Source organism: Dasypus novemcinctus, chromosome 6, assembly GCF_030445035.2.
Source record: "Dasypus novemcinctus isolate mDasNov1 chromosome 6, mDasNov1.1.hap2, whole genome shotgun sequence".
Taxonomy (NCBI): domain Eukaryota; kingdom Metazoa; phylum Chordata; class Mammalia; order Cingulata; family Dasypodidae; genus Dasypus; species Dasypus novemcinctus.
The window spans coordinates 9,303,720-9,547,512 of NC_080678.1; the positions used below are offsets into that span (position 1 = coordinate 9,303,720).

The 243,793-nt window shown below is 50.8% G+C and overlaps 2 protein-coding genes across 9 annotated transcripts; one reads left to right on the plus strand and one right to left on the minus strand.

Annotated features, from left to right (window-relative positions):
* Positions 1-49,883: 49,883 nt before the first annotated feature.
* Positions 49,884-216,421, minus strand: PTPRE (protein tyrosine phosphatase receptor type E). 7 transcript variants are annotated; one of them, XM_058298139.1, is made up of 22 exons: positions 216,219-216,297; positions 159,108-159,130; positions 95,221-95,336; positions 88,003-88,108; positions 87,678-87,751; positions 85,893-86,029; positions 80,536-80,626; positions 76,788-76,864; positions 75,812-75,848; positions 74,308-74,405; positions 70,984-71,103; positions 69,565-69,728; positions 65,866-66,001; positions 65,356-65,505; positions 64,943-65,036; positions 63,732-63,808; positions 62,802-62,936; positions 60,361-60,486; positions 59,394-59,560; positions 55,391-55,526; positions 52,659-52,767; positions 49,884-51,248 (listed from the first exon to the last, which is right to left on the minus strand). In XM_058298139.1, the coding sequence occupies exons 3-21, from the start codon at positions 95,327-95,329 to the stop codon at positions 52,693-52,695; spliced, it is 2,109 nt and encodes a 702-aa protein (XP_058154122.1). In that variant the 5' UTR covers positions 95,330-95,336; positions 159,108-159,130; positions 216,219-216,297; the 3' UTR covers positions 49,884-51,248; positions 52,659-52,692. The 7 variants fall into 7 exon arrangements, with proteins under 7 accessions (XP_058154122.1, XP_058154121.1, XP_058154124.1 ...); XM_058298138.2 differs by having other exon boundaries at positions 49,884-52,767; positions 216,219-216,421; XM_058298141.2 differs by having other exon boundaries at positions 49,884-52,767; positions 69,565-69,725; positions 216,219-216,296.
* Positions 216,422-226,228: 9,807 nt separating this feature from the next.
* On the plus strand, positions 226,229-242,692 carry CLRN3 (clarin 3). Of its 2 annotated transcripts, XM_004479327.5 has the most exons (4): positions 226,230-226,361; positions 226,477-226,611; positions 235,416-235,595; positions 240,096-242,692. In XM_004479327.5, the coding sequence occupies exons 2-4, from the start codon at positions 226,557-226,559 to the stop codon at positions 240,365-240,367; spliced, it is 507 nt and encodes a 168-aa protein (XP_004479384.1). In that variant the 5' UTR covers positions 226,230-226,361; positions 226,477-226,556; the 3' UTR covers positions 240,368-242,692. The 2 variants fall into 2 exon arrangements, with proteins under 2 accessions (XP_004479383.1, XP_004479384.1); XM_004479326.5 differs by having other exon boundaries at positions 226,229-226,611.
* Positions 242,693-243,793: the final 1,101 nt, after the last annotated feature.

Below are 243,793 nucleotides of genomic sequence, written 5' to 3' on the forward strand. Positions count from 1 at the left end.
GCATGAAAAGTTCATATTCCTCGTCATCCTCCAAAACACTAGTACTCCTCTGTTTTTTTTTTAATACCTGCTAGTCTAAAGGGTGTAAGACTGTATCTCAGTGTAGTTTTGATTTGCATTTCCGTATAGCTAGTGATTTTGAGCATCTTTTCAAGTGCATTTTAGCCATTTGTATTCCTTCTTTGGAGAAGCATCTTTTAAGATCTCTTGACCATTTTTTGAATGGGCTGTTTGTCTTTTTATTTTTGAGGTATAGGATTTCTTTATATATGTTTGATATTAAGCTCCTATCAGATATATGGCTACCAAACATTTCCTCCCATTGTGTAGGTTGTCTTTTCACTTTCTTGATAAACTCCTTTGAAGTGAAAAAGGCTTTAATTTTGAGGAGGTCCCATTTATTTTTTCATTGGGGGCTCATGCTTTGGGTATGAAGTTCATGAAGCCATTTCCTATTACAATGTCCTATAGATGCTTTCTTACATTGTCCTCCAAGGTCTTTATGGTCTTGGCTCTTATATTGGGGTCTTTGATCCATCTTCACTTGATTTTTGTATAAGGTGTGAGATGGTAATCCTCTCTCATTCTTTTGCATATAGATATCCAGTTCTCCAAGCACCATTTGTGGAAGGGGCCATTCTCTCCCAGTTGAAGAGGCTTTGTGGCCTTGTTGGATATCAGATGAGTGTACAAGCAAGGATCTATATCAAAACTCTGAATTCTGTTCCACTGGTCAGTATGTCTATCCTTGTGCCATTTGGACCACTATAGCTTTGTAGTATAAACTCAGGTAGTGTGATTCCTCCAATTTCATTTTTCTTTTTCAATATATGTTTGGCTCTTCATGGCCTCTTTCCCTTCCAAATAAATTTCATAGTTAGTTTTAACAGTTCAGTAAAGAATTCTGTGCTGATTTTTCTTGGGACTGCATTAAATTTGTAGGTCAATTTCAGTAGGGTAGACATCTTAATGATATTTAAGGACAGGGAATATTCTTCAATTTATTAAAGTCTTCTTTGACTTCTTTTAACTGTGTTGTGTAGCTTTCTGTAGCCTTTTACATCTTTAGTTAAATTTATTTCTAGGTATTTTATTTTTTTATTATTGTAAGTGGTATTTTTTTCTTGATTTCCTCTTTGGATTGCTCATTATTGGTGCATAGAATTGCTACTGATTTCTGCACATTGATCTCATAACCTGCGACTTTACTGAACTCATTTCTATAAGTTCTAGAAGCTTTGTTGTAGATTTCTCAGGGCTTCCTATGTATAGGATGTCATCTGCAAATAGTGAAATTTTGACTTCTTCCTTTCCAATTTGGATGACTTTTATATCTGTTTCTTGCCTCAGTGCTTGAGCAAGTACTTCTAACACACTGTGAAATAGGAGCAGTGATAGTGGGTATCCTTGACTTGTTCCTGTTCTTAGAGGGAAGGATTTTAGGATTTCTCCATTGTAAATGATGTTAGCTGTGAGTTTTCCACATATACCCTTGATCATGCTCAGAAAGTTTCCTTCTATTTCTATCTTTTCCAGTGTTTTATAAAGAAAGGCTATGTATTTTGTCAAATGCTCTTTCTGCATCTATAGATATAATCATGTGATTTTTTTTCCTTTCGATCTGTTTGTGATATATTACATTGATTGATTTTCTTATGTTTAACCTTTCTAGCATACCAAGGATGAAACCCACTTGGTCATGGTATATAATTTGTTTGATGTATTGTTGAATACAATTAGCAATTATTTTGTTGCAGATTTTAGCATCTAGGTTCCATAGAGATTGGTCTGTAATTTTATGTTCTTGTGTTACCTTTGTCTGGCTTTGGTATTAGGGTAATGTTGGCATCATCGAATGTGTTATGCAGTGTTCCTCCTATTTCAACTTTTTGAAAGAGCTTAAGCAAGATTGGTGTTAGTTCTTTCCGGAATGTTTGGTAGAATTCACCTGTGAATCTGTCTGGCCCAGAGCTCTTCTTAGTTGGGTTTTTTTTTTTTTTTTAAAGATTTATTTCTCTCCCCTCCCCTCCCCACCCCCACCCCAGTTGTCTGTTCTCTGTGTCTATCTGCTGCGTGTTCTTCTTTGTCCGCTTCTGTTGCTGTCAGCAGCATGGGAATCTGTATTTCTTTTTGTTGCGTCATCTTGTTGTGTCAGTTCTCCATGTGTGCGGCGCCATTCCTGGGCAGGCTGCACTTTCTTTCGCACTGGGCGGCTCTCCTTACGGGGCACACTCCTTGTGCACGGGGCTCCCCTATGTGGGGACACCCCTGTGTGGCATGGCACTCCTTGTGCACATCAGCACTGCACATGGGCCAGCTGCACACGGGTCAAGGAGGCCTGGGGTTTGAACCGCAGACCTCCCATGTGGTAGATGGATGCCCTAACCACTGGGCCAAGTCCGCTTCCAAAGTTGGGAGGTTTTTAATGACTGTTCCCATCACTTTACTTGTGATTGGTTTGTTGAGATAATCAATTTCTTCTTTTTGACAATGTAGGTTTGCTTATGTCTTTCTAGGAATTTGTCCATTTTCTCTAAATAGTCCTTCTTGTTGGCATACAGTTTTTCATAGTATCCTCTTCTGATAGTCTTTAATTCCATGGGGTCAGTGGTAATATCCCCTTTCTCATTTCTTATTTTGTATATTTGGATCCTTTTTTTCTTTCTTAGTCTAGCTAACGGTTTATCAATTTTATTGATCTTCTGAAGAAACAGCAATTGTTTTTTTGAGTTTTTCTAGTTCTTTCTTATTTTCTATTTCATTTAATTCTGCTCTGATCTTTGTTATTTCTTTCTTCTTCCTTTGGGGTTAGTTTCTTGTTTTTCTAATAATTTCTCCAAGTGTGCAGTTATGTCTTCAATTTTAGCTCTTTCTTCTTTTTTGATGTATTAATTTATGGTTATGAATTTCCCTCTAAGTACAGTTTTTTTCCTGCATCCCTTATATTTTGATATGTTGTGTTGTCATTTTCATTAGTTTCAAGGTAGTTATTGATTTCCTTTGAGATTTCCTACTTGACCCACTGTTTGTCTAAGAGTGTGTTGCTTAACTTCTGTATCTTGGTTCCTAATCTGGGTCGCTGGCCCTTGCAGATTTTCAGCTTCATTCTACTGTGGTCAGAGAAATTATTTTGTATGATTTCTATCCTTCTGAATTCATTGAGACTTTCTTTGTGCCTAGCATGTGGTCTATTTTGGAGAATGATCCATGTGCGCTTGAGAAGAATGTATATCCTGCTGTATTTGGGTGCAGTGTTCTATATATGTCTATTAGGTACAAATCCTCTAATATATTTTTCAAGATCTTTCTTTACTCTCTGTTGAGATGTTCTAATGCTAATAATTGTGTATTAAAGTCTCCCACTATAATTGTAGAGGCATCTATTCCTCCACTTAGTGTTTCCAGTGTTTGCCTCACATATTTTGAGGTGCCCTGATTAGGTGCATAAATGTTAATGATTGTTTTTTCTTCTTGAAAGATTACCCCTTTTACTAATATGTAGTGTCCATTTTTGTCTCTCAAAATAGATTTTCATTTAAATTCTATTTGGTCCAATAATAGTATAGCTACTCCTGTCCTGATTTAGTTATTGTTTGCATGTAAGATGGTTTTACAGTCGTTCATTTTCAGTCTCTTTGAATCACTGGGTTTAAGGTGGGTTTCTTGTAGATAGCATATAGATGGATCAGAATTCCTTATCCATTCTGCCAATGTGTGTCTCTGACAGGTGAGTTTAATACATTATCATTCTGTGTTATGACTCTTAAGGAATTACTTACATTAGCCATATTTTCTTTGGATTTGTGTGTCATGTTTTTATATTTCTTATTGTCTATATTGGTTCTTCTTACACTCTCCTCCAACTCTGTCTCTCCTGTTTCTTTCCTCCTGTAGAACTCCCTTTAGTGTTTCTTGAAAGACAGGTTTTTTATTGGCATACTCCCTTAGTTTGTGTTTATCTGTGAATATTTTGAACTCTCCATCATTTCTGAATGTCAGCTTTGCTGGATAGAGTATTCTTGGCTGGAAATTTTTTTCTTTTAATAGCTTGACTATGTCATACCAATACCTTCTTGCCTTGATGGTTTCAGATAAGAAATTAGCACTTAATCTTATTGAGCTTCCCTAGTATGTGATGATTCTCTTTTCTCTTGCTGGCTTCATCATTTTCTCCTTCTCTTGATCATTGGATAATTTGACAAATATAGTATTGGGTAGTCCTGTTGGGATTTATACTGTTTGGGGTATATAAATCTCAATGGGGGATTTTCTCTTTGTCTTGATCATTGGATAATTTGACAAATATATGTATTGGGTAGTCCTGTTGGGATTTATATTTTTGGGGGTATGTTGCACTTCCTGGAGGTGGACATCCATCTCCTTCAATAGGCTTGGGAAGTTTTCAGCATTACTTCCTCCAATACCCTTTCTGTCCCCTTTCCCTTCTCTTTTCCTTCTGGGATGCCTATAAAGTGTATGTTTGTGCATTTTGTGTTGTCATGCAAATCCCAAAGTCCCTGCTGGATTTTTTTTAGCTTCTAATCTATCAGTTCTCCAATCTGTTTGATTTCAGATATACTGTCTTCCACATCACTAATTCTTCCCTCTGCTTCTTCAAATCTGCTGTTATTTGCTAAAAGTATATTTTCAATTTCTTGAATGGTGCCATTCATCACCATCATATCCATTATCTTTTTGCATACATTTACAATTTTTTTGGTATGCCCTCAAAGTGTTTTCTTAATATCCATAATCTCTTCCTTCACTTCATTAAGTTGGCCCATGATATTTGATTGGAGAGCTTTGAGTAGTTGTTTGATGTTCTGTTCCTCTTCCTGGTTTTTAATTTATTCATTGGAGTGGGCCATGTCTTCCTGATTATTAGTTTGGTTTGTACTTTTTTGTTGCTGTCTGGTCATCATTTTGTCTTGGTGGGTTCATTCACTTGATTAGCTTCTCCTTCTAGTCTTGGGTATTTTTAGGTGCTGTTTTGGTGTGTGTTAATTTAACACTTTTTTCTTCTTATTCTGTTACCTTGTTGTTGTCTAAGTTACCTTGAAGGAAAAAGATTAGAGCCAGGGAGAGCAAAAGAGGTAAGAAAAGATATATTGGTAGTAAACGTTAGCAGACGAAGTGTATAAGACTTAGAAAAATAAATATGAAACTAATGTAAGCAGTGTATTGTTATAGGAATATGAAAGTGGAGTACCTACAATGCAATGGGAAACTGAATGTGGAGAAGAATATAGTAAGAATTAAAAAGCCAGTATGATTAGGAGAGAGGGAAGGAGAAAAGAAAGTACAAGATAAAGAGTTAATAAAAGATAGAAAACAGAAATGTTCAAAATAAAAAGCCAGAAAAATTGGGGGCTAAACAAAGAGAAGGAATGTAAGAGGAACAACAGAAGGTGCAATGCGGAAAAATATAGGAAGGAAAAGAGATAGCATTGGTAGCCAAAATCAGTACACTCAGAAAAGAGGAGGTTGAGGATGAGGAGCAGAGCAAACAACAAACAAGCTAGCAGCACCTAATTGAAAAAAGGTAAAAAAAAAAAAAAAAAAGGAGAGAGAGAAAAAACCCCCACAAATGGTGGAGAGATAAAGAGGAAGGAAAAACGAGATACCTCAGGATAAAAAAACACAAGCCCTCAAGCAAGGAGTCAACTAAAAAAACAAGACTTCAATCTTATGTTCTTATTCAGGGAAAATAGAGACCCAAGGGAAGATAATACAAGGATATTATCTATGTTTTCCCTGTCTTAAAGTATCAGGTAATATCCCAGTGGGTCACTACTCTAAGAGAAACTGGGAATTGAACCTGAGATCTTGCACATTCAAGGCTGAAACTCCTTCACTGAGCCAACACTCCTTCAGGGACAACCTACTCCTCAAAAATTGTCCACTTCCAGGGATAGAATAGACTCTTTGCAATTGAATAAACTGGGAATCTGCTCTTCCCCCTTTCTCCCTTTCTCCCTTCTGTGTCTCTCAGGGCAGCAGGAAGCTTGTGTGAGAGCTTCCCTCTGAAATTCAGATGGGACCCTGGTGAACCAAATTGTGACAGAAATTATGACTCTCAGTCTCTTTGAGAGAGAGAACCCACACTTTGCTGGGAACCATAAATATGCTCTTGGAAGTGTACCAAGGACTTTCTACTGCCCCTTTCCTTAGCTGTGTTGCACAGGATTAGTTAATTGCCTGGCTCCACCTTCTCCCAGGTGTAACCCACAGAGCTTAGGTAAATTGGGCTGCCTCCGCATATTCACTCCTCTGCTCTTCCTGGTTTCTTCTCAAGCCAGCTGGTATGCTGCTCAAAGGTCCAAAAAAGGGGTCCAGCCAATTAAACCCATGCTCATAGAACTCCTCTTTACCCTTCATAAGAACCTTCCCACTCTTGGAGGTTTTCTTCTCTGGCTGTGACCAGCAAGGTGCAGGGAAAGCCACAGCTTCTTGCCTTGGTGAAGGAGCAGATACCTGTGGTTTTACTTTCAGCTATCACTCTTCTTGCCCCGCTCTCTCTGGATTGATGTCAAGTAGCCTCCTCCTTTATGGGTACCCAAAACACCTCACTTTAGGCAGGATTTTGTCCCCACTCAGCTGTTTTTATGTAGAAGCGATGATACGGGTGCTCTTCCTCTGATGCCATCTTGTCTGCCTTTGTTTGCTGCCTTTTATTTTCTCCTTTTTGTTCTTTATCTGAGTGGGATGGACACCACACCTTCCTTAGATTTACCACACAGTGAAAGCTTGATTGAAAGATGTAAAGAGGAGATGTTCCTAATTGATGAAGTTTTTAACATTGATTACAGAGAAGATACATTCTTGGTAAGATTTCTTATGAACATTTTGATTTTTGTCAGGTACAACCTCAAACACCAGGCAAAGAAGTACCTTCAGAAATCTGTTTGGAAGTGACTTCTGCACAAAACATATTTCTGAGCTTCAGTATTTAGTGCTAAGGTAACTGACCAAAACCTTACATCATTCAAGGCTTCAATCTCTAGTCACACAACCCCTCCTCCTCAGAGAAATATACCTAAAAGAGGAGGGAGAGAAAGTAGGAGCTTATCTGTAAAGAGAAGGCCGTTAAATAAAAGAAGACATGATACTTCACAGGTGACTTATTCCAAAAGATAGAGTGGTGCTTCAAAAGGCAATTTAATTGGTTACTGTTCTATCAGCAAATATATTTTAGGGTGACTTTTCTTTTTAATGTTAGTTTTTGAAAAGTCTTTCAATTTTTCCCTTTGACAATGGCAAGATCATGGGAAGATGTTGTAAAACTGAGTGCTAAGAAACCACAAACTACAGTTGTAAAACACAGCCTTCAAAGACCAATTAAGAGAAAACAAAGGACTAATACTCTCCAGGTAGGAGGTTCCGGTATTGAATTGCTCTCTAGTACGCAGTATTATTTTAGGTCCTGTTAAGTGGTTTATGCTTTGAAGCTTTGTTAATTTCGTTGATTTTTTTCTACAGAAACCTGCAACCAATGTTCAAAATCAATTTCACACAGGCCATGAAAACTCTCCTTTGTACCGTATTAAAAGGGGAAGCACGTATTGAAAAATTCAGTGCTCCTGCTTGGCCCTGCAGGATGTTTAACACTTTTGTTTTGAACAAAAAGAACCACAATGAAGATTTTTCAGGTAATAACCTGTCTCGGTCCTTACAAATCTTGCCCCTATTAAGCCTGCTGTTTGTGTCTGGGTTGATGCATGCTAAAGTTGGTTGTCTGCTGTGAGTCAGGTTGTAAGATATATCACCTAGTCAACTTCCTGGGGTTGAAACAGAAAGCAGGGTCATAAGGAAGAGAAAGTTGGAGTAAAAGGACAGAACCTGACCCATTCTTGGGATCACATGTTCTGTATGAGATAGGTGAGAAAAGGTAAATGCAAATCTTTACCTTGGAGAGAGGCATGTGTATAGAAAACTGGAAGTTGCTTTAAAGTCAAGAAAGCAGATTTTTGCCTAAGCTGCTATTATTGTCCCTTTCCCTGAATTTACAGTGATATAATGACTTAAGACTTGGTACAAATTTTTTTTTTGAAAAATATTTTTGCTTCTCCAAGATTTGCTTTCCTTCTAAATAGCTTAACAGGTTCTTGAAACCAAGCCCTGTGAAAAGATTTCCTTGAACCACTAACAGTTGAACCAACATTGGCACAAGAGAGAGTTGTTCTGGTCCCCAGTATAACCATATAAGATCTCCTTCTGTTAGATCCTATTTAAGTTCCCTTAAATGCCCAAACATCTAGAGCCACTAGTGGTGACAGATTTTGAGAGCATGCTCCATTATTTACAAAAAATCTTGAGCACATACCATCTAATAGGCGGGTATATGTACATATGTGTATATGTAACTTTATATATGTGTGTCATGTTTACAAATTATCTACTTGTATTACAGTATTAATATATGTTACACACCATTAAAAACAAGTCCAAGTTTCAATACTCAGCACATGTGAGAGTGGATCATTTCAGGCATTCTTTTGAAGACACTTTCCTAGAAAGTCAAAGAATTTTTGCCCCTTGGTGTCAGTAACTTGCACTGTAAAATATCAAAATCTGTTGACACTAAATCCTGGGATTTTCAGTGAGGCCTGCGAGGTGTTATTGGCAGGAGACTTGTCAGTGAGTGGGCAGGTGTGGCTGGGAGGCTTAGAGCAGGCTTATTGCTGAGCACCTTCTGCACAGAGGTGCGAGGAGAATGCGATTCCCCATCTATGCCAGAACAGGAAAAATACGGAGAAGACAGGATAACATGTTTTCTAGAAAGTTAAATTTTCAATTTAAAGTTCTTTATTCTTTTTATATGAAAAAGGAAGAGTTTTTTCCTTGTAAAACATCATTATTTCACAGTACTAAAAGTCCTGTATCATTTTCTAAAATGTGGAGACATTTTATTTGTGAATAAAATCCAGAAGTGTGGGATCCACGACTTTTAGAAGAGAGCATGAGGGCTCAGATTTCTGCATGCTGGAGAGGAAGGCATTAATGCCCAGCAGTTTCCACCCTGAGGGTGCCTGAGTTTTGCTACTAGTTTGGAAGACTAAAGCAGCTGACTTCCTTCATTTGATTTCCTTTCCAAGAGGAGAGGGAAAATCTGTACGTATGTATTTTCTATTTAGTCTATTTTCAAAACTTGAGTACAGTATTAACGTGCTCACTCTAGTAGCAGGCTCTATCTGTCAGGAATTCTGGAGAGTAATCTGTTGTTTATATCCCAGCATTTGGTTGATTGTAAGGGCTGGGATGCTGGTTTGCATATGTATAAGTGATATGTTAATTGATTTCCAAATATTTTCATATAACAGGTCTAACAGAAATGTTTAAAACTCCAGCCAAAGAGAAACCTCAAGAGATAAACATATATCCAAACACAGCTGCATATTCCAAGATTGTGCTTGGGAAAGAATTTCAAATAAATAATTCAGGAGAACCTCTGCTATGCACTTTGGAAAATTTAGGTTGGTTTACTTTCTTTCAGCACTATGTTGCTTTTGGATAGGAACTTATGAATGGTATTGTTTCTTTACAACACAAAGCATATTATTTCTTGACAACAGATGTCCCTAATAACACATCATTCCCAGTTTCTCTGTTCTGTTGTTTTAAGGGGAGGATTCCTATCAGTAGTTAACTAGTTTTGGCTTCCATTGGCAACCACAAACAGAAATTCTTGGGTGATGCACTTACACTACCTGTGTGTACTTTTGGTTTCCTTATTTAAGTAAAAGGAGTGAGAGGGCAGAAAAGTATAATGGTTTCTCATCATATAGAGAAATTTCTCAAACTCAAAATTATTGCAAATTACAAAAGAGAAGAAAATGTTTGTATACTTTGCTGTTATTACTGCTCATCCTGGGGGCAGGAGGTGGGAGGTGTGCATCTGCCCTCCTCTTTCCCTTGGCACTGGCTGCTGTGTTCCTCTCAAAGAGGAAATACACTGAATGTATTTCTTGTAGGTAAAAGACAGATGTTTCCTGTGTAACACGGACCCTAAATGTATTAAATATAAGCCACGTAATTCATTGGAAGTTTCAACTGAGGAAGTAGCTTTTTCTTACGTTTGAAGGATAATATGCCAGTGTTCAGTTCAGTAAGACATGGTATGCCAGTCTTCAGAAGACCCCTTCTAAAGGAATTTGGATACCTAATTTTTCACTATAATTTTTTTCTTATGCAGTCACTATAGATCCTAATTTCCACTTAAGTGCACCGTTTGTTTTTTTGTATTTATTTTTAATTGTATTTTTTGAAGATAAAAAAAATGTTACAGTAAGAAGATTAAGAGGTTCCCATATACCCCTCACCCAACAACCCCACTCCTCCCAAAACAACAACCTATTTCACATTGTGGCAAATTAACTGCATTTGGTGAATATATTTTGGAGCACTGCTGCACCACATGGATAATAGTTTACATTGTAGTTTACAGTCTCCCCCAGTACATGTTATGTACGACCCCACCATATATCACCAAAGAACATTATTCTTAAGGCTGCAGGCTCATATGTAAGACAGGTTTACGGCCATAGAAGTAACCAAATGTCCTCAGTCAGATAAAGAAGCTGAAGTATTGGCTTTTACTCAGAATTTTAGGAGGAAAAAATAGTACATTAGAACAAAGTGAATAGAATATACTTACTGCATATATTTTTATTTTATAGAGAAGAATGTGCTTTCCTGTACTCAGAATGTCACCAAAGAGCCATCTGATGAGACAGCTGCTCGGTTGCTAGTGAAAACTGAGTCCCCTATCACAGCAAGCACTGGGATGAAAACTTCAGAATCTGAGTTGGAGCTTCTATTGGTCACATCTAGAGTGGATGTATTTAGTAGGGCTCCAGCGCTAGAAAACTTGCAGGTGATGTATACAGAGAAGAGGGATGAAAAGACAACAACTGACAGTGCAGAGAGCAACTGAAGACTTAGGGCTCTGAGGTGGACACCAGCAAAGAAAAGAATCTGGAGGGAGAGGTAAAGAAAAGTGAAAGACCTGTAAAAACAGTCAAGAAAAACACTGAATCAAAAGAAAATTCTGAAAAAGCCACATCCATCATGAGATTGAGAAGAAATTTGGAGAAGAAAAGTATATCAGTAGAAGACCTAAGTGCTATCCAGAGACTGCTGACACCTAACAAAAAAAAAAAAAAAAACAAGTAGGAGATTTGAAAGGCATCAAAGAGCTTAAGGAAATACCTAAAGAAGCAGGAGAACAAATAACCCATGATAATGTTGACAGAAAGCTCGAGAAAACTCCAGCCCAGAGCAGAGCAGGACAAGTAGAATGTCCAGCAGGCTCTCGGGGACTGGAGAGCACACCTAAGGACAAGGCAGAACCTGTGAAAGACCAAAGTCTAATCAGAGAGGTCCTGAAAGCACCAGAGCAAACAGAGGCACCATTAAATGATGATAAAATCACCAAAGACCTTTGCAAGTCTCCACAGCACAAACCAGACCCTGTGGACATACCAACCGACATTGAGAGACTGTTTCAGACACCTCAAGAATGAGCAGAAAAGTCACTAGCATTCAGAAGACTCATGGAAACACCAAAAGAATAAATGATGACAAAGTCTTCAAAATAGTTAAGGAAACTCCAGAACAGATACTAGAACCAGAAGAAAATCTACCAGCTAGCAAGAGACTGCTGAAATTGCCTAAGGAAAAGGCACAATCTATGGAAGACCTGGTGTTCCTTGAAGAGCAGCCACAAACACCGTGAGAAACAAAGCAACCAGTAAGTGGTTACAGTGTCCACAAGAAGCCGAGGACCCACCAAAGCACAAGCAGGGACTGGGAGCGCATTTAATACTCCTCAAGAAATCAGTAAGGATACCTAAGAAAAAGAAGACCCCATGGAACAACTGGAAGAGAACAATCAGAGCAGACCCCAAAAACTGAAAACCACGGGAGGAAAAGCCCACCTAGAGGTTAGTACAATCCAAAGGAAAAGGCAGAAACAGTAGAATTGCAAATGGGCGATAAGAGACTTCTAAGAAAACCTAAAATCAAACCAGAGCCTGTGGGAGACATGAGGAAATCTCCAAAGCACAAATAGGGTGCACCAGACGCACTATGGAACCTGAAAAGAGTGCTTAGCGCGCTAAAATTAATAACAAAACCTCTAGGGGACTTGGCTGATGTGACGGTGTTCCCACAAGCACAACAGCCAGAGGAACCAATGAGTGGTGACAGGGTCCACAGAGAGCTTAGGAACATGTTGAAGCGCAAATCAGAACCAGGCAAAAGCCAAGCAGGAGTAAAGAGACTGTCAAGAACACCTAAAATAAAGCCAGAGTCCTTAGGAGTTGTGACAGTGTTCCCACATGTACTCAAGAGCCAGAGGAACCCATCGCTGGACACAACGTCCACAGGAAGCCGAGGGCCACTCCCCAGCACATGCAGGAATCACAGGAACATCTAACAATAGTGAGGAGACTCCTGGCCACGCCTGAGGAAAATGCAGGCTCCGTGGAAGACCTGCACACTCCACAGCCAGCAGGATACCAGTGACTGAAAGCACGACTGCCAGATCTCCCAGGTGGAAATGCAGAAAAAAGTGAAAATCTGACTGGTTTCAAGATACTGCTTTGGATGCCTAAAGAAAAGGCAGAACAAGCTGGATACAAGGAGTCAAAAACTTCACGACAAACTGTGGAATCAGGAGATGGGATAATCAACGCCCTCGAGACACCCTCCAAGGAGAAGAGGGAGTCAGCTGAGCTTCTGACAGACATCCAGAAAACTCTGAGAACTTCTTTGAAAAAAGAGAACTGGTGGAAGACCTGTCAGGCCTCAAGAGACCAATGCAGTCTCCTAAAGCAAAGGGAGAGCAAGGAAAAGACTCCACAGTGTCAGTAATCACATGAGAACCCCTAAGTGGAGATGGGAATCTGCAGAAAATCTGATGGGCATGAAGAGAATTATGAAAACCCCTACTAAAGTTCATCCTGTAGGAGATCTGACATTGCTTATGGCAACTCCAAATAAGGTGACAGAAGATGTTGCAGGTATGCCCGTGGTCCTGAAAACTTATACACAGAAAACGCTTAGCACCGATTCAAACTTATCAGAGAAATTAAAGAAATACATTGACTAAAACACCTGCAATAGAAGATGTGAAAAATCCTGCTCAAGAAAACCAACTAATAGGAAAAATACTAGAACATCCCCTAGATGTTGACTTCTCAGTCAAAAAAAAACCATGGGTGACCTGTTAGAACTTTTGGAAACACCAAAAGAACACCTTGAGTCAAGGATTACCAGTGAATTAAACAGCAGGAAACCAGCAAGAAGAAAGAAAAGTGAGGTTGAACATTTCTCAGGCTTACAAAGGCTTGTGGCAGAACCCAAACAAAAACACCCTGTTTGGAAGTTGACTATACTGGATTTGAGGAAATGTTTGATTTTGGAAATAAAAATCAGGTAAAAACATTATAGTCATGCCCTGTCATCTAGAATGTGTTCTCCCAGTTTTGGTATAATTTTTTAAAGTAGGCGACATAATTGAATGTCTCTCCTCAAAGCAGTCTGTGTGTGACACAGAGGATAACTGTAGGCTGTAGCCAGAACCCATTTGGGGCTTTATGGAGGGAACAGACTCCCTGAGAAAAACAAGGAGTCAAAAGTATGACTGCGTATTTTAGGAAGAGTGAATGAGTTAGGTTTGTCTTCTGATGTATGAAAAAGTGTTCGAAGGAAAGGAGTTCTGATAACTAGTTCTATGTTGTTCCAGACACTACTGCCACAATCACCCAGTAGAAATGCGATCCCAGAGGTCACTAATTTAACAATAGGACAATAAAAGTAGGGAGTTGGTATCCTTGAGAAAAACCTGACTGTTGGGATTAGTTTTTTTTTTTTTTTCCTTTTTGAAATTTTTCTTGTAGTAACAGATACATAATATAAAATTTCCCATTTTCACCACTTCTAAGCATACAATTCAGGGCATTAATTACACTCACAATGTTGTGCTACTATCACCATCAATCATTACCTATATTGCCACAAACAGAAACTCTGTATCCATTAAGCTTTTTTCCCTAAGATTTATTTATTTCCCCTTTCTTCTCGCCCCCACCCCATTGTCTGCTCTTTGTATCCATTTGCTGTGTGTTCTTCTCTGTCCACTTGCATTCTTGTCAGCCGCACTGGGAATCATTTTGTGTGTGTGTGGCGTCATCTTGCTGCATCAGCTGTGTGTGTGTGCAGTGGCACTCTGGGCAGGGTGTGCTTTTTTTTGTGCAGGGCGGCTCTCCTTAAGGTGCACACTCCTTGCGTGTGGGGCTCCCCTATGTGAGGGACACCGCTGTGTGGCACAGCACTCCTTGCACGCATCAGCACTGCACATGGGCCAGCTCACCACACACGTCAGGAGGCCCTGAGTTTGAACCCTGCATCTCCCATGTGGTAGGCAGACACTCTATCAGTTGAGCCAAACCTACTTCCCTCGATTAAGCATTAACTCCATTTCCCACTCCTATCATTTTGCTATTGGTTTTTATAGAGATTACTGCATTGAAAGAAGTTTGGCAGAATTCCAGAAATTTAAATTTTTTTAATTTAACTTGAGCAATGATTTTTGATTAGGAATTCATTACTTCCTGTTTAATGTGTCATATTATTATAACACAAAATGTTATCATCATATTAGGTGTAAAATTACATCCAAACCTTATATATCCTAAATTCCTTATATTTTTATTTTTGATTGCTCGGTAGAGATGTTCATTACTTCACGGAAACAGTATGGCAAGGCATTACCTTCAAAATCTTAAGATTACTGGTATCTTAGAAAAGAAATCAATGTAAAATTTTCAAGTGAATTCCCATTGAGTTTACATTTGATTGTCCTCCATGTTGAGCTTCCAGCTATGTTTTACTCATTATGAATGTAAACTGATTTCTTTAGGATGGGCCAGGGGAACTGTGTCAAGAAAACTCCTCTTGTAATCCTAATGATGGTAAGTGGAAACCATTGTTTACATTGATTCTTTGCAGTGCACATTACATTTAGTTGTTTGGATAAAATTGGAATAATTAGTTTTTAGGACTTGCTGAAAAGTCCAAAGTATACAGTTGTATCATGTTGTTCCTTTCTGCCATATATCTGTGTCAGGTGACCTCAGGATAGGTTACCAGAGATTTCCATATTAGTGTAAAAAGTAACTGAAGGGAAAAGACAAGTTTCTGTATGACTGTGAGGCTTTGTTTGAAACTGAGTCTATAAATATTTACATGTTCCTCTATGTTACAGAATCCAAACGTGCTGCCTCTGAAACTGAAGAATTACTGCCAGAGAAGACACAGGGCAGAATAGTGAATCAAAGAACAAGATCTACCCTCAGGAAAAAAAGTGCCAGGAAATCACCAGCACCTAAACATTTGCCCAGTCGAACAGAGAATTCGGTGGCAGAGACAAATTCCAAAGCTGAGCTTATCTCCAAGAGAAGCTGAGTTGGGGAATGTCCCTACGTTCCAGGCACAGATACAAAACTGATACGGAACTGCAGGGGTTTGAGTCACTCATGTCAGCAGAAAACATTCAGATAAATAAAGGTGAAAAGAATATGAAGATCTTTCAAGAAGAGAACTCAGACAATGGGAAGATGTAACAAAAGACAATGACCCTAAGATCTAGGAGCAAAAGTAAACCTGGTATCGGGCTGCAGGAATCTGATCATTTGGCTAGTTTAAGAGAGGTTATACATGTGGAGAGCAAGGACAAACCAATGAGAGTTTGCAAGAAAAAGTTAAATCCACAGAGGAAGAGAATATGCCTTTAATAGCTAAAAAAAAAAAAAAAAAAAGAATCAAAACTACTTTTGAAGAGGAAATTTACCCAAAGACTGTTATGTTTATGAATAATGTACAGGAGAAGAATTTGGAAGACATAGAAATAAATCAAGGAAAAGTACTCTTCTCCTCTAGAAGCCAGAGTAAAAAGGAGTAAAGATTGAAAGTTCTAATCATTTGTCCGACGAAACCAAGGTAGCTGATGAAGAGGCAGAAGATAAAGTTATTGACAGTTCAGCAGTTAACATCTTAAACAGTACAGCGGGCACTCAGATCATTGTAACTTCAAGATCTTCTAGAAGCAGAAGTAAAAAATATAAAGTCAGAGGTATTTCCTAGTCTACCCAGCACTCCAGAGATCCCACCTACAGAGGAAGTGGAAGAAAAGCCTATCAGGAAAACCCATAAGAATGTCAAGGACACAGCAATTGTAAATCCTGGCCCATTGCTGAGGCTTAGAGGATCAAGTAAAGTGTATCCTACTGATCTATTATCTGGTACAACAAAAGAATGTCTGTGAGCAAGGATGAGGGGAAACCATAACAAAACCCCAAAGAGGAGAGGGTTAGGTCCTCAAGATCTCAATATGGGTAAAAATATACAGACCCCAGTCATCCCACAGTATACCTGAGGTGACAGACTTGGAGGAAGCTGACAAGCCTGCAAGAAAAACCCTAGGAAAGTCCAAAGAAAGAGCAGTAAAACCAGAGGCAGCGTCATAGAGAACCAGATACCAAACTAGGCTTTTTGAGAGAGAGATGCAGCAATCCAATTCTCTGCCCGTAACTCCTGAAGAAGCACCCTCAGAGCAGGGTGAGAAAGAGCGAAGGCAGTTAAAGCACAAAACTCAGACTCAAGATGGTAAGTCTACGAGATCTAAAAGGCAAAGCAAACACGGACTCTGAGGGATTTCTGAGTATATCCCGTGAAGCAGAAATACCATATACAAGGCAAAGGCAAAGGTTCTTGTGAAAAGCCAGAAGCAGCAGGATGCAGCAGCCAGTGAGGAAATGCGGCTGAGATCCAGCAGCCAAAATAAGGGCCATCTCTCTGGTAAGGTGCTGGAGTCTTTACCTGGTAGAGCAGAACAAGCCCTTGGGAGAAAGTCCAAGTGGCAAGCTTCTGACCCTGCAGATTAAGGAAAACAAGCACTGACACACCTCCTTCAGAAAAAATGCAGGTGGGGGACCCCAAGAAAATCCCACGAAGAAAATCCAGGCAAGAAAGCCAGAAGACCCAGAGGTGGTAGTGAATCGGCTGTGCCTGAGATCCAGAAAAGTGAAAATCCTCGCCACAGAGATGGCAAACTGAGGAGTCACTTTAAGAAATGCTGTGGTCTCAAAAGCTGAAACTTCACCTAAAGGACCAAGGCACAACCGGAGAACCACGCGCAGTGCTAAGAGATGTGTTGCTGAGGCAGCAGTTACCAGAAACTCAAAACAGGTCAGGAGCTTACTGTGGTTGTCCTTTACGAACACAGGATGATTCATTATGTTTTTGCCATATATTTTGCGTTGTAACTATATATATTTATTTCTCTCCCCCCCCCCCCAGTTGTCTGTTCTCTGTGTCTATTTGCTGCGTCGTCTTCTTTGTCCGCTTCTGTTGTTGTCAGTGGCACAGGAATCTCTCTCTTTTTGTTGCATCATCTGTTGTGTCAGCTCTCCATGTGTCTCTTTTTGTTGCATCATCTTGTGTTAGCTCTCCGAGTGTGCGGCACCATTCTTGGGCAGGCTGCACTTTCTTTCACGCTGGCAGCTCTCCTTACAGGGCACACTCCTTGCACATGGGGCTCCCCTATGCGGGGGACACCCCTGCGTGGCACGGCACTCCTTGCGCGCATCAGCACTGCGCATGGGCCAGCTCCACATGGGTCGAGGAGGCCTGGAGTTTAAACTGCGGACCTCCCATGTGATAGACGGACGCCCTAACCACTGGGCCAAGTCCGCTTCCCGTGACTATATTTTAAGGTATCTGTTTTGGGAATTCCACTTAAAATAGCAAGTCCAGACTTAAATAGCAAATGAAGACTTCACTTAGGAAGAACCAGGAATTCCTCTAGTTACTGCTTTCTACCTGCTTACCATAAACCTCATGCTACTTCAGCTAAACTTACTAAAATGGAAAGGTCATTATGTCTGACTTTCAAAGGACTTCCTTTTGAAAGCTAAATTAAAAGTTGGGGGTATCCATAAAGCAAACGGTATCTATGTCAGAGTTCCCATTCTGAAGGAAGTGCTTGTGTCCTCTACTCACTACCCCCTGCCCTCCAACAAAAGAGTATTAAACTGAATATCTGTAACTGCTTTTAAACTAGTGACAAATTTAAGAGCACATGGATTGTCTATCATTTGACTAAATCCATAATGCATGATTAAATTCAATTAGTGTTCTGGGGAATACTTGATTTAGCTAGTTTCAAAATAGGTTGAACAGTTATCTTTTCATGAGTGGAATAAACTTTCTTTTGAGCACACAGAAATGTGGACCTATAATTATGATTTGATTTGAGCAAGTGAAACTAATGTAGCAATAACCTCTTCAGATATCCAAATTCTGGCAACTCCAGTCATCCAGAGTAGCACTAACCCTCTAGAACAAGAACTGAAGATTCCCACTTGTTGTGCAATATGGTCCAGGCAGCAGTGTTGGATAGGACTGTGCTACCAGGTGATGGGCAGGGGGTCCCAGGGGAGGTCCTGAGAGTATGTACCAGGGAGGAGGAGGCACTGCTCAGAGAAGCCCATCGAAGCCCAGACATAAGGTACAAGTGAAAGTCCCAGGGGCTGGCTGGAAGCAGAAGACATTCTGACAGTGGAAGATATGATCACAGAAAGGAAAGAAACACCAGAATCACAAAGAGTCTGATGGGAGCAAACATGTTCATTCCATGTGTCCAATGTGTAAAGATAATTCTAAGCATTTAAAAAGTTGATAGTTTAGAAAATAGTGCTTTAACAGAAAGTGAAATTTAAGAATAGTAAAAGCAAATATTCTTTTAACTTAGATGATTCATAGAGACACAATCACCAGGCACTAAAAGTGTGAACTAAGTGTGGTTGACGTTGGCTCTAGACCAGTGAGTGTTCAGGCCTATTTGTTATTACTCAGACACCTGGGGAGAAACTGTCCTTAAGACCCAGGAAGACATTTTCTCTAGTGCTTGTGTTCTTCACTGGGTGTCTATTTATGGTGTGGCATAGAAGCTGCATATATATAAGTAAGGTGTGTTTTCCCAGGGAAAGTTTACTATGTTCATCAACTTTTCAAAATGTACCTTAGATTCAGGTACCTTTGCCTGGAATTACCTTTTGATAATTCAAGGCAAAGAGTGGAACCAATGAAAGTTGACTGACATTAAGATAGATCTCTCTTGGTGTTGATGACAGAAGGAAACTATTTATTGATCAATAAAATACCATTTTATGCCTGTTAGTTAGGTAAAGTTGGACTGCGAGAGCATCACCATGTTGGGGCAGTTTGAGGCTCTAGACCTATCCCCTACCCCCCATGCCCTGGCTCACACTCTCACCACACAGGTGGGTTTGACTGTTACACTCACTGGTCTGATTTGGTGCCCACTGGCACAGATGTGTTCACTATGCAGGAGTAATGGTGACAACACTGACAGTTTACATCCAGAATCTCATCTCTGTCCCCAGCCACTCTGAGAATCACAAGGAAAACAGCTGCAGAGCAGGGGAGTGGTGCCACCTGCTGCTCTGTCCCCACCACAGACACAACAGAGCCACTCCAGCCAGCATTGCTGGTCATGTTATCATTTCATTAGAATCTGAAAGACATGTTCCAGACTTTATGACCTTCTGACAGAGTGGGGGGCGATCATTTGGCCTTTCCCTGCAACTTTAGATGTTATGGTGAATGTTTGCGCTGCACTGGGAGATGGTGAGGCCTGCAGACTGTGGTGAGAGTTAGGATCTCTGCATTCAAACTCAGTCTCAGTTTCTTCAATTCTTTTGTTTTTCTAACTCCCTCCTTTCACTGTCATTCACTTGATAGAGTTGTTAGTGTAACTGCTTCTGGAAAGTTTACCTGGGATCACAATTAGCTTTTTCAGGAAACTGTATAAAGCGTGAGAGCTCACACCTGAGTAGCTAACCAGGAAGTAAAGCACATGCCCCCTAATTCTATAGGGGATCCATTTTAAAAGTCAAAGGTCGCCTCTTCTTTTAGATTTTAATTTTCTAGATGGATAAGCCTACCAAGTAAGGAAACTGTAGGTACATTATGCATATTAAAATTTCAACCAAGAATGATCAAAATGAAAGGGTTTGTTACACGAAGGCCTGGGTATCTGTAAAGTGAGTTCAGCCAGGAACATGTCCATCTCCAGCTCCTCAGCAAGATACTGTCTTGCTTAGAGGGCACACTTCAGGTGGTCTTTAATCCCACTCAGACATTATCGAGTCACTGACTGGCTTCTTCATGGATGGAGTTTGATTTAGAAGACCTAAGGGTTATAATCCTGATTACACTCTGTACATTTGTATTCACTTTCTCTGAGTGGTATATTATTTTAAGGTTTATTTTTATTTACTTATTTCTCCTCCCCCCTCTCCCTCGCCCCATTATTTTGCATTGTCTGCTCTCTGTGTCTCTTCATCTTATTTTTAGGAGGGACCAGAAACCAAACCTGGGATCTCTCATGTGGGACAGAGGCACCCAATGGCTTGAGCCACCTCCACTCCTGCTTGTTTTGTCTCTCATTGTGTTTCCTCCTTGCATCTCTTCATTGAGTCATCTTGTTGCCAGGCCATTGCATCAGCTCACTGTCTTACATGTCTTCTTTAGGAGGCACTGGGAACCAGTCCTGGGACCTCCCATGTGGTAGGCAGGTGCCGAACCTCTTTAGTCACATCTGCTTCCTGTTACTTTTAATTAACAAAAATGTAAATCTGTGCAGAAATTTTTCCCCCTTCTTATACAATGTATTAAAAAATAGATTACAAGCTTTTCAATGAAAAGTAAAACATTTTATGTTTTAAGATCCAAATACTAAAAACTTAAAAATCTTAACAGGATCTATCTTAAAACTTCTATCCTCAAAATCAACTTTCTAGAACCAAAAATCTGTATGGCACCTAGTAAGAATTTTGTTTCATCTTATTTGATTTACAGCGTACGGTTGATCACAAAAAAATGGTTCTTTTAAAGTCTTATGAGATATTTTTCTTTCCACACAGGAAAAGAACATTCAAACCAAAAAGAAGAAAATTAGCAAAGACTCTAAAGATGTTTAGCTGAGAAGTGGAAGAAGAAAAATAAAAGACAATTTTAGTTTAGTGATAAATGTTAGTATCCTGATAGAATATTTTTGCAATACAATTGAAAGTAAATTCTGTAAGGAATGTTATGTAGTATTTTCATATCCCATATAAATCTTCATTCAATAAATGTATCTTTAGCAGATGTCTGTAAACTCTTGTGTCATTTAGCTTCCTCTATTCATGGAAATAAAATTGGGAAATTTTAGATAATGTCATTGAAATTTACTTTAGGAAGAAGCTGTTTTATAAAAGACTAGGATAAATGTGTCTAAGTGCTCTGTTCCTGCACCAAACTCATGCCTGCATCAAGTGACTAGCTCGTGCTGTTGGTGTTTGCACTTCAAAGCTAGCAGGAGCGCCCCCCTCTACCTGCCTGCTTCTAGCTTACACAGAGCTGCTCAAACAACCACACAGGGTGACGCTTACTCAGACCCACAGAGCTCCATGAGAAAACCCCAGTAGAGAAATTTATAACAATATGAGGCCTGCCTAGTTTATGTGACCTAACAGAATTTTAAGTTTTGATTTGTTAATATTTCACATGATTGGGATTAGAGAGGTTCAGTGTTTTAACATACTCCATTTCTGAGCTTGGTTTGCAGATTATGTTCTTAGCTTATCTTTTGACTCAATGCTCATGCTTTTCCTGTCTTGTGTTTCTCCCTTTTCAAATCTGTGGTTTAAACTGTCTTGTACCATGAAGTGTGGTGACTGAATGCAGGGTCTGGGGTCAGACTGCCTTTGTTTGATTCTGATTCTACCTCTCCTCTGGTCCTCAAATTCCTTATCCATAAAATGGAAGTGAGAACTGTACATCTCAGGATGGTTCTAAGAAAGAAGCTCATGTGGGTGTGCCTCATACCAAAAGGACAGCTTCACACAGTGAGGACTTGTTAGCTACTTTCTCCTCTTTCGGTGGTTCTTAGTCAGCCAAAGGGGTGCTGATGCAAAGTACCAGAATTCTGTTGACTTTTATAAAGTGTATTATTTGGGATAGAAGCTTACAGGTTCCAGGCCCTAAAGAGTCCAACTCAAGGCACCACAAGAGGTACTTTTTCAACCAAAGTCTGTGCCTCATGTTAACGCAAGAGGGCAGCAATGTCGCAAGGGTTCAGCCTTCCTCCTTCCTCCTTCCTCTTAATGTTTCTTGGGCCCAGCTTCTTCCCATTTCAGCTTTAGGCTGCCATAAGGCTCCTCTCTCCCTGGGGCTCCTTTCTTTCTAGGCTCAGCTGCTCTGTTCTCTCCACAAGGTCAGCTGTAGACTATTAGGCTCATCTCTCTTCCCAGGGCCAAATCTATGCAGCACCCTCTCTTCTCCCTCTTTTTTTTTTTTTTTTTAATATTTATTTATTATTATTTTTTTAAATTACATTTAAAAAAATATATGAGGTCCCATTCAACCCCACCGCCCCCGCCCCCCACTCCCCCCACAGCAACACTCTCTCCCATCATCGTGATACATCCATTGCACCTGGTAAGTTCATCTCTGAGCATCACTGCACCCCATAGTCAATGGTCCACATCATAGCCCAGACTCTCTCACGTTCCATCCAGTGGGCCCTGGGGGGATCTACAGTGTCCTGTAATTGTCCGTGAAGCACTATCCAGGACAACTCCACGTCCCGAAAACGCCTCCACATCTCATCTCTTCCTCCCGTTCCCCACACCCAGCAGCCCCCATGGCTACCGTTCCCACACCCATTTCACATTTCCTCTGTGGACATTGGATTGGTTGTGTCCATTGCACACCTATGTCAAGTGAGGGCTTAGATTCCACATGGGTACTGGATGCACTCTTCCCGCTTCTAGTTGTAGACACTCTAGGCTCCATGTTGTGGTGGTTGACCTTCTTCAACTCCATGTTAGCTGAGTGGAGTAAGTCCAATAAGTCAAAGTGTAGGAGCTGAAGTCTGTTGAGGCTCTGGGCCTGGGTGTCATATTACCAGTCCAGAGATTCAAATCCCCTACATATATCTTAAACCCAGCACCAACTACAATTCCAATAAAGTAGCATGCAAGTCTTGTGAAAAGAGATCCCCTCTGAGTCCATTTCCATCACGCAGAAACACCAGCTCCAAAGAAGGGCCATCTGTCATGGCAGTGAACCCCTTCTGCCATGACCATAGAACCCGTGGGTCTCTTTATCCCTCAAAAGAACCAATACCTGGGGTTGTATCTACCTTATCTGTCTCTTAGACTTTGTTCAGTTGTACATAGGGCTATTCCTTCTGACAACCTCCAGACTCTTTTTTAGAGACTCACAGCCTTATAATCTCATTTCTCCTTTCCATTTCCCCTTTACATTAGGTCAAACCGCTTCCCGAAGTCATGTTATTATATGTAGACAGGTATATTCTGCTGTTCCGCATTGAATCTTTAATTCAAGGTCATTTTCTAGTTGCTTCTTCAGCTGGTATGTGGTAGTGATCCCTCGATGCCAGGGAGGCTCATCCCCGGGTGTCGTGTCCCACGCTGGGGGGAATGCATCACATCTACACGCTGAGTTTGGCTGTGAGAGTGGCCACATTTGAGTAACATGAAGGCTGTCAGGAGGAAACCCCCAGGCACAATGCTACTCAAGGCCTTGTTCTTATTGCAGGTGCATAGGCTCAAAAGTGTAGCCATTAGTATCAAGAGCCCACTGTTGGGCCCTCCTTCCTTCCTGGTTCTTGCCGTTGCACCTGGAGGATTGCCGCTGCTCTCCCAGGGCCCACAACAGTGACCCCCCAGCCAGGAGCCCAGTACCCCCCCAGCTGTTTTTAATTGTTTCCACTATGAGTATATATAGACATTACCATATACCCTGGGCATATGCCCTGTATAACTCCCTGTCAACCATATATATCCTGTCAATAACATCCCATATCAGTATTCCTCCGCTGCCATTGTTGAACCACTCTGTGATCCAAAACTTCCCGTAAAGTGAATCCCAACATAATGTCAGCTTCAGAAGAGTCTTAGATCACCGAAATTCATATATACAATATACAGTATTTCCCCAGATCCACCATAAAACCTTTTCCCTTCCACAGCAATAATCTTTTAACTTATTCATATCATATTTCCTGAAACTGATGTACAGATTCCGAAACTATAGTTTTCAAACAAGGTAACATTTGTGCTTACTATGTGGTCCATACTTTAGGTTGTACAGTTTTCTAAATTTTTTCGTTATCCTATGTTTTGTCTTATGGTTTTCATTATTAGTCTGTCGTCCCCTATATGTTTTTGGTGTAATATTAGCTGTTTTATATTCATCCTCGTGTACTCTCACATAACTCCTCTTTTGCCCCCTTATTTACCTTTGTTCCATCCATTGCACGTCCATTTTCCCCTCCCCTTAGGGCCCACAATGCCTGCCAATCTAATGCCCTGGGAGCCGTCCTTTCTCACGAGAGATACAGTTCTCTCTATTCGACGGCATTAGTCTTCCCCAGGATATGGGTCCACCCCACTCAATGGTAGAACCCACATTGGCAAAATGAGCCTTCAGCTATTCCCTCCGGAGTCCATCCCGCATCAGACCATACCCCCTGAGCGTCCTAACCAGGTAACCCTCCTACTTATACTTTGATACGTTTTACTCAACATTTAGTTCTCAATGAACTTCTGGCACTCTCCCATGTTTGTATGTTGCCCCTCCCTCCCACCTATTTCTTGGACCATATTACCCCTCTTCCCATCCCCAGCCCCCCTCAAACCCAGAAAACCCCACCCGAAGGTAACCCCTTGCCCCCATTTTGTCCCTTCTTTGTGCTCATACTTACCCCCAGCTCATCACAGATACCACCCCTACAGACATTAACTCACAGCCTTCCTCCACCCCCCGATTTCCAGTAAGCCACTTTTCCAGACTCTAGCTCTCTGAGGCAGTTAACTTATTTCATATCATTGAGGTCATATAGTATTTGTCCTTCAATGCCTGGGTTGCTTCACTCAACATAAGATTCTCAAGGTTCATCCATGTTATCACGTGCGATTGTAGTGTATTGGTTCTTACAGCTGAGTAGTATTCCATTGTGTGTATATACCACATTTTATTGATCCACTCATCTGTTGATGGACTTTTGGATTGATTCCAACTTTTGGCGATGGTGAACAATGCTGCTATGAACATTGGTGTACATATATCGGTTTGTGTCCTTGTTTTCAGATCTGATGGGTATATACCCAGCAGTGGTATTGCTGGGTCATATGGCAAATCTATGGATAATTTTTTGAGAAACTGCCAAACTGTCCTCCAGAATGGTTGGATCCTTCTGCATTCCCACCAGCAATGGATGAGTGTTCCCCTTTCTTCACATCCTCTCCAGCATTTGTATTCTACTGTTTTTTTCATGGCTGCCAATCTTATGGGAGTAAGATGGTATCTCATTGTAGTTTTTATTTGCATTTCCCTGATAGCTAGGGATTTGGAGCATTTTTTCATGTGCTTTTTAGCCATTTGTATTTCTTCTTTGGAGAAGTGTCTGTTTAAATCTTTTTCCCATTTTTTAAATGGGTTGTTTATCTTTTTGTTTTCGAGATCTATGAGTTCTTTATATATGCAAGTTATAAGTCTCTTATCAGATATATGGTTGCCAAATATTTTCTCCCTTTTTACTTTCTTGACAAACTCCTTTGAGGTGCAGAAGGCTTTAATTTTGAGGTAGTCCCATTTATCTATTTGTTCTTTTGCTGCTCGTGCTTTTGGTGTGATATTCATGAAGCCATTTCCTATTACAAGGTCCTGTAGATGTTTCCCTACACTGCTTTCTAAGGTCTTTATGGTCTTGGCTCTTATATTTAGGTCTTTGATCCATCTTGAGTTGATCTTTGTATAAGGTGTGAGATGGTAATCCTCTTTCATTCTTCTACATATAGCTATCCAGTTCTCCAGGCACCATTTGTTGAATAGGCCATTCTCTCCCAGTTGTGAGGGTTTGGTGGCTTTATCGAATATTATATGGCTATATACATGAGGTTCTATATCTGAACTTTCAATTCGATTCCATTGGTCTGTGTGTCTCTCCTTATGCCAGTACCATGCTGTTTTCACTACTGTAGCTTTGTAGTATGTTTTGAAGTCAGGAAGTGTGATTCCTCCTATTTCGTTTTTCTTTTTCAATATGTCTTTGGCTATTCGGGGCCTCTTTTTATTCCAAATAAATTTCATAGTTAGTTTTTCTAGTTCCTTAAAGAAGGCTGTGTTGATTTTTATTGGGATTGCATTGAATGTGTAGATCAGTTTTGGTAGGATAGACATCTTAATAATATTCAGTCTTCCTATCCATGAACAGGGAATATTCTTCCATTTATTTAGGTCTTCTTTGATTTCCTTGAACAATCTTGCATAGTTCTCGATGTATAAGTTTTTTACCTCTTTAGTTAAATTTACTCCTAAGTATTTGATTTTTTTATTTACTATTGTGAATGGTATTTGTTTCTTGATTTCCTCCTGATCTTGCTCATTATTGGTGTATAGAAATGCTACTGATTTTTGCGCATTGATCTTATAACCTGCGACTTTGCTAAACTCATTTATGAGTTCTAGGAGCTTTGTTGTAGATCTCTCAGGGTTTTCTATATATAGGATCATGTCATCTGCAAATAATGAAATTTTGACTTCTTCCCTTCCAATTTGAATGCCTTTTATATCTGGTTCTTGTCTCAGTGCTCGAGCCAGTACTTCCAAGACAATGTTAAATAGGAGCGGGGACAATGGGCATCCTTGTCTTGTTCCTGATTTTAGAGGGAAGGATTTCAGGATTTCGCCATTGTAAACAATGTTGGCTTTAGGTTTTTCATATATACTCTTTATCATGTTCAAAAAGTTTCCTTGTATTCCGATCTTTTGGAGTGTTTTTATCAGGAAGGGGTGCTGTATTTTGTCAAATGCCTTTTCTGCATCTATAGATATAATCATGTGGTTTTTTTCTCTCAATCTGTTTATATGGTGTATTACATTGATTGATTTTCTTATGTTGAACCATCCTTGCATACCTGGAATAAATCCCACTTGGTCATGGTGTATAATTCGTTTAATGTGTTGTTGAATACGATTAGCAAGTATTTTGTTAAGTATTTTTGCGTCTAGGTTCATTAGAGAAATTGGTCTGTAATTTTCTTTTCTTGTGGTGTCTTTGTTTGGCTTTGGTACTAGGGTAATGTTGGCATCATAGAAGGAATTAGGCAGTGTTCCTTCTGTTTCGATTTTTTGGAATAGTTTCAACAGGATTGGTGTTAGTTCTTTCCGGAATGTTTTGTAGAATTCACCTGTGAAGCCGTCTGGCCCTGGGCTCTTCTTAGTTGGGAGATTTTTAATGACTGATTCTATCTCTTTGCTTGTGATTGGTTTGTTAAGATCATCAATTTCTTCTTTCGTCAGTATGGGCTGCTTATGTATTTCTAGGAATTTGTCCATTTCCTCTAAATTGTCATTTTTGTTCGAATATAGTTTTTCAAAGTATCCTCTTATGATAGTCTTTATTTCTGTGGGGTCAGTGGTGATATCACCTTTCTCATTTCTTATTTTGTGTATTTGCATCTTTTCTCTCTTTTTCTTTGTTAGTCTTGCTAAAGGTTTGTCAATTTTGTTGATCTTCTCAAAAAACCAGCTCTTGGTCTTGTTTATTTTTTCAAGTGCTTTCTTATTTTCTATTTCATTTAGTTCTGCTCTTATCTTTGTTATTTCCTTCCTTCTTCTTCCTGTTGGGTTACTTTGTTGTTGTTTTTCTAATTCCTTCAAATGTGCAGTTAATTCCTCAATTTCTGCTCTTTCTTCTTTTTTGATATATGAATTTATGGCTATAAATTTCCCTCTCAGTACCGCTTTTGCTGCATCCCATAAATTTTGGTATGTTGTGTTATCATTATCATTTGTTTCAAGGTAGTCATTGATTTCTTTTGAGATTTCCTCTTTGACCCACCGTTTTTCTAAGAGTGTGCTGTTTAATTTCCAAATTGTCGTGTGAAGTCTGGGTCTCTGTCCCTTGCAAATTTCCAGCTTGACTCCACTGTGGTCAGAGATATTGTTTTGTATGATTTCGATCTTTCTGAATTCATTAAGCCTTTCTTTGTGGCCTAGCATATGGTCAATCTTGGAGAATGTTCCATGTGCGTTTGAGAAAAATGTATATCCTGCTGTGTTTGGGTGTAATGATCTATATATGTCTATTAGATCCAGCTCTTCTAATATACTGTTCAAATGTTTTGTTTCTTTAGTGATTCTCTTTTGAGATGTTCTGTCCAGAGTTGATAGTGGTGTATTAAAATCCCCCACTATAATTGTAGATGCATCTATTCTTTCACTTAGTTTTTCCAGCGTTTGCCTCACATATTTAGAGGCGCCCTTGTTAGGAGCATAAATATTTATGATTGTTCGATCTTCTTGACAAATTGTCCCTTTCACTAAAATATAGTATCCTTCTTTGTCTCTCACAATTGTTTCGCATTTAAAGTCTATTTTGTCTGATATTAATATAGCTACTCCTGCCTTTTTTTGGTTGTTGTTTGCTTGTATGATTGTTTTCCAGCCATTCACTTTCAACCTCCATGAGTCTCTGGGTCTAAGATGTGTCTCTTGTAGGCAGCATATAGATGGGTCGTATTTCCTTATCCAGTGTCCCAGTCTGAATCTTTTGATAGGTGAGTTTAATCCGTTGACATTCATTGTTATTACGTTTAGAGAGTTATTTATGGTAGCCATATTTTGGTTGGATTTGTGTTTGTTATATTTTGTTTGTATTATTTTATTTTCCCCTTCTATTTTTGTCTTTCTTGTTGCTTTTACACTCTCCTCCATCTCTGACTGTCCTGTTTTTTCCTTTCTTCCTGCAGAATTCCCTTAAGAATTTCTTGAAGGGGAGGTTTCTTGTTGATATACTCTTTCAGTTTCTGTTTATCTGTGAATATTTTGAACTCTCCATCATTTTTGAATGCTAGTTTAGCTGGATAGAGTATTCTTGGTTGGAAATTTCATTCCTTTAGTACCTTGACTATATCATACCACTGCCTTCTTGCCTCCATCGTTTCAGATGAGAAATCAGCACTTAATCTTATGGAGTTTCCCTTGTATGTGATGGTTTTCTTTTCTCTTGCTGCTTTTAGAATTTTTTCTTTGTCTTGGGCATTGGATAATTTGACAAGTATATGTCTTGGGGTGGGCCTGTTGGGGTTTATGACCAGTGGAGTGCGCTGTGCTTCTTGGATATGTACATCTGTCTCTTTCAGTAGATTTGGGAAGTTTTCATTCATTATTTCCTGCAACACTCCTTCTGACCCCTTTCCCTTCTCTTCTCCTTCTGGAATGCCTATAATACGTATGTTTGAGCGTTTTGCGTTATCATTCAGGTCCCTAAGTCCTATCTGGATTTTTTCTACCTTTTTATTGACCACTTCTACTATCTGTTTGATTTCCAATGCACTGTCTTCCACATCACTAATTCTCTGCTCTGCCTCTTCTAGTCTCCTGATATTTGCTGCAAGTGTATTTTTGATTTCTTGAATTGTGGTGTTCATTTCCATCATATCTGTTATTTTTTTGCGCATGTCTGCAATTTCCAAGTGTTGTCTTCACGCTGTTAACCTCTTTCATTACTTCATCAAATTTGTCGGTGATAAATGTTCTGAGATCTTTCAGTGCTTGTGCGAAGTCCTGCCCCCCTTCCTGATTTTCAGTTTGTTGATTGGATTCAGCCATGTTTTCCTGATTACTGGTTTGGTTTGTAGATTTTTGTTGCTGTCTTGTCAACATTTTTTCTTGACGGGTTTAATCAGTTCCTTAGCTTCTTTGTCTAGTCTTGGAGATTAATTAGCTGTTGTTTTTGCGTGAGTGTTATATCTTCTCTTTGTCACTTTGTTCTTCTTATTCCAATTTCTTATTGCTAGTTAAGCTCACTTTAAAGGAAAGTATTAGTGCTGGGGAAAGTCAATTGTGTAAGGAAGGAAAACGTGTGAAGTAGTATTGGTGATATATGTTTACAAAGCAACAATATGAGTTCTGGGAGGATGGAGGTTAGATCATGTAAATTGTGTAGAGTTATAGTAGTAGGAAAGTACCTATAATGAGGTAGACGACTGAATATGGGAGGAATGTGGTACGTACTAAGAGGCTATTGTTTTCGTGAGAGAGGGAAAGAGAAAAGAAAGGTAATAGTTTCAAGGATGAATACCAGATGGAAAACTAAACAAAGGTATTAGAAATTAAGAGTTAGACACTTTGTGGATCAAAGAAAGGGAGATGGAATATAGGAGAGATAGCAGATGGTGGAGGATATCAAGTTGTAGGGGAAAGGGGATAGTGTAGATAGGCTAAATCTATTCACAGAGAAATGAGGCAGTGGAGGGTGAGGAAACCCAGCAAATGTGAGGTATTTCCTGTAGGACCTATTGTATTGTTAAGGTAAAATAGTATAAGAAGAATATTGGGGACAAGAAAGAGAGGATTGAAAAAAAAAAAAAAGAACAACAAGAACAACAACAACAAAAAAACAAACAAACAAAACAAAACAAAACAAAACAAAAAAACCAAAGAACAGAAACCCCGCCGCCAGGCTCAGCTGGGCTCAGCTGGGCTCCGGTCCCCCGCCCGCCGCGGCTCGGCTGGGCTCGGCTTTCCCGCCCGCCGCCCGGCGCGGCGCAGTGCGGCTTGGCCCTCCCACTCGCCGCCCGGCGCGGCGCGGCTGGGCTCGGCCGAGCTCAGCTGGGCTCCGCCCCTCCGCCCGCCGCGGCTCAGCCGGGCTCGGCCGGACTTGGCTACCCTGGCCGCCGCCCGCTGGGGCTCCGTGCGGTGCTAGCTGCCTCGGCTCCACCTACCCAAGGAGGGAATCCTCCACACGTAGCTGGGATCTCCGTGTATATTTCACAGATGGATCCTCTCTGTTACCTTCCCTCCAAATCGATGTCCAGACACCTCCGGACCAGGAAAAATCCCGAAACAGCCGGTCCCAAAGAGTCTCCAACGCCTCCCAGCCAATTCCCCCCAGGAGCTAGTAACCGGGAAGTTCACTCAGCCGCCATCTTGCCTCCCCCTCCTGAAAAATCCCAATTTATATCTTATAGACCAGTCCTTTCCGTTACCTTCCCACCAAATCGATGTCCAGACACTTCCTGCCCTGAAAAAATCCTGAAAAAGCCTGGTCCCGGAGAACCTCCAGCGGTGCCCAGCTGCCTCTTCCCAGGAGAGACGGCAAGGCAAGCTCACTCAGCCACCATCTTGCCGGAAGTCCTCTCTTCTCCCTCTTATCTGCTTCTGAGTGTCTACTTCCATGTGAGTCTGTTTTATCAGCCCAAGGGAGCTGGGACTCAATAATGAGTTGCACTGTAATGACATAGTTGAATCAAAGCCCTAATCTTAACATAATTTAATCAGACATCGCAGCTGAATTGAATACAATCCAAGGGTATCATGCCAAGAGAAATAGACCAGTTTACAAATATAATTATCTTTTTGGAATTCATAAATAATATCAAACTGCCACACTCAACCCTCTGAATTCTAAAAAGATATAATAGTATTCTAAAAAAACTTAAATTAGTAAAAAGACTAAGTACAAAATCACATCACAATCAGTTGAATGCCTTAAAAGGGGAAGTGATTTCAGCTCTCAGAGACTATTTTCAAGCTTGTCTTTGGACAGCTAGTATCCCTGGGAGCTCACCCCAGGACCTTCATCAGACCTTCAGAGCCCCTGGTTTGCAGCCTGCCTGTGGAATCTGGACTTGTGCATCCCCAGTCACGTGAGAGAATTTTATAAAATCTCATACTGTTTACAGATATCTCTGGTTGATTCTGTTTGCCTAGAGAACCCTGACTAGTACAGTTTGAAACCAGGAGGGGCAGTAAAGACTGGAGCTCAGACTCTTTTGAGGGGAACAGGCTGATTTTAGCACATGATCCTGTCTAAGGCTCTTTGGCCATTAACTAGAATTGGCCTGGGGCCCACATTTTGCAGGAGGCTCTGGGTTGGTGGGAGCAGTGGGAGCTGGAGGATGTGCCATGGAAGTCTGTGGGGCCCTCCATCTTCCAAAGCCAGGCAGAGGGAGGCATGAGAAAGTCCTTTAGGACACTGAGGGATTGGAGTGGCTTTCATGCGTTTTCTTGTCCCTTGTCTGCTGGAGCAGTGGACTTGTGGAGTCGGGGAGAAGATCCTTAGCAGGGGTTCTTAACCAGGAGTCCACGGACCAGGGGTCCACGGAATGATTTCAGATGGTCTGTGAGCTTCAACTGAAAATTCAAAAAGCCATTATTCTTGCGGGGATGTATTGGTGCGGGCATGATATATTAAATAATGCATAGTATAGTGTGGATTTAGAATGACTTTTATTCTGATTTAGCATGTACTGAGTGCAGTGGATAACTGCCTGCAAAAAGGTTGGTAAGGATGGTGATGATTGTATGATGCCGTGAGAAGCTCAAATTTCTGTGTTTGCCAAAAAGGACCATTTAAGCAGATGTTGAACAGTGTTAGATTATCAGGTATTGATAGTATGGGAAGTGGTAAAATGTAATTTTGAATAATTCTGAAATTTAATTTAAAGACATGCCAATGTTTAGTGTCATAAAACTGTTTTGCTGCTACATTCTGAGAAGGAGTCCATGGTTTTCACCTGCCTGGCAAAGGGGTCCATGGAACAGAAGAGGTTAAGAACCCCTGTCCTAGAGGGAGGCAAAGGAGTGACATCATGCCAGGGAGAAGGTTGCCTGCTGGGAGACTGAGTCCCATCAGCAGAGGCTGGAAGTAAGTCAGAGGAGGTTGATCTAGAGCCAGAACTGTCTCCAAATTGTGCAGTGGAGATCCTAAAGAACAGGTGCCCAATGACAAAACCCATATCTGGGTGCCTGGTCAGAGAACAAACCATGCCAGCCAGAGAATGGCAAGCTGACAGAGATCTGTGCTAGTGGTTATTTAGGAGACAATGTCCTTGCTGAACACACCCGAGAAGGTAGGCCTTGAAAGAAGAGGAGTGAGAGGAGCCAGCCCCTGCCTGCCCCTCCAACCATACCACCTTATTACCAAGGCAGGCTTTAGGCCAGATTAGAGTGGGTGGAGGGGAAAGGGTGAAATGTAAATTGGGTTAGAGAACTATTGGATGGATTGAGGTTTGTTATTTTTTTCATTCTTTGTTTTGCTTTAATTATTTTTGTTGTTGTTTTTGGACCGAGTTTTAATAATACAAAAGTTACAGGATGTAATGTGAAGTGATCAATGGGAAGTTGTTGAAAGCAAAGAATGGAGACAAGGAAAACCTTTGCTGAGTTGAGAAGCCTCAATAAATTCATTTCAGTTATAATGATAAAGTCTGAAGAGAGACTTGTACTGGTGCTGTAAGAAAGCTCAGGGAGGAAAAGGTACAGAAAAAAGTAAGCTTCAAAAATATAAAAGGGCAAAAGGAGTAAGGTGGCACCATGGTAGAAAGAAACCACTGACTCAGAGAACTGTGGTGTTTGTGGGATTAAGAAATATTGTGTAGTTGGAGGAAAGGAACGATTAGGTGTGTGTAAGTAGGCAGCTAAAGGCAGGAAAACCAGTTAGGATACTTCATTAATTGGGGGGAAGGGTGGAATGGACACCTCAGTGAGGGAGGTGGGGCAAGCATGGGGGGGTACCACAGGGACAAGAAAGGAGACAGATTTTGGAGATTACTTCTGGGAGGAAAAGTAGACCACTTGGGAAGCCTCAGGGGCTGACCTGGTGAATGGCATGCTTTTATCTGGTTTATGGAATACAAAAATAAGAGTGGGATAAAATGGAAAACAAAAATGGCTTTGTTTACCCAAAGGTCATGCAAGAAGTCTGGTTTAAAGTTAGATTTTAAATCAGATTTACAATCAGCTCATAAGTGATCCAAATGTTATCAGGGTCTTTATGGAAAGGAAGCTTAGAGGTTTTTGGCTGACTGGTACACTCAAAAGCTCCTCTACTTCTCACGGAACGTAAAGCTTGCGGGCGTGGGCGCAGGCTGCGCCAAGGGCAAGTCCTCCCCTGGCAACAGGAAGCACGGCAGCTTATCCCCGCAGCCCGCTCACACCAGCCTTCGACTCCCAGGCCTTGCCGACTGCCCTGGTTCAGGCCAGCCTCCATCCTCCTCCCCTAAGCGCCGAAAGGCCCTCTCCTAGCCGCACCCTAACCCTGAGCAGGTGCTCAGGAAATGAACAGTCAAGTGGGTGCACGACCAAGACGCCCGGCACTCACAGCGCTGCTGGTGTCCCGCGCAGGACCCTGCAGGCCGCGGGCTCCTCCTCCCGGCGGGAATCGCTGCTGGACGCTGGTCTGCGGACCCCTCGGCCCGGGCCAGGAGGGGATTCCACCTTGGACGTGGACCGCCCGTCCCGCGCCTTCCCCTTCCCGCCGCCCCCGCGGCCGCGGCAGGTGGGGCCGGGGCGTCCGCTCCCCTCACGGACAGCAGCGGCGCCGCCGAAGCGACCCGGGGGACAAGCGCTCCCGACCCTTTCCCGGGGCTCCCAGGGGGCTCGCAGCCGGCGGGCCTGGGGCCGGGCGCGGCGAGGACACCGGGGCACGGGACAGGGGACCGGCCAGCGGGGGGTGCCCCGCGTCCTGGGCCCGGAACCGTTTCCTCCTCAGCGCTTCCGGCCGAGGCCCCGCCCCAAACGCCCGCCCTGTTGGCAACGTCCCCGCCACGCGGCCAATCGCGGCCAAACCCGCCAGATTTCACAGCTGTTCCCCTCCCCCGGGGTTCCCGCGCGCCTGCGCAGTCCGGGCCTCTCCCGGCAGTTCGGGCCCTGGGAACTACTGTCCTTTTTTTTAAAAAACAAGTTTCAAAACTTATTTGGTTGAAAACACAAAATTATTGTTTAGAGTTCTGGTAATCAGGTGTCTGAAATCAGTTTCACAGTCTTAATTTACATGATTTGATTTCATTTAAATTGATGTAAAAGTTTTAGTTTCTGGATGTCTTTCAAATAAAAACATACAATTCTAAATGTTTTCACTAATCCAAAATGTAAATCGCATATGCCCTTATAGCACTCTAATTTTGCCCTTAGCTCTGATCGAGTACCTTTCTTCTCCACTGATGCAAAAATATTACAATATTACTGTTAACAACATCCATAATTTATATTAGTTGTATTTTCCCAAGTGTTAGAGGTTTGCAATAGTTAACAAGCTGTAGCTCAGTTTCCCCTGATATGCATTGGGAAAAAGTAAACCCCATACCCCATAAGCCCACATGTCTAAGGGTTAAATAAAGAAACCACATAGAGACGGGAGTAAAGGAAAGTGGAAACCTTCCCTCCCTGCATATCAGAGGGAGAAAAAATTCCTACAGATCAAAGAAATATCTGCTTCTGCAGCATTCCAAGAAACCATAACTCCCTAACCCACTATCTTCTAGTCACTGTCAGGAAAAATTCCCACCGCTAGGGCTTCCTATTGGCTCCTGCCCCTTCACTAGGACCCTCAACCCCCTCCCACCAACTATCGTTTCCCCGCCTGGGAAAGGTCTGTATAAATCCAAATCCCTCCCTTCCAGGGGTGCGCCTGAAGTCTCTCTTCAGAACCCCACCACGCTGGTAGGAGGGCTGAAGTCTGTTCTTCACACCCCCTCTGTTGGGAGAGCTTCTCAAACCTTCGTCTATAGTCATTTCAGTCTCCGTGTCCCAGTAAGCACCGTATTTTCTCCAACACCAAGTATCACTGTATGCATAATACCTTATGATAGAAATGAATATTTGTTCTAGTAGAAGAATATTATTGTATGGATGTGACATGATGATGGGGGAGAGTGTTATTGGGGGGGGGAATAGTGGGGTGGGGGCGGTGGGGGCGAATGGGGACCTCATATTTTTTTAATGTAATATCTTTTTAAAAAATGAATAAATTAAGTAGAATTTGAAAAAAAAAGAAAGAATATTGTTGTATTAGTACTATGAACCTCAATCCTTATCCACTACAGGCCGGCAGGGGGGCAGCCCAGGTCTTGGACATGGAGCCATGTCCTCCCTTAGTGATTCTGCCTGATGCCAGCCCCAAACTCTCGCCCCATTGGCAACGTCCGTGGGCCAATCAAGGTGGGTCACACCAGATTTCCCATGTTTCCCCGCTCCCCCTGCCCCTGGGCTCCTTCCTGGCTGAGCAGCCAGGCCTCTGCCGGGAGTTAGGCCCTGATAGTCTACAGAGAAAACAGAAGAGCTGAATCCAGAGAGAAATGAACCCCAGGAAGAGAGAACCCAGGAAACCTGAACTCTGTCAGATGTCGGCAGCCATCTTGCTCCAATACGTGGCAAAAGACTTTGGTGAGGGAAGTAACTTGTGCTTTATGGCCCGGTAACCAAACTTCTGCCCTAAATAAATTCCCTTTATAAAAACCTGCCGATTTCTGGTATTTTGCATTAGCACCCCTTTGGCTGACTAATTCAGGTGGTATCTGAAATCGGAAACCTTATTAATAATAAGATCTATAAATGGACTTGAATCACAGAACTTTGCTGACTAGGACCCAGATGTGCAAGCCTGACTGAACTAGATGTTGTCTCTGTTTTGGGCTAAATCTAAACCAGGACACAAGAATCCCATCTATCTGGAAGGAAAGTCTGGTGGGTTTTCATTCAGAGCAGAGATCAACAGACTTTTTCTAAGGGGCCAGAGAGTAAATATTTTAGGCTCTACGGGAACCATCCTTTCTCTGCTGCAAATGCTGAGCTCTGCTGCTTTAGCGGGAAAGTAGCCAGGGACAATCTGCAAATGAATGGGTGTGGCTGGATTCAAATAAGATTTTATTTATAAATCAGGTTGGGGGCTGATTTGGCCAGGACTGGCAGGCCCCTGATGTAGAGAAATGAATGATTGAGCATTTGTGCCACCAGGGAGACGCCACATGAAAACCAGCAGTCTCTGCACGCTAACGGGTCACAAGCTGAGGTCTCTTTCCTGCCGGACTTTGGGGACCTTCCCCAGGCCCCAGGTCGGCTCCCTCTGCCGCCCCCAGGACCGTGCGGCCATTGGAGCAGGACCTTGGGAGTTGGAGAGCTCTGGCTTCACGCCCCAATTCTGCCACTTCCTTGCTGCAGGCCCTGGGCTGGTTGCTTCTCCTTGCTGAGCCTCAGTTTCCCCAGCTGACAGGGTGGAGGTGCTGGCACGTGCTTCATAGGGTTCCTGTGAGGCCAAAATCAGGATGCACTCGTGGGTGTGTGGCCTCGGGCCCAGCGCTCACTTCTTCCCCCACACCCCAGGCTTCTCCCAGGCTCACAGGGGCCTAAACCCCTGGGGAGCCCAGCAGTCAGCCTGACATTGCTCCAGGCTGCTTCTTCCCCCAGAATGCCAAAGGCCCAGAGTCCCCCATGGGATTGGCCTGAATCGCTAGAGCTGGTGCAAAGCGAGCGCTGGCCTGGAGCGCGGGTTTTCCATTCTGGGGTTCTCTGATGGCGTGTGCTGTTCAAAGGCCATCCATTCATTCACTCACTCATCCAATCACGTGTTCACAGACATCCCTGAGCACCCACCAGGTGCACTGGGTGCAGGTCGGCACTGAGTGGGGTGCCTGGGGCGGGGGGTGGTGAAGAAGGAGAGGCACATTGTCCCCAAGACCCCTCTTGGGCAGGGGTCTGAGATCAAGGCCAGGCTGGTATGAAAAAAGGAAGGTGTGCCAGGCCAGGGGCAGCATGACTTTGTAAGTTTATATGTTAATGAGAAGAATGATTGTGTATCAACAAATTCCTAAATTTTGACCCTGGCTCAAGTGATCCATCTTGTATTTAAGTGAAATCACTTTTTCATTGATACATATTTTGCTGATCTATTCCGTATCCCCAAAGTCAAGCATATTCTCTGATCACGAATATGAGCAGCCTTTCCCCTAGATTGCCGCTATGTGTTTTCCTATAATGAAACTCTTTTGCAGTATATTTAATGTAATAAATGTAATAAAACAATCAGCCAGGCTCTCAGTGGCTCTTTTAGGGCCTTACTGACTTGTTTTCTATGGCAAAAGAGAACACTTTGCCATAGAACACCAATATAATGCCCCCTGCATGCCACTTGGGTAGCCACGCTCAGAAATACCTCTCCTTGCCCACATCTTTCCAGTCCAGCTAGGCTAGCTGCTTCTTCCTTCTGAGTTCAGGTTAATCAGATAATTGGTGGATCACTCTGGTGGACCGCACACATCTGTGTCTCAGGGGTCATCCTGCTGACCTGCTGCATGCTGATAGCTAAGTGGAACTTGAGTATACATGAGGCAAGGTCTGAGCTGCCCCACCTGAGCTACCCTGGGTTCCCCGGCCAAAGCTAGTTGGAATCACCCAGTAGCCAGTGTTGGGGATTGAATCGTGTCCCCCACAGAAGGCATGATCAGGTCTCAACTGCTGGAGCTGTGGGTGTGAACACATTTGTCAATAGGACATTTGAAAATGTTATTAGTTGAAGTGTGTTCAAAATGAATGGTGGTGGGTCTTAATCCAATATGGTTGAAGTTCTTAGAAGCAATGGAAATTGGTCCCAGAGAGAGAAGCCACAGGCAGCAGCCAGAAGCTGGAAGTCAGTGGAGCCCAGAGAAGAAAGGAGAAAATGCCATCGTGGGCACTGCCATGTGACAGAAAAGCCAAGGAACCCCAAAGATTGCCAAGAAGACAAAGGATACTGCTCCGGAGGAAGCAAGCCTCCTAGCCTCTTAAAACTCTGACCCAATATACTCCTCTTGTTAAGCCAACCCATTGTCTGGTATTTGTTTTAGCAGCCAGGAAACTAAGCCAGCCTATCTCTGGCTATGCGTATGCAACTGGTCAAACCTGCAGGATTGGCTAGCCAACTGCAGCTGACCCCAGATACCAAAACCTTCCTGCTGCATAACATTGTGTGCTGCTACTGATAGAGCCCCTTACCAGACAAGTTTGTGGTGGATGGTGTGCCTACTACATTTGGAGGGCACAGGATCCTTGTCGATTCAATTTGCCAGGCAAATTGCTTATTGGATCAAGTTGAATTAAACTGAATTTCATAGATGCTAAAGTACAGTGAACTGCTGGGCTTTGCTGAGTAGCCACATGCAGCCTTAGAAAGTCTTCTGCACCCACTCCCTTCCCCAGAAAGCGCTTGTTCTGGAAATGCAGCTGGTTCTTTGCATTAGTCCAATCAGAGCAATTGGAAGAACCATTGCAGATCTTTTGGGATAGAATGCCTCCAGAGCCCAGGTTTATGGGCCTAAGGAATACAGAGATGTTGGCCAGTCGAAATGTGCCCAGGAGCCCTATGGCAGCTTGTCCTAGAGACGAGGAGAAGAGTCAGGTTCAAGGTCACCTTTAAAAATTGTCTCTGAGATTTAAGTTCATCTTTGATTCTTAACATTTACTTCTTCCCAGGAAGGGAAGGTTCAGCATCTTCTATGAGGGTTCAGCATCTTTTTTCTTCTTTTAATTAATTTATTGAAGCATATCAGTCATATGTAAACATAAATAAACAATAAGTGTATAATAATAGTTGTGAACTTACCAAACAAACATATATAACATTAAACAGGACTCTCATAACTCACCCAACCACCAACAACTTGCATTGTTGTGAAACGTTTTTAACTAATGATTAAAGAGCATTGTCAAAATATGATTACTAACCAAACTATTTTACCCCAAACCAACCCTATTATTATCTTTATATCATTTATATATGAACATACATAAACAATTAAGTGTATAGTAAAAGTTGTGAACTTACAAAGCAAACATGCATGACATCATATAGGGGTCCCGTACATCAACCCTCCACCAACAATTTGTGTCGTTGTGAGAAGTTAGTTAAAAATTATGAAAGAATATTGTGAAAAATCTTACTACTAATCATAGTCTTTATCTTACATTTGGTATGTTTCCCCCAACCCACCCTATTATTATATTTTAAATATATTTTTTTATGACAGAAGTTGTAAACTTTGAAACAATCACACCCATGTGCAGTATAGCCAAACAACCCTCCATCAACGTACCAAACTGTGGTCGAATATTTGCAACAGGTAATATCATATGATTGTTACCATGTCCATAGTGTACATTTGGCTCACATTTTCCATACTGCCGCATTATAACACAGTATAGCTTTTGCTAGATGCAAGAATATTACATTATTACTGCTGACCACAATCCATAGGTCACTCCAGCTGTATTTTTCCCATGCTTCTCCACATTCCCAACACCCTGCAGTAGTGATGTACATTTGCTCTAGCTCACAAATGACACTCTTGCATCTGTACCATCAACCACAATTCTCATCCACCTCTTGGTTTACTGTGCTATGCAATTCCTAGATTATTCTCTAGCATTCTGTCAATTGGCATTTACATACCTAGACTACCATTTTCAGCCACATTCCCATTTATAAACTAGCTCTTACTTAATATGTGTTCCCATCACTCTACACATTTCCACACTTTTACAGTAAAACTAATTAAAACATCTACATACATTAAACATCAGTAGTCTATCTCAGTCCTCCTCTTATGTTCTTTAAGACCTACCACCAGATCTTGAAGATATTTTCCTATGATTTCTTTTAGAAGTTTTTTGGTTCTTGCTTTTATTTTAGGTCTTTGATCCATTTTGAGTTAATATTTGGATAAAGTGTGTAATAGGGGTCCCCTTTACTACTTTCAGCTATGGGTATCCAATTCTTTCAGCACCACTTGTTGAATGGACTGTTCTGCCAGAGTTGTGAGGGTTTGACAGGCTAGTCAAAAATCACTTGATGATACATGTGAAGGTCTGTTTCTGAACCATCGATTTGGTTCCATTGGTCTGTGTGTCTGTCTTTATGCCAGCACCATGCTATTTTTACCACTATAGCTAGGTAATATAATTTAGAGTATGGAGATGAGGGTTTTGTTTTCCTTTTTGTGATATTTTTCTCTATTAAGGATCCCTTACACTTTCATATAAATTGGATGATCATGCTTTCAATTTTTTAAAATGCTGGTGGAATTTTTATTTGCATTGAATCTGTATATCAATTTGAGTAGAATTGACATCTTAAGGATATTTAGTTTTCCAATGCATGAGCATGGAATGTTCTTCCTCTTATTTAGGCCTTTTTAAAATTTCTTTTAAGATTAAGTTGCAGTTTTCTGAATACAAATTGCTTTACATCATTGGTTAAGTTTATTCCTGACTATTTGAGTTTTATCTGTCATATTTTATTTTCACCCCTCTTTTGACACTTTTAGTTACTTTTATTGATATAAGCTTCATTTCTAAACTATCTTCCAGGCCTCTCTCTCTTGTCTTTTCTTTCAGGCTCTAGTACACTCTTCAGTGTTTCCTGAAAATCTGGTCTCTTGCTTAGAAATTCTCTCAATTTCTGTCCATCTGTGAAACTTCTAATCTCACCCTCATTTTTGAAAGACAGTCTTGCTGGATATCAGATTCTTGGCTGAAAGCTTTTCTCTTGCAGTATCTAAAATATATCAGACCACTGTCTTCTTGCCTCCATGGTTTCTGGTGAGAAACAAGCACTTAATCATTTTATTGGGTATCCCTTATATGTTATGCAATGCTCTTCTCTTGCTGTTTTCAGAATTCTCTCTTTGTCTTTGGCATTTGACGTTCTGGTGAGTATGTGTCTCTAAGTTGGTCTATTAGGATGGGAGTACATTGTGCTTCTTGGACATGAATATCCATGTCCTTCAATAGGGTTGGGAATTTTCTACCATTATTTCTTCAAATATTCCTTCTGTCCCTTTTCACTTCTCTTCTCCTTTTGGGACACCCATCACATGTGTGTTTGCATGCCTTTTGCTGTTATTTAGTTCCCTGAGACCTTGTTAAATTTTCCCCATTCTTTTCTTTTCTGTTCTTTTGTATGTTCACTTTCAAAGGCCATTCTTCAAGCTCACCAATCCTTTCTTCTACCTGCTCAAATCTGCTATTATATGATTCCAATATTTTAAAAATTTCATTTATTGCATCTTTCATTCCCATAAGATCAGTTATTTTCCTATGTATGCTTTCAGATTTTTTTTGTGCTTATCCAGTTTCTTCTTTATATCACTAATCTCTTTAGCTATCTCATTGAATTTATTGAGGAGATTTGTTTGAACATTTATGATTAGTTGTCTCAACTCCTTTATGCCATCTGGAGGCTTATCTAGTTCTTTTAACTTGGCCATAGCTTCCTATTTCTTGGTGTGATTGTAATTTTTTGTTGGTGTCTTGGCATCTGGATTACTAGAGAATTTGTTTTTGGTGCAGTTTTTCTCTTTAGTTTAGGGCCTCCTGCCATTTCTCCCTTGTTGGTTGTGTAGTAGGAGCCAAGTTGTAGTTGATGCTGTAAGCTGTGGAGGCTCAAGCTGCCCTCATTGCACCAGGGACCAATGAAGCTTCTTCCAACTTTCTCCTTTGCCAGGGGAAGGGACAGATTCATAGCTATGTGGAAGAGTCCAAGTCATGCAGTCCTAGACAGTAGTTACCTAGAGAGGGACAAAGCTTCACATCCTTTTCTTCCTGCCTGGGGCAGGGATGGAGCTGCAGGTGTGGGCAGCAATCTATGCAGTGCAGGTCGAAGATAACCACAGCTTCCCTGGTAGACTCCCCATTATTCAGTCTGTGACAGCCAAAGGTACCTGCAGTCAGGTGGATTGGCTGGTGCAGGGCCTGCCAGCCTCATCCCTTCCAGAGGCAGGGCTGAAGCCTAGGATAGGGCTGCAGGCCAATCTGGGTGAAAGAAACCAGTCCCTAGAGTCACTGTGATTGTGGGTCCTGGCTTCCCCTCAGGTTGGGGGCATAGTCACAGTGGTGGCCACCGGCTTCCTTCTGACATTGGCAGATTCACACCCCATCTGTTCCTGGGGTTATATCTTAGCCTGCTGAGTCTACCAATCAGTAGTTGAAATTGGAAGCCAACTGTCTCCTTATCCCCTGTTCTTGGGAAATGGAGTTTCCAATTCCAGGCACAGAACAGCTCCTGGGGTGGCTCGTGGTGCCAGAGTAGGATAATCACTGGTCTCTGCAGGTCGGCCAGTAATTTCCTGGAGAGGCTGGTGCCGGTCCCTGAAGCTTATTTCCTGCTGGAGGTGGGGATGGGACCCAGGCTAGAGCTACAATCTGACCTGGATAGAAAGACACCAGTCCCCACCAGCACTGAGGTTTTCAGTCTGCCCAGCTTCCCCTTGTACCAGGTGTGGAGTTAAGATGGTGGCTCGCAGCTTCTTTCTGACCTGGACAGGCTCAAACTTTAGCTGTTCTCAGGATTATACTTTAGCCCGCTGAATTTATTTATCGGTAGCTGACGTTCATGCCCAACCATCTCTTCCTCCTCCATTTCTGGGAAGTGGAGCTTTCAACTTCAGCTGCAGAACACCTCCCAGGGCAGCTTGTGTCTGCAGTGGAGGATGGGCACCGGCCTCCGGGGCGTGGATCTTCTTCTTATGAGTCTTGTCTGCAGATGGGCAGTCTCCTCCTTCCATTCCTTCACGGATGTGACAGAATGCTCTTCTGGCCTCCTGGAGCCCCAAAACTGGTGCTTCAGCTAGCTCCAGATAGCCCTGTGCATTTACTAACTGCCCTGTAGCAGGAGCTGACTCTAGGAGCGCCTTACTTTGCTGCCATCTTGCTGGTTTTCTCCCAGGGTCAAGCATCTTTATTTGACTTTGGAATGACTTACACATTTCTTTTCCCAGAACTTCAATTTCAGTCTAATCAGTCTCAATTTTCAGGAATGATTCTGGACTATACCTTCAATTACTGATCCCTGACCATACCCAGGTTGGCATAATGCTAAGACAATTAACCCAAGGTTATAGCAAACACACCTAAGAGCTAGAGGACACTGCTCCACCGTCCTGCCTCGGCCTCCGGCCTGGGAGTGGTGATGGGCGTGTTGGTTTCTCTAGGAACCCTCTCTGAAGGATGTCACAAGTCGCCTTACTGACCCAGCCCTGGTAAAGTGAAATGAAAGCCACGAGGTCGAGGACGCGGCCTTTCCAGCACGTTCTGAAGCCCTGGAGCTCTGAAAGCCCCATCCTGGAAGCTCTGCCCCCTTCACCCAGCAGCCCCGAGCTCCCTCGGGTGCGCTCAGCACACCTGCTCCTTGGGGGTCCAAGGGAGACAGCAGGGCAGGTGGGGTGCCTCCGGGTCGGTGAAGGTGCCAGCTGTGCCTCTGCTGCGTTCCTCCCCCACCGGGTGGGGACCCCGTGGCTCTCGGGCCTGCTGGGGGCTCCAGTGAAACGCAGGCCCAGGAAGGGAGCTGCCCGGCACGTTTCAGAATCCCTGGGCCTGGGGGAGCCCGGCAGGCCCTTCCCCACCCCATGGGGTCTCCAGCCCAGCAGACAGCATGCCTCCGCCTGGTCCCTCCCGCCACCCCGCCAACCTTTGTGTGGGCTGAGCTGGGACTCTGCTCTCCCTACCGCGGCCCCTCCAGGAGATGAAAGACCCTGCCCAGACCCCAACCCACTGCAGCCCACCTGCCCGCTCAGAAGGGGCGAGCAGGCGCGGGCCCAGCGCAAGAGCAGGGAGCGGCCGTGGGAGCCAGCGGAGGGCCCCGGGCAAGGGCCGGCCAGGCCAGGAAGGGCTCCCAGGGGGGCGAGGAGCCTGGGGGGCGGAGCAGAAGAGCCCGGGGGCGAGGGGAGCCTCCCCCAGGGGGCCTCAGAGCCAGGGCCAGAGGGACAGCTGAGGCTGGAGAAAGAGCACCATGGTCAAGTCACCCTGCCCATGGGTGCTCAGGTGCTGGGCGGGGCCCTGAACCCCTTCTTTCTAGTAGAGCACAGTCGTGGTGGAATCTGAAGGCAATCCAAGCACCTCCGGGAATGAAAATGATGATAGTTCCTACTTGTAGTCCAATAAGGCCGTGGTCGGTCCGATGGTGACAAGGATGATAACATAACAAGGACTGGGAAATAAATGAGAATGGAGTGGCGTCAAAAAGCGTTTTCAAAATGTCACTGATGGAGGTTATTCTCTGTCTTTAATTCAGTGAATTTCTTTCATCCAGCATAAAACATCAACTGAGTAGTGCTACCTGGCTGTGTTAACTGGGACCCAGTAAACACCCCATTGAACTACCTCGTCACTGCTTTCTGGCTCATATTTAGCAAATGAAGATTTCAACAGCATAAGGGTTTTTGTTAAGTAGAAATCAGCTAAATGCTTACATTCATGCACTGTTGTTAAGACTCAGGAAATAGGAGCACCAGCAGCCAGTGTGACACTGACTGGGGTCTGGAGGTTACCCCCCAGGCATGGAGAGTGACCGCGCAGGTCAAAACACATCCTGTTCTCCCTCGACCCGGGCCCCACCGCTCTTGGTCCTTCTCTGCCTGCTCCTGCGCAGGCTCTGGCCTCTGGTTGGCTTGGCCAATGAGAAGCCCTGCTGGGAGGTGGGAGGGCAGTGCGAGAAGGTCAGTGTCCTTCTCTCTGAGGTCATCGCCTTCTTCCTGGCCATGCTTTCCCAGGTCTCTCTCCTTCCAGGGTCCATAGCTGCCTGTCCCCACACTCTGGGGCCTTGGGTGGGGAACCGCTCTGCCATTGCTAGTCCCTGAGAGCTGTACCATCCAGCGATTCTGCTCCCTGCTCAAGGCCTTCATAAATACTCCTGATGGTGGGCAGAATAGTGCTTCCCCCCACTGTGCCCACCTCCTAACGCCTGAAATCTGCAAATCATCACCTTACATGGCAAAAGGGACTTTGCAAAGGTGACTGAGTTTAGGATTTTGAGATGGGAGGTTATCCTGGTTTATCCAGGTAGGTCCAACAAAGTTCCTCATGAGAGGGAGGCAGGAGGTCCAGAGTCAGAGAGCTTTGAAGGTGCTACCCTGCTGACTTTGAAGATGGACAAAGGGACCACTAGGAACCGAATGCAGGCAGACCCAAACCCAGTCCCCCTCCTTCTCCACGGCCGTCATGCTCCTGGACAAGCCATTGCTACTGCATGCCTGGATGACCACAGTTCCATTGACCTGAGCTCCCCACCTCCTGTCTAACTCCTCCAAGGTCCCTTCTTCACTCAGCAGCCAGTGTGACCAGTTACAATGTAAATCATTTCAAGTTCCTGCTTAAAATCCTCAACCACTTCCCATCAAGCTCAGGAGAAGCTTTCAACTACTTGGATTTATGGGCCTTCCGTGGTTTGACCTCATTGTTCTCCCCCAGGTCATCCCTTTCCACGCTCCCCTTCACTCTCAGTGCTCCAGCCACGCTCACCTGCCTTTGGCCTGTGAGGGACTCAGAACCAGATGCCCCGACCTACTTGCAAAGCTCCTCCTCTGGTCTCTTCAAGGCTGCTGTCTGCTTCTCACCTCCCTTCCAGGGCCATCTCTGTTGTCACCCCCTCTTACAAACACTCTGCATTTCTCTGCAGGGCCCTTAGATATTTCACTTGTTGTTTCTTATAGTTCCCCAAGAATGATGTTAGAAATGAAGCAAACTAAGTGAAAAAGTAAAATTGTAATAAAATTTTTAATTAGTTGATTTTGGGGGGGGGGAATTAAAGCTAACTACTTTGTTGGAAATAAGGGTATTAGCTATCTATTGCTGTGCAACAAATTGTCTAAATCATAGTTATTTTAGATTTTCTTCTGAACAAATCCAAACTGAGAGACCTTGGGCTGCCAGAAGAGGCAGGCAGAGGTGGCAGGATGCCCTGTTGAATGCCTGGCTCTCCCCTAGTTTGGGTTTGGATTTGGGGTGAAGATCTTGTTTCCCCAGATGGCACATTCCCCAGGAGTCTTCCAGTGGCTGGAAATGCCAATGTAACCCTGCTGAGAGGGTCAGGAGCTGAGCTGACCTGGAAGGAACTGAGCGGCCAGGTGTTGGAGTGCCCAATTAGGACAACATGCCCAAATGAAAGGAACAGTCAAGCCTCCAATCCCTTTCCGAGCTAGCATAAGCAAGAGGGAAATGGGAGAAAGGGCTGGCTCTGCGAATGCTCTGTTGTTCCCTGTGGGACCACACAGGATGAGGGTCAGGTGGGTCAGCACAGACATGGGGTCATTTCACCACCGAGAGAGTCTGGAACAAAACCCCCCGACATGTAGGGACCTGGGGACCAGGGGAATGGACAGGGGGAGGAACACTGAGGTCAGAATGGAGGAAGTGTCTACAAGGACCTCTGCTCTCGGGTAAGGGGGTCTTGGCAGATGTCCCCCTGTAAAGGGACCTCCGGATGGAGTCACCTGGGCTAGGAATGCAGCGATGCGTGAGAGCGAGACGGGCGGGGGGCCCTGAGCGCTTGGCTTAATGCCCTCCAGAGGCTGCAGCGCACTAGCCATGCACCGCATCCAGGGTGGGGTGGGGGTGGGGAGGCAGCTTTCCCAGGAGGCCAGCCAGGTCAAGCCTCTGTAATTGCTAAGGTGAGGCCTGTGAGTTCCCATGCAGGCCTTGTGTGTGTGTGTGATTTTTAAAGATTTATTTATTTATTTATTGTCCCCCGCGCCGTTGTCTGCTCTGCTTGTCCATTGGCTGTGTGTTCTTCTATGTCTTCTTGTATTCTCATTAGGCTGCTTTGGGAAATGATCCTGGGACTTTCCGGAGTGGGATAGTGGTGATCATTTTATTGGGCCACCTCAGCTCCCTGTTCTGCTATGTCTCTTATTGTCTCTCCTCTGTGTCTCTTTCTCTTGCGTCATCTTGCTGTGTCAGCCCTCCATGTTGGCTGGCACTCTTGTACAGGGCAGCACTCCTGCATGGGGTGGCACTCTACGTGGGCCGGCACTCTGCATGGGCCAGCTGTCCGCGCGAGCCAGCTTGCCTTCACCAGGATGCCTGGGCATCAAACCCTGGACCTCCTTTATGGTAAACGGGAGCCCAACTGCTTGAGCCCCATCCGCTTCCCACACATAGGGTTTTGTCTTGGAGCTGGAGCCCCCAGAGGCACAGCCAAATCCACGTTATCCAGCCCCTGCGCGGCTTTCCTCTCCCCGGCCGCTCCCTAACGGGCAGGCTGTCCTATGGCCGGTGGGCACAGGGTCTCACGTCTGCATTTCCATTTGAAAAGGGGATTCCTTTGGGGCAGGCCTGGCTTTAGTTCCGGGCTCAGAAGGGTTCTGCTGGTTGCTTCCTGGTAACTTCCTGCTCGTGCCATCAGGGTCCCTCTCCCAATCCACCTTTTTCCTTGACCCACCTTCCCCCTCTGCCGCCTCAAGGCCTGTCTGCGCCTTTGCTTCTCCAGCTCCCCGCAGGCCCCACGGGCAGCCCGGACCACACCCAGGCAGAAGCGAGGCCCTGCTTGTCTGTAAGGGGCATGTGGACAGACACGGGAGGAAAACCCACTGACTAATGGGCAATTACGAGTTGAATGGTGTCCCCCAAATAACCAAATGTCCAGGTCCTGGCCCCTGGCCCCAGGAATGTGACACTACTGGAAATGGGATCTTTGAAGATGCTAGCAGTTGAGAAGAGACCAAACTGGATTTGGGGGTGCCTTGTCTAATATGATGGGTGTTCTCAAAAGGAAAGGAATCTTGGACATAGACACAGAGAAGACAGCCGTGTGGCGGTGTCAGAGATTAAGTCGCTAAGCCAGAATCTCTGGCCAGCGAGCACCAGAACCCTGCAGCTGTCGGAAGGGGCGTGGCCTGCCGGCCCCGTGACTGTGGCTGCCCAGCCTCCAGGACCACGAGAAGATTACCTTCTCCTGTTGAAGCCTGTGGTGCTTTGTCCCAGCAGTCCTGGCGGCCCGAGAAGGGCCTGCAAGAACTAATCTACTAGCTGATGGCATGTCCTACTAGGGGATTTTTTGGGCTGGGGAGAGAAAAGGTTTTCAAATCACCCATTTTAGCAAATATAACAGGGTCATAATATTTTAAAATAAATACAACAAACAATAAACAGAAAATGTTTCAATTTTACACTGGGCCCAGAGCATCTGAAAGAGAAAATCGGTGTGTGGGGTAGTGGTGGGGGGAGTGAAGATGGAAGGGCGCCAGAGAGACAGCGGAGGAGGACAAGAGGCAAAGACGTGGCGGGGGGACTGGCGAGCCAAGGGAGGCTCAAGGGGGCTTTAGGTTTTAGGAGGAAAAGCAATATTAGAAAGACTTGCTGATTCCACTTGTTGCGGACTTCTGAGCATGCTTTTTAGGTTTGTGGGCTGCTCAAGCAAATGCCACGCAATGGTTTGGCTTTAACAATGGGAATCAAGGTGTTTATGGTTTTGAGGTTAGGGAAAAAGTTGCAATCAAGACATCTCCAGGGCATTGCTTTCTCCCTGAACAGTGTGGCATTCTGGCTGGCTGCCGGTGATCCTTGGTCCTTGGCTTGGCACATGGCAGCCTCTCCTTCGTCTTCTGGTTCCGTTGATTTCAGTGTCTGGCTGCTCCTCTGGGCTTTCTCTCTCTCTCTCTCCATCTGAATTTCCTTCTGCTCACAAGGGACTCCAGGAATAGGATTAAGACCCATCCTGGCTGGGCTGGGCCAAACCTTAACTGAATCCCCTCATCAGAGGGTCCTGCCTACACTGGGTCCCACCCTCGGGAGTGGACCACGTTCAAGAACGTGCTTTCTGGGGTCCATACCGCTCCAAACCACCACACACGCACTCATCTTCCTTGGACGTTCTGCTGACCCACAGCTCACAGCTCTGAGTCCTGTCTGGCCTGGAGGAGGAACCCGGGTGGTCGAGAAGACGCGTTCCCAGCCATGCTTCCTGCAGAAGTCCCGTCTTCAGAAGGCCAGCTGAGAGCTGGGCCAGCCCGCCAGCCCCCACGCCTGCTCAAGCCTTGGAGGCTGTTTCTCTGCCAGGTCTGGGCTAAATTTTTAAAATCCTAAAATAAATTACCTATATAAATCCATTTTCACCTTAGTCCTAGTGACAGTCTTGTCCGAAAGGACAGAGGAATGAAATGGAGAGATTTGAAGAAAGAGACCCAGGCCGAAAGTCAAAGTAAAGATTTATCCTTGCATCAGAATGTGTTAGATCTTGCAATTTGCATATACAAAGAATTCAGCAACATTCACTGGCATTATAATCAGAGCAAGATCAAATTATAAATGTAATAAAAAGAAAAAATGAGAGTTGAAACCATCATACATACATATGTGGGAAAGATTGCACATAAATTAAAGGCAACAAGAAAAGTATCAGTTAATCATACATTTAAAAAAATAACATGGACATGTCTCCAAATGCGGAAATGCTCATTTTAAAAAGTTTTTAAAAACACATAAAAATACCCTTTAAAACACTGGTCTGCATTCTTCATTCGTATAGCACTTGGAAAGAAACAGTGAAGAGAGTCACATAGTGACCGATAAAGCATACAGATCAGAACGGTGGACTTCTAATCGCTATTTGGCATTTTAATGCAACTGCATGCAACATAGAAAACTGTGAAAGGAAAAAGGATGTTCTCAGTCTAGGGCTGTTTTCTTATGTACAATGGGCTTTCTTTGACCAAAGTGGGGAGAAGAGATAAACTTTCTGGGTTGCACAGAGAAGCTGCGGAGCCGCTGGGGTACGGCCTCGGCGTGCACCTGCCCTCCTTCAATGCGGATGGCGCGGGGGCATCCTTGGCAGAGGCATGAGGCCACCAGGACTGGCCGCCTGCGAGGGGAAGTGCTGCCTGCAACAGGCAGGGCCAGGCCTGCACCCAAGGGAGAGAAGCTTCTGCTTTGCTTCTGGAATGGGAAGGGATTACGAGCAGGCAGAGCTGAGTCCAGGACCCCTGCAGCGGGCACCTGAGGAAGGCAACACCCACACCTGGGGCACTTTCCTGAGGACACCCCTGAGTCCGTCAATCTTAAAGATACTTCTTGATACAAGAGATGGCAGCTAGACCTTTGAAGGGCCTAGAGGAGTCTGAGCAAGGGCTCTTAAATCTGGACCCAGATCTGTGCCCCTCGAATTTGACTTTGAACTCTCAAATAAAGAACGAGAACAAAGTCACCTTCATTGGAACGAGCCGGCTCTGTTTCCAAGCTTCCTGTGCTGCATGGAAGCTCATTTCCTTCTCTTCTCCTTTAGTCAAAGAAAGGCTGGTGGGGTTGGCACTTCAAATGACAGCAAATGGCACCTCCTGCCGAGTGGCAAAGCTGCCTCCACTTTCCTCTTGGATCTAAAGGCGTAATCATGGCCCAGGGGAGGAGAGTGGCGCCCTCAGCTGTGACGCCCAGGGGTGCAGCTGGTGGTGAGCGTGAGGGCAGTGCTCCCAGGGTGCACTCATCCTTGCCCTCTGGTGGGGAAGGTGGCAAGAAGATCGATACTTGTGATGCTGTTAGTGAACCGGTCAGCTCCCCCGGGGTGGCTTTTGCACACAATAAATCAAGAGGGATAAACAGTGCAACAGGAGGGTGCAATCAGTTATTGGTGGAAATGCTGAGTAAGGCCTTTCTATCTCTTTTGAAAAACAAAAACAAACAAAAAAAGCAAAAAAAAAGTATCAAACTACTTGCGCATGTTCAATATTTTTAGTAAGTTAGACCAGATGTCATCTTTTTTTGTATTCATCTATTAGGTACCTAATATCTATAGGATAACTGCTATTTAATTGAATGTATCCGCATCCTTTTTTTTTTTTGCCCTGTAAGCCAATCCTATCTGGCAGTGGGATTAATATTATCCAGTGTCCAAAGGTCTCAGTAGTATTTGCATCCAAAAATAAGTTAGCCTTTAGGTTAAGGATTTTTCTCTCTCTTTCTTTTATTAAACATTGAGGGGTGGGACTTTTAAAAATTGGTATAAATCTAAATAGATTTTAAGTTTTTTTTTCTTTACAAACAATCCTAGCTTTTTACAAGAGCCTTTAAAATACCAAAATTCTTCTTAGAAAATTTAAAGTACAGTCGCTTCTGGTTCTGCTGTTTGTGTGCAAACGTGTGCTCCTGGTTCGGGGGCATGGGCCGTGCGTCTGTGCGCACGGGTGGGACGGGAGATGGTTTCTGGCGGCGCTTCCAGGCCTGGCTCAGGCCGAGGCAGAAGGGAAGGGGGGCCGAGAGATGCGGCTGCCTCACTGCTCAGAGGGTGACAGGCGGCCGGGCAGCAGAGGAGCCTCGGGGGTGCTGCGGCTGTCCCCAGGCCTCAGGCCACCAGGATGCCCGACGTGTAGGGCTCTCCTAACCTAGCCGAGGCTGCACAGCCATGGCCTTGAAGAAATACCTTAACAAATACTATTCTAGAGTCACAGACCACGCTCACAGGACTGTGACCTGGTTCAGGCTGAAAAGTCTTACATGATGTTTAAAATGTAAAAGTAAACCATGGCAACTGAAACTGAGGCCCTTACAAAATTCCGTATATGCTGTATTGTCACAGTTTGCCTTCGAAAAATAGCTGCTGCTCAGGGCTGCAAAATCAGTTAGGAGTGTATTTTCAACTCATTTCTGAGTCCTCGACTGTTTTCTTCATAATGAATTTTGTGTTTAAAGTACATTTGGCTTATTGAGATTTACAATTTTTACAGGTGCTGAATATGTGAAATTAAAGTGAAATAAATCTAATGAAAAATTAAAATATTTATGGATAGAAGCAGAAACATATTTTATGGGATATTATTTGATCTTAGTACATTATTCTAACTTTTAAAAAGGGTATTTAAGATTTAATAATTTTATAGCAGGTGGCCTTTAAAGCGTAACAAAATATATACATAGAAATTAGGTTGAATATTAATGTCAACTATGAAATAAATTAACATGATTTTTACAAATATACTGACCATTAAATTAAAAAATATTTTAAGGCAGGAATCTTCATTTGAAATTAGCATAGTCTGAAAATATATCAATAAAATCTTGTACCACTTTGTAGCAGAATTCATACTGTTCCTGAAAAAGAAAAACAAAACTACGTTGAAATTTTATTTTTTGAAAAACATTCAATTAACTGAATCAGGAAAAACATTAAAAATGAGATAGAAAAAGTCTGAATATTTAAGAGAATACTGTATACCCGTATGCATATTAGCCTCTATTACATAATTCAGTTTTCAGTATGAGATTTTTCATATAAAGTTGTCTTCCTACATAGAAAATGCCAATGTTTAGTTGCAATTTAGATTGCATATTTTAGAACAGTCTGAGTAAAATTGTCTTTACTTTTCACATTTTAACTGCAAAGTGATTTTAAATTAAAAAAACACACAACCCCAGAGTATTAATTTATCAAATTTCACAATATAACAATAATTTACACAAGTTAAATAAAATGAAAATATCTGTTATTTAAAAGCCTAAAGTACTCTACTAAAGGGACATGGTTTTACATAAATTTTCCTAGAATTCAAAGGAGCAATGCCTTCCATTTGTATAAGGCATTTAACTTATTAAAACACCTTCACGAGCTACTTGACCTTGGTCCTCCCAGAGCTGGATTCATGAGTTAGTGGGGAACCTGCCGCGTAACGGGCACTCATCAGGAAAGGATGGCCAGGATGGGCCGTATCTGCCTCAGGGAACCCACTTTGGGAATCTGAGTGGGCTCCATGGTTGGTGACTGGAGGCGTGGGGGCTGAAGGTTGAGGAAACAGCAGATGGCAGCTAACCTGCCTCTCAAGTTCAGGGTCGGGGTGGCTGCAGATCCTGGTCGTTGGCGTGCGCTTGGACCCCTGGGATGCGAGGCCAGGCCGAGCCCTCTCACGTCCCTCCCGGAGGGGTGCCGGCTTGGACGTGAGGCCGAGGCGCTTTCAACTAGAAGCACCTGGACAGCTCAAGGCACAGCCAGTGTGCACGTGTCAGGTCTCGAGTGTCCTGCTAACGTTTGCCTCTTTAGAGTCAGCCTGGACATCATGCACACGTCGCCCTGGAAATCCACCTTACTTTCCTTCCCAGGGCTGTGTGTTCAGGGGGAGGCAGCGGCCGGCAGAGGGGAATCTGGCTCCTGGTTCTCAGGGCCAAAGGCTGGGGTCTGCCTTCTCTTTCTCTGGGAAGTCTCCCCTCCTCTTTTCCAGCACGTTCAGTTCAGCTGGTCTAGCTACACACTTGGCATGTGTTTGAGGCTTTTGGGTAGAAGGATGTTAAGTATTAGCCTGCCCGCCCTTCCCCGGCTCTCAGCCTGGCCCTGGGAAAAGAGGCTGGCACAGAGTGGAAACTGGATTTCCAGTCTGTTTTCTTTATTATTAATTATTTTTTATCTAAAAATATTCTGTGGCGTGGTCCACCTCTGCTGTGTCCACGCCCAAGCGTCTGGACATGCCTCTGAGTTACCTGGCTACCAGAAAGGGGCGATCAGAGGGAAGGGGCATTACCTGGCCTCTCCAGCCTCTTCCCAGAGACCTCGCAGGAAGCACTGTCTCCGTGGGACCATGCCACCCTCGGAGAGTGTCCTGGGTGCAGTTAACTTCCCAGTTTTCACAGATTTCCATCACGGGCGCGGCGCGCAGAGAGGTGGGGGGAGGGCCCGGGCACCCAGTTTCCTTGTAGCCCCAGGCTTCTCATAAGCAACATTGGGACCACCTGGGAGGGGGTTTTGGTCCCAACCCCCGGAGATGTGACTTAGCCAGCTTGAGGGCCAGCCTGGGCTACTGGCATGTGAGCAGCTTTGGCGGGCCTGCAGGCTGTGCTGCTGGCTGAGCGGGGAGTCCCTGGAAGGCCCCCTTGCCACCTGTCTATGCTGAGTTAGAGTGGAGAATGAGCAGGTAAGGAGGACAAGTCAAAAACAGGAAGCCTTTGGGAAAGGATGAGCTATAACAGCCTTTAAAATTGTACTTGCTCGTTCAGAATTAGCATCGAGTTTGGTGAGGAAATATCAGTTCCAAAAAACTCTAAGTATGCATGAGAGAGACTATGTGGGGAAACTGCATTTAAAGCCCCCCTGAACTTAACTTAGGTTGGGTGGGACCCAGCCAAGGGAAACGGTGCAAATGGAGTAGTGTAAAAGGGAAAATTATAAGTACCGGGATTTAAATGTTAGTACCGCTTTTGATCTAACAGTATTTTAAAAAGAATATACAATGGAGTCGCAGAAAATCGTTCACTTTAACGCAGAAGTTGGGATCCTGAGTGTCTCTATCGAAGGCAGGGGTTCTTAACCTTTTTTGTTGCATGGCCCCCTCTGTCTGTCGGGTGAAAACCGCGGACCCCTTACTAAGTCCACACTGCACCGTATATTAATATATCACACCTGCACCAACACGTCCCCACAAGAATGATATATTTTTTTAAGAATTCAATTCGAGCTCGTGGACCCCTTGTTAAGAACCCCTGATCTAAGGGGTCTGCGAAATCGAAAGTCCTGGAGCAGCTCCCCCACCCCCAACCCCGAGTCCTGCTGGAGCCCAAAGAAGGAAGTGGGTTGGAAAAGCTTCACTGTAACAACTCCAGTTAGCGCTTTTCCTTGGGTTCACCACCCTCCCATGCACTTGAGCCCCTTTAACGAAACATATGTCAAGGACAACGTAAAACCACGCTTGACTCTTCCAGAAACCTCCTTATCGGGCATTCGGTTTCTTACCAGGGTTTGTACCATATGCGGCCTCTGGAGTCGTAAACTCTTCACAGCTTGAAACACATCTAGGAGTCCCTCGGCTTTCACTCGTTCCAGAATGTTGCTGAGTGCGATGAAGGTACCTGTTCGCCCGGCGCCAGCGCTGCAGAGAAAGCACGGAATGCTGAAAACCGGCCTCCGAGGGGCTGAGGCACCCCCGCTGAACGGCTGAACGCGGTGGGGTTTTACGGCGCCTTTACATGCGGCTTAACTTTGAACAAGCCCACGTGGAATTCCTGCAAAGCTCCCCCGGCTGCAGTGGACGGTGAGCGGCCGGGCCCTCCGGGGAGTCCAGATGCGTGTGCGGCGCCTCGCCTTCCTCGGGGACCAGCGGCCTCAGCACCCCCTGGTCCCTGTAGACCGTGCGGGGGGCTCCGGCTCCGGGTCGGCCTCCCAATGGCTGTGTGGGAAGGCAGGACGCCCCGGGGGAAGGGCCCAGCGCAGGTCACTTCCCGCAGTGAGGAGTCAACTCCGTTTAAGGGGCTCGCTCTTTTGATAACTGGATAACCCTGCAGGGCTGGACCTGATCCCGGGAGAGCCCGAGGGTGCCCCGGAGGCTCCAAGGAGTCCCCCCAGGGGGGCGCCCTGGGGTCAGGCCAGGTCCTGCTCAGCTCCGCATCCCAGGTCCTACGCGGGCTAAGCCCTCAGCTCTGGCGCTGGGGCAGAGCGTGGAGGCACCTGCAGTTCATTCTCAGCGGTACCCCCGGCCGCCACCCCCAGGGGAACCAACACCGAGACGCAGGCGCCACCTACTGGCCAGGCTGGGAGTGCGCCCCGCGGGCCCCGCGAGGACAGCCCGGAACCTTCCAGGCTAATGCCGGCTCTGTTGGCAACTAGGCGCCGGGGTGGCGGGGCCTGCCTTTGGGGCCCGGGCCTGGACCTGCGCCTGTGGCTGGAGACGCCGTCCCGAGCGCTGACCTTCAGCAGCTCCAGGCCCAGGGAAGGGGCTGGGGCAGGGTGGGCCCCGCAGCCAGAAGAAGTTTCAACGCAAAGAAAGCGGCTCGGAGCCGAGGAGCGGGTTTGTCCGAGCTATGCTTGGCCGTTTTTTTTGATGACTTAAAAGCCCATGGAGATGTGGTGTGTGCGTGAGTCGTGCTCACGGGGAAAAGGCTTTCCCATTGGTGATCCTCAAGGACACGCTCTCCACCCTAGTTCTCCCCTCAGCCTTGAGTTGGGCTGGGTCCCAGAGTGGGGTGTCGGCCTGTGGACCTGCTGGGGCCCCCTGCAAAGGCCCTGGAATGCAAGAGAACTCTGATTGCGTGTTCTTCTTGCTCACAGAATAGCTCAGAGGGGTGGCCTTTCTGTGCCGCTCTAGTACCTTATCAGGAAGCTCTGGGGCTGCACCTGGGGCACCAGATGTCCAAGGCTGGGGTTGTGGAAGCAAGAGAGACAAGGACGCAATGGCGGTCCCCGGCCCTCAGCTATCCGCGATGTAAGGGTGGCATGGGATTCAGAGAACTGGCATTTGTCTTTGTGCTTGTGTCACCCTCAATGTCCTGTGACAGAATTCCAGAGTGGGGTGGAACGCAGGGGAGCAGCTGGGTTCAGCCCCTTCCTTTGATGGAAGGAAAGGCCCAGACTGGCGAAGACGTCAGGTCAAGGTCACGAGACGCCAAGTGCAGCCTCTCCAGCCAGTGCACTGCTCCCCTGAGTTCTCGCTGTATCCACTTACCTGGAAAGCATCTCCATTACTGCTGACCACCCCCACCCCAGGAGCTTCAGGTGCCCTTCACTCGTCACCAGGGGACCTGCCCGAGCCGTGGCTGCCTTCCTCTCCTGCAGTGCTGACCACTGGTGACTGACCGCCCCTCTGCTGGGGTCCCCTCCCCATGACCTGTGTGCACTGTGCAGCCTGGCCCTCAGGGAAGCCTGGGCCATGCCCCTGCTCGATGACCAGTGCCCTTCTCTCCATGAGGATCATTTTGCACATGGGCCACCCATCCTCTGGCAATTCCAGTGGCGACTTGCCTTGACGATGGTAAGTTCCCAGGGTAGGTTGGAAGCATTTTTAGTCTAATTTATGTGGCTGCAAAAACCTGGCCACAGGGTGAATGGCCTCCAGTAAAAGAGTGATTGAGCCCATTGTGGTGAGAGCTGATGGGAGGAATGGGTGTGGTCCCTCCAACGGACTTGGACAAGCTCTTGTGCAGCATTGTTGAGTGGGAGAGTGAGATTCAGAGAAGTGCCTCCATGGTCACCTGCTTTTGTACATAATGATGAAAATCCCATCCAAATATGGTTGTGGGTGTGTGCACGTGTGTGTGTAAGCATGCATATCCACACGCAGCCATCTAGCTATTCTACCTGGCCCGTATATAATTGTGTGTGCACGGAGCACAGTGTGGGAGGTGATGGTTGGGGGATGGTGAGCAGAGAGGAGAGGGGAGGGAAGGAGGGATGGGCCAAACAAAGAAAAGGAAACAAGACTGAACTAAAAACAAAAATATTCCGTGTGTGTGATGAGATGGCATCTGTGCGTTCATGTAAAATGCTGTGTGTGTGTGTGTGTGTAAGGGCGCATGAAAAAATAAAGTTGAGGAAATGACGTTGCTAGGAGAGTGACCCCAGGCTCGTCCTGCCCTCAGCTGCAGATTCAGCCAGACGTGGGGTGTGAGTCTGCACCCCACAGGAAGGGGTGTTTGGGGCAGCCTGGGAGGCAGGCCTCACCTGAGGGGCACCGTGATGGGGGGGCTGCCCTCTTGCCAGCAGTGTACTTGGTTGGTGGGGCTGCCCGGCTCATCTAGGGGCACACGGGGCTGCCGGGCTCACCTGCGGGCACATGGGGATGCCTGGCTCACCTGCGGGCAAGCAGAGCTGCCGGCTCACCTGTGGACACGTGGGGCTGCCTGCCTCACCTGGGGGCATGTGGGACTGCTGGCTCACCTGGGGGCACGCGGGGCTGCTGGCTCACCTGGGGGCACCTGGGGCTGCCTGCCTCACCTGTGGACATGTGGGGCTGCCTGCCTCACCTGGGGGCATGTGAGACTGCTGGCTCACCTGCGGGCACGTGGGGCTGCCCGGCTCACCTGCGGGCACGCGGGGCTGCCCGGCTCTCCTGGGGGCACGCGGGGCTGCCCGGCTCTCCTGGGGGCACGCGGGGCTGCCCGGCTCACCTGCGGGCACGCGGGGCTGCCCGGCTCTCCTGGGGGCACGCGGGGCTGCCCGGCTCTCCTGGGGGCACCTGGGGCTGCCCGCCTCACCTGTGGACATGTGGGGCTGCCCGGCTCTCCTGGGGGCACCTGGGGCTGCCCGCCTCACCTGTGGACATGTGGGGCTGCCCGCCTCACCTGGGGGCACGTGGGACTGCCCGGCTCACCTGCGGGCACGTGGGGCTGCCCGGCTCACCTGCGGGCACGCGGGGCTGCCCGGCTCTCCTGGGGGCACGCGGGGCTGCCTGGCTCTCCTGGGGGCACGTGGGGCTGCCCGGCTCACCTGGGGGCACGTGGGGCTGCCTGCCTCACCTGCGGGCACGTGGGGCTGCCCGGCTCTCCTGGGGGCATGTGGGACTGCTGGCTCACCTGCGGGCATGTGGGACTGCTGGCTCACCTGCAGGCATGTGGGGCTGCCGGGCTCTCATGGGCGCACGCGGGGCTGCCCGGCTCTCCTGGGGGCACTACCCGGCTCACCTGTGGGCACATGGGGCTGCCTGGCTCACCTGTGGGCACATGGGGCTGCCAGGCTCTCCTGGGGGCATGTGGGACTGCTGGCTCACCTGCGGGCTGTGGGGCTGCCTGGCTCACCTGTGGGCACGTGGGGCTGCCAGGCTCTCCTGGGGGCATGTGGGGCTGCCCGGCTCACCTGCGGGCTGTGGGGCTGCCCGGCTCACCTGCGGGCACGTGGGGCTGCCCGGCTCTCCTGGGGGCACACGGGGCTGCCCGGCTCTCCTGGGGGCACGTGGGGCTACCCGGCTCACCTGTGGGCTTGTGGGGCTGCCTGGCTCACCTGGGGGCACATGGGGCTGCCGGCTCACCTGCAGTGCACAGTGATGGGGTGGTTGCCCGTCTGCTGCTGCTGCTTCTGGACGGCCGCGATGAGGTCGATCATGCCCTTGCCCTCGGTGGGAATCCCGATCTCCGGCCAGCCATGGAAGTGGAACTGGCGCACCACGCGGGTCTGCGCCTCCTGGCGGGCCAGGGGCTGCGGGCAGGAGGGGCCCACTCAGTGCCGCCCGGCCACATGCCCCCTCCTGGAGCAGGCCCTGGCTCACGGGCCCTCCCTGGCCTTGGGGCCGGCCTCGTTCTGGCCTTCCTGGGGCCTGGGCAGGGGTTTTAGGCTGTGTTCACCTTAAACGAGAAAGGCTGGCACTCTGCCATGTCCTTCTGCCAGGGCCCCTGGTGCCCAGAGGACATCACGTGGGGGTCCCCACCTGTTCTTGGGGCTGGGTGGCTTTGTGTCCTACGGAGCCACGACCCTGCACTTCCCCCCGAGGCTCAAGGGGGACCTCCCTGAGTCCAGCAGCCTTGGGCCGCTCTGTTCCCAGTGCGGAGGAAACGGGGCTGGAGGTGCTGCTGATTGCCCTGCTTGGGGACCCCTGGGAGTCACCTAATTCATTATTTATAAAAGAGCTCCTGCCCTTCGCCAGGGAGCAGCTGCTCAGAGTCAGCGGGGCTGGGGACCCCATGGGAAGGGGCAGGGTGTCTCTGTGATGGCAGGACGGGGAGGCCTTGGTGGCCTCGCTCATTCCCTCCACCCTCCCGGGCCCAGCTGATGACCTTCCTCCACAGCGCAGAGTGGGCAGCAGTGAAGCCAGCGGGCTGCCTCTCAGGGTGGGTCTCTGCTCGGCTGTCACATCCTCCAGCAAGGAGGCAGGGGCCACGGAGAGACACACTTAACAGGGGACCTGCCCCGGACGGCGAGGCTCCCTAGTAAGCACCACGACCACGTGAATAGTGGCTGCAGCTGGATCTGCCTGTAAGACGGAGGTGCAGGGGCCACACCTGGCTGAAGGTGACCAGGAAGTCTCGAACACTGATGGCCTCCAAAAGGGTGTCGCTCTTGATCTCGATGGTTATTTCCCCATGAGTCACTGAGCCCTCTGTCGGCCAGTACTGGTAGCATTTATCCTGGAGGGAGACAAGAAAACAGGCGGTCCCGTAATGAAAACTTTGTTGTTTGTTTTGACTAGGAGATGAGGAATTGCTCTCAAACCATGTAACTCATTTCATTCCATCATGGGGGTAATTAGGAATGCCTGGCGATGCTTGCTGACCAGTGGAAAAGACTAGAAGGTCCAGGAACGGGCATAGGTGGATGCAGTACTTAGATATACGACAGAAATGACGAGGCAGAAAGGAGAGAGCGTTCCAGAAATGGAGCTGGAAGAATCCGCTTTCTCTATGGAAATGAACCTGAGCCCTCACTCCCACGCTCCCGGGGCTGATTCAGGGCCTCGTCCCCACGCCCCAGGGCTGAGCTGTGCACAGCCTGCACCGCCACGTGCGGTCGCCTTGCCCTTAATAAAAATCAGCCAACATAGGTAAGACTTGAGGCCAAAAACAAAACTGTGAAACTCTTAGGAGGAGAAAATATCTTTTCACCTTGGGGTACAGAAGTACTAAACAAGATGTAAAAAAGAGCTAAGCGTGATACAAAAGACTGAAATACGGGACTATGTAAAATTAACTTTTCTTCATCAAAAAACACCATTAGAGGAAAAAGACAGGCCTTAAAGTGGGAGAAAATGCTTGCAGAACACAAAACCAGCAAAGGATTGGTATCGAGAATAGGTAAAGAGCTAATGTAAACCAATAAGAAAAAGGCAAAGAATTCAATAGAAAAATGAGCGAAAGTCATGAGCATACATTATGTATAAGCAGCCACATGTTTTCCATAAACTATGAAGTGATGACACTCAACCATATAGAAATAGAGAGGTGCAAATCAAAGCCACAAAGACATGACATTTTTACCTGTTCAATTAGCAAAAATTAGGAGGCCTGATAATACCAAGATGTCACTCACTGATCTCTCTCATCCATTGCTGGTAGCCGTGTAGATTATTACGACCACTTTAAAATGCAATTAGGCATTATCTTGCCAATGCAAACTGTCACATTCTCTCCATTGGGGCATTTCATCTTTTTGGTGCACATTCACCCTTATTTAACAGAAGCACTGTTCTCAAGGAACAAAATGGAAACCTCCCCATTCCCGTGGCAGGAGAGGGGGTAAATAAACGGACAGAGGGTTCGCACCGCGGGATATTCTGGAGCAATGGCCATGAATGAACCACAGCTAGGGGCGTCAATGTTCTCAGAAGCAGAATCGTGCGTGGAAAGAGCAAGTCCCAGAAGACTGCCTATTAAAACGATATCCTTTATATAAAGTTCAAAAACATGCCAGACTAAACAGTATTTTCTTTTGGCACACTTGTATAGGAGATAAGCTTAAAATAAGCAAATAACTCATCTATTGGGATAAAGACAGTGAGATAGTAATGGAAGGTGAGTAGGTGGAGAAATTAGAATCTTCCAGTTGCTGGTGGGAATGTAAAATGATGCTTCCGAAACAATTCGGCAGTTTCTCAAAATGTTAAAAGTAGGGTTACCACACAGCCCAGCAATTCCACTCCCAGGTATACACCCAGAGAAAGGAAACGCTGCCCACACAGCAACTTCACGTGAGTAGCCACAGCAGCAGCATTCACAATGGCCAGAGGGGGGGACCACCCGAACATCCCTCAGCCGATGGACGGCCGAACAGAAGGCAGTGTACCCACATACTAGGGTAGTGTGCAGCCATAAAAAGGAACGAAGTTCTGATGCATGCTGCAAGGCCACATGTGGAGGGTTCCATTTATGTGAACTGCTCAGAACAACAGGCAAATCTACTGAGACAGAAAGTGGTCTTGCTGGGCTGGGGGGCGGGAAGCGGGGAGGGGTGCGGCAGGTGTGCGGATGTACTTCCAACCACTGAACTGCATAATCTGAAAGGCTAAATTGTATGGTATGTGAATTATAAGCCAATAAAGCTAAGAAACCAAAGCCAAACTCCAGGTGTTGCTTACATCCTGGGGGAACAACCAGATTGTGTCCGTTACTGGTAAAAGTTTAGTTTTCCAGTTGAATGGGGGGCCCACCAGTGTTTATGTCATTGATTAAACACAATACTAGAAGGTCAGGGGTGGCTCTCTGGGAAGAGGGGAACGTTTAACTTGTTGAGTTTGGCTGGGATAATGCCCACTGAGTGCACACAGAAAGCCTGCATCGTCAGGTCTGGAGAATGGGGAAGAAATGTCTTTTCCTTCACCAGGCGGTGATCTTGGCAGTTACAGAACAGCAGATTTTCAAGGCAGCTTTGGGCCAGCGGTCCCCATCTATGGGAACCCCTGGCCTCAGGTGGGATACCCCCCCGCCCAGGACCCGCCGGCTGCCCTGACCTGCTCTCGCTCCTGGACCTCGGTCAGCATCACGATCGTGTGGCACTTCCACTCCCAGACCATCCTCCAGAAGTCCTCGACGGTGTGTGGCAGTGGCCCCTGGGTGGCGATGAAATAGTCCTTCTGCCGGTAGCCCTTCGAGTGGGGGAGCAGGGGTTAAAGGCGACAGCCGCGGGACATAGGACAGCCCAGAGCCCGGCGAGGGTCACTGCCCCCCCCCCACCTCCACGGCCCAAGCCAAGCCCCACCTGGACACACGTGCACCTGTGCAGGCACCTGAGTCCCCACATCAGCTGAAACCTCGTCACCTGCACCTACAGAGCCCGAGGCCTCCCATCATCGCCTGCAGCCCCCTGGAGAAGCCCCTGGTGGTTTTGATCCTGCCCGTGTCTGTGCGTTGCAGCTAAGAAAGCAACACGCTGTGGCGCAAAAGGCCTGGGCGTGGAATTGTGGGAAGCGGGTTCGGATCCCAGCTCCTCCACAAGGGCTTTTGGCACTCTTTTCCTATCTGCAGAGCAGAAATAGTGACCCATGTTTGGCTGCAAAACCCCTTCCTGCCCCTTGGCCCACAGATTCTACCGTTTGCCGGGCTAAGTGCTGTAGAAATCACACGGTGGGCAGTGTGGGGAAGCACTGGCTCTCTACCTGGGGCACAGGACAGATAGGAAAGAAAAGGGGCTGTATGTAAAAGCAAAATAAAAAAAATGGCCCACTACTTAGCAGCGAGGCTATAGCCCTCTGTTTCCAACGGTGACTATTTTTTTCTTTTGTTTTTCTTTTTGAAAGCAGGTCATTCTGCTAATAATATGAATTGGATTTCCGGCACTGTGTCCATTCTCTCTGATTGTGAAAATTAGTTAACCAAGAATCTGTGTGACCCCATGTGACAGCAGAACACGTGCGTGGCATGGCAAGGGCCATTGTACCTACGTCGATAAAGGACGCGTTGATGTAGTCGGTGAACTCCTGCCCCCTTTTCATGGAGAGGATCACGCGGTTGAAGTCATCTGCAAACAAGCATTTTGCTTCTGTTAGCACAAATACCACCCTGCAGTGCACACTCTACCCTGTGGCTGCTACAACCTTCCAGAACACAAAGCCCATGAATAAAACCACGATCAAGTCAAGCCAGCGCTTTGGAAAGTTTACTTTAGGAAACAGGTTGATTACAACAGCCGGGGATGTTGTGCTTTCTAGGAAGGCTCCGAAAATTATCCAGTTAGTGGTTTCACTATGAATTGATGGGACAGGTACCAACACCTAAGCCTTAAGAAGACTGCATTTACGGAATTAAGAGCGTGTCTAGGTATCCACGTGAGGACGCTGCAGCCACAGAGAACTGGGCTTCTGAGGCTGAGGAAGGTGTTGTGCTCGGCCCCGCATGCTTGCTACTTCCCCGCACTTCCCACTGCCCCCTATGAAGACAGGTCCACTGGCAGCCTTTTTAAGGTAGCGCTTAGTTCACGAGATGTGCATCTGTCGAGGAAACTGCATCGTGAGGTGCGCCCTCTTCTCCGCCAGCCACCCGCCCTTCTGCTTGCGTGTGGCAACTCGGATTCTGCTGCTTTGCCGGGTCTCTTGGGTTGGTCTTTCTTTCCCCCCGAGACCCCTGCTTCCTCACCCTCTCCTCACCCTCTCACCCCCCCTCACTGCCCTTTCATTCTGCTCTTCGCGGCCCTGCCAGGCCAGAAGGCAGTGGGGGCAGGTCAGGCCCTACAGGGGACAGCCGGACACTCCATCTCCTCGCCCCTTCCTAGAGGGTCTGCGTGCCAGCTGCATGGCCCAGGCATGTCACTCGCTTTGCCCTTCTGTGCAGAGGGGCCGAAGGGGTGCCCGCCCAGGACTGGATGAGATGTGAGTGGGGGCACCAAGCAACGCCTTCCCCGGCAGCTCTGGCCCATGTCAGCAGCTGCCGCCCGACACCGGGGACGTCGGGGCCACTCACCGCTGAGCAGGTGAGTCTTTCCTTCCCTACACTCTAACCAGAGTCCGGGAGCCCCTGGCTGGGCCTGGCCCAGAGGGCACCGTGTCGTCGACCCCTGGCAGCAGCGGTCAATGGAGTCCCAAGGCCTGAAGCCATGAGCACCCGCCCCAACAGCCTCCCGGGAAGGTGGAGAGCCCGCAGCCCCCGGCTGCCTTACAGGGGATGATCTGGATGACACGCGCCTTCTTCATGTTGGCCGGCAAGTTGCCCGTCCTCATGTTCTCCTTCATGATCCGGACATTCGTCAGCTTCTGCCGGCAAAAAAGATAACCAGGCAGTTAAAATCCTGACCTTCCCGAACGCACACTCCTGGGAAGGGCACCTGACTTAGGAGCTGTCAGCCTCCATCCCCAGACATTTCTTTCATCTTGGAAAATAAAAGTGCAGAAGCCCCCGCTCCCCTGCCCCAGCCGCTGCTCGGCTCGGAAGCTTCTCCTTCTTCTTCTCGCACAAGTCTCGAGGCCGAACACCTCCCCTGCTCTGCCTGGGGTCAGCAAGAGGGCAAGTGATGAAGAGCAGCCGCAGCTCAACAGAGCCTCCCCGACACCCCCCGGCCACGCGGGTGCTTACCCTGAACTCTTCCTCCAGCCCGATTTTGTCCAGGGGGGTGTTGGAGCTGTGCAGGGCCTGCAGGTGCTTTTCCAGGGAGGACACGTCCAGCTCTGTGTCTCCATAGAGGTAGTACTCGAGTAAGGCTTGGTAGATGAACGTGTACTGCATCTGCAGGGAGGACCCCAAGGCCACCGGCCCCCTCGAGTCCGCCCAGCAGCCTCTGGCCCGCTCGGGGCTGGGCAGTCCCCCCAGGAAGCCGCCCTCTCGTCCTCTTTCTGCCACCACAAGGAGGCACAGGGATGGAAACCCGGTGAGTGGCCATTTACCTGTTCCCGCCCTTGAGCAAAGGTGATGCTACCGCTGACCTTGGGGGAGGGCTCTCTCCCTGCCGGGCGCTGAGCCAACGCACCTCCTGGGGGCATCCCCACCCCCACCTCGGACGGGGGCACGGAGGCCCCACGGGGCGGGAGGCAGAAGGCGGAGGGGCGCGAGGCCAGGGGCTCGGGGGTGGGGGGCGCCGGCACTCACGTCCGTTTGCACCATCTGAGGGCGCTGGTTGCGGATCCTGGAGACGAACTCGAAGACGTCGACCTTCTGCTCGGCCTGCATCATGTCCATCATGGCGTCAATGACGATGAAGGTGCCCGTCCGGCCCACGCCCGCGCTTCGGGGGGAAGACAGACGCCATGTTGAGTCACATCCCCCCTGGAGTACATGGTGGAGACCACAGACCAGAACAGAAGGACGCGCCCCAAATTAGGGGACATGCACCCCAAAGAGGAAGTCGCTGGGCACAACTTTTCTGTGGTTCGCAAAGCGCGATCTACCGCGCGGCCACCAGAGGGCGCTGCGGCCTCAAGAACGTGGTCTTGGCTGTTCCCGCAAGACCTACGCAAGCGGTTCCAAGGCCGAGCTGGAGCCGGCTGCAGTCAGCCTTGGACGAGGCTGGTGGAAGCGTTTTGCTCTCGAGCACCAAACGTCGTCCCCTCGCTATCGCTTTGGCCCTGGAAGTTTTTGTCTGACGTCATGCTTGGCATGGCATTGTAGGCTCTTCCTAAGGAAGGGGCGGCCACTCGCCCTCTGCCCGTTTTTTGCATGGGCCCCTGCAGGGTCTGCCCACCAGACCCAACCCCACCCCTTGGCTGGCCCTTAGGACCTCCCTGGGATGCTTCCTGGTCATGAAGCTGTCCCCAGGCCCCGGGTCTCCTTTCCCTCCCAATGCACTCCCCACAGTGCTTCTGGAATGTTCCAGTGCTGGCCGTGCCTGCTTGTCATCCAGATCCAGACCGGGTGGTTCCATTTTTGTTCACGTTTCTCCCCAGCAGCAGTCGTTGGGCGAATAAACCCCTGGTGGTGTTAGCACGGCCGAGGGGTCCCAGTCCGGGTGGCAGAATGTGGCATCTGCACCTGGCCACCTCGGAGTCACCCCATCATAAATGAGGAAGTGATACTCAGAACGCAAAGGCTCCAGTGGCGTGAATGGACCGCCCTGGGCTCAGAGAGCACATGCCCCTTTGAGGGGAGGGCGCTGCTGCTGCAGGCGTTCCGCTGGCGATGGGCCCCCTCCCACGCCGGGGGGCAGAGCAGATGAAGCACGAGGGGCCCTGTGCGGAATCACAGTTCTGTCCAGGCGCCAAGCGAGGTGGCCACTCGGACAGAGCCAGGTAGAGGCGTCCAGGGTGTGCAGGGACCAGGCTGCAGGCTGTAGTGTCTCCGACGGGGCTTAGAAAGCCCCTTTGTTCTCCTGGTCGCGGCTGAGCCTGGAGAGGCGCTGGGAGCTGGGGCAGAGCCAGGTGGGCGCTGGGACACTGGGTCCCACGCTGGCGTTCAGAACTACAGAAAGAACCCCTTCGCGTGGCCTGTCGTTTGACAGGGACTGCCCCGCCTGGGAGAGCACGTCGGTCCTTTTAGAAGGATTAAGAGCCCAAAGTTGACGGTGAGTCAGCAGGGAGGGCAATCAACAAGCCAGCGCCCCTTCTCCACGCGGCCCTGAACTGAGGAGCCCGAGTGAGGAAAGAGCCGGGCAGGCAGGGGGCGAAGCTGCCCCTCGCCTAGTCTTTGGGGGTCTCCCGCCAGCGTGGGTGTTCCTGCTAATTTTGGAATGGCGCTTGGCTGGCCCTGATTTCCTGGTGGGAATTCCTGTCATCACCCGGAACCGTCCATCTGCCCCACGCTTCAGGGCAAGGGGTTTGGGGAGCTGGTGAGGGAGACCACTTCCGTTTTCCATACATAAAAACCCTGGTGGTGAAACCCAATGGAAAAGGGCAATGGAAACCCCAGAGGCTCTAAGATTAAAATGAAATGTATCCATAGAAGAAACCTTCCGTATTAAATGGGAAAGGCTGGATCCTGGCCGTGGAGTGGGGCCAAGGAGGACACAGAAGAAAGGGCAAGTGCAGCTGTCCCTGGGCTGTCATCAGGAGGAGGGGGAAAGCTGAAGAGGGGGCAGGAGTTATCCATTCAGGTGTTCGCCAGCTTCGATGGACACCATTGGGCTGATCCAGAGCTGGTCATTCTCAGGTGGCTGCCCCTGACGGAAGGCAGAGGCTGCTCCTTTATCTCCTGCCATCTGGACCTGACTGGCTGCCCGCAAAAAGGAGCCCAAGGTGAGGCAGTGGCCGGAGCTGACTTCTAAAGCAGATGAGAAGACTGAAGGTGCCGCTCCCCTGCCAGCAGCTTCTCCACGCCGAGGGCCAGTCGGACTCTCCGCCCTGGAGTGAAGGACCTGCTGCCCTAGCCCCTGCCGCCGTGGCCGCAGCGAGACTCAAACCTCTGCAGGGCTTAGCCTGCCCTGCCCGTCAGCCGTGCTCCCCCCAGCTTGGGTCGAGTCCGCTTTCTCCTGCCAGCGCTCTGGCTGCGCTGGAATGCCACAGTGATTAAATCCTGAGTTTCCAGCTGGCACTGCCAGGGACAAAAGCCACCTGTGCACAGAGCCACAGGTGCTCCGAATCTGTCACACAGATGTCCGGGAGAAGCAGCCCGGAGACTCTCTGGCAGAACTGGCTCCTACGGAGTCTGAGGAGGACCACGAGGGCACCAGTAAGATTTGTGCCCGGGCAGGGGAGCCTGGGCAGGGCCAGGTCGTGGCCGGCTTACAGGGCTTCCTTCTGCCGGCACCCCAGGCCAGGTGACACTGTCCGCTCAGGTTTACAGCGGAGGGAGCAGATGCTGGCTAGGTTACGGGGGCCCTCTGCTTCTGAGGGGCTTGTCCAGGATTTCATCCCGTGCCAGGGGCTTGTCCAGCCTCCCCACCGACCCCAGACCTCCCTGCCTCTGCCTTCTTGGCAACGGGACATGCAGCAGGTGCCCCTAAGGAAAAGGGTCTGTGGGGGGCGGGGATGGGGCACGGCCAGCGTCTGGTTCTGACCCTGCTACCGGGAGTCCAGCTGGCCACCGAACGGTCTTTCGTGTCTTTGTCCTTATAAACACGATGTGCAGACCCGGGGCCATTTCATCGAAACACTTTTCCACCCCGGAAGTCAAACTGCACATTTAGAGCCACGGGGGACGTTTCATTTGTGTCCCGTCGCCTCTGCCGCTGAGGCTACCCTGGAGGAAATAACAAGTCCACCTAAAACTGAGAGGCTGAGGCGCGGAAAGGAGACACGGGCCCGCTTTGGGGAAGCGGTCCTTTGGGGACCTGCCTTTTCACCCTAAGGGACGATGCCAGCGGCGGAGGCGGGCCACATCTGGCGATGGTTGGGTGCTGAGCCCACCACCCCCAGGCCGCGTCACAGGCTGAGCCCAGGGTGGTCTTTTCCGGTACAGGCGAGGCAGTAGAGACCCGGGTCCCAGGCCAGCCCTCTTCTGGAAGGTTCTGTTCCATGTACCTGGCACCCTCCCGCTCCCAGCCTCCGCCTGCTCTCTGTAAGGACTCCGGGGACGATTTGGATCTGGGTTTCTGGAAGTACTTTGGGGGCTCTGGGACATGGTGGGAGGCTCCTGGGACCGCCCACCTCTCGACAAGAGGCTCTCCCGCTTTGCACCCGGAGGCGCTGAAGGGCAGAGTGTGCGCGTGAGCGCGGCTGAACCGCCAGCTGGCGCCCCACGGCCCGGCACTGCCGGTGGCGCTTTGGGCTCGGGTGGGGGCGTCCCGCCGGCGCCGTCCCCCGGCCTCCTGCCTGTGCGCCCCCCGGCCTCCCGCCGGCGTGCCCCCCGGCCTCCCGCCAGTGCGCCCCCCCCCGCCTCCCGCCGCGGCCCGGGGCGCACCTTCCGCGCCGGCCGTACCTGCAGTGCACCACGACCGGCCCCGCGTGCGCGGGGTTGAGCGCCTTCACCTTCTTCAGGAACTTCAGCATCCCGATGGGGGTGAACGGCACCCCGAAGTCGGGCCAGCTGGTGAAGTGCAGCTGCGACACCAGCCGGGGCGCTTTGCAGCCGTCGGGGAGCTGCTGCGGAGTGGACGGGCCGTGAGCCGGGCGGGCACCGACCCGGGGCCCCCGCCCCACGCCGCCTTCCGGGGACGCAGGGCCGGCTCCCCTCCGCCGTCCAGGGGGTACCCCTGGGCACGCGGGCGAGGACCTAGGGTTCGGGCCACAGAGCGGGACGCGGGCACCGGGCCCTGGGCCCAGGCCAGGCAGTGCGAGTCCCAGGACGGCCCCGAGGCCGTGAGCCCCGCCCGCAGCAGGGTGGCTGCACCCTGGTTCGTGGGGGCAGTGCCCACAGGCCTGTGTGGTTACTCTCGAAAGAGTCTTAGTTTAGGAAAGGAAGAAGTGGTCTGCCAGCACTCTGGCCACGCGCCCCAGAGCTGCTTTCCACGCCCCCGCTCAGGGCCTCTGAGCTCGGCGTTCTCCTGCTGCAGCCCACAGAAGAGCATACGTGTGTGCTCGCACGTGCGTGTGCCCGGGGGCCTGGGAGGGAGGCAAGCAGGGAAAAGGAGGATGACACGCTCCTCCACTCCCCTTACTCGCACTGGCCCTGGGAGCTGCGGACTGACTTTTTGGGATCTAACTATGGGATCACTCTATTTTTGATTCCTGATAAAAACAGCCTTCTGTTTTCTCTCTGTTTTTTATATCTCTTCAATCTTTCTTTCCTCTGCCTGGTGCATAGGCATTTTGTTTGTTTCTTTTTTTTTTTAAGAGCTACCAGGGATGGAACCCAGGACCTCGTATGTGGGAAGCAGGCGCTCAACCACTGAGCTGCATCCGCTCCCCCACGCGTAGGCATTTTTATTGAAGCTGCCTCAAACCCTGTTTCGTGGGGGAAGCAAGGACAAAATAATGAGCTGGTTTTAGGCATAATGTTGAAACTGTTCAGAAACCCCAGCTTCCTGCCTCACAACTCCAGTGAGTGGAATGACCTTGAGCTACAGGATCGGGGGCCCTCAACCCCCAGGCCCCTCCAGCTGGTTTGACGGCCTCCTGGGGGGGCCCAGAAGGGTCCCTGGGAGCCAGGGCAGCCACTGCTCCCTGCAGGATCATGGGCACGTCTCAGGTTTATGCCTGCCCACCTACCCCTGCCCACCTACCCCTGCCCACCTCCTCCTGCAGCCCCCATCAGCCCTCTCTTGTCCATCTCTTGCCAGGCCCCTTGCAGCCCCCACCCATCGGGAGCCACGGCCGAGCCGGGCTGCGGAGCTCCTCCTGCCGGCAGGGCGGGCCTGGGGGGCTGGTGGGGGGGGGGGGCAGCGGGCAGGGCGCTTACCGACTGCACGCAGAACTTGCGGATGGTGTAGTCCACCAGCACCACGCAGTCCTCCACGCACACGCGGAGGTCCCCGTAGGTCCAGCAGCCCTGGTCGGGCCAGTACTGGTAGCACTTTTCCTAGGGGGAGATGACGAGCAGGAATAAGCAGGCGCGAGGGGGTGCTCCCTTCTCCACCCCACCCGCCCCACGCACACGGCTTCGCCCATGCTCTTTCTTGCGCACGCGCACCAGGCTCGATGCGGACGGTTCTGGAGCTGAGAAGGGGCTGGCAAGCATGTTCTGTCGCAGGGAGGACCCTGGGTCCTCGACTGGCGAAAGCCCGGCCCGGGACGACCGCGAGGACCCAGGCTCCCTGGTGCCACGCCAAGGACCTCGTGTTTATCTAACCCGTCACTAACTCCGGTTGCTCCCTGCGCTGCCCACACAGCGCTCGGCTGAGCCTGCTCTCTCCAGGCAGGGCAGCAGGGCCCTAAGGGACCCCGCAGGCTGCGGCGCCCTTTCCCATGGGTGCCAGCATTTTTTCCAGCTTGGCTTGCTAAGGGCAAGCTTCGTTCCGTTGCTGCCAGCCCACTTTTCAAGAGTAGTGAACCTGTCGTCCAGTCAAAGACCCTCGCTCTCCTCTGGCAGGGACGGGCTGGGCTGGGCATCTGCCGAGGGTGGCCTGTTTTCCCATCCCCACCTCCTCCTGTATCTCCTCTCCCTGCAAGACCCAGAGCTGGTGAGGTCAGGCAGGGGCCGTGGGCAAGATTCTCTAGGCAAGGGCCATGGGCAAGCATCTCTAGGCAGGGGCCCTGGGCGAGCTTCTCTAGGCAGGGGCTGTGGGCAAGCGTCTCCAAGCAGGCCCACGGAAAGGGGAGAAGAGAGCTCCCGAGACCCCACGGAAGAGCGCCTGCTGGGAAACAGGCCTCAGCATGGCAGACCATTCATCCTCTTCACTGCCCCGGGCCCAGCAAACAGCGTTAACCTCGTCTAAAGCAGGAAGCACCCTGGTTTCCTGACACCCCCGGGGCAAACGTCCCCCCCCACGTCCTGACCAATGGCAGGTGGCTCCTTCCCCGTCCCGGGTCTGGGAATCTCTGACGCAAACCAGAGAAGCAGTGACCTCCTGGCAGGTCCTGGGGCAGGGGCGTCTGGGCCCTGGGCAGGGCCGGCGAGGCGGTGGTTCTCCCTGGAGAGCCTCCCGAGGCCCCTGGAGCAGCTGGCATGCTTCCAAGGTCACCGGCCCGCGTGTGTATGCCCCCCCGGGCAGCAGGGCCCCCCGGGCAGCAGCCCGCCGCCCCCCGCGGCAGTGCACCGGAGACGCGGGGTTTCGGTTTCGTAACACACAGCTCCGGATGTGGGAGCCAGGGAGCCAGGCCCCAGCAGAAGAGTCAGCAGCTAAGAAAAGGGGAACCGCTGCGAAACGGTCTCGTCGGAAACGGCAGAATTCAGGGTGCAGAGGCCAGGAGTGCTGAGTCACAGGGGAGGCAACGTGCGGCGGGAGGAGCCCAGGCTAGAGCCCGAGGCAGGGGGACCCACTGCTCCTGCCCCGGCCTCCTCACGCTTCCCAGGGGCCCCCAGGCCCCTCGCCCTTGTCCCCCGCCCCCGCGGGCCCCCCCAGCCCCTCCCCCAGCACCTGCTCAGAGCCAGGGGCTCCTCCTCCACTCCGCTCCGGGAAGGGAGGGTTCAGTCCCTCCTCCCCCGGCACCTACCCCCACGCCTTCCGGTGACAGAGGATGACAAGGGCAGCACACTGGGCAGGGTCCCCCCCGCCCTGTCCCACCTCCTTCGAAAGCAAAACCAGAAACTCATCCTCTCCCCGACTGGAAGCGGTGGTGGTGGCCTGCCCCCTCGACTGGAAGCGGTGGCGGTGGCCTGCCCCCTCGGAGTGGAACTAATTAGTAAGGGTGGCACCTTGGGGCTAGATGACACCTGCAGGGCCTCGTGGGCAGGGAGGGGTCCCCTCTGCACTGTCCCCGGCACCCGGCAGGCCCTGGGCAGGGCTGGGCAGCACAGCCGCCGCCCGGGGCCCACACTGGGCCCTCCTCCCACACTGCCTGCCGCCCCTTTGCTCCAGCCCTCACGCTAGAACATGCTGGAAGAACAGTCTCCTAAACCCACCCACCCCTAGCGCGTCTCCCCCCAGCTCCCCAGTGCCCTGCATTGGAGAATGCGTTCCCTTCTGATAACACAGATCCCTGTGAGGGCCGAGAGGTCCCCGGTGCCCCACTGCCCCGTTCCCAATTCCGCTGGCCCCAAGCCCCCGTTTCCTGCCACTTCTGGAGGCCCTATCTCCGGGCGGGACCCACAGGTTGCTCAGGGGTTCACAAGCACAGCCCTCTGCCTGGGGCTCTTCCCCTTCCTGGATTCCAGAAAACTCCCTTCCTGGTTTGAGCCCCAGCCCTGCCGTCATCTCCTAGCGACCCTTCGCCCACCTCCAGCCACTGCCCGGACGGAGCTGCCCCCACCTGGGCTCCTACTGCCCTCCTCCTTCATGCCTCGGGGCCCCCTCCCACTGTGCTCGGGTTTATTCTTTAGGGCCTGTGTCCCCTCAGCTAAAAGGCGAAGGAGCAGCTCAGAGGTGTCATCTTTGCACCCCAGCCCAGGCCCTGTCCTGGCGCTGGCTGTACCCCCTGTGCCCCCTGCCCGCTCACCCGTTCCCCCACCCCATGGCCTCATGTGCCTCTTATTTTTTTGTGTCACTGCCTGTCATAGTCCATCTATGTTCATTTGCTTTTTGCTTGGCGTCCGCCCCTCCTGGTGGAACACGAGGTCTGCCTGCTAACCGCGCAGGACCCCGGGAGGAGCGCACCCTGCGGGGACACCCACGGGACACTACTGAAGACCCATTACCCAGGTGAGAGCGGCGGCCCCCCTGCTCTTCTTTGGGGAGGTTTTAAACTCTCATAAGGAAATGCATTACTTCTCGAGTTAGAAATAGTTCATTCAATGTGTTTGGGTGACAGCTCAACATTCCTCCAGTACTGCTTGTTTTCCACATGCCCTTGTCTAATCTGGATAAAAAGCCCCAAATCATTTCTATTCACAGTCCGAGGCCCACCACACACCCACCAACACCCATGGCTCCAGGCCGGGGGTGATCCTCCAGGGAGAAAAGGAACTCTTGCATCCTTTTTCTATCATAGACCCTACTAGGGAGACACTAGGAACACAGGCTTAATATTTGGAGAGGAGATGTAAGCCTTGGGTGCTTTGCTTTGTTTTGTTTTCCTTCATTGATAAGAAGGGAGGGAGACAGGAAACGGAAGTGGTGAGGGCAGCCCCTGCCGAGGGACAGCAGGGGAGGGCGAGGGGGCAGCCTGCAGAGGGGGAGGAGCTTACCTCCTTCCTTTCCTTCAGGTTCGTTAGCATGACGATGGTGGCAGACTTCTGCTCCCAGATCATCCTCCAGAACTCGTTCACTGTTTCCTGTTTAGGGCCTGTGGGAGAAGACCCTTCCAAAGTCAGAAGACAGGAAGAAAAGGTCTGGAGTCTCAGCCCCCACCAGCCCCCCTGGAGCGGGCCCCGGGGTCACGACCTTGTCCAAGGCACCAGATGACCGGGCAGGCCCTGCTGAAGGGGGCAGGGGCTCTCCGCCGCCCCATCCCACCCTGTGCGCCCTGTGTGCCCTGCTGCAGCTGGGAAGTCCTGGCTCAGTAACCGCACCCAGAGCAACACGGGGTGCCTGCGGTGGCAGCCGGGCCAAAGCTGCGTGCTGCGAAGTGGGGTTTGTGGCCACTGCAGGGGCTCGTTCAAGCCTCAGAGCCCCAGGCTCCTCCAGGACGTGAGTGGAAGTGTCAGTGTGTGCGTGAGAGAGAGTCAGGGAGTCAGGGACAGACAGAGGGAGACAGAGACTGTGGGCCGACGGACACCCCTCCTTTCCAACCCCCTTTGCCTCTGCAAAGTCCCCATCTCCCTGGTAACCAGCAGCCGCCCCTGGAGAGGATAACCGATTGCACCTGGTACACCAACGTTGGTGAATTCAGAAGGTGAAGGGCACGTTTCCACGGCTCACGTCCTCTGGGCGTGGCCTTGATCCGAAAAGCTACTCACCCCTCCCCACCCTTGGGAGACCCGTGGAGCTGCTGGGGAGGGGGCCAGGGTTATCTAACGCAAGCAGCAACACGCCGACTCGAGGGGAAGAAAATACACTAGGGAGGCACTCAGACTTTCGGGATTTTGTTCTTGAACTCTGCCACGGGGCTCCAGCAGACCTCCTCCCTCCTCGCCTCTGGACACCAAGTGACATTAAACCGCTGGACCGAGGGCGCCCTGGCCCGCAGTCCCGCAGGCTGGAGCGGACGCGTGTGTCTGCCCACAGTGCACATCTGCCACGTCTGTGTACTATGCTCACATATGTAACATCGACCCCACACCTGATATCTATCTGTCTGCTTCACTGCAGACGGGGAAGCGCTTTCCCGGCTCCCGCTCGTCTGCCCTTGAAGCTCCTCATCGCCTCACATCCAGCTGCTTCTCAAAGTTTACAGGGCTGAGGAGCTTACGATTCACCCAGGAATTCCTGTTAAAATTCAGAGTCTGCCTTGGCAGGTCTGGGTGGGCCTGAGAGGCTGCATTTGCAATAAGTTTCAGGGGGCGCAGTCACGCCTGGGCCCTGGACATGCCGAGTAGCGGGGCCCTCTGGGATGCAGGTGCACGGGCTCTGAGCAGCTGGAATCGGGCGGGGTAGGTTCTGCAATCACAAGTGTACACGGAGCAGCACACGCAGACAAAAACCCTTTATGGTATGAATTCTTGGCATTGTTGATATCAGAGAAGGAAACAATAGCCATCCGCCTCATTCTACCAAAAGAACATTCAGAAATTTACGTAATATCAAGCTTACCTTGAGCTGCTATGAATTTATTCTTCTCTTTGTAACCCTAGAAAAATAAAATCAAATTTTTACTATTTCAGAATTATCTTTGCTGAAAGGGTTTTTGTTGCTGTTCTGAGAAAAGTAACACATACTCATGAGGGTGAATTTGGAAAACACAGAAAAAAGTATATTTAAAAAGAAAAAAAAACCTCACCAGTAATTTCAGCAATAACAAATGCTATTTTAGTAATATTCTTGCTCTAATCTTTTTTTTCTGTTTTCTGTGTCATTCCCAAACACACACAAACATACTTTTAAACATTCATATGTACTGAATCTTTTATATCCTACTTTAATTGAGAATTTTAGAACTTATATTAAATAATCCTTTAAAGGTTAATTAAAATGGATTTGTAGTCCCTACTGCTTAGGTTTTTCCCAATTTATTTAACTGGTTCTCTCCTGTCCTATTTTTTTTGGTAATATAAACAACACCATGTCTTTGTGAGCTCATCTTTGTTTTTCTTTTCTTTTTTTTTTAGTTAAAAAACAATTTATTGAAGTATATCGTTCACACATGAACATCCATAAACAATAAACGTATAGTAGAAGTTGTGAACCTACCAAACAAGCATGCACATCAACATCCAGGGCTCCCATCCATCACCCACCACTGCCACCTTGCATTGTTGTGAAACATTTGCAACAGATTAGGAAAGTGCATGGCATTGCTACTAGCATAGTCCACGTCTAATATTGGTGAGTTTCTTTCCCCCGACCCACCCTATTATTTTTTGTTCATGAACCATACCATCTTTGTTTCTTGAAAATAAATTCCCAGACGCAGATGCGCACTGGAAAGTGGCGGGTGCCTTTCCCTCTCCTGGTGCCTGAGCCAGCCCCACCAGAGAAAGAAGCGCCCAGTGCCCGCGCTCACGGCTGGCAGTCAACCCCCGACGGTCGGGCGGCGCCGGGCCGGGGGAGAAGAAACCAGCGGACTCACATCTATGTAGGAAGCGTTGATGTAGTCTGAGCAGGGGGTTCCATCCACCTGGGTCAAAATCACCCTAAATTGGTCATCTGGAAGAAAAAGACGCCGCCATGTTAGGGTGGGGCACCCCGGCTCCACGCGTGTCTTGCGTCTAAAGTATCAGACCCTGAGAAGGCCGTGTCCTGACCAGGTGTGCCGCCGGGACGCAGGCGAGAGGCGCGTCCTCTCAATGCCCATCTGGCCCGTTCGCGCCGGGACGGGGAGCCGTGTCTGTTTGCGCCACCACCGAGGCTCGGCAGGTGTCACGGGGACGGGCCGCGAGAGGTGCTTAATAAACGCTGTGGACTGGACGATGAAGGTGAGGATTTCAGGATCCGGGAGTGGGAACTGTGAAGCCATCCAGAGAAACTCAAGTGGAAGGTGCTGGAACTCCTGCCGTCCAAGGGCCACAGTGTCTGAACCCCAAATGGGGCCCCGATAGTCGCCTGTGTAGGTGCACTTAGGAGAACCCCAGGTCGCAGGTGGGGTCCACTCTCCAGGCCTGCCCCGGAAAGGACACTGTAACTCTGGGGACAAGTGGACACTGGCGTGCAGGGACAGCGGCCCCCTCCCCCCGGTCTGCCTCCAGGGCTGGACGGGAGGCAGGCTCACGCAGGCCCGGCCTGGGCATGGGGGGGCCTCCCGCTCGGAAGGTTCTGGCCTCTTCCGTGAGCGGTGTTCCCAGGTGGGAAGGTGGACCAGGTGTGTGCGTTTGTGTGTGTGCCCTGGGGAAGTTTCAACTGGGGCTGCGCTGAGAACTTTTGTGGGCCCTTTTCCCCATTAAAATACATTCATTTTTAAATTTTTACAACTAAGAAAATGATGTAAAATTTTACAAACAGAGAACGAAATCTAGGCTGGGGATTACAGTTGTTTATTTTTCTTCTGATTTTTAAAATAAATGAGGACATGTTCATTGGCCCCTGCCAGTGCCCTGGGTCGCGATGCTGTGGCCTGATGGGGAAGCCGGTCCTGGGGTCTAAACAGGAGGTGCTGCCCGGCCTCGGCGTGGGGGCAGTTTGCGCTCACTCCCTAGCAGGTGCTCAGTTCCTACTTGTTGGGCTAATCGCTGACTTAATTCCGTGCCCTCACCTCCGCCTCCCTTCCCTCTTACTGCACACCGAGGACTGTGGCTCCGGCACAGGTCCCCACTCATGCCTGTCGGTCATTTCCTGTCCCCCATTGCCAGCCCAGGCCTGTCCTGTCCGGCAAAGCAGGCTCTCGGGGACCGTCCCGGCCTTGGGGTGTCAGACCCCAAGCTTAAAGCCAGGGCAGATTCTCTGTGCGGCCCTCCTGCCCAGGGACTGACAACCCTGAGGCAGAAATAGCTTTTGCTGAACACATGCAAAGCTAGATGGAAATAATTTGGAACAATTTGTGCTCTGCAGACAGCTATAGGAAAGCAAAAGGGAAAAAATAGCCTCTGGTTAGATTTAGAAGCTCGCCGTTTCTAAGAGCTTCCTGTCTCTTTATTCTAAAAAGTCACACATCACTTTCGAAACATTATTTCCGAAATTTCTCAGCCTTGGGCGGTTTTCCGGAAAACACGACCCTCTCTAGCCACCAGCTGTGGAGCCCGTCTGAGGCAAAAGTCCAGCCTGAGCCACGCCAAGGCGCCGGCTCCCCGCCCTTGGGGCCCTAGATGGGCGCCCCTGACAGAGCCCAGTGCACCCTGCAAGTCTGGAGAAACTCTGCCTTCGGCTTGGGGGCAGCTGGACAAGGCTGGGAAGGCAGGTAGGGGCGCCTCTCCTCCCCCTGGCCCTCAGCCCCACCCTGAGTGAGAGCAGGGATAGGTGGGCAGCTCGGCCTCCGGGGAGCAGGCCTGAGAGCCCCAGGACCCAGCCCACCCCTCTCCTGGGCCGGCAGCCAGCCCAGGGCACCTGTGCCAGCCGCTCGGCTTAATCACAGTCACCCCTTTCGCTCGGCCTTGCCCACTCCTGATGCCAGTAACAGATGCCTCCCAGCCGGGCATCTGCCAGTCCCCCTTCTGTCAACCCAGCGTCTCGCACGATGAGGCACACAGGCAGTGCTGGCAGGTCCCTTTAACCCTTTGTGACTGTCAGCACTTTCAAGTTCCACGGCGGGGAGGGGCTGGGGAGACTTTTTGGGGAAATTGAGAAAGCTGGCTTGGCATCACAATGCAATTTTATGCTTGGAAGAAAGGCCAAATTATTTCCTAGTACGGGCTGCAGAGCAGAGAACACGGCTTGGGGGAGGGCTGCAGGAGGAGCAGAGGGAAGTCAAGCGTGTCGGTGACCAGGTGAGGCGCGCGCTGCAGCCAGGCTCCTCACCTCTGGGCCGTGGGGGTGGACAGCGGTCACCCCCACCCCGGCCATTGCTGCCGCTCACAGCGAGGTCCCACCGAGTCAATCCTCTTAATTGGCAAGGCAAATATGCAAATGCTACTTCTGGGCCAGAAAGGGTGCAGTGATGGAGAAAGTACAAAGGACCTAGCAAACTTCTTGGCACTAGCAGGTCCTCAAGATAGTCATCTGGTACATCAATGGATAAATTGAGCCAATTGCTTGATATTAATTTCTGAGTATCTCAAGTTTCATTTGACACCAATTATTGCAAAGATCCCAAGCCTTCCCTTGCCACTGTCTTCCCTTCCCTTCCTGTGGCCAAGTCACAAAGCTTGCACCTCCCCTTCTCTGATACTCCATATCCAAAGTGGCAGCAAAGCCAACTGACTTTACCTTTAAGACGTGTCCCGAATCTCACTGCTGGCCCGAGCCACCCTCTCAGCTCAGGGGTCCGGGGGCTGCTTTCCCTGAGCCCCTCTCGGCTGCCGCCGTGAATATGTGTTGAATGACGGCTATTTGATTAATTTCTCTAGGTTTAATTGGGTCATAGTCTCATGGTGGGTTTTGTAAAAACCATGTATAATGCCATGCATGTAGAATGGGAGTTATTTCCAGAAAATGCTGAAAACTTGGAGACCAAACATATGTAACGGACCATAGCTACTTTTTCTTTCCGAGCAGATGGACTCAATTCTAATCCCCAAAATGCAGCCAGGAGCTAATAGGCTGCAGCCTGTTTTCCACGGGCAAGCTTTCTCGACCCTGTGCCCTGAGTAGGGGAGGCTCCGTGGAATGCAGGAAGGTCTGGGCTCAGGATGCAAACCTGAACTTGGTGAAGCCCTTTAGGGGCTGCCATTTGATAGTCCCACAGGAAAAGCTGATGGGCTGGGGAAGGAGGCTTCAGCCACCTGGGCTAGATGACGCCAAGGTGGCTGGGAGCCTGCAGAGCTTGTCTTGGCAGCAGGGCAGGCCGTGAAAGCTGCCCCGGGCCCAGCCCACCAAGCTGAGGCAGGTGCCCCGAGATGAGCCTGGCCAAGGTGGGCTCCCCTGCCATGCCCACCTCTTGGACCCACGCGTCCCCAGTCCATGGCCACTCTTTGCTGTGGTGGGTAAAATTGGCTGACTCTAAGCCTTCCCACAAAGCTGCCAACCCCCCATAGGTTTCTCACTCTACGACTTCTACCGTAGACTGGGGATCAGGCCTGCATTCTATGGGGCGTGGGGTGCCGGCAACTCGGGCCTCACGTGAGACCCACAAACAGGAGGGGGACTGGCACCCAGGAAGAGCCAGGTGCCAGTGCTGCGCCATGACCCCCCGAGGCAGGGGGCCCGGATCTTGAGCACCCGGAATGCCACCCCCGGCCCCGGGAGCTGCAAAGCCATGCCCAGAATGGTCCAAAAAATGAAAATCTTACTGGGAAGGATGTTGGGATATCTGTTTTTTTCTCTGTTTTCTTCTTTATTTGCCAGGTCAAAAGTTCCTTGTATGTGTCCAGATGGTAGTGACTGGAAGAGAAGATAGAGTTAGCTCTCAACCTGAATGCAGACCCTGCTTGCATCAGCTTTCCCCCAGGGCGGGAGCTACGAGAATAAGGGCCAGCCTCTCACGGCCCCCGGCCCATCTGCCCTTTGGGTCTGGACCCTGAGCCAGGAGGAGGGCACAGACAGGAAGGAGACCAGGCCCCAGCTTCCCTCCAGGGCCCGTCTCCCGGGACCAGTGGGCAGATGGTGGTCCCTATGCCAGCCTCGCAGGGCGCGGAGGCAGGGGCGCCCCCTGCACCCCCACTCGCCCCTGCATTCCCCAGAGCAGGTGCCCCCAATATTTAAAGGCTGAGAACGTCAGAGCCCTGAACAGGGTGAGAAGGCACGTCCCCCTCCCCCGCAGCTCGTGGGGAGGGGGCAGACAGGGCCGCTGGGACCTGGCGCTGCCTGGAGGGGTGTCCAGAGACCCTGGAGGGAGAACGTCCTCGGGTGTCTTCCGTGGCACTGCCTGGGGGCTCGATAAGAACGCGGAGTCCCAGGCCCACCCCAGACCTGCTGAATCAGCACAAGCCCTTCAGCAGGGTCCCCGGAGGTCGCGGGCCCGCGAGAGCCTTAGCAGCGGCGCCCTGCCCCAGCAGGTCATTTTGGACGAGGTCGTGGAGGGGTAGGACCCTCCCCAGGGCGCTGGGACTGGAGAGCAGCAGGCCGGCTGTGACCATGGGGTCCTGCCCCCTAGCTCTTGCTGCTCCGGTACCCGTGCGCGGTTCCCGCTGTCCTCCTCCTCAGCTCGGCCCGGGGTCGCCCGTGCTCAGGAGGGCGCCTCTTCCCACGCGGCGGGGAAGGGCCTTCTGGACCCAGACCCCGCCCTGGCCGAGAAGCTGACGTGGTTGGGGTGGGGCACCCCAAAGAGCACGCAGGACGGCCAGGTGCAGGGGGAGGGCCAGGGGCCAGGCACCTGCTCCTGCTTCCAGAACTCTGAGGTGACCATGTGAGCACCCATTGTGTGCTGGAGGAAGCCGAGGCCCCGGGAGGTTGCACACCTGTCCAGGGCCACTCTGCCAGCAGGTAGCAGGGGCTAGGTGTGGCTCTGCCATAGGCCAGAGCCGTCCCTGGAACCTCAGGGAGGGGCTCTCTTTTCCAAGTGGGAAAGAGCTATGTCCTGTCCAAAGTCCCGACAGACGGGGCGGGCCTCCCAGCCCAGCGCCCCCTCCCAGTGTCCCCCCAGTGCCCCCTCTTAGTGTCCCCTCCCAGTGCCCCATGTCCCCTCCCAGTGCCCCTCTTAGTGTCCCCTCCCAGTGCCCCCTCAGTGTCCCCCCAGTGTCCCCTCTCAGTGTCCTCTCCCAACGCCCCCTCTCAGTGTCCCCTCCCAGCGCCCCCTGTGTCCCCCCCAGTGCCCCTCAGTGTCCTTTCCCAGAACCCCCTCTCAGTGTTCCCTCCCAGCGCTGCTCTCAGTGTCCTCCCAGTACCAGTACCCCCTCCCAGCACCCCTCCCAGCACAGCCTGGCAGGACACCCTGCCCCACTTTGCTTACGCTGGGTGTCAGGCTGCCTGACCTGTTGCCCATGAGGGGCCCAAGCCTGCCTCTCCTGGGGCAGGGAACTTCACCCCTGGGTGGGCGCTCACCGCGGGGTGCCCTCTTTGCCCTGCTTAGGGGTCACCAAACCATGGGTCACAGGCAGAGGCTCTGCCGGGCAGCCCAAGCTGTGGGGGGGCCTCGGTGAGGTGCTGGGTGGCTCTCGGCTCAGCCCCGGCCCCTCGCCAGGAACTCCTGGAGCTCCTGCTTCTTATCAGAGCAGCCTTCATGCTGGTCCTCTTGCCCTAACCCACACATAGCATCGGTGGAACATTCTAGAGCTTTCTCCTTTTCTTTGCTCAAAAGCCTTTTTGATCCTGGCTCTGGAAATAAAAACGTCAGCCCCCCGCCTCCTCGGGTGAGCAGAGGAGATGCTGGGGTCCAAGTGGAGAGGGTGGACCTGGCCCAGATGCCTCCAGCTTTGGGGTCCGAGGAATAGCTGGAGGCCTGCAGGGCCTGGGGGGCGGTGATGTCCCCAAGGAGGGGAGGGGACAAATGCTCTGTGACCCTTTGCAGACCCCGCCCGAGCACACGGCTGTCATCAGCACGAACCAGCCTGACGCTTCTTGTCCCTTGGTCCACCCATCTGTCCATCCACCCAGGGCCTTCCTGAGAAGCCCAGGAAGGGGGCTTCGGTGACTCGACTGTCCCCGCAGCCCCCAGCTGGGGCCTTGCGAGGTGTCACTGTCAACAGATACCTTGTGACTGGCTGTCCGGTTAAGTGGCCAGGCTGAGGAGGGCTGGCCAGTGGGCTGGAGGTGAGATTTCATTTTTAACGGACGCACGCGCCACGTTCCTCTCGCTCCCCACTCCCAGAGCGCTGCGGCAGCCGGAGGGCCCGGGGGCCAGGCCGAGGGCGGCCAGCTCGTCGGCTCACGGCCCGGGGACCCCCGCACCAGGCGTGTCCATGCGCTGGGACGGCCACGCCTAGCCCTGGGCTTGACACCACCGCGGGGAGTGGCCTGGGCAGGGTCTCCGGGGGGCGGGGGGGTCGTGCAGAGAACGCACGCTCACAGAAGTACAGTAATGACAGGCACCGCTGGGTGCAGCTCGGGCTAAGCCCGTCGCCTACCTGTCCCTCTGACCTGTTATGACAAAGCCGTGGGGGAAGGGGTGATCCCTGTTTTGCAGATGGGGAAACTGAGGCAAAGGAGCTAAGTCAATTGCCCAAGCCCTCAAGTCTGCTAAGAGCAGACCTGGGCGTGCACCCCGGTGGGGGGAGCCCGGCACTCGGGCTGTGAGCGCCCCACCCGACGTCCCAGCGCCAAACCCCTTAGAGCCACGTGGAGGCAGGCCCCCGACACTCTGTCTTGGCAATGCATCAGTCCCCGTCGCGTCTGCAGTGACCCTGTGAGACTCGGCTGTGTCTCTTTTGTGGCTTCTGGGAAAGAGGCTCGGGGCACACGGTGGGTGAGGAGAAAGAAGGGGTGTGACGGCCTGACCCGAGCAGATGTCCATCTGAGGCCAAGAGAGGTGGCCTCCAAAGGCCCTTAGAAGATGGACGCCCTGCAAATGAGGTGCTGGAAGGGGCCTCAGGACACGGCCAGCCCCTCACTTCAGACAGGGAGCAAACAGGGGACAAGAGCGCAGGAGACTGTTCGCCCAGCATCCACGCCCCTGGACTCCGAGCCCAGTGCTCTCACACTCTCACGTATCTCCAACCTGTCCTTCTCCAGGCAGAGAGGACTTGGCTGCTCTCCCCAGAGTGTGGGAACACCAGGACGAGGGTGAGGAGAGAGAGGCGCTCGCCTGGGGTGCAAAATTTAAAGGGGTGCCCCCAAACTCTGTCATCAAGATAAATAATATTTTAAAGAAACGTATTTTTAAAAAAATCAAGATGGATACAAAAAAACTCCACAACAACCCAAATATCAAACTTTTAAATAAAGACAGGGTCGGAAACTGTGCGGTGACAACTCACATTGGAGTCTGATGAGGCAGGAAAAATCAGTAAGACAGATCCTGCTGCTTTGTTTGCCATGGGTTGTTGGTGTCAATTCATTTTACTTTTTCGATGCACTGGAGGCCAGAGATCGAACCTGCGACCTTGTGTGTGGGAAGCTGGTGCTCAACCACTGAGCCACACTGGCTCCCTTGAGTTGAGTTTATCGTTTGTTTTTGTTTTTTTCAGGAGGTACCGGGAACCAAACCCAGGATCTTCTGTGTGGGAGGCGGGTGCTCAACTGCTTGAGCCACATCCACTCCCCTGTTTGCGTCAAGTTTGATATTTTGAATGTTGCCTTAAAACAGCAATCCTGACTACTGAGTTCTTCGATGCCTCCTCAAAGTTTGCACCTGAGGTGAGTGCCGCACTCGCCTCGCCCTAGCCCCAGCCCGGCTCAGTGGGAGTTTCCTTGGCTTTTGAGACCTTCTGACTCAGAGCCCTCCGTCAGCAAGCACTGCCGGTCTCCACACGGAGAAGAAAAGCACAAGAGGAAACGGGCCAAGGAGGGCGGAAGGGAGCCGTCCAGATGCAGCTCGGAGAGGTCTATTTTGAAAACGGAGAACTCAGGCTTCTGCTGTCAGGCGCAGAGATTGTGAAACAACGCTGCTTGGTGCCTCCCCAGTGTGACCTAATTTCTTAAGGAAGGGGGACACACTTGGAAACAAAGAAAAGGAAGCGAGATAGAGGCCGATGAGCCTTGCGCTGAAGACGGAGCAAACCCGGTTTAAACCCGCTGTCATCCCCCCGCTCCGTGCCCTCCCAGGGTGCGTCTGTGTGAGGCGCCACGTCTGGCGCCACCCTCAGCGCCACCCTCAGCTCTAAGAATCGCATGACACACGGCTGCTTCCCAAGTCCACCGCCCGACCCTCATGTCTAAGCCGCGAGGCAGGCCCCGGCCCCATGCCCAGTTCCCGGAAGACGATGAGCCCCGGGTCAGAAGGGCCAGCTCAGGCGCCCGGGGCCGATGCCATGCCGAGCACATCCGTTCTCCTGCGGGGAGCCCCGTCCTCCCTCTGTAAGCTCAACACTTGGCACGTGGCCATGGACTGAAGGATGGACGCACAGAACGAAATGCAACCAAGCATGCACCCCCGGGGGCCCTGCCCGGGGCCTGGATGGGAGAGAGTCACGCCGGGATGTGAAGTACAGACTTGGCCCCAGAAAGGCGGGTGTACGGATGTGCAGCTGGACGTGGGGGTTTCTGGGGGCACCTGCAGAGCTGGCCACACCCGCCCTGCTGGCTGTTACCGGCTCTGTCTGCAGAACGGCAGGGCAGGAGGAAAGCGGGTAGGAACCTGGGCTCCGGCTGGGACTTGGAGAGCCATCGAGCGAGCCCCCAGGGCGGTCCCCAGCTCTTTACCAGATGCCAGGGGTGACTGGAAGACGGGGCTCACCCCCCCGCTCTCGGCAGCCTCTGGGGCACCCCGCGGGCCCCACTGCTTTCCACCCGACACCCTCGCAGGGCTCGAAGCTCTGGCCGGTTTCCCGCGTGATCCCAGAGGCGGGTCTCTACTGCGGCTGATTTCAAAACAGGGCACGCGGAGCACCTGAGCTGGGGCGCCTGACCCGACCGCCCCCCTTAATAAACGGGCACGAGCCCCCGCGAAGGGCCATTGCCGGGGCCAGCGGGGATCCCCGGGCGCCCATTCCCGGGACAGCGTGGTACTGACGCCGGGGATCCGAGCTTTGGGATCAGTTTTGCTGACCTGCCGGCGTCGTGTTTCATGGATCTCCTCTGCCCCAGGAGAGAGGGGCACCCTCCCCCAACTCACATTGAACTCCTCGCGGAAGTGCTTGCAGTCGTCGGCTGAGCGGGCCCGGATCTCCTCCTCCAGGTGCCCCACGGGGATGGGGAAGTACTTCCTGGGCCCCGAGGGGGACCTGCTGAGCAGCATCACTCTCTGTTGCTCTGTGGGGCCAAGCGACACGGGACCATGGACCAAGGGCCCCGACGGCTGATTCAGTGACCAGACAGGCAAGCAGCATGCCTCCTGGAAGAGGCACGGAGGCAGGAGGGGCGGCCCTGCTGAATCACGCAGCCCGGGGCCAGGCAGGGCCGCGGAGGGGCTGCCCCTTCCAGCGCGGCTGCGTCCTTGCTGAATGACGTGTCCCTCCTACCCCAGCTCCTGCCCGTGCCACCCCCAGGCCCCTGGGCCCCCAGCTGGCCCTGCCCGCCTCTGTCCCCCCTGCTCTCCAGCCCCTGCTCTTCCACGAAGGATTTCAGGCAGCTTCAGGCTCCAGTTCGGTTTTGGAATTAGAGAAGAGCCAATCAGAGGTTTCTGGCTGAAAGCTCAGAGCAAGACTGGGGATGGCTGGGACACCCGTGGCCTACTCTTCTTTGTCACACATTGTCCTGGTTGCTCAGATCTGAGAAGCAACCAGGGAAATTAAGACCCTCCTTGTTCTGGGATGGGGGGCGGGGTGGCCTTGAAAAGGAGAAGGAGGGGCACCACAGGAGTTCCTGACACACTGCTTCCATAAATTCAGGGCGAGGGGCAAGAAATCACCCGCGGGCGCTGTTCCCTTGGGGAAAGATCTGCTCTTTGGGTCAAAGCCTACATGTTCATTCTGTTTCCACGTTTGCAGATGGACCTGTTCCTACCTGCCGAGTCTTCAGAAACTCAGCCAAGGGACCCCCCGGATTCCCGCTGCTCCAGCAGGCAGCCCTGGGACGGGAGCGCATGGCTGGGACTCACCGGCTCAGCGGCTGTGCCCTCCTGTCTTGCCTGCCAGGCGGAGGCGGCCCTAAGCACACGGGGACAGCAGGGGGCACTTGGGGTGGACCATTACGGGACGAGGGTCGCTGGCAGCCCACCTGGACAGAGCTGTGGGCCTGCGTTGGGGCCAGGGCCTTTGTCGCTGCCTGCCTCTTAATCTTAGGGTGGGTTCTGAGATTTCATTTGAAGCCGGCAGCACGTTTGCTCTTCAAACCATCAGTGAGCAGCCGGCTACAGGAAGTTGTAGTCACTGGTGCAGCTCAGTATTTTTCAAAGTGTGTCTGCTGTCCACAGCTTTCTTGGCCATCTCAACGCGTGAGAAAGGCGGAAAAAGTGCCTTTTGTAAGTAGCATTGACAAGCTAGTCACTGAACTTAGCATCTAAAAGAAAAGTTGGAAACGTCCCAACCGGACCGTCCGCCTAACTGGGAAAGACCTTGGCAGGAGGCAGTCCCTTCTTGGATCCTAAAACTGGATTTTAGTCAAGTGCTTTAGATTTTGAACTGGACTGCCTCATCTTTGGATCTTGGACTGATTTTAAAGAACTTAATAGAAAAAAATACGTGTCGAAACCCTATGCAAACAACAGGATATGAACAGGCTCTCCAAAAAAACCACAAACTAAAATGTCTCCCGCTTCAGTTTCAGATCCTAGAGAAGAATGACCCTTGAAGCCAAATGTTACATCCTGAGACTCTCCGGCTGTCGCTAAGTGGCAGCATCCAGCCAGGTAAAGGGAGATGGAACGGGCCAAGCCGGGAGAAATTCGGATTTCCTTTACAACGTTACGGGGGCCTCTAAAGGCGCCCCCCCCCCCGCCGCGCCCCCTGCGCTTCCGTACCTTGCTCCTCCAAGATCCCGTTCGGCATCTTCTTGTCGTTGGCGCTCACCACGGCTTTCCTCTGCTTCCTGAACCTTAGGGACAAGTCTCGTTAGGTGTCAGCCTGTCCGGGCTGCGAGGAGCCCGGAGCCCCCCGCCAGGGGTACTCCCCAGAGCCCCCCGGCCCAGGGGTACCCACCAGCTGAGCCGGGACACGCTCTTCCTGCTGCTCATGGCTGAGCCACGTCCCCCGAGGCCCCCGGCGCGGCGGCTGCATGAGCCCACGCCCGCGCGGCGGCCCAGCTTCCTCCCCGCCCCGGGGCGCGGCGGCGCGGGACACTCCTACCTGAAGAAGTAGGCGGCGAGCGCCAGCGCCAGCAGCAGCAGCAGCAGCGGCAGCAGCAGCCAGGCGAGCAGGGGCTGGGCGCCGGTGTCGGGGCGCTCCGGGGGGCCTGCGGAGGCAAAGGCAGGGCCTGTCCCCCTTGGTGGCCCGAGCCGGGAAGGCGCAGCTCAGGCCTGCAGGAGGGTGGGGTCTGGACAAGGTGAGGTCCCCAACCCAGGCTGGACTTTCTAGTGTGCAAGGTAGCTGCCCCTCATCAGCCCTTCTTCCCTGAGGCTTAACACTTTACAGTTGGTGAAGTTGCCCCCGCTCTCATCAGTTCTTCCTGACACCGGAACCCCACTCTACAGTTTACAAAGCAGCCCCCCACCCCCACCGGCTCTTCTTCCCAGACATCAGAGCTACACTTGACAGGCTGCAAAGCAATCCCCCCTGCTTAGCCCTTCCTCCTGGACATCAGAACCCCACTCTACAGTCTGTAAGCAGATCTGCAGTCATGGTCCATCATGTCCACAAAGCCCTGTGATGTGACAAAAGAGCAGCTTTTGGGGTCGTCATCAATGCCGAGGTCTGTGAGGCGCAGGGGCAGTGACCGCTCATCGGGACGAGCCCCCGGCCCCTCCCCGTGGCCTGCCCCGGCCAGTGGCCCGTGTCCCCGGGTCCCCACGGCGCCCGCCTCTCCCTGTCTTGGGGCGTGGGGAAGCGCGGGGCCCTCTATGCTCTGTCCAGGTCACCCTGGGGTTGGCCGGGCCCCCTGGGGTCAGCGCGGGGCTCGGGGCCTCAGGCAGGCGCTCGGGCCTGCGAGGGGGGCTCCTGGGTTCACAAGGCCTTGGGGGCCTGGACACACAGGGACCCCGACTCCTGGGGCCGTGAGCTCCCCACCTCCACCTCCACCGGGGTCGAGGGGCTTGCCCCCTGACCTCCACCCTGGGGAAAGCCAGTCGCCAGGCCCGCCCTCCTTCCAGCTCCATCTTCACACAACCGCCAGGCGCAGGCCCTTTCCTGGGGGGCCCAATTCAGCCGGGCCCTGGAGCTCTCGGGCCTCAGACTCACCCACTCTTCCCAAGCCTGCGATGCTGCCCCTGCCTCCCCAAAGGCCCCCTCCTCCAGGGAGCCCGCTCAGCTTCCTCCTGTGGACTCGAGGGGGGTTCTGTGTACCCCAAAGCACAAACCTCACTGTGTCTGCAGTCAGCACGCCCCTGGGAGATGCTCTTCATCCCCATTTTGGTGGCAGCCCCTCAGAGGCCACAGGGGGTCTCCTGTCCCTTGGCGTTCCTTGGAGAACCAAGCGCTTCTCCCCACCCCCACCCCGTGGGTGCCCCGTGCTTCTCCGGAGCACCAGCCTCGTCCCTCGGGAACGCCCTGCAGCTCCCCCTGTGTGTTCTGCACCCTGCGGCCAGCGTCTCCCTTTGCTTCACCCTCCCTGGGGCAGGCCTGGGTCCCGTTGTCCCCCTGCCTGCAGGGCCCCACATTGACTCTGCACGCTGTAAGTGCTCAGGGCACCTGCTTCTAAGAGTGATGGGTGAGAAAACGCGCCCGGGGCCCCAGTGCCGGGCAGGGGCGCCTGCCGTGTGGGCCGCTCTGCAGGCTGCCAGGGCTGGGCCACCAGACCCCTCACTGCAGGCAGTGCCCTCGCCTCCCCCCCACCTGGTTACTGCCCCCCCGGGTCCCGGGAGCTGCCCACCTTCTGCGCAGTTCCTGGGGAAACAGACCTGGCCACCATCTCCCCCTGCAGCACCACCCCCGACTCCCTCAATGCACCCCCAAATCCACACCCCCCAAGGGCACCGGAGCAAACTCCAGCCCTGGTGGTGGGGAAACGCCCTGACCCCAGGGTCAGAGTGGAAGCCAGCCCCACCCTGCTGCCCACATGCCTTCCTGGAGGAGGAGGCTGGGCCCACTGCCCCCCGCTGCTCTCCCCCAGGGCGTTGTCATGTGAACCCCGACTTCTGCACTGACCCAGAAGCCAGGCCGTGGTTCAGCTTCTGCCTTACAGTGACTACACTGCCCGACTCGTGTCCCGAGGGCTCGGGGGACCCTGCTGAGGGTGTCACCTGCCCAGGGGTTCGCCGGGTCTGCTGGTCCCAGAAGGAGGCAAGGAATGGGGGCCCCAGACCCCAGACCCCGGCTGAAGGCAGCTGCGCAGAGGCCCCGTCAGGGGGGTTGGGGTCCAGCCTCCCCTTCACCCGCCTGGAGCAAAAGGCTTCAGCACGCTCCCGGCACCCCCTCTCCTGGGGCCTGGCGTCCCACGAGCGAGGGGCTGTGCCACGGCAGGAGGGCCGATCCCGGCGCCCCCGGAATCCCCACTCGGGGCTTCTGCCATTCGTCAGCTCTGCAGGCAGAAGACGGGGCCAGACCCGAGGGCCCCCAGTCAGGCAGGCCCGTCCCCCGCCTGGTGGGGCTTGGGGACCTGGGGAGCCCACGCCCCGGCGGCCAGGGTGGTCGCCTCTCAGCTCCAGCCCTTTGGGGCCCAGGGGGAAGGGGGGCCGCGGGGCCTAGCTTTTCCAATTATTCAACAGCAGGCATCTGTATCTTAATTCAAAAATGCTCCCAGTTTTACATTTTGATAAGCCATTCAACTTAAATAAAAATCCATGAACGACTGAGGGCTGGGGAGAGACCTGTGCAGGCCGGGGCGTGTCCCCGGGGCACCCCTGTGCTGGGGCCGGGAGTTGGGCTGGCCTCTCGGAGGGAATTCCAGAGTCACGTTCCATTTTCATTCTGCGTTGACAGGGCTCAGCACGTCAGGGTGAGTGGGAGCAGCAGGGACCCTCCCCTGGGCGGAAGGACCCAGGTGGTCAGCTTGGGGCGGCTGTATCCCTGACCGACTGCCCAGCCGAGGCCCAAAGCCCGGCGGGCATGCATGGGAAAAGCCCCTCTGTTCCTGGGAAAAGCCCCTGCATCGCTGCCGCGGCCCTGAAGGGGCTCTAAGGCCTTGAGTTAGAGCTTCTCTGGCCCCCACCTCCTCCGCCCTCCAGGGCAGACGTGCTGGCCTGGGGGGTCTGTGGGGGAGGGAAGGGCTGGGAGAGGAGAGGAGGAAGGAAAGTGGGGGCCCAGGGAGACAGGCTGTGCTCGGGGTGGGGGTGGGGGGCCTGGAGGACCCCATTGTCCCCTGGACCCTGGAAGCTGCTTCCAGGGCAGGGGCACTGGGCGGCCCTGTACTTCCTTGCTTGCCTGCATCTCGGTGGACATTTTTGCTTGTTCTCATCTGTATATGCAACATGGGGACAGAGGCGGTTTGTCAGAGCCTAAGCGTGCACGAGTCACCCCGTTCCCTTTCCCAGAGTTCATCACGGTGAAAAGCTCGGTGGTTTTTTCTGTAATTGTATGTCCCTAACCATCCAGGCCCGCTAAACCAATGGAGTCACCCTGCTCTCTCACCCGAGCCGCCGGGGCTTCTAAGAAGAGCTCCTAATTTTATGCACCACCAATAAAGAAGAAAACATGACACTAATCCTAACTTGGAGAGATACGTCCCTGGACAGCGGTGTTACCTGTGAAGCAAACCCGTGACGCACGCCACGGGGCCGTGCCGCCACCCGCCTTTCTCACCCAGCCATCTGACTTCCAAGCTCCGCTCAGTGGCTGCTTGGAGGAGGACACTTTGGGGACATTGAGTTTCCAGTTTTTCTTGCTTTTACCCACAATTCTGCATCTTGAGTGACTGTCCTGTTGGACTAACGGATGCAGAGAGCTCTCGTTCAGTCGTCTGTGCCAGGCACTGCCAAGCATTTTGCCTGGATGGTCCAAGGGGCAGCCGACCTGTTGATGTGGAGTTAGAAAGCCGTGGACGGTTCGTGCGGTGTTTGCGTATTCACGCCAGTGGACGTGGAGAAGCGGGGTCTTCTTAGTTTCCCTCTGGAATCCATGGTCTCTACCGTTTTGCCAGATCATATTGGGGTTTTATTAAGAGTTGTCTATATCTATATATCCTTTTTCCTTTTTTTTTTTAGGTACCAGGACCTCGTATGTGGGAAGCTGGCTCTCAACCACTGAGCCACGTCAGCTCCCCTGAGTTGTTTTTTTGTTTGTTTGTTCATTTGTTTTGCTTGTTGTTGTTTTTGTTTCTCTCTAGGAGGTACCGGGAACCGAACCTGGGACCTCCCATGTGGGAGGCAGGCACTCAGTGCTTGAGCCACAGCTGCTCCCTCTATATATCCTTTTGATCTTATCAATATTTCTGCAGGATCCTGCTTACAAGTGGCAGTTCTGTGTCAAAGTGCACACATCTTAAACCTTTTAACAGAAACTGTCAAATTGCCATCCCCAAAGGTCCCAAGGTCCACCTCTTCTACAGAGTTCGATGAGGCCCATTTCCCCTGAGCGTTAGCACTCCTTAGCCTGACAGGCAAAACAACAATAAATCACTTCAATTTGCATTTCCCTAATTGCTAAAGAGTTGTATTTCACCTGTTCATATTCCTTGCCCATTTTCCTATTGTGTTGTCTTTTATCTTAACGATTTTTAGGAACTCTTCGTGTAATATGGATACCAACACTCTGTTACACACTGTTACACTTACCTTCAATTCCTTGCATAAAAGAGCGCCTCTTGGCCATTGTTTTACACATTTTGTTCAGTGAACAAACAAAACCATTTCCTGTTATGTGGGCTTTGTGGTGACAGATTGTTGTACTCCCAAATGACACTTCACACTTCTTTCTCGGGCAACAGATGAGGCGTCAAAGCAGGCTCCAGGGTCAGGTTCCTTCTAAAGCTCTGGCCGGAGGCGCTGTCTGCACTTTGGGTGGGAGGGAGGCCTGGGGGGGCCTCACTGTCACTCTGCTGCGTGACCAGCAGGGGGCGCCGAGCACAGCCGGGCTGGAGCTTCCCCTTGGTTCTGGTGGACGTGGACACCACGGCCCCTCGCCCTGGGAGGGCAGCCGACTGCAGGGCAGTCTCGTTAGCCCATCGTTCTGTTTCAGGGCACACCGGCAGGCCCGGGCATGCGCCAGCCCCCAGCCCCGACGAGCCGCAGGGTCCTCTGGCCTCGTCCCAGCTCATGGACGAGCAGACACAGGGGTCAGCCAGGTGTCCCAGGGTGCCCTTCCTGCGGGGTGGGCACCGGTCCGGCTCCTCTCCACCCTGGCCAGGGAGGCTCCATCCTTGGGACGGTCCGGAAAGTTCCAAGGCCCGGGGAGGGGGGGGGGGCCCGCACAGCCGGAGGGCCGGGCTTGCAGCGAGGCCAGCGTGATGAATGCAGCTTGTGCCCGCTGGGGACATCTGGTTTCAGATTTTCGGGGGGGTCCAGCACGGGGAGGCTGCTGCTCGGGGCAGAAGGTGGGTGGGTACCGAGCACTGCACTCCTAGTGGGCAGCCTGTGGGCCCAGAGTGCGTGTGGGGGATGTGGGACGGAGCCCAGGACCCCAGGCCGAGCGGCCCTAACCTCCCGGCCAGGGCCGTTCCCGGAGGCAGGCTGATCACGCTCGTTTTCCAAGCCTCAAGGTGACGGGCCCGTCGGGGGACCTCGGGTTCCGTGAGCAGGAGGGCAGGGGGATAAAGAGGGAAGCGCTGGCGGCGGGGTGGAGGGGACTGGCCGCAAGGCCCCTCTGCAGGGCCAGGGACAGCCCTGGCCGGTGTGGGCGCCTCCTACCTGGCCACGGGCAGGGGCCGCAGCCCCAGAGGGGCCGCGCAGTCTGCCAGGGCAGGTATCACGGCCGCCCCGAGGTCCGCGCCGGCGCTCTGGGGATCCTGACCTCACCCCGACGGGCTCCGCGGTGCCGGGCGCCTGTGCAAGGAGACAACGAGGGCGACTGAGGACACCGTCCCAGGGCAGCGAGAGGCCGGCGGGGGTGGCGAGCCACCGGGGCTTACGCGCCAGCCAACGGCAGCGCGGCCGACGCGGATGCCTTCCGGGGAGCCTCTTCCAGTCCTTTAGGCATTGCCAAGAGCGGCGCTGTTGTCATCTCCACTTCACAAACGGTGACACGGGTCCCGACAGGCACGGGGACCTGCCCAGGGCCCCCAGCCACTAAGTGGGAGAGACGGGATTTCACTGGCTGGTGGGATTCTAGAACATTCACTCGTTTTCCTTCTTCTTCTCCGCCTCCTTTTTAAATTTTTTAACTTTGCATTTATGTCTTTTTTTGAGGTGTAATTTACATACCATCCAATTCATTCATTTTAATGATTAGTACAATTCAGTGACTGCCATCACCATCATCCAATTTTCCAACATTTCCATTAACCCGATAAGATCCCACGTGCCCATTTGCAGTCACTCCCATTCCCGCCTCCAGCCCCCGACCTGCGCTAATGGGCTTTCCATCTCGAAGGATTTGCTTTTGGGACATATAAATGGAATCGTACAGTCGTGGCCTTGGTGTCTGGCTTCTCTCACTTAGCATGCTTCTGGCATTCATCCATGGTGTAGCATATCAGTGTACCATTTTTCCTTTTTAAATTTTTAAAAAAATTTTATTATGGTTACATCTATGCAACATAAAATTTCCCATTTTAAACCACTTCCAAGTATACGATTCAGTGGTGTTAATTATATTCCCAATGCCATGATTCCACAACCACCATCCATTTCCAAAATCTTACGACAAAACAAAACTTTTCCTTTTCTAACTTTCAAAATGCAAAAAAGGAAGGGAAGAGAACAATGAACTTGGAGGTATCTACCCCGCAACTTTCTTATCAGCACGAAGTCAGTTTGCTCACCGATGCCCTACCTACTCCCATTCCCCACCTCATTTTTTTTCTGGCAAATCCCAGACATCTGATATTTCATTCATAAATACTTCCATGCACGGCTCTCAAGCATAAGGCCTCCTATTGTTTTAAATAAACCTAACACTATACCAGTATCTCTCCTAAAACACTAGTGATCATTTCTCAGTATCATCTACCCTCACGTCAGGGTTTCAACGTCCCCGACGTAGCGTCGACGTCGACCTGGGGCTGGTCTGAGCCAGTCCTGCAGAAGGAAGGTGGGATCTTGACTGCCCTGCCCTCCGTCCACCATGTGTTCCAGGTCAGAGCTTCCACGTGCTGCCTCCAGGACGCTGACATTTGCCGCAGGGGGCCGCTGACCCCCCAGCAGCTCTGCCCGACTGTCCCTCCAGGCACGGGGCTTTCAAAGGCAGCCGTGCCTTTCTTCTCCTGCCTTACTCATCTTTGTCGCCCCTTCACTGGACACAGGAGGGGCCCCAAGGGTTCAGCAGGTGGCAGCGGGAGGGGCAGCTTGGGCAGGTGGGGCTGTGCAGGTGTGTCCTTACCTGGGGTGGTGGTTCCGTTGCCGTCGGGCGCGGTGGTCCCGTTGCCCCCGAGAGCTCTGGCAAGCGGCAAGCTAAAGCCCGCGACGAGGAGCGGGCAGAGGGGCTCCATGGCAGACCTGCAAGAGGCAGGGGCAGGCTCAGGGGCCACCCACGGCCAGGCCGCGGGAGACGCGTGGAAGACGGGGCCCCCCAGGGGAAAACAGCGTGGGCTGGGGCTGGGGTGAGCGGCGGGGCATCCTGCTGCACAGTGTTTCGTCTGTCTGAGTTGGGGATAGACGCCTTGATACCAAGGCTGGCACGATAGGTCACTGCACTGGGAAAACAATCCACCTTAAGATCGGGCGGCTAGCACCGGCATAGACCATCCCACCCTTGGAGCTGGCTTTTCTTTTGCTGGGGTGTGGAGAGATGGGGGCGTCAAGCCAGGAGCCCAGGGAGAACCTCTGAAAATGCCATGACCTAAGATTCCAAGAGGCGGCTTCAGGGACCTCGAAGAAGCCTGCACCCCACTCCTCTGGGCTGCCAGCTCACACCAACGGCACCCTAACTCGTTGAACATCTTACTGCACTCCATGGAACACAAGGGCAGTTTCTATTCTACATCGCAGCAACCTGGAGAGGTATTAATTCAGCGGCAGCTGAAGACCTGGAGGCTCAGAGAGCTCATCTGCCCGAGGCCACACAGTCGGATGGTGGGACATGTGGATTTGCCCATGTGCACGGCTCGGAGCCCATTCCCCCAAAGTTTCCACCAAGGCACTAAAATGGTAAGGATGGTAAGAACTGACCTCCTGGGAATGCTTCCCCTGAGCCAAAGACTTAGCCTGTTGTTCAGTTACGTCTGCCTGAACAGCACAACACCAGAGGCACCAGACTACCTGGTCCACGCAGAGAACGGCCCGAGGCTCGGGCAAGCTCTGCTGGGCGATGGCCGCTGGTCAGGACGGGCGCAGCTGGGCTCCAGCCTGGCTCCAGACCAGCTGCCCCTACCTCCCAGCAGTCGGCTTCGGTGGCTGAGCCTGGCACTCTGGTTCCTCCGCAATCTGCCTGCACCTTCCCTGCTAACCCCACTTCCCCGCCAAACCCTGCCCCCTGGCCAGATCATCCTTCTCGAATGCTTGTCTGGCCCCTCTCCCTCTGCCCTGGCAGCCCCCGCAGAAGGACCCAGGGCTAGGAAGGCAGGCGTCCCTGCCTGCCACGCCGAGGGTCCCCACTCTGCGCAGCCCCCACACGCGCCGCCTAGTTCTAGCAGCTTCCGCCTGCCCTTGCACCTGGTCGTGCTCCTGGTGAGCCGGGGGCGCAGGCGCCTGGCTCAGCTCACTTCTGCCAGCAGTGGGCGGGCTCCTGCAGAAGGGAAGGTGAGGGTGTGCACGGCTGGGTCCTGGGCTGCCAAGTGCTCCCACATGGAAAAAGCCTCCTTTAGGCAGGAGGGCAGTGGGCAGGCCTCCCGGACCTCACCTGTACCCCCTTTTGCCAGGCACCTTAGATCATCAGGGAGGAGTGCTAGAAGCACCTGCCGCAGGTCTGCTGGCTGCCCAGTAAATGTGGGCGGTGGTCCCTGCTGATGAGATTGCAAGCGGGGCGTGGTAAGGCTGACTTACCCTCCACCCCCCACACTCCCCGCTATTCCCCAACACTGAACCCCATCAAGGTCAGCCTCGGACACCCGCTCCTTTCCTCCCATAAGCCTCCCCCGGTGACGCAAAAGGACCCAATTTTCGATCCAAGGTCGAAAAGCACTTGCTCCTTGGTCCCTCCACAATGGATGCAAGCACGATAAGAGAGGACGCCTGAAGGGGTGGGAGAATTCTAACCATTCTTCCAGCACCTTTAAAAGGAAACCCTTAGGAGCAATTGCAATAATTGGCCGAACAACCACGAGAGTGACAATCAACACCTTCGCTTCTTTCCTCCCTTTTGTTTCCAAAGAACACATTTCACATTTATACACATGTACACACAAAAGAGCTCCTCCCGCATACTAAATCCGACACACGGCTCTTGTCCCCACACAGCCTGGGAGGCCGACAGGCTGAGGCTCCATGAAGTAAGGATCTGGCCAGGTCTTAGGAAGTGCAGGAGCCAGGATTCAAACCCAGGACTACTGGAGCCAAACATCCAACCCCTGGAAGTGGATGTGGCTCAACTGATAGAGTGTCTGCCTACCATATAGGAGGTCCAGGGTTCAGTACCCAGAGCCTCCTGGGCTGTGTGATGAGCTGCCCCATGCGCAGTGCTGCTGCACGCAAGGAGTGCCGTGCCACGCAGGCGTGTCCGCCGCATAGGGAAGCCCCATGCACAAGGAGTGCGCCCTGTAAGGAGAGCCGCCCCATGCGAAAAAAGAGCAGCCTGCCCAGGAATGGCACTGCACACAAGAGAGATGGCACAGCAAGATGACGCAACAAAAAAAGTGACACAGTTTCCTGGTGCTGCGTGAGAAGAATGCAAGTGGACACAGAAGAACACACAGCGAGGGAAGCGGACTTGGCCCAGTGGTTAGGGCGTCCGTCTACCACATGGGAGGTCCGCGGTTCAAACCCCGGGCCTCCTTGACCCGTGTGGAACTGGCCCATGCGCAGTGCTGATGCGCGCAAGGAGTGCCGCGCCCCGCAGGGGTGTCCCCCGCGTAGGGGAGCCCCACATGCAAGGAGTGCACCCCGTAAGGAGAGCCACCCAGCGCGAAAGAAATTGCAGCCTGCCCAGGAATGGCGCCGCCCACACTTCCCATGCCGCTGACGACAACAGAAGCGGACAAAGAAACAAGACGCAGCAAATAGACACCAAGAACAGACAACCGGGGGAGGGGGGGAATTAAATAAATAAATAAATCTTTAAAAAAAAAAAAAAAAAGAACACACAGCGAATGGACACAGAGAGCAGACAATGGTGGGGGGGGCGGGGGAGGGGGAAGGGGACAGGAATAAATAAAAATAAATCTTTAAAAAAACAAAACAAAACGATCCAACCCCCTCTCCACGCTGCAACGACCCTTCCAGGACAGGAAGCTCTGCGCATGCGTCCCTTTAAAACATCCTGTTATTAAACACTGCCACAATACTTTTCATGTGTTTGAATGAATTGCATAGTAAAACTGGGAAGAATTAATGGGTTTACTGAAACTCCAGAGATGCAGAATTCCTAGTTGAAACATCTGTTCTCACGTGCACTAATCTGATAACCCTCCTGTTCAAATGCTAAATGATCTAGGAAGAGGCAGGCACCCTTGAGTAGATGAAGGACATTTCCTGTATGTATGTATGTATTTCCTGTATGTATGACCTTCCTGCGGTTTCTAAGTGTGCAGTGGAGCGGCAGGTGATTTGCCCGGTACAGCCAGCAGAGGGCGCTGAACTTGGCCGACTTTAAGACCTGTCCCTCCTCTGAGCTCCCTTTAGAGCAGCGCTTTCATCGCCAGGCTGATAACGAACGCAGTATCTCCCACTGGCTCTCAAAGGGCTCACACAAGCTTTCTGGCAAGCACAGACACAAGCAGTACAAGAATAATGCTTAGAACAGTCACTAAATCTATGTTGAATATTAACAATTTGTACCTAACGGTATTTGTTCTGCCCTTACCAAGTGCCAAGAGCCATGGTGGATAAGCTAAGCGCGAGGAAGTGGGAGCTCCAGAACTGACATGATCAAAATAGTTTATTTCCAACAGAGTCACTTTTGGTTTTACTCCCTCCAAAAACCATCAGCTCCTAGTTTGATTAGCATTCTGCCTTTTCATTTCACTAGATGGCTTTTTCTGTTGTTGTTGCATTTTTTCTATTATTTTCTTTGTTCCACTTGATGGCTTTTTAATATACTTCAGTGGGTGACGACTCTGCGTCGGGGGCCTGGTAGGTCCTGGGGAACGCAGAGCTACGAGGGTCCTGCCCGGCCTGAAAGCAGCTCATCCCAGCTGCAGGACACGTGAAAGGACGGCCAACTGCCAAGTGCCAACCAGAGGTTCAGCTCCGGGGAAGTCGAGCGCGCCTTCCCCGATACCAAGTGCTGAGCTGGCCTCAGAATGAAGGAGCAGAGGGCAGACACGCAGAGGGCAGAGGCTGGAGAGAAGCTCAGGCGTGTCTTCTTGGCCAGACAGCTCATGGAAGGTCAGTGGACCTTCTCGTGTGTGAAGGAAGCAGAGAGGGGGAGGCTGGAAGATGGAGCCACATGAGAAGCCCTGCGAGGGCCTGTGAAGGAGAAGGGCTGCAACTAAAGGTGTATTTTTTATCAAAGATCTGCACAATTAGAATCACTTGGGTGCACTACGGAAAAATGTCAGCTCCGGGGCCCCACTCCACAGGGCTGAAATCTGTGCTGGGTTTTATGTAGGCCACAGTTTAAAACCTTGGCTCTGAGCAATGAGCTGCCACTAAAGTTTCAATAGGCAATACCGGCAGCCCATCATCAGAAGACTGTTGCCATGGTGGCGTGAAGCTACCATGCTTTTAAACGTAATCCCCTCCTGTGGGGGTGAGCTCAGGGGAAGGAGGACCCCTTGATGAGGTGACGTCAGTCAAGGCGTGGCCCAGCCCAGCCAGGACGGGATTTAATCCTGCTATTAGGGTCCTTCGTAAGTGGACTGAAGTTTAGATAAAGCCACAGCAAACAAGAAGCTGACCATGAGAGGAACCCAAAAGAGAACGGCGTGGCCAGGAGGAGCGGCCCTGTGCACGGCCACGTGACAGAGGAGCCCAGGACCAGCCCAGAAGGCCAGTCGTGGGGAAGAAAGCATCACCTTGATGCCGCCTTGATTTGGATCTCTCCTACCCCCAAAACCGGGAGCTGATCAGTTCTCATCATTTAAGCCAACCCTTGCACGGTACTTGCTTTAGCAACAAGGAAACTATAGCACCGTTGGGGGACCCTGTCACCAGCCACTTGCACAGTGTCGGCCGCAGCTGCCTCAGTTGGGGCCTGGGGGCACCGGCCTCGTCCAGGCCCACCCCCAGGAGTCCTGGCTGGTTCTAGGCACGTCAGAATTAGAGATGTGCTGGTCCAAGCAGGCGACCAAGCCGGGCGACGGGGGGAGGGACTTGAGAGGGATTTCAAGGGTAGGATCCAGGAGAATGGTGACCAGTCGGATGAGGGGGACGAGGGGGCGTCAGAGCGCTTGGGATTTCCAGCTTAGAAGAGACTGGTGGGAGGTGACAGCAGCCACTGGCTGAGGCAGGGAGCAAGAGGAGAGCAGCCTGGGGATAAAGATGACTTTAGCTCGGGGCATGACACAGTGACATGCTGAGCTCCTGTGAAGTCGGATAAGCGCTCGAGGTCCTGGTAAATCGACTCATCGAGCCTCACCCTGACTCTGCGGGGAACGTCCTGCTGGCCTTGCCGCGTTGCTGATGTGCTTCCTTGGCCAGGCTGAATTCAGGGGACTGCGGAATCTTCTGGTGGACCCTGCCCACGGGCCGTTGTGGTTATGGTCTGGAGTTGGGTCGGAAGGGAGGTTGAGGGTGGGGGTGTGTTCACGTGGGGGGCGACTGTGGAGGGAGGAGGGGTGAGGCCCAAGGTCCAGAGGAAACGTGACAGCGGAGGCCACGACACTCGGGGCGGGGGGGGGGGGCGGAGGAGGGCAAGCCGGGTGGATGGCGGGGCACGGTGGGAGCGACGGGGAGGCCGGGCAGGTGGAGAAGCAGAGCCGAGCCGCCTGGGCCTTTGAGGGGGGCTGACCTGTGGGCCCGAGGAGAGGCCGCTGCAGCTGGGCTGGACCAGGTTCAGGGCATTAGGGCCCGGCTGTCCCCAAGCCCCCGAGTGTGACGTCTTCTTTCTGCAGCTCCCGTGGCTGAAACGCAGGGTTCTTTCCCTCACAATTAAAAACAAAAGCAGACGTGGTTCCTTCACCAACAAGATCATTTGACTCCCACACAAGCAGATACCCGGAAGGAGGCGTTCGCGTGCGTGGCGGCTGCTCGCTGGGCCGCGGGTGGGCCAGGCCCCGGCTGCGGCTCCTTGGGCCACGAGGAAGGCAGGGGATGTGCGCCGTGGGGGGCCCAGCGGGAGGGAGGGAGGGGGCTGCGGCAGAACCAGCAGATGTGTTCTGACAGCCCGGTCACGGTCACGTTAGCCCCACGGGAGGCTCCTCTTCTGTGACGGGGAAGGGTGGGAATGGTTTCCACGCACCCATTCATCCAGCGGGGCCTCTTGAGGGCCTGCCGGGCCCCTCTCTGTGGGCACCGAAGGAAGACGAGCAGAGGTCAGCACGCGTCTCCTCTTCACTCCAGCTGGGGGGTCAGGCAGCCGACGAACAAGGGGACACTGTCAGGGTCTGTGCAGGGGCCTGATGGGAAGGGCGCAGCAAGCGGTGGGTGCGCGGCCCAATTAGGGACCCCCCCAGGTGCCTTCACGCAGGGACCCGGATGACCAGCAGGGGGCGGCCGTGAGCAGGCCGGGGAAGGCTCTCCAGGCAGAGGGCAGGGCTGGCAGAGTCCTGAGACCAGCAGGGCGCCTGCGCGGGTGGACAGGCCTCCGGCCATGGGGACCTCCTCTGCGGCGGAGCGGGGGATGCGACTTATGTTTCAGGTCATTTTGGTGGCCGGGCGAAGCTGGGATGTGGAGGAAGAGAGTAATCATGGCAACCAACAAGGGAGGCTGGGGACGGCGATTCAGCACGTGGGCTGCAGGGAAGGTTTCCCCGGTCAGCTGCCGACTGAATGGGGGGGCGCAGAGGGGAAGGGACGGCACCCACATTGGTCTCGGGGACATGGGGGGATGGAGACGCCTTTGCCCAGATGGAGAGAACGGCAGGAGCGGCAGGTTTGGATGTGAGTGACGGGCGCTCCGTGGGCTGCCTTGGTCTCCACAAATCTCAGATGCCTGATGGTGGAGAAGTCAAGGGGCCCAGGAGACAGGGAAGACGGTAATTGTAAAGTGAGGTTGCGCAGGACCTAAGATGTGGACGTCCTGCTTGGGGTTTAAGCCCCTGCCCTTGAAAACAGCACCCAGGATGGGGACCTTGTAATTTCTCATTCACACCAGGGCTCTGGAGAGTAGGATGCTTAAAACGGTTAAAGCTACGTGCTTTTCTAAAACATTTATTTATCGATCGACAATTTGGTCATATGAAACTGGGAAATTCTAAAATAGTCTTTTCAAAAACTATTTTTAAAAATTAAAAAAAAAACTTTCCAGAAACAAAATTAACATGTCCATGTATATTATAGTAATACATTTTTAAAAACCTCTTTATATTGAACATATGAAAGTAAAATGAGAACGTGAACAGAATAATTATTTACAGTGCTCTAATTAATTTCTTACCCTTCTCCGTTCCTAATATGTTTCACTCTTAATATATTTTTTCAGGATCTTTAAGACTTAAATATTTTTCATAAAATTGCCTGTAAACTTCAAATGAGCATTTGGTGAGCTCCTATCATGGAATTCGCCTTATTCTCTCCTTGCTTCTGTAAGGGTAAATTTCAATTCCTTCCTGTCGACAAGCTTTGTTTTCTATAATTATAACACAACAAGTAAAAGATTCAAAACTTGAAGGTTTTGTTGTTGTTTTGGAGCCCTACTGGTTGAATACTTACAGTAAAGATTTCTGACTTCTTTAGAACAAATGCAATCAACGTTTAAAGCCTTGTTTACAGAAAAGTTCATCTTTGCTGTAGGACACAGGTTGGTTTACAGAGTAATTTCTCAAAGGCTCAAGCTTTCCCAAAATCTGATGGATGATTGGCAGTAAAGAGAAAGTAGATGCTACCAAGCTGAAGTCATTTAAAAAGTCAATGTCAGCTTTGTCACCACATATTTGTAGTTCACATAATCCATGTACGCATAAACTGTTTGTAAATTTGATATCTATGGCTTCTATTTTGATTGATGAATATTCAGCTTTTTAGACACATTTATAAATAATGGGTATATCATGATCAGTTCCAAGGGCAATGCATTTCTACTCTGGAGGGATCTGGATTTAGTAAGAATGCACACACACACACACACACACACACACACACACACACAGTTACCACCAAGCTGAGCTCCACCAACCATTATTCACATTATCCCACAAAACAGATAATTTTATCATCGATGTTGAATTCTTTCACTGGGTTTCCCACGACATAAACAGTTTTGTCAGGGGTTCACCTTTGACAGAATCAACTTCCAAACTGGACTTTGATTCCATGAAACGGGTGGGAAGAAAAGAAAAAGAACCACTACTGGAAATAACAGATTTTTGTCCGGTGGTGTGAGAGGTTCTGCATTTGGGAGCATGAACCGCGATCACCTCATCTGTGAGGTACACGATGAAGGTTGGTTTTGAGAACAGGCGGTTAACCGAGGAGAGCAGGAGTCTGCTCCAGATGAGAAGGCATTCTTCGGAAGGTAGGAAAGCAGCTTCCGCAGCTACATGGGTCTGTTCACCGTCCCCAAGGACGGGGGCTTGAAACGGGGACAAAGCAGGTGCTGGGGCTGCCCTAGGTTTTACGTGGTCAGTGGTATCACTACAGACCTGAGGCAGACAGTAAATGTCGGCATTTCTCGCAAGTTAAAGCTTTTGCCTCGATTTTCCCCCAAACAGAAATTCAGCGCTTCGTATGCATTTTTAAGTTTATGGGTGACATGGGTTTAATGCAAATTCAAAAACTGTTACTAAAATAATTTAAATAAAGAGTTGCAGATTTACGCTGCACAGCCAATGAAATAAGTGTAGACAGGGGGTTGGGATCATCCTCAGCAAGGCCTATTGCAAAACTGGTCAGGGTCGACTTCCTGCAGTATTGCACCAGCACCTACCCTGCAACGTGTCTCCCGCTGCCCCTGACGACCAGGCTCGGGCCCCAGCACTGCCGGCTCCCTGAGGGGCCTCGTGGCTGGCTCAGGTGCTCCCACCCACGACTTCCTGAGACCACAAGGTGCCGGCCCTTCAACAAGAGCACCTCTTCTTTCCAAATCGGCAAGCACCTGCGTGTTGTCCTTGCAAGGGACAGACTGGGGCACGGTGTTAGGAAAGGGTGGGGGGAAGGAGAGTAGAGCCGGCTGTCTTCCTGATCTAATCACGCTTCCCACTGCACAGCGTCATGCAGGAGCTGGGAGGACACAGTGGACAGCCTACGAAACCCTTCCCGGACCACTTTAATGCAAATGTCATTTTATAATGAAAATTTTTAACTTCGACGACCACATAGTGCGAGATACGGAACAGATGTGAAAGGGACAGGACAAGGGCCAACAAGCATGCAGTGGAACTGTCTGGTCAAACAGGAAATACATCAGGCTAGAAAAGAATGGAGGAGGAGGAGGGGCGGTGGGAACTGAGCCCCTAGGCAATTTAGGGTGGAGGGCTCTGGACTCAAGAGGGGGAGCCTCCTCCCGCCCCTCAGCATCACACACTTCGAGTCTCTTGCACCTTGGGCTGTCCTGCAGGCTCACACCTGCACCAGGTAAGGAGCGCGGCCCTGTGGGGTCTGCCTGGTGGCCGGGCACGCCCTCCCGACAGTCACCCCACGGAGCGCCCCACGGGCCGGCCACGGCTCACACGGTGCAGATGCGCTTACCAGCGGCAGGCCCGAGAGCCCATCTGGAAGGCTGATACTGGAGGGGGAGCCACAGCCCAAGACACCCCAGCGGGAAAAGGGCAGGACCCCAAACTGGGCCCCCTCCATGCACCCTGGGGACATAGCAGTAGCAGTGTGAAAAGACAGCGGGACGTGCTGGAGAACACACAGCCCTGCAGCTGTCTCTTTCCACGAAGGAAGCACCTGGCCCTGGGGCCCGCGCCCCCTGCAGTGGCCCCCAGACAGAGGTGTGGACGACTGAAGAGGAGGGCGTCAGCTCCCCCGGGAGGCAGCCCCGAGCCCTGCTGCCTCCAGCCCACCTCGGACCAGCCTCGGAGATGCCCCCAAAGATGAAGAGGAGGGCGAATGAACTTCAGAGGCCAGGATAAGGACCCACTTCAAAGAGTTCAGGTTACTTGCTAGTTGAGTGACACTCCATCGACTTACAAATCTGTGATTAGTGATTAGTGATGGAATAAACTGTAGCACTGATGTGGAGAAAGAGGCCACGGTAGCTGCTGAGGGTAGGGAGAGGGAAGAAGAGAGGTGATGTGGGGGCATTTTCAGGACTTGGAGTTGTCCTGGATGGTGCTGCAGGGACAGATGCTGGACACTGTATGTCCTGCCATGGCCCACTGGGTGGCCTGGGGGAGAGCATAAACTACAATGTAGACCACTGTCCATGGGCTGCAGCAGTGCTCCAAAATGTATTCACCAGGTGCAGTGAATGTGCCATGATGATGAAAGAGGTTGCTGATGTGGGAGGAGTGGGGTGAGGGGGGTGGGGGATATATGGGGACCTCATATTTTTTTAATGTAACATTTAAAAAAAAATAAAAGAGGGAAAAAATATTGGTTTGATTATGTCTTCATTTGTTCATTGGTTCATTCATTCATTCATCCATTCAGCAAAGAGTCGCTGAGGCTTGACCACTTGCCAGGGTCGAGAGGGACGATGGGAGAAGGCAAGCCCTGTCCTTGCTCCCGGGGCTCACGATCAGCAGGAGACATAATGAGGTAAGAAGTCACAAGGCCGCAGAGACGCGTCAGGATGGGGGTGGACAGACGGGAGCACCTAACGGACGCTACTGTCCAGGGGGGTGGAGGCCGCCTGAGGGAGGGGGCGTCTCTTCTCAGTGAGGAGCTACTGGACCAGAGGAGGGCAGCCGGGGAGGAAGCAGAGGGGCAGCAGAGCTGATGGCGGGGACAGAGGGTGGGGACAGAACCCTCGGCCAGCCCTGGAGGAGACAGGCCAGGCGCTCAGTGACAGCTTCTGAAGGCACAAAAGGGAAGAAAACACGCCCCCAGGGCAGGCGCCCCTCAGCCCTGGGCTCCGCTCACCTGCTGAGCTGGTTCCGGAGAGCAGGGCCCCTGGGGCTGCAGCCGGCTGGGTGAACCGCCCCTCCCTTGCCATCCCTCTGTCTGTCTGTCTGTCTCTCTCTCTTGTTCTCCCTTTCCCCAGCTGAAGACACGCTCCTTGGCTGGCGAAACGAGGGGGCCCAGCGGGCTCATGTGCGGGCGTGAGCCTGGTGGCCCGGGGTCCTCAGGCAGGGCCACCGGCCAGGGCGCCACGGCCTGTGCGTGGCGTGGAGGAAGCGCCCCCCCACTTCCCGCGGGGAGGGGCCAGAGCCGGGAGGGCAGTGGGGGGGCGCGGCCCTCGGTCCAGCGGGGCCCTCATCGGTGGCCTTCGGCCGAGAGCGCCCGGGCCCAGCACTGCCTGTTTGCCCTTCAGAGAGGCCGTGTGCGCCTCTGACTGTCAGCACGGGGTGGGTTAAGGGCCCCTTCTCCCCGCGAAGGACACTTTCCCAGCAGGTAACATTTAGGAGCGTCTTGGATGGACAGGACTGTTGCCAGGCTGAGGGGTTGGGGGGTGGCCAGGGCACTGGGCAGCCCCAGGCCCTCTTTCGGGGTCCGGGGAGCACCCGGGCTGGCCCGCAGGGGCCTTGGGTGAGCCCATGGGCAGAGCCAGCCCCAGCCCAGAGGACACACACGGTCCCTCCTCCCTCCTCCGCTTCCTCCTCTTCACGGCTTGTCATTCATCTGGAAAGCGCACTTGGCACAGGGCAATTTTCCCTATCCAGACACAGACCCCAGCTTTAGCTGGGAATCTAGTCTTTTCCACGAGAAACGCAGCGCTGGCCTCAGGTTCTGCACCCCAGGTGGACAATGCCCAGCGTCTCTGGACACTGGCTCCGCTGGAGGGTGTCCCACTCCCTGCAGTCACCGAGGGAAGGGCCGTGCCCTCGGCAGGGCTGGGAGGAAGAGCTCTGCGGCCTGGCGCCCGGGAGCCCCAGGGCTGGCCCCGGCCTCGCAGACGCTGGTGGATAGCTACGGCGTCCGGGTGTCCTGGCCCCGAACTGCATCCGGTTAGTGAGGAAGGAGTTAAGAACTCATAACCTCAGAGCCTGAAGCTGGGCCAGAGAAATTCTCAGACACCTGGTCGACCTCCACCTCGTGTGCCACATCCCGAGGTGGCTCCTGACACCATCTCTGTGTGACAATTCAAACGAAACCGTCTCGAGGCAACCCTGCCAGGCTCAGAGTTAGGAACCAAAGAGATGACGGGGAAAAGGCCCCACGTCTTATTTCTGCTCTCACGGAATTTGAAATCCCGTGGGCAGACCCGCCCACAGGCGAGTGATCACTCGAGGCGGGATGCAAGAGGCAAAGGGAGGTGGAAGCAAATTCCAACAGGGGAGCTGTGAGGGGCAGGAGGAAGCCTCCTGGAGAGGGGCTGTTCATGCACTTGACCGGGCAGGGGAGATGGAGGCGGGAGGGGCCGTGGAGGCTGAGCTCTCAGTGCAGAGCCCGCGGGGTGGGCTCTGGGGAGGCTGCCTCCTGCCGCTGGGCAGTGGCCTTGCAGACCCTCTGGTGCCTGTCCATCCAACTCCTGGAAACAGTCAGGGCAAAGCGTGAGGCTTGTGCCTTTGCCCTCACTGTCTCTTCTGGGGACGCCAGTGTCTAATGACCTTCGAGTTAGCCTGTGACAGAAAGGATGGCGGGGAGCTCAGGGTGGGCAGCTCAGAGACTGGGGAGGACGGCTGGGCTCAGTGGTGGGACCCGAGGGTCCCCTCTGCCCTCACGAAGAGAGGCTGCCCAGGGGGCAGAAGGGCTCTTGGCCAGCAGTTGGGCATGGGGCTGAACCCTCCCTCCTCCCCAGCCTGCTTCCTCTCCTGAACGCCGCGCTGAGGGTGTCCACCCTGTCCCTTCCGGAAGGTGCTGGGAAGAACGTACGCAGGCAGGCCAGGCGACGGGTCATCTGTGTCCTGACTCTCTGCCTCCTGGTCTCCGAGCAAAGGGAGGCTCTCTGTGCCCCCAGCCGAAGCCGGGGTGCTCGGGTGCCGCGAGCATGGCCTCAGCCCTCCTAGCCCCGCAGCCTCTTTGCTCCTGCCTAAAGCACAGGCTCCCTCGGCAGCCTCAGGCAGGCGTCCACTCCTCTGGTACAGCGGGCTCTCTCCGTCCCTTTCCAGGGGAGGACGAACAAAAAGTCAGTGCCAAGCTGCGCTCTTTCGGGCCCTCTCGCAGGGCTCCCTGGGCCTTCCAAGCCCATCTATACACCCAGGAGCAATGTGAGTTGAATGTGGGAGAAGGCCGCAAATCCTCCCCAATGACCCTGCTGCCCGGCTCGCCAGGGTCCACCCCGACCAGGCGCCACTGCCCACACACTGCTGGGTTAGAAAGGAAAGCAAATGCCCAGAGGTTAGCCATGTTCTTCCAGCTAGTGACAACCCAGGGAGCCGAAAGCCGGTGAGGTCAACCAGATGGCTCCAACCCAGGGACCAGATGGCCCCAGATGCCCAGTCAGCACCCCTTTCCCCAGTGGGTCAAGGTTCCCACGTGCCTGGTGTCCCGTGGGGGCAGGTCAGCAGTGGGGAGACTTCTAGGTACTGGACAGGAATGGATGGCACTGGGAAGAGGCCAGCCCCAGGCCCGGGCGTGGGTGCGCTTCACCAGCCGCTCCCAGGGGAGCACACGCGGGAAGCAGAGTGCAGGTTTCCTGAAATACATGCTCGTAATGCACGGCGAGCCCTCCTCACGAGCCGCAGCCCCCCAGCTCCTGCGCGACGCCTCCCAAGTGCTCCAGGACGAGGGGGCAGCCTGGGCCCCGAGGACAGACAAGAAGACCAGGCTGGGAGCCAGACCACATCAGCATGTGACACAACCAAGCCACGGCAATAAAATCAGGGCAGGGCTCCCCCGGGGGCAGAATCATTGATTTTTAAAAAATCCATTGAGGAAGTAAACAAACTCAAACAGAAAAGATGGATTTTCATGGTAAACGAAAAAAATCCAGACCTCTTCAGGCATGAAGATACTTCTTACACGGATGAAAGATAAAAAAAGCAACACAATTTGTGAACTCAGCATGTTCCAGATATATCCACGGCAATCCTACCTTTTTGGAGAAGGCTTAGCTTGTTAAGAAGAAGTTGCAAAGGGCGTGCCTTTAATCTGAGCTGGTGAAGGTTAGAACTTAATTGCTTTTGAACAAAGGTGACTGCACAGGACTCGATGTAAAACCGTGGAAACATCGTTGAAAGGAGACTGATGAAGAAGTCCAAGTGGTGAGAGAGAGGGAGAGAGAGGGGGAGAGAGGGAGGGAGAGAGAAGGAAAGAAAGAGTGAGAGAGAGGGAGAGAGAGAGGGAGGGAGAGAGAGAGGAAGAGAGAGGGAGGGAGAGAGAAGGAAAGAGTGAGAGAGAGGGAGAAAAAGAGGGAGGGAGAGAGAGGGGGAGAGAGGGAGAGAGGGAGAATAAGCCCGGCAGGACGGTGGTGGGTGCTGGGCCAGGCTCGCGGGCGCCCCCCGCCGGTGCCCGCCGCCGTCTCTGGCTTCCTGGGCAGGTCTGCACGGCCCTGTCCCCTGACTCTGGGGAATGGGTGGGCAGAACAGGGAGTGTCCGTGGAGGGCCGGGAAGGAGGAAGGGCCTGGCTAACCGTGGCTGGTGGCCACCCAGAGGTGCAGGGGCCCCCTCGGCCTTGGCAGGGAAAGGCGCGAGGGTCAGCAGGGCACAGGGACCCCTGGCTGGGGCGGTTCGGCTCTGGGCCCCGGGACCACGCCCCCTCCCATATGCACTTCCCCGTACATACGGGGCCCTGCATGCCCATGCCCCACACATGCACGCATCTCCGCACAGAGGTCCGCACCCCAGCTCCCCCATACATAGGCCCCCTCCAGGTGCTCAGAGATCCCCGAGATCCTGGGCAGCAGACACTGCATTGCCCCAGGAGGCCGGCTGGGAGCTGGGGGCCGTCTGAACCTCTGCAGGGGGTCTTGGTGGGAAAAGCACAGCCCTTGTCCAGGGCTCTGCTGACAGTGCAGCCCCCGGACCCCGGGACGGGTGAAGGAGGCCCTGGTTTTGGGGAGCGGGTGGTGTGGACGGGACGGCTCCTCCCTGGGCCGCCAGGTGGATGGAAAGCAGAGCCGGCCCCGGGAAGAACCTAAAGGCACTGCAGCGAGGACCGAGGGGCGCCCACCGCCCTCTGCCCGGGTGGGGCCTACGGGTCACTGCTGTCTGAGCACGGGGGCCGCCAGGTGAGCTGGAGCCAGGTGGGCGGTCAGCGGGCAGCTCTGCGCCGGGGGCTCCCCTGCTGGGGGCGAGCGTGGGGGGGCACCCATGGGGGCTTGGTGCGGGCCCCTCACCCCGTCGGGGGCCACAGACCCCCACCTTCAGAGGTGGCCGCATTTGCCGGTGAGCCCTGCGTCTACGGTCAGCTCGCACCCTGGCCCGTCCCGCAGTCAGCACCAAGTGGGGCCAGAAGCCAGGACGGTGCCGATTTAGAAAACCCGTGCCAGTCTATTCCCATGTTCCACCAGGATGCTATGCATCAAAAATAAAATGACTTTTCAGAGAATTCCATTTTTGTCTTGCAGTTTCGCTACCATTATACAATTAGTAAGTGACAGTTTTTCTTCAAAGAGAGACGAGGAGATGAAAATTATTTTTACAAGTTGGAGATGATCGTGTTATACATAAAAAAACGGGTGTGACAGAGCTGTGAGATAAACGAAGAACAAACATTGTGTATCAGAAAAAGACTCCTTGGGCCTTCAAAGAATAGCACCCAGTGAACCGTGTGTTCAGGCAGGCTGCCCCCCAGACTCTCTCCCGCCCCTGCCCCCGCCCCTGCCCCCATCAGGGAGCTGCTTTCTCCAGTAACCGAAGCCCCTGTCTGCCCCGGACGGGTAAAGCCCCCTGCACTGGAAGAGGGACCCAGGGGGACCAAGTGCACATCTGTGACAGCCACGTGTCAAGGCGGCCGGGCGCCAGTGCCCAGGACTTCCTCCAGCGCGGTGGAGGGGCTGCTGCGGTCAGCGTCGCAATCAGCTTTAGGTAATGGAGGTCGCCCTCCGTGACGCGGGGGGCTCATCCCATCAGCTGCAGACCTCAGCAACAAAAACTGAGGTGTTCCAGAGAAGAAACTCTGTCACAGGACTGCAACAACTCCTCTTTGAGTTTCCAGCCTGCAGGCCTGTCCGAGAGGTTTCAGAATGCCATGGAAGCCGATTCCATAAACAAAATCTCTTTATATCTCTCATATCTATCTATGTATCTATCTATGTATCTATCTATTATCTACCTATCTATCTGCTATCTAGCTATGTAGCTATCTCCACCCACCCCCTCAACCACCCATCCATCCCCCATCCATCCATCCATCCATCCATCGATCCCTTCTATTGGCTCTTTTGCTCTGGAGAACCTGTCTGATACAGGATCTGTTGGTTCTTAATTTTGCTTTTGCTCAAAATGGGAAGTATTAAAAAGAAGTTCTGGAGATGGGGAAGTTTTGGTAATGCATGGTGGTGATGGTAGCACAACCTTGGGAATGTAGCTAAGAGCACCGAGTTACATATTTGAATGTGGTTAAAGGGGGGAAACTTTAGGTTGTATATATATTACTAGAATAAAAGCGTAAAAAAATATAGGACTGTACAACAGTGACCCCAGTGTAAAGCAAGGACTATAATCTCCTTTCATCAATTATACTAATATTCTTCCACTAATTGTAACCAAGGCACCACCATTAATGCAAGGTGTAATAATAGGGGTATATGGGAACTCTATATTTTGCATGATCTTTCAGTAAAGCTTCAACTTCTCTAGCAATAAAAAGTGTTTCTGGAAAGGTACCCACTGGGCCTTGCTCTGTTGGCGCAGGACCAGTGCTCACCACCTCCTGGAACCTCTGGGCATCTTGGCTGACCCCCTGACGACGCCCGGCTGTGCAGAGGGCAAGTGCAGCACCCCCGGTCTCTGTGACGGCAGAGTGCGTGTGAAGGCGCTCAGACCCCCAGCACCCACAGCCCCGCCCGGCCCGAAGGCAGCGAGCCCGTGGGTGGGCGCGGGCGCAGGCCAAGGAGGCTGGCTGGGGGGCTCTCCCAGGGCCTCAGACACGGCTGCGCCGCCTTTTGGCTTTGCAGAGCAAGGCTTTCAGAGTTTATTTAGTGGCGTTTTAAAACACCGACAGGACAAAGTGGCAGCAGATGTTTCCTCCCTGGGGTCTGAAGTGGGCCCCTGGGCACACTTTGGAGAGAAGCGCGCTTTCTGTAAAAGCACGACAGCCTTGTAAACGTGCAAACCGAGGATCCTGCGGGTGCAGCGACACTGAAGACACCTCCCCTCCTGGCTGAGTGACTTTTGCTCTGTGGTGACTGAGGACTGTTCTTGTGTTGGGTGGTCCCAGAGCCGGCACAGTGAGCCCCGGGTTTTAGGGGGACGCCTTCCTAGTGAGTGTGAAAACAGCCAGGGCCCCACGACGATGCGTGCCACCTCCTTGGAGTCCCGCGAATGGCCCTTTGTCTGACTCCTGACGTTCTCACTGGGGCCCGGCCTGGGCCAGCCACCTGTGGCCACACCTCCTGCTAGGGTGGGCCTCCAGAGGGACCCAACAAGGCAGGTGTTGGAAAGCATCTGACTGAAAAGGGAGCTGTGACAACCGGGCTGATGCACAGTGCTGGGGCCTGACTCAGGCCTGGCAGCCTCCCAGGGGCCCGGGCCCCCCATCCCGCAGGGGCTCCTGTTTGTCTCTGAATGGTGGGACATGACCTGCATGAGCCCCGGGGTGGGTCTCAGCTCTGCCTGCTGCCCTTGGGCACCTGCCCCCCGAGGACAGGCCGTCGTGCCGATGGGTGGGGGCAGCAGGTGCTCCTGCCCCACCCGGGGAAGCAGAGCCGGCCCTGCTGGAGGGGGCGCGGAGGGGCGCCTGGAGCATCTGCGGCTGTGGAAGGCCGGGCGTCCTGGGAGCCACGCCGGGCAGTGGCCGGGATGGAGGCCGCCGGCCCCCTCCACCTGCCCGCGCGGTGCCCGGGCCCCCCGCTTCGTGAAGCCGCGTCTCCGAGGTGCTCCTCGCAGGGTCCGTCTTCCCCAGCAGGACCTTGCCTCTCCTCCCCCTCCTCTGCTCCCCTCCAGGTCCCCTCAGCCACCCGGCCAGCCTTTCCTTCCCGGGGAATGTGCCCCTCCCACGTGCACATGGAGGCCTGCAGTGCATCCCCCTCCCCAGCTCTGCAGAAGTCCAGCTGCCCCCTCCATGCTGCCTTCCCCACCCCCAGCTTCCAGCACTCTCTCCTGGGCTCCTGGCCCTCTCCTGGGGGACAAGGCGAGGGGTCCCTGCAGCCAGCATAGCCTGGCATGCAGCAGGTGGATGAGTCCCTACGGCTTGGATGAGAGGGTGGATGGGACCCAGGTCTGGACTGGGAACCCATGGGGGTGTCGGGGGGCCGTTCCTGTGTCTCACGTGTCAGCACTCAGCAGACATGTGAGAACCCACCATGAGCCTCAACGGGCCTGGCCTGGCCTCGCCCATTTCTGCCTGGCTCGCAGGTCTAATATTAATATTATTATTATTTTAAATATTTTTATTACAGAAGTTGTGAACTTACAAAACAATCTTGCACATGTGCAGAATTCCCCAATAACACCCCCCACCAACACGCCACACCACTGCGGAAAATCTGCCACAGACCATGAGATGACATCAGCAGACCCCACTCCCAACAGGGGTCCCGGGGGCACACCTGCATAGCACACCCCCAGTAATAGTACGTCTGTGGCATTGATGCAAGAATATTACAGTACTGCTGGTAACTACGGCCATGGGTTACATTAATTGTATTTTTCCCATGCTTCTCCACACTCCCACCACCCTGCAGTAGTGATGTACATCTGCTCTAGCTCACAGAAGGACAGTCCTGCCTTTGTACTATAACCACAATCCTCATCAGCCACCAAAATCACTGTGTTATACCATCCCTCGATTATCCTGTAAGATAAGCTACATCCCTAGACTACCCTTTTCAGCCACAATCCCATTTATAAACTGGCTGCTACTCACGATAGTGTTACCATCAACTCTATCCATTTCCACACTTTTACAATTGAGTTAATTAAAACATCTACACATGTTAAGCATCAATACCCCTTCTCAGCCCTCCTCTTATCTCCTAATAACCTATACTCTAGGTTTTAACTCCAGGTATTTATTCTTCGTATTTAGTTCCTATTCATGAGACCATGCAATATTTGTCCTTTTGCGTCTGGCTTATTTCACTTATCATTATGTCTTCAAGATGCATCCATGTTGGAACTTTTATCACTTATGTGGGGGCAGTGGCCACTGAAGGTTCGGAGGGGCGGGGAGAGGGAGGAATCGGTATAACGGGGACATTTTTGGGACACTCCTGCATAACATTGTAATGATGGAGACAGGCCGTGATACATTTTGTCATAACCTATAAAATTGTGCGGGGACAGAGTGCAAACTATAATGTAAACTATAGTCCACAGTTAGTAGCAATGCTTCAGTATGTGTTCATCAACTGTAACAAATGTACCACACTAAGGAAAGATGTTGTTAATGGGAGAAATTGGGGGAGGGGAAAGGGTGGGGCATATGGGAATTCCTTATATATTTTATGTAACATTTATGTAATCTAAAGCTTCTGTAAAATAAATAAAAAAGATTCATCCATGTTATCCTATGTGTCTCAATTTCATTTCTTCTCGCAGCAGCATGGTATTCCATCACATGCACATGCCGCACCTTTGCTTATCCATTCATGGGCCGATGGACACTTGGGTTGTTTCCATCTTCTGGGAATTGTGAATAATGCCGCCATGAACATCGGTGTGCAGATGTCTGTTCCCATCAGTTTTCAGTTCTTTTGGATATATTCCTCGCAGAGGAATTGCTGGGTCATATGGCGGTTCTATGTTTAGCTTCCTGATCCTCCGTTCCTTTTGCTGTCCTGTGTTCCCAGGTGCTGCCGCGTGCCCTTCCAGGTACCACGAGGGCGTCCCGTTCCTTAGCACCTCCTGCTCCCCAAACCCGCCTGTCCATGTCCCAGCATTGGGGCTCGCAGGGCCCACAGCCGCCCGCTCTGGCTCTGTTGAGCTCAGGGGTTGGTACGTGCCCCCCCACTGCTGCCTTTGAACCCCAGCAGAGGCCTTCCCGTTCACCTCGGGACTGCCCAGCGCGGGCCCCTCAGGTTGCCCAGGTCCACGGCCTTAGCCACGGAAGGGCCAGTGGCCTGTCCAGCCTGGACACCGGGCCACGGGTCCCGGGCTGACCGGGGCAGGCAGGGTGCTCGGCAGTGTCCCAAGGGGAACGTTATTTCTGGACTTCCTGCTGCTGCTTTGGCGTCTGCGCCCCCTGCCCCCCAACAGCTGTGACGGGGTAAACTGGGACGCAGGCGGGCAGAAAGATCAGAAGGGAGCTGCGTCTTCCCAGCACCGCGAGCAGGGCCAGGCCCTGGGCAGCCCACCCCCCCGCCAGGGCGCCAAGGCTGCGAAGCCACTCCTGAGGGTCTGGCAGCTCCAGGCAGAGGGGGCTGTCCAGGGTGTGAGGAAGACAAACTTCACAGCTGACCTTGGGCGACCTTAGCGGAGCAGGAAATCATGGGTATGAGAGTATTTTTATCAATTCAAGGCCAGTCTGAATTCATTAGGAAGAAAGGCTCTTCGGCAGAGCTAATTAAATACTCTTTCTTTTAAGTGGGGTAAGTAAACAAAACATACTCAGATGATGCAATAGCACCTGCAAATGTATTTTGCCAGTTAAACGGGGGCGATCATTTCAGAAGGCAAGGGTGCCACGTGCCTGGGGGTGCAAAGGAGTTCCTGGGCCTGGCTGCTGAGACTCACTTGCCGCTCCCCAAGCTGAAGCGGACGTGCCGGGATCGAGCAGCTCGTTGTCCACTCTCTTGAGCATTTACATTTGACCTTGAAATGTCTCGGGTCGCCCCCAGGCACGCTCCCTGGCTCCCGGGGGCTCAGGCCACAGCTGCTGGTTCCGTGGTCCTCTGCGGTCTGACAGGAAGGGTCCCGGTGGAGCCCCCCAGGACCAGTGAGTGGAAAGAGGGAGGAAGCACAGTGGGGGGCTAAGCACCCCCGTTGCCCTAGGCTGGCAGGCGATGGCGGGCCAGGCAGGAAGGGCCGCTGATGGCTCTCAAGCCAGGCCGATTCCAACATGCAGATGGCAGAGCCACGAAGACGTGAAACGGGGACCACCCGGAGAGACTGCGGGGAGAGGTGGGCCCTGAGCGCCGAGGTTTCCGCAGATGTGGCCGTGGGTGAGCCACTCCCCGGCGAGGGATGCTTAGCAGGTCAGCAGAAGCGAATTCGCTCCTTTACGTATTTTACTTGCCAGGGCGCTCTGCTTTCACCACAGCTTAGGAAGGTGAGTAATGGAGGGCTGGCTCCGGGGGCTTGCCAGTCCGCTCAGCCTGCTCGGGTGGGGGGCTTCCTGGGCTGAAGTCCCTGGACAGGGGAGAGGAGAGGGGCTGACTCACTCTGGAGCTCCGCCTGGGAAAGCTATCTGCCTCCAGGCAGGAACTGGGGAGGACCAGGATCCAGGTGATGGGACTGCACGGGATGGAAAGATTGGAGAAAGGCTTAGGAGGACGGGATGCCAGATAAAACGGAAGGCAGCTGGGCACATCTGGATTTCAGAGAAACACGAATTTTTTTTAATGTAACTCAGTCTCAAATACTGCATGGGACCTACTTATACTACAAAAGGACTTGCTGCTTATCTGAAAATAATATGTACTTGGGCACCCTGTGTTTTGACTGGCTAAATCTTGGCACCTGTTATAACGGGAGGTGTCCTAACGGGAAGGAGGGGGTGAGGGGCAGCGGCCCCGTCTGGAAAAATGGGGGGCTGGTTCGGGGCAGGGCCAGAAACGTGGCTTGAGGGCCAGGGCCGTGTCCCGTGGACCACCCAGCAGGGGACAGGGAGCAGGCTGTGTGGGGGCAGAGGGGGGCTCTGCTCGGGGATGGGGCATTGGGAGCTGCCAGGTGGGACTTCGGTAACCCTTTGGCCATGGTGCAGGACCCACGAAATCCCAGAGAGAGAAGGACATGTGCACAGGAACGAGCGCCGGGACCCCCAGGGTCTAAAGGGGCCAGAAGAGGCCCAGCAGATCGGGGCAGTTGGTGAGGTGGCGGGGGACCAGGTAGTACAGGGGGGCCTGGGGTGGGGGTGGCCTGGGAAGGATGGGGCTGCCAGCTCCTCTGCCCCCTGTGAAAGGAATTCACAGCCCTGAACTCTCTCTCTCTATTTTTTAGCAAATATTTTTGGTCTTTTTTTTTTCAAAAGATATACAGGTCACACAAAATGAACTGTATGTTTGAATGAGGTTAAAAGGAGGCAATTTTAGGTTGTATCTATGTCACTAGAATAAAAAAAAAAAACCCACCACATAGGGCTGTGGAACACAGTGAGCCCTATCATAAACGATCGCTGCTTGCGGTAGTTTAACTATCGTAGTTAATAGCACAAGCATAAAAAGCTTCTTTCGTGATTGTAACAAATGAACCACACTCACGCAAGGTGTTAAGAGGGTGGTATACGGGAACTCTCTTTTACGCAGGATTCTTCTGGCAACCTACAGTTTCTCTAATTAAAAGAAGAAGGAAGGCGCCCACTGCTCAGGGGCTGAGGGAGCCGCAGGCCTGACCCCAGGGCCTCCGGGCCCGCCCGTGGGGTGGGGGGAGTCCTCCCTGCAGGTGCCTGTGGCCGAGACCTCCCTCCTCCAGACAGCCGCGGCCTCCGCGTTTCCGTGTGTCCAGTTTGGGTCAGTTTGGCTGTGCCCCTGACTCTCCCCCTCTAGGAAATCTGCAGCACAAGCTCCGCACGTCCTTGCCTTGGCGGCTAACGAGGGCACACGCCCCCGCTCCTGGCCTTGACCTTTCTCTGCCAGTGGCTCAGAAAGGAGCAGAATCCACCTCCCGAGGAGGCAAGAGCCGCGGGCACCCAGCTGAGGCCCTGCGGCAGGGCAGTGGAACTGGGCGTTTTCAAAAAGATCTCAGACTGGGTTGGAGGTTGCCCGAAAGTGGAATCCAAGTCTCAGCGCCGACTCCTTTCGTTTAACGAAGGCCCCGCTGCTCGTCCACTCCATTTTCTTTCCTCCCAAGTAGCTAATCCGCCCCTGTGGGCCCGGGTGGGGGCTGCATTCAGTTTGCTTTTCCTTGCTGTCTTGTGCTTGTGTGGGGTGACTCTTCACTTTGGGTTCATAAGGATTTACGGGGCTTGACCAAGACACGGTGTGTGGGAGCTCGCGGCAAGTGGCCACGGAGAGCGCAGAAGGCCAAGGGGAGGGGACCCAGAGGAGCTGTGGGGTCTGCAGGGCGAGCCGAGGGCTCACTCCTGGGCGTGCATTTCTTCATCGGTATGGGGGCGATGAAACCTCTTATAGCCCACCCAGCTAACTGCACACTCGGCACCCCTCCCTAGAGCCGTGCTCAGAGGCTGAGTCGGGCTGGCATCTTTGTGGGCAGGGGAGATGCTCGGACAAAGCAAAGAACAGGGAAGCCCAGTCCCTGCGTCCTCACTTGCTGTCACGTGGACCCTTTTCCTTGCTGCTGACCTAAAAGCAGAGCAGCGACCTTTTGTCAAAGAAACTGGGAAACCATCGTGTCCAAGAGTAAAAGGTACTTTCGGGTCCATTTCAGTGCTTTCTTATATAGAGACTTCTAAAGACAAGAGGGCACACGTGTGGCTTATACACTGAACCTGATTTCATCATAGGATTTAAAAAACCCATGAGAAATGTCACTTCCCTTAAGGGTGGTACATCCCAACCAACGGTACAGTGTCCATGCAGACCCTCCTGCCTGGACAGGGGAGGGCCACAGGATGGTGTGGGTGGGCGAGGGGCCCTACTGAGGACACACAGCTTTCCACCCGGGTCACCAAACAGACTCCCAGGAAGATGAGAGTGCCAGTAACCCTGTTAATGGACTATTTCAATTTCCTATGGACCATGCACTGAGGCGCATTTCAATTAAGTAGATTAGATGAGATACACAGAATAATCATGTATAAAAGTCAGGATTCCCACCACCTGTTATTGACATCTTGCCTTACTGCGGTACATTTGTTACAAATGATGCAAGCATAATTGTATAATTTTATAGTTGTATATGACTATAATCCATGGTTTAATTTAGGGTTCGCTATGTTGTGCAGCTCCATGGCTTTTTAAAAATTTTTATTCTAGTAACATATATACAACCTAAAAATGTCGAAGCTAAGTAAAAAATGAAGAGCTTCTTCTGTAAAACTAAGTCTTTCTCCATTCCAATCATGACAACAGAACCGCTGGCAGCTAAAGCACACGGAAGCTTCTCAAAACCACGTTCTCATGGACTTGAAAGCCACCCTTACTCTCCAGCCGAAGAGTTCACTGAGCAATGAACCACGTGGTGAATCATGGACCTTACAATGCTTCTGTATCTGAGGCCAAAATAAGGCAGGAAGAAACCATAGCTAGGTTTTTAATAGGTTAAGCTTTTTTCCCTACAGAAGAGACTCCTTCTTGTCTTGAAAGAATGAAACGCAAGGCAGTTTCTGAGAACCTACAGGTGGTACCTCTTCATTCCTGAAAGGGGCGGTCATAGAAAACCAAAGATAACAGATGAAATTGTGCTGTCTAACCTCAAATATTTTGAACAATTTAAAACGTTCTGTCAGCACTTTTTCTCGAGCTTAGAACATTACCAAATAGCTTATCTTGTCCTACACTTGTAGCAGCTGATTGCCATTTTCAATGAATTACAACATCATTGAATCATTTCTTCATTAAAATTTGCCACTTCAGGAGAGACAAAGTAATTCTGTTGGAATAGTCTTTGGATCTTATTAAAATCCAATTATTATTGTGTAATAGATTATGGTCAAGAAAAAAATTGCCCTGAAGACAGGAAGATGAACTTTTACAGATACAAGTAAAACAACAATTAATTTACACCAAGGACACTGCCCTCAAGAATTCCTCAATTCTTCTTGATTTCTCAATAAAAAATGACCATGTTCTAACTGACAGGCACCCCAAGTTTAAATATGTAGTCAATATGAACGGGGTTTTTTACTCCCTGGGAAAGGCATTTGGATGATGATGATAATAATGATGATTTTATTTAAAAATTTCTAAAATTGACATTCTATACTCACCAAGCAATAACACCCCTGCCCCCTCCACCCATTCCCTGGCAACTATAATCTAATTTTGTCTCTAAGAATTTGCTATTTCTAATATTTCCTATAAGTGAAATCACACAGCATTTGCCCTTATATGCAGTTTGATATGGTTTATGAATTCTAGAAATAGATATTGGATTATGTTTGTAAACTGGTCTGTACGATTAAATTATGAGTAGGGCTTTGATTGGGCCACATCAGTAGGATATTGAGTCCCCACCCTGTGGTGGGCAGGGAATCACAGATAAAACTATATGGCAGAGCAGAGGAGTTGGAGTTTTGATGCTGGAATTTTGAGCTGGAAGTAAGCACACAGAGGAGCAGAGCAGCTGAGCGCGGAGAGACTCGAGCCCCAGGGAGAGTGACAGAGCCGGTTGCCTGACAGCCTACAGCTGGCCTTGTGGAGAGAGGCAAAGCCTAGAGAGCCTCATAGTCTACAGCTGACCTCGTGCAGAAAACAGAGGAGCTGAGCTCGGAGAGAAATGGGCCCCGGGAAAAGAGGAACCCAGGAAGCCTGAACCCTCGCAGACGTCAGCAGCCATCTTGCCCCAATATGGGAAATAGACTTTGGTGAGGGAAGCAACGTATGCTTTATGGCCTGGCATCTGTAAGCTCCTACCCCAAATAAATAGCCTTTATAAAAACCAACCCATTTCTGGTATTTTGCATCAGCACCCCTTTGGCTGACTGATACAGATGCCTTTGTTTCCTTCACACGGCATAATGTTTTCAAGGCTCGTCTGTGCTGTGGCCTGTCTCGGAACTCCATTTCATTTTACGGCTGAACCGTATCCCATTGCACGAACAGGCCACATTTTGTTTTTCCACTCATCTGCAGGTGGACACTTGGGTTGTTTCCAACTTTTGGCTATTGGGGATAATGCTGCAGTGAACACTGGTGTTAGGTATCTGTTTGAGTCTCTGCTTTCAAGTTCTTTGGATACATAGTGAGAAGCGAAATTGCAAGGTCACAACGTAATTCTGTGTATAACTTTTTGAGGAACCGCCATACCGCTTTTCATAGTGGCTGCACCAGCTTATATTCTCTTCAGATTGCCTTCAGATTCCACCACGACTGTGCTCTACTGGAAAGAAGGGGTTCAGGGCCCCGCCCAGCACCTGAGCACCCACGGGCAGGGTGACTTGACCATGGCGCTCTCTCTCCAGCCTCAGCTGTCCCTCTGGCCCTGGCTCTGAGGCCCCCTGGGGGAGGCTCCCCTTGACCCCCGGCTCCTCCCGCTCTGCCCCCCCGGCCCCTCGCCCCCTGGGAGCCCTTCCTGGCCTGGCCGGCCCTTGTCCAAGGCCCTCCGCTGGCTCCCACGGCCGCTCCCTGCTCTTGCGCTGGGCCGGCGCCTGCTCGCCCCTTCTGAGCGGGCAGGTGGGCTGCAGTGGGTCGGGGTCTGGGCAGGGTCTTTCATCTCCTGGAGGGGCCGTGGTAGGGAGAGAGCAGAGTCCCAGCTCAGCCCACACAAAGGTCAGCAGGGATGGCGGGAGGGACCAGGCTGGGGCGTGCTGTCTGCTGGGCTGGAGACCCCATGGGGTGGGGAAGGGCCTGCCGGGCTCCCTCAGGCCCAGGGATTCTGAAACACGCCAGGCATCTCCCTTCTTGGGCCTGCATTTCACCGGAGGCCCTAGCAGGCCCGAGAGCCACGGGATCCCCACCCGGCGGGGGAGGAACGCAGCAGAGGCACAGCTGGCACCTTGGCCGACCCAGAGGCACCCCACCTGCCCTGTTGTCTCCCTCGGACCCTCAGGGAGCAGGTGTGCTGAGCGAACCCGAGGGAGCTCGGGGCTGCTGGGTGAAGGGGGCAGACCTTCCAGGGTCGGGCTTTCAGAGCTCCAGGGCTTCAGAACGTGCTGGAAAGGCCACGTCCTCGACCTCGTGGCTTTCATTTCACTTTACCAGGGCTGGGTCAGTAAGGCGACTTGTGACATCCTTCAGAGAGGGTTCATAGAGAAACCAACATGCCCATCACCACTTCCAGGCCGTAGGCTGAGGCAGGACGATGGAGCAGTGTTGCTAGCCCAGCGCTCAGGTGGGTTTGCAGCAACCTTGTGTTAACCGTCTCAGCAGTTGTGGCACGGCCGTGGGCGTGATCACAGCTTTATCAGGGATCAGTAATTGAAGGCATATCCAGGTTCGTTCCTGAAAATTGAGGCTGATTAGACGAGAAATCGAAGTTCCGGGAAAAGAAATGTGTAAGTCATACCAAAGTCAAATAAAAATGCTGCACCCTCACTAGAAAGCCATCTCCTGGGAAGAAGCAAGTGTTAAAAAGATCCAGTAAGAAACTTTGAACTTCAAAACTATTTGATCCTTTTTTTCTCCAAAAGCATTTTTAAACACATAATTGGACCTTTCTTTTCTCCTTTGTAGCAGACTCCTGAGGTGCTCTCACGGGCCTAGGGGAGACTTTCGGGCACAACCCTACAAGAGCTGGACCCTGCAGGATTCTGGTTAACAAGACAAGCAGACGACTGAGCACCACTTCCTGGGTGCTGGGCCGTTGCACATCTTGGGGCTGACGGTGCAGGCTTTACCTCCCTATGGGGTCTGATTGTGCTTGTGTGGAAATAGGCTGCATGCCCTGAGGATATGCCATTTCCTTGGGAAGGGGCAGGCGGCCGAGGAGACAAGTCGAGAAGCCTTTCTGAGAAGGCAGGTCGCTGAGGAACGAGGCGCGAGCAGCTCATTGTACCTTCACAACTTTTACTCCAACCTCATTCAGTTCAGTGAGAAGCTTCCAAACACCCGGGGCTTGCTCAGTCCGAGGAGCCTCAGAAAGATGTTGGGGTCCCCACCTCTGCCCCTGGGAGGCGACGGTGTCTTCAGAGAGGGGATGGGCACTCTGTGACTCGAGATGCAGGCTCTACACCGGCAGGACTTCCTCTGACTTGCATAAACATTCGCATGAGTTGAAAACAAGTCCACGTGAAAAAAGACATTATAATTGCAGGACTGTGATATGGTTTAACCAGCACCTAGCAAATCATGCAGTTCCCAGTAAATTCCAGCATTTGCAACGGGCTGCACATGGAGGCCCCCGGCACCTTGCTTTGGATAGGAAGGGCAGATGCGGTGGGCAGGTTCACGGTCATTCCACGGGGTGAAATTGGGAGGAAGAGACAGAGGACAGAAGGATCAATGCTTCCCAGGGGGCTGACCACTTGGCCTGTGGAGGGCAGAAGGTGCTGCTGGCCGTTTTGCTGTTACAAAACCAAGGTGTTTTTATATTTCCTTTCGATGTCTTTTTTTCTTTTTATTAGAGAAGTCTGGGTTTATAGAAAAAGCATGCATGAAATACAGGGTTGTGGTGATGGAACTATTAAAAAATACAGGGTTCCCATATACACTCTATTATTAACACCTTCCATAACAAAGGTGGTACCTTTGTTACACTGATGAAAGCACTTTTTAAAAAAAGATTTATTTTATTTATTCTGCCCGCCCCCCGTTGTTGGCAGTCACTGTCTGCTCTCTGCGTCCATTTGCTGTGTGCTCTCTTGTCTGCTCGTCTTCTCTTTAGGAGGCACCAGGAACCGAACCTGGGACCTCCCATGTCGGAGGGAGGCGCTCAATCACTTGAGCCACACCCACTTCCCTGAAAGTATATTTTTAATATTTGTACTGTTAACTCTAGTCCAGGGTTTACATTAGGATTCATTGTGTTGTACAGTCTCATGGGTTTGTTTTTTTAATTTATTCTGGTAACATATATATAAACTAAAATTTCCCCTTTTAACATCCAAACATGTAATTTAGTGCTGTTAATTATGTTCACAGTGATGTGCTGCCAGCGCTAGTATCCACCACCAAACCTTTTCCATCATCCCAATTAGACAGTCTGTACAACTCAAGCATTGCCTCTCTATTTCCTACCCCACCCACCCCTGGTAACCCATATTCTAGGTGCTGACTCTATTTGCTTATTCTAATTATTTCATATCCTTGAGATCATGCAATATCTGTCCTTTTGTGCCCAGTTCATTTCACTCAACATGATGTCTTCGAGGTTCATCCATGTTGTTGCACACATCAGAACTGCGTCCCTCTTCATGGCTGAATAAAATTCTGCTGTGTGTATAAACCACATTTTGTTTATCCTTTCATTGGTTGAGGGACACTTGGGTTGCTTCCATCTTTTCACTACTGTGAATAATGCCACTTTGAACATGGTTGTGCAAATATCTATTTGAGCCCTTGTTTTCAGTTCTTTTGGGTATTTACCTAGAAGTGGGATTGCCGGGTCATATGGTAATTCTACACTTTCTGAGGAACCACCAAACTCTTTTCCACAGCAACTGCATTGGTTTACATTCCCACCAACAATGCATGAGTGTTACTATTTCTCCATATAATCTCTGACACTTGTAATTATCCATTTTTAAAAGAGTAGCCATTCTAGCAAATGTGAAATGGTACCTCATAGTGGTTTTGATTTGCATCTCCTTAATAGCTAATGATCTTTTCCTGTCCTTTTTAGCCATTTATATATATCTTCTTTGGAGGAGTGTCTATTCAAGTCTTTTGCCTATTTTTTAGGTAGGTTTTTCTTTTGTTGTTGAGTTGTAGGATTTCTTTATATATTCTATATATTAAACTTCTATTGGCTATATGGTTTCCAAATATTTTGATATAAACTGAGGACAGATGTAGGTTTATTTGGTTATCCAGGTTTATCTAGTTATCCAGGTTTAGTAGTTGATGTAAAACCATAATACTGAGCCATAATGAGACAAGGCAGTTTCTCTTTACATTGAATTGTCCTTAAATTGGTTTCGATCATTGGCAACCAAACAGCAGAAATTTAGTTAAAAACTGCGTATATTTGTGCACCGGAAATATATTTGAACTTGAGGTCATAAGATCAATTAGCAAAATTAAAATCAAGTGAAAAATGAATTTGTGTTAGTGCAAGCTGCACCACTTGAGAGAAGGAGCCTGTTGGAATTTGTCTGACGCACAATTGTGCACCTCGTGATGTCTAAACGTACAACACCACACTGCTGAAATTCTGACAACTTCAGTCAGAAGGTCCAGTGTGGGGAAGTGTGGTCTTTCCAAGTGTCCTTTGCTTGGTACACAATTGCTCGGCCTCCATTCCTACAGACACACAGAAGCCCCTTGTGGAACACACACACACACACACGACACATGCACACACAAACACACCCAACACAAACAGACACACCACACACACACAAACCATACATCACACACACACATGCACACACCATACACACTCACCCACATACAAACACACAACCTATCCCCACTAATACACACACACACCCTAACCAACACACCAAAACTACACCTCCCCATATTGACACCACACACTCCACACATACAAACGTGTCTCCTCACAAACACACACCACACCCCCATACTCCTAGCACATACACACACACACGCACACACACCTCTCAGCAAGGCCTCTGGGAGTCCAAGCAAAGAATCTCCACCATCCTGCTAGAGACGCTCAGAGTTTCCTTGGAAATGTCACACTTTCATTTGCACAAAGACCAGCACCCTGGACAAAGCTGGACACTCCACCTTGGCCGTCCCGCAGGCTGAGGGGCAGCATGCCCTTGGGGAGGGACACAGCGGGTGCTGGGTGCACTGCCGCCCCCCCCCCCCAGTCCCTGCCTGTCACCCCCACCTTTCACCAGCCTGGCCTTGATCTGAGACCACTGCCTAAGGGGGTGTGCCAGGCCGCACACCCACGAGCGCATTCACAGGAACCCTATGAGGTACGTGCCACCACCTCCACCCTGCCAGCAGGGGAAACTGAGGCTCAGCAAGGAGAACCAACCGGCCCAGGGCCATGTAGCAAGGAAGTGGCAGCGCCAGGATGTGAAGCCAGCGCTCTCCGACTCCCAAGGCCCTGCTCGAATGGCTGCGCACTCTGGGGGTGGGCAGAGTGGGAAGAAAGGAAAGGATCCTGAGTTCTGGCAGGAAAGAACCCCTCGGCTTGTGACCCGTCAGGGGTCAGGGACCGGGTATTTCATGTGGCGTCTCCCTGGTGCAGCATGCACTTTGACTCGGCCGTTTCTCTAGAAACCCACTAAAAGTGCTGTGCGCGTGTGTGAGAGGCATGAGATGGGGGGCTGAAGTGGGCTGGGGCCTGGGAGAGCCCAGGGCCTGGCTGACCACCACCTTCTGCAGGGCTCAGCACCCCCTGAACCGAGAGGCCCCCGTTTCTCTTAGGAAGGCCTGGTCTGGGAGCCCTGGGCAGGGCAGCTGCAGGCCCCCAATTCCAGGAGAGCTGGGGGCGCGGCAGCTCCGCTCCTGCCCAAGGTCCCTGCTCAGGCCCACCCCTCCTGCCAGCCCCGGCCTTGGCCAGCCCCGCACCGTCCCGCTCGGCTTCTATGAGCAGAAGCAGGCATCGTTGAAGCCACAGCACAGAGATTTCGGCTGGACCAGGGAGCCCTATTCTGAGTGGACCGTGAGAGGGGAACTCAGCAGGAAGCACGCCCTGGCCTGGAAGCTAGCGGAGCACGCTGGACTGATGGGAGAGCTGCGGAGCACGTGCGATCCGCCTGTCTGCCTGCTGGAAATCCCTCCTGCAAGGACGGGGCGTGCGACGGCGGGGTCAGGGGACTTCGGCGGAGCTGCCCCCCACCGGGGGTACCAAGGACAGCACAGAAGACTACAAGACCCCTACTTCCACGCCTACGTATATGCTCAAAAGAATTAAGAAGAGGGACTCGGCCAGCCACAGAAAACAGATACTGTATGGCTCCACTTACATGAATTATCCATAATAAGCAATTTCATGGGATAGAAAGTCGATTCTAGAGGGTAGCAGGGCCTGGGGGGAAGGGAACGGGGGTTATTGCTTAATGGGTGCAGAGGTTCTATCTGGGGTGGTGGGGAAGTTTGGTACTGGATGGTAATGAAAGTGGCACAACACGCTGACTGCAGTGAACGCCCCTGAGCTGTAGCTTAAGTACGTCAAAATGGGAAATTCAACCAGCAAAACTGCAAGTGCCACACAATTGAGACTTGGGTTTCCAGGTGTCATGAGATGGATCTAAGAAGTCACTCGCATCCCCCACCTCTAAATGCCCTTGCATCATCTGCTCTCTGGAATCTTCCAGAACCCCCTTAGAACCAGGTCTGTTTGGGCTCGCTCCCGCCGCGGGTCTTACCTGCTGCCTGCCTCTGCCCCAGCGAGGCCGAGCGGCCCCCCGAAGCTGGCTCCCCGCTCCCCAGAAGGACGTCCCGTGGGCATCCCAGCCTCTGTGGGTGACGGCGCACACCCTGCGTCTCCGACACGGCTTGTCCCCCTCTAACCCACCTCCGGGCAGCAGTTTTCAGGGGGAAGTTCACAAAATGCAAATCTTGCCACCCCCAGGGCAATGCCCCCACTGCCCTTGGGGCTCAGCAACGACTCTTCGCCTTGCCAGGACCTTTCCAGCCCCGGCCATGTGCCCGCTGCTGCCTGGCTTGGCCAATGTGCCCAGCTTCTCACCCTCTATGTTTCCGTAGCTTCGAGATCTTACCTCCCAGAACGCCCCTCACCGCTGCTCTGCCAGGTCAGCTCCTCTTTATCTTTCACCGACCTGACCCCGTGCCCTCCCGGCAGGAGCCCGCGCCCCCGGCCCCACTGCTCAGCCCATCAGCCTTGCCTGCTCTGCCCGACCCGCTCGCCTGCCTCCCCGAGGTCTCAGCCCACCCTGAGTGCGGGAGACTGACTGGCATCCAGCAGGTGCTCAATGTGCGTTGGATTCATGTTTGCTTGGCATGCTCTTGGATGAACCTCATCATCCACCCACGTGTTCCCAACGCCTGCCCAGCACAGGAGGAACGGGTCCAGGATGTAGCTGAGACTACGCGCTTCGTGGCCATTTGCCACCGGACTCTAGGCTTGGCACGAGGACCTTGGCAGCCCAGGGCCAGCAGCCAGGAAGACAGAAAGCCGATGTGCCGCCAGCACTCGGGTCGGAACGAGGTGATCGCTTTCCTCGCACCTGCTGAAAAGATGAGGCAGCCAGCAGTACGTCCCCAAGGCGGCATTTCCAGGACCGCTGGCAGGGGAGTCGGTGGGACAGGCAGGGAACAGACCTCTCCGCCGTCTCCCCGTGCCTCATGGCCCAGCCACGAAGACAGTTGTGGGGTTCTGCACCTGGGGTGCAGGCTAACCCAAGGCTAAAAAGGCACTGCAGCAAATCCAAACCCAATGACTGAACATGAGCCGCTGACACTCTGGGTCGGCCAGCCCTGCATTTTAAAAGATTTTTATTTAAAAAGTTACAGACGCATCCACCTTAAGTCTATGATTGGATGGGCTTTGACAGATGTATCCCCCCACATAAGTCACAGCTCCATCAAGATAAAGACCGTCAGGCATTGCCTTGGAAACTTCCCTCTTGTCCCTTCCCAGTCTCCCTTCCCCTCTCCCAGGAAGCACCCGCTGCTCTGAGTTCCCTCCCCTTAGATTATTAGTTTGGCGTGTTCTTGAACTTCGTATAAATGGAACCACAGAGCACATGCACTTTTTAATTCTATTTTTTAAAAAAATATCTTACATTAAAAATATATGAGGTCCCCGTATACCCCCACCCCCCTCACCCCACTCCTCCCACATCAACAACCCCTTTCATCATTGTGGCACATTCATTGCACTTGGTGAATACATTCTGGAGCACTGCTGCACCCCATGGACAGTGGTCCACATTGTAGTCTACACTCTCCCCAGTCTACCCAGTGGGCCATAACAGGACACACAACATCCAGCATCTGTCCCTGCAGCACCACCCAGGACAATTCCAAGTCCTAAAATTGGCACATCACATCTCTTCTTCCCTCTCCCTACCCTCAGCAGCTACCGTGGCCACTTTCTCCACCTCAGTGCTACAATTTCTTCCATTACTAATCACAATAGTTCCATAGCAGAATATCAGTAAGTCCACCCTAATCCATACTCTATTCCTCCAGCCTGAGGACCCTGGGATGGTGATGTCCACTCCACCTCTTATCGAGAGGGGGTTTAGATTCCACAAGGATGATGGATGCACATGCATTTTTGGGTCTAGCTTTCTGACTTCACCCTGCTTTTGAGGTTCGGCCCCGCTGCGTGGGCCTTTGCCGCTGCGTGGGCTTCACGGCATGACGGTCCCGCAGCTTCTCCATCCTCTTCGCAGACACAGCTGGGCTGTTTCCCTGACTTTTTCTCTCTTTTTTGGCTATGAACACTTGATTACAGGTCTTCTGGTGGACAAATGTTTTTCATTTACTTAGGGTAAATGTCTACAAGTGGAATTGCTGGATCAAAAGGTAAGTGCATGTTTACGTTTTAAAACGTTTTAAATTAGTTTGAAGTATTTCAAAATGGGGAGAGACCACATAAAAGCCTGGAGATCTGGCTTCTCTTGGGAAAACCAGGTCTGGTCTGGATTCCTGATTGACCACATCGGCCGGGAGAGAGAACTCAAGGGCCTGATGTGACCCCCGCCTTGCCAGACGCCACCGCGCTCCCCACCGCCGGGTGGACCGAGCCCGTCTCCTCGTCACACAGCCCGTGGCCGACACGCCACAAACGGCCACCCCGCGGCGGCAGCTGGACTTGGAGTGGTCCCCCAGACTCAGGAGCCACCTCCTCAGCTCCCCCACACCAAACTCAACTCCAAGCAACAAGTTTGAAAGGAGGGCGGGGGGAGCGAGAAAGGATTGGTACTTCCAGCGGAAGGGCTGCCTTCATCAGGCACGCTCTGTGGCAAGTTGCGGGAAGGTTTTAATTTGCTTCGGTACTCCTTACTACGCTGCAGATACACGAGTTTAATCTTCTTTTATTAAAAATAAATCCACCCTCCTCGCCCGGGTCTCTTGTGTAAATATCTAATTAGGGCAGAGGCTTGGCCTAGCCCAACAGGGGTGTGTCGCTCGCTGTCCCTTAAGAACGAAACGACTTCAGACTTCAAAAGAATGGCCTGTTCTTCCGGAGAATGTTAATTGGGCCAAAGGATGTGCACGGATTATTTATAACCGTGCCTCCGGTTATTCAGGGAAAAAACTGCCCCTCGGTTGTCACTAAGAAGAGAAGTCCGTGTTTTTCGACTGGAAGTTGCTGCTGCCGTAGCTCCCTGGGCATGCCGGGCCGCGACGTGGATGCACAAGAGCCCTCTGTGGCCAGGAGGGGCACGAGGGTCCACGCCCATTCCGCACCTGACCTCACACTTGACGAGGGCCTCGCATTTCCTGGGCCAAACCGGGAGGCACGCGGGCAGCTTCCTGCTGACCTCCACCTCGGGCGTGCCCGGGATTAGCCCACGAGCGTGCACTTGGGGCATGTTGGGAGCGTGCTACTTCACGGCCCTCATCTGCTCCTAGGTCAGCCTGGAAGGAGGAATCAAGGTCCCTCATCTAGATTCGAGATGCCCACAGCCCTTGGCGTAAAGGCAACTCGGCTAGAGATGGGCAAGGGCAGGGTGGCATTGGGGGCGGGTCTAAGGAAGCCGAGGGCAGCTTCATAACTCACTCGGGAGTGGACACCCACGGTGCGATGGTGAGCGCCATCTCACCTTCACACACCTCCTATCTCTACCGTGGGGCCGTTGACAGCCTGCTTTTCTCAAACATATCCCATCCCTTTGCGTTGACACCTGTGAAAATCCTTTGGACCACAGCCCTCCGTAGCACTCAAAAATAAGATTCTCCTTCCATTTCTCAATTATCCCAACAGGTTTCTGAATAGAGGGCCCATCTCAGATCTGTCTTGACTGTACAAATTCAGACCTCCAGGGCCTCTGCCTCCTCTTGCCGTTTGGGGGAGAATGCTCTCTTTGCCACCCTCCACCCAGCTAGCTGATTAGTTTCCATTTGGTAAGGACACATGCTTTAAGTAATAGAGTTCCAGGGTTACATTTTTCTTTATTGATGCTGTCAGAAAACTACAATCAACACTGTATAATTATGGCAATATATAACAGCGGGGCAGTAATAAACCAAAAAAAGCGACACTTGGGGAGTATTAATAAATAGATACTCTTTAATAGAAAGTTCACGCCCGTTTCATAAAATGGTTTGCTCTCACACTGGGAAGCATTATGGCGTTCATGAATTTTTAAAGAAACACTGATTTTAGTAAAACCAGGAGCCGATAATAGGGATTTGTTTCTTTGCTCATTCATTCAACAAATAGTTACGGGTATCTTCTGGACACAGAGCACAGAAGGAGACTTGTTTAGCCAACAAGATTAGAAAAGTAAAGGCCCTGCCTCCAGGGGATTTTCACTCTAATTAGGGGGACAGGCCATGCCTGGAAAGGACTTTAGTGGGCTCGAGGTAGGGCTGGGGCAGTGGTTGATGCCAAAACATCGGAAAGTTTTCTTAACCTCTGGCATTCAACATAGATTTACTGGGTGCTGCTCCACAGGGACCAAGACCCTTCCCTGCCCTTGTGAATCTCCCAGGGATAGGGAAGTGATGCCTCCCCACACTGAGCACAGAGCAGGTGTGCCTGGGTGAGCCCTGAACTGAGCGGAAACCTAGAGGGAGGTTGGGAGACAGCCAGCGGCCCAGCTGTGGCTGGGAGGAAGGCCATCGCATGGCTCCTGCCTGGCAGTCGGGTGTCTTGTCCTTACTGCCTTGGTGGCCAGCTTGCTCTGAAGCCCAAGGCAGAAGGTAACACCGGGCAGAGGGCGAGGAGGAGTTTGGCTTGTGGGCCAGGCAGCTGCTGCCTCTGGGGATCATGACACTGGAGCCCCCCAGGGACGCAGCTCCTCTGCCTGGCCCCTCCCCAGAGGAGGGAGACAGGTGGTGTTGGGGGCACATCTTGGCGCGGCTACCTTGTGGCCTTAGGAAGTTGCTTGCCTCTGGGAGACTCTCTGCCCCCCTGTAACATGGGCACAGGCCTGCCTGCTAGCAGGGGTGTGGACACACGGGGACCCTCCAGCACAGCCTGCTCTGCGCCGGCCGGAGGCGGCTGGCCGCTCTCCCACGTGATCAGGCGCCACCTGAGCGTCACTCCCTTGGTCCCGGTGCCCCAGGATGTTTCCAGACCAGTGGGGCAGACAATAATGAGTGCTGAGAATGTTTGAAAGAGGAAGCACTGAGTGCCAGGACTGTCAAAGGAGGGGATTTTCAAACGAGGAAGGTATAATATCACTTGTTAACTTGCTGGACCCACCCTCGCCCTCGGATTTGTAAGCGTCTGGAGATGCAGGCGGGGCGGGGCCGTCAGCCCTGTGTCTGCGCATGCGCCAGCGCTTGAGCCCCCCCCCGACCCCCCCCTCCCCCAGGTGCGATATCGGAGACGACCAGCAGGTGGCGCCGTCGGGAAATGTCAGAGACCTGGGACACCTGCGCACGGTTGCCAGCGGGCCCGGAGGATTTAGGAAGTCTGCACTTGCTCCAAGGTCACGCTCTTATCCAACTAGCATCTTGCCAGGGGCACCCCAGAAACGTGGTTTCTGGTACCTGCACTCCCCAAATTAACGCTCCACCAATGTCAGGACAAAAGTGTGTGCCCAGGTTTTCTTGCATACAATTCAGTGGAATTGATCAATTAGTAACTATCATTATAAAATGCATTTGAAGTCTCCTGAACAGGCACACTCACACCCATTTCCCAGCCTGGAATTTTATAATCTGTGGATTCGTTATCGTTATCTCCACCAAGTCACGAAATTTAACACTTAAATAACTTTCCTTGCCTGAAACGAAAGGATTCTAAATCAAACAGCATGCCATATTCAGGAAACTGACTTTCTTCCCACAGTATCAATTCTTCCATACATATTAAAATTCAGTATATTAGAAAGGAAAATATAACTCAAAGTACGTCCATGTAAAGGGATGCAGTTAGAGCACAGGGGGCAACTAATGAAGATGGACAACTTCCAGGGCACAGTTGCCTTTCAGCTGCCTTCCATTTAATGATCAGTTATCAGTCTTTAATAAGCCAACTGATGGCAAATGTTAGGTGTTGGCATCTGTGCCTGGGGAAAGGAAGGAGGCGAGAGAGAGGGCAGGGAGGCGGGGGGTGGGTGACTGGGGGGAGATGGCCGGGCAGGTGCTGGGCTGGCTTGTGGATGCCATCGCCTGTTCCCTGATGTGATGCTGGTACCTGTGTCCCCAAGGGAGGAGGGGGAGCCCTTTTACTCCTCAGTCGAAGGGAAAAAGTCAGTACCTCAAACCAAGCAGTCGCTGCTGGCTCTTGCCCCCAGGGCGGCACATGCAGCGGGAAGTCGCTTGCTCTGCCCCTCCTTGTTGGAGGGAACTCGGGCGCGCTGCCCCACGTGGAAGGGGCGTGAGGACCACGTGGCACCGTGAGTGAGCACGGCCCCACGTGTGGCGGTGCCTGGGAGCCACCTGGCACGCCCACGGGGAGGGCTGGAGCAGCCCCGCCTGGTTCATGAGCGTCGCCCCAACCCCGTGGGCCCTGGCCCCAGCGCGAGGCTCAGCGGGTGTGTGAAGGAGTGAAAGTGAATGAATGAATGGCCTCCATTTCTGCGGCACAGCACTACGAGTGGAGCGGCGGCCCGCCCATTTGCCCAGCAAGGTCTCGGTGGATGTCCACTGTGCAGCCCAACTGCCACGGGTGTCCTTTCTCTCGCATGGTGAGCCATATGTCCGCTCGCTCTGAGAGGCGGAGGGGTGGGGTCACCTCAAGAGGCCAGGGAGAAACTTCGTCGACCTTCTGAGAATCCCCTTGGAACGCAAGTGTGCTAATGAAATCCCCAGCATTTAATTACTGGGGCTTAAAATGATGGGGGAATTGGGGAATTCCAAGTTTTGAAACCCCAAATCATTTCATCCTTTTCAGCCTCCTTCAAAGCACAGCTGCTCTCAGCTGCTGGAAAGACCTCGGGCTACCAGTTCCAGGCACTCGTGTCCCTGTCCTGGCTCCGCCTTCCACTAGCTCTGCAGCCTTGGGCCAGCTTTTTCCCTCTCTGAGCCTGGAATAGGAGTCAAACAGCAACCTCGCCACATCTCTGCGGACACATGTAAGATAAGGCAAAGGCCCGAGCCCGGGGGTCTGTACGCAGGAGGCACTCGTAAATGTCAGCTCGGAATTCGGGGCCAGTGTCGGAGCCAGCAGCAGAACCTGTCCTCCCTCTCCCACCTTTTCTGAGATTCAAGAAAGCGGCCCTGATTTCTCTGGAACCTGAACGTGGAGCCCACCTGCTGCTGCTGTTTATCCTTTCTGGAATGTAAATAAACACTTCAAAACAGGTTCTGCTCCAAGGCAACTGAACAAGAAGGCAGTAGAACCAATTTTATTTCTCTTATATCAGACTGGAGCTCTGATGGGGGGGAAGGAAATCTGAGAGGCCGAATTTTCAGTCCCAGCTACCCAAAGCCCCAGAGCTTGGCTAGCAGGCTGCGGGGCAGCGGGAGGTCTCGGGCTGAGGCATCGAACAAGCATTTAGAGAGGGACGCCGCCAGGCCACATTCTCGGAAGATGCCCAAGACCCATCTTGGGCACTCAGCGCCATCCCGGCCAGCCGCCCATCCAGGATGCTCGGAAGAAGCTCATTTCCATCCACCCAGGGTGATGGGGAGAGCGTCACAGAGAGGGGTGGCGCTCTTGCTGGGCTTGAAAGGCGTATTCCCTGCACCCCCAGATGGAGAAGCCCCACCCCACTAAGATCTGCAAAGGACACGCTGAGAGCCCTGGCACCAGCTGGAGCGGCGACCTCCCCTCTCTCTGTCCCCTCTGGGCTCAGCACTGTGCCCAGTGCCTCTAACTCACACAGGGTTTGTTGACTGACTCACTGGCAGGTGGACAAAGAAGGGGCTGACGGAAGCCTGACAGCGCAGGATGAGCGTCAGCCTGGTGGCCCTGTGCCTTTGGTAATGTTTACTGATCATCCGCTTCTGAGAACGGGCCAGAAGCTTCCAGGCTCTGCTCCTTCTCCTGCTTCCTGGCCAGCGGCAGGAACCGGGGCAGAAGGCGAAGTGCTCGGCCTGGATGAGTGGGGAAAGCCTGACCTGGGCGGCGGGACAGCCCTTCCCTTGTAGAACCACTAAGGCCTGGCTGGCGGTCCCTGAGGGAATGGCCACCCCACCCCAGAGTCCCCAGCTACGGGCAGGAAAGGACACGGATCAACGCGGGGTAGAGGCAGGAGAGTCGGGCGTGGGCCTTAACGGCCTTCAAACCATCCCTGGTTCCTCAAGTTTTCCCAGGAGTCCCGAGGTCTCCTCCTCCCGAACAAAGCTACTTCAGGCGCAGGGAGAGCCCTGCAGCCCCCTACCTGACCCCCACCTCCCAGGAGCTCCGGGGGCGGATGGAGGTGTCAGGGTATGCACGTCCTGAGCCCCCGCGACATCTGGGTGATGGCGGGCTCAGCTCCGCCTTCCAGGAGAGAGGGTCCCCCTGCTTCTTCTCTAAGACCCGGCGCTGGCAAAGGTGCCAGGCAGGCACCCGCGACACGGGGTCCCCTCTGCCCTCCTCCAGGGTGGGCTGCATATCACCCCCACGCAAGCCCCGTGAGCAGCCCGTAGGTCGGCAGGCTCTGAGCTCTGTCCCCGAGCCAGCCCTGGGATTCAGGCACTTGGGCCGTGCAGGGATCAGGTATGTGTGGCAGAATGTGCTTCCCTGTCTCGGAGACAACCGTTTATAGGCGCAGGGTGAGCTCTGCAGAGGAGCGAAAAGCAGAGATGCTGATGCCAGCACCGACAGCACCGACAGCAAGGTTACAAGCCCCGAGCTGCCGCCGGCTCCCATCTGCGCAGTTTGCAGACAAGTGCATTTAACCCTGTCAGCAGCCCCCCAGGGAGTAAAAGGCTCGAATTCTGCCCGCTTTACCGGTGAAGACACTGAGAACCGAGAGGGCAGGTAACTCATCCAACACCACCCAGCTGGCAAGGTGGCAGGACCTGAGTTCAATCTCAGGCAGCCGAGAAGCAACCGGACTTTAGGAAACCACGTCGCCACAGTCAGTTCATTCTAACACCCGGGAGTTATTCTGAAACATTTTTTTAAGGATTTTATTGGGATGAATGTGGTATGTTTTATCTAAACTGACAAACGTTTCCTTTCAGGACAAACAGATGCAATTTGTAAATTCCGAAAATCCACCGCAAATATTTACTTTAGCCCCACTCCCCCAACCCGTGAATTGTTTTGGCACTATCCAATGTCAGCATTTTGCAGATTTTGGATTCCAGCCATCTCAGAACCTCATTTCAATACAGTTCTACCTGGAAAAAGTCCTTACCTTATTAAAATGGCTTGCTTAATAAATATTTATTCAACAAGTGAATGAAGTAACCAAAGGGTTTACCAAAAAGGTCTGGGATCAGCTTTATTTTTCCCCAGCCAATGTCTCCATAAACACCCAACTGCATCTACTCAAATATTTATCAATATAGAGCCATAGAATTTGATGTCGTCTCACGGAGAATCACTTATTTTGCTACAAAAAAAGGAAGAAAAAGAAACCTCAAAGGAAATGAATGTCACAATATGCTAGGGGGGCTGGTTATGGGAAATGGGCAGTGAGAATGAGTTTATTCAATTGCATTGAGAAATGTTCGGGTCGATAAGGGCTGACCTCTTTAAGAAAAGTGAAATTGGGCATGGGCTGTAGCAAACTTAGGTGTCTCACTGAGCAGGGAGTATCCCGTTACTTGAAATGCAGTCAGGATGAGGAGGCTGAAAATAGTGGGGAGAGCGTTTCACGGCGGAGCCACCTTGGAAACACGTTTGTCTGATGAAAAGGAGGCTTTCGGGAATTTCACGGGGACTCAGGAGAGCCATTCCACTGTCCCAGGGTACGCTCTCGGCGTTCTACGGTCCACCCAGCATTTCCTGGCTTCCTTGCTGCTGAACACCAGGTACTGTCTGGCAAGTAGGACACACAGCAATATTCTCTCTGCTCTCACACCCTCCACCTACGCACAGGGTTCAATGAAGATGTAACTTGATCTTATCCAAGCAGAAACATTGCATGCTCTCTCATTTTTGTTTAGAAACCGTGTCATACACAATTAGCAAGATTGAAGGACTAAAAACCTCCTGAATTCTGCATAGCTCAGAGAGGAGGAAAGAGATTTAAATTAAGCAGTGATTTTCAAGTCAAAGTTAGTTAAGTACCTAAGAACTGCCTGGAAGTTGATTATGTGTAAAAATGTTGTGCTCTGGTTTCACCTTGCTTAGGAAAATCAGCGTTCTCCTTGGCCTGTGAAATCGCACTTACTACCCGGAGTCCCTGGTAATGCCAAGTCCAGCTGAGGTGAGAGCTCCAGAGCGGGGATGGACACACGAGAGTGGGAGACCCAGCAAGTTTCAGGGCTGTTCCAAGTCCTTAGGGGGAAAAGAAGGAAAAGCAGCCAGCCTGCAACAGATGCTGAGCCCAGAAACCTGTGAGAAGGCCAGTCCACCCATGTTCCCCTTTGGTTGCTATGAAATCCTTCCAGATCCTTCCAGAGCTTTCCTCCTCCTTCATTTCCCAAAACCACCAGTTCCCAAGTCTGGCCACATTTCTCTCTCAGTCACCTTTCATTTCTTCTCTCACTTCTTCCCTGAAGGTCAAGACCACCCAACTGGGCTGCTCTAAGGATTAAATAAGAAATCATGAGGACAGTGTCCAGTACAATGCCTGGAACACAACAAGGAGTGAACACTAGTAGCCCAGAGGCTCCCTCACAGCTCGCCTGCTGGCATCTTCTACGCATCTTACACCCCATCACCAGACTGGTGGTCCTCGGATACGCCTCATCTTGCCACCTGCTCAGGAACGTCCAAGGAGCACCAGCAACAGGTTCCACACTCTGCTGTGCCCTTACCAGCTTCACAAGTGATGGCACATCAATCACCCACTTAAAGATCATGTATTTTTAAAGGAAACTTCATTATTAGTGCAAATTGGAAAACAGTATCACTAGCCATATCTGGAGATGACCTTAACAATCAACTCAATGATGATGGGGAAGATGGGCTACGAAATTCTTACTAAGCAAACCCTGGGGAAGGATCGTGGACTGAGGCCTGTTCTCTCTTGGTTAAAAAGGTGAATTAGCAAGTGTTAGAGAGATGCTAAGGCCACCCTGGCATGAAGCTGAGCCTTTCTTCTCCAGCATTGCAAAGACTGGAAGAGAATAAAGAAGGGAAGTGCTTTCTCCCTCTGTGATTCAATATTGTCCATTACTGTGCTCAGTTACCACCAAAAACCATCTTGGAACTTTTGTGCATCAAAGGATGCTATCAGGGAAGTGAAAAGACAACCTCCAGAATGGCAGAAAATATTTGCAAATCATATATCTGATAAAGGCCAAGTATCCAGTATATATAAAGAGCTCTTACAATTCAATGGCAAAGACAAATAGCAAAAAACTAGGCAAAGGATTTGAATAATCATTTCTCCAAAGAAGATACGCAAATGGCCAATAAGCACATGAAAAGATGCTCAATAACATTAGTTAAGAGGTACCACCTCACTCCCACTAGGATGACAATAATAAGGATAATTTTAAAAAGCATAAAATCACAAGGGTTGGTAAGGATGTGAAGAAACTGGAACTTTCATACACTTTTAGTAGAAATGAAAAATGGTACAGCTGCTTTGGAAAGAGATTTGGCAGTTCCTCAAAAAGCTAAACATAGAATTACCATATCACCTAGCCGTTCTACTCCTAGGTATATACCCCCCAAAAATGAAAACAGGTGTTCAAGCAAAAATTTTTACACTAATGCTCATAGCAGCACTATTTACAGTAGCTCAAACATAGAAACAATCAACTGTCCATCAGGTGAAGAATGGATAAACAAATGTGGTCTACCCATACAATGAAATATTATTCAGAATTAAAAAGGAATGACATTCTGATGCATGCCACAGCATGGATGGACCTTGAAGACGATACCCTAAGTGAAGAAAGCCAGACACAAAAGGCCCCATATTGATTCTGTTTATATGAAATCCCTGGGATGGGAGGTGACTGGCTGTCAGGGGCTGGGGGAGGGGGAATGGGGAGAGACTGCTTCTCAGGTACCGGGTTTCCTTTGGGGATGTGTTGGATGAAATTTGTTGCAACTAGAGAGAGGAAATGTTTACATGCCTTTGTTTATGCACTACATGGCACAGAACTGTACAAGTTAAAATTGTTAATTTTGAGTTATGTGAATTTTATCTCAATTAAAAAAATGATCTCATGGGTGGCCACTCATCTTTGGGATCAAGGTCACGTGCCTCATCCTGCAAGCAAGATCCCCGTGGACAATCCCAGGAATGACAAAGCAACGTTGGCGGAGCGCTGTGTACGCTGCCCTTTTCTAAGTGTGCTATGTCACGAACTTCTTTTTAATCTCCACAGAAGCAAAAAGAAAGCAGGAACTTTATTATCCTCATTTTAAAGACGTGGAAACCGAGGCGCCCAAATGTCGAGTGACTCTCCAGAGCGTTGGAAATGGGGGTACAGATGGGGATTTCACGGTGGGCACATGCCAGGCCTCTACACAGGCTTGCCATCTCTAGACTTCATCTTCTCTACAAAACATTTCTCTTGATTAAATACTAATCCTACATTCCGCGGGCCCCATTGTGCTAAATTACATGGTGAGCATGTATTGCAAATTATCCTCATTATTAGAAGTAACACGGCAACATTTATACTAATTAAGTTGGGTCTCGTTTCTTTAGCTCTAATTTTAAACACTGGCAGGGCTCCAGCACTTTATACCCGTGTGTGAACTGCCACGAATGAATGGAGCAAATGTACTTTTAATTTTCCAGTTATTCGAGATTATTTCACACTTAAGAACTGCTTTTTCTTTTTCCCTCTTTTCATCTATTACCACGATGGATGTTACAGAGCATAGTGTTAAACTGAGAACGATTGCAGCCTGCTTTTGGAATCTGCAGTGCTAATATTTCAAGTTTGTTTTCCCAAGCCCAGGCTGACTTTTCACATTTTTTCCCAAAGAAATGAAAAAATGACTGCTATGCAATGTAATTAGGAAAACACAAAGCAAAAACTCACAATGGCGACAACAGTAACAGCCACGCTTTAGCCGAGGGCTGCCCGCCCAGGCCTTCCCAGCAGCAACGGGGCCTCTCAGTTCAGGGGAAGTCTAACCTCAGAGCTCAGCCAGCTCCCCAGGGCCTCAGAGCTAAGGACGGAACCGAAGCCCAGCCCGGCCTCGGATCCCGAAGCCACGCCGTGGCTCAGGGCGTCGGGCTCTGCGGCGCGCGTGCTCTCTGCGTGCGTGTAGGCAGAGGCGCGACCAGTCTCACGGAGACATTTGCTCCACGTACCGTGGGTCGGATGCCTGTCGCATCATCTGGCCATTCATTTTCTTTTTTTTTTTTTGTCTTTATTTTAATGTTACATTAAAAAAATATGAGGTCCCCATATACCCCCACCCCCCTCACCCCACTCCTCCCATAACAACCTCCTCCATCATCATGGGACATTCTTGCACTTGGTGAATACATCACTGAGCACGGCTGCACCACATGGATGATGGTCTACATTGTAGTTTACACTCTCCCCCAGTCCACCCAATGGGCCATGGCAGGACACACAATGTCCAGTAACTGTCCCTGCAGTACCACCTAGGACAACCCCAAGTCCTGAAAATGGCACATCACATCTCTTCTTCCCACTCACCACCCTCAGCAGCTACCGTGGCCACTTCCTCCACATTCATTTTCATTCATTCAGAAACCGCAGCTCGCGCTCCTGCCGCCTGCCGTGCCAGGTTCAGGGGCTGGCCATCCCTGCCTGGGGACAAGGGCCCCGATGCTGCCAGCTTTTCCCTCCACTCCAGGCACTGCCGTGGGTCCCCGTCAGTCCGCGAGCCTTCCTCAGCACCCGTGTCCACAGCCAGGGCCTCTGGAATCAGAGCGGTCCCCAAGGCTGGCAACTCACCGGAGAGCCTCCTCTTCCTTACGCTCTCTCCTTTGTGGCCCTCCTGCAGCCGCCACCTTTACACAAACCCACCGACAGCCGTCATTGCTCACTTCCTCTTGGGGAACCCCGTCCCCTTGCCTCCCCGCACAAAAGTGACGTGGCAGCAGAAATAAACACATAGAGAAGCAGTGCAGGAACAACGTACGCTCACAATCTCGCCACATCTCGTAGCTGGCTCTGGATTTGGGGGGGGGAGGGTGGGTCTGAGAGCGCAGCCACCCAGGTGCGTGGGGTCATGAGCTGGCCCCAGAACTGTCTGCAAACATCAGACCAGAGGGACCGCCGCAGTCACCCTGGCTTCTGCCGAGAGGGAAGGGAGTTTACTCGTGGGGCAGGCAAGAAAACCAGGTGAGACGACTTCCCCTTCAGCCCTGACGGCCTTTCTTCAAACACTGCCCCCTCGTGACGGACGAAAATCACGCTCACGTCTGGAGCTGACTGTGGGGGTCTTGAGTGCTGCCGGCGCTGAGAACTTCCTCCCGCATTCGCTCCCCAGAGCTCTCTGCAGGCCCCGGGAGGTCGCCAGGCTCGGGAAGCAGAGGACACTGTCCTTCAAGTGCCTCGGCTCTGAGGGACTGTCCCTGGGCATGAGGAGTGCAGAAGGGGCCACGACCCCCGGACCCAGCGTGGGATGACGGAACGGCACAGCCCTGCCTAGAAGTCCCCCGGGAGCTCTGCTCCTAGTGGGAGGACTGCAGTCACCAGCTGAAAGGAGTGACAGCTTCCCGAATGCCCAGAATCATCCGTGTGTGACCGAGATAAAAGGCTAAGAAAGTGCAAATGCTACAGGGGTGCCCCGAGTTTACTCACAGGAGCCTTCTCCAACACACGGCCGCGCCACGCAATTTGAAAGCAGACCTAAGACCAACTGCTCGCCAAGAACTCCCAACTTCCAGGTCATTGTACCTCCACTTTTTGCTGTGTGCCCTCCTCCTGGGCTACACGCAGTACACACACACACACACACACACACACATTTCCCTTTAACAAAGAGCAACTGAAATGGACCAGAAGCTGCTTAGAAGGCCATGGGAGCGTGTTCACGTTATGGGTGAGACACGGCTAAGCGTTTTTCCCCTAGTCTTTCTAACATGAAATAGTTTTCTGTAAACAAAATGAAGCAAGTATTTAAAATGACCTTTAGATTTCATTCCTGGTGTTCTACGCGCCAATTCACAGACTTCCTTTCTAGCTCTGGGAGAAGAGAGCACCGTCCTTGGCACCGCGTCTTCCTGGTTCCAGGCACGTCATGTACCCAAGGTCCCAGTGCTGTGGCGCGTTTCAGGGCAGTCGCTTAAGGGAGCTCTAGAGGAATTCTTAGGGTAGCGGCCACCCTTTGAATGGAAAGCAAAGCTTGTGGGGCCTCCTCTACTTGCAGGGAAAAGCTCTAGGAATAACCTGATTTAAATGAACCACACTCAGAAGGAAACGTAATATCTATCATCAGCAGGAGGCAACTGCTCAAAAGCAATTCCTAGGTGAGTTTTGTCTGAGTTTACCCACATAAGTAACAATAACAATTTAACTCTGAGGGTTTTTCAAATATACAGTGAGAACATATGCTAATCAATATGATCCAGCCTTACACCAAAAGCAGGATACTGAAAAAAAAAAGAAAGAAGCGCAGCTAGGAAAAAACTCTTCTTTCTATTTTAGGGTATGATGCTTTAAAATGTTTCACATTTGTTTAAAGATATAGTGTCCAAAATGTTAAGCAGATTCATTTTGCTTAAAGCATGTTTAATTATTATATTTTAGGTGAAAGAGCAAGTATTCGTATGTTAAATAGCAATTTAATGAACTAGGAAGGTATAAAATAAGTCATGTGTACAAAACTGCTAGCCTGCCACCTCCATAGATGCTAACATTTTACAAACTGATGAGTATGCTCACACATGAACTTGACAAAGGAGAGCATGTTGTTGTCACATTTCCAAATCATCAATGAGTAGCCACATTAGACAGTGAATTTTAAAAACATGCATTTTTTCTCACAGCCTACACCAATGATAGAAGGAACATTCCAGAAATCCCTTCTCAGTCTTCACCTTGCATCCATGCATACTTACGGAATATTGCTTTCTAAGCAGGCCCTAGGCGGTCAACGCGTTCAAACCCATGTCCACAGTACTGCAATCTTGCTGGCTGATAACGCGAATCCTCTCCAGCAGGCTGGGGATGCGAAAGGTGATCCATGATTTACGTGGGCATCCCCTTTGTAATTTTCCTTCTGAGGCTAGCGGCTGCCGGTACTCAGGCAGTGCCATCAGAAACCAGAGCAAAAATCCAGCAGGGAAAACTTGCAGGAGGGGTGGCTGATCTCTGGCTGAAATACATGCTTAAAAAGCAATGTACACTACACAGCAGGCTGCTGATGCTTTTAAGGTTTAAAATAAATCAGTAAGAAAGTCAACATATACCCCAATCCGGCTGCCATGGGCAATGCAACCTGGTGGCTTGTGGCTGCTCACGGCAGTCCCAGCTGGGCAACGAGACTCAGCACACTGCACTTTGAGAGGAAAGGAAACAGAGAGCATTCTGCTCACATGGCAAGTTCACGGCCCACAGAGAGGAAGAAAGGACAACGGGCCAAAGACAGTGTGTTGAGGGTTGTTTCGGGTCAGGGGCCCACGGGTGAGAACTTTCCTCTTCCTTTTAATCCAGTTCTCCTGACGGCACACCTGCCCTCCACGCACCTTAATCATGCTTTTCTTCTAGGGCTCACATCTCGTTTCCAAAGAGGAGTTACCTCTAAAGTTATCCTTTCAAAAGGCTCACATCTAGTTTTCAAACAAGAGTTACCCCTAAAGTTATACGTTCCAAAGGATCTTTCCAAAGAAAACGGAATCAAAAGACAACATGAAGTGAAGAAAACGTGAAATGCACATATTTTATGGTTTAAAGGTAAATGCTTCCATTTTGGAGTTTTCCACTCAGCTTAAAGAACAATCCTGTCTCAGGCACAATGCTGTTCTGAGCGTATGAAATTTTTTCTCATATCAAAAATATCTATTTTTTTCTTCTACAGCACTTCCTAAAATAAACAAAAAAGGGAAATGGACTATCATAGTAACTATTCTGTAACTCAAAAAACTGAAGCTCCTGCCTTACCAAGTTCTCTTTTTCTTTTGATGGAGTAGAATATTCTTAAAATAGCTTCTTTATTTCAGATTATACGGGTCAGACCATATCCCTTGGAATACAGCAACTTCTTAAAGAAAATACCCTTCCTCGATGATGTGGCTATTAGCACAGGCATTATAAATTGACAGCTCTGACACAATTTGAAGCTGTTTAGAAGGAACACCGACATAAACGCACCAAAGCAGTTACATTATGTTGGGAGAATGGTTTGCTGCAAATGTCTCTTTTTTTAAAAGACTATTACAATTCCTATGACCAGCCCCAGGCACTCACTTTCATTTTGTCCTGCGAATTTAGCTCTTAAGTGCTGTTTATTGAGTACTTTGTACGTGCCAGGGACTGTACTAGATAGCAGAATACGACATTCCATTTAATTCACAATTACTTTGGCTTCCAATAAACACAAAGTCCAGACAGGAATGGAAAGACTATGAAAGATGGCAGCACAGATCAACGACGGCTTCAGAGCGGTGTTCTCCGCGGCAGAAACAGTGAGCAGGCTTTTAGCAGCTACTCGAATAGCAGCAGGGATGGAATGCTCTTGGTATTTCATCATCAGCTCCCCAAATCTCCTTGCTTTCCTTGGTGACTGATCGGATATGTTGTCTGTAAATCCACTTCTTTGCTGAAAACTCCCCTCCACTCATTTTCTGTTGATAAGGAATTCTGAAACAATCACCGAAAGCCATCTCTGCCGCAGACAGCCAATGCTACTTGACTGCAACAGGATTTGAGCTCTCTTTTATTCCCGAAGGGGGCCATTATTTCCACTGGTTGCCATGGCGATGCTGCAGCGCTGCTGCTGTGTTCCACTGCTTCCCATTGCAGTCACACCACACGCTTAAATCAAACTGTTTGTTTCGTAAGGTACGGAGTCTTTGGAAAGCCAACGCCTGGCCATGCAAAACTTAGTTCATCGAACGCTGAGCACCACCCCGCAGTGGTGGTGACCATGGACAATTAAAGGTGACCCTGCAAGCTGGAGAAACATGGCAGATGCAGCAGAATTTAAAAGAAGGAGGGAGTTCTTAAATTACATCGGCTCGTTCCCCTTTCTTAAGCAACTTGAGAGATCTCTTACTATTATCAGTGATGAGAACTGGTTTTCAAAAAAGCAGAAGTGACACCCCCAGAAATAAGGAACTGTATTTTGTCACTGGGGGCTCCATTAGTTGAAACTTTGACATAGTCACTTTTGATGGAACAGGCTTATTCCGCATTTGTATGTCTCCTGTATTGTATTTCGTTTGTAACTACTGCTACCTGTACACAGTCACAAACATATACATGTACTTATATTAATTCCTGGGATCTCTAAGCTGTGAACCGGGCTGAAAAAAAGACTAATCTTACTGACTATTTTTCTGTCTCAGCGCCCTGGTTTCTGAGTTGGACTATTCAGGTGCTGAACTCAAATTGAGTGCAAGGTTGCTGGCACTCTCAGGTTCTAGCCTATGAATCTAGGCCGGGGCGAGTGGCGGGCAGAGGCCTTTATTAACAGCCTAGAGGAGGGACCCAGAAGACGGCCTTGAAAATGACAGGCAGGAGCCGAGCCCCTTTGGAGCCCCTGGACTTGTTAACTTTCTCTTCCGAACAATCACGCGGTTTGCCTGGACGCTCTGTGCTTGCAGCCGCCACCCTGAGCTCCTGCTGCCACTGCCCTCGAGGACCAGCCTAGATTCCTGGATGGAGGTGGCACCTGAAGGGGAGCTGGGAGCACTACGGCAGCCTGCACGTTAGAAGACGCTGATGGGAAAAGCAGGTAACTTCGGAAGTCAAAGTTGGAGGAAAAGGTCAAATCTTTTCTTCACTTAGCTTGAGTCTGAGCCCCGCTGATTCAATACACTGTTTCCCGCCCCCCCTCCTACTTATTGGTTTTTATTTTTTATTTTTTTCCATTTTGCCTCCACTCCATCAGGGTTGGCCTGTCTCAAAACTAAGATGTGTTGTATTAGGAACAGAAAGAAAACTCTCTCCATAGAGGAAAGAAAGTCGTGGGGTCTCAAAACCAAGTTTCCCACGGTGTGTAAACGCTCTTCTTACTACACACTCTTCAAAAAGAAGTGAGGGTAAGTGGCATTCACAGGAACTCACGGCAGCTGCACACACTGGCCCCGTGTGAGTGTGGCTCCTGAGGGTGCACAGGGGTGCTGTGTGCCTCTCTCCGCCTCCCCTGTTGTTGGAAAGAAGAGTTTTCCTGGGCTCAGCTGCTGGCATGAAATGAGACACGGGTGGAAGCGGCAAGCCAGGAGCCCTAGCTTGGAGGGACAGGATGTCTATACGTGGTTCTAAACACAGGGCAGCCTCAGGTGCACCTGCACTGACAGAGATGCTGCAGGTGAGCCACACCAGCTCACCTTAATCTACCAGCTACCATGATGTGGGGGAACGGGGTACCCCTTTCTTCTTTCACTCTTTTTTTTTTTTTTTTAAAAGATTTATTTATTTATTTAATTTCCCCCCCTCCCCTGGTTGTCTGTTCTTGGTGTCTATTTGCTGCGTCTTGTTTCTTTGTCCGCTTCTGTTGTCGTCAGCGGCACGGGAAGTGTGTGCGGCGCCATTCCTGGGCAGGCTGCTCTTTCTTTTCACGCTGGGCGGCTCTCCTCACGGGCGCACTCCTTGCGCGTGGGGCTCCCCCACGCGGGGGACACCCTTGCGTGGCACGGCACTCCTTGCGCGCATCAGCGCTGCGCATGGCCAGCTCCACACGAGTCGAGGAGGCCCGGGGTTTGAACCGCGGACCTCCCATACGGTAGACGGACGCCCTAACCACTGGGCCAAAGTCTGTTTCCCTCTTCTTTCACTCTTGTCCACTGGTGTGCCCCGCGTAGCCAGACCCTGTCCCAAATCCTCACAGGCGCTGATTTTGCACTGTGAACGCCATGATTTTAACAGGGCAGGTTTTGAAATCTTCCTCTTAATGTGGGTGTTTTGGCCCTTTGGACTGCATTTGGTGAAACACAGGTAAAGTTACATGTTGCCAAGCAACAGCTGCTTCCAAGAGGCTACATGTCCATCTTTGAGGAACTCTCTCCCTTCCAAATGATTAGACATCATTCACTGCTCCGAGTCCACACTGGGGAAAGCAGATGAGACTTTTCATTGTCCTGAAATAAAAAGGGGGTGGTGCAGGCTCTTGGCAGCGATTTACCCATGACGTGAATTTCCCAGAGAAACCAGATTCCTTTACACCAAAGCTGGCATCTGAGACAGAAGCAGGTGGAAGCAGGGGCTTGCTGACTTCTTGAAGAAAGCTCCCTACTTCCTGCTAATGCATATTTTAGAAATAGAGGTCAAATCCATTTAGTTAAAGGTGGCCTGGGATTTTTTTTTCTGTGTTTGCGCGTGGGGGTGGTTGTTGAGTACAAACATGGAGAGAATGATAAATGAGGCATGTAAGAATGATTAGGTTTGTGACCTGACAATTTTCCTTTGACGCTCAGCAAATTCACCCCAGCTCCAAGTAATGCTTACTTTAATCAGCCAGTTATCCTCTCCAGAAGAAGTAATCAAATATTGCAGCATCATTGGAAAACAAGATTTTCACCTCAGTGTTCATAACAACCTATTGCATGAAGCTACTTAAGGAACCATAGAAAGCTCTGGGTACTGTCTGGTTCCAAACCCCTCCTTTGAGCTCTGGACCATAAGCCAAGCACCAGCTAGGTAATTCTGTGGTGCCATTTAGGGGACTCGGGGACCCATCTAAACCCTTTAAACAAAAGCCCTGAGAAGATGTGTGATGCTTCCGTGGGCCAGCAGGCTGCTGACAGCAGAGCTGGGTTTTGAACTCCAACTCCCAGCTGCCAAGGCCAGGTTCTGACAGGTTCCCACTCTGTACCCTCTCTTTCTGGAGGTGGACCATTCTAGATAAACCTCCTACACTGCAAAGAGGAGGAAAATGGCCCATCCAGTTCAGACGTTAGAAACAGGGACTTGGAAAACAAATGGTCAAGGTTCAAGCCCAAATGTAACACTAAGTAATCAGCTGATTTACAAACATGCCCCTTTCAAGATGAGAAAGTCAATGGTGGTAGACAGCTTTGACAGGTGGGCACAGCCCTTACTGCTTAGGAATCCCGAGGGAGGTGGAAGAGGGGGAGAACTCCCACCAGGGGCCCAACCGGAACAGGTATGTGCAGTCTTGGCCCTGTGGTGGATGGTGCCAACGCGGAACGTGGCTACCCACTGTGGCCAGGCAGAACGAGTTAGAAGTACCAACACCCTCATTTTGACATCTGCCTGAGTGGCCACAAACCAGAACGAAACTCAAACTTTGTCACATCAGTGAAAGAACTCACTGAAGCCAGGCTGGTGTTGGATGGAGAAAATCACTGAAGATTTATGGAAGCACTTGAGGGTGCTGGGTGACTTCATTAATTTACTTACACCCAGCAAAGGACATAAAGCAACGTAAGGGGAATAACTTCCTATTCATTCATTCATATTCATTCATTCATTCAACAAATACTCGTGGGTGCCTGCACTGTGCCAGCATTTGTAAGAGGGGAAGAGGGAGATGGGATCTCTGTCCTCAGGGTGTATCCATGCTACTGAGATAGAGAGTAGATGAAGAAGACAACTCTGAAAGGTGTTAAGAGTCTTGGTGACAATATAAAGAACCTATAGAAGGGTGGCAAAGTACCTGGTGTTGGGAGTGGGGCAAAAAAGGGCTGGCAGCATTAGCCGGGGTGGTCAGGGAAGGCTTTTCTAGAAACTAAGACTAGAGTCAGAGAAAATGAAAATTCTAGTCATAAATGGATAATGTTCTCCTGGAATATTGTTTCACATTATCTGCCTTTCTCCAACTCTTCCCACTCTTTGTGAGTTCATCCACCCACCCATCCACCCATCCATCCACCCATTCATCCATCCTTTCCTCCCTCCCTGCTTCCATCCCTCCCTCTTTCCATCCACCCACCCATCCACACATCCACCAAAAATGGAGCTCCTCAAGTCTACTAAGTGCGGGGTCAAATCAGGATGTTCCTTGTCTTCCGGGAGCTGAGATGCCCCCACCTGTCAGAGCCAGAATGGGGTCCAAATCAACTGTCCTCTTTCCCTCTTCAATGACCCAACCCAGGATTAGTTTCAAGACATATGTAACATTTTAAATACAAAGATAAAGTAGAATAAAGGGGCCCCAAAATATGCATTTTCTAAGCTGAACTGGTAGCTCTGTATCATCAGGACTTTCTCTGAATTTGACTTTTCATTTCCTAAGGGGAGTATTTAACTTCCTTTTAACCATGCCCTTGAAGAAAACCGTTGACTGTGGATTTAAGAAACCTGGGGAAGCACTTCCAGGATGGCTGGGACACCACTGATATTGCTTCTCTGTCATTCATAGAATCTGGATTAGAAATTTCAATGGCTCCGTTCCTTCAATCATCTGCTTGATCAGGTTGCTAGAGCCAAGATTTTTTCAAATTTCCCAGGGACACTGAGATATATACAGCAGGCCAATTTTTATAAAATATGTTATAAATTTTTAAAATGAGAGACAGGGCTATAAAACAGTTAACATTTTTACCTTTAAGATGAATTTCATAAAGGGATCAACATGCTTCTTTTTGCACCAGGGCTACAAATACCCTGACGAGGTACTTGAATATCTGATGCTGGCACATCAGCTTATGGAGCGGTCATCTCCTGTTCGAGTCCTGCAGCTCTCTCCAGCCTGGGAGAAATGATGAGCAGCCACTCTGACGCAGGGATGTCCCCTCTCCAGGAGAGTCAGCTCTAGGAAGTAAGTGTTGGGTTCAAAGCAGAACTTCCAGAAAGAAAAGCAGCCCAGAGCCACTGCCCTTTGCTCTTCTCAGAGTCCTCGGCTCTAACACGGGCCACTTTTTGTGCAATTTCTAGCTTTTCTGGGGTTCCATCTTGGATTGACAGAATTCTGGAGCCTTACAGAGGTAGTTCCATCTCTCCCACCAGGCGGCTCAGGAGACCGATGTCTTTAGAAGTGGGGAGACAGTGAAGGACGCTAGGGCTCCTCGGCACCTTTTCTGGTAGGGGCTGTTTCAATACCGCTGGCCACTCAGGGGACTTCCTGCCCCTCCCATCTTCTTGTATTGATTTTTCTCCGATTTGTACCTTTTCCTGATGCTGCTGGACATTTTTTTTTTTAGTTTTTTTTTCTTTTCTTACACTTTTTTTAAAAAGATTTATTTTATTTATTTCTCTCCCCTTTCCCCCACCCCCCCAGCCCCCGTTGTCTGTTCTCTGTGTCCATTTGCTGTGTGTTCTTCTTTGTCTGCTTCTGTTATCAGCAGCATGGGAATCTGTGTTTCTTTTTGTTGCATCATCTTGCTGCATCAGCTCTCTGTGTGTGCAGCACCATTCCTGGGCAGGCTGCACTTTCTTTTGCGCTGGGTGGCTCTCCTTACGGGGCGTACTCCTTGTGCGTGGGGTTCCCCTACGTGGGGGCACCCCTATGCATCAGCACTGCGTGTGGGCCAGCTCCACGCGGGTCAAGGAGGCCCGGGGTTTGAACTGCGGACCTCCCATGTGGTAGACGGACGCCCTAACCACTGGGCCAAGTCCGCTTCCCTACACTTTTGGGTTAATAGATCACAAAGAACGTTACATTAAAAAACATAAAAAAACATAAGAGATTCCCATATACTGCGCTCCCCACCCCCTCACCCCATCATTTTTGTAAATGGTATTTTTTTGAAGATATATACATCACACAAAAAATGTTACATTAAAAAATATGAGGTTCCCATATATCCCCCACCCACCACCCTCCTCCTCCCACACCAACAACCTCCCCCATCATTGTGGCACACTCATCGCACTCAGTGAACACATTCTGAGCACTGCTGTACCACATAGATAATAGTTTACCCTGTAGTTCACACTCTCCCCCAGTCCGTTCAGTAGGTTAAGGCAGGATATATAAATTAGTCCATAATCTGACCCTGCAGTATCATTTAGGACAACTCAAAGTCCCAAAAATGCCCCCACATCACATCTCTTCTTCCCTCTCCCTGCCCTCAGCAACTACTGTGGTCCCTTTCTCCTCTTCATGCTACATTTTCTTCTATTACTAGTCACAGTAGTTCTATAGTAGAGTATCAGTAAGTCCACTCTAATCCATACTCTATTCCTCCATCCTGTGGACCCTGGGATGGTGATGTGCCCTCCACCTCTAGATCAAGAGGGGCTTAGATTCCACGTGGATGATGGATGCTATTCCTCTGCTTGCAGCTGTAGGCACTCTTGGCTCCCTGGTGTGGTGGTCGACCATCTTCACCTCCTGGGAAACCCCCAAGTGAAATCCGATGCTGGGGGGCCCATGGGCTGCATGGAGGGCGAGCTTGGGCTGCGTGCCCGGCAGGCTCCCTGGTTTGTGCTTGGGCCCAGGGTGACCTCCCTTTGAGGACGGGAGGAAGCACACCTTGAATTTGCCCTGAATGAGCAATGTTCAGGTGTCAGTGAGAGCGAACACTTCGGTAAGGGCAGCAGTGGGCAGAGTGGGGCGGGGGTATGTGTGGCTACGACAGAGCTAAACAGCTCCAGCAGCCAAGAGTATCTCTGGTGCTCTTTCCACTCCAAGGTTATGGACCAGAAAGCGTGACCAGATCCCTGCTGGGGGGCCAGAGGCCACACAGAGTGAACGGAGGGCAGGGAGGAAGTACTACAACCCCTGGGGGAAACTGATGCTGCTACTAGACCTTCCATTTGGGAAACATACCACGTGAGTGCAACGGATCTGCCCTAACATGAAAAAAATGACATCATTTTTATAGAAAGAAACGCTTCTGGATGTTTGACGAGGCAGCCTCCTCTCATGGAGAAAGCCACAGTCGCATGTGATGATATCATAATGGCCATTGCACTAAGCGGCTGGGGAGGTTAAATGCCTTTCCTTGAGCAATGCTACTATGGCCCCTTGTCTCAGAGCCTCTGAATGCTGCGTTACTCAGATCATACCAGAAATAATGTTTTAAAAGGAAACATGACTTAATTCTCTGCTCAACAGGAAGAAAACATATGGCTATGGCTAGTGAATCACTCATTAAAAATTAAATAAATCCACCTACAACGGGAAACAGCATAACAGAATGTTGGTGGTGGCTTCAAGTTGAAAGGAAGCCAAAAACAGGTCCTGGAAATTGTGACGCCTCTGAGTTTCATCTTGCTCTAAATGTGTGCCTTCGGGATCTCTCACTTCTTCTCCACGACATCCGCCCTCCGGTTCTGTGGAGAGAGCTCCGGAAGAGGGCAGCAGAGCGGGACTGGGGGTTTCCATGGTTTTGGAAGAGAAGAAGCCATCCGCCTTCCAGGGAATCACTGCTTCATGTACACAAAACCCTCACGCAGAACCACTGACCAGCCTGCATCTCAGGCAAGCTGGGGAAACACCTTTGTTTTATAAAGGAAAGTTTCTGCTTGAATTTAAGAAATCAGAGCCCACAGATTCCCAGCTTTTACTCCTGGTATAAAACTAACATCATGGAAAGGGAAAAGATGGTTTTTGAATAATTTTTTTTCCCATTAATGAAACCTTCTTTCATATTTTTGTATGCATTTTAAGTGTGCCTGTTTCTTTTCTATTTTTATATGTCCCTGCTTCTTAAGGAGAATGGTGAGAGAACAGATAATGAACAAGAGAGATGAGAAGGGAAAGGTCCAAAGGATTGCTGCTTTCTTTACAAAGCAAAGATTATAAGACATTCATTCATATGATGATGTACAAATTCCACCACGGAAGGGCAGCTGGGTGAATGCAACTGGACCCAGCCATAGCTGACACACACCAGGAGCTACTTTAGGGTGACTTCTGGGTAGTCATCAGCCTAGATCATGGAACTGCATGTCTTGAAGGAACCTTTAAAAAATTCTCGCCCAGCCCTTTAGTATTTAGAGAAAGGAGGAATATATATATGGTGCCAGGAGATGAAGTGACAAGCCTAAGTCATTTAGCTTTCTAGAACTACACTCTATTTCTGTCCAGTCCTTTTTCAGGCCCCTACACAAAACATGCATTTATACTTGCCAAAGACAGGACTCAAATATCAGCCTTCCAGGCAACATTTCATGAAATCAGAACTCGGATCTGCCACTTGGTTTTGCAAGACCTTGCACAAATACGAGCCAGCAGGAGATGCCTGATAAAACTCTTGGTGAGTGAGTGGACAAACTATTGGCCGTGCTGAAAGGAAACCTGGCAAGTGTGTGAAAAGAGATTAGAAAATGGGATTTGGTCAGCCGATGACATGCAGAAATCATTTAGAATGCTGGCCAAGATCAACTAAAGAGATCCTGAAGTTGTTCCAAAATATAATCACCTGCCAGCCAACTGTTTGCAGAAGCCACAGGATAGATACACAGAGTCGTTCTTTCTGAATACTCTCGATTATCTGCATAACTGTAAAGCAGCACTTTTCATAATGGATAATTTATTTTCTTCGGGCAGGTCTGAAACTCACCACTGAGAGTGAAAGTGGACTGGTGTTTAAGTCGAGAGGTACCCTGACTTCACAGTGAGAGGATAGTGGGGTGTCACTGCCACTGCCCTCTGAACACATCTCTCAAGTCTGCCTGAGTCTGTTTTCTCATCTTTAAGATGCAGGTGAGAATGCATACCTGGGCTTCCTCCAGGGACTTAAGAGGCTCAAAGGAGAAAATGAATTCAAGCATGCTTTGTAAACTGTACTCTACACTCCTGTGTGTTCTCGTAAGTGAAGTTCATGTTTTCAGCATAAGGCATTTAAGTTGCCTGGCAAAACGGGAAAAGATCAAGTCCTGTTTTTGCAAGTAATAATGCCCACCCAATGACACTTAAAAAATTCGTTTCAACATAACATCTTAAACACACACACACACAAAAATACGTGGATATTTTCAGGCACTTTTCAGTGTCTGTACCATTTCTGATAGCAGATCTTAATAGAGGTGTTTGAAATCAATTAAATCCCATCCATGTAAATATATAGTTGTTGGAATTAAATCACCTCTTATCATACAATAACACAGATCCAAGTTTTGTTTTTTGCTTGTGATCCTTTCTTTTCAAAACTAGGCAAAGGGCTACTCAGAGACCCCACGACGTGAACACAGTTTTGTCTGGCAATTCCACAAGGTTCCTGTGCTTTCTAACATTTTTAATCCTCTAAGGAATCTGAATAAGTTACTTCAAATTGGCAGTTTTTGAAAAGAACCCGTCTCCTCTCACGTTGCTCACCATCACGCTTCACTGGGGAAATCCCCCAGCGGACGGGGTGGCGGTGCAGGGCGAGTTCCCATGGCAAGGGGAGATCTGCCACATGCCTCCCACTTGGCACAGGACCTCATTCCCGGTACAGGGGCCCCCTGGGGCTGAAGATTCTCTCCGTAGCTCACACCCTCCAAATCTTTATTTATGGAATCCCTCATCTCCCTTCCCCGGTGTGAGCCACGACTCCACTCAGCTGCCCTGTTTCTATAACTTGAACACGTGGACAGGAGACCTCTCCCCAGAAGGCCAGTCCCAGCCTCCCAGGCCTGAAGACAAGCTCGTTGTTCTGATGCCCAGGAGCCTCACACTTTCTCTGTGTGTCATTTTTAATTAAAAGGCCACATCACACCTCCGGTTGTTAGGTAAAATTTGCAGGGCAGTTTTCATTATAAAAACAGGAGATGTCCAATTAAAAATGGTTGGCATTTTCGTATGTCATCCAGCTAGCCTAGAGCCCAGTGATGGCTGGGGTTGTTTTTCTAAAAAGGTGCACATCACCTTTAATTCCAGGTTTGCTGACAGCCCAGCCCGGCCCCAAAGCAGACAGTTCCTCTTTGTCATCCCGAGCGCTTGAGCTGGCTGAGCTGTGGTGGATTAGAAATGGTTTCCTGAAACATAAATCCCAGATTTCCTGCACAAGGGTTGGACGAAATTAACAGAGGTGCTTGCCAAACTGCTATTTCATGAAGGCTTCCTGACAATATTCTTTAACCTAATTTTTAAAGACCGTAGAAAGTATACTACAAGCAACCATGACAGACCCCAAGGGACAAGACAGGGTTCCCTTTCAGCTCCCCATTACCTCTTTTCCTGCTGACATGGCGCCAGGGAACCATCTTTGCCTTGGAGAATCCATGCTTTGCTGGCAGCTGAAAAGGGATTTCTAGAAGAATTCCAAGCCTGACCTGCGTCTACTGCTCAAATGATGCGACATGGGTTTATATAGGAAATCACGGTTCCTCTCCCTCTAAGTGGAAACTGTGACTGCTTAATATCCACGCCTTTGCTAAATGACAAATCATGACCTATTACACTCTTTTAGGAGGTACTTCTTGGAAGAATGTTGAAACTTTCCTGGGGGAAAATGGAAATGGAAACAAATGCGGGATTAATCTGGATATCACCGTCAGTTCCAAAGGAATTCTCTCAATTTACTGTCAGCGTCTAGTTTCAGTCTACAGAAGAGTAACTTCTCCACTGTTGGGAGAAACAAATTTTGTTTGGATAGGAAACCTCTGGAATCTATTGATGCTAAGAAAAACCCCAAGAGCACAGCAAAGGAAGAACCCAGGAATCCAACCTATCAGGACAGTTTACACGGCCTGTGCTCTGTGTTCTCACAGCACACTCTCGCTTCCCTCTGCAGCAGCAGGACGGCACTGGCTATGGAATTCTTGCTCTACCAGCTGAAACACAACCCCAGCTGATGGAGCAGGAAGGCGTGACAGCCTTGTCACAGCATTATTTTAAAACCTTCAGACTCTTGTTTTTCCTTCCTGACATGGCAGCCATTCAAACCAACACCAGAAAGCAAATGACTTGAAAAAGGAAAAACCACGTGTTAAAATGGATAGACGAGGAAGCACAGACCATTATAGAGAAGGAGAGTGAATGAATATTCTGTTAATTTTTAAATTAACATTCAATGTTACTTAAAATTAGCAATTTAATTTACTTTTCTTTTATTCCTCTGGCATTTCCATGAACTGAAGTAAAAGTTAAGGTACGATATCATTTTAATTTTACTTATTGATGGATACCATTAGGTATAACAGTATAAGACCTCAAAGAGGCTGGAGAAAATATTTAAACCTTAATTAGGTGTCTTCCATAAATTCTTAATTCTGAGAATCTGTTGCATTGCTTAAATCCTATGCACCTGAGAACCACAGTGTTGCACACTTTCTCTACTCAAAGGAACTTCAGTCATATTTGACCATCAAAATAAACTCCAGTTACTCTCACAAAACTATTCAAGTGCTAAAAAATACTCATGAGAATGGGTGGCTGTGCTAAAATGACACTCCAGTCAAACAGGGAAGAAAAAGTGACTCAGGTTTTGAAAATCGAATATTAATATGGAGGAGTTTGTTTTTCCAAGAAAAACCAGGGAGTACTGCTAGCAGGGGGGCTCCACTGGCTATCTGGATCTTCCTGGCTTGTACGTCCACCCAGTTCAATGCCTTCTTTAAAAGTTGCAAGCCCTTGTCATTATTTTGTGATGATGGCCATGGCCCTCGCCTTGAGGGAGCTTACTCTATCCTCAAGGTGAACTAGCCAGCATTTTTTTTCTGACTCAAAAGTAAGTTTCTAATTCCACAAGTTAGAAACAAGTTCCCTTCTGTCATTTAAAACCTGGAAGCTTCGAAATGAGTCTCAGATGTTTAGCAAGGAAAATGCAACCGTTTAAAACCAGTCCGGGGAAACGGACTTTGGCCCAGTGGTTAGGGCGTCCGTCTACCATATGGGAGGTCCGCGGTTCAAACCCCGGGCCTCCTTGACCTGTGTGGAGCTGGCCATGCGCAGTGCTGATGTGCGCAAGGAGTGCCGTGCCACGCAAGGGTGTCCCCCGCGTGGGGGAGCCCTACGCGCAAGGAGTGCGCCCGTGAGGAAAGCCACCCAGCGTGAAAAGAAAGAGCAGCCTGCCCAGGAATGGCGCCGCCCACACTTCCCGTGCCGCTGACGACAACAGAAGCGGACAGAGAAACAAGAGGCAGCAAATAGACACCAAGAACAGACAACCAGGGGAGGGGGGGGAATTAAATAAATAAATAAATCTTTAAAAACAAAACAAAACAAAAAAAAACCAGTCCGATGCTCTATGCTGACAGCCCAGCAGTCAGATCCCAAATCGAGGCAACGTTCACCTTTCCTCGTGTCTGGGTGAAAGACTGAACTCTGAGCCCTTCTAATGCAGGAAGGGGGCAGCTTCCTTAAAGCAGAACTTCATTTTCGTACTGGAAGGAGGTGAAGGATGGGCCAGGAAGAGAAGGGGTGTTGCCAAAGCCACTTTGCTACAAATATGACTGGTGGAGACACAGGTGCAAGAAGCGGGCCTCCTGGACGCATGCGCAGTTACCGATGGGTGGGCGCTGACTCCTGGGTTTGCACTGGTTTTGAGACAACGCCGGCGGTGGGGGAGCTTCGAGCCCCGATCAGAGGATGGCTCTGCTGGGATAGCTGCTGACACCCCCAGGCAGCAGGACAACTTGCCCAGTGGCTCGAAGCTACTAGAGTGACGCGGAAGGCAAGACTGGGTGAGCAGGCGCCAGTGCTGAGCTGAGAGCTGAGGAAGGCAGATGCCATTTTGACAAACTGTAACCTATGTCCTTTATTTTGGAAAGGGATGGGCCTGTGACCTTCAATATTTCCCTCCCGCATGGGAGGAGCATTCCTTCAAGCACTGGGGTTTATGACCGCCACACTTAATATCCATCAGACTGAGACAGGGAGCCAATATCTTTCGTGTAGGATCCCGAAGCAAGAAGAGATTGCAAGCTTCTTGTATAAAAGTCTCTATTTCCCTAACTATTATGTCTTCAGCCCCACTGTTGACATTTACCCAGCAAGAGTACCCCATTCAGAATCCACAACGTCCAATGATGGTGCCAGAGACGGCGCGGACAATGAAAGTAGTTAGTAGGTGATAAGTAAATGGCAACTTGACAGTTTTCTGTTTTGGTAAATGATTGGCGACGTTTTGCATTAATTACCAAGAGAGGCAAAAACCGTCTGTGCCGCCAAAATGCATGTTATTACATCAGGAATAACCACAAGCATCGATGTCCAGATGAAATAGGGTCACACTGCCAAAGAAAGGCAAGTAAAGAGGGGCAGCCAGGGTGAAGGAATAGTCAGCCATCGGCCTGTAAATAGTTCCAGAACAGAGTCAAGGCTTTGCAAACAGGGAGAGGTTTTGAAGGAGCACAACGTCCTGGTTACCCACTCATTTCAGCATCCCGGCACATCGCAGGAATGCACACCTTGCAAATGTGAGCACACACACAGCGGCACGCCAGGCCCTGGGCTACCTGCCCACAAGCTGCAGCCACTCTTAGGCTCTCTTCCCTCGACTTCTTCAGGAAACCTCATAGCACCGAGGTTGATGAAGTACAACCGAAAAAGGCTGTTTTGTTGAAAGTTTTCTTTCCCTAAGTACAAGGACATCAAGGCTGTGGACTTTTGCCATTGCCTGGCCCCCAAAAGGCATAAAATTATGTGACAGCAACCCAGTTTTTACTGAGCGAAACCCAGAAAAGCTCCTTTTCAGCAGTTTTCTCCACAGCGGATCAATTTAAGAAGCAATTACCATCAACGCAATTATCTGCCACTGTGCTCCCTCACGTCGTCAAGTGTGTACCACGGAGATAAGGCCAGGCCTTTCAGAAGTAACTACAAGTCAATGAAAGGCAAGCATGTGGAAATTGTGTTCTCAACAATACAGTTCAGGATACTGAACAGCTGAGCCAAATTTTAGACTGAAAAAAAAAATGATGTAACAAAAAAGTGTGATATGAGCCTATTCGAGCAAGTTAAGGCATAAAATTAAAATATGACACACTGGCCATCTGGCCTTCTTTCTCAAGAAGATAATGCTTCTCTAACAATTGTATTTTTTTAAGCTAGTGAACTGTACATCAGAAGTAATTTTTAAAGAAGTTTCGTACTCACCAAGGGAAAATGAAGGCTATAGCCTGAAAAAGAAAGAAAAAATGAGAAAGAGTTAGTTTTCTGGCTAATGGATGTTGGTTGCTCTTTCTAACCCCTTTTTTCTCTAGGGAACTAGTTGAATCTGCCCATTTTTGTCTTGTTGTTTGGGGTCTTCTTGAGGCCTTTTTATCTAGATAATAATGACTTTTTTTTGCTGCAGTCATCAGATTTCACAAGGTCCTACCGCAAACTCTCTGGCATCCTGGCTGCCCGTTGCTGGGGGGCAGGGGAGCGGTTATGGTGTCCAGCCCTCCACACCTTCCAGTACTTAGTTGCTCCTGCTGCAGCCTACCATGACCCTTGCACCGAGGAAGTCCCCTCCGCTCACCTCTTCCAGAGACAACCTTTTAAAACTTGGTTTAGGGTCACCCCTCATTCGGCTTAATCATTATCCAGCTTGATCATTCCCCAATAATTTAGCCCTCATGCTCTTTCTTAAAAGGGCTTTATCAAGAAATAATTTACACACCGTAAGGTCCACCTGTTGAAAGTGTACAATTCTTTAGTATATTCACAGAGTTGCCAACCATCATCTTAATCTAATGTTGGAACATTTCCATCACCCCCAAAAGAAACCCCATACCTGCTAGCAGTCACTCTCCATTCCCCATGCATTGCCTCTGCCCCCACCCTCTGTCCCCAGCCCCTGGAGACCTCTAATCTCCTTTCTGTTTCTATGGATTTGTGTATTTTTGGCATTTCATATAAAAAGGATCATGCAAAAGGCGGCCTTTTGTGACTTGGCTCCTTTTCCTTAGCATAATGTTTTTTAAGTTCATCCACATTGTAGCATGTATCAGTACTTCATTCCTTTTTAGGGACAAACAACATTTATTGTGCCACTTCTTGCTTATCCTTTCCGCAGCTGGTGGACATAGGGCTCATGTTCTCATGTGTCATTATTCATTGGCTGCCAAAGGGTGGACTCATGTTTGGCTCTCCACCATTTTAAACAGCTGAGTATTAAAAATGCTAACGCAGTGTTTTCCACCAAAACAGGCTACTTCTTATCCAAGACCTAGAAAGTCTAGATATTTTAAAGCAAACCTAATAAACATTCTGCAGCACACAAGTATACCAAGCTGTTGCACAAATTAAAAAGTTGACCTGAGATGTAAGTTTGAAGTCAAAGGAGCAGAAGAAATAGTTCTAAATTTAATGGTCACTAAAGAATTTAAAATCTACTTGGGCTAACATTATTAACAGTTGAAGATTGAGAACAGGGTAAGCTGTCACCATTCGTATTCAACATCGTATTGGACGTCCTAGCCACTGCAATAAGGTAAGAAAAATAAATAAAAGACATAGAAATTGGAAAGGAAAAAAACCTTTCTTTATTCTCCAATGGCATGATTGTCTACTTAGAAAATCCCAATGTATCTAGAGCTAATATGTGAGTTTAGGTCACAGGATAAAAAGTTAATGTACAAAAATCAATTGTATTTATATACACTAACAATGAAGAATTGGAAATTAAATTTTGAAAATTCTATGTATCTGTTTGGACAACCATATAAACAATGTCTTTTTATGTTGAGTGGCATATAAAGTAATGGAACTAGAGGATTCCCAGGGTACAGTGGGGTTCAGTGAAAAACAAAGCACAAAGGCAAGTGGGTGGGGTGGGGGCGGTGTCTGGCAAGGGGTAGTCACTGCGGATAGAGAGAACTGTTTTTTTGCAGGAATAGCTTATTATAGAGTCCACTCCTTCCAATAGCCAAAAATAATCAGAGAAGATGCTGGAAAAAGTGACCTGTGCTCTTTGTCTGGGGCTGAGCAAGGGGAGAGGCCCCAAGCCCAGGACACCTCCAATATTTTAGGAGAACTTTTAGAGGGGCTCAAAATTTCAACTGCAATGCTGAGGAACTTTCATTTAAAGTACAATCCATGATATGCAAAAGCATCTGGAACAGAGCTGCAGGCAGAGATAGGAGACTTGAGTCAAACCAAACTAAAAACCACAAGGGAAGAAACCAGCCTGGTGCTAGAACCAGGTGGACACTTGGTGAATTCACTAAAATGATAAGTTCACTAAAATGATAAGCATGATGTCTATATCCCAACCAAATACAAAAAAATGACTTTGGATTAAACTTTGAACTTAAGTTTGTGTGTTTTAAAGCACCAATATACTCAGCAGTGGGCACCACAATTAGATCATGTGTTGTATTGGTTTGGAGATATGTGAGCGTGAAACCACAGCTATCAGCTTCTCTATGTGCAGAATTAGAACAAAAACCAGAGAGCCAAAGTGCTCTGTACAGCAAATCGCCACCAAAAAAACACTTCCTTTAGCCTACGGCCATGAAGTAGATGACAACTGTCATACTTAGAAAGTCTGACAATGCTACAGTAAGCACATTTTAAAAATGGGGGCGGGGAGGGTGGGTCAAGTGGACCCCAGGTCCTCTTCCTTCAGGAAGCGGAAGTGCTGCCCAGACTCCCTCCACAGCCTGGAGAGGCCCGTCTCGTCTGGAATGGCGTGGTCCTCCAGGAAGGGAAGGGATGGTCTGGGCGGGTCTCGATCGCTCCCGGTACTGTCTCTGGGACTCACGACAACTGGAGGGGGCAGGACAAGACCCATTTTAAAGGGTGGACACTGAGGTTCGGCGAAGTCCTGATCGGATGTCCAGAGGGAGCCAGCTGGGCTCTGGGCCGCAGAGTCCTCTCTGGCTGTGTCCCCCTGGGGCACCATCTGCCTTGTCAGGTATGCCCGCTGGCCCGTTTGTTTTGCCATGGTTCCGCCCCCCCCTCCCCCCCCATGAAGCTGCAGTTCCTTCCAGGCTGGGGATGCACCGTCTTGCTTCTCACTATGTTCCTGGAGTTTTGGGCACTGCTTGGGGCAGGGAGGGCCCAGGAAGGGCCATTCTGCAGAGGGTGACAATGATACTGGGTAATTCCTTACACCCTGTCCAACCCTCGAGAGAACGCCATGCTGGTCTATGCCCCCCGAAACTTCCTGGGGGAGAAGGTGGTCTGAGGAGGGGACTTGGGTCGGAGAGGCCTGGGCCAGCGTGGCCACAGGGCTGCGGCTGGTCTGCTCCAGGGAAAAGGGGAGAAGGGGGGAGGCAGCCCTGAAAGGCCCGGGAAGAGAGGTGCTGACCGCATCGGAACTGGGCAAAGCCACCCACGGTCCCTTGGGAGGTGGACGAGGGGGCAGGCGAGGTCAGCGTGGCCAGGCGCTCCGGCTGGAAGAGGCCTGATCACTCACAAAATATGGACAGATTGAGAAAGGTCACCACGCACCCAGCTTTGCAAAGAAGAAACTGAAACCACAGCACTTAGAATTCACACATTGGGACGGTTTCACTTAAAGAAAAATTAAAATGGTTTCTAATTCCCCAGGACTGAGATGGACATAACTGACCAATGCTTCCAAACTCAGACAAAAGGGAAATGAATAAATGTCAGGGAGGCCGAGTACCTGCTTCCCACGTAGGAGATCCCGGGTTCAATCCCCGGCACCTCCTAAACAAAAGGGGTGATTGAAATATTCAGTTCCTATCAATAAAATATTTCTTAAAAATGAGCAAATGTCTTTTACACACACCTTTGGCCTAAAGCTTCGTTAAGTGCTCGTGTGGGCTGCATTTTGGTTGCTGGAGGTGTATCTACAAGTGACTCTTAAATGTAGGGCAACATTTAAAGTTTTTCTAAAATTTTATTTTTAAATGTTTATATACACTGTCTACATGTATATTGGATCTAAGTGTAAACTTTTTACGATGGACTAAATTTTTATAAAACAAGGCCCCAAGTGCCATCTTGCTGCAGATGCCCAGCTCCTCTTGGCTGCCTGCTCTTGGGCTCCTGTTTTCCCCAAAGATGGAGAATTATCCCGATACGGTAGTCAGAGGGTTGCAATACCAAGAGCTGTCATTCATACTCAGCCAAAGTAACACTGAAGCTCGATGACTATCTTGCTTAATTTCGATGAACTGGCCAAAGAGCAGCGTACTCATGGCAAATACGAAAATACCAGAGACTACATCATGTGGGCAAATATGCTGTGGCAACGGATGAACTGCCCCAGGCCCCAGCGTGGTTTTTGCAATCCGCCCAAGAACAAACCTACTCGCCTCCCAGGTGGTAACTGAAATGATGGGGGAAAAGTGCGAAATGTTTCTGAATAATCTCATCTTCAGATTTTCTCTTCAGACTTTGCCAAGTCTCACAGTTTCCTTGTTTACCTTCCAGGCATCAGCAAAGCTGTTAATTTCTGTATTTTTCTAATGCATGAAAGAAAGGCTGGAAGGAGCCGTGCGATTCAGGGGAGGGAAGCTCCCCGGGAGACGGCGAGTTTGGTAGAATCCTGCCCTCCTACTCCTCCAGCCACCTTCAAAAGGGATTGAAATCTTTAAAACAACATTGTGAAGCCTGGAAAGCCATCCCTTTGCTCCACCAGCTAGCTCACCAATCTGTGACAGACAGGCAAGACTTGTAAATAGTTGGCAGCCTTCAAGAATTATTCACGGGCAGCTGCTTCGCCAGGATCCAAGTGCATCCTGCCCGTCTCCCAGGCGTGCTTTCTGAAGCACTCCCCTCCCCCCCAAGTGCACATAATGACACTCTCTAATTACCCCGCAGTTGGGGGCACCTTCTTTGGATTAGGAAACGATGCAAATTAGCCAGCCCAGTTTTGCAAGTACAGATAGCTGCGGGTTTCCGTGCTACCGTGTGCCTCCGGGAATTTGGGGACAGGGACCTTGATTCTCTGTGCTCCCTCGTTCCCTTCCAAGAGAGGGCTGCTCTCCTGCCCAGACGCGGAGGGGACCTCTCTTGTGCCACTCTTGCACCTGCCGTCTGTGCAGCTGTAGAGCAGACGTGTGCCCTCTGCCCTGCCCCGTTCCCACCGTGAACCTGGCACGGAGGAGGCGGCAGAGGGCTCCCTGGCCCCCGCCGGCTGCCCTGGTACCTCTGCTATTGATTTGCGGGGCTGCCTCTTGGCACTCGGCATACACACTTCTCAGGTACTAACAGTCCCTGTCGTGTCTTTAAACACTTTGCACCACGAAGAGCTTCTTTACCAAAAAAAAAGAAAAAAACTTATCATGGCAACATAGACATAACTCATGATTTGTCATCTCAGCTAATTTTAGGTGTACAATTCAGTGGCATTAATTATATCCACAATGTGATGCTATCATCACCACCACTGAGCCATGGCTGAAGCTTTTGGATCCCCCAAAGAGAAACTCTGCACCTATTAAACCACAACCCCCCTTTCTCCCTGTCCCCAGGCATGACAGCCCGTAATCTGGTAAAATCTTATCAGGGAGGTCATACAAAATTTGACCTTTTCTGCCTGGCTTCACATGTATCAGTAATACCCCACTGTGTGTCTGTGCCACACAGTTTGCCCATTCGTCGGCTGATGGGCACGTGGGTCGCTCCCGCCTCGTGCCTGTTGTGAATAACGCCGCTGTGCACGCCAGCGTGCAAGTATCTGTCTGAGCCCCTTTCCGGCCCTAGACGTGGGATGGCGGGTCATACGGTAATTCTTTCACTTTTTTGAGACCTGCCGGCTGTTTTCCACTGCAGCTGCACCGTTTCACATTCCCACCAGCGATGCACAAGCGTTCTTATTTCTCCATATCCTGGCCAACACTTATTTTTCCTTTAAAAAAGAAAACAACAAAAAACAATGGCCATCCTGGTGGGCGAAGCGGAACGCGAGGCTCGGGGCTGGGGGCAGGGATGGCGTGGGCAGCCACGCCGAGAAAAGGTGCTTGGGGGCAGGACGCCAGTGAGCCTGACTGCTAGTGCCGACAGGGCCCTCCCTGAACCCTCTCGCCACACCTGCTATCAGACCCGCTTTGCCGACGGGGAAACTGAGGGCCGGCAGGCTCAAGGGACTTGACGAGGGGTCGCACGGCCAGGCAGTGCGGTCACCCCCAGCACCTGTGCGGGAGAACCCCGGTCCTGGGACAGAACTGGCCGCACCGAGGACCGCCACCACGAAAGGGTCCTCACCTGGGCTGCAGGGTTGGCGCGAGTCCCCAGGCCGGCCCTCAGCACGGCCTGTGCCCACGGCACGAGCAGCTCAGCCTCCTCCGTGAAGGCCAAGGAAGCTTCCACAGCACCCACAGCCCCTCCCCTCCCCCCGGCCCCTCCCCCGGCCCCCCTGGGCCTGCCGGGTCGTGTGTGAGCTCACTGCACCCTCACCTCTGAGGAGCCTGCTCGGCGCCCTGCGGGGGAGCCTCTGGGCCTCGAGGTGTGGAGGCAGGAGCCAGGACTCCTGAAAGGCGCCTCTCCCTAGCGCTAAGGTGCCTGCCCCACCCCTGCCCACCCCCGACAAGCTCGAGGACTCACAGGAGCCTAGACCCCCCGAGGCGCCCGAGCGCTTCCACCCCTGCCCTGATCCCAATGCTGGCACTAAGGATTCGGCATCCCCTCCGACGAGGCCAGCACTCATTCTTCTTGCCTGGAAAAGGGCGCGGGGTCCAGATTGTCCTAAATCAGGAGGTGGGGCGGTGGCATTCACATTTCCTCTCGAAAGCTTCCACCAGGGATGAGAGCGGACATTGTTGGAAATGACTAGAAGAGTTGAAAGCACACGGCGCCAGCTCCGTGGAGGATGGTGTGTCTGCCCTGCAGTGGGGTGAAGGGAAATTTCTCACCCATGGGAACAGCCAAGAAGAGCCTGTGGGAGAGCGCCCCCCACGACCCCGTCACTGGTCAGCCCTCCTGGCCGCGGTCCCCTCCCTCTAGTGACACCCCGTGAGGCCTGCCTCATCTCAGGAGATGGGGTCCCACCCTAACCTAGCCCGGGGAGGCCTCTTACTTCCTGAGTGCTGGCTCTGGCTCCCACTCCACCCGATCACCCCATTGCACTGTAGTAAACTGAGTCACACTCAGCCATGCCTCAAGACACTGCTGGACAGTTCCTGTCCTTCCCTGGGCTCCAGTGGCCACCAAAGGAGGGGGCCGGGCGATCCCCGGGCTTGGCCGGCGGCCAGGGAAAACCACGGCTCACCTGGTGGGCCGGGCCTTTCTGCATACGCACCCCAACAAAGGCTTCTTTTTCTAGTTTGCAGAAAAATAAAATCAAGGGTACCATTCGATCACTTTAGTTTTTCTCCTGAAGGTTTTTAAAAAAAAAAAAATTGGCACCGTTACTGCTTGTCTGTCCGTAAGGACTACCTGGAGAAAAAGGACTGAAATACAAATGAACGCTTAGTGGAAAAACTGGGGGCTAGTCAGCTGCTCTGGGGTGAACTCTGTCCCCCCAAAGGCACACATTCCAGTCCTAACCCCTGGGCCCGGGGATGCGGCTTTACTTGGAAAGAGGGTCTTTGAAGAAGCTGTTAGCTACGATGAGGCCAAACTGGAGTAGGATGAGCCCTGGTCCACAGGACCAGGGCCCCAGGAAGAAGCAGACTCTCGGCACAGACCTGGGAAAGCCATGTGGCCATGGCTAGAGCCGGAGCCGGCAGCACCAGGGAGCGGCCGGAGCCCCGGGGCCTGCAGACCTGGCCTCCAGGAGTGTGGAGAGCCCAGTTCTCTCGTCTCCACCCTGTTGGCGGCCCTTTGTTCCAGCAGTCCTGGAACCCAAGACATTGGCCGCCCTGCGTCTCCCAAGGATGCCGTTCTTGAGGATGCAGGTTTGCAGGTGCACTTTTCAACATATATGCTATGTTGCTTTAGGAAAACGGGAGAGAAACCTCCCGTGCTTGCGGTGCAGCGCTGGCCTGGGGGAGGCGCGCAAGCCCTGTGCTGACCAGATGACACAGTTTTGTGATGTTCTGGAGGAAGTCTCTAATCCCAAAGGCTCCACTGTCCAAATGAGCCTGAGAAGCCTTTTGACCTTGCAGGCAAGTCTCTAATGTCAAGCCGTCCTCAAGGTGGGTACTGGAGGCCAGTGCTCAGGTGACAGCAGCAGAATGACTGCCCAGGAGCCATCCTAAAGGCCGCGCCCTCACTGGGCAACAGGCCGGGGCAGGATGAGCGCCCAGAGGTGGGAGTGCAGACCCTCACCCCAGAATGGCCTTGCCCGCAGGCTCCGTGCCTCCTTCCTTGCCACTGCCAGAGCCCTGATCACGCTGTACCTGACGCTGTTCTAGCCCTGGGCGGGGTGGGCGGGTCAGCCAGGAGCATTCCTGGGCAGCTAGGCCTGTTTGACTCACCCGGCTCCCCGTCCCGCTCTAGCCACCCCCTCACTCCCTCCTTCTTTCTTACTCCCAGCATGGGGACTGCTCTGAGAGGCGCTCAGGACGGGTTTGGTGAAGGAAAACCAGGGAGAAACAGACTTGATTCAAAAGATGTTTTCTTGATATAATGTAAAGTTCAGTGACCCTCAGAGGAAAGGACTGATCGCTAATGTTCATATATGTTGAACCAACGTTCATAGGTTTCATGTTTTGGGGTGCCAAGCTGAAAAGCACCTGCTTTTCCCCTAGGTCTATGAGGTGGTTGCTGCTCAGGTGTGCCATGGCTTAGCCCGTTCCCCATAAACTCAGCCTGAAACAGCAGCCAGCTGCCAGAGACCCCAGGAAAAGCAACATCCACCTGGCTGTGTAACTGACACACCACGGCACTAAATAAATGCTCAGAGCGGGCATCATTCCCACGGACCCAGCATGGAAGGAAACTTCTAATGTGCCTCTTCAGTTAAAAATGTCAATTGCTGCACATAATTAAGCTGCCAGTTACTACCAATCCTCTACCAATGGCAAAGGGGCATATGCAGAACGTTCACCTTCACTGATACTAATGAATGCAAATTTATTATTAAAGGGACAGCATGTTGGCGTATCAGATGGGCATGCGTGAGAAGAGTAGGTGTTGGGCAGCCGCCTACTGGGTGGCTCGACAGAGCTCAGAAGGTCCCATGGAGGAGCCTGAGGTCAGGGAGGGCCACAGCCATCCACCTGCCGTCTCTTTGCTCCCCTCACGTGGAGCATGGACACCTCCAATTCTGGGTTTTCCTTCCTAATTCTAACAGCAAACTCCTCTTTCAGAGACCTGCCCAAAGCTGCAGAGAGCTTGCTGACTCTGTCAGAGCTGGAACTTTCTAGATGCCCCTCACCCACACGGAACCATGGCCTCCCTGCCCTCCCAGCACCCCACAGTCTTCTTGGCTTCCTCCTGCTGCCCCCGCCCCAGGGCGCCTCCAGTCCCCCCACACCCGCCAGCTGCTAGTCGAGTCCCCCTTGGCCTTGACACCTGGTCCCAGCCCTGCCGGCTACCCTGCTTTTACCCCTCCTGGTGTTCCGAGAGCAAAACGGTGCCCTCGGTTGTTATTTATCCATGTCTTCCTTCTGTCCACGCTGCCCTCCCCACCTTCCCCCTCGTTATCTCCCAACCCAGCGGAACGGAACGGCGCATTATGATTGAAGCCACCCAGCTCTCCCGGGATGTGGGCAGCAGAATTCGCATTTCACAGGTGGAAACAGCAAGGTGTAGACACTCACTGAAAGGCACACAGCAGTGGCCACTTCAGTGTTTTTTGAATATAAATCCTATTACCTCTAACTTGAAATTTTTTATGACACAATCCTTTGTACATACCAGCAACTCAGAAAGCCCTGGTTGGATGAGTGAATAAATATGCTAAGCCGGCCATTGAGCAAACTTTTATCAAGTGTCTATGATGTGTCACGTCCAGGCCAAGCCTGAGGATTCAGAGCTCAAAAAAATGCATAGCTGAGCTCTCAGGACACTTCCCCTAAATGGGAATAACAACCCTTCCCTTCCTGGGTTACTAAACAGGATAATCCATGTAAAGTACTCAGCACGGGCTCAAGGTGTAGGGAACTCTCAATAACTCACTGAAAAGCAGGGGTCTGGGTGGGGGATGGAAGAAGGCAGGCAGGGCCAAGGAGGCTGCAGAAGCTGGCCAGCCGGCCGGGCACACACTGCTGTCGGTGCAAGGAAGGTCACAGCCAGCTCAGGAGAGGGAGAGGGGACAGCAGGGCTCTGGCCATGGCTCTAGGACCAGTGGCCAGTCAGGAGCTGTAGCCAGAGTCCAGGCGAGGGATGGAGGGGGCCTGCAGGGGGGGAGAGGTTTGGGGGGGAGTAGGGGAGGAGCTCTTGAGAGCTCCAAAAGGCAGAATCCACAGCCTTGGAGAAGGACAGAGAAGGAAGGAGAAGGAAGGAGAAGGAGAAGGAGGGGGAAGGAAGAAACGGAGGGTGATCTCGGGCCTGGCTTGGCTCCGGGGTGAAGGTCTGCCCTTCACCAAGACAGGGTCTATTCTTAGGGACCAACAGGTGGCACGTGTGGGCGACCCTCACACACCCAGAGGATGCACCTGCGAGGCTCAGAATACACGTCAGCATCAAAAGAGAAGGAGAAAACCCTTCCGAAAACAGCACAATTCTTTTCCAGGAAAGTTTGTTAAATATTTCTAAGAAAGATTTAGAAAACTATTAAACTGGATAAGCGCAAGATCTGCTAATCCATCAGTTATTTTGTAAAAATACCCACAAATATTTTGGCCTAATGATCTCCCCCTCCCCATCTAACTAGCTGATCTGACCAATTTAGACAAGTTGGTTAATAAGGAGTGATGTAAAACGTGCCAAGAGACTAGCTTTAAAACAAATGAGAGCCAGTACAGAATTTGCAGAGCATAAAATGTATTGTCTTAGAGAAGAAAAGTTAAATGTCCCTTTAAAACATAATTCATAATGAAAGGTAAGCTTTCGGGGAATTCATAAATCACTGAGCTATTAACAAAAATGTCTTCAGGCTGGATCTGCATTGCTGAGGACAAACACCTATTTTTCGAGGCCACTGAAGAAGTTCTGTGAACTAGTAATGAATCCCTCCTCCACATGAAAGAACACTGTAGTATTCATTTGAAAACAAGAACAGCATTATAACAAAAGTATGCAGCCCTCCCTTCTGGAACAATATCCTGCAACAGAAGTGTAACGCTGGACGGGCATTCTGTGTTGTCTACCTATAAAGGTCAGCGCTCCCTTCCACTGCTCAGCAGGGCACCCAGAATCCTCAAGGAAAGGCACGTTCTTTCTTTGCAGCTCAAGGAAATACCTTTAAAAGAGTGTACTTAAGTCGCAGGCATTCGGCTGCTACCTGCGGGATGCTAGAAGCCGCGAGACGTGCGGGGCCGCATACCTGGGAGACCCACGGGGCCTCACCTGCCCTCACGCTCGTGCGGTGGGCTTCCCGGGCATCGCAGTCCATGCGGGGCGGGGGCGAGCAGCAGTGGGTGTGCACCCCAAGCCGGAGCCCTGCCCACCGCCGCCGCGGAAGGACAGGGGACCTTCGGGCCGGGTGCCTTTGGGAAAGCCACCCAGCCTCTCGGCGCTTCAGGGATTGCTACGCTGTGCGGCGCCTGATCCCTGGTCTGACGAGTCCGCGATCCAATGTCATGTGAAGGGCAAGGTCGACCTAAGGGGCAGCTCTGTGGAGGCCACTTCCCGTACATGGAGGTGGGGCTGAGGCCTCGGACACCAGGACAGGGTCGGGGCGCTGCCCCTCACTGCCCGCTTCACCTCTGGCTGAGGACGAACGCTGGCCGCCGCGGTGCCACACCACCACGCACGGCTTCCCACCTGTTCCTCACGCGACCCTGAGGTCGCCCAAGGTCATGGGGTCATTTTGAGCCAGAAACGGAAGCCAACGCCATCTGACTCCCAATCCATGGGGCGATAGTGCCCAGCATTAGGGAAAGCCGGGCCTTTGGGCCGTGGGTGGGAACCACCACCGGGGAGAGGACCTGTGTGCAGAGACAGCGACCCCAGGGCGCTGGACGGGGGCCGTGACCACGGCCCAGCGGACCAGGGGGACCCCAGCCACGACCCCCCGTGTCCCCGGGGTCAGTGACGCCATTCCTGAAAAAGCCAATGGCTTATCCGATGTGATGGGCGCTGGCCAGAGGACACCAACACAGTTTCTTCCCACCAAACCTCAAACTCTTTGAGGATTTACCAGCAAATAGGTCGGTAGGGTCTTTTTAAACTGGGTCCCTGGAAAGGTAGAGCTCTAGAAGTTGAATCGGCGACCACTGCACGGAGTTCCAGACTGGCCTGGATTTAACAGGAGGCCAGCCTGGGGGAGAAACCCCACCCCTGGCCGGTACCTTTGGCCAACAGAGAGTTGGGAGCTTCATTCAAGGATAGACAAGGTTCTAAGAAATCACCCCTCCCTGAAGCGAAACTGGAAACCAAGCAGACTCAAGAGGTTCTCCAGAAACTTCCTCGTGAGAGGAGCAGCACCCACCGCGGGGCTGGGCAGGAATGGGCTGAGCTATGCGTTTTACCAGAGAATGGCAATACACTGATGACCATGCCAGCTCAAGGCCACAGTCCTGCCTGGAGCTGACTGACCACCTGTGCAGCTAACTACTACCTGTGCAGCTGACTGACCACCTGTGTAGCCGACTGACCACCTGTGCAGCTGACTGACCCCCTGTGCAGCAGACTGACCATCTGCTTGGAGCTGACCACCTGTGCAGCTGGCCTCCTGCATGGAACTGACCACCTGTGCAGCTGGCCACCTGCATGGAGTTGATCACCTGTGCAGGTGGCCTCCTGCATGGCGCTCTCATTCTCGTGGCATCTCCATGTGCCAAACATGGACCTCATCACAGGGTAGACAGGTGAGAACAAACCCCCCCAACTCCGCCACTTCACAGAGGAGGAAACAGAAGCTTCAAGAACTGCGGTGATGTCCCCACGGTGCACGTCAAAGCTCAGCTTCAATCCCAATCTGCTCCTGGGGATCTGGGCTCTCAACAGTTCCACGATCCTCTGCTCGGGCTGCCTGAGAACCACTGGCATCCTGCGCCCACCGGGGCCTTCTGTGCAGTGGACGTGCATTGGGCGTGAGTGTTTGGCGCGGACAGTTTAAAATGGACCAGCCCTACGGTGCATGTTCCATCATTGTCCATGTGATGCACAAAGCCCACCCCTCATGTACGGAGTGGCAGCTGTGTGCCTTAGAGGCAGCCCCTCTGCCTGTGACGGCGGGCAGAGACCCCTGCTGTGTCAGCGAGTGCCTCGTGCTTCCATCACTTAGACCACGTGATTCTGAGAAATCAATTACTTTTAATGACACAGAAGCCCCTCCTACCCTAGCACCACACTGGCGCTGAATAAAATTCACCTGGGGGAAGAGTTTATTAAAAAGTGACTGAACATTCAAAATGTTTATAATGAAAATGAAATGACCTTTCTCCAATAAAAACCTCCACTAACACGGATATGTTTATCATCCACGGAAAATCTTCACTAACGAGGGCCAGATACCAGGTAATGTTGTGAGTACAGCTGTAACGAGAACTTCAGACTCTCTTGTAAATGCAGCAGATTGCAGATTAATGAAAGAATAGTCCAGGACATCAAGCTTCAGAGTTCGGAATAAGAATTTTGGAAAAGCTTTGCAGGAGATTTCTAGACATCATTCCCTGCTATACCATGCAGCCGGCTGACCGACAGGTAGGTTTCAAGCGCCTGCCCTGCTGGCAGCTTTCCACGGTGCTGCGGGCTCTGCCTTGGGGAGGGACTGCCCTGCAGCGGGGATGGTTGGGGGGGGGGCGAGGCCAGTGGGCCCCAAGGGGCGGGAATCCCGTCCCAGGTAGATGGAGAGCAGGAGGGGGGCGCCATCGACTTCTGCAAACACAGGCTTTACCTGCAAAGCTGTGGCTCCCGCGGCAGCTTCCCGCACGCCCTCAGGAAGGACAGGCTTCTGAGCATTGGGAGGCTCTGGGGCCACCCACCAGCTTCGTTCTGGAGAGTCGCTGAGGACAGCAGCCCGAGGTCCCTGCGCCGTGAGGTGGGCCCCTTCACAGTCCTTCCCCGCCGCCTCACCAGGCTGGGGGCTGCATGTGCTTGGGGTGGGCTTCATGGCACGGCCCCTCGGGGCCAGGGGAAACCACCTCCACTACACACCGTTCTTCATATATGGTGTGTGTACGCGCGTGTGTAAGAACTTCTACAAAAGAAACTCAGCCTCAGTATTGTAAACACTCCGCTTTGGGCGCAAGCGAATCCAGATGCTGAAGGACACATGGGCGCCTCCCCCAATGTCCGAATCCCTGAAAGGGACCCAGGGTCTGGGTCCCTGGACCACGAGCTCTGGGAGCAAAGCCGCGATGATCCCGAACAGACACAGCTTTCGCAGAGGCAATGCGCACGCGCGTCAGCAGCTCACTCGGCTCTCGGCTCCCCGAGATCGCTCGCTGGGATGTCACCGACGCGTCATTTTATAGCTGACAAGACCTCCGTCTGGCCCCCCCTTTTCTGAATGCCAATGACAAGAGCGCACACGCCCCCGAACGCCTATTTTCTCCATGCTTGCGGCGACCCCGCCAGGCCGCGGCGCGTTTTCCTGCCCTCCCGCCCGCCGAGGGGCCTGCAGGCCGCGGGCCGTTTCCTCGTGCTCCTCCAGACGTGCCTGTCGCGTTGACGTTCCACGATAAGATTTCTGCGAAAAAAGGATGGTGATGGATATGGAGAAAGAGGACTCCGTTCTGACTCCAAGGCATTTGCTCTGTGTCATTATTATTATAATATCTTCAGATTCATTCTTTTTAATTGAAGGATTAATACAGGCCATGGAGAAAGAAAAGAGATTTTTTTAATCTTCTGGGGGGAAAAAAGTCACTGTTGAAAAGCTTATCACTGAGTGACTCAGGCTTCCAAAATAAAGTTCTTTTAGAATCCAGCACCAGGAAAGTGTTTATATTTCCTGAAAAACTGGGAACATTCTCTCACCCCGACTAGAACAATACAAGCCATTGTGTTTTCATTTTTGCCTTGTCAGCCAGGAAGCTTGGGACTGAACTGAAGGCACAAGTGCAATAACATCTTATCTCAAGGAAAAGGGAGCTGACGTTCACTGAAGGCCGACTAGTGTAGGGGCTTCTACAAAATATATAATACTGGCACCCACCCAGTTCTTACGATTAGTAAAGTGTTGGGCAGAGAAGAGTAAGTCCAGGGCTCCAAGTCATGCTGCCAGCAAGCGGAGGGAAGGGCCTGGAACCCAGCCCCACCTGCCCACGGGCTCTGCTGCGTCCTGATCCGATGCTCTCTGCCTTCCAACAGGTGGAGTCCCGAGACAAACGTAATGATGTCTGACTGTCCCAGCCAAGTCGCCCCGAACCCTTCTTGGAGGTAAAGAGCACGAGTCGCCAAGAAACGGTGCCACCATCTGCATGATGGAAACAGCGGCGCCATGCTGCCTGAGCAGGGCCTGAGGGCAGCCTCCGTGTGGATGGCTGAGTCGAGCACAAGAGAGAGGCCCGGCCGGTGGCCGGGGTGGGAGGCACTGGCGTCGGGCAGACCCTCGGGCAGGAAGGCCACCATCTGTTGGGACAGTTGTGACTTCCCTGGACACCGCTCTCCTGTGGGGGCTGCTGTGTAAGAAGGCTCGGGCGCACCTCCCCTTGCACCCCAAAACCTAACGGCGGCTTCCTCGTCTCCTTGTCCTACCTTGTGTCCTGGAGCCCAGAGAGCAGGTGGCCCCCATGTTCAGAGCACTTTCCCGCAACAGAGAAACCAGACTGCCCCAAGTCCTGGAGATGCAGCATCTAAAACGACGGGTTTCCGCAGCAGCCCCGCCTTGTGCGGGGCCTCGGGAGCGCGATGCCCTTGAGGACAGCCCTGTCCCGTAGTCGCACACACACTCAAGCACAGGCGCCACCTGGCAGCGTCCCATCGCCAGCTATTTAGGATTGTCAAGAATCTACACAACCCTCGAACACAGTAGGTGTTCAAGCCATACTTTTTAAAAAAGGTATTTTGACTTACTCTTTGATCCCAAATAGACAAAACTAATGTCTGGTGTTAGAAGTGGGGACGGTGGTTGCCCCTGGCAGGGAGCGATGGTGGGATGGGAAGAGAGAGGCTGGGGTCTCGCTGGGGAGCAGGTGCTGCTTTAGGGCTTGATCTGGGAGCTGGTTACACAGCTGGGCTCTCGGTGAAAATTCAAGCTCTGTGCCCCCGTGATTTGCACACAGTCTTCTGTAAGTACGTTGTATTTCAATAACATTTATTAAAAATTCATTTGCTCTACGGTTTGCGATGACTACTGCTCTGCTTTTAACCTGCCTGAATGAATAAACGAACTAATGTGTATAATCTGCCTAAGGAATCGATTTACAAACACAGTCAACTGAGAAATGATTCCACATCATCTGCTCTTACCAGTTTCAAACAAGGGGCAACGGGTGACCGTTAGCACAGAGGACCTCCCGGACGGCGGGCTCAGAACCACGAGCCTAACCTTTCCTTGGGAGGGTTCATTTGCTGTCACTGACACCCTACAGAACGAGCCTTTTGACCTTCATCTGAGAATAATTTTCTGATTTTTACCATCTCTTTTTCCCAGAGGAATCAGGAATCTCAATCGTGCACCTAAATCTCTCTCAGGCATGATCACACGAGTAGGGTCGAGACTTTGGGTGGGGGGCTTGGGGTCACGAAAGCAGATTTAGCGTTGGCCGTGCATGGGGCCAGCCGGGCTCCACCTCTCGCCAGCGGGTTCCCTGACCTTGGGGTTTTCCTTTACAAAGTGAGGAGAGCCCACCTGCATGCTGGGGTGTCAGATGGGGTGACCGACTCGCCCTGGGTTGCCAGGGATATGGCCAGTTTTAGCCCTGAACTTCCTGGAAACCCCGACCGGTCACCCCACGGCCATGTAGGAGAGATGAGAAACCCCTGTTGCCTGTTCCTCCTTCTGGGATGGCTGCACATGTCCTATGCTCAAAATGAATACCTTTTGTCATTGTCATGACCAGGACTTTCTCTGAAAAGCAGCTCTTAGTTTCCTGACCCACACCTTCTCTGAGGCTAAAAGGAAACACATTAAAAGATAAAGAGCAGGTAACTGTCTAGTGATTCCTATCCAAAAGCAAGGGTCCCGGGGACCCCACTCTGCTGGCGGGGGCGGCCGCCAGCCTTGGGGGTCTTGGAGGCAGCATTTGGCTCTCTGAGCTTCTGTTTCCTTTTAGTATCTGTAAATACATGTGAAAATCCATTTAATATCTATAAACTGCCCGTCTGCCTTTTAGGGTCATCATGATGCTTGGTTAAGCTCCTGTAGCCTGCACTTACCCGGCTCCTTCTTGTTCGGTGAGCACAGGAGCTGGCCTGTAGCTCAGCCAGGGGTCTGCGGGCCTCTGTGGAGACCAGGGCTGCACGGGGGGCGTGGAGAGGCTCCTGGGGACCCTGGGCGCTAAGGCTGGGAGGACGACGGTGCAAGTAAAGGGGCCGGCATGACCGAAGCCGAGCCGGCGGCTGTGCAGGGCTGGGGTCCCAGGCGAGTGAGCTCAGGGTCCTGCTACGGGCCAAGCCCTGGGCCGGTCGGTCTCAGCTGCCCAGTGGCGCTGGGCCGATGCCAGGTTTACCACTCAGAGCCCAGAGGGCTCTCGACCCTCAGCTCAAGGAGGCCAGTTTTCTGGTCTAATGCCTGCGTGCCACAATCCTTTCTGCTTATGTTTCAAGAGAAACTGCCAAAGGAACGCAAAGAGAACGGTGACTTCTTCCGAACGTGGGGAAATTGCACGCTTCTCACCTTCCACTGCCAGCCTCTGGGAGCAGACAGAAAGGAGCCGGCTTTCAAACAAAACCCGCCCACCTTCTGAGGCAGTGGCCCTGCACCATCCACACCGCCGGCACGTTTCCACGGGGGTGGGAATCAATTTAAGTCCTTAAAATAGCCCCAGAAGGGGGAAAAGAATCGAGTTCTGTTAGTTACCATGGGAATTATTAATTGAAGCACTGCTTTTGTCTTTAACGCTCCTTGCCACTCTTGTGACATTTAGAATGATGAAATTAAGGAAGCCAGCATTTATTTCATGCCATTTGATAATTACAAAAATATCATTATGGAGGTTCACATTAAAAGAGCGTCTTAAGAAGTAAAACTCACTTACTCCAGTCATTTCGCACTTACTAAGGTCATCCTCTTGGACCCGATTTCAGAAGTCAAATAAAGGAGCTTCAAAGGTTCTGAGAAATCAGGGAATCACATGTTTAAAGCCCAAATGCTTTCATGACACCTCAGTTGGAGAATAAATGAAAGACTGTAGATTGATCCTTATTCTGTGTGGTCCAGAGAATCACCTTCCACCCTCCCCTGCAGCTGAACATGCATTCTGAGATTTTTTTAAAAGAATCATTACTTTTGCAAAGCTTGCATTCCCCAAACGAATATTCCTAAATGCTACTAACCTGTGTCTTTGTGGAAAAGACTAATTGGCATGTAAAGCAAGCACACTTTGAACATAAAAAGAATTGCCAAGGCAATGAGGTATATTAATAAAGAAGCAAACAGTTCCCTTAAAATTGAGACTCATCTATAGTTAGCCCAGGGCTGAAGAAACTGAATAAAGAGCTTCATTAATTCTTAGAGAAGCCTAGACACATCAAATATAAAAACACATCCCTAAGAGTCTAAACTTAATAAAGGGCAAGGCTGACCCCAGCTGGGAGAGAGCAGAGGCCGGTGGCAGTGCTGGCGTCAGCTTCCAGGGACATTAGCTTTGCGAGGACGAGCCTCCATGGGAAAGAGGCGGAAGGTTTTACAAACCAAGGGCCAGTGTCCACCCTGAAGCCTGCTTTGAGAAGATAAAACCGAACACTTTTACCAAAGGATGAAAAGTCAGTGGCAAGAGGCCGAAGGGTTGGTGCCCGTCTCCTCCAGGAAGAGAAGCCGTCTCTAGCACCTCTGGCGTGCGGGGCAGGTGACTCTTCATTGTGAGGCTGCCCGGTGCCTTGTAGGCACTTGAGTGGCTTCCTGGCTTCCGCCCACCAGAGGCCAGCAGCACGTCCTCAGTTGTGTCCATCAAACACGTCTGCAGACATTGCCAAATGTCCGCCGTGGGGCGAAATTGCCACTAAGTTAGACCCCTACCTCCCCTGCACATGGGACCCTCAGCTTCGGCCCCTGACTGGTGAGACTGCAGGGCGCTCCCTTCCTTGTCCACTGGTCTCAGTTCAGCTCTGGTTCCCTCTGTCTGAACTAGAGTGAAGCCATCACCGCTTCTGATGCATCCTTCCGGCACCTGCCGCAGGCCTGGTACATAACTCACGCTCAGTAAATGCTCTGTTGCACGATGACTGGGCTCTGTATTAGCCTTCCAGACACTCTCCAAGCTTTGTGCTCCTCTTGGCCAGCTGTGGCTTTTCAAGATGCAGCTCTGATCATGCCATGGCCTTCCTCCCCAACATTCCACGGCTCCTCACTGAGGCCCTGACGCCTCAGGCCGGTAAACTACCTTTCCAAACCATCTCTGATGCACCCCGTAGTTACCCGGAATGGGTCTAAACGAAAAGGAACTACTGCTTCTCACAAATCCACCTGTCTCTCCTTCATAATAAATACTTGAAATTCCAGAGAAAGCGTGAGCAGTAGCCCGGCACATCGGAAATACTGATAAATACGGATGAGGGAGGGTGGTGAGTGGGGCATGGGTGGGTGCTGCAGGCCCCTCTCGGGCAAAGCTTTGTAGTCCCGGGGTGGCCTGTGAAGACTTATCTTGACCCGCAATCTAACCAGCTGGGGAAGACACTGCGCAGAACGGCTTCTTTCCCTGGATCTATTCCAAGCTCCAGCAAAGCGTCTCCCGGGGTCTTGGGCCCAGAAGGCAGATGGCAGAGAAGCAGCAGCCTTCCTCCTAGTGAGCAGCACTGGCCTCCAGGGCACGGCGTGTGAGCAAGCACCTCTCGGGGACAGCGCTTCTCTCCTCCCCTCTTTCCGTAAAAGGAGAGCTGCTGGGGCGCTGAGCAGAGCCCCTCCCCTGACTTTTCAGGGGGCCCCAGGGGAGGCGTCTGCTCCGCCTGCCCACGCCACCCAGCACTGGGCCTGGCACACAGCACGTGCCCAACAGACTGGGTTTTCCTTTGATTAAAAATGCCCGCTGTCCAGTCGCGGCAGCTGTCAGCGGGCCAGCGGCGCTCAGCCCTCCAGGAGCGCAGGGGGTGTTTTGTTTGGAAGCCTGGAGGTGCTGGAGTAGAAGAGGGCGGGACGCCAGCAGGCACGGCCCAGCTCTGGCACTGTGCCCGCCAGGGCACGCTCGGCCACCTCCGTCCCCTCTGCCTCACCCGGAGCGGGTCTGTGGCCGGCGGAGCGGGGCGCTGTGGGAGGCGGACGGAGGGCCAGCCCCGGGTGCCAGGCCTGCCAGCCGCCGTGAACGAGCTGCGCCACCCCCGCCGGTGGCCTCAAGGAACCCTGAGGAAGGGCGGGCGCATGGCACTTGGCGGGGGCTTTGCCACAGGGGTAGGGACCGGGAGGGGGCTGCCTCCCCGTCAGGGGTCTGGAGCCTTGGGGGTCCTGGGTGGACAGACCGCTCTGCCCTCAACCCCTGGCGCCCAGCAAAGAGGACCGGCCGTTCGCCTGCTCCCCGATGTCACTCAGAGCTCAAAAAATAAAAAAAGGTAATAAACGCTTATTGTTAAATAAAATTAGACCGACCCAGTCGTAAAGGAAGAAACGTGAGAGTGTCTCTCCCACTCCTCAGAACCACATCTACGAGTGCTTGCTGCATTGCATGCAGGCTTCAGGCAAGCTGCATTTCATGTCTTCATTCCTTCATTCACTCACTCACTCATTCCACGCATCCCTGACAGTGTTCCTGGCCCATGGGCGCCCAGGTGACAGACCAAGGAGACAGGTCAAGGACCCTGCTTACAGCTGCAGGGGAGATGCGATAAATGAATCAACGCGCCAATAAATCGATAATGTCCAAGTGCAGTGAGCGCGGGGAAGGGACATCCAAGACGCCGGGCAGAGGTCGAGCCGCCCAGCCGTGAAGGACGCCGATGCGGCACGTCCTCTCCGCGCACCTGAGCCCCTGATGGCACAGGTGTCATAAGCAGTCGGACACGTGCCCTTCCTTGGCAGAGAAGCCTGGACCCCGTGTGTGCTGGCGTCGGCTCATTCTCGCATCGGGGGTCTCCGTGTCGCTCGCCTGGAGCTCCCGGGGGGGACCCCCGCCCCCCACCGACCCTGACGGATCACAAGGTGTCCAGGGCAGGGCAAAAAGAGAGGCAGCTATGTGGGGAGAACAACGGCGAGGAGGCTGCGGGCCTTCACCCACCCGCTCCCTCCTGCCCCCCGCCGTGAAGAGCGCCTCTAAAGCAGCGTCTCACTCTGCGTGCCCGGCACCCCGTCGGCCGACTCCCCAACAAGCCGGGCACTGTTCTCATCTCATCTCCCGCCAACCCCGTTCCCAAAAGGGGACGTTGTCACCAGGGATGATGGCAAATAGTTAAACTGCAGCTGGGATAGTTTGCTGAATGTCTCATCTTTTTCGTTTGTGTGGGCTGAAAAACACACTTTCTTTGCCCCCAGAGAAGGCCACATACGGGCTGGACACGTGGGGGACAAGAGGGAATCCCTCCTAGGCCCACAGCTCTGCCCCGCACAGCCAACCCGCCTGCATCGCGCCAAAGGGTCCTAGCGGGGGCGGGGGGTGAAGCAGATGCCGACGGGCAGGACCCGTGGTGAGGGGCCTCTGAAGAGCCAGCGGGAACCCCGGGGACCCGAGTGTGCAACGCACACAAGTTCTCAGCAGTGCCCAGGGGCCTGGAGGAGTGGACAAAGGACCCTTCACCGGACAGGGATTTGCTCGCCCTGGAACCTGCCCCGATGCTCCCTTACCGGGTGTCTGTGCTCTGGGGAGCATGGCGGGGACGCTGCAGGCCACGGGATGGCGTGTCTGCTCCCCCACTTACACCCCGCCATGCCCAGCTGCGTCCAATCAGATGCCGTCACCCAGTCGCCCAGTGCCGGCTCCCCAGCACCCCTGCCCATGCCACAGGGCTCCGCCGGCTTTCTGTCCCCATCTGCCATTCAGCCGTGTCACATCCGTCTTCTCTAAGATGAACCTGCATCGGCCCTGGCTTCCCACCAGATTAGAGCTCTGCGAGGACAGGCTCCCCCTTTGGGGTCTTTGCAAGTCCTGCACCACCACGGAGGATCCCAGCGAGCCTCCCCTGAAAGAATCAGTAGGGCGAGCTGCCCCTTGTGGGGTGCCAGGCGTCACAGCAGAAGCTTCGAAACATTGTCTCATTTGTCTTCAGGAGCAGCCTGCAAGGTCCGCGGTGCTCTTGTGCATTTGTCAAGGGAGAGAGGGGAGTGAAGGGGAAGGAGCAGGGCCCAGGGAACCCTGCTGGCCAGTGTGGGCCGGGGTCATGCCCAGGGACCCCGAAACCCCCTAGACCACGGGGGACAGTGCTAAGGCTACTTGAAAGGTGTCATTTTCAACACAAACGTCTTCCCAGCAGTGGTGTTTATATGCTTCTGATTTGCTGGGCAGGACCTTGTTTTGCAAATTAAGAAAGAAAGGTTGTCCTTTGGCCAGGTTCACTGCAGTGATTATTGCAAAATATCAATGGTGTCTAAATTGTTGGAGCTAAGGTAGTTACACTTTAAACCCAAAGTAAGTAAGACAAAGAAGAGCCCAGGAAGGCATACGGAAGGCCTGGGCTGTCATCCTCCGGGGGCTTACTTCCGGTAAACAGGCTTAGCAGGTGGCTGCTGCATGGACGAGTGAAGGATGGGCATGCTCGTGCAGGAAAGGGTGAACGCATGGATGACCTTTCACTACTTTTAAGAGACCCATAACCCTTGATTTTGACCACACTCCCGTCAAGCCCCCACCTGCAGTTAACCTGGATTTCTCTTTAAAAAAAAAAAAGAAGAGGTGGTGGGAGGTGTATGTCCCCAAACTGTCCCCTATGCTTGTCTCCTCTAGGTTCACCCTCTGCAATCTGATATCCAGGGCTGCCAGAGTGGCCCACACACCCAGTCCCTTCCCTCCAGCCCAAAACTTCAACGGCAACGGCCCCGGCCCCTCCGGGGATAAAAGCCAGGCCCGTGGGCATGGCATGGGGACTTCACTGTGTGCTCCTACCTGCCCGGAGAGCCATACGTCTCTAGGCCCTCCCACCCCCCTCCTCTCCGCCCCCACCCCCCATTCCCCTGTGCCTCGGGCACCCTGCACCTCCACGATCCACTGCCCATCATGTTCCTGCCAATCCTGGCTCTGGGATAATGACATTTTAGTTTGTAAACCAAATTTTACAAGTCAGGGAATTTTCTTGGGCACATGTGATTCGGTCTAGATCCCTTCTAGAAAAGAACATAAGTGGGCGGACAGGGCAAAGGATTGGCAAGACAGTCAGGCCCAGGAAAAAATATGCTCTTAAGCTGTGAGAAAGCTTGTCCAAATGCAAGGTAATTACACAAACATCAGAGAATACAAGTGCAAATGGATAAGTGAATGAACGCTCACATTTAAACATACAGGACCAACGTGAAATGCTCTGAGTTTTGTCTCTGACAAAACGCAAGGGAGAGCTGGGCTCAGATAAGAATACACAATTGAGGATGACTCAGGGAGAGGTTTCCTAGGAGAAGAGCTTTTAAACGCAAAGGAACCTGGCTGGCTTTAAAAGCAGAGAGCTTTGAGAAGTTATACTTATTTTGTTTTAAAATCTATATTTTTTCAATTTTTCAAATTTAAACACAACTTTATTATTTGTCATCACAGAAATAATACCTGCTCATTGTGATAAACAACTGAAAAATACAAAAAAGCCTGCAAAGGTGAGTAGAGTGGAAATCCTAGCATTTCAGAGTAAATCCCTTCCTCTGCATATGGTATCGTGCAGGAGTCATAGCACATGTGCTGTTTCAAAGCACACAGAAGTCCCTGCTTCCCTTCCTCCCATCCCTCCCCTCTTTTTACTCCCGGTCCCCCTCAGTGCGCCTCGTGGCACTGCAGCGTGGCTTCACACGCCAGGTCCCTGTGCAGACAGGTACAGACAGAAGTGTGCAGGTAGAGGCTTTGGGGGCGTAACCACAGTCTCGCGCTTTCTCTTGCCAAGGCCTGGCAGAAATCCCACTGGTCCCCGCAAGCGACCGGATTCTCGCCCTGAAGGCTGCCACCAGAAAGAAGTGGCTCTTTTTCCGCCTTACCAAAATAGGGGCTTCGGATTTTCAATCTAGTGTTATCTTTTGCCCTGGTAAACCTTGCGCCTTATTTGTGGGCCGCGTAATGAGGAGAGAGAAACCAGCTTTCCATCTCTTTGTTCCCAGGGCCTTGAGCAGGATCGATACCAGTCAACTGGAATATTCACATGCTTTCTCTTTGAACTTGGACCCTGCTGCAGGGGCATGCTTTAAAAAAATAAAGGTTTACTTTTAGTCACTTGAGGATTTCAATGCGTTTTGCCTTACGTTTAGTCTTTAACACAAATATGAAATCACTTAGAGGAAGAATTAGAACTCCATTTATGACTGCCCAAGTTTCCCAACGGAGAGGTCAAACAATGCTTTCACGTCTTTGGAGCAGTTTATCAAGAAAACTGAAATTGCTTTGAAGAGGGGTAAGCAAGGTACAAAAGTACAGCTTTGTGTCTGGGTTTCCTCAGAATGGACAGAGTTGGGATCCTTCTAAGCAAACGTGGGGCAGCAGGAAACCTGAGGGCCAGCTGCTCGGCACCTGCATTTGGAAGGTCATCAGGGACCCCATCCACTCTCGGACTGGCTCAGAGGGCTGAGGGAAGCGCGCATTCTGGTGGAATGACGGTAAGAAGCGCGAAGGCCACGTCTCCTTCCAGCTCTGAAGGGAAAACCTGGGAGGCAGCCGTGCCAGCTGCTGCGGCTGGCTCGGCCTGTCAGTCCCCCACTTCCCCGTCGCTCCTTGCCTGGAATTCCGGACCCACGCCATCCCCACAGCGCCCCGGTCCTCCCAGACTCGCTCCCGTCCATCTTGGGCCACCTCGGCTCGAGCCGCCAGCCACAGCCCCACACGTGCGTCTCCCTGTGGAAACCCGGGGCGCTCCCTGAGGCGGTCTCCCCACGGCGGCGTTCTAGGCCACGGAAAGCTGGACGTCTGCAGGGACGCCCGCCACGCTCCCTTCCTGTGGAATGACAAGGCAGTGGGCCAGGAAGAGCCCAAACAATGACACTCCCCTCCCAGGGTCAGCCGGGGTCACGATGAGACGGAAAACCATGGATTTCCTGTGGCCCCTGCCGGCGGGCGCGGGGGGCTGGGCGCCTCTGGGAAGCAAACGCCGCTGCCCGGAAAACAAGCGGCCTCTGGCCCCGCCTTCCAGCCCCGCTCAGCCAGCGCCCTCCTCCCGGCCCGACGTGTGCGAACGGGCGGCTGTCGATGGCCAAGCCCTGCTCCCGTGGAGGACGGCACCACGCTCCGTCCGCGCGGGCTTCCGGTGGCGCGGCATGCGCTGCTGGTGACAGGGGCCTCCTCAAACCAGAGTCCGGGGCAGCGAGTGGACACGGGCGCCCGTGGGCAAGGCCCCGAAAGTCCGGCCGGCAGCGAGTCTCCAGCCTGGGGCCCGGGGTCGGACGTGGAGACAGTGTCCCGTCCTCCGGTTGACCCTGGAGGCTGCGCCCAGCCCCCTGCCGGCTCCTCACGACCCCCTGCCCATCTCGGGGGCGGCACAGCTGGAGGGGGCGCCTCAGAGGTCGCCCACCCCCACGCCCTGTTCCCTCCCAGGCCAGCGGCCTCAACCCCCAGCCACTCGCCCCCAAGTGCTAAGTTCCGGGACGCAGGGAAGAGCGAACAAGCAGTGGGGCCTCCCACGGGGTCCAGGGAAGACACTGTCCTGCACACAGACAAGCACCACGAAGCACCGCGAGCCCCCCCACCTCTTCCCAAACCTGACCCTCTTCCTTGATGGAAGGTGCCCCCACCCCAAGCCCCTGCCGCCCAGTCCCCTGGGGGTCCAACTAACTCCTGATACTCTTGCTTTCTAAAATTATGCAACCTGTGTACTTTCTCCATGCCCATTTCCACTCACCTAATTTCAGGTCACCAAGCACTTTTGGGGTACCTTAAAAAGAGTTAAGGAAAAAAATCTAAAATCATCTTGAAATAGTCCAGATTTTTAGAGCTGAACATGTGTCACTGTGGTACTCAGAAAGGAAAAAAAAGGTGACACAGATGCAAGCACAATTTGCTTTCGAATCCATGAGTAGGGATTATTTCCTTAAAACACCTCCCCTACATTTAAAGAATTTCATTGTTTCCTTAGGACAGGATGTGGTGAAGCCTGGTGGAGGATAGAAGAACAAAACTGTGGAGGAATAAAGGGATATCTCTTACAGTGACACGATAAGAAGGAAGTCCCTCAGGTATTCTGGCCCATGGCATAAAAATTCTCGTGAGTCTACAAGATGTTTGACGGATGCTGCCCTCAGGGTCCTGCTTCCGGGTGATCAAAGATCTAACTGGGTGCCCACAAAGGCACAGCTTCTATTAGGTGATTTGCTTTGTAAATCAATGATGCCAGATAACATCAAGAAAAAACATTCTGTTTTTTTTTTTTTACAAACCTTCATTTTAGACAGGCTGATGCCCAGCAGCCCGAGTCCTTAAGATTCCCATTTCCTTCAGCTTCTTCCCCGCCTGATGATATTTTACAGCCTCCGGTTTCTAGCAGATGGAGTAAGATGCCTTCCTTCCGTTTGCTTAAAATATCTTCTTGGAATTCGAGGCTCTCTTTCCATCTCAACTCTTCCTCCTTGCTTCTGACACCACGATCTCGCGCTTTCTGGCATGCCAAGCGGTGCTTCGAAACGCTCTCGAGTGGACAGGAGACTCAGTCTGCCTTTTGGGTGATGCTGGCTTAATTTTTTCCCCGTGGGATATTATAAAAAGTCACCCTGCTTTGCAGATGGGCGTCGACATTTTGTCCGTTTCCCTGGCTGAGTTCCCAGCGGGCGGCAGAGTCTGGTCTGTGCGGATGAGGTAAATGCATTTGGCCTGGGGTGGGGGGGGCGCGGGGGCTGCCGCCGCCTTACCTGCTCCCCGCTCTGAAGCTCACCTGCGCTGGTGAGGGCTCCAGAGCTCCTGGCCAGGAAGCCAGCGAGCTCTGACATAAAGCGACAACTTCAAGGATGTCGATGGGCGCTTGGCTCCAGGGCTTTGGGCCAGCTGGAGGAGGCAGGAATAGATGGTAAAAGGGCAGAAGAACAGACATCTGGAAGTAAGCAAATGAACCAGAAAGCGTCAAGCAGGGGGCAGAAACTGGCTTCCCAGAGACCAAATGGCAGCCTCCATTGGCTCCCTGGGTGTAAAAGAAAAATTTTAATGAGTTGTCCACATTTTTTGTCATCCCCCAACCCCCATGGCTCCCTCATCTGTTTGCTTGTTGTTTTTGCTCATTGTTTTAGCTCATTGTTTGCTCATTTTCTGTTTTTTCTTTAGGAGGCACTGGGAACCGAACTCAAGCCCTCCCATGTGTGAGGCAGGCACTCAACTGCTTGAACCACGTCTTTTCCCTGCTCGTTTTTGTTTTGTTTTGTTTTTTGCTTGTTGTCTGCTCATTGCCTTGTTCATTGTTTTTGCTTGTTGTTTTGGCTCATTGTCTGCTCATTGCTTTTGCTTGTTGTCTGCTCGTTGTTTGTCTTCTTCAGGAGGCACCAGGAACCCAACCTGGGACCTCCCATGTGGGAAGTGGGCGCTCAGTTGCTTGAGCCACATCTGCTCCCCCATTTTTTTAAATTTTAGCATTTTGCACAAAATCTAGATGCCCAGATGCTTTGACAAATCAGATGTGTCTACTGGCCTGCGTCCATGCGTGTCCACGATGGGTGGAGGCTGAGCAGGGGCGGCCCCTGTGGCCGCGGCAGGTGCTGCACCTCTCCTGTCAGTGCCACCTGGCTCTCCTGGCCCACACCACGCCTGCCCGGTGTCCGCGTCTCTGAAGCCTCCTGGGTTGGCGTGGCCAGCGCCTGGCCGGAACGGGCACTCAGTAGTATGCGTCACGGAGCCATCTAGGACCTGGGGACGGGCACGGAGGAGTCCGAGGGTTCCAGGAGGAAGGGAAGTTAAGTCTGAAGTTCCTGATTTTAAAATGTGTTGAAAGCCAAAATGAGCGTGGCCCTCCCAGCCCTGCGCCAGCCCTGCTCATCGCTGATGCCGACCCCGACCTCGCAGACGTGGCGGGGCTCCCCCTTCTGCCAGGCTCTGAGTGCGAGTCTGCCCGTCTCTCCCTCTGGTCTGCCCTGCACTCTGCTAGCACCCTGCTCCCAGCAGTGGGGGCTCCAGGACAGAGCCCCTGCCTCTGCGGCTCCTCCCGTCAGGCTGTGTGGGGTGGTGTGGGAGACCCTTCCTGGGTCCATCTCCCAGGCACTAGCAGGCCCCCCTGGAGCACTGGGGCTGCTGTGCACGGAGAAGCCCCGGCCCCGGCCTCGCCGCCTGCGGACACGAACAAGTGGCCCCGGGCTTGCAGGCCAGCGGGATCTGCGGCCTTGCTCACGTGGCCTGCCTCTGCTGGGATGCCCGTCCAGGGTGCAGCCAGGCGCCCAGGGCCCAGCCGGGCACCCAGGGCCCAGCTCGCAGCAGGAGCAACGTCGCTGTCTGGCGAAGGAAGGGATTTCCCGGGAGCAGTGCGAGCACGGGGGCCCTGCCCCTGCAGGAGAGGACAGGGGTCTGAGTCCTTCTCGGAGGGAGGGGTGGAGCCGGACAGGAGCACAGGGTGGGCTGAGTGTGAAGCTCAGGTGGAAGGGGGCGCGCCGGGAGCACCCGGGGGAGGGCAGGGTGTGAGGAGCGGAGGAGGGCAGGGCCAGGGTCGCGTACGCGCCTGACAAGGGGCCTCTGGAGTGCTGAATCGAGGAAGCACCGAGGTCACAGCAGCGTTTTTAGAAAGGCGCTCTGCGGATGGGCATGTGGGACAGACCGGAGCCACGGCCTGAGGCTCATCTTCCCTGGCCTAGCTCCACCTCCCAGGGCTGCTCGCTGAATTCACCTTCCAAAGATGGAACCAACCAGGGATTGGATGATAAAAGTTTGCCAGAAAAGAAATGGGTGTTTAAAAATAAAGAATGATAAAGGACTAGATAAGTCTTTCACTGGGGGCCAGTTCCGCTTTCTTAGTAAGAAGAGGATGTCCCAAAGCCACAGCTCCCTGAGAAGGCCACTGCGTGCGCTGGGAACCAATGATCCCCCTTGCTAGGACGCAGGGTGCAGAGCCCCTGGAAGGCTCTTCCCTTTAAATAGAGTGAACCATGGGAAGGAGCTCGTAACCTCTGCGGAAAGGCACCCACACCTTTGTGTGTGTGTTAAGGGAGGGAAGACCTTTCGCTGTCACAGCCAGCTTTGGTATATTGCCCTCTTCAGGTTCTTCAGTAAGACCTAATAACGCAGTGCTCTAACTCACCCCAGCCTCAAGTGCCCGGGCTTGTCGGGTCCCACACAGGGCCAGAGAGAACAGGTTTGGGGCTCGGAGGTTGGAGCAACCGCCTGCAGGCAATACCTGCCCTAGTGCAGGTGGCTGGCTCGGGACTCCTTTAACAATCGATTTACTTTGACAGTAATTTCATTTTACACACTCCCTCCCAGCAGCCAAACAAATATCAATAATGCTGTCAAAAAAAGACAAAGTAACTCCAATTCCAAAAATATTTTGAGCAGAAGAAAATGTAAACTTATTTTTTAAATGTCTACGTAACCAACACTGAGAATTTTAACAGGTCAGGTTTAGCTGGATATACTCCCCCACTTCTCAGGGGCTCCAATGCTGCCAGGTATAATTACCTCTCATTTAGGGATTCTGGGGGAACAACTCCCTTCACAGTAAGGAAATGGGGTCCCAGCACGTAAGAGCTTTTCCCCCAGCCAGTCACAGGAGGACGCAGCCGAGAACACAGCTCTCCTGACTTAAACACCCGATAGGCTGCTATTCTTAAACACGGGAATGAGAGCTTTATTTTTTTAATATGTGAGACAGCATCATCTACTTGAGTGTTAGTCATATATCTAGGTGGGAGGGCACAAGATGAGCAAAAAACCATCTAACAGTAGCTTATTTTAAAAAGCATAAACAAGGAATTCCCTCTTTTTCCCTAGGTCAGAAACGGCCCTGGGGCCCTCTGTCTCCTCATCCATGAAATGCCATCCCTGGCTCAGGTAATTGTTAGAATCACCTTTCCGCTCAGCGGTGGCAGGGTTCTTCTTATAAATTACACTCATGGTTTAATTTGTGCAAGTGCTGAGTGGCAAATCACCCGATTTTCAACAATCCCAGGGAATGACTTGCACAGGGGCCGGGGAGGAATTTTAATCAAGCAGTTTCAGGAGGAGGTGTTTTTTTTCCCTTCCCTGAGGGAGGAAAAAAAAAATCAGTTGTTTTTTTTTTTAAAAAAAAAGGCATTGTCATGTGAATAAATATGAGTTACCATCACGTATTTAAAACTTTGAAAACAATTAAAATTATGCAGGGAGGTCAATGGCATTGTCACCTTCATTTTCCCATTTTGTTTCTTGTCCAAGCATTTTCAGGAATAAAAATAACAGGGTTACATGCGCAGATCTGGAGGGAAGGACAGAGAGATAGAGGCCTTAGGAATCTCAGCTCTCAACAGGCAGGTGGCCATTCGCCATCGTTAATCACATCTTTAAAACAGCAACAGGGAGGCAGTTGTGGCTCAACTGATAGAGCGTCTGCCTACTATATGGAGGGCCCAGGGTTCGATACCCACGGCCTCTTGACCCGTGTGGAGCTGGCCCTCGTGCGGTGCTGATGCGCGCAAGGAGTGCCGTGCCACGCAGGAGTGTCCCCCACGTAGGGGAGCCCCACGCGCAAGTAGTGCACCCCACAAGGAGAGCCGCCCCGCGTGAAAAAATTGCAGCCTGCGCAGGAATGGTGCCACACACAAGGAGAGCTGACGCAGCAAGACGATGCAACAATAAAAAGCAACACAGTTTCCTGGTGCCACATGACAAGAATGCAAGTGGACACAGAAGAACGCACAGTGAACGGGCACAGAGAGCAGACAATGGGGGGGAAGGGGAGAGAAAGAAATACAATACATCTTTGGAAAAAAGAAAAAGAACAACAACGAACACTTGGTTCTCTTTAAACTAGCTCGGAATGAGACCTCTTGGCTAACTGCCAGCTTGAATGTTCACGATGGGAATGGTTTGGGGAGTGGGTTGGGGGACTCAGGGCCAGCACCATCCCCACGGGCCCTGGGCCTCAGAATCTGCTCCTCACTGGGGCCTGAGTAAGGGACCCCTGGGAGCTCACGGCACCCCGGGGAGCTCAGGCCCCACTGGGCCCAGCAGCCCTCGGCGGGGTGGGCCATGCCTCCCTCGGGGGCTCCCTGCAGGGGAGCTCAGCCGGCGCCGTGCAGCTCCGAGATGCTCAGCCGGGAGGGCCTGGGGGGGGGGGGGGGGGCCTCCCGCCCGGAAAGACCCAGGGGAGCAGGACCCACCGAGGGCCTGGGTCTCGAGCGTCCTGGGCCACAAGCAAGGTGGAGACCACCAAGCCCGCGCACTCTCTGCCATCAGCAGATCTGCACGTCGAATAAGCAGCACGAGACGTACCAAGCTGCAGGTTACGGCTTTACTGAAAAGACAAACCCAAGGCCATGTCCGATGATGAAAGAGCCTCTACCTTGCCGCGGTAAATGAGGGCCATCGTTTCTTTTTAAGGGTCAGTGAAAAATCATTTCTTTTTAACTGTCGCCATTTAAAGGATGACATCAAGCTCTGAGAAATCTTACAGAGGGTGATTTTCAAATGTAAGTAAAGGAGGGGTGGAGGAGGGAAAGGAGGGAGGAGGAGGGTGAGCAGGGGAGGAGCAGGGGAGGAGGGAAGAGAAGGGGAGGGGAAGAGGAGAGAAGGGAGGAGGGGGGAAAGGCAGGGGATGAAGGAGGGGAGGAGCAGGGTAGGGGAAGCAGGGGATCGCAGGGGAGGGGAGGGAGGGAGAAAAAAGGAGGAGGGGCAGAGAGGAGGCTGGTTGGGAAGGAAGAGAAGGATTGGCCTTGTTCACTGAGAGGTGAAGAGTTTCTGCCAGGCATGTTTTGTCATGAAGGTGAGTGTTTCCAGAAGCTCTGAACCTGAGACTCAGAGGCCACTGCCACCTGCACATCCAGGAGGAAGGTGACTGGGAGGGGCAGAGGGAGATGTGTGGATGCCGAGGCCTTGGGGACCTTTTTTTTTTTTAAAATGATTTATCTATTTATTTATTTGTTTCCCCCCTTCCCCTCCTCCCACCCCACTGTTTTTGCTGTCTGTGTTATCCTCTCTTCTCATTTTCTCTCCTCTAGGATTGACTGGGATTTGCTCCTGGAGACCCCTGATAGGGAGAGAGGTTCCCTGTCAATTGTGCCACCTCAGTTCCTGGTCTCTGCAGCACTTCACCTTGACTCTCCCCTTGTCTCTCTTTTGATGCGTCATCATCTTGCTGCGTGACTCCCTTGCACAGGGCACTGGCTCACCATGCGGGCACTCTCCTGAGCACTGGCTTGTCACGCAGGCATGCTTTCTCTTCTTTTTCACCACGGGGCCTCGGATCAAACCCGGGTCCTCCTATATGGTAGGCGGAAGCTCTATCACTTGAACCACATCCGGGGACCTTCTTTTTTCTGGGGACCTTTTTGATGTGCCTCACAGCCGGTGTGGTACTCAGGAAGACTGACGCTGTACCTGGCGCTCCGCAGGAGCTCCTACCTGAGCGAGGGCCGCTGGGCGGGGCCTCGGGAAGGTCTGGGCTCTCAGCAGAGAGGAAGGAGGCGGCAGGGAGAGGCCTGGAAGCATCTCCGAGCCAGGGTGCTCTGTAAGCAGGCCCAGGAAGGTGCCCTTGGGTGGAGATGGGTCCACCTGGGAGAAGAGGGGCTCCCAGGAGCACATCTGGAAGCAACGGCTGCAGGTGCCAGCCAGGTGCCGGCGCAGGCTGGGAGGAGCTGGGCCTGGGAGCGGCCAGCTGCACCACAGTGAGCACCCACCCCAGGCTGGGGGGGGCAGGGAGGGCCACCCGGGGGGCCCTGCAGAGGGATTCCAGCCTCGGATGCGGCTGGGCTGAGCTGGCCCGGGAAGCCCCCGGTGGGTCTGGCAGGAATGCGCTGCCTTACTGAGCTGCCTCGTGCCTGGCATAGGTCCCCTTTGCACCAGGAGAGCCCAGGCCGTGGAAGGGGTGGAGGGAGATAGCGGCGAGCAGGGCGGGACCCTGTGCCTGGAAGCACCCCAAAGGGAAGCCGTGGAGGAAGGGGAGGGCCGTGGCAGTGCCCTCAGCAGGAAACGCTGAGGACCTGGGCACAAATGGGAGCAGGAGATAACTAAAAGGGGGCAAATGCCACCGAGGTGTGGAGATGGGGTCAGTGGTCAGGGGAGGGGCGGGTGTGGGGTGATACGGGGAGGAACTTCCCGCTCAGGATGAGATGCTCGTCGAGGGACCCCACACTGCAGGCGGCCACAGGCCTCAAGGCTTCCAGTGGAGGACAAAGCCACCCTCTCCTTGCGGGTCCAAAGGTGGGGGGCTCACAGGGGTGCTGGCCCTGGGGTGGCCCCCACTCACAGCTGCATCTACAACGGAAGCAGGAGTTTACCGGCCGCTCAGGAACACTTCCCGCGCACATCCATGGGCACCCACCACGTGGCTACACGAAGCAGCCCCCAGACCCAGGGCGGGCGCTGGCAGGGCCGGTCTCCAACCTCAGCAGAGCTCCAGGCCGGCGGGGACATGGACGTTGGGACAAGCAGCATGGGACGAGGGGAGGGACACTGCTTCCTGTTCAAGTTGCCCTGGTCACGTCAGCCCCCGCCTTTCCGTCACCACGTCCCCGTCAGGGAGGAGACACGAGGCCCAGGGCCCAGGCAGCCACGTCATCCCTAAGGGCTGGGGCTTGTCCTTGGGGAAGGAGGCAGAACTCGCCAGCCATCGGCCAGCAATCGAGGATGTCAATGAGGTTTCCTTTTTTCCAATTTCGACAGATCGCCAAACTCCATTTCCAGATAGTATCTTATTCCTTGAGGATTAGATTTCAAAGACACCTCCCAAAAGGCAAGACACATGGGAGCAAGAGAAATACCCTAACCTATCCTAGGACAAGAACATCATCTTCATATGACCAAGCTCGGACTCCAGCTCTCAGCGTCGAGGCAGTAAAGCAAACATCAGCGAGTGGGAGAGAGGGCTACCCACCCAGCAGGCACGCGGCGCCCGCGGACCCACTCAGAGCTCTTTTTTTAAAAAAATTAATTAATTTATTAATTTATTTCTCTCCACCACCACCCCCGCCCCAGTTGTCTGTTCTCTGTGTCTATTTGCTGTGTCTTCTTTGTCTGCCTCTGTTGTTGTCAGCGGCTTGGGAATCTGTGTTTCTTTTTGTTGCATCATCTTGCTGCGTCAGCTCTCCGTGTGTGCAGAGCCGTTCCTGGGCAGGCTGCACTTTCTTTCGCGCTGGGCGGCTCTCCTTACGGGTGCACTCCTTGCGTGTGGGGCTCCCCTACGTGGGGGACACCCCTGTGTGGCTGCACTGCGGCGCCGTTCCTGGGCAGACTGCACTTTCTCTCACGCTGGGTGGCTCTCCTTACGGGTGCACTCCTTGCGTGTGGGGCTCCCCTACGTGGGGGACACCCCTGTGTGGCTGCACTCCTTGTGCACATCAGCACTGCGCATGGGCCAGCTCCACACGGATCAAGGAGGCCCGGGGTTTGAACCGCAGACCTCCCATGTGGTAGGTGGACGCCCTAACCACTGGGCCAAGTCTGCTTCCCCCACTCAGAGCTCTAAGAGAAATGGAGTCAAACTTCGTCCTTTGTGCTTTGCCTCCCTGCAAAGCCTCTGAACTTACTCTACTGGCCCCAGAATTTTTCCAGAATACTGAAGAAACAAGCTGAGTTACAATCACTTAGAGCTCATGGGGTGTGTGTCAGTGCATGTGTGTTTGGTTGTTAAACTAGCAGGTGTCTAGCAACTCATAGGTTACAAAGTATGTTCTCAGACACTACTTCATTAAATCCACGAGTCAAGATGACGCCCCTGGGATGGGAACGTGGAGGTTTGCTAGGGATTCGAGTGTGGGCCCACACAGCCGGGCCCCAGTCCTAACCCCAGACCTGTGCATGGGACTTTATCTGGAAATAGGGTCTTTGAAGATGGGACGGGTTAGACCGAGGCCACCCTGGAGTAGGGTGGGCCATATGACCGGGGTCTTAGAAGGAGAGAGGAGACCCCCCAGACCTGGGGACAAGGCCACGTGATGAAAGAGCAGATGCACGTATGGTCCCAGGAGCCCAAGGACACCCCCCTTCCTCCTGGGAGCTGGGGGGCCAGCGAGGATTCCCGTCCAGGTCTCACTCCCTTTGAGCTCAGGCTTGCAGCCTTCTGTTATTTTAAACCATCCATTTTGTGGCTCTCTGTTACAGCTGCCGACCCCAGGAAACTAATTCAAGGCTTCAGTTACCAGGCTTGCCGAAGGTGGCCCAGTCTGAGGGGGCGAGCGAGAAGATCCAGTTCATACCCTCTGGCTCCAGATCTTCAGCCGCTTCTCCTCGGCCACCTGGGGTAGGCTTGCTCTTTCCCAGCTCAGAGAGGCCCCAAGCCACCGCGTGAAGGAAACCAATGCTGTCCTACAGGATTAAATGTCAGGGCAGCTCAGATACATCCTTGATATTATAATTAAGTAGCTTTTTAATATTAATTCGTGATTATGCTTGCCAGGAAATTCCTAGGAAACTTAAAATAGGCCATACATTTGAGCACATTTGAACGTACATCTGGTTAAATCCCCGAGTTTAATTTGGCCCATGGTGTAAACAGTTCCTCATTTTCACCCAGAACGCGTGGCATGCTGCTATGTTTTCAGGAAAGAGAAAATCATCTTAATTTATGTAAAGAGTATTCCTAAAGATATGTATAATGTAGTCCACGAGGTTTAAACACCAAATGGGTAAATATCACAGAATTATCACAGCACATATTGTCTCTGAAATGAAAACAAATCTCTCCGCTGCAAACAGTCACTCGGGAGAAGTGTGATTTTTGTCATTTTGCTCTTTATGTGGGCGTGGGGGATGGCAGGCAGGATTCTAAAAGTGTCCCCCAAGATTCCCATCCCCTGGTTTGCCCACCAAACAGTCATCTAGGAATTGCTAGGAAGGGACTTTGCGGATGGCACCGAGGCCACGAATCGGCCGATCTTAAAATAGGGAGATTATCTGCATCATCCGGGTGCGCTCGCTGTAGATGCACGAGCTCTTCAAGGTGGACGAGGAAGGCAGAAGGGTTAGAGGGAGGAGACAAGGAGGGCAGAGCTCCGAAGCCTTAGCAGGGACCCCTGCCGCTGAGCAGGAAGGTGGAGCAGGTGCAGGTGCAGGAGCGCAGCGGCCCCTGTCTCCCGAGAGCGACCCCAGTGCGGCTGGCAAGGACACGGGTCTCGATGTCCAGCCACCCAGAGCTGAGTCCTGCCCCCGCTGGCCCAAGCCCGGGAGCCAATTCCTCCTGGTGCTGCAGAGAGGCCATCAGCCCTGCCCGCACCTTGATCTGTCCCAGGAGCTGCCAAGAGGGGAAGCAGCTGGGCCACGCAGGCCTGGGCCTCTGAGCGGGGACTGTCTGAGGACAGGGGCATCATTTCAGCCGAATGTCTGTGGCGGCAGCAACAGAAAACGGATTCGGGGGTGAGCGGAAGGCAGGTGGGAGTACCACAGGTGCAAATATGCAAACGTGCCCGCCCCTCCCGGCCCTCCTCTACTCCCTAAGGGGAAAATGGCCTGGATGTGGACACGAGACCCTGCGACCCCAGCAGTGTGACTGCCGGAGATGCACAGAGCCGACGTGGACGCGACAGCGCGCGTCCTCGTAAGTGCCCTTGTCGTTTTACCTGAGTCCATCTTCGTTTTCCCAGAGGGGACTGTCAACAGCTGGAGGGCAAGGATCTCTTTTTGTATCTCTTATACCCCAGACCACAAGCACTGCGTGTGTGTTGGCATATGTTTGCCTCGGTGGCCAGACAGAAAAGTCAGGGCACCGGTTTGTGGCTCAAGTACACCAGAAAGCAATAAGCAACACAGCAGCCTCCTTCCAGGTGGCACTGTGTTTTTTTTCTCAAAACATTAATTTTCAATATGGACATCGCATTTACTTTTTTTTTTCCTTCCGGTGGGGAGGAAGAGTGTCGTAAGCAGGGCTTTAGGTGAATAAAAGTAAGAATATTATAGCACAAACTACCCTTATTTCCTTTAATAGAACCTCAAAACATAGCTAATACATTGGTTAAAGATAAGCTTGATGGCTCCTAAAATTGTAAAACACGGAGGCGGTACTGAATGTCAGGGATCACTAAGTCAATATTTAGCTGCCAATTTAAAAGTATCCACAAGCGCTCGTTTTCAATATCCCGAATGGACAAAAAGCATTTTCACTGGGGGAGGAGTTCCACGGGCAGAGTGATGAAACAAAAGAGACGAGGGAAGTGCTCTACTGCAAGGCAAGGTGTTGTGGGGATGGCCACAAAAAACGGCAAAACGCACACTGGTGTTTGCGTTGCCTGAAGAAAGGACCTGCGGTTCAAAGGATGGAAGGGCTGGTTGTCCTGTAAAGTGTTGATTCACGTGTTACCTGCTCATCTAGGATTCCCTTCATTTGGGTGGATAACCGAAGTGCTCCAGAGGATTTCATAAGTCAAAAGAGAGGGACTGCTTCCCCACTCCCCGAAGGGAGACAGGCCTGCCGGAGCGCCACGCTTGACGGTGGCGTTTTGAAATCCCCTTAAATGTCCTCAGAGCAGAGGGAAAGAAGGATGAGGTGGTGGTACAGCCTGTCACAGGCGAGCAACTGCCTAACAAAGGGTGTCTGGCAGTCTTTGAACCAGGCGGAGGTGTCACAAGAAAATGCAAAACATGTGAAGGATGACGACATTTTAGTGCACGCGTGCCTCTCAAGTTTTCTTAACCTTTTTTGTGTCATGGATCTTTTTGGCCATCTACAAAAGCATACTATTAGAATAATGTTTTTAATTGACTCATAATAAGATATTTAGGAAGAACAACCCAAATTTTAAAATGGACTAAAGATTTGAACAGATATTCCCAAAGAAGATGTACAGGTGGCAATTAAGCACGTGAAAAGATGTTCAACACCACTAATCATTGGGGAAATGCAACTTAAAACTGCAATGAGATTCCTGTACTCATATATAAAAATTGCTAACCTTAAAAAAGAAAACGTCAACTGACAACATCAAGTGTGGACAAGGACGCCGAGCAACTGGGACTCATACATTGGTGGTGGAAAAGCAAATGGCACAACCACTGTGGAAAACAGTTTGGAAGTTTCTTCTGAAATTAAATATACTTGACATGTCCTCCAGCAATCCCAACCTAGTCATTTGTCCAAGGGAAATGAGGGCCTATGGTCTCACAAAAACTTACATGAAATGCTAGAGCAGCTTTATCTGTAATTACCCAAACCTTTGGACACAATGTAAATGTCCCTCAACGGGGAAATGGGTAAACTGGTGCAGCCGTGCAATGGCAAATCACTCAGCAGTGCAAAAGAATGAACTAATGATGCGACAACAAGAATGATTCTTAAATGACATGCTAGAAAAAGCAAAATTATAGGGATGGAGAACAGATTTGTGGTTGCCAAGGGTAAAGGGAGGAGGTAGGATTTGACTCTAAAGGGGACTCTTTCTTTGAGGAGGTGATACAACTTCTTTATCTTGATTGTGATGGTGGTGACACAGCTCTATGCATTTGTCATAACTTGTGGAGCTGCACACAAGAACAGTGCCACATGTAAACTAAAAAATAAACTATAAAAATATTTTAAAGCTATCGGGGGATTTATAGAATTACAAGAGAAACCCATTATATTGAATAATGGTGTACATTTTCCCCCTTCTAAATTAGAGACTTTCAGAATTCTATTCATGAACTCTCAAGAGTCCAGACCAACATACTGAAAATGTTATGGAGAAAAGAGTCCCTAGGGTTTAATGAGTTTTGAAATGCTGGTGTTCCTTGTACCTTCTCAAGGGGAGCCTGCTGCAAGCTGCAGTTCTCAACTCAGCGGACCTTGTCAGTGACCATGGGTTTCAGATCTTTGTAACCCAGCTTCTGGCCCAGGTAGGGATTTGATAAATATCCATATACAAATGAAACATCCATCTTCACTAATTTTTTTTTAAAAAATCAATTTTTACCTATTTACCATGCAACTCATACTTCCAAGTAATTTACTTAAAATAGTTTCTTGCATTAATACTATAGATTTGTATAGCAATTTTTATTTGTATATTTATTATTTACACAACATACATCATGGATGAAATTACCTGAAAAATTACAGTTGACAGAATCTAATTATATAAGCCACCATGAATGCAAAGTCCTTTTTCACTTTATTTTACAATATATAATAAACTCCCCCCTACCAAATATAACGGCTAAATATTATAACTTGAAATGTATATCCATCCAAGGTTTAATTTTGCCTTTAAGATCAAGTAGCTCATGTGTAATTTAAAAGTGATTTGAAACAGCAAGCAGTGGCATTGGGCTTAAAATTAATGAGGTTTTGACAACTGCAAACAAAATGAATACATAAATCTATTCACAACAATCTCTGTATTTAACAGACATGTCAGTTTACATGGTTATGAAGCTAATTTTATTTTCCAGCTTCAAAGCTGGTTTACGGTGACCTTGACTTCTGACACAATTCTCAATGTTTGTTCAGCTATAAAAGTTGGGCTGAAAGAAGAATGTTATAAAACCAAATGCTGCGATTTTTTCCCCCTAATGTGACATCATCAGTGCAGCCCCATAACCTACCAAATACTGTGCTTGCCAAAATGCCATTTCAAAGGTAGCTATGCATTTCCAAGTTCATACCTCAAGCTTGCACTGGTGATAGGACGGTTACTATTTACTCAGTTGCTGTAGAGGTTTTATCATCTCAGATAAGCAAGCCCTTCTAATGCAGCCCAGGGAATCTGCTGCACCTCAGGAAGAAGTGATTTTAGACGGACAAAGAAAAAGGCATTTTAAAGGCATGAAAAAAGAAGAAGTGCTTTGGCACTGAAAAACTTCCAAAACAGGGAGGCACAGGATCGACACAAACCAAGGATCATGCGTACACTTAAAATTATTTCAAGAATCGCCACATCTGCATTCTCCTCTTTTCTTCCTACACAGAAATTCCAAGTTCTAAGTAAACTAACTCAGGTCTGTCAATAGCAACCAGGATTTACTGAAAGAGGCAACAGGGCCATGAAATGAGTGGACCAAAAGCAATTAGACAAAACAAGAACAAACCAGATGATGTCTTGTTTTTTAAAGGAATTTTAAAGTTTGTTCAGACATTGCACAAGATACGTTGGGCAAACAAATAAAAATAAGCAAACAAACAACAAAAACCCAGCAAAGGTGGAAATTGCAAGGTTTGTTAATCTCCCAGATTAAATGTCTTAGCAGTTTTGCCTTAACTATAAATCTGAAGGCCTCAGCTAATGTAATTTGAAAATCTTGAGAATAAAGGCAATTCAGTATTACTGTATCAAGGAAATCAGTATTCTATCTAAAAGGTTTTGAAGAGTGCACCAATTTTTTAGACATAAAAACATAAGACTTCCTGTGTTTTATGTCTACAGACAATATATAATATGGAAAAAAGCTTTAAAATGAATAAAGCCATAATGTTTAGGCATTAAAATGCACCAGGTAAATAAGGATTATTATTCTTTCTTAAAAGTACCATCAAATCAAGAAAATCATTACTTCATGTTCCACTATGAAATTAGAATTACTCATTTCTGATAAAAATGAATACAATGACCCACTCAAAATTATTTGCTGTATTTTCTCTAACCAATATCTGAAAATCATGGCCCAGAATTACAGAAAGTCACACAAAAACAACCACCTGCCCAGATTCCCGGCAGCCTCCCGCCACGCTGCTCCGTCCTGTCACCACACAGGGTACCCGGGGCCCATGAGATGCCCTGGTTTAAGAAGCAGGCAAATTGCACCTGGGCTTGGGTCCCAGCTCTGCCCCACCGAGCAATTTCACTTCCTTCTACGAGCTTTCGTTGCCTTAGGTGTGAAATGAGGCTGACTCCTTCCATACGTTCAACTGGTGACAATTCCAGCACAGGAAGCAAATCCACGGCTCCCTCCTGCGTCCTTCTCAGAGGCGAGCCTCTGGCCAGAGCGCGTGGATTCCGGCGGGTGAAGGGGGTGATTTTCAAAGGCCGCAGAAGCCCCACTCCAGCTGGCGTCCACCCACGAGCAGCCACCTGTTCCGGTGCTGGAGGGAAACGTGGCCGAATGGGACCCCAGGAGGTGCATGCTGCGGGTCTCCAGAAGGTGGGCGACGCGGCCCCGCTCCAGGAGGCCTGGGGGTGACACTGGGCTCAGTGAGGCAGGAGCGAGCCCTGGAGCCGGCACGGAGGAGACACCTGCGCTGGCACCCCCCTGTCTCTCTCTGCTTGTCTGTCTGTCGGCCTGGCCCTGTCTGTCTCTCTCTGCCCCTGCCTCTCCGTCTCTCTCAGTGATGACAGCAGCTTCCTCTCCTCACCTGCCAGTGCGCCTCTCTCCGCGTGGCCCCAGCAGCACTTCCTTTATGTGGCAGCCGGGGGCCCCTCCCAGCCTTGCTTGCTACTCCCGTCCTTCAGGGGCCAGCCCCAGCTGGATAGGCTCGTGTCCCTGAGCTCCAGAGTCCAGGGACCGAGAAAGGACTCTAGAAACCCAACAAAATAACTTGGCTGTGATGTTAAAACCTCCTATGGAAGAAAAAAATGATGAAGGTGAATTTTCCCAAAGTGATCTAAAAGCACCTGCTTCTTCACTCATTTACTTGAAACGTTCTCATTCTTAGCTCTCGAATATGCTCATAGTAAAACAGACATATTAAGAGAGACAGAGACAGCCTTGCAGGTAAGAATAAAATAAACGCAGCTTCTTAAGTTTTACAGCCTGTCCTTCCTCCTAAAGCAGTCACTTACATGCAAAAAGAAAACAACAGAAACCATATTTTCGGGTGGCGGACTTGGCCCAGTGGTTAGGGTGTCCGTCTACCACATGGGAGGTCCACGGTTCAAACCCCGGGCCTCCTTGACCCATGTGGAGCTGCCTCATGTGCAGTGCTGATGCGCGCAAGGAGTGCCCTGGCACGCAGGGGTGTCCCCCGTGTAGGGGAGCCCCATGCGCAAGGACTGCGCCCCGTAGGGAGAGCCGCCCAGCGCGAAAGAAAGTGCAGCCTGCCCAGGAATGGTGCCGCACACACGGAAAGCTGACACAGCAAGATGACACAACAACAAGAAACACAGATTCCCGTGCCGCTGCCAACAACAGAAGTGGGCAAAGAAGACACAGCAAATAGACACAGAGAACAGACAACCAGGGTTGGGGAAAGGGGAGAGAAATAAATAAATAAATAAATCTTTAGAAAAAAAGATTAAAAAAAACACCGTATTTTCTCACGCCACAGGAGACATTGCAAGCAGTTATCTACAAAGGTGCAACATTTCCTCACTACAAGCAAAAGTAGAAACCCAAATACTGGATACTCTGCTTTGAGAAAATGCAATTCATAGAGTACCTGATCTTAAGGAAATGGGTAAGAACTGATTATGTGTTCTCTAAAAGGACGAGGGGCTTTACAAGAGAATCATCTACAGATTTTGAAATGATATTAAGCTTAGGCAGTGTATATAAAACACAATTCAAATTAAAACAATTTTTCAACAATATATTAATACTGTAATACTGGGTATACTTTGTAGTAAAAAATGACACTTGAGCACAGTTCAGACCAGGTAGAGTGAATTTCTGTCTTTTGGGGGTTGCCGCCAGCATCCAAAACTCTTGTCTTTTTTTTTTTTTTAATTATCTTCCAGAAATATTTTAATAAAAATTGACCATTCCAAGAAACACCCACTGCATGTCCATCAATAAAAGAGAACCATAACAAAATAGAAAATTTACCATATGGCTATGATTCAAAGGGGAAAAAAAACATAGCAGACACTTTAGCACATCAATAGAACCCATTATTAAAATCACATTTCTTCTTATGGACCATGATTAGGAATCTAAAAATACACAGAAATAAAACTTTCTACGAATGTTGATTACTTGGGTCAAAGGACATCTACAGAAGCAGCTGACCTCAAAGGCATTCTTCACTGAGACCACTTTCAGAATAAGGCATAACAAATGTTAACAGAAGATATTCAAGGTAAAAGAGGTAAATTCCCCATACATTCTAAACCTGATAAAACACATCTAGATTTTTTATTATTTTTCTTTAAACAGTTGCCTAGATGTAAATCAAAGACAAATAGAAGGCACAACAGTTCTGCTCTGGCTATTTGTTTCTCAAATTTTGGAGATTTTGTTCTGTTTTTGTTGTTTTTTACCAATTCAAATTAGACATGAAAAAAATTCCACTTCAAAAAAATGTAACAGTTCAAGAAGAGCATCCACTCTCCTCTAGACATTTAAAATCTATCTCACAATTTAAATTTCAGGGGTAAAAACCGTAGGTTTTAGAATTGTTTTGTGATCACACTTGTGTTATTTTTTTACGCATCTCCTTTCCTGGGCCATTGGTGGTACAATGTGCCCCCTCCACTCCTGCCTGCCCCCACCTCCCATTCACCTGTAGTCCTGGTTTGACAGGTGAGCGACCCAGACACGAGCCATCAATCCCACCCAAGACCGTGGCAAGTCCAGGTGAGAGAGATCCAGGGATGCTCTGGAAATACTTGCCAAGGCCATGGCCGTGAGCACAGTGGCAGTGTGCCCAGCAGCCTCAGCAGCCTTGGACCGCAGGCCTCCTCTAGCCAAGCGCTTCCTGCAGCGTGAGCTTGACCTGGGCCACGGTCGGGAGGTTCTCCAGCCTGGCCATTGACTCTAAGAAGCATCCAGCTCCCCTCCAAGAAGTTCCTTTCCTTGTTAGGCTAAGTAGAGTGAGATGCTGTGGCTGGCAGCCACAAACGCCAACCAATACACCCAAGTACAAAAGCAGGAGGAACCCTCACCTACACCTATCGCTTTACACCTCCCGCTTGAAAAGGGCTGGCTGTTCTTCACTGCATGGATGGGGCTAATCTGTGTAACCAATTGGATATCACAGAGTGTGACTTCTGCAGCCAGTTCCTAAAAGATACCGAGCCTCTTCCTGGGAATGCACTTTTCCAAGTGTCCCAGGGCTCTTCTCCAAATGCAGCTTCTTAAGATAGAGGTGGTAGGGAGGACAGAGGTCTCCCAGCTTTGCTTATGCACTGTGATGGCTACATTCTAACAGGTTCAGCTATAGCTGTGTCACCGCTCCATAACTTCTAGAGTTAGAAGTTATGCATTATTAGGGTCTTCAGGAAAATGAAAATGCCATGTTATCTGGGACTGTGTCAGTTTTTCCCATTTTCGGGAGACCCAATTGTCCCTTTGGAACATTTTGCCAGGTTGTCTTGGTTAATCATGTAGTTTTTCATTCCTTTGGGTCATGACATATTCCTTGAGCACAGCAAGAGACGGTGTGCAGAGTGGAAAATACCACCTTCTTGCTGATGGTGAAATCCTGCTGAGAATTACATACTTGCCTGATCCTGTCTTTAAAACACCTTGTGGGGATGTAAAATGGTGCAGCCGCTGCGAAAAGTGGGATGGAGTTTGCTCAAAAATTAAATGTGGAATTTCCATATGGCCTGGCATGCCACTCATAGGTACACAGCCCAAGAAATTGAAAACAGGGACTCAAACAGATACCTGTGCACCGATGTTCCTAGCAGTAACTTTCACAATTGCCAAAAAGTGGAAACGACCCAGGATCCACAGATGAATGGACAAACTAAATGTGGCACTGACTCACAATGAACTATTATCCGGCTGTGAGAAGGACTGAAGTTCCGCGGCATGCTAGAACACGGACGAACCTTGGGAAACGTCATGCTGAGTGACGAAGCCAGGTGTGCAAGGTCAAATATTGTATGATTTCACGTATATGAAATATCTAGAAACAGCAAATTTGTAGAGACAGAAAGTAGATTTGAAGTTACCAGGGGCTGGGGAAAGGAGAGAAGGGAGTCTTTGCTTAGTGGGTATAGAGTGTTAGCAAATTTTAGAAAGTTCTATTAATCAACAAAATGAACCTGCAAAAATTTTAAAAAAACAAACAAGAAACACCTTGCGCATTTTCCTAATGCAAAGAAGCAAGCCTTACAACTCTATAATTCCTCTGTATTTAAGGCACCATCTTTTTGTCTATTAAGAAAAAAAAGCTCGAGGGCTTGTTTTCCAGGGCTCCTTAACTGAGCTCACACACCCAGTTTCCCAGGGACGGCCTCGGCCTCACACCGTGGTTAATTGTATTTTTCATGCAGCTCGACACAGTACTTAAACCTCCACCCAAAACTGCCTTGTACTTGTCATGGATATTTTCCTGCTTAAGCGTTCTGCAGGGAAATCATTCCGTTTCGCCCAGTCAAGACGTCGGCAGTGAACTTCACTTTGGATCTGCCCTGAGGGTTCAAGGGGCTCAGCTTTCTCTGAGTAGGAATCGGGCAGTGGGAAACGTGTGCAAAGCTCTGGGCCCCTCTTCTGAGGATGGAGCTAAAATTCCAGACCCTGGTAGAAATATCTGGAAGTAATAAATGTGCGATTTTGACACTAAATGCAAGACCGTGTTTCCTTCGTAGGGGTAACGGGATAGCATTTTTCTACAAGCAAAAACCCCCACGTTGCCCTCTCCACTAATTCAAAACGAGTTCCACACCGGGAGGCACAGGGCCGATCATCCCAGGCCTGGGCTCATCAAGGCGTGACGCCCTTGGCCCTGGGACCCTCGTCAGCGTCCGCCAGGCCCTGGGTTCGCCATCGTCCCAGGGGGGCCGGCCCCGGGGCCCTCCCCGCGTGGTCAGGCAATTGGACAATCTCTTGGCAACAACAGGGACAAAATACTGGACATTTCTTGGACTGCTTTGCGATTACTCATTTTGAAAGAATGGAGTGAATGCCCGCCGCACTGAGAGGGGACGTGCCACCCCACAAGGCCTCTGCCTGGGGCGCGAGCATCAGGGGTGGGAAAGCGGCCAGGGTGGGGGCGGCCGATGGCAGTCACTCCGGCCACCCAGCTCCCCCTGCCCCACGAGTGACCCTGAGCCCACGGGGCTGGCCTCTCCCCCTGCCCCAGGTGCCGCGGGGCCCTGGCCCTCTCTCACAGGCATCTCCCCTCCATCGGTGACGACTGGGTCCCAGTTCCTTTGGTCTCTGTGGGCCCTGAGTGCCTGGGTTCAAATCTCAGCCTGGCATTTCCTCACTGGTCGCCCAGCCTCTCCGTGCCTCAGTTTCCTCCTCTCTAAAGCTAGTCCGTGGACATTCTCACCTCATTGTTGTTGTCGCTGGAAGCATTCAACTAGTTCACGCGTGATAAGTCCTTAGAACGGTGCTTGGCCCGCAGCGAGTACTCAGTCACCGTCAGCTACTCTCGCTGACGTTACAGCTATTATTTGATTTGCTGCTGTAACAAGCCCGCTGAAAACAGGGCCCTCGTGAGGCAGAGCTGACCTCTCTAATGTCGCCTTATGTGTCATATAACCTTACTGCCAAATACCCGGGGGGGGGGTCGTTATCGGTTTCCTGCCCAACACCTCCCTTCAATTCAGGAGGTGCACTTGAGCATAAGAAATGAGAAATCGGGAAATGGACTTTGGCCCAGTGGTTAGGGCGTCCGTCTACCACATGGGAGGCCCGCGGTTCAAGCCCCGGGCCTCCTTGACCTGTGTGGAGCTGGCCCATGCGCAGTGCTGATGCGCACAAGGAGTGCCGCCCCATGCAGGGGTGTCCCCTGCGTAGGGAGCCCCACGCGCAAGGAGTGCACCCCATAAGGAGAGCCGCCCAGCGCGAAGGAGGGAGCAGCCTGCCGAGGAATGGCGCCGCCCACACTTCCCGTGCCGCTGATGACAACAGAAGCGGACAAAGAAACAAGACGCAGCAAAAAGACACAGAAAACAGACAACCGGGGGAGGGGAGGGGAATTAAATAAATAAAAAAAATAAATCTTTAAAAAAAAAAAAAAGAAAGAAATGAGAAATCAACACGCGTGAGCTGCTCATTCCACACAGGCACAGGCGACTGCCTTCTCGGAGGCCTCTGGAAGCCAGGCTCAAGGCAGAACCCGTGCCCTAAGGAGCGGGCTAGCCCGGGCACACGGAAGACGGGGCCCGGAAAGGAAGTCCCGCCGCCTTCCTCCAGGTGCTGCTCCAGGCTGGGTTTGCTTCCTCTGAGCAGACCAGGCAGGGGGCGTTGAGCCCGTGGGGGCGCACGAGGGCCCCGTGCCCAGGCCCCACCCCGCCCAGCGCGTCCCACCAGGAGGGAGGAATAAAGGGCTCAGGCCACGCGTCGCCACGCACAGCAAGCAAAAGACACTGAGGCCGGCACGCCTCGACTTCCTCCACTAGGGCTCGTGACTTAATCTGCCGATTTGAAATAGGGAGATTCAACGGTTGACCAAAATGCCATCTAAAGAGGAAAGGTAGCATTTGGCTTTGTTTGCCAGTAAAAGGAAAGCTTTGTCCAGAAAACAAATTTCTGGTTCTATTAAAGCATATGAGGAAGGTTATTGAGAAAATAACTGGAAATGAGAAAAAGGTTCTCTTGTTTTAATTTCTTTCATGGGTGCTCTTCCCGGCCCAGCGGATCCAGGGTCCAGGGCCCAAAAGCCCGTCGGAACGAGCGGGGCCTTCGTTCCAGTCCTCGGCCCGCCCTTGCCGAGGGCCACCTGGGTAGGTCTTGACTTGTAAAGCGAAGTTAGGAAATGAATTTTGAAGGCATCTGGGGGACAGTGCTGCCGCATGTGGCCGCTGTGCTTTAAACGATGTTGAGGCCGCGGAGCCCTCAGCAGGACTGCCCGCCCCTTAAGCGGAAACAAGGTTGCCCTTTCCCAGGCGGCCAGGTCTCGGCGGCCTCCCTCCTTCCTGAGCAATCCACGGCCACGCCTGACAGGGGTGTCAGGCTCCTGCTCGGGCGCAGTGCCCCGGCTCTGTGTTTTCTTTCCCCTTCTGCAGGCCGACCACGAGGAGGCTACCTGGGGTTGCCAAGCAAAACAATCAGGCCATCCCTCGGCGTCACTTGCTCAGGTGACCCCAATTCTCCCAGCCTCTCCCCAAAGGCCCTGGTTTCCACCCCTTTAATAGTTTTCATTGTTTCCATACAGATTGCCTGCTTTCACTTTGCCTCCCTACCACAATATCCCCCACTCCCCAAGTCAGGGAACAAACGTGGGGATTCTGCCGTTGCTGAGTGTGTCTATTACAATTATGAACTCTGGAACTGGGGAAATAACCCCAGACTGAGTCTGGGGTCTCTCTGGATCCACTGTGAGATTGACCTGAGCTAAAATTCCATTGATCACCTGACCCTACTCCAACTCTTCAGTCATAGTGATATTTTGGGTCTTTGGAATTAATGTTATTTCTAAACTAGTATCTAACAATTCCCAAAATAGCTGATCATTTCCTATGCTACAATGCACATTTACCGTGGTAGAAGGCTGTAGGTCTCTTTGGAGACAGATAAAAGGAAGACTAACAATATAATTTTTTATCAGTGTAGCAGTGGCTTTCCCTAAGGTGTCCTGGCCTTCTCAGTCAAGGGACTCTGGTCTGTGGATTGTACCATGTCTGGGAATTAAGAGTATGTGACTCTGTTTCTGTAATTGAGGTTATGCTTTTGTTCATTGACCTGGAACTCTTCTGTTTATACAGATCCAATAGGCATTTAGTGGACTGCCAATCTAATTTTTTTAACTTCTAGGTTTCCTGTGATCATTTATCCAATGCAATAGGTTTCTGGGACTTAGGCTATTTTGAATGCTGCTTCGAGTCTGGTATTCATTGTGGTAACCACACTCTCCCTGTCTTTGGTGATTGTCTTATTTTAAACAAATTAATTTTATTGATTCATATTAATAAATCATAAATGCATCTCAAAAAAATTTAAAAAAATAAAAGGAAACAAAATGTGATGCTCCTGTTTGAAAAACAGTGCGGAGGCTAGTGTGCCTGGACTGGAGCAAGGAAGGGAGAAAGGAGCGGGAAAGCAAAAATTGTTTGCCTTTGGGGGAAGGGGGCTGTGGGGGGGGGAGGTGGGGAAGGAATGCTTTTCTGTTGTAAGTCTTATATGACCATTTGACTTTTAAAACTGTGCACATGTATAACTTGCATAAAAATAAAAAGAAAATTTTAAAAATTTGATGCTCCAAGCTAGACTGAGGTCCTTAAGAGTTACGGGTGTCAGAGAGAGAGAGAGGTGGCACCCCAGGCTGTACCAGTCAGAGGCCAGTGGCGGTGGCAGGGGGCTCCTTGAGACGAGTCCCACCAGCTCTGCCATGGGAGCATGGGGGCTTTAGACTTCCTGCAGTGAAAACAACCATCATCAGACTACGCAGGCCACATGTGATTTTGTTAGGGATGTCGTCCAGTTCCCCAGAATGTACATTTGGGAGCCAAAGTTTTAAGTCAAAGAAAGACGAGCCAAGGGCAGCGAAGCCCAGACCTTCTCACCCCAGCCTCAGGATGATGAGCTCCGTTCTCTCTGCGGTGGACGGCTGCTCCCAGGAGAACGAACCGCCTGCATCGGGCAAGCCCCTGGGCTTCCCCTGAGACCCCTCAGGCTCATCCCGTGACACGGGCACAACCACATCCCCCAGACCTGCTTCTGGTCCAGGGGCATCCTGACCTTAAAACCGAGGGTATTGCCTCTCGCCCTCACTCTTGCAATAGCCCACATGCCCTGACTTTCTTGCTGTAACTTCAGTGCCATACAGAGCAGTTTCTCCATAATGCTGAACATTTTGTTTGTCCCTCCTAAACAATCCACAGGCTTTTTTGAATACGACACGTTTAATGAAAACCAAGTAATACCCTTTGAAAGAATAGTGTTGGCTAGCTCAGCTTGGCATGACACCATGTGAAATTATATTAAATATTTGGCTTTTGTATTTTTATATTACATTTGGGTTAAAATCAAGACTTTGCTCAAAGGAATTTAAATGGACAGGCTGATAACATCTCCAGTTGATCACTGAACTTTGGCTGATGTTCCCTATGTTGGCAAAAAATAACTGAATTTCCAATGCACTTAATAAAGCACTGCTACAAGCTTAGGAAAAAAAGAGAGCTCAGTCAACTGCAGTTCTGCATGGGGAAGGGGTTACTCTAGTAAAGCATGCTTTATGTCCAGCACTTAAATGGTCAGCTGTTTATGAAACTACGGCCACTTCCTGAGCCCGGAAAGCCAAATGCAGTGAAAGAAGTTTAATTACAAGAAAATTTTTTCTGGTGCTAATGTGGATCTTCAGATGACTTGAAATAACGTGACTGGCAATGACAGTTGCTTTTTAATTAGCAAACTTCAGAGAGCAGAGGGGCTGGTATTTTTACATATTTTAGAAATGAAAATATTTTAGTCTCTTTGGAAGGGCATTTAATTGCTCTCTAGTCATTAAAGTAGGAACCCTAAGGCAAATTCTGTTAGTCTAGTTAGAGTCACTGTAACTCCTTGAAATTAACAGAAGGACACACATATTCTGACTTTTTATTAAAAATAATGCTTTTTTCTCCCTTGAAATTGTGAGAGAGCTTCTGCTTCAGAGACTCGGAGTGCTTGGTGTGAATTGTAGTGGCTCCGCTCCCTGACCTAAGCCAACGCCACCCCTTGGTTTCCGGAACCTACCCCTCCGCCCTGCCCACACGGGCCCAGAGCGCGCGCTCCCTTCTGGTTGGAAGGACCTTTGCAGGCCCCTTTGGCCACAAACCATCGAAGGCAAGAGCTCAGCACCTCAGAGTCTCCTTCCTGCTCTCACCCTTCCTCTTTTCTATCTACACCGGGGGAAAGGGACTGACGAGAGGAAAGAAACACAGGTATCTGTAGGAGGTTTTCTGGGCTAACATCCAGCCTCTCCGCTTTATTCACTAGCAGGTTTCTCTGGAACCTAGAAAATGCGCCAGAGCCTTCTGCAGGGAGGACTGACTGTGTCTCCACAGGAGGGCCGGGCCGTCCCACGCGCAGAGCCAGACGCCTCCCCTCCATGGGCAGCCCAGCCTCAGCTCTGGAGTGTGTCTGGTGGCAGGGTGGTCAGTGCAGGAAGCCCCAGAGCAGGGACTGAGAAGCGAGCACACCGACCACCGGTGTCCTCAGAGCTGGCTCTGACCCTGTCCCCTCCGCTTCCACGGGCCTATCCCCCCAACAGGAAGTGAGTCAACACCCGCCGGCTGAGGAGACACATTCCTTCTCATCGATGTATGTCCATGCATGCCGTATTTCAGAGAAAATAAAAGGTTTTTTTCTTTCCCATGACAAGAATTTCAGACAAGCCGACTGGAGGCTGGGTGTGGGAAAGGAAGGCCCCGGGGGCCGGGATGGCGCATCGTGTCGGCAGGCGTCCGCCGTGGAGACCGGCCTTGGGGAACCACAGGTTTAACGAGGAGCCTGCCCAGACAGGAGCGCCCACAGGCCCCACGCTCCGCCTCAGGGGTTCGACCCCCCACCTCCAAGGGCACCCGGGCTCTGAAAGCAGCTGAAGGCACAGGGCTGCCCTCTTGAAGCTCGGCTATACAGATGCAGCAGGGAAGACGCAAAGGCCTTTGGATGGAGGGTTGGAATAAAATGACTCAGGACAAAGGTCATTTGAAAGTATACATTGCAATCAAATGGCTGTGCAACTGGACCTTCAAAAAATCTTGACCCCCCCCCCAAAAAAAATCTTAACCCAGAGGCAAAAATGGAACTCATTTTCTCCCTAGAACAAAAACAGGCGATGGATATTTGGCTGGAAACGTCCAAATAGATGCGAAGACATTATTCACCAAAAATGACCTCTGAATTTACAGGTGAGAAATTAAACGACTTGCTCTGAGGACAAAGCTACTGAGGCAGAATGGAAATCGGGGCTCAGAGAGTCTCGGGCCTTTGCGCCCAGCCCTGCTGCCCTTCGACTCCAGGTCAGCGGCTGTCCCCGTCTGGGGAGGCACGGTGCACCTCACACGTCACCCCACACACCACCCCCAGTGATCCTCACTGTCCCTGTTCTAAATCTCACTTGGGAGTACAAGTCTCTCGACCAGAGTCGCAGCTCACAGCCCACCACTCCCTGCCCAGCCCCTGCTTCTGAGTCCTGTCCGAGGCCCACTGGAAAGCCAAGCCCTGCCGCCAACCCGGGCTGCTGGGAGGCGGCAAGGAGACCCGTCCCTGGGAGGGCACGCTGCCCGCGGCCTCCCCCCTCGCCCGCTCCTACTCCACGGCTTGGGCCTCTTGCCACTCCTCCACTTCACCAGCCTCCCGGCATTGTGCGGCCATCCGTCCATCCATCCGCCTCTGGGAAGGATGGAGTCACGCCCCCGTGCCAGGAGCCTGGCCACAGCACAGCCACACGAGCCAGCCCCCCTGCGGGCCGTCCCCCCAGTGGAGTGCGCCCGGAGTAGGGCCGGGGCGGGGCCGTGTCTTCACGGCCCTTCGGCGTTCTTCCGCTGAAGAACCTGACGTCAACACACCTGCCCCGACGCCTTAGGTTTTCAGGGCATGACCAAAGGTGATTTTTTTCACCAAACTTTTCCCTACCTTCTGATGGAGCTGACATTTGCTTCTGGAGAAGGAAGACTTCTCCACCCCTTTTGTTATTTGATACAACATGCATGGATGGATGGCTATATATATTAGACATTCTGGATTGTAGATGGGAGATATTTTACAAGGAAGGTCTTTAAAAATATTGCCTTTGGTCCCTATGTCATTGGGAATCAGCATGAAAGGAAATATTCATTTGTTTTTCTAAAACATATTGTTAAAAAGTTTTATTTTATAAGCTTAAGCAGCTGCTTTGAAGTATTTGTCTAGTTGAAAGAAAGACACGGAGCCACATTTCTGTCTCCCAGCCGGTGCCGTGAGAGTTCAAAGAGGCTGTAACCACATCAGAACTGCCCGGTGGAACACCTGGAGGGGGCTTACCTGGTGTGGGGAGAGCTGAGAGCAGCAGCCAGGCCAGCACAGAACAGGAGGTGGCTTAGTCATCTCCAAATAAGGGCTGCCCCACGGCACCTACCTGCGCCCGCTCAGGGATTAGTAAAATCAACAAAACCCCGGTTACCTCCTGTGCAGCTGATCTAAAACTCCAACCATCTGGAATATTCTCCGGCAATCTGCTTTTGGGGAAAAAATGCAACGGGCAGAAAAATAAGAATGTAACTCTCCAAAATAAGCTTTTGGTATGCCTGGGGTCAGGACCTAAAATTAACAGCACACCAAATGTACCCATGAGCCTAATCTCACTCTTTCTAGAGCTGCAATCCAGAGCAGGGTGATGTGGTGCAAGTGAAGAGCTGCGAGACGGCAGGTGGCCCCATCCCTGGATGCAGTCACTGCTGATCGGCCTGGACCAGGAGCAGAGGGGGCCCTGTGCAGCCAGCGCAACACAGGGAGGTCCTCGGCGAGAGCCCACTGCAGCCCTTCGCTCTGGAGGTAAGAAAAATCAAGTTCTGAGAGTTTGGGGAGCAGTCCAGGGCTGCGAGCTTTTACCTGCTGGTTATTCTAGAAGCCGGCTCTCTTGAGCCCAGGTCCATGCACCTGGTCACAGAACAGACCAATTGCTTCTTGGTGCTGGTTCTGGTTTACTTTTGTGTTGCCTCTCACATAACCTGGCTTCATTCAGGCCATGAGCCTGTGTTAACGTCCATTAAAAAACTGCATTTCTGCCTATAGACCACTGCAACTCGGAAGAGTCAACAGTGTAGGCTAAAGAATGGATTTGCTCATGGAGTGTGAACAAGTGACACTATTATGAAATTTAAATATTTAATCACACAAAATTTACATAATCCTTAAGACTGTCATGCAAAAAATAGTTATCTAGCATATTACACCATCCTGATTTGTCCTAACACTTGGAGAGAATGGCTCACAAAAGGAATCTATCTATTAATGTGGATTTTCCCAACAAGCTATTTGGTTTTGTCCATTCATTCATTCAATCTTCACTAGTACATAATGAATGCAATATGCATTGCTAAGTTAGGGGAATGATAATTGCAATTTACCAAGTGCTAATCATGCGCCTTGTATTTTACATGTTTATCTCTAATTCTTACAATAACCATGTGAAATAGAGATTATTACTCCCATTTTAGAGAAGGGAGCACTGAGGACTGGATTTTGAATCATTTAGCCAAGGTCATGCCAGAGTCAGAATTTGAATCCATATCTGAACCTGAAGTCCAAGTTCCTCGCTTCTGTAGACCACATCGTCTCTCAGAAACATGCACTCCATCCTAAAAGCACTGACTGCCTGGAAGAGGAGACTAATTATGTGAACAAGTCAACCGGAAACCAAGATAAACTCTGATAAGTGCCTTAGAACAGGCAGAGATAAGTCTGATGGAATAAAGAGGAAGAGCGATTACCCTTGTACAGAGGGGCCAAGGAGGCTCTGTGGAGACTGAGGCATTGGAGGTGGACCCTGAAGGGTGGGTAGGAATCAGGAAGATGGAGAGAAAGAGGAAGGAGACTCAGAGAAGGCCAAACAGGCTCCACATCCGAGGAGCTGGGAAGCGCAGGGCAGCTTCAGGGAGTGCCGCGCCATCAGTGCACTGGGACCTAGACTGCTGAAGGGCAGACGGAGGTGACCTTGGAAGACACAGCTTCCTCCCTCGTGATTAGCATCAATAAGAAGGCTGATCTTTATCCTAATGAACACATTCATTCCTGTTTTAACAGCAGAAGCTTTGTAAATTTAACTCATGTTATAAAAGAACAAGACATGTCAAATAAGCAAATGGAGGTCAGCTTCGAGCGTGTTCCAAAACTGACTCTTTGGGAGGTCATTTGGGATTTCTCTCTGGTCTGGCTCAGGTAGTCTCCAGAAAAGTTGGTGACATAACCTCAAAATGGCCCTTTTGCATCTCTGCGTCATTCAGATTCAGGCTATGACAGAAGTGTGTGGCTGCCTACCAACCACAACAGACAACCACTCAGAGTCCACAGGACTCATCTACATCAGTGGACATGCTCCTACAGTTTCACTTTGTCCCTTGTTTGCTGCCCACCAACAGTTATCAGGAATCTACGATCAGGGACTTTAGGTGCTGAGGATAGTGTTGTCCTGCAGCCCAGGCTCTCTTTCTGCAGCAGCGTGGAGGCTGGTGTAACCACGGGAAAGCATTGGCGTGGGGGGGGCATCGCAAGCTTGGTTTTGGACCTGTTGGGCTGGGTATGCATTTGAGGTCCCAGGAAAAAATCAAGTAAACAGCTAGGCAGGACTGCTGAGGGGTGGGCAGGGCTAGAAAGGGGCATCTGACCCAGGGGAAGGAAAATTTGTTATATGAATGGTGCGACTTTGTACTTAGAGGATAGTGGTGGAGAGGCAGCCAAGTGGACCAATAGTTTGGAAGAGAAGCACATTTTGACCACGTGGAGTTCACGTCTCAGGGTCATTACTAACAACTTTTCAACAGCTCACATGTCCACTTTCAATGCCCCCCTCTGATGCATCTGCCATCCACTGCCACCCTCACCTCCATTGTCTGCCACTGCAGCACCTCCCAGGGATCAGTGATTGGCGAAAACATATCCCCCCGCGGGGGGGGGGGGGGGGAGACTCATGAGGACCCAGGCCTTCCAGACCACCTCCATCCTCAGCCGAAGCCCAGAGAGCAGGCATCTCTCCACCAGGGGAGCCTGCCCACACATGAGAAGTGGCTTTTGTGCATGGCTTGTAGACTGGACCACATTGCTATATATTCAATTTGTGCCTCCTACAGGGGTTCTAAGAAGCCCCTATGCAGTGATGGCAACTCCCTCATTGACTTCCCACAACTGATTTCGCTGGGGGGGGTGGCGCACAGGGATATGTTTATAAATCCTAAACCACCTGCTCAATCCAACAGCCTGGCCTTTCACAGAGACAAATCTAGGCCCTGGCTCGTGTTGACATATGGAAAATCTGGGGTTTTGAGGGGTGGGGTGGTAGTGGGGGTGGGAGGGAGGATTGCTGCTAACCCACAGGCATAGGCACAAAGACCTTGGCCCCCAAGGTCCTGCTGGGTGCAGGGCCATGTCTGGGTGGCCTGCACGCCCTCCGACTGCTTGCTGAGCACCCACCTCTGGGGCTCCCGGGAAGCCAAGAGCCTGCCCTGTGTGCCGGTAGCTAGAGCCGCCACGGAGGTCAGCAGCCTCCACACTCGTCCGTGCCTCACCATTCCATGCCCTCCTTTGGCTTAAAGCACATTTTTATAAAGACCCCACTTCCCAATCCACTCAGTCTAAATAAATGTGAGTCCTTTTTGTTAAGGAAAATTTTCTCCGACTTTTGGGACACAAAGACATCCCAGCACCTAGGTCATGGGTCACCTGAGGTCAAGAGCAGCTGAGGGGACATGCATACAGCAACTTCCAAAAAACGTCACCAGCCTTTGCTGGCTTCCATTCAATTCCACTATCTTCTCCTCCAAAATACAAGCACCGAGACAGCTACTGCTTCTTTCCTCGAGTTTCTTGGACTGAAACTCTGAGGTCATAATTCACAATAAATCAATAGCCTCGTTTTGCAAGTAAAATTTTTCACCTTTCGAGAAAGGTTTGCCGTGCCTGGAAGGAATTTAGGTCAAGTCTAGCATGGTCGTTGCAGGGCTTGGCTCTTTCTCATTACCCCGGGGTGGCCCGGCCGTCCCCAGATGGTCCTGGGGAGCATGTAGAAATGGTACTGCACTGGCCTCTGGCCGCAGGCGCCCTGACAGGTCATCTGCCAACACTGAAATCCCAGCAGTCTGGCCTGGGCCAGCTAGGGCCCGCCGGCCTCGTGGGTCTCCCTGTCGCATCCCTGAGCCCCCTGTCTCCCGGGGAAGGCAAGCCCTACGTGGACCCCCGGGGCAGCATCCAAGCAGCCTGCCCATCGCCCCTCCGGAGCTGGCGCAATTCAGAGTCACTTTCTCCAAAGGCTCCGTCGCAACCCCCGCGTGCCCGCAGCGCCCCAGCACCTCTGATGGCACCCCCTCCTGGTGTTGCCCGTGTCCACACACTGGTGCAAGTCGCCGCCTGCACTGTCGCCGCCCGCAGACGGTTTACCAAGAGAGAACGCCGGGGCTGCCGAGGTGGCCGTGAAGTTGGGCCAGGGGTTCCGGGGAGGGGCGCGCCGCGGGCGGGTGGCCGGGATGCCGCGGTCCCCAGGCGCTGGTACCAAGCGCCGCAGACCGACAGGGACGGGGCTCGGGGACCCGGCGCCCGGCGCGGCCCCTCCCTCCCTCCCTCCCGCGGCGCGTCCGAGGAGGCTGTACGGCCTGCTCGGGCATCCCGGAGGGGCACACGACCACCCGGGGAGGCGCACGGCCACCACCGCGCGCGCGCTCACCTCGGGGGTGCCGCTCCAGTCGCGCGGGTCGCGCCGCCGCCGCGGCTCCGCATCTCCCGGGCGCCGGCCCGCCGCCCTCCGGGGCGCCGCTGTCGTAGGGACGCGCGGAGCCAGCGGGGTCCGGGCGCCACTGGCGCCGCCTCTGCCGCCCGCCCGCCCGCAGCCGAGCAGGAAATCTGTCCAGCGGGTGCCGCCGCCTGCTCGGCTCTGCCTCCGGCTCCGGCTGCGGCTCCGCGGCGGGCGGGGGGGCGGGGGCCCCGGCGCTGCGAGGAGCGGGGGCGACGCCTGGTGCCCGGCGCGGGGAGCGCACCCCGCGCGCCCGCCCTCGGGGCCCGCTGCCCCTCCCGCCGGGGGTGGCCCGCGAGGCCCGGGAGCTCCCAGCCAACCTGGACGGTCCCTGAGCCCGGGGAACCCCTAGCCCGATCCAGGTGCGTGGCGTGGAAGGTGACGAGGAGTGTCGGACGCTCGGACAAGAGGGGAAGAGAAGGCGGGCACTTCCTCCCCAGCCTTGGCCTTGGGCACCAGGAAGTGGCCTTGGCTGCGGGCAGGCTTTGGGCGGCGGTCCGGGGCGCAGGACAGCTGTGCCATCCAAGGGCTCGGCCAGCCTGCCATTCTGCCTGCGCCTGGGCCGTTCTGCCCCCCTTGGTGGCTGTCCGGAGGGCTGAGGGTGTGTGGGCAGGAAGGCCCCCGCTGGCGGTCACACACACACACTCCTTCACACACACACAGTCCTTTACACACACAATCCACCTCTCACACACAATCCTTTACAAGAAGAGAACCAGCCAGGGCAGATCCGGGCCTGCCTGTTCTCGGGTGACTTCTTCCAGGTGATCTCATGTGATCTAGCGAGGCTTCAGAAAAAAGGACATTCCACATCAAGCACATGCCGTGTCATCTTGGTTCTGAACCCACAAGCAGAGCCCTCTGGGTTGGGCCAAGGCCGGGATATTCCCTTGGTAGGAATCCCACTCTTTGGGGCTTGTGGGTGATGGATGGATGGATGGATGGGTGGATGGGTGGATGGATGGATGGGTGGGTGGATGGATGGGTGGTGAGAAAGTGGCATTAAGGGCATTCACAACCACCTGGTGTCAATGGCCAGCAGCCAACCCTAGGCCCCTCGAGGCACCCCTGGCCTGAGCTGCAGATCTCAAAGGTTGTTACTACCTTGGGGTACGTGTTGGCTGAGACCTTTACTTTTCCAGGGGTGCAAAGAGCTATATTCTCATGCACCCTGTCCTGCCCTGCCCATACCTCTCCTTGGGGCCCACACACTCTCCCCAGGGCCTCTGGTCCAAGGCTATGGCTTTAAATGCCACCTACAGGTGGACAACTCTCCAAAGCACAGCTCGCCAGGCCTCTCCTCCCGCTCAGCTCCTCCTGCGGGTCTCCCACCATCTCGGAACTACCTTGGCTCTTGTTCGCTTTCCTGGTCTTCTCTGACTTTGCCTCTGCTTCCCAGGCATTTGGAGATGGATGCCTCTAATCCAGCTCCAAAGCCACTTCCCGTCTAACTCCAAAATGCAGCTTGAATTTACCCACTTCTCTCCATCTCTACTGCCTTCATATCTCTGATGACTGCAATGGCTCTCCCAACTCCAGACTCACTCTTTCCCAGTCACCCCCATTCTTCACATATCATCCGCAGGCACCGTTACACATGTAAACTGAGTCACGCCAATTCCCTGCTTTAAAGCCGCCATTCAAGAGCAAAGCCCAGATTTCTAGCAGCCCGCAAGGCTCTATTGATGCCCCTGGCTGCTCCTGAGCCCCTGGCCCGGGTCACCTGTGTCCCAGACCTCGCACCCTGCCCTCAGCTTCTGGCCAAGGCCTTTCTCACCTGGGGTCCTTCAATACCTGCTGACCCCTCCCCTTTTCTCCTGGCTTCTCCTTCTTACTGATTGCCTTGGGAAGGCCACCCCACCCCACTGCCCCTGCAGTATCCTCCGCAGCCCCCACCGCAGTGAGAGCTCATTTATGTGTTCTTCACTGGTTTGGTGTCTGCTATCCCTCACCCCACGCCCCAGGGCTCGAGACTCCAGGTGGGCCCAGGCTGCGTTTACCCCCCTCACCCCTTCGTTTTCAGCTGTCAACACAGTAAAGCTGACAAGCCACGAGATGCGCAGCAGGAGCTTGTGGGGGGGAGGAGCCGAGCTGGATGGACACCAGCGGGCAGCAAGGCAGTGTGGGCCAGCAGGGTGGGTGGCTCCTTCCTGAGCCTGCCCTCGAGGAGCAGCCCAGCCAGGGCGGGCCCATGAAAGCGCTTACAGGGCCTCTCAAGCCAGGGTCATTTCACAAAGGCAGGCGATCATTTCCCAGCTCTGGTGAGCAATTTGGCTTGTTAGCACTGCAGGGCTGGGGAGGCAGAAGCTGTGGGGCAGGAGCGGGGAAAGGGGTCGCCTTTGTCAGACATCTGCCGCTGGAGCGTGAGCAGCCCTGTTGGCATGATGAGACAGCAGATGGCTCTTCTCTCCGGGTAATCTTCCTCTCTGTTGGACACTAACAATTCTTCCAGGCATGAAGCAACATTCCTCAACTTGTTCTGAAGCCTGAAATCCTTCATCATTGTCACACAAAAGCATGCTTTCCAGAGGTATTTTTATGCTGGGTTTGTGCCGACAACCCCACAGAAGCCCCTGGGTCCTGCTTAACCTTCATCCAGGCCTCTCTTCGGCCCCATTGCCCATCAGCACCCATCCCTCAGCTGGCACCACCCCATAGGCCTCGAGAACCTCCCCGGGCCTCTTACCACCATGAACACATGGACACCCCATCTTCTATGACCTCAAGACACAGACGTCCTTCAAACCACAGCTCCCACTTCATCTCGCTTGCCCACTATCTGATCCCACGTTTGGTCTTGCTGATGTCACTTCCTGCTCGCCTTGCTCTTCCTTAGCTGCCCCAAGCCGTGTAGCTCCTGTCCTTTAAATCACAACCTGAGACAGTTTTCCCATGGCTGTTGTTCTGGAACTGGGCCATTGGAGTTCTCAAGCTATCTCCAACAACGCTCAGCAAACTTTAAAGGCTCAGGAGATATCAGATCACACTAAAAGGCTTAGACCAGGCATGCTTTCTAGGAGAACAAGCAAAAAAAAAAAAAAAAAAGGAAATATGGATGTAGAAAGCACAAAGGAATTTGCTCTTAAATATTGCACAGGAACATTAACATAAATTTACTCTAGGCAGTAAAATCAGAAGGACTTGATGACTGGCTACAGGGCAGGGCAGGCAAGAAGAGACTGAGACAGCCAAAAGCAACGCTGGAATCCTTTGTGATTTTGCTCAGGACTGGGCCCCACAAGGAGGAAACTGATGATGCTGTTGCAAGCTCTAGAATGTTCCAGAATAAATAACTCTGATGGGTCTGGAACATTCTATTTTTTGCTTTACCCAACCATCCTTCCCTTTCATCTCTTTTTTTTAAGTTATGCCCAAATATTAAAAGCTATTAATCTTTGAAATCAGTATGACAGGCCCTTTGCTGGAAAATCCCTCATTTGCCCAGAAAGAAAAGAGTGCTCCCCCCTCCAGATCATCATAGCATTTTAACTCTTTTCTTTTTTATTGATGAGTCATTCACATGTGGTGAGCAGATCCTAAGTATAAGGTTCAATGGATATTGGTGGCATCCATACCCCTAACCAAGAGACTGAACATTTCCATCTCCATAAAAACTTCTCTCATGTCCTTTCCCAGAAAATCCCACCATCCTTGTCAGAGGCAGCCACTCTTCTGATTTCTATTACCATACTCTCACTTTGCCAAACCAGGTCTTCATAGAAATGGAAGCATGCATTGTGTACTCTTATTTCCGACTTCTTTCACTTAGGAAAATCTTTGAGATTTATCCTTTGCTGCCTGAATTAGTCACTTGCTCCTTTTGTTGCTGAGTAGCATTCACATTGTGTGGGTGTATCATAATTTGTTTACCCATTCACTTGTTGATGGATATTTGGGCTCTTTCCAGTTTGGGCTATTATGAAGAGAGCTGCTGAGACCTCACTTGGGTACAGGTTTTGAGTGGACATATGTTTTCATTTCCCTTGGGTAAATACCTAGGAGTAGAATTGCTGTGTCATGGGGCAGAAATGTGAGATGTTCCACCTTACACAAACAAGGTATGAGAGTTCTGGTGGCTCCCGTACACTCACCAACACTTGATATTATTAGTCTCCTAATTTTAACCATTCTAGTGTGTGTATGAGGTTGTATCTCATTGTGGTTTACTTTGCATTTCTCTGATGTCAAGCACCTTTCAATGTGATTATTCACAAGTCATATATCTTCCTTGGTCAAGTGTCTGGTCAAATCTTGTACTTGTTTTTTAAGCGGGTCGTCTTTTTATTATCAACTTGTAGGAGTTCTTCAGACATTCTGAACACAAATGCTTTCTCAGATATTTCTGTCTTATCTGTGGCCTGCCTATTTTCTCTCTGGTGTCTTTTAACCAGCAGAAGTTTTAAATTTTGATTAATTCTACTTCATCAACTTTCCCTTTATCCTCTAGAAATCTTTAGTTGCTGTATTAGTCTTCTATTGCTGCGTAACAAACTTCCACAAACTTAGTAGATGAAGCAACAGCCTTTTATTAACTCAGTGCTGTGGGCCGGAAGCCCAGGCAGTGTGTGGCTCAGGGTCCCCCAAGGCTGGGTCGGGGTGAGAGTCAGGCCGCGTTCTCAATAGAGTTCAGGATTCTCTTCCAGCCCTTGTGGTTCCCCCGACGTTGCCTGAGAAACCATGATACCTTCAACAGATTTCTGGTGGGATAAAATGACTTCATTTATTCATTTCTCATCATGAAGTTTGTGTCCGTAATCCACAGACCGTTATCACTTTGGGGTGATTTATTGTTCACCTACACTCTGGCCTTTCTATAGTTTCGGTTTGCTCTAGGAATTGAGGAAAAAGTCAGTAATGGGTTAGAATGCAGCACTGACAGTCTAGGGGAATTCCTTGGAAAAAGGGATATAGGTAGCTTTCTTATCACTTATGAAAGCAGTTAAAAATTTCATTGCCTGAAGCACTGAAGTGTTAAGAAAGTCTTCTATGGATAAAAAAAATCCATTGGGGGAAACGGACTTTGGCCCAGTGGTTAGGGCGTCCGTCTACCATATGGGAGGTCCGCGGTTCAAACCCCGGGCCTCCTTGACCTGTGTGGAGCTGGCCATGCGCAGTGCTGATGCACGCAAGGAGTGCCGTGCCACGCAAGGGTGTCCCCCGCGTGGGGCCCCCACGCGCAAGGAGTGCGCCCGTGAGGAAAGCCGCCCAGCGTGAAAAGAAAGAGCAGCCTGCCCAGGAATGGCGCTGCCCACGCTTCCCGAGCCGCTGACGACAACAATCTCAGCAAATAGACACCAAGAACAGACAACCAGGGGAGGTGGGGGGGGAATTAAATAAATAAATAAATCTTTAAAAAAAAAAAAAATCCATTGGCTCTTTAACGGAAAATTATGACCATCCTGAAGCAATCTTTCTGTCAAAATGATCCCAAAGTACGTATAAACTACATTTTACAATAAAAGCATAAAAGTAAGTAAGTTAATGTGAAATAGTAAAATAAATATAATAGACTCTGGAGTTATATGTGCTATAAAGTACAAGTTTGTTTGTGATTATTTTTTTTTAAATCAGACATTTAATAACCTGCTTGATAAACAGAAGAAATCAGAAGCTTCAAGTTGTAATAAAAAAGAGAAAAGATAACAGCTTGTCCCAGGGCATTCTGGGAAAACAAAAGGCCATTTTCTGTTTTTGCATCAGCAAGTCCAGCATTTTCCAGTGTCAGCTCCTGGCAATAGTGAGCAGGTAGAGGGGTGTTGAGAATGGATTGCAGATAGTAAGAGAATGGTCATTTTTCAATTGCATATTTATTTTCGTATATTTTAGAAAACATAATTGGTTCATTATTTGGGATTTTATTACGGCTCGTTTAAAGTAGTGTCACAGCAACTTATTTTTTGTAAGCTTATAAAACATTAGCAATCTTAAGGCAATAATATTGCAGGTGGTGACCACACATGTAACAAGGGAACTTGAACGACCAAAGAACAGGAACCCTGAGCCAGATGCCTGCTGGCCCCCAGGGCTGACCTTCACCCAGACTCGGGTCAGCTTCTCTTCCCATGGTAGGGGCTCTGTGCTCCAGGCTGCTTCACCACGGGCTCTGCCCCAGCCCATCCCTCGGGCAGGCCCTGTTGCTGGACAGCACCCCAGGCTCCCTCTCACTCCTCACAGCTGGAAGACCCAGTCTCCGTGGTCATGCCCTATGTGATGACCAATCCTAACTGAGAAGGTTCTGGACTCCACAGAGATCCTGCTCAACCCAGAGCTGACAGAAGCAAGATCACAGATTCTGCCTTTCCCAAATGCAAAAGGAATTACAAGTAATTCCAATAACCAGACCTCCTCCCCTCGACTCCTGGGCTGTAGGCATGTGACAGCATGAAAGTGAATAAAATGCCCTGATAGTCCTGGGGTAGAGGCATGCGATGTTTTCTAATACATTTGCAACTGAGGGGACAAAAGCCCTGGACGTGAAACCAACTTGAACTAGGAAGCAGAGCCTAGAAAAGCATAACCAGGAGCTAGAGAGACCAAGACGGCGCCCCACATCAACTTACACTTGAGGCTTCCCTTACCCGTAGCTATGTGAGCTTTAGCCAATTTAAGTGTTTTGTTAACATTCTGTACATTATTTCCCTCCAGATACACCCAGGGAAAAAAGTGATGGAAAGTCATCTAGCCAGAAACCTGTGTTTGCAGAAGATAAGACAAAGTAGGCCCAAATAAGGTCAGCAGGATGTCAGGGGAACTCACTCACATCGTATTAAAGCAAACCAGTGATTGGAGAGCACTATCCACTTAAGCATACACAAGCTAAAAGGAAATGGCATGGGAACTATGCAGATGAGTGCAATAAAAGGAATACAAGACATAAAAGACTGGTCAGCCTGCTTAAGATCGTTATAAAGTCTTAAATGTCTGCCTGAACCAGCAATTCTTCTCTAGGAATTTATCTTAAAACTATAATTAGCAATTTATATTTAATTTATATGAGCAAAAAATTGTAATAACCAAAATGTCAAAATGAAGCATTGTTAAATAAATGATGGTATAACCTTAAAATGTAGTAGCATAAAGTAATAGGAAATGTTGCAAACATTTATAAAAACTGACTATAAATTGACTACAAAGAAAACATCAATAAAACCCGCAGAAGAGATACTATAAAGATCACAATCTTTGATCAAAATGACAGAAAACTAGAAATAAATAATAAAAGTAGAAGCAACCCTATCACATAGTTATTTTTAAAACCTTCTCCTCAATAAAGAAATAAAAATTTTCATTTTTAAGATGTTAAAGGAAACATTTAAACAGACTACATATAACATATTTTACCTAGCCAAAATTGTATTGAGAGGAAAATTCATAGTTTTAAATATTTTCATTAGTAATCTAAAAACAAAATAAAGAAATAAAATATTTATTTCCAAAACTTAGAAAAAGAAAACTACAACAAAGAAACCCTAAGGACAGGAAGTAAAACCAAAATGCAACATTAAAAAAAAAAATGAGAAGAATGAATCAGGTATGTAGAAAAGAGGAGAGAACAAAAATAAAATCACTAGTTCCAGTAATTTCCTGCGTTCTTGTTGTCACCCTCACCTTGGGTTTTATGAGATACCCCTGTATCCTTATAAAATGCACCACTCTTCTGGTTTAAGCAAGCTTGAATTGGTTTTTATATGTACAACCAAAATGACCTTAATAACTTTGGGGTTGGGATACCAAATCCAGAAAAGGCAAAGAATCAGACTAAAAAATTTGGCTACATTTAAAATTTGAGTCAGGAAAAACAAACACACCTAAAAATCTAGAAATACAACTGAAATACAAACAAAATAGTGAATGTATGTGTGTTTGCAACGTGCAGAACTGACCACACTTTAATATTCTTACTGTATAACAAATCATAAATTTAAAGGAACTCTTCTATGTAATAAATGAACCAACCTTTGAGCAGGAAATTTGTGGGAATGAAAATTCAAATAGATAATAAACATAGGAAGAGATATTAACCCTCACTGAATAGAAAAAGAGGCCAACAGACTGTTTATTTTTCTCTCAATTTGTAATAGATTAAAAATATTGACAGCAGTATTGCTGGGGAAGTTGTGAGATAGAGAGGAATGCAATACAAAGTGCTATGGGTAGTAATTTAAATTGACATAAACTTTTGGAAGATGTACACATATTTTATGAGTCAACAATTCTGCTTCTAAGACATTATCCCAAGGCAACACTTAGAAAAGTTAACCAAATTGAATATGTAAGGGATATCATGACATCATGGGGACAGCAATGGAAACCTGAAAACAACATAAATGCCCAATAATAAGGATCCGTTTAAATAAATTATCTTTGTGCAATGATAAACACGATTTAGGGACATGAAGGAAGTCCCATGACAAATTGCTGAGACTTTTAAAAGCAATGAAATAGCACGTGCAGTAGAACCCCATTTTTAAATAAATGTGTGTATATGCATAAAGAGATGGGTATAAAAGTATTTGCCCAAGTATTAACAGAATTACTTCTTTTAGTGGAATTAATTATAAAAAAATATATAGTCTCTTCTTTATTCCCATCAATACCATTTGAATTTTTTTCAATGACTAGATATTATTTTGCATGATACAAAATTATTTTCATGGCAGAAAAAACGGCTAGAGGGAAATAACTGCTGAATTTCTGTGCTACCCCTTTAAAATGTAACAATTAGACTTAAATGGGAAATTCCATTTTCCCGATAAAATACAATGCTGTAAGGATGTAGTAAGGTATGCATGCTCCCTATGCTAAGAAGATGGTAAATTGGTACAACTTTTTCTAATGAGCTGTGGAGCAATGCATAGCAACAGCTTTAGTAGACATTCACATACTTTGACTAACATCCAGAAGTCTGAGCAACGATATAATCAGAGATCTGGACACAGTTGTACATGTAAGGATGTTCACTGAAATGTATTTTTCAATAATTATTTTTAAATTGAAACAACAAGTTCCTATAATAGTGAAGCATATTGCACGCATCTCCACTCATTAATTCAACAAATATATGCAGATTGTACCCTCTGAACCAGGCTTTGCAGCAGTCCCAGGGCACCCATTGGCGAGCAAAACAAACATGTCCACCTCCTGGAGCCATAGTCTAGTTATTCTTCTGGGAAAATCAGTCAGCTCATCCTGCAAATAAGGTAGATGCTCTCCAAGAAAAGTACAGGATGCTCAAGTTACGTACAACATTACTTTATAATTGGACAAAAAATACAACAAAAAAGAGTAGTGCAGAACACGTTGTGAACATCTGCTTCACAATCTCAGTAAATGATCTGCGCACTCACCAAATGGGGGAGTTGTCGTGACAATTTATACACTGTCAGCCACGGAACAGCGAGGATGAGAAGCATGGAAACCCAAAGCAAGAATATTCTGAACTACTTCTATGAGAGTACTACAGAGAACTAGAGACAAAACCTCTCAAGTTATCATTTAAATATGCAAATATACCCACTTAGAGGAAATGGGAGAGGCACTCTTCTCAAATAAAGTCTTAAACTAAGAAGGAAAGGGCCATGCAAACGTTTCTCCTTCCACGCCCCAGTACCTGTGATGGAGGCATAACCTTTCAGAGGGTTCAATGACCAGCCAGTTAATCAATTATTGAAAGAGTTGGGACTTTTGGTGTTCACTGCAACATTTTGGGGTACAGATCCTCTATGCCCTTGTTGTTTGTTAGGAATTCTGTTCCTGTTTCGAAACGGTTGGCTGAATTGGCTTCCCCGGCCCCTGACAGGGACGTTATAAACTGTGTGCTTAATGAAGGAAGTCCCTGGGAAGAGCCTCCCCATTTCCACTGGTTGGCTGTTTCCATAGCAATCCTTTGCTCCAGACCAAAGTTCAAGTATTACAAAATCTTTATGACCACGATCATAGGTCAACATTCATTAGCATAACCCTTCCTATGAGGAACAAGGTTTTACATTTTACAGCAAAGGCTCCATTTTTAAATACTGGACTCCAAATGATAAGGTCTAAAAGTATCATAAAAAGATCTTTAACTTGTTCACCTAGGTAAGTTATTTTCCTGAGAAAATGCCTACAACAAAGAAAACATTGATGTTCTTATCGAGCTTTTTCACAAGTTTTGGGTCTTTCATTGTAATTTGCTCTGTTCTTGCGACACAAGCTTGGATCACCAGCACAATTGCCATCAGTGACTTTGCTTCAAATGGCAGCGTTGTCATCACCTATGGATTGTTCCGTGGGATGAGTATCCAAGAATTGAATCAAGGACTTGCAGATTCAGACAAAGATTTTGAAGGTAAATGACAAAATATTTGGAATGGCTAGAGTGAGGTTGAATTAATTGGGTAAGATTCATGTCACACTATAGTTGGGCCAAAATAACTCTTAAAATATGTTTTCTTTGCAAGCTGGTGTTAGGCTATGGAGGTGAGCAGACTTTTTAATTTTGAAAACTCACCTTATTGTTCTATCAGCCTCCTCGGTTCTGGTTGTGCTTATTAGTACAAAAGTCTAAATCATTTTAGCAGTGGCTTTTAAAAATGGTACCTACCCAGGTTATTGATAAGTAAATAAGTGAAAATAGGTACAGGTGATGTGTATTCAACAGGCAGGAGGAGCAGCATTTTTAAATGTATCAACTGTGGATGTTTAGTTGAAGCAACAACCTCTGTCCAGAACCTCACAAGGGGCATCTATGTGGGAAAAAATTAAGTGGAAAACACAGTTGATTTCTTATTCCTCTATCACAAGTTCATTTCTTTAACCAATTTGAATTTGCTTTCTTACCTCCGACATTAAATTTCCAGTAATTCCATTCATTTATTGTATAATTCACAGAAATCCCTAATTTTTGTTGATTCTTACATAGTACATCCCTCAAAGGATGGATGGAATATAAAAATTCCTTGAAAATGATGGCCAGATTTAGCTATTTATTTGACTTCTGAAGTCTGAATAGATACATTGTATTTTATAAACTTAAAACTATTTATAAATTACACTGAATTTGAATTGTTTACTGCCTAAGTCTCCATGTTTATAAAATGTAGCATGTTAAATGGATTTTGCTTTGAACAAGTCTTATATGCAGGTATTATGTAAGCATTATCAGGTGTTACACAGTCATTACAACTTGACTTAGAAATACACATGACTTTCCACCTTGGGCAAACAAAATATTTAGTCCTCTTGTAATATAAAAAGGTAGGAGTGTGAGTTACAGACATTATCTCTGGTTTGTAGTCTGTTTATGACTCTGAAATGATTTCCAGGGAACACTCTTACAGTCCCCGGTTATAAATGTGCCTTTTTCAAGGGTGTTCCTTCCACATCTTCTCTGGGCTCAGCCTCAGCTCTGAGAAGGATGAAGAACATTCACTCTACATCAGCCAGAAACTAAGACTTTCAAAGATTCAGTCATGCTTTCAGTTATACGACGAGTATTTTCCTAACCAAAAAGTGTTCTAGTTTCTGAATCCCCAAAATACATTTGAAAATAATTTAAATAGAAAGCCTGCAACCTTTTTGTTTGTCATGGGTCATCTGCTTGGGACTGGTTGGAATTTGAGATAAATGACTCAGCGGAAGCTCTGATGAGCTACACCCAGGGAAGGCTCCGAGCAGGCTGGCTGGCCCGGGACTGGCACTGAAACCCCGTGTGTGGACATCCGGTGTGTGGTGCCCAGTGGGGGTGCTTGAAAGGGATCCTAGGAATCGCAAAACCTTTCGTGGAAACGTCCACGACAGCCTAGAGGGGGAGCGGGGGCCACATCAGCGTGCCAGCCCGCTGGGGAGAGCACAGTGTCCCTGGGCCACATTGCTGCCCTAGGGCCACATTCAGCTCCAGGCACTGCAGGCAGAGGGACCACCGCCCAGGCAGTGAAGGCGCCGGGGCAATTGCTCTTGCTGGCATCTGCCGAGGGGCCCTCCGGGCTCGAGAGCCTTCCTTGCAGATGATTTTTACTCATCATCGAACCTGGAAAACTGGAAAACAGCTCTCTTGATAGGGAAAAGTCACGTAATAGAAAGCACATCACATGATGCTCAGCTGCTTATGACCCGTGACAGCTTTACAGGAGAACAGATTCCAGTACTTATGGTGTGACGCGGATAAGCTCCTACTGGCTTCTCTTGACCACCCAGTGCTTATTTCCAAACAGAAACAAACCATTGGCAGAGCAATAAAACCCCTCCAAACACTGCTTTCCCGCCCAGCAGCAATGGATGGGCTTTTCCATCTGAGAACTGAAACTGGTCAGCCTCTTGTCAAGATTTTTCACTGATAATCTCCAAAGAGTAATGAATATTACAAAGCTCTGCGACATTTTTGCATAGGATTTATAACACTGTTCCAATCTGGGCTGTAGGTTTTGAAATGAAAGAGCAGAAGGAAGCGACAACGGCTGATTATGGAAGTGCCAAAGCAAAGCAGCCAACAATAGGTCATTGGGGGTGGGGGCAGCAAGCAGTGAAATCTGTGGAGGAAATTCTCCCGTGTGTAACTGGATCGCCTGGCTGATTTAGGCTGACCAGGGGCTCTACCAACCCCCTCTACACGCATCCCAGTTTGCCAAACATCCAGACGAAAAGTGACAGGTCCTGTAAATCAAGCAGTGAGGGCATTGCCTCTGATATTCTGAGAGATGTGGATTTTTAAATTTCAGTTCAAAAAGCTTTACTAAGAAGCTGCTGAATGGGGCGATTGGAGACCGGAGCCTTGGTGGGCTCTCCAACCTCCAACTAGCATGAGAGAAAGACCCTAAGTCAGTTAGATTCAGCACTGAGTGTTGTGTGCAGGGTGCTCTAAGAGCCGGTGCAGCGGAAATGTGTCTGCACAGGCCCTGTGGCAGTTTGATATTATTTATGAATTCCAAAAAAAAAGATATTGATTATATATGTAAACTGGTCTGTTTCTCTGGGTGTGATACCCTTTGATTGTATTAGATTCAGTTGAGGCATCTGATAAAATTATGTTAAGATCAGAGCTTTGATTCAACCACATCATTAAAGTGCGACTCAGCTTTGAGTCCCAGCCCCCTTAGGCTGATGAAACAGACTCTCACATGGAAATAGATACACAGCGAGGAAGAGAGACAGCTTATTAGGCAGGATTCTGTGGCCGGGGAAGAGAGATGAGCCTGACAGTCTACAGCTGACCTTGTGAAGAGAACAGAACAGCTGAGCCTGGAAAGAAATGAGCCCCTGGAAGAGAGACGAGCCTTATGCCAACCTACAGCTGAGATCAGAAGAAGCTGGGACCACAGAGCCTTAAGAGGAAGAGGAAGGCTGAACCCTTGCCTACATCACCCGCCATCTTGTGTCAACACATGGCAAAAGACTTTGGGTAATAATGTACCTCTTATGGTCCCTTGAGGTGGACTCTTTAGGGCCTTGTGACTGTAAGGTTCTACCCCAAATAAATACTCTCTATAAAAGCCAACAGGGTTCTGTACTTTGCATCAGCACCCCTTTGGCTGACTGATACAGACCCCTCAGAGGACAGACCCTCTGCACAGAATCTTGGAAAGTGAGTTGGTAGAAGGATGTCGTCCCACTCTGTTGCGACAGTCCACCTTCTCTTTGGTTTGGGGTCTTGGATGCTGCATAAACGCGGCCCTTGAAAAGAAGGCAGTTCCTTAACTTTGTGAAAATGTGGTCACGGTCCAAGGTCCAGGGGACATAGTGTGGAATGCTTCTCACACCAGCAGTAATGAAGACTGAATCACTTGCGTTGGGACATGGCGCTCTTGCGAACGTAATTGCAAATCCTCCCACGCCTGCACGCTGACCAAAACATATACTTTTACAAATCATTTTGATGGGAAGTTTTATTAACGATATTTCTGTTCACGTAACACTGGGTCTCTTTGTTCTCGGTTCTGAGAACAGTTTGGTGTGTAGGTATATTGTCCTTTGAGTCATCCATTTCCCTGTAGCTATGATCCTCAGACCCTGAGCTGAGTTACACCACCTGGGGAGGAATTGGCCCTCCCCAGACCAATTAAATAAGAATCTCTAGGGTGCGTTCCCAGGGTTCCTATTTTTAAAAATCCTCCTGGGTGATGCTAATACAGGGTGCTCCTAATTCAGAGGTGAAAACCACCGGTTTCCAGCACGGCCAGGGGCTAGAGGGACTGGTATGCCTTGCTGTACTGGGTATGGCTTTTACAGCCCTTGGCTGTGGCCTGCCTGAAGTCGAAATCCTATTAAGATGAGACTCCTGACTCAGCCCTGCAAATGAACCCAGGCGGGCTGAGTGGAAGTCTTGAGCTTGGCCGGCCTTGCGGAAGTTCTGCCTTTGAGTTAATGGTCAACTAGCCGGCAGTTTTCCCCCGGCCTGGCTTCCCCCTGCCCACCCATCGCCTCTCTCCACCTACCCCAGTTTGTTCTCAGGGAATTCAAAATCCTACTATTAGCCCAAGCTAAAAATAGAGGAAAACAAATCTGCTGCAAAAACCATAGAATTGATCGCAAGAGAGAAGAGCAAATGGCATCTATTTCTCCAGAGTTCATGAGCTCCTTCCTCTGCTCTGACCCCCACCCCTCACCCCACACAGACACCGGATTCTTTTCCTGGAGAGGAGCTACTTGTCATTTGTGTCCAGAGACTTCTGGGACACTGGGGATTGGCGAGGGTAGGGACAGAGGGTCTCAGGCCACTCTCCTCCCCCGGGGAGTCCTGGCAAACTTCCTAGAGGCTGGCCATGGCGGCAGGGACCTCCTGGGAATGCTCCCGGGCCACCTCCCGAGATCTCCTGATTTAGTGAGCACCACCAGTGTGCCGTGGCCCTTGGACTGAGGCCCTCCATCTGGCACGGAGGAGGGGACACTCGGCATGTGTTTGTTGAATGAACGGAGATACATGTCACTATCGCAGACACTTACGTCATTCCTATTTTTAAGTTATATTTGGAAAAAAACTTTGCCATGAACATCTTTATACATAAACCTTTACCCAGATCCCTGATGATTTGTTTGCTTAGATTTCTGGAAGTGAGTCAAAGTATGTGAAATATACTGAGGCTGTTCCTGTGATCACTCATTAGAAAGAGTTGTACCAATTTACTCTTAGCACATCTAACTGCATCCTCACAGCCCTGGGGTTTTTTGGGAAATGGAGTTTTTCCTCACACACCTGGGCATCCATCCAATGGCGAGCGATGCGAGCACGTCCCATCCTGGAGCTCATCCTCCAGGTGCTCTGGTGGGAGAAGCATTGCACTAGCCCCACAGGAACGCTAGATGCTATCCAGAAAAGTACAGCATGCTCCGTGCACGTATAAATATTACTTTATACGAGAAAAAGAGAGTGCACAGCATGCTGTGAATGGCTGTCTATCATCTCAAAAACGGATCTGTTCTCCAAATGGGGGAGTTTCTCCAAGGACCAGAAACGACAATTTCTAAGTGATTCGCCACTTGACAGAAAGACTATGAGGCATAAAGTCCCACAAAGCCACTGACACTCCCTCCCCTACTTCCCATGGACTTAGAGCCAGTGGGACTAGAAGGGCTGGAAGGCAAGCGGGGCCTGAAGGGTTAAATCTCCCTGGGTGGGGGCGCCTGGTGACCCTCATCCCTACAGCCCCTTCTGCTCCCAGCTGAGGAGAGCCAGGCCACTGCTGGTCTTAGCCCCTCCCCGGGGCTGCCAGAATCAGCCACAATTAGTTCCAATTGTGAGTGTGGCTGTTCCTGATTCAAAAGCTTGCCCTCCAAAAGGGAGACAAAAAAAGAACTGAATGTATTTGCTAATTTCGTAGGCAGAGAGCAGCTGTCAGATGTTACTGAAGTTTATTGTTAGTTAATTCTTGCAAACTTTCACTGGTTTTCCAGCTTTCATTGTTTGAGTTCTAAGCCTAGAGCTGGAGGGGAGCTAGAACTGTCATACCTATGTGGCAGGGAATTCAGAAGGCTGAAAAATAATTTTAACTAACAGCAGTCAAACTTTATACATAGAAAAGTGTGGGTCAGCAGACTCCAAAGGTCAAAAGCAAAGCTCGGCTTGATGGTGACTTTCTAACTTACTCTGGAAAAGTGGAATCTTAACCACTTAAGCATGATCTACATGTACAGCTTTTAGTAAGTGCACAAAGCCCAAGGTTCCTTACCAAACTTTGTAACGTGAAAGTTGATTTAGTCCCCAGCAACCTTCTGATTAGGTCCTGGAGTTTCCCCTTTAGTGCCCAAGGGAGACACTGGGTGAGTGTGGAGTGGATCCAGTGGTGACTAAGTTTGGAAACATCTGCAGCATTCCACCCCGCCTCTCCGACAGGGTGTGTCCTGCTGGTTTTGCTTTTCTCTTCCACTTGTCCCTTGGTATCACCCACTGTCCCTTGGTATCACACTCTCCAGAAAGTAGAGCGATTCACATCCCCCCAGCCATGTGGCTTATCCCCAGTTGGAGAAAGACCCCAGAGACTCAGCCCAAGGTCAGAACCTTCTTGACGTCCCAGCCCCCACCCAAGGGCGGGTGGCCCCCCACAGAAGGCAGGCAGTGGGCACCCCCATCCGACCTCACCTGTCCCCACGCTGGCGGGCAGCGGTGGCGGCTGGCATGCCAACACCTGTTAGAGTACTTACCTGGGATGCAGAGCAAAGAGTGGCGTGCTGAGAACTTAGCCATGCTCCAAGGGTCCTTAGCAGAAATTGCAAAGCCACCTGGTCCCACCAAGAACCCAGGTACGTAAGGGTGAGTTGAACTCTGACTCCAGCCCCTCGGTTACTGAGCAAAGCAAAACGTTCTCTAACCAGGAGCGGAAGGTCCCCGTCTCCCTGCTGCCGGGCTGGTAACGTGCCGTCTTTCTGTCTGTCCTCCCACGGGGTGGACAATTCCCACGTTTCCTCGCTCCCGCCCTTTTGCTTTCCTGCCCCCGTCCTTTTCTGTACTTTCTCCCTGCTCTTTGTGTCACACCCCCTCCTGCTGCCTTCCACTGCTACTTCCCTGGGCTTCTCCCCTACCCCCTCGCCTGGCAGCCCCTAGCTCTGGGCTCAGCTACCATGAGGCGCCCCTCAGGTCCCTTCAGCTGCTGGACAAACGTCTTCACGAAAAGGACCCCTGGCCACCAGCCCGGCAGGACGTTCTCAGGGTGCCCCCACCCCCTTGGCTCGGCTGGTCACATTTTTTTGTGTGCCCACTGTCTGCCCACCCTCATAAAGCCCTATTGATGACAAACAGGCTAAAAGGAATAAAATGACCAAATGGAGAGCCGACAGACTCCTGGGCAGGTGAACCTCGGGTCTTCTTGGGAGTCCTGGCCAGTGCCCTTTGAGAAATGAAGTTGACCTAGAGTATGTGCAGAAGGGTGGGGGGGCGGGGGGCCCGGCCCTTGAAGAACACTTGAGAGGGGTAGGGGCTACTGATCCCGCTTTCAGGTACTTGGGAAGGCAGGGGAGGAGCAAGTGCATTTCCTGTTGCTCTAAAAGGAGCAATTAGGAGCCCCTGGTGGAAAGCCATAGAGACCTGCGCTCAACGCAATGAAGAACTTCTACGTGATTGAGGCCGCGGAGGGAGGGAAAGGCTCGCTTGCAGGGAGGGCTTGCAGTCTGGGTGGGCTTGCGGGGGGGGGGGGGCGGGGGAGCCCCTCCTCACGCTGGTGGGGGTGGCCCTCACAGCACGCCGGGACCTTCTCCATCCCGGAGGGCGTGGGGACACCTTGGAGGGGAAGCAGAAGCCCTGGCTTCTGAGCAGGAGGGCCAGCCCATTCCAGAACTAGATCCCAGGGTGAGGGGAAGCCACGGGGCCTTTCCGCTTTTTTGTCTTTCGCTCTTCTCGGGGTAATGATGAGAGAGGCCCAAAGGGCTCCCTCCCCGGGCGCCCCCGAAACAGAAAGAGAGAGCGTTTTATTCTTTCTTTTCCACCCACACAGCTTACTGTGCCTTGCAGTTTCTAATGCTTTCGTTAGCACATTGCTATCGACTCTGAAATCTTTTTCCCAAGTTAATTTTCCTCGTACTGCCCTGACTTTCACAGACCATCACAGGTCAGCGATTCATTTAATGTGTAGCGGGTCTCCTGAGGACCTAGAACCAACGGCAGTCCCTGGAGACCTTCTTCAGGAGGGCGGTGGGGCCTCTGGGGTGAGCGGCCCTGGGCATTTAGTGTCCTGAATAAAGAAGCGAGCTGCCCGAGGGAGGGTGGCTGATGATGGCTGGAAGCCAGGGGGCAGACAAGCTCCCAGGCCAGGGCCGCGTTTGCTTCCCTTTGCGTGAGGAGCCTCCGTCTCTGAAGCTCCTTTGTACTTAAGAAATAGGCAATCCAAAAAAAAAAAAAATTATATTTATCAAGTACAGGTAATTGAGGAATGTATGTTTTTATTCAACTGTGCTTTCTTTTTCATTTTCGTTGTTTATATTTTCAATTATTCTACAAAATAAAGTTTAAAAAATGAGAACATATTTAAATGTAAAAAAAAAAAAAAGAAAGAAGCAAATTTTATAAAATGCAGAACTTGGAGGAGTGCAGCTTGGGAAGAAGCCTGACCCGCGGGCCGAACTCCCCAGCACCCGGGTGTCTGAGCCGCGTGGGCCTCGGACCCGCCGCCCCCGCCCCAGCGCGGCGTCGGGAAGGAGGGGCGAGCCTGGGTTGACAAGGAGCATCTCCTGCCCGTCTCCACCGCCGGCCTCAGCTCCCACCTTCTGGGTCACCTCTGTGAACGCTTCCCCTTTGCATTCGAGCACCTAAAGCAAGGTGTCCAACAAAACACACCCACATAGACAGAACAGCCCCAGTGGACGTCCACCTTCACGCTGCGGGCCCAGGCTTTTGGGGTGACCCGCCCGTCATATCTCCTGGTGGAAGCAGGGTTAGTGCTTGGAGGAAAAGGTGCCTCCTCTGCGATGACATTGTGCCAGGTGGCATCGGCGAGCGGGAAGGGCTGTCAAGCGGCAGCGGGTCGTGAAGGAAGGCACACCCTTCCCCGGGGACCTACAACGCTGGCCGGAAGAGCCATTGCCCTGCAGCGTGGGGGTGCGTTCACTCAGCCACAGGCTCCGCTCCGTCCTGGTCTCGCCGGACCTGGGGCGCAGACGGGGCGGGAGTTCCAGCCGGGGTGCCAGGAGGCCTCCGGTGCCGCGCTCCATGCTCATCAAGCCTTGTTTCAGTTTTAGGGAAACTGGACAACTCTTCCCAAAGGACGCTGCACCTGCTGGTTGTCCTGCTCCTGGTCCTGGCTTTGGCCACTTCGCTGCTGAGTTCCGGGTTTACCTTCTACAACAGCATCAGCAACCCCTACCAGACGTTCCTGGGGCCGCTGGGCGTGTACATCTGGAACGGGCTCGGCGGTGAGTATGGGGGGCCCAGCGCGCCCCGGGAAGCCCGCGCTCCTGCCCTCTCTCAAATATACACGAGCACACACAGTCACACACAGTCACAGCCGAGCCAGGGGCAATTACAGGACCCTTCCGGGTCCCGGGCCTCGTGCTGGGGCTGGGTTTTATTTTCCTCCAGCGGCATCGTTGGTTAAGCACCTCTTGGAAACAGAATTCTGTTTCAAATGCACTGGAGGGAGAAAAGAGGGCGGTGAGGAAAGGGCATCAAAATATATAATATTTGGTATTTGCTTTTGAGTATCTACTGTAACAGGTTAAACCAAAACACACATACATCCACAAAGCATTCACTGAGCCTCTGCATGAACTTGATTCCAAATTAGGCCCCTTGAGATGTACGGAAGTACACACACGTGCATGCACACACGCCTGGCTGCCGTTTATCTACAGTCCACTTGGGCTAAAGTCCACACACGACTCGCCTGCGTGATGACGCACAGACAACCACGGATGGTGTCATTAGGAGAATCTGGGGCCCACGCCCCCCTCGTCAGCTCCCTGTGAGGGCCAGGTGTCGCTGTGTGTCTTTACGAGGTTATTTGATGGTTTGTTGGGTGGGGGTGCTGGGGTGGAGGGTGGAGCCAGATGGGAAGTGGATCACCACTTGCCCCTGCCTCGGGCTGGGGTCAAGGTCAGGTCTCCAAGGTCGTGCACCTGCCAGGCTGCCAGGTTTCTCCTAATCTCTCCCTCTCTCTACCACCCACCCCTGATCTCAGGAATGGGCCTGAGGAAGGCTGTCCTATGAAGGGGTGGCTCAGGATGTGGCTTCTTGTAGGTTCCAGGAGATGCATTTAGCAGAGGCCCGAGAACTCCAGGCAGAGCCTCCTCTGCTTCCACAGAAGCCCCCATGGTGAGCTGGGATGGGGCGGCTGGAAAAGTCCCCTCATCGCTACGCCATGGCTCTCTACCTGTGCTGTTGAGCACTCAAAATCAGGCTCGCTGGTGTGTGCCGCTGGCTGATGGGCATGGCATAATGGCTTCTGCTGTGGCCATTGTGAGCTGCTACCGTGAGGCCACTGGACACCGAGCCAGCGTGAGCTGCTGCCAGCCCAGCTCAGGCACGAGGGAGAGCCACGCCACTCAGTTACCAAATGGGGACACCTGCAAAGTACAAGGGGCACTCGTGATAATGAAGCCAGGACAACAGGTGGAAACTGGGACTGCCGCGGGCACACCTGGCCACATATCACATTCCATACCCCCAGCTCAGCCCAAGGGTTTTGGTGTCAGGTTAATCTAGCCAGTCATGCATGGGTGGCCTTTTCCTTCCCTCCTGTATTTTCATTCCTGGTGGTAAAGACAAGCCCCCAAGTGCAATGAGCATCCATCCTATGGAATGAGAAAGGTTCCTTCCCCTCTCATGGCACAGCCACCTGGGTGGCAGGCAGGCTTACGAACTCAGATATTCTGACCCAAATGCCAAGCTCTTTCACCCACCTATTTCTATGATTATAGTTGACCAAAAGCCTAAACATTTGTTGCTATCTGATGGGCAGAAACTAGATCATTTTTAATTGTATTTTTGCTCATGTATAATAATTAAGAAGCCGGAGGAAATGGTAGCTTCAGGTATAGCTGGATTCAGGGTCTCAGGCCATATCATCGGAATGCTGTTTCCATCCCTGGCTCCATCTCTCGAGTTCCTTGGCCTTCCCTGTGATTTTAGGCATCCAGGCTCTGTCCTCCTAAAGGCTGCAGCCATTCTAGGCTTATGCCTGCTTTGAGCAAACCCAGAGGAAAAGAGCTCTCCTTTCCCAACGGGAAGTAACCCGTTGCCGCCGGCAGGGTTGAATTCACCAATCAATTGGTGAAGATCCCAGCCCACCTTGGAGTCAGGCCAGTGGGCAGCCCTTCCCCAGTCACAGGGCTGAGGGGGAGGAACGGGTTCCCCGGAGGAAAACCAGGTCTCAGTCCCAGCGGCAGGGAACCAGGGCCAGCAGAACAAGACAGACTCAGCAACACTTGTGTCTACAGACTTTAAGGGTTCGAATCCTGTCCCTCCACCACATCAAGAAGGAAACTGTTTCCTGCCAGGCTGTGGTTTCCTTCCCCAGCGCCTCTTTCCCTCTGCAGCTGAGCCAAGGCCGTCCTTGCCCATGGCAGAAGCCCAAAGCTTGTGGGTGGAGGAAAAGATGAATAAATCGGGGCTGGTGACAAAAGGGCCTGAGACGGCCTCCCTCCTTCCCCACCTACTTCTGACAACAGAGACCCTTTGAGGGAGAGCGAATTCATGCCACATTCCTTTCCTCAGCTCAGGGACAAGTTCTAACACAGAGAAGGGCCAGGAGGTGGGCGGAAAAATAATCCAAGGCATTGATCTGTCGGGAGGAGACTTGAGTTCTGACAAGCCTGGAGGGACGCCTTTGTTCAGCCGTTTGGCTTTGACTTTGCATCTGCTTTCCTCAGCAAGCCCCCTGCAGCCCTCTCGATCAGAGCGCTTGGCCCTCTGGAGTCGCCTGTGGTTTCCCGAGGCTGGAGAATTTAGCGAAAACTCCCCCGTTTACCCAGAGCCTCGTCTTTGGTGGCTCGGCCCCCAGAGTGGACTTGAGTCAAAGCTGCTCCTGAAGAGTCCTTGCCTTGGGAGATTGCAGCTTGGGGGCCCAGAGGCCAGGTCAACTTCTGGGGTGTCCTGGGGTGAACTTCAGGGCCTGCAAACCCCCAGAAGGGCTGGATTTGGAGAACGTCCTTTTGCTGGCAGGCATGCAGGGAGGGTCCTGGAGGGGAAAAAGAGGGGGCAGGCTTCACAGCTAGTTTCTGACAGAATGGGAACGAGTCTACTTTTAGGAGAAAGTAGCAGGCCCACCTCCCTGAGTCCTGTGCCCTCTGACCCCGGCCTGTCCTCTGCCCCACACTGGCCTGAGAAAATCAAACTTCGGGTAGGGGAAAGCGACGTCGCCCGTCACCGGCCCAGTGACAGGCCAGGAGGGGAGGCCAGCCTGCTGAGCTCCCAGAGCACCTCCTGCTACCACAGGCTCCTCCAGTCCTTGGGAAGAACTGGGGGTCCCGGAAGCTGGAGGAGCCGGCGGTAGAGGCAGAGCCAGGTCCATGCCACCAGCCATCTCGTCCTGAAGGCGACGGACTCAGCTTGGCCTTTGTGGGGTGGTGGCCCTTCCCAGTTCAAATCAAAGCTAGAGGCACCCCCCCTTTGGAGAAAGTACCTCTGTATTCACCCTCTTCTTTATGAGGCAGCTTTTATGAGAACCTTCACAGGAGCGTAATGAAGGATTGAATGCACATGGGGCTCTTGGAGAGCATCAGAGGGCAGGGACTTTTGTACATGCAAACTATTAGGAAATAAAGTCCTTAAGTCGAGGAGCCACGCCCGTCATCACGGGCAGCTGGAGCACTCTCCTTGCGGTCACACACAAAGACCACCTAATTAAGAGCCTTTGGAGGACCCTTTGGAACACAGTCCTGGTCGTGGGTGATGGCTAGGGCACGTTTGACACCAAATGCCGGCCTGGTGCCGAGTCAATGTCAGGGATGAAGAGTTCTCGGGATGCCCCAGAGGCCTCGAGCATGCGCGCGTGCAGCCACCCGGAGCCCGGCCGTGCTGGACCACGTGCACTGCCACCTGCGACGCCTGCCACGTCAGCGTTCCTTTCCCTCTGGAAGGTGCAGAGTGGGGCTCCCAGGAGGGAAACAGCCTCCAAGCTGGCACAGCCGGGCCCTTGGGGCCTGCCCTTCCATCTAACGAGGCCAAGGCAGCTCTCTTAAGCTCCTCCCGAGGGATGCTCTTCAGTGGAATCCGAAGTGATGAATTCGAGAAGAAAGATTAAAAAATGAAAAATTATCTTCTCAAATAGTTGAGTCAGGGCAGCCCTCTTGGTTAAATGCAGGCAGTGGCTCCTCAGGGCCTAGAAAATCAAGTTCAAGCTCCTGAGCTGGCATGGGAGGCTCTCCTGGGGCGGGGCTTCCCATCTTCCTCCAGTGCTTAGGAGCCCCACAAGCTGGGCTCACGCCCATGCTGCCACAACTCTGAACTCTTTACTTGTGCTGCCTCCTCCACTTGACATGCTCTTTTCCTTCCTCATCCTTTCCAACTCCTTATCATCCATCAAGCCCTCTCTAGCCAGCTTCTCTATTGACCCTCCTGTTCATTCATTCATTCATTTTCACTCATTCATTCAGCATGCCTACTATGCATATTGCCCTTAGGGTTGGCTGTTGGATATATTACTTTACTGTCATCATCATCATTTAGTTCTTACACCACAGCTACTGAAAAGATTTGAGCTGGAATGTTTGCTCTTGGCCATGTACTGTCCTGAACAATCTTCAGCATCTCATCCTTAAAATCTAGTTTGTGTCTCACATTTCTTTTGTATTTTTTCTAATGCCTAAGAGATTGTCAACCCCGGGGTTGATAGTCAATAAGTGCCCCTAGAGTGCAAATGCCATTAAGAAAATATGGATTGCCATGTCATTTATGAAATTTCCTCTTCTTTTCAGCAATGTTTATTTTCCTGACCATGATCCTGTTTGTGGTGAACACACAATCTAACCATCTCTCAGAAGAGTTGTCCCGGATTCTTTACCCAACATTCACTCTCCGAGAGGCGACCCACCAGTACGGGCACTCATTTTGGCTCATGTTGCTCATCATTTTCCTAAATGTCATCACTGTGGTCATCATCGTTTTCTACCAGAAGGCCAGATACCAGCGGAAGCAGGAGCAGAGGAAGCCAATGGAATATGCGCCGAGGGATGGAATTTTATTCTAAAGAGATCTTTCATGTCAGGTCGTGGAGCAGTAACTGGTTAGTTTGTCTGGACAATCAGCATGGTGAAGTGAAGTCCTGGCTGACTGTCATTTTGTGATCATTTTCATTATCTCATGACACTATGTTCTTCATATATGATCTATCCCTTGATAAGAGTTCCCACAAGACTGGGGAAAATGGATGGGAAGAGGTTGCCATATGTAACTTACAAAACTGTAGAATGATTAAGAGCTGATGGATCTTTCAAGATCCGGTCTTATTATTTCAATTAAGAAAGGCTTGGCTAGACACCTTTCCTCTGAGTAGCTCAAAGCATTTCACCACTTATCATCTCATTGTCCTCAGGAAGGAACAGATGTCATCATTTCCACTCCATGAATGAAGATTTCTGGGAACAGCATCATCAGAACTGGTCTTTCCAGGACTGAAAAGATCATTTAGGGATAAATAATCTCCTCTCTGCATCCTCAGTCACTGATGCAACTTGAGCCCATCATTGGGTAGAAGTGCTGAACCTGTGCCCCTCAAGCCCATTTTTGAGAATCCAGCTTGAAATTCCCATTCTGGAATTCTTGGATGGAAAAGAATAAGGGGTGGGGAAAGAGTGAGAGAGAGGGAAAACATCTAGCCCTTCAGTCTAAATGCTAAGAAGGTTTGGTTGAAAGGCTTGGGCTGAATTCGGTCAAAATGGAAATGAAACGTGGCACCAAGTTCTAGCGACCAGTCCATCAGCCAAGACTGTGTGAGTTAGTGCAGTGTAGACACAGATGCCATTGATTAGAAGGAAGCGTATCCCCTATCAGCTGCCTCCTGTCCTGCTAGGGGACTGAGGAAGGAAAGGGTGAGGACGTGGTGGTTTGTGGACATTCCTGGAATCAGGGCCAGAGCAGACAACAGAACCCAGGCTTTGGGGCGCCCTCTAAGAACAGGTGGGTAAACTAGTTTATGGTTTCATCAGAAGACAGTAGGCAATCAAGAAAATTAAAAAATGGATTCGATCTGCTTTGCCAATAGGATGCATTCCTAGAAAATCACTGTAAGACTTTCGAGCTTGACTCTCCCTCAAATTAGCCAGGTGGAACATCAAAAGATTCTAAAACAATTGTCTTTCACATCTTGATGGAATAAGTCAAAAGGAACAGAATACTTGGGTATAATTTGCAAAACAGAAGCTCTTTGGACAAAAAGATATGCCATTTGTGAAGCTAAAAGTGATTAATAACTTTCTTTTTTTTTTCGCAATCTGTCTGAAAAATAATATTTTTAATTGAAAGAAATATTTATTCAGAACTTGCAATGTGGCAAGCAAGCACCCTGGTACTCTGAGCAACAGGCTGCCATGAAACCCACTATCTAGCAGTCAGGACAGGCACTTACATTTCATTTACAGCAGACACTTAGCCCCAAAATTGTGTTCATTCTTTGAAAGGTCATTTCTCTATAACCTCCTACCCCAAAGTCCAACTAATTTAATGACACTCTAATATGTTAATTTATTAAGAAACTTTGAACTTATTAAAAGTATGATCTTCAACAGTGAACATTTTCTAAGTACTTAAAAGCAATCAACATGTCTGTTCTTTGTAGGTTTGACTTTTACATATGATTTCGATAATGTGGCCAAGCAATTAAGATAAAATGGATATGGCTAACGAACCCATGCAAACAATTGATAAATAGACATGCTCACACAATGTATTAATGTAAATGATTTTGTATAAAGTCAAGAGCAATGCATTTACTTATCCCAGCATATGAGCAAAGCTCAGTTTCTTTAGGGAACAAATTGTTTTAATCTTTTTTTCACAGATGACATTTATGGAACCATTGAAAATACAGGCATCAGGTGAAGGGAGCTATGTTTCCAATGTGGGAGTTGATGGTAATGGCTCTTAGCTTGTTTGAAGTTGTTAGGTAATGAAAACTACCAGCAGACATTCGGTGGAAATCTTGGTAAGCAAGAACAAGGCTTGTACACTATTCCAAGTACAGTCAGTGCCTAAGGAACCCCATGCCTCCGCGCTCCAGCTTCTGGGTTGGGACACAATGAGGTAGACTGAATCTTTCTTTCTCAAGAAATAAGTGCTGTTGGGTAACAATTTGCTATTCCAAACCACTTAATGTAAGTGCATTCTCTTACAAGTGATATAATGGAACCATTTGGAAACGCTTGTTTTGGAGGGGCCCAAATTATTCTTTGGAATTAGAACGTTTTAGGGGCCCTGATATGACCCTTAATTAATCCACATGGTCTTGTTATGATGAAGTGGCTTACAAAGTTGATCCATATTTGCAAAATAAATAAATTACATAAAATATCTTCAATATTATTTAAAAAAACATTCTACGTTGATAACCTCAGGAGAATTAATACTCAGTGCCTGGACTCCTGCCAATGAATTGACATAGGCAGAGCACATGGGGTCACAAGGTAACCTCTAGGCAAATTTAGCTCAGATTAGAATAAAAATAATAATTACTATTATCTTCATTATTATCTTATTTGATTGTCCCAACAAGCCCTGTGGATTAGCAGAGCAGGGAGCATTGTTCTCTTGGACAGGACACAATGGTATGTGTCATGTATGATACTGGCTGAACATCGTGTGCACCCTGTACCTTACACGAGGAGTCACAGGTAGAGAGGTCTTCCAAGCAACTGACAAGGAGATAGAAGACCATTCTGAGCAACACTGAAGACCCACATGCTTTCCCAGCGGCTCTCACTCAGTCTCGAGTCCTTATTTGTGCCTTCTGTGGTTGCTCCAGCCTCTCTGAGGTCCCAGGAACCCGCAGACAGATGCTGCAAAGGAAAACCGCCAAGCGAAGTTGAGGAGGGGGCTCTCCTTACGTCCCCACCAGCTCCCTATCCAAGGGCTTCCTCCTTCTCTTTCACTGGAACCAGCCACTTAGTACAGACTTGCAGCTGGGCTCTTGGTCACCTGAGCCAGGGTCTTGCCACCTGAGAAGGGAAGTGGACACAGACTGTGGGGGACTGGGATAGCTGAGAGTCTGGAGCTTCTCTGACTTTGAAATCCCGCCCTGGAGAAAAGCTGAGGAGCCGTGGTCTCTGCACCCTTCTGGGCTCTCCTGACCTTGGCACCCACAGACCCCAGGGGCCTCGGGCAGAAAGGTCCTACCCACCTGCTGAGGGCTTCACGTGCTCTCTAGTCCTCGGTCCCCATCCCCATCCCCCAAAGATTCCCACCCCGGGGACTCGGGGACACATGGATAAATGGAAGTGTCATCCCATAGCCAGCTGTCAATGTCTCACTGATTAAAAATGACATAATAATAAATAATAGAAATGATCACCAGCATTGGGTTAAGCAGGGAAGCTCCGCAATCTGACCCCCTGGGATCTGCTACTCATGACTTGGATACGTTGATCTTGCTAAACCATATTTTAATCATCTGTAAAATAAG

What these genes read in the sequence shown, in the direction of transcription:
- PTPRE (XM_058298138.2), bottom strand. Translation starts at nt 95,329, where the DNA reads ATGGAGCCCCTCTGCCCGCTCCTCGTCGCGGGCTTTAGCTTGCCGCTT. An exon ending in CCGGTCGTGGTGCACTGCAG is followed by an intron (nt 66,002 to 69,564) that starts GTACGGCCGGCG and finishes TTCCCCCCGAAG; the next exon opens with CGCGGGCGTGGGCCGGACGG. An exon ending in AGGTCCAGGAGCGAGAGCAG is followed by an intron (nt 60,487 to 62,801) that starts GTCAGGGCAGCC and finishes GTCTCCCTCCAG; the next exon opens with GATAAATGCTACCAGTACTG.
- CLRN3 (XM_004479326.5), top strand. Translation starts at nt 226,383, where the DNA reads ATGCCTACAACAAAGAAAACATTGATGTTCTTATCGAGCTTTTTCACA. An exon ending in TTCAGACAAAGATTTTGAAG is followed by an intron (nt 226,612 to 235,415) that starts GTAAATGACAAA and finishes GCCTTGTTTCAG; the next exon opens with TTTTAGGGAAACTGGACAAC. An exon ending in CATCTGGAACGGGCTCGGCG is followed by an intron (nt 235,596 to 240,095) that starts GTGAGTATGGGG and finishes TCTTCTTTTCAG; the next exon opens with CAATGTTTATTTTCCTGACC.